The 248,273-nt window shown below is 35.3% G+C and overlaps 52 protein-coding genes across 52 annotated transcripts; 19 read left to right on the top strand and 33 right to left on the bottom strand.

The window, feature by feature from the left end:
• Nucleotides 1–109: 109 nt before the first annotated feature.
• EAE97_005151 (uncharacterized protein) lies at nt 110–1,477 on the bottom strand (the record flags this gene model as incomplete). The annotated part of the gene is made up of 3 exons (XM_038875663.1): nt 110–714; nt 769–1,055; nt 1,116–1,477. The coding sequence occupies 3 exons, from the start codon at nt 1,475–1,477 to the stop codon at nt 110–112; spliced, it is 1,254 nt and encodes a 417-aa protein (XP_038734020.1).
• Nucleotides 1,478–2,050: 573 nt separating this feature from the next.
• Nucleotides 2,051–3,486, bottom strand: EAE97_005150 (uncharacterized protein; the record flags this gene model as incomplete). The annotated part of the gene is made up of 4 exons (XM_038875662.1): nt 2,051–2,562; nt 2,625–3,016; nt 3,108–3,188; nt 3,236–3,486. 4 exons carry the CDS (start codon nt 3,484–3,486, stop codon nt 2,051–2,053), a joined length of 1,236 nt encoding a protein of 411 aa, XP_038734019.1.
• Nucleotides 3,487–9,782: 6,296 nt separating this feature from the next.
• EAE97_005149 (uncharacterized protein) lies at nt 9,783–13,594 on the bottom strand. Its single transcript, XM_038875661.1, has 4 exons — nt 12,452–13,594; nt 11,606–12,311; nt 10,567–11,550; nt 9,783–10,514 (listed from the first exon to the last, which is right to left on the bottom strand). The coding sequence occupies exons 1-4, from the start codon at nt 12,474–12,476 to the stop codon at nt 10,466–10,468; spliced, it is 1,764 nt and encodes a 587-aa protein (XP_038734018.1). The 5' UTR covers nt 12,477–13,594; the 3' UTR covers nt 9,783–10,465.
• A 4,770-nt stretch (nt 13,595–18,364) lies between these two features.
• On the top strand, nt 18,365–20,272 carry EAE97_005148 (uncharacterized protein; the record flags this gene model as incomplete). Its single annotated transcript, XM_038875660.1, has 3 exons — nt 18,365–18,859; nt 18,916–19,238; nt 19,300–20,272. The coding sequence occupies 3 exons, from the start codon at nt 18,365–18,367 to the stop codon at nt 20,270–20,272; spliced, it is 1,791 nt and encodes a 596-aa protein (XP_038734017.1).
• Nucleotides 20,273–20,990: 718 nt separating this feature from the next.
• EAE97_005147 (uncharacterized protein) lies at nt 20,991–22,322 on the bottom strand (the record flags this gene model as incomplete). The annotated part of the gene is made up of 3 exons (XM_038875659.1): nt 20,991–21,536; nt 21,685–21,723; nt 22,035–22,322. 3 exons carry the CDS (start codon nt 22,320–22,322, stop codon nt 20,991–20,993), a joined length of 873 nt encoding a protein of 290 aa, XP_038734016.1.
• A 2,486-nt stretch (nt 22,323–24,808) lies between these two features.
• EAE97_005146 (uncharacterized protein) lies at nt 24,809–27,381 on the top strand (the record flags this gene model as incomplete). Its single annotated transcript, XM_038875658.1, has 3 exons — nt 24,809–25,395; nt 25,465–25,531; nt 25,624–27,381. The coding sequence occupies 3 exons, from the start codon at nt 24,809–24,811 to the stop codon at nt 27,379–27,381; spliced, it is 2,412 nt and encodes an 803-aa protein (XP_038734015.1).
• An 870-nt stretch (nt 27,382–28,251) lies between these two features.
• Nucleotides 28,252–28,868, bottom strand: EAE97_005145 (uncharacterized protein). Its single transcript, XM_038875657.1, has 3 exons — nt 28,673–28,868; nt 28,551–28,612; nt 28,252–28,484 (listed from the first exon to the last, which is right to left on the bottom strand). The coding sequence occupies exons 1-3, from the start codon at nt 28,769–28,771 to the stop codon at nt 28,289–28,291; spliced, it is 357 nt and encodes a 118-aa protein (XP_038734014.1). The 5' UTR covers nt 28,772–28,868; the 3' UTR covers nt 28,252–28,288.
• Nucleotides 28,869–29,536: 668 nt separating this feature from the next.
• Nucleotides 29,537–31,878, bottom strand: EAE97_005144 (uncharacterized protein; the record flags this gene model as incomplete). The annotated part of the gene is made up of 4 exons (XM_038875656.1): nt 29,537–30,423; nt 30,481–30,858; nt 30,915–31,421; nt 31,474–31,878. The coding sequence occupies 4 exons, from the start codon at nt 31,876–31,878 to the stop codon at nt 30,310–30,312; spliced, it is 1,404 nt and encodes a 467-aa protein (XP_038734013.1). The 3' UTR covers nt 29,537–30,309.
• A 382-nt stretch (nt 31,879–32,260) lies between these two features.
• EAE97_005143 (uncharacterized protein) lies at nt 32,261–33,244 on the top strand (the record flags this gene model as incomplete). Its single annotated transcript, XM_038875655.1, has 1 exon — nt 32,261–33,244. The coding sequence occupies one exon, from the start codon at nt 32,261–32,263 to the stop codon at nt 33,242–33,244; it is 984 nt and encodes a 327-aa protein (XP_038734012.1).
• A 47-nt stretch (nt 33,245–33,291) lies between these two features.
• Nucleotides 33,292–33,981, bottom strand: EAE97_005142 (uncharacterized protein; the record flags this gene model as incomplete). The annotated part of the gene is made up of 1 exon (XM_038875654.1): nt 33,292–33,981. One exon carries the CDS (start codon nt 33,979–33,981, stop codon nt 33,292–33,294), a length of 690 nt encoding a protein of 229 aa, XP_038734011.1.
• A 587-nt stretch (nt 33,982–34,568) lies between these two features.
• EAE97_005141 (uncharacterized protein) lies at nt 34,569–35,063 on the bottom strand (the record flags this gene model as incomplete). Its single annotated transcript, XM_038875653.1, has 1 exon — nt 34,569–35,063. The coding sequence occupies one exon, from the start codon at nt 35,061–35,063 to the stop codon at nt 34,569–34,571; it is 495 nt and encodes a 164-aa protein (XP_038734010.1).
• Nucleotides 35,064–35,550: 487 nt separating this feature from the next.
• Nucleotides 35,551–35,916, bottom strand: EAE97_005140 (uncharacterized protein; the record flags this gene model as incomplete). The annotated part of the gene is made up of 1 exon (XM_038875652.1): nt 35,551–35,916. One exon carries the CDS (start codon nt 35,914–35,916, stop codon nt 35,551–35,553), a length of 366 nt encoding a protein of 121 aa, XP_038734009.1.
• A 547-nt stretch (nt 35,917–36,463) lies between these two features.
• Nucleotides 36,464–37,240, bottom strand: EAE97_005139 (uncharacterized protein; the record flags this gene model as incomplete). Its single annotated transcript, XM_038875651.1, has 1 exon — nt 36,464–37,240. One exon carries the CDS (start codon nt 37,238–37,240, stop codon nt 36,464–36,466), a length of 777 nt encoding a protein of 258 aa, XP_038734008.1.
• A 1,730-nt stretch (nt 37,241–38,970) lies between these two features.
• On the bottom strand, nt 38,971–44,711 carry EAE97_005138 (uncharacterized protein; the record flags this gene model as incomplete). The annotated part of the gene is made up of 3 exons (XM_038875650.1): nt 38,971–39,002; nt 39,057–44,356; nt 44,416–44,711. The coding sequence occupies 3 exons, from the start codon at nt 44,709–44,711 to the stop codon at nt 38,971–38,973; spliced, it is 5,628 nt and encodes a 1,875-aa protein (XP_038734007.1).
• A 3,443-nt stretch (nt 44,712–48,154) lies between these two features.
• On the top strand, nt 48,155–54,501 carry EAE97_005137 (uncharacterized protein). Its single transcript, XM_038875649.1, has 3 exons — nt 48,155–48,970; nt 49,022–52,696; nt 52,760–54,501. The coding sequence occupies exons 1-3, from the start codon at nt 48,657–48,659 to the stop codon at nt 54,105–54,107; spliced, it is 5,337 nt and encodes a 1,778-aa protein (XP_038734006.1). The 5' UTR covers nt 48,155–48,656; the 3' UTR covers nt 54,108–54,501.
• Nucleotides 54,502–55,085: 584 nt separating this feature from the next.
• EAE97_005136 (uncharacterized protein) lies at nt 55,086–56,917 on the bottom strand (the record flags this gene model as incomplete). Its single annotated transcript, XM_038875648.1, has 4 exons — nt 55,086–55,607; nt 55,705–55,743; nt 56,092–56,430; nt 56,900–56,917. The coding sequence occupies 4 exons, from the start codon at nt 56,915–56,917 to the stop codon at nt 55,086–55,088; spliced, it is 918 nt and encodes a 305-aa protein (XP_038734005.1).
• Nucleotides 56,918–124,782: 67,865 nt separating this feature from the next.
• EAE97_005135 (uncharacterized protein) lies at nt 124,783–126,619 on the bottom strand. Its single transcript, XM_038875647.1, has 6 exons — nt 126,258–126,619; nt 125,953–126,203; nt 125,749–125,899; nt 125,617–125,697; nt 125,331–125,522; nt 124,783–125,261 (listed from the first exon to the last, which is right to left on the bottom strand). Exons 1-6 carry the CDS (start codon nt 126,336–126,338, stop codon nt 124,911–124,913), a joined length of 1,107 nt encoding a protein of 368 aa, XP_038734004.1. The 5' UTR covers nt 126,339–126,619; the 3' UTR covers nt 124,783–124,910.
• A 1,273-nt stretch (nt 126,620–127,892) lies between these two features.
• On the top strand, nt 127,893–129,193 carry EAE97_005134 (uncharacterized protein). The gene is made up of 4 exons (XM_038875646.1): nt 127,893–128,270; nt 128,324–128,382; nt 128,433–128,551; nt 128,697–129,193. Exons 1-4 carry the CDS (start codon nt 128,120–128,122, stop codon nt 128,989–128,991), a joined length of 624 nt encoding a protein of 207 aa, XP_038734003.1. The 5' UTR covers nt 127,893–128,119; the 3' UTR covers nt 128,992–129,193.
• A 390-nt stretch (nt 129,194–129,583) lies between these two features.
• On the bottom strand, nt 129,584–130,663 carry EAE97_005133 (uncharacterized protein; the record flags this gene model as incomplete). Its single annotated transcript, XM_038875645.1, has 1 exon — nt 129,584–130,663. The coding sequence occupies one exon, from the start codon at nt 130,661–130,663 to the stop codon at nt 129,584–129,586; it is 1,080 nt and encodes a 359-aa protein (XP_038734002.1).
• Nucleotides 130,664–131,559: 896 nt separating this feature from the next.
• On the bottom strand, nt 131,560–133,211 carry EAE97_005132 (uncharacterized protein; the record flags this gene model as incomplete). The annotated part of the gene is made up of 6 exons (XM_038875644.1): nt 131,560–131,910; nt 131,971–132,394; nt 132,448–132,577; nt 132,627–132,810; nt 132,882–133,005; nt 133,132–133,211. 6 exons carry the CDS (start codon nt 133,209–133,211, stop codon nt 131,560–131,562), a joined length of 1,293 nt encoding a protein of 430 aa, XP_038734001.1.
• A 238-nt stretch (nt 133,212–133,449) lies between these two features.
• Nucleotides 133,450–134,619, bottom strand: EAE97_005131 (uncharacterized protein). The gene is made up of 2 exons (XM_038875643.1): nt 133,835–134,619; nt 133,450–133,782 (listed from the first exon to the last, which is right to left on the bottom strand). The coding sequence occupies exons 1-2, from the start codon at nt 134,482–134,484 to the stop codon at nt 133,557–133,559; spliced, it is 876 nt and encodes a 291-aa protein (XP_038734000.1). The 5' UTR covers nt 134,485–134,619; the 3' UTR covers nt 133,450–133,556.
• Nucleotides 134,620–135,014: 395 nt separating this feature from the next.
• On the top strand, nt 135,015–136,985 carry EAE97_005130 (uncharacterized protein; the record flags this gene model as incomplete). Its single annotated transcript, XM_038875642.1, has 3 exons — nt 135,015–135,573; nt 135,630–136,855; nt 136,908–136,985. The coding sequence occupies 3 exons, from the start codon at nt 135,015–135,017 to the stop codon at nt 136,983–136,985; spliced, it is 1,863 nt and encodes a 620-aa protein (XP_038733999.1).
• A 528-nt stretch (nt 136,986–137,513) lies between these two features.
• EAE97_005129 (uncharacterized protein) lies at nt 137,514–139,362 on the bottom strand (the record flags this gene model as incomplete). The annotated part of the gene is made up of 5 exons (XM_038875641.1): nt 137,514–137,561; nt 137,633–138,985; nt 139,036–139,048; nt 139,146–139,248; nt 139,299–139,362. 5 exons carry the CDS (start codon nt 139,360–139,362, stop codon nt 137,514–137,516), a joined length of 1,581 nt encoding a protein of 526 aa, XP_038733998.1.
• Nucleotides 139,363–142,068: 2,706 nt separating this feature from the next.
• On the top strand, nt 142,069–144,230 carry EAE97_005128 (uncharacterized protein; the record flags this gene model as incomplete). Its single annotated transcript, XM_038875640.1, has 2 exons — nt 142,069–142,664; nt 142,829–144,230. 2 exons carry the CDS (start codon nt 142,069–142,071, stop codon nt 144,228–144,230), a joined length of 1,998 nt encoding a protein of 665 aa, XP_038733997.1.
• Nucleotides 144,231–144,606: 376 nt separating this feature from the next.
• Nucleotides 144,607–145,910, top strand: EAE97_005127 (uncharacterized protein; the record flags this gene model as incomplete). The annotated part of the gene is made up of 3 exons (XM_038875639.1): nt 144,607–144,693; nt 144,748–145,494; nt 145,544–145,910. Exons 2-3 carry the CDS (start codon nt 145,043–145,045, stop codon nt 145,908–145,910), a joined length of 819 nt encoding a protein of 272 aa, XP_038733996.1. The 5' UTR covers nt 144,607–144,693; nt 144,748–145,042.
• A 4,760-nt stretch (nt 145,911–150,670) lies between these two features.
• EAE97_005126 (uncharacterized protein) lies at nt 150,671–155,485 on the bottom strand (the record flags this gene model as incomplete). The annotated part of the gene is made up of 12 exons (XM_038875638.1): nt 150,671–151,025; nt 151,086–151,530; nt 151,590–152,681; nt 152,728–153,052; nt 153,182–153,637; nt 153,690–153,730; nt 153,866–153,972; nt 154,019–154,083; nt 154,134–154,305; nt 154,357–154,448; nt 154,499–154,674; nt 154,729–155,485. 12 exons carry the CDS (start codon nt 155,483–155,485, stop codon nt 150,671–150,673), a joined length of 4,083 nt encoding a protein of 1,360 aa, XP_038733995.1.
• Nucleotides 155,486–157,287: 1,802 nt separating this feature from the next.
• On the bottom strand, nt 157,288–158,679 carry EAE97_005125 (uncharacterized protein; the record flags this gene model as incomplete). Its single annotated transcript, XM_038875637.1, has 5 exons — nt 157,288–157,356; nt 157,421–157,938; nt 158,002–158,116; nt 158,189–158,452; nt 158,509–158,679. 5 exons carry the CDS (start codon nt 158,677–158,679, stop codon nt 157,288–157,290), a joined length of 1,137 nt encoding a protein of 378 aa, XP_038733994.1.
• A 490-nt stretch (nt 158,680–159,169) lies between these two features.
• Nucleotides 159,170–161,264, bottom strand: EAE97_005124 (uncharacterized protein). The gene is made up of 4 exons (XM_038875636.1): nt 160,928–161,264; nt 160,456–160,791; nt 159,759–160,391; nt 159,170–159,697 (listed from the first exon to the last, which is right to left on the bottom strand). The coding sequence occupies exons 1-4, from the start codon at nt 161,054–161,056 to the stop codon at nt 159,590–159,592; spliced, it is 1,206 nt and encodes a 401-aa protein (XP_038733993.1). The 5' UTR covers nt 161,057–161,264; the 3' UTR covers nt 159,170–159,589.
• A 464-nt stretch (nt 161,265–161,728) lies between these two features.
• EAE97_005123 (uncharacterized protein) lies at nt 161,729–167,001 on the top strand (the record flags this gene model as incomplete). Its single annotated transcript, XM_038875635.1, has 15 exons — nt 161,729–161,828; nt 161,895–162,470; nt 162,522–162,719; nt 162,777–163,229; nt 163,279–163,402; nt 163,451–163,607; nt 163,658–163,721; nt 163,775–164,051; nt 164,106–164,194; nt 164,248–164,345; nt 164,398–165,300; nt 165,356–165,749; nt 165,796–165,834; nt 165,886–166,245; nt 166,298–167,001. The coding sequence occupies 15 exons, from the start codon at nt 161,729–161,731 to the stop codon at nt 166,999–167,001; spliced, it is 4,536 nt and encodes a 1,511-aa protein (XP_038733992.1).
• An 896-nt stretch (nt 167,002–167,897) lies between these two features.
• EAE97_005122 (uncharacterized protein) lies at nt 167,898–172,537 on the top strand (the record flags this gene model as incomplete). Its single annotated transcript, XM_038875634.1, has 2 exons — nt 167,898–168,308; nt 168,407–172,537. 2 exons carry the CDS (start codon nt 167,898–167,900, stop codon nt 172,535–172,537), a joined length of 4,542 nt encoding a protein of 1,513 aa, XP_038733991.1.
• Nucleotides 172,538–173,047: 510 nt separating this feature from the next.
• On the bottom strand, nt 173,048–174,519 carry EAE97_005121 (uncharacterized protein; the record flags this gene model as incomplete). Its single annotated transcript, XM_038875633.1, has 2 exons — nt 173,048–174,109; nt 174,157–174,519. The coding sequence occupies 2 exons, from the start codon at nt 174,517–174,519 to the stop codon at nt 173,048–173,050; spliced, it is 1,425 nt and encodes a 474-aa protein (XP_038733990.1).
• Nucleotides 174,520–175,796: 1,277 nt separating this feature from the next.
• EAE97_005120 (uncharacterized protein) lies at nt 175,797–177,094 on the top strand (the record flags this gene model as incomplete). The annotated part of the gene is made up of 4 exons (XM_038875632.1): nt 175,797–175,865; nt 175,961–176,078; nt 176,184–176,974; nt 177,047–177,094. 4 exons carry the CDS (start codon nt 175,797–175,799, stop codon nt 177,092–177,094), a joined length of 1,026 nt encoding a protein of 341 aa, XP_038733989.1.
• A 2,137-nt stretch (nt 177,095–179,231) lies between these two features.
• On the bottom strand, nt 179,232–182,369 carry EAE97_005119 (uncharacterized protein; the record flags this gene model as incomplete). Its single annotated transcript, XM_038875631.1, has 5 exons — nt 179,232–179,390; nt 179,451–180,802; nt 180,853–181,354; nt 181,402–181,923; nt 181,977–182,369. The coding sequence occupies 5 exons, from the start codon at nt 182,367–182,369 to the stop codon at nt 179,232–179,234; spliced, it is 2,928 nt and encodes a 975-aa protein (XP_038733988.1).
• A 1,315-nt stretch (nt 182,370–183,684) lies between these two features.
• Nucleotides 183,685–184,252, top strand: EAE97_005118 (uncharacterized protein; the record flags this gene model as incomplete). The annotated part of the gene is made up of 2 exons (XM_038875630.1): nt 183,685–183,768; nt 183,935–184,252. The coding sequence occupies 2 exons, from the start codon at nt 183,685–183,687 to the stop codon at nt 184,250–184,252; spliced, it is 402 nt and encodes a 133-aa protein (XP_038733987.1).
• Nucleotides 184,253–192,492: 8,240 nt separating this feature from the next.
• Nucleotides 192,493–195,930, top strand: EAE97_005117 (uncharacterized protein; the record flags this gene model as incomplete). The annotated part of the gene is made up of 4 exons (XM_038875629.1): nt 192,493–192,807; nt 192,865–193,232; nt 193,288–193,321; nt 193,429–195,930. 4 exons carry the CDS (start codon nt 192,493–192,495, stop codon nt 195,928–195,930), a joined length of 3,219 nt encoding a protein of 1,072 aa, XP_038733986.1.
• Nucleotides 195,931–198,467: 2,537 nt separating this feature from the next.
• On the bottom strand, nt 198,468–200,243 carry EAE97_005116 (uncharacterized protein). Its single transcript, XM_038875628.1, has 3 exons — nt 199,748–200,243; nt 199,224–199,698; nt 198,468–199,121 (listed from the first exon to the last, which is right to left on the bottom strand). The coding sequence occupies exons 1-3, from the start codon at nt 200,155–200,157 to the stop codon at nt 199,086–199,088; spliced, it is 921 nt and encodes a 306-aa protein (XP_038733985.1). The 5' UTR covers nt 200,158–200,243; the 3' UTR covers nt 198,468–199,085.
• Nucleotides 200,244–200,966: 723 nt separating this feature from the next.
• On the bottom strand, nt 200,967–202,130 carry EAE97_005115 (uncharacterized protein; the record flags this gene model as incomplete). The annotated part of the gene is made up of 1 exon (XM_038875627.1): nt 200,967–202,130. One exon carries the CDS (start codon nt 202,128–202,130, stop codon nt 200,967–200,969), a length of 1,164 nt encoding a protein of 387 aa, XP_038733984.1.
• A 69-nt stretch (nt 202,131–202,199) lies between these two features.
• Nucleotides 202,200–202,520, bottom strand: EAE97_005114 (uncharacterized protein; the record flags this gene model as incomplete). Its single annotated transcript, XM_038875626.1, has 1 exon — nt 202,200–202,520. The coding sequence occupies one exon, from the start codon at nt 202,518–202,520 to the stop codon at nt 202,200–202,202; it is 321 nt and encodes a 106-aa protein (XP_038733983.1).
• A 759-nt stretch (nt 202,521–203,279) lies between these two features.
• EAE97_005113 (uncharacterized protein) lies at nt 203,280–205,072 on the top strand (the record flags this gene model as incomplete). Its single annotated transcript, XM_038875625.1, has 6 exons — nt 203,280–203,652; nt 203,701–203,814; nt 203,886–204,018; nt 204,075–204,676; nt 204,727–204,750; nt 204,831–205,072. The coding sequence occupies 6 exons, from the start codon at nt 203,280–203,282 to the stop codon at nt 205,070–205,072; spliced, it is 1,488 nt and encodes a 495-aa protein (XP_038733982.1).
• Nucleotides 205,073–207,105: 2,033 nt separating this feature from the next.
• Nucleotides 207,106–208,582, top strand: EAE97_005112 (uncharacterized protein; the record flags this gene model as incomplete). Its single annotated transcript, XM_038875624.1, has 3 exons — nt 207,106–207,220; nt 207,339–207,828; nt 207,940–208,582. 3 exons carry the CDS (start codon nt 207,106–207,108, stop codon nt 208,580–208,582), a joined length of 1,248 nt encoding a protein of 415 aa, XP_038733981.1.
• A 243-nt stretch (nt 208,583–208,825) lies between these two features.
• EAE97_005111 (uncharacterized protein) lies at nt 208,826–212,740 on the bottom strand. Its single transcript, XM_038875623.1, has 2 exons — nt 212,160–212,740; nt 208,826–212,102 (listed from the first exon to the last, which is right to left on the bottom strand). The coding sequence occupies exons 1-2, from the start codon at nt 212,575–212,577 to the stop codon at nt 209,023–209,025; spliced, it is 3,498 nt and encodes a 1,165-aa protein (XP_038733980.1). The 5' UTR covers nt 212,578–212,740; the 3' UTR covers nt 208,826–209,022.
• Nucleotides 212,741–213,075: 335 nt separating this feature from the next.
• Nucleotides 213,076–215,656, bottom strand: EAE97_005110 (uncharacterized protein; the record flags this gene model as incomplete). The annotated part of the gene is given in 3 exon segments (XM_038875622.1): nt 213,076–214,714; nt 214,730–215,537; nt 215,587–215,656. 3 exon segments carry the CDS (start codon nt 215,654–215,656, stop codon nt 213,076–213,078), a joined length of 2,517 nt encoding a protein of 838 aa, XP_038733979.1.
• A 2,128-nt stretch (nt 215,657–217,784) lies between these two features.
• Nucleotides 217,785–221,190, top strand: EAE97_005109 (uncharacterized protein; the record flags this gene model as incomplete). Its single annotated transcript, XM_038875621.1, has 4 exons — nt 217,785–217,903; nt 217,955–218,085; nt 218,833–219,192; nt 219,248–221,190. The coding sequence occupies 4 exons, from the start codon at nt 217,785–217,787 to the stop codon at nt 221,188–221,190; spliced, it is 2,553 nt and encodes an 850-aa protein (XP_038733978.1).
• A 3,066-nt stretch (nt 221,191–224,256) lies between these two features.
• EAE97_005108 (uncharacterized protein) lies at nt 224,257–226,693 on the top strand. Its single transcript, XM_038875620.1, has 3 exons — nt 224,257–225,713; nt 225,779–226,009; nt 226,254–226,693. The coding sequence occupies exons 1-3, from the start codon at nt 225,692–225,694 to the stop codon at nt 226,472–226,474; spliced, it is 474 nt and encodes a 157-aa protein (XP_038733977.1). The 5' UTR covers nt 224,257–225,691; the 3' UTR covers nt 226,475–226,693.
• EAE97_005107 (uncharacterized protein) lies at nt 226,694–229,638 on the bottom strand. Its single transcript, XM_038875619.1, has 3 exons — nt 229,425–229,638; nt 229,188–229,358; nt 226,694–229,135 (listed from the first exon to the last, which is right to left on the bottom strand). Exons 1-3 carry the CDS (start codon nt 229,524–229,526, stop codon nt 226,892–226,894), a joined length of 2,517 nt encoding a protein of 838 aa, XP_038733976.1. The 5' UTR covers nt 229,527–229,638; the 3' UTR covers nt 226,694–226,891.
• Nucleotides 229,639–230,207: 569 nt separating this feature from the next.
• Nucleotides 230,208–231,349, top strand: EAE97_005106 (uncharacterized protein; the record flags this gene model as incomplete). Its single annotated transcript, XM_038875618.1, has 7 exons — nt 230,208–230,222; nt 230,281–230,393; nt 230,449–230,459; nt 230,516–230,841; nt 230,916–230,964; nt 231,016–231,025; nt 231,085–231,349. The coding sequence occupies 7 exons, from the start codon at nt 230,208–230,210 to the stop codon at nt 231,347–231,349; spliced, it is 789 nt and encodes a 262-aa protein (XP_038733975.1).
• Nucleotides 231,350–231,597: 248 nt separating this feature from the next.
• On the bottom strand, nt 231,598–232,551 carry EAE97_005105 (uncharacterized protein; the record flags this gene model as incomplete). Its single annotated transcript, XM_038875617.1, has 3 exons — nt 231,598–231,995; nt 232,125–232,438; nt 232,505–232,551. 3 exons carry the CDS (start codon nt 232,549–232,551, stop codon nt 231,598–231,600), a joined length of 759 nt encoding a protein of 252 aa, XP_038733974.1.
• A 452-nt stretch (nt 232,552–233,003) lies between these two features.
• On the bottom strand, nt 233,004–237,318 carry EAE97_005104 (uncharacterized protein; the record flags this gene model as incomplete). Its single annotated transcript, XM_038875616.1, has 6 exons — nt 233,004–234,212; nt 234,267–234,551; nt 234,625–234,775; nt 234,895–234,959; nt 235,012–236,551; nt 236,717–237,318. The coding sequence occupies 6 exons, from the start codon at nt 237,316–237,318 to the stop codon at nt 233,139–233,141; spliced, it is 3,717 nt and encodes a 1,238-aa protein (XP_038733973.1). The 3' UTR covers nt 233,004–233,138.
• A 1,272-nt stretch (nt 237,319–238,590) lies between these two features.
• On the top strand, nt 238,591–239,671 carry EAE97_005103 (uncharacterized protein; the record flags this gene model as incomplete). The annotated part of the gene is made up of 4 exons (XM_038875615.1): nt 238,591–238,651; nt 238,705–238,790; nt 238,848–238,938; nt 239,046–239,671. 4 exons carry the CDS (start codon nt 238,591–238,593, stop codon nt 239,669–239,671), a joined length of 864 nt encoding a protein of 287 aa, XP_038733972.1.
• A 619-nt stretch (nt 239,672–240,290) lies between these two features.
• Nucleotides 240,291–241,565, bottom strand: EAE97_005102 (uncharacterized protein; the record flags this gene model as incomplete). The annotated part of the gene is made up of 5 exons (XM_038875614.1): nt 240,291–240,521; nt 240,585–240,719; nt 240,830–241,090; nt 241,340–241,380; nt 241,487–241,565. The coding sequence occupies 5 exons, from the start codon at nt 241,563–241,565 to the stop codon at nt 240,291–240,293; spliced, it is 747 nt and encodes a 248-aa protein (XP_038733971.1).
• A 492-nt stretch (nt 241,566–242,057) lies between these two features.
• On the bottom strand, nt 242,058–246,806 carry EAE97_005101 (uncharacterized protein; the record flags this gene model as incomplete). The annotated part of the gene is made up of 2 exons (XM_038875613.1): nt 242,058–246,544; nt 246,596–246,806. The coding sequence occupies 2 exons, from the start codon at nt 246,804–246,806 to the stop codon at nt 242,058–242,060; spliced, it is 4,698 nt and encodes a 1,565-aa protein (XP_038733970.1).
• Nucleotides 246,807–247,296: 490 nt separating this feature from the next.
• Nucleotides 247,297–247,979, bottom strand: EAE97_005100 (uncharacterized protein; the record flags this gene model as incomplete). The annotated part of the gene is made up of 3 exons (XM_038875612.1): nt 247,297–247,590; nt 247,726–247,835; nt 247,892–247,979. The coding sequence occupies 3 exons, from the start codon at nt 247,977–247,979 to the stop codon at nt 247,492–247,494; spliced, it is 297 nt and encodes a 98-aa protein (XP_038733969.1). The 3' UTR covers nt 247,297–247,491.
• Nucleotides 247,980–248,273: the final 294 nt, after the last annotated feature.

The following is a 248,273-nucleotide window of genomic DNA, read 5'->3' as shown; positions in this document are numbered from 1 at the left end:
TTTGATGCTCAATTGCATCATGTAGGTGTTTGAATCAGTGCATCTTATTTCCTATCTTAATTGGACACTATTACAACGTTGCAATGATTGGTTCTATCCCACATCGTGCTCAAACTTCATCATCGTCCTCTTCCTTAAATTCTGACCTTTTTCGAATAAAATACACCGAAATTACCATGTCTGACAGAAACTGCAAGTGCGCTCTCGCTACTCCTCCCGTAAATTCGACACAGTCGCATCTCTTCTTGACCGCCACCTTTCTCCAGAATAACTGGGTTGCAATCATACCATTGCATATACCAACTTCAGGAATATCTTTACAGCTATAAGATCTTTTCATGAAAGCACGTCCCAGCTTGTATTCCCACCAAGTTTTGAATTTTTCTTTCTCGGAGAAACTCTTCAAGGAACCTCGTTTTCTAACATTCGGTTGGTTCCAGACTTGATTACTAGACTCTTCCTTTCTTTCCAAGATATGCCCTCTGGTTAAAAGTGGGATTACCATCTTGATAAAAGCCGCAGGCCAATGTCCTTCCATGGCTCGATCTTCCAGGTATCCGTAGCCGCCGATTTCAACTACTAATGTCTCTCCGTTGATAGAATTAAATCCTTCAGGATCTGGTACAGTTTCAAATCCGTATTTTGCAAAAAATCTTGCATCTTGAGGGCAGAACTCTGGATCTTGCATCAAGTTCCTGGCGTTGGGTGAAATTTCTGTAATGATTGTTAACATCCTGGTTCCTACCCATTGATATTTGACTAACTTACCTAAGATCTCCATAAGTTTCAGAAGTACCCCAAATTGTTCAAAAGATCTCTTTGACTCATTGTAAGGGCGATGAAGAGATCCTAATGCGAAACAAACAACATTCGTTGGCTTTACCTTGCCTTTCATCATGCTCTTAACAAGCCTTCTAAGTTTGGCTTCATCCTCACTGCCGAGCTTGTATTTCTCAAATATCGCATCGAGTGCCGATTCCTCAAAACGACGGTATCCAGACCAGCCTGTGGTCACTATCAATCCTTCTCCGGATCCAACCCACTCCTCTTGCTCTCTATAAATGTTTATAATTAGATATCGTTCCTAAAACTCTGATGATATAAATTATACATACCTATAGAACTCGATTTTCTCAGCATTGGGAGAAATCAACGAGAATCCGCCTGGACCTTCCGATGAGAATCCATCTGGGCCTTCATGTTCATGCCATTCGTTATCACTTCCCAAAGCCATCCATTTCTTATCTCCATATCGAATAATATCTCCAATATCCCAATGACCCGTAGGTGGAGAAAATGGTGTATCTGTCAATGTAGTGGCAGGTGAATCTGCGACCATTTTCACCTCCATTTCTTTGGATTCTCCATTTGTAGATGGAGAATGCATATCGAGGCTCTTGAAAATGTCTTTTGGTGTATCTGTTACCACGCGTATATCCATTCCGCCGAATTTTTTATCGTCTGGGATAGAAGCCATATCGATGACTTTGGTTCTGTTGTTGTGATTATTTGGATTCAAAAACAACGTCTAAATTAAATAACCAGATGTATATATGTAAGTAATTTCGCTTAGAAGTGGGGTCATGCCGTACCTATGAAGTGTTTGAAACGGAAGATTGAACTACAGTGAATGGTGTAATATCTTGGGTTATCTCTGCTATCTATTCATTTATCTGGTAAATTGTGGTGAGCATCTAAATCATTCACTTGATACTATGGTATGATTTGTTACTCTAAGGAATTTGAACAGCTAATGTAAACATTCTTTCTGGGTTTTCAGCTCACTTCAAATATTATTTTCAAAAATAAAGATTATCTAGAATAATTACCTTTGAGTTGTGGGTGAGTGTTTTCTGTCAAATTTCACTCTGCAAAGACACCATTGAAACCTAGAACTCAAATAATTCATCGAAGTTGTAAACTATGAAGAGAGAAGAGCTGACGATGCAGAGCAATCCTCTTTCTTAACCTTAAACCTTGCCACAAATTCCCCTAATATCATATCCAAGAAGCATAAATATGCTTCCGTGAATTATCCTGTCTAAGAAGCTTAGAAATATCGATCAGGATCTCTTTGAGAAAAAAGCGATCCCACCAATCTCCAAATATCTATAACCCATTGAAATTTTCCTCCCACTACTTCTTTTCTCCAGAATAGCTTAGTAAATCTCATACCAGTGCCAATACTACTAATCGCAGGAATCTCCTTGTAATCATAAGTTTTTTGAATCGCCACAAACTTCTTTTTTCCACCCCACCAATTATCCAATGGAGGTCTTCCTTCACCGCGATACCAATTGCGAATTCCCTGTACAATCTTGCTTCTGTTTCCCAAGATATATCCTCTTCCCATTTTAATGAATACTGCAGGCCAAGGACGATCCATAATTCGCTGATTCATACAATTACATCCACCAACTTGGAAGACTAAGGTTTCCTCATTTGCAGCTTCAAATCCTTGAGGGTCATCCACAACTTCAAACCCGCAGCGTGTAAGAAATCTCTCATCTCCTGGTGAAAAATCCGGATCTTGCATAACTTTTCTAGCGGTAGATGGAATCTCTATAGATTATATTAGCTATCAAGGTCTTTTTAGCAAGATCTTTATTAAGAATTATTCATACCCAAAAGTTCCATAATCTTCATGAAAGCAGCCAATTGTCCAAACGATGCTTTTCTCTCTCCAAATCGTTCAAAAGATCCCAAGCCAAGACAAGCTACATCCTTCGGCTTTACTTTCCCTTCTTTCATCGAATCCAAAAAATCTCGAAGCATCTTAACATCTTCGTGCTGGATAGAAGTTCCTACTTTCGTCGCCTCCAAATATTCATCGAATAATCTCTCAAGTGCGACCTCATCTTCATGTTGAATCACCTTCCCCTCCTTCATTGTTTCTGAGAGCTTTCTGAGTGTCTTTTCGTTCTCATGCTGAATTTTGTATTTCTCAAACTCGTTATCTAAGTTTTCCTCTCGTCGTTTGTAACCAGTGTAGCATTTATCGACTTTGAGTTGTTTGCTGTATCCATGCCAATGGTCTTGAAATTTTAACTCCTGTCATTAGGTTTTTGAACTTTCTCTAGAACTCTTGGTACTAAACATCAACTTACCTAAAAAAATCCGCATCTTTAAATCCGCAAAACTGTATCTCAAAAGCATCCGGTCCCTTAGTTTTATGCCATTGTCCATCGCTTTTCAGAGTCATCCACTTCTGGTTGTAGGAAACTATATCTCTAACATCACATGGACCTTTGGGGGGGTGAATGATGTAGATGCGGTGGGTGAAGCTGTGATTGTCGAATTCTCCATATCGGTAGTTCTTCTGTTGTCTTTTGGAGAAGTCATCGTTGCAATCGTTGTACTTGTATCTTCTTCCGTCTCTGAATCATGAGAGTCCTTACTGTTTGTAGTAGAAGTGATGATCGGTTTAGGTGCAGCTGCTTTTGACACCATGTTATTGGATTCTGTGATATCCATCGGAGAAGTCATAATGAAATTTTGACTGTGTTGTTGTAATTATGGAAGTAAAAGTTCAGAATATAAAATCCTTTATGTAACTTCTTAGCGAGATCTTTGCCTCGCTAACGTCACCTAAAATTAATCATGCCATACTGTATTAGTGTAGATTTGGGATTGAATTGGATGAGTAGGTATGTACGGCAAATCGCATGATTTCCTTAGCACGTTTCTGCTATTCACCAACCTTGGCATTTTTAAAAGATCTTTCACATGTAATCCACACTCACTGGAGCCAAAACCTCTTCACGAAAGACATAATAAAGTACCCACAGATTCTATAATTATCAAAAAAGAACGAATGTTATTTTCAATCTACCCTCCAATCTGTAGTTTGTTCTTTCACACAAGTCATTGGCCTTGTCAACAGAATCACCTGTGCTTTAGTCGTCTGTTGTATCACCTGATATTGAGCTACTTGTCTACTGGTACTCCTTCGAGTCATAGGAAAACTGAAACCACGGAATGACCTGTCATTTTATCAATGAGAAATATATTGTTCATTCTTGACGTGGGCTCATGATACCTTGGGAATTTTAGACCATTGATAATCTTGCTAATGGGCTCTCTCTCTCTCTAACTCTCGAATCAATAAGATTTTACTGCTGGTATATAACACAAGCTAGCCCCTCTCTCGACAAATTGAAGTAAATCTATTCCACCATCAACTTCTCATCTCGCAGACTCCCTAACAACATCCTCACCATCTCTTTTCCCAAGCCTACCCATCACCATCTTAACACCCACATCTACAGCATTCCTCTATAAACTCCTCTCCCCTTCATCTTTTCTCCAATACAATCTACCCCTGATCATACCCTCCCCCTACCTACTTCCGGCATTTTCTCCAAATCAAAAAGACTTTTTATCTCAGAAATCTCTCTTAGCTTCTCTCTACGACTACTTTACCCTTATCATCCATACTCCGATATTCCAGAGAACAACTAGCAATAAAGATCGCAGTGCGAGTCCAATGTATCATTCTCTCCATAATAGTATCATGACCCTTTTTATAAAATAAAGACGTTTCTCTATTAATCACATTAACACCCTCCAAATCAACCACAACTTGAAATCCGAATTTCTCTTACATTTCCACGCATAATATCTGGTTTTTGAATAACCTGTTTGGCGGTTTCAGGAATACCTGAAAATGGATTAGGTCCCGCTGCAGAGTAAATTATAGCTGTATATGATATTCCAGCTCTGCAAAGAAAAAGCCTACCTAGCCGTTCAATCAACTCCACAAGCGCAGCAAAGTGACCCAAAATTCTCTCTCTACAGCTAGTATCAACTTCATGAAAAGTTTCTAGTGCAATTAGTATTGTAATTAGTATTTAATAGTATTACTATGACTGATATCCCCTAAGGTGCCAACAAATGGCGCCATCGCTTAATTGGTCAATACTGACCAATCAGAACATCAAGATTTCTCGAAATCTCGATGTTTTAGGGTTTTATTTTATAATAACTATTAAAATACTTATTATTATTACATAAATAAATATTATATTCTTAATATTCTTATTTATTTTTATATTTATTATTTTTTAATCTAAAATTATTAGATATCTTCTTTAATATAATTCTTTTTATATCAAAAAATCAATCCTTATATATATAACAATCTCTTTTCTTTCCTAAATTCATTAAATAATAATCTTTTAGTAAACTAGAACTTTTAATTAGAATCTTTAGATTATATTTTAAATCTTTATATTAATATTTAGATCCAAATTCAATAATCAACTCTTAAGAAATTAATTTTCGAAAATCATTATATTTAAGAGATTTTATTGTATTATACTTTAAAGCAATCTCCTTATAAATCAAGTAGCAATTAATTAAAATAATAACTAATAATTATTGTTTTATTATTTGATAATCTTTATAATATTAATATTGATATTCTAGCATTAATAAATATAGTTGATTCTTTATATTAATAGAATTCATATTGAAATTATAATTGTTATAAAGTTTTGAAATAAATAATATCTTTTTCTATTTATTTCCAAATAATATTTTAATTATTTTAGCTTTTGAAAAGATAGGTTATAATTATTTGCATAGTTTTCAAATAAAATCTTTGCTATTATATATTATAGATTATATTAAAACTAATATATTATTTTTCTATATTATTTAATATATATTATTTAAAAAGGAAATCCTAAAAAATATTGTTTTTTATAATATATTATTCTTTTTTATATTTAAATCTTTAAATTAATAAAATCTTAATGAATTCCTAAATTCGTTTTATATATCCCTATTACAATATACCCTAAATGATATATATATTTCAATAAGTTATAAAAAACAAATAAATTATTAAGATAAATATAATATAAAGTTTTAAATAGTTTTTATATTAAATATATAATTATTATTTATATTTTATTTAAAGATTTCTCTCTATTTGTTAATCCTAAAAGAGAAGGAATTAAGATTTCTATAGGATTATTCTTTTTCTTTAATTTATACTAATTTCATATTATAAAAAATCTTTAATCTATAGTAATCCATATTTTAAAGCTAATAAATATAGATTTATTTTTAATAATTGTAATATATATTAATTAATTGGTATAATATGTAATATATTTATTTATTACAATTCGATTTTGAAACTATCAAATTGAGAGATTAATTTTTTGAATATAATTTAATAAAGAATTTATCTATAAAGAATTATATTAATATATTAATTTTAAATAAGAAAATTGATATTTTACTTTTTCATAAATATCTTTTGTTTTAAAAGATATAATATAATATTATATATAAAATTTTTAGAATCTATTTCTTAATATAAAATATATAAAAGAATATGTAATAGCATCTTTATTATATTTCTAATAAGGTTTAATCTTATATTTAGAATAAATGAATATATATATATATCTAAATATAAATAAATCTTATCTATTATTATAGGATACTACGAAAATGCTTATAAATTCGAAAATTCTTTATTTTCTAATATTTGTATATATAAATTCATTTATTTTATAATCGATTCTATTATCTTAATAAAAAAATAGAAATAAAATAAAATAAATATATTACAATCTCGAATATTAGCTTATAGAATAAATTCTTGATCGAAATTTGTATAATCTATAGATTTGAAACAAATCCTTATTTTTGAAATAGAAGGAATATTTAGATATAATATTCCTATATTAGTAGAATCAAATTATATATTATCTAAAAGTATATTAATAGAATTATTGTATATAATACATTTATTGATTTCTATATTATCAATATTATTCACAAAGTTATTAATATTCTTCCTCAACACACAGGCCATAATTGACGCCATTTGTTGGCACCTTAGGGGATAGATAGTATAATATGCACGCTAGTATATATAATGGCTAATGATATATATATTTTTACATATCATATAAAAGTAGTTATACTAAGATATACTGAAAATGAAAATTTATATATTTTGAATAATTTCTTTCCTTATTAGACTTAAAGACAATCAAAACATGTAATATTTGAATAAAAATATACAATACTCGAGTAAAAATATATGAATTCCTATTTTTCAATATATTGTTAGTAATATTCGATATTATTAAAATATAGTATACTTTCAATGATATATGATTCAATAATAATTACTGAAATATCTTAATAAATATCAATATATATCACTAAAGTGGGGCATGATTGAAATACAGAAAATACTATTTACAACACTGAGCGCTATACAAACCACATTTTTCGGACGAACCTTCCCTTCTCCATTATATTCATCAGGGCTCTCATATTCTCTTAATCCATACCCCTAAGTCTATGTTTTTCGAATCCGGTAGAGGCTTCAGACCCCTCCTATCACGGAGTAGAGCCATAAGAAACTGCAGGAATCGAATAATATCATTAATTATCATAAACTATAAAGATATGAGTCAAGGTACGAAGAGAAACTGTATTTATACCCTCCCTCTTCTCATGTGCTCCCTGATACTTCCCAGCGAATGTATTCCTTGTTATTTGATCATTCAAACGAATTTTTTTGGTCCCCGTATATAGCAAATGACTACCTACTTTCCTATTAAAAATACTCAGCCAACTCCTCCACCCTTCCTCCCACTAATCATCCAACTAAACAAAACAAAACAAAACAAAATAAAATCAACAAACACGCCTCCAACCCCCCTCAAAACTCAACTCTCCACCATGCACAACACCAAACCCAGCAGATCACTCCAATTCCCCAAAAGGTTATTCCACCATCCCATCACTTTCCACGAAAATTCCCAAATCCCATAAAAGTGCAAGAACAAGAATCGAGGAATCGCTAAATAGTACTAAGATAGTTAAACTCATACTTGTCATGCTTTACATCAAAGATATATATCCCGTGAGAAGTCCTAGGAGGATTCTTATTCCAGACTATAGGAACGATACTTGAAAGGAAAAATAATTTTTTACTCGGGCGTTGTTGTTTTGAGTAATGTTTCTATATGGTGAGAGTTTACGGTAGAGGAGAAGAAGGTTTATTCTTATGAGTTTTGAGATTTAAGAATTATTTATACATGCTTAAGTATTATTACCTCAAGTATCTATAAAATCTATATATATATGCATTTATTCCATCCTCCAACTACTCCTATACTGAACTCCTAACCCCTTCTAATTCTATAAAGATTTCATACTCGAAGACTCAGATTCTAGGATTTTCTTCCCCTTCCTCCTATCCCCCGTTCAAAAATGTTAAGATTAAGATTGTAAATTTTAATACTCGATTTTAGATTCTATGTTCCTTTTGTAAAATCTATACTTCTTTTATTATAATATCTAGTCTTTTAGTATAAAATATACTTTATATAAGTATATATACAATTTTAAATTATCAGTCATTATCATATTTTACACACTCAATAAACAATCTCTCCATCTTCTTATAAAACCGCTTAATTTATCATATATTATAGAGAGAGATTTTTACATCTGATATTCTATATCAAACTTATACTTCTTCTGTTTCTCTCTTCTCTGCTCCCACTACATCCGAATCCCAAATTCCAAACACTATTTTAATTTCACTTCTAGTAGAAAGACACACCTACATAGCTCAATCTAACAATCTAACAATCAAAAAAGTAACTATTTCAGCATCCACTACCCCCTGGTCGGCCCCCGGGTCTCACCGCAACACTCTCAGCCTACACTATCTCCTCCCTCTCCCTCCCCCCTTCACACGCGCGCTTATATATTACTCTCCCGTCCCCTCTCTTCCGTCGATCTCGCTGCCCCCTTTCCCCCCCTTTCCCCCTCCATCTCCCGCTACCCCCAAGAAACAAATCTCCATCTTCTCATCTCCATTACTGTTCGCTCATTTATAAAAAACCATATCCTAGCGTTCCAGGATTTTTAATACTAATGACTTAATTACTTAACTCTTCAAATATTTATCAATCCATCAATTCATCAACTCTTCAACCCAACTCCTATTTTCCCTCTCAAGAAAAACCACTACCACCCTCATCCCTCCACCTCATCGCTCCATCCCTTTAGGCCTCCATCCCTTCATTCATTACTTTATCCTTTTCTTTTATCTTATACTCAAATTCCACGTTTTATTTATATTTAATTTATATCTTATATGTATATTTATATTTATATTTATATTTATATTGATCTTTATTGATCTTTATATGTATATTATATTATATTTATATTTATATTTATATTTATATTTATATTTATATATTATATTTATATTTATATTTATATTCCACATTTATATTCACATTTACACTCACCACTCACACTCACACTCAAACTCAAACCCAAACCCACCCAAACTTCACTCTCAGACCTCCAGCACCTCCAACACCCCCAGCATCCCCCTCCCCACCTACGAAATCCTTCAACTAATTCCCACACCTACTCTCATCTCCAACCCCAACCCTACCAACCCTACCAACCCCACCAACCCCCTATCGTCCTCGCTAATCCATCAACACATTACATCACATTACATCAAATTGATCAGAAACATCTCCCTATGCTCTGCTCTATTCTCACATCATTTAGCTAGCTATCCATCTCTTCTTTATACTTCCTCTTCCTCTCGCATCTCTTTTCCTCTCCCTCTCCCTCTCCCATCTCTCTCCCTCTCCATATCCAGATCCATATCCATATTCACATTCATATTCATATTCACACCTAACCAACCAAATCGTAATATTCAAGTTTAATCAACTCACTCATCCATCCATTCATCCACTCACTCAATTCAACACAAAACAAAAGCCAATAATCATCCTCAAAAGATCTTTTCTATTTATCTTTTCCAATCTCATCACATCTATTCTACTCTAACACTAACATCTACAAACTCCCCCTTCATTTCTCTCGCAATATTTGGTATCAGTATCCATTGCAATCATTCTCCATTCTCTCATTCTTCCCCACACTTCTTTTCCTTTCATATCCTCCCTTCTTTGCATCTCCATCTTTCTCTCCCTCCTCCTCCACTTCCATCTTCACCTCATCTAAGAAGAAGAGAATGACAAATTCAAACTCCTAAACACCCATCTAACGCAATAAAGAATCTCATCGAAAAAACGCCCGCAATTTTGTGAGATATGTACATGCATGCGTGAAACAAAGTGGTATTCATATTATACAATCGACGTTGAAAGATATGAAAAGAAGCGATAAAAAGAATGACATAAACATTAAATATTGAATTGTGTATGTGCGTGTGCGTGTATACACTGAAAACTCGAGGTCGAATATGAACTGTAATTGATTTTTGATTCCGAAAAAAGTAGAATCCTCGAGATGAAATATCGATTTTCGCCGATATGAGCTTCGAAATGCTAATAGACGTCGAAAAGGACGTCGAACTTCAATATAGGAAAGAGGTATTAACTCCAAATTGGGCTAAACGTATTTTTGAGTTTTCAATGTTTTTGATTTATACTGCACCTGTTGCTGGGTAATACCAAGCACATACTGCAATAATTCTATCAAATGTTAGTGAAAGGATATCACGCAGGAAAACGAATTCAAACTTACATGTAAAGACATTGTAAAAGCATTCCTTCCAACCAATGACTTTTACCATCACCAATCAAATAATTGACGAGTAAAATAGCCACAAATAAAACCGCAACTTGGAAACCATCGAAACTCAAGTTCATAGCATCATTTCCCATGATCCATCCGATAACAACCAGTAAAGGAATGAGGAATAAAGCAACTTGCATACTAGATCCAACAGCTACACCAATTGCAAGATCCATCTTATCCTTGCAAGCGACTGTTACAGCAGTAGCGTGCTCTGCAGCATTTCCAACAATCGGTAGAAGAATGAGACCAACAAATTCTTCCGAGATACCACCACCTTCAGTAATTGCACTGATACTATCAACCATGAATTCTGCACAAAGTCCAATGATAGCAGTACAAATTGCAAGGGTTGCCCAAGCAACCAAGATGTGCAATTGTGCTTCTTCACCTTCTTCCTCTTCATCTTCCTCGTGTGCGTTTGGGTTGATAAGTTCATCGTTGGGTGGTCTCTCGGCAATATTTGCTCGACCAGGTCCTGCTCCAATTCCTCCAGCCTTGGCCAAACCCTTTGCAATTGCACCTTCTGGTAAAGCATGCTTGCGTGGTCTCATTGGTACCTTTTGACTTTCCTCATTGAACATGGTAGAATGAGTATGTAATTGAAAGTAAAGATAACCAATGTAGACCACCAAAAGAATGACTGAAGTACCACGTGAGATAGCTGCAATTGGAGCATCGGTCGTGTCACTCCATAAATCGAAGGCGGTTGGAACAATGACACTAGCAATAGCCAAGGCCAATAAACTTGCAGCGGTTTGAGCAACTGTCTGGTTAAAGAATTGTTCTTCTCTTCGAAGTCCTCCAAAGAAGAAGCACATTCCCATGACGAGTAATAAATTGGATAAAATACTACCAACCAAAGAAGTTTGAACAATGAGAACTTCTCCTTTGGCCAAGGCAATAATAGCGACAATCATCTCGACGGCATTTCTGATGCAAGTTAGTAAGGGCCATCAAGACATAAATCGCCAATCATGATACATACCCAAAAGAAGCATTTAATAAACCTCCCAAACTTTCGCCAACATGAAGAGCAATCTCTTCCGTAGCAAAACCTAACATAGCGGCCAGTGGTATGATGGCAATGAAATTGACCACGAAAATAACAATTCCATTTACGTTGCCAGCATAATTGAGTGCGATACCGATTGGTGCCGCGATAAGTAAAACGTTGATCCAGGAATTGAAGATGGTATTTTGCAATTGACTCCTCAGAGTGAAAGGCTCGTGTTTGATATCCTTTCCTCGAAAGATTCCACCTTTCTTCTTTTTCTCTTTCTCTTCACCATCGACTTCTTCCCTACCCTTCTTGGTAAATCTGCTAAGGAATCGTCGTCGAGCTTTTTCCTCTACACTCGGTTGCCTCGAAGATTGACCTCCAACAATTGTTGCTTCCGTACTTGGATCGCTAGGACGTCCAGCATTATTTGTCGCCGACTTTTCTAAATCTTGCATTTCCATTGCTGTGCCTGCATTCTGTGAGTTGAAAAATGGTGCTTGACTCGCTGATGATCGTGGTCCATTCTCGGTATTTATCGTTCGTAACGCAGGCTCTTCTACTCCTCTTAAGGCTTCTTCATCGGGAACTTGAGCGGGAAATGTACTGCTTCGTCGAGTGGTTTTCGAAAAAGGATTCCATTCAGTTCCTGGACCATGCCATGCTTCTTGTCGCGCCGCGCGCTTTGTTGTATCTAAATTGAACATGATTGTAAGTCTTCACCCATCAATAATTGGGAAGGAAAATCAAAACAAATAAATGTAAATTGATGATAAGGGCATTGACATGATAATCAATGGCAAAAGATGTTAGTGAGAAAAGGAATTAACTAACAAAGGTTATAATCGTTTGGAGCCATGTTTTGTATTATCAAGTTGACAAACAATGTATGGGGGGGATTGATGATTCGAAACTTGACCTTTGAAGGTGGATCTTACGACTAAATAATGGTCGTGGTCGTTGACGAGGTTCTGTTCGTATAGTAAATAAGGACTAGGTAGGGAGGGAGGGAGGGCGGATAAGGTACAGTCAGGCGTTATTCCTGCAGACCCAACTGATGTTGATGGTGGTGCAGATGGTGGTGCTGATGGTTGGCGCTTCAATGATTGAAGAACGGTGGTGGATGAATGTGAAGAATATAGAGTTGAATTGAGAAGTGACACCCTTTTTTTTCCAAGTGAGCTGATCGTTTTTCCTAGACCAGAGTGATTTCGTTGATTGGAATTGGATGGTTCAGATCTAAGTTCCCATGCGTCGTCCGTGTCCCGTTCCTAGGAGGTAGGTGGAGGTAGGATATGTAGGATAGGTAGGAGTTGTTGATTTGTTGATTTTTTTTTTTGGTAGGTAATTATGGTAATTGTGGTAATAAGATTAAATTGTATGGAGTCCTAGTCGTAGTACCTGGGTATTTTTTTGACAAGGGGTATAATAACTTAATGAGAGATCCTTCGTAAGAGATAATCCCAAGGACAAGATAGTTATGTACTTCGTGGATACCGGTAGAAGACTTTAACTTTTATGTTCTCATAAGAGGCGAATTGAAGTATTGTAATGACCTTTTAGGAATTGATTCCTTTCTCAACCTTTCTCTTTTTCTGATAGGCAAATTTAAAGAGGTGGCTTAGATGTTGACGTTGGGTATTTGGATTTGGATTTGGATGTGGATGTGGATGTGGATGTGGATTTGAATTTGATGATCTTTTGCGTCTACGAGGTCGTTCCTGGGATAATTTGCCCCAGAAATTCTGGCTGTAGAAGTGCGAGTGTGGCTGGTGGTAGAAGGGATCTCTTCGTAGGTCGATTTTCTCGAAGAAAGACCTGTGGCCTAGAAGACTAAAAGAGGCTGAGGTCTGATGTGGAATCACAAGTGGTGGTGTGGGAAAGATGATGTTGGTAGGAGAGAGAGATCGAGAGAGAGAGAGAGAGAGAGAGAGAGAGAGAGAGAGAGAGAGAGAAGAGAAGAGAAGAGAGAAGAGAACAGAAAGGGAAAAGATTCACAAAACATTAAAGTGAGTAAAGTGAGTGATGTGAGTGAGGATTAAAAGATGTAAATTTCAAGAGGATCCTTATTTTCTTGGCAAATTTCCTGCAGTCCTCTCTGTGCAGTCTGCAAAGGGTAATGGTCTCCTGGTTGACCAGTTCACCAATTCACCAATTCACCCGTTCACCAACTTTTCTTTGGTTCGGTGATAAATGCCTCATTGGTGCGATACTGTGTATGCTGGATGATGTTATCACGAACAAACGACAGAAAGGGAGGCTTGATGATGACGATGCGAAAAGGATCATAAGATTGTACATTGTCCAATGATATTTAGGGAGGTTGAGAGTTTGCGCAAACTCAAGTCAATTCGTGGCACCAATGCGATGTGATTGATATTATGATTTTCGGATATTATGACTGTCTAATGACATTACTGTGTATGTATTATTATACTGGTATTATCTACAAGTACTTTACACTTGATAATCATCATATAGAATGTTACTATTCACAGATAGTTATACTTTCTTCAATAATCCATTAATAATCCATTAATAATCCATTAATAATCCATCAACAATTCATTCCATTCTCCATTGTCCATTGTCCATTGTCCAATTCTGAATCTCGAGTCTTGAATCCCATATCCTAACCTATATCCTAACCTATATCCCATCCCATATCCCATCCCATATCCCATCCCATATCCCATTCTCAAACCTTCAATCAAGCATTTACCCCTAAAACCAAGGAATCTTCCTCAAGAAAATCAAGAATTTCTTATTTCCTCCCAAATCACCACCACCACCACCACCACCACCACTTACATCTTGATCTTGCCATCTTGGCGCATTTCACAAGAGAAGCCAATAATCTTGATTTTGATCAAGCTTCTATCAATGAAATATTGGCATACATTAGTTTGGGATATCGATAACGACACTTCATTACTGTTGGTCTTTGTACTACATACATATATACATATATACATACACTTGATATCGTACTACAGTGCATTCTCTACTTTTACCAATACCGAGTAGAAAACTTCAATCAATCCCATAATTGACACGTCCAATAATTAACACTTCCAAAATATCAACCCAAATCTCAATCAACAATACCAATCCAATCAATCTCACTCAATCACAAACAAGCGCCTGATTATGTGATGACGACGACATTATAATTATTACCCCTTAAGCCAAACCCCCACCATCCATGAACGATTCTCCCGGGGTCGCATATCGGTCGCTTGAACGCTTCAAGCTTGTTACTCCAAATCATTTACGCTGTGGTGCATATCGTACATATTTCTTGAATTTGAATTTGAATTTGAATTTGAATTTGAATTTGAATTTGAATTTGAATTTGAATTTGAACTTGAACTTGAATTTGAATCTGAATCTGAATCTGAGTCTGAATCTGTGCTCACTACTCACGAACATTTGTGTAGCGGCTAACCTCCCTCATTAATCAATGTCGACATCGATAGTATGACTTTACCGATAAGTATAACACACGGCATCATGAATCATCATCGATAGCATATCAAATTTCAACACATATACACAAACACAAACACACACTCAAATCTCAAACCCTCTGAATCATTGAACAAAACCAAATTCATCCATCGCACACATGATCCAGTAGTTTCTTCATTCAATGCGGGGACTAAATTGAACTGGACGGGGATAAACCAATCCATTCTATCGCATCAAAACACCCGTCCCGTGCTGTGGTTGAATAAAGTTTCCACCTCGCTATCCCACCGACTGGTCTATAGGCTATCATTGATGAAAAATTTCAACATAGCCACACAATCATCGCTGAAAATCCATTTCCTTCGTCCATTTTTGCCCACATCACACATCGCACATCACACATCATCACATCGCCATTCGAATCACCACCAGCACCCCCGTCATTTCAATTCCTCTCCCTCGATATCAAATCATTACACACTCACGTGATACAGTCCATACACACACACACACACACACATAACACAACTACCGGGAACTACCGAAAGCTTCTACAAATCGTGACTCGTGGCGAATACTGCGATCGAATCATACATACCAGCAAGATGAAACATCAGTCCATGCTACCGACAACTCATGTCTTGGGATGCAGATCGCTTCTGGACGGAGAATCGGTTGGTACAGTACCTACGAATGAATTGTGAAGAAGAAATGAGGGCCAAGAACAGGATCATAATATTCATGTGATGTGGCTGTGGCTGTGATATTATGGGCCCCACCTCTATCTATCTGTGGCTGATGAATGATGAATACCTGCCTAGTCAACAAGTGGCAACCTAGTTCATTAGGCCATGAAATAAAATCGGTGAGCGACGAAACTATGGATGAACTGAACGAACCCAGAGCACAGAGTGTCTCGCATCTCGCATCTCGCATCCCTATCCGCACTACGATACACCACCTCGAGACCACATACCACACAAACCATCCCGCAAATAACGGTGAGTACCCGATTATGAATAAGCCTTCTCTGCGGGGTTACCCACGAACAAATCCATGATGAGCTGTACATCGCATCCATCGCATCCATCTACGCAGAAGATTTCCTCGCTCGCTTCAGTTCCTACGTACTCCATCCATCCAGGTATCTCCACGGACGGAACGTAAGCAGCGTGCCTCCGTACGAGCTGGATGGCTGTGAGAATCTGACGTGTCACATAAACATGCTCGTTTCTCGTTTGAGTATGCTTCGCGGGTGACGCCAACGAATCTTCATTCTTTCGTTCGTTCGTTCTTTCTTTCATTTCTTCTTTCTTTTTGTTGGGCCTTTCGTGTGTAATCATTTCGCAATCGTAATCTTCAGGGGTGAATTATGGATTTCAAATGTCAGTAAGCTCGTAAGTCAATTCGCGATGCTCGTGGCATGGTAAGGCGAATCGAATGCAGGTGTGCGCGCCTGCGTGCGCGCGTTTAAAGGACCCGAATCCAGTACCTTGGGCCGTAAGGCTGTGGATGCGGCTTGGTTGGGGTTTAGGTTGGGGTTGCCTCGTCTTATCGTTATTTTATTTTTGCTCGAGGTCTTTTTTGAGGCTTGATTGGGCGTTGGATTGTTGGGTTTGGGCGTTTCGGATGGCAGGTTGATGGGTGAGTGGGGGTTGGAAGGGCTTTCAGGCAGCACAGCATGTTGAAGAGATTTTGATATGAGGATACCTGTGATATTGGATGAGGCGAGGATGAGTTGCGTGGCTAGATTTGATATGTGTAGGTAAGTGGTTCATAGGGTTTGGGCTTGAGGGAAGTTTTTTTTTTTTTTTTTTCGTATGTTGGATTTGATCAGTTGAAAATCTTCCTGTTTTTAGTATTGGAAGTGTCGAGTAGAGTATCTAGTAGACCTGGAGTAGTTCATTTGCTCTCGAGAATCAAAATTTTTACTTCTTAAACTAGCAAAGAGTATAGAAGTATTTTGAAGTGTAGATTTCAATTCCAATGGTAAAAATACAATTATCGCTATGCTATCCCTCTATGTTCCAAGAAATTCCATCGAATAACTACCATTCAAAAATCACATCTTACTAGTCTCGTCGTCTTTGCCCAGAAGATCCATCGATCGCGTCGCTATCACAATGTATCTTCTTCGAGAGAGTCGACTATATTGTTCGTCCGACTTACCACAAGTCAAGTTGTATTTGATTCGGTGTCGAATCTGTGTTTAGAACGCTTATTAACTGTCTAAGGACATCACTTTAAAGTAGAGTGTTTAGAGGATCTCAGGTAGAATCAAGAACTGATAAGAAAGGATTACAAGTGTAATGATTCGAAATTATAGACTTCCTTCATTCTTTCTGCAGTATGGATAATATGTTAATGAGAACGTATCTGAGTATACTATCTTGTTCTCCTCTGTAATTTGTATCACGCCGCTAACGACCTTATTTTCCAAGAGTCTATACGAGTAGGTATAGGTAGTTGAATACATAAGAGCTGATGGAATCTCATAACTACCGAATTAGGAATATCTGACTTGCTTTTATATCTCATACTTTTTGATCAACATATTGTTCGATGCACTCACGACTGCATCTAAGTTGGAACTCCTCGATACTCAAATGAGTTGATGAATGAATTGATAGACAGCTCCGCCTTTTAGATCGTGGCTCGTTCAAACTCTGCCCATTCGTATTCTGAAGGGAAAGAAACTTGTATGTATCATTCTTCATTTGATATCGTTCCACAACATGCGCCCCTTTCAAATTTCTTCCGTATCACCAGCCTGAAACATGAATACTGTCGTACCACGAACCACAAGACACAAGATCGGATGGATGGATCGGATTAAATAGAAAATATGTTTCAATTCTCGAGTCTTCATGATATCATGATATCATGGTAGTTTGATTAAACCGGAAGTTTCTCTTTTTGCATCGAATAGAAGTGTTCCGTTTCTCATATAATATTGGTGGTAAATGGTTACATATACTTGCTTAGATTCCTGAGAACTACTTAAGTACTTCATGATACTACCTAGATACATGATCCTTGTACACAAAACATCGGCGTTGATGGTATTCTCTGCAAATCTTAAAGTGCGGCTTGGAGATAGTTATTCACTAAATCGTAGAGGCAGGCACAACATAGCCGTTTCTATATATAGGTATCAAATTTCAGTCATATAAACCTCAACAAAATCGATAGGTCTTTATACTATCGTCTCGAGTCACTACTCTTCGTCTAATGTTCATAACAGCCACAGGAAAATCTGAATGAGAAGGCTGGGGCATGGACTTTAACAAGACTGCGGTATCAACCCCAGGGCTTAGCATAGGAACCCTACGAGCTTCCAGTGCTTTTGAGAGGTTATATAGTTTCCTTGCCCCTTTGCCAAAAGAGATTCTAATCTACAATAAACACAACATCCAAAGCATACACACCACTACTGAAAAATCTCTTCCTACACATCTCTACTACAATCCCAAGACAAACGCCAAGTTCTCTAGATTTCATCGAATCTTCTCCATCATGATGAAGTTCCTTCTTCTTTTCACCTTTGTTGCCACCATCTGGGCTCAATGTCCCGAACAATCCGAAGCAGGTCGCAGGCTTTATCGTTGCGTCAATACAACCAGTGGTCAAGTCGCCGGTCACCCATCTCCCAAGAAACCAGCCGTGTATGAATATCTCGGTATCCCCTTCGCACAACCTCCTATTGGTGATTTACGATTTGCTCCTCCGCAACCATTTACTGGAAGTGATTCTCTCAATGGTACAAACTTTGTAAGTTTATCTATCTTTGGTGTAACTTTTCAATAACGATTACTAATGATCAATAGGGTTATACTTGTCCAAAGCTTTTCTCAGATGAACTTTCACTCATCCCATCAAATTTCCCAGATGTAGTCGATAATTACACGGCTTCTGGTATTAGTATCCTCGATACCTTTACCCAAGCAGGGGACGGACCTAGAAATAATGAAGATTGTTTGACGCTCAATGTTTGGGTTCCCAAACCAGCTCAAGCACCAGATGTCGGATCAAAAAAAGCAGTCATGATTTGGATCTATGGTGGTGCTTTCAGAGATGGTGCTACTGAATCGCATATTTATGATGGCTCGACTTTTGTGGATCAGGAAGATGTAATCATGGTTAGCATCAAGTAAGTTTATCATTTTCATCTTCATTATCATTACGTCGATCGTCTCACTAATCATTCAAAGTTACCGTGTAAACATCTTTGGTTTCTCCGGTGATTCAACAGGTCCAACTAGTAATTATGGAATGCTCGATCAAAGACTCGCTATCGAATGGGTTTATAACAACATTGCCAATTTTGGTGGTGATCCATCTCGCATCACTCTCTTCGGTCAATCAGCAGGAAGTTGTTCCATCGATTATTATTCCTACGCTTACCCACAAGATCCCATCGTGTCCGCCATGATCATGCAATCCGGTACTATCCCCGCTCTTCCCACATTCTCCTCCTCGCAAGCCTTCTCCTCCTGGAAAAACACCTCCTCATCCCTCGGCTGCGGTGACGCCTCAACCGACCCCACTTCCGTCATGCAATGCATGCGTAACCCCAATCTCACAACCGCCGACATCCTCCAAATCGCCCATCTCTACACCTGGCTCCCTTCCATCGACGAAACCCTCGTCTTCTCCGACTACCCCGCTCGCGCCGCCGCAGGGAATATCACCACCCTCCCCCTCCTCATCGGCAACACCGACAACGAAGCCGCAGTCTTCGCCGCCCAATCCCTCATGTCCGGTCACCCAGTCGATATCCCCCAAATGACCAACTCCACCTTCGCGTGTCCCACCGCCGCACGCGCAAATGTGAGTGCGGCTTCCGGCGCCAAGACATGGAGATATCGCTATTTCGGAGATTTCCCAAACTTGCAAATCCAGAAGGGTGTCGATGCGGGTGCCTTCCATATCAGTGATGTGTATAGCGTCTTCGGCACGTGGCCCACCGGAACAGGCATCACGGGCGCGGGAAAAGAACAAGTTTCGCTCGGAAGATATATGAGAGGTGCCTGGGCGGCTTTTGCAAAGGATAGTGAGCAGGGCTTGAGCGCTTATGGATGGCCGGTTTATAAGCCGGAGGAGGAGTCGGTGATTCGATTGGGATGGAAGAATTCTGCAGCGTTGGTTTTGGATCGTGCGCAGGTTTGGGATGGTACTTGTTAGGTTGTGATGGAGAATTTGCTGAGATGTTGGGGGGACTGCTAGAGGGGATTTGAATCGGGGTTGCTTTCACATTTTAGGAATGTAGATGCGTGGCTTATTTGTGATGATGCGAGAGGGATGATAGATTAGGGTAGGATGGATAGGTTAGGATGGATTTAATAGGGTTTATGACTTTTCCATATGTTGACTTTGATTTGCTTTTGTGTCTCCTTTCAAGATGGCGATGACCATACATACATACACAATCCATGCGAGAATATCAGCCTTGCCTCATCGAGATGTCTACATTGCATTTATTTCGTTCCGTGCTTTCCGATTCTGAATAACTTTGAATAGAATATCAAGTTTCAATAAAAGCAGAAGAAGTCGGACGGGCTGGAGATTCTTATGAATAGTAGCGTCAGTAGTGTTGATAGAAAATTCGTGAAATAAAAAGGAGATCAAGTTTAATTCGGTGCAAGCGAAGTGTATAAATCTGAGAAGTTTGATTAGTTAATAGCTCTCAAGTTACCTAAATAATCTTAAGAAGTATGGTTCTCATAAAATATGAAGGGATTAGTCAATTTGGTGAAAAAATGAAGTCGTAACTTCGATGTGTTTCTCCTCCTACATAGAGATGGGAAACATAGTGTTCCTACGTTTCCATTGATTTTCTTCCGGAACTTCAGATACAAGATACGACAAGGAAATTCCACTCTCCAACACCGCCACTAAAACTTCATCCACACCGTATAGTAAAGTCCAAATTCAGATAACGGCGACGATTCTCAACTCCCCACATATTCTCTCTCCCCGCGATCAATTCCCCAGTATCCTCATTACAATCTTGAAATCCCACCTGAAAACTGTGGAAAATCTCCACACTCACTATCTTCGCATTCCCAAGCTGCTTCTTATGCTGCGCAAGTAACCATCCAATACCTTTCCCATTCGGTGTTCCCAGAAGCGCAGCTCCATGCCCTTTAGAATCATTGATATCGATTGTTAATCCGTCTAGCGGGAAGGTTATTTTTTCTCCCTCCAGGATCTCTGTGATTACGAAGATTGTTCCGGGGTTGGTGATGTGCGATTGGATTATGTGTTTTAGATTGTTGAGGGGGGTGGCTGTTTGAGTGCATTCTTCATGCCATGTGAGATAGGTTATGTCGGACCATGTCTGGAGAGTAGTTGTTGATATGTTGTTTTTTGGCTCGCCTGCTGCTTGTGCCTTTAATTGTTTAGTGAAGTAGGGTGACTCCGAATCAATGGCTATGATTATCCCATTCTGAAAAATTATGCGTTAGTTGGTTTTAGTATCTCCAGGAGTGTGATAACTCAATTCCAGAAGTAGCCCCTTAAAATGCTTCCTCCGGAACTAATGCTTCAATAACTGTGACAAATCCTCGCGTGAATTGTATTAGAAATCTGCTTACCTTTGTATTCATTGCGTAATAGTAATGACCATCTAAACCCTATCTTCAATTAGCTTACATTCTTCATAATGGAGTTATAATTTGATCAAGTGTATTTGGGGGCAAAACGAGATAAAATCAAGGGTATCAACAGTGTTTATCTTTCGCTTCAGGAAAAGGGGTTTAAGGACCACCTGTTCACCACTTGTAACCACAATATAAATCCTGCCGCAAAAATCCTCCAAGCAAACTATAATGAGAAACATCCATATTCTTAAGTTTTCTATTTCTCAAAAGGAATAAATTCCTACACCAACCCCAAATCTCAAACTATATATTTCACTTAAAAGAATGAAAGCAGATAATCTTACCCCAATAGTCTGACCCAACGTACGATCAGCTTTACCGTAATGGCTAGCCAGAATCCCAACCCAATTCTCTCTAAAATTCGAGTTGGTGATTTTCCCTATGTGCTCCAAGACATGGAATACGGATGAAAGTTCATGGCGATCTATGACAATATCCCATCCGTTTTCTTCTCTTGACTCTGGTATGTTGAAAACGCTTTGAGTCGGATAGTCGATCTGCGTGTTTTCATTATGAGAGATTCGTTGCAGCATTAGTTGACCTGCAGTTTTAGCTTCTGAGAACACGTTCATATTTCTGAGCTGAGTATGGTATTCGTCGTGTATCTTTGATGACTGATGGTTGTAAGAAATCGGGAGTGGTAATTCTAGTTTTCATGATAGAATACAGGCAGATTTTATAGCCATGAGTATTTTATTTTGTTTGCCGGGATTTCTCGATTCGGTCATGGGAGCAAATCACTGACTGATTTTGATTAATGTCTTGTGATTAGATAGACAAGTACAAGTGAAAGTTTCAACAAGATATCAGATGCAATACGAAATGAAGTCTTACAATGATTATTCACCAGGCTAATTCAACATCAATTTGACTGATTATTTCAAGCCTAGAAGATGTGGTTCTCTTTGGCAATGTTGAAAAATATCTGAAGTGATATCCTATTCTGTTCATTCTCCTCATCTGGATGTAAGGCTATTATGTGACTTTCATTTGCAGGAACGAGATGAGTTAGATAGAGATGAATCAAAGTATGGAATTTTCAAGCTTGAGAATATGACTGGCTCTAGATTGTCGTCCGCAAGAGTTTATCAAAGTAGAAGAACTATTAAACACAAGCCCACGAGCTCACGAAGTCTTCCTAGGATGGCTCAAATCCAAGAACTAGTGAATAACGCCCATGCTGAGTAGAATAAGTTTATCACATCACGGTGTCTAGAATTCTCCCCGTCTTTTTATTATCATGGTCGAAAGACTACTAAATACATCTATGAATATTGTCAGTGGTCTGCAGATGTATCAAGCATATGAAGAATTGTTGATAACTTGTGATATGTACACTACTAATGTAATTCACTCGTGCGCCATTATTCGTTGGAATGGAAGTCAATATCTTCACCATCTCACGTCTACTTGTTTCAATTCTGATACTCTAATAAATGGAATATCAGTTCCCAAAAATTATTATGAAAACCATAGCTCCATTTCATGCCGAGCCGTGTCACACGTCATTCTCGTATCAAAAACGAGTGAATGGAGCGGTTTTGAAGATATTTACATTGATCAAATGAATCACGTACAATTAGAGTTGGCTCTCAAGTTCTCGGCCTACTTAAAGTTCTCTCTTCAGTTTCTCTTCTTTCCTTCTTCAAGCAATCATGTCAAGCTCTCAGATGGAGACTATGTTGGCGGATATCGATCAAGTACGTGTATTTCTTCCTCTGCGCTCATTCAATCATTTTCATTCCTATTCAAGTTCCTTTCTCCTTTCAAAGCTATTAGTATTACTCGATCATACAATTATTGAGATGAAGTTGTAAGGAGGTGTAAAGCCATCCGATTGGCTCGGCTGATGCACAGACATATTCACCTCATATTCCTCAGATATCTCAGCTTCATATAGAGACTTGATTGGACAATACTGATTTATTTGTGTAGTCAATCATTGATAATTACCATAAACGAACTTGGAGATGATGGGAGAATATAAGGATCTTGATGGTAAGTTTCATTATTTTTAGCGGTCTTCTTGTTATTCCAGTAGCTCTTAATGGGCTACCTTTCGTTAAGTGGCACGTTCAATACCCCTTGATTGTTCTAAGCAGAAGAAATGAGCTCTCAATCTATCCTTTATCTGAATATAAGAGCTGTCTAGTTTGTTCTATTCACCACACCAGCATGTTCAACACCAGTTTTGTCTATTCCTTTCATAAAAACATTTTCACATCTACTATCTGGTTCTTGTCTGAGCTATCATACTACAATTCTTGAGGAAGCAAAAAGACATGAGATTGTCTTTGGATTGAGATTCAAGAACTGTCTGTGATAGTTCTGTCTAAGAGGTTTTCTAGTTCTTGGGTTCTTCTCCAATCCTTCTCCATCGACAATCAATTTCTTTTATTCTCAAAAGAAGGCTGCTTCTCAAATTCTCAAAAAGTCTCTTAGAGAACAGCCCCAAGTCTTGTCTTTGGAAGCATTTTGAACCCAGTTGGTCACTGAATAATATAAACTATTGTATGTTTCTGCCATTCAGAAATCTAATACTTGTCCTCTTCCTGATGAGATGATGTTGAGAACAACTTGAAGAACCACTTTAAAGCCATCTATTTCCTTGTTCTCCTCATGTTGTTTTGAGAATATCCACATCTCATCTTCTCAACCACCCTACATTTTGCTGCAGTTAAGTTGGTTCTTGGAATCAATTTTCGAATTATGTTGTTGGACAACATCATCTCTTCATGTCATCGAGCCATATTCTGAGAACAGTCTACATTTTTTGTTCTTAGGAGAGACTTTAACTTTTTCTATCTCAGCTGAACTCCGGCTACTGCATCATTTCAACAGATTCATACAATCATCCAACAATTTCTTACTCACTACTCGATAATCATTTCTACCACACAGTCCTCTTCACCTTCACCCTAATCAACTTCACCGCCTTCCCAGTACTTTATATCTAACCTCGAACTTCAAAGCTGACTTTTCCTCTTCATCCAAACAAAGTTGTAGCAAATTCTACAACCCCAGAACCTTTATTCGAAACCCATGGTGAGTTAGTTCTATGACTCAATTACCCAACATCCAAACTTTCTTATCTAATTTATCGACAGCTCTCACCATGGCATACTCTCCTTACTTAATGTGCGAACCAATGTACCTGGGAGATGAGCGCTTCCAACGCTGGCCATCCCCAGCCAAAGACGCTGGACCTCAATACCTCACATTCTGTTTCGCAATCTCAAAATATCGGAACAATCAACCTCCCTTCACTCTTAATTTTCCCTCGGATCATGACCTCTATATGAAAAAGGAACAGAGCATGCGCAACAGGATGCCAGATGTGAATCTCGCAGGTATGTCTGGAGATAATTTTATGGATGATATTCCTTGGCCCGACTATCACGATATTGAGATCCCGCCAATATCTGAGAATCAACTCAAAAGTATTGGGCGCAATATGAAACTATTGGAATCCGAACTCCTTGGTCCGATCAAAGGTTCTACAATCAATGATGAGGATTTCATCTTTACAAAGCTTAATTTCAATCACAAGAGAACGAAAGAAGACCCCCTTGAACATATTCCTTGTAATTATTTTGAGCATAAATTCTTCGATGGAAGAGAGCAGAGCTTTGATTCTGCTGTGAGGTATTCTAAACTTTTACTTCTATGTTCAAATTCTACTACTCTTCGAAACTAACATATACATTTGAACAGAGCTGGAGAAGGTCCAGCAATACCAGAATGGACACATCAAGGTTTCGATATTAATGATGAAGAACAAGTAAGTCTTTCATGTTCAAAGATCTCTTTTCATCCTTCCTCAATCCCTACCCATGAATTGTAACAAGATAGATACTGACACCCAACTTCCAGATGGCCTCATTAGATCGTAGAGAAATTCAGAAAGCCCTCCGAAGCTACGATGCTACCTACCGTGCAAATTACTTTAACCCCGATCTTGTACCTGAAAAGAGATTAGGTTCATCAAGAAAATCAGGTGCTATGACGAACTGGTATCGAAAAGGTCCTATAGGACGTAGTCGAAAACCTCCTCCAAAACCACGACAAGATGTTGCGGAGAGAATTTCTCAGGATCATTTATGGCTTCTCCAGCAAGAAAGCCTAGCCAAGTCCAAAGATAATGAAGACGTTCAGATGGGTGGAACGAGTGTGATTGTTGGAGGGAGTCTCGTTGGTACTGAAGTTATTGGCGGAATGAGTGCTACGATTGATGCTCCTGGTCCTTCCGGGTTTAATTCTGGATTCGGTCAAATGAGTACTATAACTGGGGCTCTTGGTTCTTGGGGATACAATTCTAGCTCTGTTGGTGTAAACAGTGCTCCTGCTCCAGAATACAACTTTACTGCCAGTATCGCCAACAATGCTGCTGGTCCCTCTGAATATAATTTCGGAGCCGCTTCAACAGTTTTGCCCACCAATACCTCAACAGCTGTCGCCAATAATACACGAGGCGCTCTGAAATACAGTTCTGGAGCTGTTTCAAGCGCTGCTCCTATGAATGCACCAATGATTTCCATTAATGATACGTCACAACCTTCAGCACACAATTTCGGTCCCAATGCAAGGAACGTTGCAAACACCGCACCAGGTCCTTCTGGGTATAACTCTGGGACTATCGGATGTAACAATTTGAGCAGCATGGCAGCTCCTTCGGGATACACTTCTGCACCTGGTATAAACAACACAATCAATACTGCAGCAAGCTCTTTGGGACATAACACCTTGTCAGCTCCGACTCCAAGAGAAATTGGTACAAGAGGAAGTGGCGGAACGAATACCTTGAGCAACCCTTCACGTCCTATCTCCGACTACGATCAAGGATATACTAAATCTTGGACCGAGCGGGTCATGCATAACTATGCTCACTCTTTCCCCGCACATGCCGCCTCTATCCCACTCAATATGAATCTTCACAACACTATCGAAGTCCAATCTCAAGGCATTACTCACCGACCTAATCTCCCTACTGCAGCCGCATCCGCACCCGTACATGCAAGTGAAGAAATCCTTGAAACGCCATTTACAAGCCAGGAGCCTGATATGGAGAACCTCATTCCCATCAACAAAAAGATGGATGCAAGAGACGACAAAGATGAAGATTGGCAGCCAGGTCAGAAACCAAAACCAAAACCAAAAGCTACCCGAAAGACCGCTATTTCTAAAGCAGCCACTGCCAATCCAACCACACCCAAAACAATTACTCGCAAAACTCCTACTCCAAGGACCAGGAAGCCAAAGATTGCTATTCCCAGTGTCGCTGGTCCCATAGCTACCAGCCCTACAGTTGGAACACCTAATCTTATCAAACCAGCTGGCGTCCCAAGAGCTAGGAACTCCAGAGCCGCTACTGCCAAAACTGTCGGACCCAAGTCTGCTGTACCCAAAGCTACTGCTCCCAGAACTGCTACCACTAGAACTTCCGCTCCAAAGACTGCAACCCCCAAAGTTTCCGCCACAAGAGCTACTTCCAAGTCCAACACCCCCAAGCCTTCCTCATCTACCTCAACCCCCAGCCTCAAAGCACCCGTTACCAGAAAATCTTCTCTCAAAAAGAGTATTTCGGGAGAAAGCGCCGACGGTACATGGGAGCCTGATGAAGAAGACTTATAAGCCAGAAGTTTACCTTCATTGTTTTTTCTCTCTCTTCTTTTTTAGGATTATTTCTTTGGATCTGGTGCTTTCTTCTAAATTTCAATGATATGATATCCTGCTTTAGTTTGCGTTGGATGTGGATGGATTTTTAGAAGTTTTTGCAAGGCATTAGATTTATGAAATGAAAGATGGAAGAAAGGAAGGAAGGGCTTGATATAGATAATGATTTCATGAGTTGACGAGGAGTTTTTCGAGCCAGCACTACCGAGATACCTACTTGATGTGGTTAATCTGCTCGGCTTTTGGTGATAACATTTTCCGAGGATAGTTTTGAGGAACACCTTTTTTCTTCATCATTTTCTTTAGATAGATAGATATTTTGATTCCGTAATGACTCTATTAGAGATTAAGAGGTAGGGGTAATCAAATTAATACATAGATAGATCTAGCATATCAGAAAAACTAACAATGATTTCCCAAACACGCATGGAATCACAAACACTTAAGAGGTCCGCGCTCCTGCATTACTTGGATTAAGAATAGAACTATTGACTTTTTAAGAGACTATCTCAAGATGATGAGGATGCAAAAATTAGTTTATTGTTTTCGTCTCCCCTTCTTTCTATCAATTTGTTTAAAGACACCATGCGACCATCTATTTCCGTTTCCATTACCACCTGTCCCCAATTTGTCAATATAATCAATTGTGTGATCACAAGTATCCCCTTCCGTACCGCCAATAACCCCATCCCATAATAATATCGACGATATAACAATACTCCAACTCCCTCCCACCCATCCAGTCCATATAACCCCAAACCAACAACCGTAACCATCCCACCCACCCAATACCTATCGTACACCAATCCATAATCATACAAGTAGCCCCAGCCAACCAATCAATCTGCATCACCACCCATCCATCTCAATTCCCATACATACACCCTTTACTAGCTCTCCTCGCATGGTAGACCACACTCCTCCCAATCCCACACCCATGAGATCCCGTTCTCGAGTGTGATTCCGAGATATCTGAATCGTAACATCGATTTAAGTTCGCATAGTGATTATCGGAAACGACGGCTGTTGACGCAATAGCTTTTTCTTTCATGAGTGATATTCTGTTGATATGTTATTAGGATTTGAAGGTATCGAAAGAGATTTGAGAAGTGGGAAGGCTAACTTACTCATCCTCGGAATAACCGGGGAGATTTACCGCTGGGCCTTCTTGAAAGTTGAAGGGTGCACTCTGTGATGGTCATGTCAGAGATGTACAGCACAGAGTTCTAGGAAATGACTAGATACTTACTATAGATAAAGGTTTAGGAGTTTTTGATTTCATTCCAAGGGTTTCAGCACACTTGTTGCTGAACTTTAAGAGTGTAGCTTTGAGTTGTATGCAGGACATATTGATAAATGATTGAATAGAGATTGATATGGAAGTATGTGCGTATATAAATATATATTTTGCGATTTATGACGATAAGTTATTCTTATATTGGTGATTGAATGTCCTCGTGATTTTATATTGAAGATTGAGAACGGGTATGAAAATGTAAGGCAGACGCGCTTTTCTGAAACGATGAATATGCAGGATATTGGAAGACGCGTGATTGAGGAATGACTGTAATTAATGACACAAGAAAATAAATGAATGAAAGAATGATTGTTGATATAGATATGTTGCTGACTATGAAAGAAGTAGAAGAAGAAGAATTGCTGAAGAGCTGTCTGCCAATGCCTCGAATAATTAAGACTGGCGATGATTGAACAAGATATATGAGAAAACAGATTAAAGAGAGGGAGATAAATTTATGAATATAGATTGCCAGTTTGCTGTCAAGGGCAACGATACTATCATATGAGAAATTACACAGAGTCAGTACTACAATGCGTACTACTTCGGGTGCATCAGAATTCCCATTCTTTGGTACGCCTCAAAGTAACGGCAATCCGGCGACGTAACGTGGCGGATTCCTTACTCCAAAACTTGAAGGAAATGAGAAGTTCCCTTCATTACTCCCTTATCAGATGAGGCCCTTCTGGAATGTTGATGAACAAAATGCATCGCTTCTTTTCTACTAAATCTATCAAAGGGGGGGTTAACGAGCTGAATACGTTAAATGTCAAAAGGACTACTAGATACCTGGTAATAAGTAGACGAACAAATCGACTCAGTGGAACCATACAATATTCAAAGTAGCAATAAATCAACAAGAGAATGAAATTGTCCTCCATTTATCAACATGACTATATTGACTTGAAGGAAATTGATGAATTGCATAAATTCCCCTTCAATAGTTATGATGTACAGATTCAAATCAAGGAAGCACGGAATGTCGCCCAAGAACATACCCGGGATAAGGGAAAAGCGTGGAAATGTGAGGGAGCGAGGGAGCACAACAGGAAGATAGGAAATAGAAAGGGTTGATCATGTGATTAACTCTTCAGAAGAATTTCCCCTTCCAATTATTTTGCAGTAAGGCTTAATACTAGGTAATCTTCACCCATTTTTCAATTGTCTTGTCCAATTAAATGGCTCCCTTGCGTTACCTTAGAAAATGGATCAACATCAATCCAAATCTTTTGACTTGACACAAGAATTCTTCGAGATTGTATCACTAATAAAATGTGCATATTGCTTGGCTAAAAATTGATATCTGTGTACCAATGGCGTAGAAGCGCCATGGCCCATCAATGCCAGAACGACATTCGACATGTGTAGAACCTGATCATCAAAAAATAATTTCAGCGCCGTGGAAAGAGATAAGGTATATTCGTCATTCGTCTATATGAATCCTTCAATCGCTTATTTCTACTCGAATGCTCCTTTTTGACTAGAACTTATCGATTTGTGGCTCTGATTTCTGGTGTTAAAAAACTCAAAAGTCGTTCGAGAGTTCTGTACTACAAGCACACATGTGTAGAAGTAATACTTAAAAGCCCTTATTTAGGGTAATCCTTCAAGTGGTAACTCTTCAGCTTGACGAATTGTTCAAAGCCAAATTTACTTAGAGTGACACCCCTTCCGGAATTTTTCCATCCAGTCCATGCAAGGTCCTATCAATAATTGTGAGCCATGTTCATGTACATCGTTAAAGGGTAAAGGTGACTTACAGGGCTGGGATAATCACATCTGTTCACAAAGACAGTTCCAGCCTCTACGTCTTCAGCTAATTCGGCTGCTTTTGCCGTGTCTTTTGTCCAAATTGAGGCGGTCAAGCCAAACTCACTGTCATTCATGAGTTTGATAGCTTCCTCATCATTCTTTACCTTCATCACGGGTATGACTGGACCGAATGTCTCCTCAGTCATCACAGTCATACTATGATCGACATTACCAAGCAACGTAGGCTTAACGTAGTTGCCTTCTGAAGGAGGAGACTTGAAGGTTTCATTCTCGGGCGTGAGATCCTTGGCACCCTTATCTAATGCATCCTTGATATGTGCCTCGATCGTTTCCTTTGACCTCTTTGAGACGACAGGGCCGACATGCTGCATAAGCAAGTAGTAAGTATTTAGCCGGCGATAATTGTGTGTGAGGTACTTACCGTTTCCTTATTGAAAGGATCACCTAATTTGTAGTTCTTCAAGACATTCTGCAACGCCTCAATAAATTCATCATGGATCTTCTCATCAACATAGATTCTTTCCAAGCTGCAACAACTTTGACCCGAGTTGAAAACAGCTCCATCGACGATCTCCTCAGCTGCCCATGCTACATCAACATCACCTCTTACGTATGCGGGATCTTTGCCACCAAGTTCCAGTCCAACATTCACGATTCTATCTGCTGCTGCCTTAGCTGTAGCTAAACCACCAGCTACAGATCCAGTGAAGCACACGAGAGCTACCTTTGGATCTCTAACAATAGATTCGATAATGAGGGGGGAGCCGCAATGGAAGTATTGGATGACATTATCTGGAAGGCCAGCTTCAGAAAAGATGGATGCCATGTGTTCAACAATTGTAGGCGTCTGCGGAGATGGCTTGAGAATAACCGAGTTACCGGCGAGAAGGGCAGGTATCAGAGAGTTGACGAGAATAAGATAGGGGTACTGAAAACAACAAGTTAGCCAGAGAAATGAAGGCGCGGAAAACAACACTTACGTTCCATGCAAAGAGGATGAGACATGGTCCGACTGGCACCTTTCTGATGAATCTCTTGAAACCTTTCTCTGCCTCTCCATCTGTGTCTTTCAATGCATCCTCACTAATCTTCAAAAGGTATTCGCCTCTCTTCACAGCTGTGGTAACTTCTTTCGCAGTATACGCAATGGGCCGACCCATCTGTTCTGTTAATTCCTTTGCCAATTCATCTTGCTTATCGTTCAAGAGCTTAAGAGCTTTCTTGACGATATCTTGACGTTCTTTCAATGAAGTCTTACGATACTTCAAGAATGCTTCAGTGGCAGTGACGGGCAATTGCTGTAAATCTTCTGCAGAGATTCCAGTTCTGGTCAAGACAGGCTTGTTGGTGATGGGAGAAATGGTAGTGATTGTTTCGACAGACATTTTGCAAACTTTGTGTATTCTTAATTGTATGAAATTCCAAGCAACAATCACAATGACACTCTTCTTATGTTGCAGATTTAATTCTAGTGGGGGTGGTGGGATAAAGAGAGTCAATCAAAGCTATCAGTGACGCCCACTTACCGGTATCGCTATGCGTCAATATCATGACAGGATGTAACAGGGGTTCCGACAGTTTCCAAGCCGCTAAAATTTTAAACTTTTGGTGAATACACCACCCAAAAAAATTGATAAGTGATCCTGGTCAAAATTTATAATTCTTTACAATCCGAATTTCTTCCAATTCATCAATCAAGCTACTCGACCAACCAACCAAGCAATAAGTCAATCGATCAATCAATCAGTCAATCGGTCAATCGAAGGAATGGCGACGAGAAATCACAACGATTTCCTAGATCTGGAGGAGAGTGACGGAGATGAGAGTCAAGGATATAATTCGGAAGCAGAGGATCTCAAAAAGGGTAGCAGAAGTTTAAAGAGGAGAAAAGTTGATGACGATCAAAGCGACGACGAAGACATTGATCAGAATAGCGATCAAGAAGAACAAGAATCTAAGGATGATATAATCGAGGAAGCTTCAAAAGAGATCGAATCGAAATCAGATGCGAAATCGAAACCAAAGAATACCTCGAAAGAATTGGAATTGCCAGGAATCTCAAGGCCTCTCACGAAGAAGAATCTTGTCGCAAGTGCTGCTGCTATCAAAAAATCCGGCGTTGTCTATCTTTCCAGAATACCACCTTTTATGAAACCAACAAAATTAAGATCACTCCTTGAACCATACGGTGACATTAATCGCATATTCATGACACCTGAAGATCCAGCTTCGCACACAAGACGAGTTCGCAATGGAGGAAATAAGAAACGATCATTTGTGGACGGGTGGGTAGAATTTGTGAATAAAGCGGACGCCAAGAAAGTGTGCGAATTATTGAATGCGAAAACAATTGGAGGCAAAAAAGGAAACTATTATCATGACGATGTGTGGAATCTTCTCTATTTGAAGGGTTTCAAATGGAACAATTTGACGGAACAGATTGCGGCAGAAAATGCGGAAAGAAACAGCAGAATGAGAGCTGAAATCAGCAAGACGACGAAGGAGAATAAGGAATATGTACAAAACGTTGAACGCGCGAAGATACAAGAGGGAATGGAAGCTAAGAAGGCTGCAAAGAAGAGGAAGGATGGCGACGACGCCGAGGTCACAAAGGATGAAAACGTGGAGGCAAAGAAGCAGAAGAAGGATGCTAATGGACCTATGCGCTTCAAGCAAAATGCTCCAGCATTGAAGAACAAGACTCAGAGTCAACCAGAACAGGTGAAGAGGGTTTTGAGTAAGATTTTCTAGACTAATAAAATACATCGTGAAGGGAGTATGGCATCTACATAATTCAACTATCCCCATGTTGGCCTTCTCAACGAACTAAAGAAAACTTCCAATAATTTTAACAGATACATGTTGTGCTCTGTTGTCAACCACCCTTCAATCATTTCTTGTGTTGCAGCATCAACAGCTTTTCCAAAAGCATCGAAGTTTCTTCTCAATCCTTCCACATTGATATTCCTCCCCGAAGCTGCAGCATTCTTTTCCAACTTCTCTACTTGTATTTCGGCCATGGCACGCCAAGTTTCAATAGCTTGAAGATTATCATCCAAATTTTGAACAAGCTCAGCATTGAAGGTAGCCTTCATTCTCAACTTTTCATATTGCTCTAAATCTACTCGGAATCCAGGAAGATGCATTTCCACATCTCTCCAGATAATTCTCAAGACGCTGTGAGCGGTGGGTTGGCTATATAAAGGACTTGCTAAGTGCGTAGTCCATTCATGAATTGTTGCAGCCGCTCGTCTCTCTTGGTCTGGTCGGTAGCATCGTGGGTCTTTTTTTGCAATGATTCCAGTGCGGAATTGGCGGGCTAGAATCTCTCCCTGATCTTCAAATTCCAGCCAGCCCGGAGGAAGTGGACCACGGGTAGGATTTAGTTTTGTTCTTTCGTTTGTTGCGATGTTGTAGTAGAATTTTGACCCATCGCAGCATTGTCTTTGCTCCCACCACTCGGGGTTGGATATCGTTGATTTGGGCATTGGATGGATTGTACTTATTATGCTCGTTGTTTTCTTCTCTCTTCGGAGTGATTGAATGATCGAACATCATTCTAGAGCAGTCATTGCCTGTCTTTTATATCTTGGGCTTCACCAGTTAAATTTCGCTATATAAATATTTCTATTTCACTCATAGCTTCTCACCGATATTATACCAACGGAGAAACAATCATAGAGCCAGAGATGTTGGCCTTATTGAAATTTTTCTTACCAAATATCTACCAGTCATAGTTGATATATCTTTCGTTTCACGATTCGTTAGTGACTGTCATTCCTTCTCTGGTTTACTGACGCTATCATGTACTCTCCTTTTGGAAGATGGCATTGCCATCCTTCATCAGGTAAATTGTCAATTTCTAATTAGCTACTCATTTATCTCAATACTTTTCAACACACCTCACTTGACTTGTCACAACACTCCGAAAGCAAACAAATTTCGAGTCATCAGTGAAAGAGATGGGATCAATCCAATTTTAATATCCATATACGTAATGATTTAAGTCTACCCTCGGTGACGTTTCAGTCCAGATACCCTCTCAGCTTTCCAGTTTTAGAAGCAAAATATCCCATTATCTGCGTACCAGACCTACGTGTTCCCCTGTATATTCCTCCCTAATTCTCCTCACCATACTCTCGTCCTGCAATCTCTCAACAACCGCACTCAAAGAATTCAACTCCTTCACCAAAAATCCAAGCATATCTTTCTGCAGCTTCTCTCTCATCTTCTCCCCATCTTTGTACAATCTATAATAATCTTCTCTTGCCTTTCTAGCCTCTTTCTTGCTCCTCTCTGCTACTTCCCAAAAGCTTCCGAGACGACCCATTGGTACCGGAAGTACACATCTGGATTTCAAATACTTCATAAGGTCTTCCTCTGCTTTATTGATACAGTGAAAATATTTCTCACGCGCTGTTTTGGTACCTTCTGCTGCTTTTTCCATCTCGGTGAAAAGACCTGGGGGAGGTGTAATGGGCGAAAGACGGTGAAATGTTGGTAGATCATATCTTGCTTGTTCTCTCTCCCTTTGAAGGTAATGATGTTGGTAGTATCTGCGGTCTCCCATTTTACTTATTAGGGGTGGTGTTTCTGATTGGGATCGTGTGCCGAGTTCTCTGCTGTGCTGGTTCTGAAAAGATAACTATGCCACAATGATTTTATCTTCATTATATGGTCTTTGTTCGTTTGCATATTAACAGCATCCAGATGCATATGACTGCATTGTGAGATATCATGACGATGTGAAATTCGTGGCTGCTTCTTTCAACAGTGTTCGCCAACACATAAGGTATCACTAATGGTAGTATAAAAGAATGTCGGAGAGGGGGGTCTTGCGGTTAAATTCAGAAAGTATAATAAGACTACATCACATCATATAATGGGTCTCTTAAGGCTTCAAACGGTGTTTCTATCAAGGTCTCGAAATCTTCCAATTATTATTTTGGCTTCATGAATCATCGATTCGCTAAAACAAAATTGCATCATCCACCCGAACTTTCACGCCCATCTTCCCTTCACTAAGCACAAGTAGCCTCGATCTCTTCTCGCCACTCCTACGTTCCTTCTTCATACTTCCTGATAGCTCTTTCCCGATCCTGAGCTTTCCTCATTGCATTCCTAAATCTCACTTGTCTCTGATCAACCTTCCTCTGGAACTCCTCCGAATCTTTCTTCATGCCGTTATAATAATTCTCTATATCTGTCCACCACATTCTACTACGCAAATCAGATGCATCCAATTGTCCCTCCAATTTATGAATTTCATCCTCGAGATACAAGATCTTTCTTTTGAGTTGTTCGTATGACATTTTGGGAGCGATTCTCGTCTGAGGATTTGCGGGAATTCTGCAGCTACTTGAGGATTTAGAGTATTGTGGCGAGTGATTGTAAGAGGACTTTGAGCTTGAGAATATTCCCATTTTGTCTTCTTTTGTTGTATTTACTCGAGTCTTTTATGGAGGAGCTCACTACGTTCGTGAAATTTTGGTTGGTCTCCTCTACTCGTGATATATATTACCATCGTTTCAAAGTTTGCTGGTTCAAGTCATGATGATTGTAATACTATCTAATCAGCATTGATATGTCACAAATTGGCAGACTATAGTCACTATCCAAACAACCCTTACGACTTATCTTTCGAGTTTGTTTGTGAATCATTCATGGAGTGTTTACACAGCAACTGATAATCTGCTTTCCATTTCATATGCAAGGTGTTTAATACTAAATAGTTCACGAGTCATTCTATCAATCTGTGGCCAGTCTAGTCAAATCATTTGTCGAATTATGAAATTTTATTGCATAAGCTACCTTTAGATAACAAGTATCTATTCCACAAATCAAGTCTGGTCATTTCAATTTATATTAAGAATCACTTGTGGGCAATATCTAGAGCTTAGCTTACATAATTGATCAATTCGCTACGAAATTACAAAGTTTTCCTACCAAACATCATCCAAAATTTTACCTCTATGAATTTCCACTAAATTGCCCCCACTCATTTTCCGTCGCCCCAGCCGCCTGTTCTTCTTTCTTTTCTTCATCTCCCCCATCATCTCCCCCACCTCCCCAGCCTTTATTTGATGAAACATCTTTGACTCCTCCATTCCCAAAGCCCTGGTCTCCTTGAGCCTCAGACTCAACCTTTCCTGTTTGATCCTCTTGATCCCAATCGGCTTTCTGGCTTGATTGATAGTCCCGGCTTCCCTGATCCTCTTGTCCCACCAAATAATTCCCAGCTCCTTGGCCATTTGCTCCGCCACCATACTTTGATCCCCGACTTCCACGAACTCCCTCCTCCTTTGCCTGAGAACTTTTGACACCTCCTGTCTGGCCCCCACGATTTCTCCGCACACCGGAACTACTTTCGCCTCGATTATCATCTCTGCTGTACTCATTCCTCTGAGCTCCATAGCCATTCAAATCCCGATTATCATCTCTACCAATCCCACTATTTTCAACTCCATCTCTTTCATGCCTAGCCAATCCCATTTTATTCCTATAACTTGCTTCCTTCTGTTCTAAACTCTCTTGTAGATTCGCATAATCCTCTCTCAGACCCCTGAATAGATTCTCCACGTATTTCCGCCAGGCTGCAAGAGTATCCTTTTCGGACTTCACATAACTAGCTACATTCTTCTTCTCTGCCGAGACTTCCTTCTCTAACGCAGTGACTTTCCTCCTGAGCAGATCGATTTCCGTTTTTTGTCGAAGTTCGACTGGGGTTCGATTAAATAGTGATGGCATGATTTTAGTGATGAATTTTTGCCGAGTTCGAACTCGGTAAAAAATGGTAAGAATAAACAATTATCTGGGTTCGAAAGATATTCCTTAGCCTAGGTGAGAATCATGATGTTGAAATATCAAAATGGTTACCTTACTTAACACAATATATATTTCAAAATGCACGAAGTTTGCATTCTATATTGCACGGCAAGCAACCACTGTCAAAGTGACTGTTGATATTAGCGAGGTACCAAACAGAAAGTTTTCAGAATCTTCAAAGAGCAAACAATGAGCAATTTCAAAAACACTCCATCCTCGGAATGACTAACAGCCATGAGTTAGAAGTGCCTGCAGCCATATATATATGCAAAATTTTGCAAAATTTGAATCATCGTGGAGACCACAATCCCTCTTTCCAAACCAACTCCTCCACTCTTCGCTCTCTCTACCACTCTCTCCAAGTATCTATCTAAACCATCGGCCCTACCCTTCTTTACCCGAAACAATCCCTTCATCTTATCATTTACCTAGCTTCTAACTTATAACTTCTAACCAAGGATATATATCCCTTACACTCTCTCTCTATCAACAACCAAACCAAACACAACATTCTTCCTTCATGAGCATCAAGAATTCCACACAACGGTTCCAAAACATTCAATTCTATTCACCAAAGCAAAATCAAGTGACTCATGCAATCCGCGAATAGAAAAGTCCATCAACAAATCTCCAAAAACACGCACAAGATCTCCCTGCATAACATGCTTACCCATCAACTCCTATAAACTTCCCCTCCATACCTACGCAACCCACCATTCCCACCATCCCCACAACGCAGGACTCAGCTTACCACTTACCAATTACCGCCTACCACTCTATCCACAACCATCCCGACATCTATGCATCACCAAATCTCAAACACCCATTTCCCATTTCCTATTTCCTCATTGACAAACTCCCCAACAACACAAAAGTCCGTCAGTATACATCCACCAAATCGACTCATCTTCCCACAGCAATCTAGCGCTTTAAGCCATTTCCCGCAGTAGTAGTTTCATCATAACCTCCTCTACTACCGCATACTCACTCAATACCCCAAAAGTTTTCCAGTCTCCCAACAACAACCATTCCAGAAATCAAAATGTTAGCTCAAGATATCCTCTCTTTCCCTTAGGATGATAGGCTAACCATCTCGATTCTTTCCGATCACTTTCGTTTTAATAAAAACCTAGTGCATGACATCCAAAGACTCTTCCTGCGTAAAAACATCACCCCAATGGTTTTCTCATTGGCTCTAAAACATTACTCGCATCCACCCGGCCCCCTCAATTGTAACTCTGTCTCTCACCACCGTGATCTATACATATCGGACTTCACGATCACACAATTAAGAACCAAAAACCTAAGCAGAAAAAATGTTATTAATCTTATTCAGAGATGAAATCTGCAAAACCCTAATTACGCCTCATTGCATTCCATTCTGCCCATCTTGAAATCAACTTTCAAGCTCAAATAAAATCCGGTGATGTAATGTAACCAAGTTTTCCTTTCCTTCTTCACTACAACCATTTCTCACATCCATACAATTCAGATCGCTCCAATGCTTCAAAACCCAATCCTACCCCCATTGATTCCCTCAAATTTTTTCAAACCCCAGTAAGAAAATTATTCAAATCGTCGAAAGATTGACAATGACGACTCCGTTTTATATGCATGTAATTCAAATATAAATCTCTCTCCATTCATTTCCCTCATAGTTGACCAGAAAGAAGTGCTTCAGTTGCTATTTAAAAGTTAGTTGACGTAGAATCTGAATTGGGAATAAATAATAACATACCAGAATTAATATAAGCTCTTCTAGCATCAAGTGAAACACCAAATCTCTTCTCTAACTCCATCTTGATACTCTTTTTCGTAATTGTCATCAAATCAGCTGTTCTGAGAATATCTCTAATCTCTTGTAAGATAGAGTCATCACTTGGCAAACCTGCCAAATTGGACATTTCCATTTCTTGTTGACCGAAATATTGACTTCCGCTGAATTGACTAGCACGATTTCCTGGTGTCCCCATTCCCATTTCTGATGGAGCCAATGAGAGACGGGATTGATATGGATTGCCATTCTTGGAGTCGATACCATAACCATTATACTGGGACATTGAACGAGACGCGGGAATGGCGTATTCCGAGACATTATGTTGATACTTAGTGCCATAGGAATATCCTGAAATTACAGATCTTCCATCGTCATCTTGCTGGGTTTGAGCTTCCCAAAGCTCGGCTTGATAATCTTCCCATTTCTTGTGTGGAATAGATGCGGGATCAAACACTCCTTCATCAGTGATGACAATCTGTTTACCTGACTCTCCGGTAACAACACGAGTGTTACCCCAGGAGAAATCATCCATATGCCAGAAACTATACAATGGAAGACACAAGGAGTACACAGGAATGGCAAGGATATAAAGAATCATCCATCCAATCATTTCCCATTTGCGTCGTACGATGAAGATAATTGCTTGCAAACCATAGATCGCAGCAAGTAGAATGAAAGCCGTGATAGGAACAAAACTTGGCGATTCAATAACGAGGACGATGAGATAGACGATATATGCAACAGTGACCGGTTGAACCAATGTGGAGATCAAATCAATCATGACAACGAAACGCATACTGAAGCAGCAGAAACCACAAAGTTCGGACATAGGCACGAGTTCAGCAAGGTTGTGTACTGTTGAGTTAATCCAGCGACGACGTTGAGAAAGGAAGACAGCCCAGGAGTCAGGAGCAATAGTCCAAGCGTGAGCGGTACTGATGTACTTGGTCTTGTACTTGGCATGATGTTTCATGAGAAGTGTGGTTAAGTAACGATCTTCTCCCAGATGTAGCAAGTTCTTCATGTGAAGTGTATCGACTCGAATATTGGCATAGGCTTCCACAACTTCGCGACTGACGAATAGAGGCTTTCCGGATTCTGCAGCTCGAACACGATACATTGTGAAACAACCTGGCAGACAAGTGACACTACCAAACAAACTTTCGAACGCTTTAGCCAGATTGTGAGAGATGAAGTACTCATAAACTTGAATCATAGTGACGAATGAAGATTTGGAGTTCGTTAATGCCGTCTCTCCACAAACACCGAGTAATTTAGTATCGTCCAAGAATGCTGAAACCATTCGTGAGGCAGAGTCCGCTGCAACGACCGTATCGGCATCAATTTGTAACATAAATTCATAAAATGTCGGATTGACACCAATGATATTGCGAATTTGATGATACATTTCAAGCTCGAGAGGGCTCATCGGCGCATTGTAGTGAACACGGTTCAAGAATCGCATCATGACCATTTGAGAATCACGCTTTCCTCTGTTTCCTGGTTTAGAAACTTCAGAAGGCTTGCCAACTTTCACGACGACCAAGAAAGGAACGATATGACCTTGGACCTCGTAAAGACCGGAATAACATTTGCCCATATTGTGCTGTTTCATTCCTTCTCCCAAAGACTCAAAGCTCAGGGGTTCAGGATCAACAGTTTCTGATACTCCAAGAATATCCAAAACAATACGTGGAGTAGGCCTGTCGTTACCTTGACCAATAATCATGCCATCACAAATGACAACCAAGAGTTTACGCTTGTCGTCATACTTCATTCTGGCGATGGAGTCGATAGCACGTCGAAGAGAGTCCTCGTCTTCTGTATAGACAGGCACTTGACAGATGACGAACTTATCTAGATTTTCGGGGACGTTTTTGCCACCGAATTGAAGAGCCGCGAAAAACTTGAAGACGATGACAGAACTAAGAATAATCGTGATGGCCAAAATCAAGTACTCAGCAAATTGACACTTGATAGAGTTTCTAGTATCAACATCTGCAACATAGAAAAGATTATCGAGACAAATCTTCATTCTAGACCGCATCTCGTCACTAATGGCAAGAGCATTCCAGTATTTCGTGACGTCCTTTCCAGATTTTTGTTGAAACAAGTCCACGACTAAGGGTGACATGAAGTCGACACTAACATCCGAGGATGCAGTTTCACCCTCAGGAACAATGATTTTACGGCCCCCAGAAATGTACTTGGTAAGGTCATAGACTTTACCATCAATGATGCCGATCGAGTCCAATTTCGAAGCAAGCGTTTTAACATACGACGCCGTATAACCAATGTGACCCTTGTAATAACCGGACTCTTTAAGCATGATCATTTGCTCTATGAACCAATCGGGACGGGAATCATTCTTGAAGGCACGGAAGTCATGATATGCAGCATTGGCATCTGTGCTACTGACTGTCGAGGCAGAACCAGTGACATTAGAAGAAGTATAATCAAGTTGCACTGAAGGATCGATAGAGCCTGTGGTTCCTTGACAGAGAGCCGAGACTTGAATCGGAAATAGGCCAGTAGCATCAATACCAGCGTACTTCAAGATACTCTTTTGGGGTATAATCGACGGGTAATGACGAGTTGAAAAACTTGAAAGGTCAAAAACCGTTCCTCTAATGGCAACATAGGCATCGTCGCTTTTTCCATCGTACGATGACAACTCAGCAGCACTAAACACGTGTTGAGTTGGACAAATCAATTTTGGAAAGATCACGACGAAGAAAGCGGAGAAGAGACAAGCCCACCAAATCATCATATTGATCGCAAGCTTTTCTCTCCAAGCCAACCGAACGTCTTTTCGAGGCATGCGACCGATCATTCGTATCAAGAAATCAGGAATGAGCCAAGTCATCAAGTACACCATTGCTACCCATCTCTTACGACTCGGGCTGTCTCTAACTTCCTCTACCTCAACCATGGTCTTTTCATTTCCCTTCTCAGCCAATTGCTCTTTGGTGTCTAAATTGCGGAACATATCACCTTGGCCAAGAGCTGAAGCACCAGCATCAGAGCGTGCATCGTCTTGGCTACCAAAGTAACCAGATTTCTTGTCTCCATAGAACGCTCCAGGGGATGGTGTGAGTAGAGCGGCCCCAGGACCCAAAAGACGTTCTTTTGAGGCTCCATAGTTTTCACCGCCTGGTGTGAGTCTGGCCTCACCACCATCATCAGATGGTAATGGGTAACGTCCTGCGACGAAACCACGTTCATTCAGTTTCGCAATTTCCGCCCAACACCTCTCACTAAGGAATATTCCGGTGCTTCCAACTCTAGCCTCGTTAGATGGCCATCTTTTCTCTTCAATCACATTTTCAGCCTTTTCTCGCTCACTTCCAACTAAGATTGTTTCGGTGTCTGCAAGTCCGAGGAACTCTCCGAAAGGAATGAAGATGCTAAAGTCGGCATTTCGTAACCGTTGACTGATTTCAGCAATACCGAAGGTTTGAAGTTGCATCCGTACACATTTGCTATCGAATTGATTTGCTATGCGACGGTCGTTGGGCTTAAGACAGAATACAAAGTATGGGTTCGTGTTTTGTGAGTTGAGAGCTTTGAAGATATTGTCCAAGGATGACAGGTACTGTGCAGCAGCACCTTGGTCAATATTGAGACCTTTTCTAGCTTTACTTCCAGAATCGATGGTTTCAGAGATGTCTTCTACCGAGTCGGCTGCAATCTTTGAGCCACCGAAACGACTTGGTCGATCTCCCTTTCGGCGCATGACACTTGGTTGTCTTAGAGGCTTCGAGCTAACTTGAGCTTGCATGATAGTTGACTTCTCTTGTGGATGAACCATACGTTGAAGAGCTTCTTGACCAAAGAGCTGGCCTACAAAGTCGCTCTTCGTGTCACGAATCAAGTTCATCAGATCTCCCGAGATGACTTCTCCATTTTCTTCCACCAAGCCCGCAACAGGATATTCTACTTCTCCAGCAAAATGCTTCACTGTAAATGCAGCAGAAGCATTGTGAGTAGCAAAGTTACTTCCCGGGAGCTTGGCAGTTGCACTCCCGACGGTTATTGCTGGGTTTTTGCCCTCGAAACGTTTTCTCAAGCTTTCTAGTAATTGTACGTCTGTCTTATGACGCTTGGTTTGATCGTCAAGGATGCTTAAAAGACCGTTACCATGCTTGAGAAGACCCCTGACGGCATCAGAGTTGTCAAAGTAGCTGGTAGCTGCAACAGTTACTTCTTCAGTTTCGAGCATATCGGCTTTTGATTCGAAAAAGCTTTGCAAGGTAAAGTTATAAAGTGCTTCAGTTGCAGCATTGTTCAGAAGTTGATCGAGAGTTGAGTCGGTGGCAGGCTGTTGAGCAAACCCCGGGAAATCGACAATGGAAATGGTGTTTCCAACCGACTCTTCTGGCGCGCATACTCTCTGATTGATGCTTTCGATAACATATGCTACGAGTAACGAGTATAGAGTCCTTGCTAGTTCGTCTGCATTGCTCTTAGCACCCTTAGGATCGAGCATGACCGTCACTCTTTCTCTGTGCAAAATTTTGGTTTTGTATCCAAGAGTAGTTTGCAAATCAGTCGCTCCAACACCCAAAAATGCTGCAATGATAGAGAGAACATCCTTATTTTTCACAGCCGTATATTGTTGACCACCTTCGTGTGAATAGCCACCACTGTCGTCGCCCATTGCTGCTGTATTTTCCGCTGTTTCGAACTCGAGTTGACCAATGTGAAGAATACTAGCCAAAATCTGGCAAATTTCGGCGATCTCACTTCTTGGGAACTCCAACTTTCTCAATGCTGTCTTGAACAGCTGAAACCCTTCCGCATCGTTGATACCCACTTTGAGTTGCGTTGGATGACCAAGGTATCGCCATCTCTTTTGGCCTCCAGTAGAAAGTCGATTACCAGCGCCTCCGTGGTCTGCGGATGAATCTAATCCCAAATGTGCCTTCTCAGCGGCACTGGTGCCAGCTAAAAGGTAATACAACACATGAAAATTCCTCTCCCCGGTCGGTACAGCCGCTACTCTACTTCTCTCTAATCTGTGGTCGAGAACCTTTCCACCAATCAAGGTTGGGTTGACTGTTGATGCTGTATCATATTGAAGCTCGAAGAACAGACCTGCTTTCGAAGCGGTTGGGGTGGTAGCTGTTTTGGTGGATGTGAGAGTATCAAAGACGTATGCGGACAGAGATAATTTGGTGGAAAGAGGTGTGCCGGATTTGCTCAGTAAAGCAGAAAGCAAATGAGAACGAACGGTGGTTTTACCGGATCCCGATTCTCCTCTATTTGTCCAATTAGCAACATGTTTTGGAGAGTCATGAATATAACATCTTCCACTTACAAGAATACTACGGCTTGGTTCTCAGTTCTGGCCCCAAGTCTTGTGTAGGCCTTGTCGGCCATGCCCTCGGCGCCCCCCATTGCACTCCCTTCTTTACCTCCATCTGGACCTTTTGTCGAAGAAGAATACGTGTTGAGGGATATTAAGGCATGAGAGGACAGATCTGCCGTTGGTAATGAAACATGAAATCGACTTGCAAGATGTGCGGTTAAATGTGTATCTGATTGTAAATGGGCTGGCAAGGCAGGAAGGGATGGCTGCGAGTGAGCTCCGCTACTTGGATTATTGAGAGCCATGATGGATGGATTTGGGTCGAAACCCTTCACTTTTATGTTTTGGCGTCAATGTATAATCGATCCTCTGGAAAATCTCGAGTAAGAAGTATTATCGATCTTGATAAATCGGACCGTGTTTGGGAGTAAATATTGGGTCAGCGAAGGGGTAAGTCAGGTTCAACTTCTTGAAGAGAACGAAAGACTCTATTAAAACCGGACTAAATAGCGAGTGAATTATGAGCACCGGATGAAAGCGAATGTATTGCAAAGTTGCAAAAAAAAGAGGTTCAAGGAAGCAATTCAAAAGAAAAGAAATGAATATGTTATTGATGTTAGAGTTGAAGTGGAAGGGGGGAAAAGTTGTGAATCCCTTCTTTTTACCCAAAAACAATGGACTTTCCTTTTCCTACAAGCAGCAAGTAAAGGGAAATATTTTGGCTAGGTACGAGAAGATGATTTGGCTGACTTACTAGGTAGGTAATGTTTACAGGGTAGATGAATATTTTGGGATTTTGGAGTTTAGATGTTGTTATGGTCTACCGTAATCATTACTTGGGGTTTAACATTTCTCGTGTGTGAACTATTTTAAGGAGGAACGACCAGGGTTTTTATCAGCAGGGAAGTTGCGCCATGAAGAAATACGGACGGAGCATATAGTAAGTAGTGCATAGTGCTCATATAGTCATATAGAGTAGTCAGGAGAGAGGGCGAAAGCAGGACGGCAATTTAAACTTGCTAAAGAGCTTAAATCCCGCCTCAGACAGCTCACCACATAAGGTTATGTGGAAGATCCAATAATAAGAACAAGACTTGGAGCAAAAGAAAAGAAGGAGACTTAAACATTCAGAAATCCCCCGAACGCGAACGTGCTCCATAGAAAAAAAAAACTACACGCCACCACCTCGTTCCTAGATTTTTTTATATTATTCAATCAACACGAGAAATCAAGCGGATGATCATTGAGGAACAAATCAACATACCCGTATACTGGATAATCAAAGATCATACACAGCCACCAATGAATAACAAATGCTTACAAAGGACTCAATCGAATCATCATACTTCGTACTCATCTCAAGCTACCGGTATTCTCACACAATGCTATGATGAAAAGCCTTCTTCATCGCTTCGAACATTCCCCACTGATTGGCACGCTTGGCATGATAGGAGTCGAATAGACGTGAAGAGGAAGTGATGGGGAATTTCAAGGGAATGAATGGGATGGCGATGGATGATAGATAGACCAACTGATCCACACATTATGAAGGCTCCTAGGTACTGATTGCATCAGAGAAAGCGATCAAGTACGAGGTAAATGGGCATCACAAGCACCAACCCATCTCGTCCATTGACATCTTTTACGAAGTACAGAAAAGTCAGGTTTAATACTGTATCACAATATCCAATGTCGGATCTTATATATTTTTTATGTGATACCAGTGTATCATGTTATGTATCGATAACTGACACACGCTCTCTTTCTCTCTCTCTCACACATACACATACACATACACATACCGGTACTGCTCTTGACTTTTGATTTACTCCTTTCTCCTCTCGCAAAATTGACTGCTTTTATTATATATATTAAGGTGCACGCATACAATATAAATACATACATACATCGTACTCAAGTACTATACACCCATCCCATCCCCTCCCCTCGAGATCCCCCCTCCCAAGTACCTTTCAAGGCTTCTTCCGCCTCCATTCTTCCTTCTACCGGTATTTTTACTTTTGACGCCCGTCAACAACTCAACACACATATAGTGGGGCTTGAGGGGGGGATCGTTCCGAGGAAGTTCTAGAGACGCGACGTCCGCCCAAAATTTCCTTCCAGCAGTTCCATTGCTCAGTGAGTAAGCCAAGGGGTAAGTCAAATGTGGGTAGATCTTCAAACAACTGACTCCGAGTATCGTTAATAGATCCAGGCAAAAATAATATGGATCGATTGATTGCTTGATTGATTAATGGACAAGGTTAAATTTATAGTCATCTATTAGGTATATACAACGATATGCCCCCTATTTTTTTCAAACATCATTCTTTGACTTTCGAAATCAGTAGATGCTTGTTACTAAATGGATACCCAATTGTGCAGTCCTCCTGGTAGGCAGATGAATAATTTATCAACAGCCTGCGGAGGGATTGTATCCCCTTCACATATTTTCCAACTGCATAATCACTGTGATGTGTGTGAAAGAGGACTCGGCGCTTGTATGTCCATACCTCCCGTGATGTATGATGATCGAAGCAAAGCACGTCGAGCGCACCTAGGTAGGATGAGATGGACTGTGTCGGTAGGTAGATGGATAGATAGATAGATATAGAGAGTAAAGATTCACAAAGCTATGGGCAACTTTGGGAACACTTTGAGTGATTGATCTATAAACGAAGTGCCAAAATGTGTTAGATCGCAAGGTCGTGTTAAATCATATTTGACGATAAAGCTGCACGCATTAGGTCTAAATTCTCAAATGTCTCACGATGGGCAATTAGTTACGATGTAGTCTTCGATAGACTTCGACTATGGAAAACTAAGAAGCTCCTTAGTATGTGTGGATTTCTTAAAATAAATTTGAAGATTGTCGCTGTTTTAACACACTCGTACTTGGACAGGGACGAGATATGGACCATAGGGTAGGTATGGATTCGTTGATGATGATATTGAGAGAATACAATTGGATCGGAAGGGTGGTGGACGGTGGATGATGAATGGTGGATGGCGAATGGTGAAGCCTCAATGGTCCATCGTGAATCGTGATATGTATAACGAACGATTAAAAGGGTCCAACTACCTAGGCAGGCTCAGGCAGGCTCGAGGCAGGTACTCTTTCCTCTCTCTATGCATTGAATGCAATGGCTCTCGAGTGGCAATTAAGTTGTGTATGGACTCTCCAATTTTCCTTCATATACTCTGTGTAGCTAGCGACTACCACAAAGTATGTGTCTAGTGTCATGTATATCATTTAAATTCCTACTAGGGAGATAAAATGTAAAAGATTAAAACAGCATTGATCCAACCACAGCAAGTCTCGTATTGATCTTTTTTTCTTTCCCAATATGCGGCTTAGCAAGATAGGTTAACATATATAATCCTGGACCCATGGACCCATGTTCTGCAAAAGGCATTGATTGAGCCACCATAGGGAGACTTGGCTCAGGACTGGAAAAGGAAAAGAGAAAGGAATTCCCGTACGGTACGGGTATTTACCTAGGGTGGTTGCAGGTGGGAGGATGTAAAGTCCGTAGGTCGTAGCTAATGTTCAAATGTTTAAGTGGTCATTGACCATTGACCATTTGCTATTTGCCAATTTTTTACTAGCTTTCTCTTTATTTATTTTGATTCCAGGGGATGTCTCTATCGTCTACCGTAGTAGTACCCTTTCTTGCTGGGTAATCATCCTACCTTACCCTACCTGGTAATCATTGTAACCCATAACCAATACCTAACAGAAGTTATTCTCAAGTACCAGCCAGTGCAGTTGGTATGAACAGAACATTCCTATCATTTTTTGCTTTTGCATTTTCCTCATCTCATTCCGACTTCTCCATTTTTTGTGCCATTGATTCTATCTCATTCACCTCATTCGTTTGGTGAAGGCTGTTCAAATCCATTCAGTACTTTTTTATCATCCTTTTAATATTCATTCCCAACTCTCGTTTTTGTGCACTTGCATCAATCCAACTCACTTGCTCAGCGATCACATAGGAAAGAAGACTCCCTTGAGAAACTAAATAACCACCAAACAACTTCCCATATCATACTATTGAAACAATATCAAAAGAACGCGACTGCCGAGACTCTTGATATCGAAGGCATTTCATCTACAAAAAAAAAATCGTGGAAAGGGGTTGATTTGGGAAAGAATAGTGAGTATTGGAGTGTTGGAAAACATTGAAATCAACAAATAAGGCTTTAAGATCGAAGTGAGGGAGAAAACACCCCCCCATCTGTATTACACGATGGCGGGCAACAATCGAATGTCAACATATTCCATGACATCTTCTGCTACAGGAGCCGCTCGACACTTTCACTCCGCGGGTCAACAATCATCCCAAGTAACAGCAACGACACTTTTAAATGCCGTTCATCATATTTACACATCTGGTCAACCATACCGATTGGATGCTAGCAGTAGCTTGGTGGTAAACACTTGGTTATCTGCTTCACAACCTGATCGTGAAGGAAGAACGGGAGGTGTAATAGATTCAGCCTTGGCCGCACGAGCTTGGGAACATGCTAGAAGACGTGCGGAAGATGGTTGTATCGTTTTAGGGTATGAGGTCCATTGAACCTTCTTTGGATTTTAAAGCTAACCAGATAATAGTTCTCTTCACGAGGCTACTCCTTCCATTTTGGCTCCTTTCCTCAACACTCTCCCTCTTACCATTCCCGACTCATTATATACCGCCCTTGAAGTGTTACGACCATTTATTCATTGTGTCTCTCCTCAGAATCCGTCTACACCTCGACAATCTGCTCTTGGTGTGACCTTAACTCTTTCACTTGCTGGAAATCTTACCGCTGCGTCGATAGCATTGTCGGAGGGTGGAATTGATACCAAAAAGGGGCTTTTAAACCTTCCATCCGAACCAGGATATCGAGCTTTTGACGTCTTCTACTACCTCCTCACATCTGCGTCGACTCCTGCCGAACGAGAATTCTTGAGTTTAAAACAAGCTTCTAGTTACGCGCTTCTGGAAAAGTCTGGTACATATGACCCTCCATCATACCTTCCCACCGCGGATGATGCAGCTGCTGCAGACGACTTCAGAGCATCATTAAAAGCTATTGGTATCAAGGGTGCCGCACACAGAGATCTCATCTCAATATTAGCAGGATTGTTGAAGCTAGGTGACACGTTAAGCTTCGTTCTTGATGGAGATGCATTGGAGGAAATTTGTGAAGATGTCGGAGGTCTGCTTGGTTTGGAGCCCGAGGTTCTCGTCAAGCAATGCTCAACACAAGAGCGAGAAACTTTGATTGGTGGTCTCTATGAAGCCCTTGTCGACTGGGTAATTTTGAAGGCCAACGAAGCCATTGCTAGTGAGATGACCAGAATCAAGGATGGTGATTCTTCCAGCGAAGGGGGACCAGGGGCTCGAACCCCAAATACAGAAGACGATAATGGTGACACTGTTTGCATAACTGTTCTTGAGATTCCAGATCCAAATCTTGGGAAAGCAGCTGCGATGCGAGGTGTCTTTGACGATACTCAGGGTATCAATGCCGAAATGAAAGAAGATGGTGTTGATGTGGTTTCTGCTGGCTCAACTGTTATCCGAGAGATGCAAAATGCTGTATCTGAAGTGGCTCCAGATCTTGGTATCATGACTGGACCTTCTGGAAGAGATCGTGAACACGAGCTTGAGAAGCGTGAAATCGTATTGGAGAAGGTCGCCCGTGAGGGAGAGGATGATGGTTTCCTCAAGAAGCTTCTGCTCCCAATCGAGGGTCAAGGTATTAATTTAGGCCGCAACGGTCGTATTGATCTACCTTCCGTTCTTGGTAGCAGTCGTGTCTGGTATCACTTATCTATGCATCCTACGGACGATTCACCTGCAGCTCTAGCTTCGCTTCCTTCAACAACTTCGGCTTGGTCCGCGGGTGCCATCTCACGCCAACTCCGCGCATGGCGCTTACCAGAATGGGCAAATCGACGAAACAAGAATTTGGATTTCACAGCCGATTTCGATTTCGAAGAATTTGTTCAACGATATGCCCCCATTGGTTGTAAGGATGGGCGTGATGGCATTGAAAGCTGGACCATGGAACGTGGTTGGAGCAATGGTGAAGTTGTCATCGGCAAAGAACGGATATGGATCCGCGAAAGTGCTTGGTGGGAAGCTGAGACCATGCTTGACCTAAAGCCGGCCGAAGGGGAGTTCCAAAGTATGGGCGGTCCCGGAGGTATGGCAGGCATGTTAGGAGCCCACGACATGAATACAGGATACTCATCCAACCCACCAAACGGAAGCGGTTTCTTTGCTGGTCCTAATAATGATATGACGCCTCTTGGAAGTCACGATAATATCATGAATCGTCAAAGCCAAGTCAACGTAGCTCGGAGTAACCTCGGAGCTCCCACTATCGCACCATCACGGAATGTCAGTGGTGGTGACTATGGACTCGGCTTCAAGGGAGATGATATGAGGGGGCAAGTTTACTACACTGATGAGAATGGAGAAATGGTGGACGACCCCGAAGGTGGCACCGCCAAAGCTGTTGTTAATGAGAAGGCAACAAACCAGCGTCGCATCTGGGTCGCTACTACCTGGGCTTTCACATGGTGGATTCCTTCATTTCTCCTTTCATTCATTGGTCGGATGAAACGACCAGATGTACGCATGGCTTGGAGAGAAAAGCTAGTGTTGTGCTTCTTTATCCTATTCCTCAATTGCTTGGTTGTTTTCTGGATTATTGAATTTGGTAAACTCCTCTGTCCAAATTCTGATAAAGCATGGAATGCGAACGAAGTCGCCACTCATCAAGGAGATAACGATTTTTGGGTCAGCATTCATGGAAAAGTATACGATCTTTCCAAGTTCTGGAAGTTGCAGCATAGTGATACCTCTGTCACGACAACCTCCGATGTCATGCAACCCTTTGCTGGTTTGAATTTGGACAGCTACTTTCCACCACCATTGATTGTTGCATGCCCTGGCCTTGTGACCGACTACACTTTGGTACTACAGGACAATACTACTGCTGAATATCCTGCCGGAGTCCACATATCTGGCAATCTTTCAGCATATACTACCAGTAAGCTTTATGACTGGAATTGGTATGCGGACGTGTACACACCTGCAATCAAAGAGTATTACCATGGTGATCTAGTTGTGAAGAATAGTGCGATCAATAGTGAAGGCCAAAACGATGAACATTATTGGGTGATTCTAAAGGGCAAGATCTACGACTTCACCAATTACTATTACACATTAAGTCTATATACAAATGTGGAGAGCTATGAGTTCATTGACGATACAATCTATCAAATGGTACTCAGAAACCCGGGTCTAGACATCACGAGTAAATGGGACGACAATTACAAAAACGCCAATTCATCTTATCAAGTGGATATCCTCAACAACTTGAATTGCATGAACAATCTGTTCTATGCAGGTATTCCCGATTTCCGAGATTCCATTAAATGTCAGATCAACAACTACATCCTTCTTGCCTTCACAATTGTTTTGTGTAGTGTTATTGTCATCAAGTTCGTCTCTGCACTTCAATTTGGTTCGAAGCGACGTCCAACTCCTCAAGACAAGTTTGTCATTTGCCAAGTTCCAGCATATACCGAAGGTGAAGACTCATTGCGTAAAGCCTTGGACTCTTTGACAGCTTTACAATACGATAATAAAAGGAAGCTCATCTGTGTCGTTTGTGATGGTATGGTTGTAGGAGGTGGTAATGATCGCCCCACACCAAAGATTATACTCGATATTCTTGGTGTAGATCCCAAGATCGATCCTCCCGCCTTGCCGTTCAAATCCGTTGGGGACGGCAACGAGCAACTCAACTATGGTAAGGTATACTCAGGCTTATATGAATTTGAAGGAAACGTGGTCCCATATATTGTAGTGGTCAAGGTTGGCAAGGAATCCGAGCAATCCAAATCGAAGCCCGGTAATCGTGGAAAACGTGACACTCAAATTCTTCTTATGAGCTTCCTCAATCGCGTCCATCACAGAGCTCCCATGAACCCATTGGAGTTGGAAATGTTCCATCAAATCAACAACATTATTGGCGTGGATCCAGAGCTTTACGAATATCTACTTATGATTGATGCCGATACCAGTGTAAGGGAAGACTCGCTGAATCGTCTCGTGGCTGCCTGTTCCAATGACGGAAAAATCGCTGGTATCTGTGGTGAAACCAATCTCGAAAACGAGGAACAGTCTTGGTGGACCATGATTCAAGTTTACGAATATTTCATCTCGCATCATTTGGCAAAAGCCTTCGAATCTCTATTCGGAAGTGTCACTTGTTTACCTGGTTGGTAAGTAATTCTTTTCCTAAGCCTCTACTCATTGTATGCAGCATACTAATACTTGTTCTATAGTTTCACTATGTATCGTCTACGTACCGCTGATAAAGGGAAACCATTGATCATCGCTGATGCCATCATTAACGAGTACAGTGAATGTGTTGTTGATACTTTGCACAAGAAGAATCTTCTGTCTCTTGGAGAGGATCGGTTCTTGACTACATTGATGACCAAGCACTTTCCATATATGAAGTACAAGTTTATTCCAGATGCTTACGCCAGTACTGCCGCGCCTGAAACCTGGAGTGTTCTTCTGTCTCAGAGAAGACGTTGGATTAATTCTACCATCCATAATCTAGCTGAGTTGGTCTGGCTTCCTGAACTGTGTGGATTCTGTTGTTTCAGCATGAGATTCGTTGTCTTCATCGATCTCTTCGGTACAATCATTCTTCCTGCAACTACAGTCTATCTAGGATATTTGTTGTACAAAGTCGGAACGCATCAAGGTCAATTTCCCCTTATTTCGATTTGTATGATTGCTGGTACATACGGTTTACAAGCTTTGATATTTATTCTCAAACGTCAATGGCAACACGTTGGATGGATGATTATTTATATCCTTGCGTTCCCAATTTACTCTTTCGTTCTGCCAATCTATTCATTCTGGAACCAAGACAACTTCTCGTGGGGTAACACACGTATTGTCCTGGGAGAAAAGGGATTTGCGAAGGTTGTGGCCGTGGATGGAGAAACATTTGACCCAAGAAGCATTCCTCTTCAACGATGGGATGATTACGCTTTACACAACAACCTTCCAGGACGTCGCGGAGTAGCAATTGAAAAGGCATATGATACATTCGATGATCAATACGAAATGGATGACATGAAATCCATGTACTCATCTGTCAAGCCAGCCTCCACTATTCTAACTGGTTTCCCTGGTCGCGGTCCATACATGCCTCCTCAATCTACTTATTCCGCAAACCAATACACCGACCACCCTCTCCGCAATCAATCTGCGATGTCTCTTCGCCAAGATCAATCCGCCTCGCCATATCAAGACTACCCTGGCAACAATCGTCCTTCGATGCAAATGATGTCTTCCGACAATCTTCTCGGTGGCGGTCAAGGACGACATCAATCACGTTCGTCGCTAGGCTTCGCAGGTGGTGCTCGTTCACCTTTAGCAGGAGCTGCCATTGATAGACCTGCTAGTGGATTTGATTTCCAAAGAGGTACTGCCGGTCCAGATGATTTGCAGATTGTAGAGGCTATTCAAAATTGCTTGAGGGAGGTAGATCTAGATAATGTAACGAAGAAACAGGTTAGAGCTTTGGTAGAACAGAGGTTGCAGACCGAGTTGGTCGGTGAGAGGAGGACGTTTTTGGACAGGAGTATTGATTCTGAATTAGCTGCTATGTAGATGAAGATGGATAGGAATATCGAGGATTTTACAGTGGAGAGATGGGGAGATTTGAATAGGGACAGGGAAAAGGGAAGGGGCAGAGGAGTGCTTAGCATTTACGCGTATGTGAGCGATTCTGTCGGGGAGGGAAATCTTTGAAATTAATCTCGAATTTTTAAGGCGTATATTTTCTGCATTGGATGGTTGGTTGGTTGGTGTCTTCTGGATTTGTATCACTCTTTCTTTTTACTTGAGACGGAAAACAATTCGGAAAAGAACGTACCTGAGAGCCGATAGCTAGCGGGCTGGTATATGAAAGGGAGGGCTTAATATCAGTGTGATGAGATTAGTCAAGATTTAAAATGAGATCCAATCTTTAAAAAATAAGAATTCAGTACTGTGAATAAATATCGATTTCTGGTCCATAGTATTACTCATTTATTATTTGAAAGTGTGACGTTCTCTGACAAATGCGTCGTCCTGGTAAGAGGAAGGCTCCACTGGTTGTATATCCTGGCGGGATACTGCGAGAACCGAGCACGGGAATGTGTCTCTACGTAGGAGAAAAAACAGGCCGCAATTGACCATTGAAAACTTTACTAGAATCTTTCAATTGATTGAATTATAAATCAATTATAAATAAAATGATTAAACTTGAAAATATAAAATCAATTCTTACCTCTTAAATATATTGATAACTATTAATATATATATTTTATTTCAAATTTGAAGAAAATAATTTGATTATTGAAAGTATTGAGAAGTGGTCAATTCCGGCCTGATTTTTCTCTCCTACGTAGAGTGTGTTCATTGAATGCTGATTCATTCTCGTTGGGAATCTGATTCTGTAAATAGAGCAGTGCATCTTATCTAATGTTTCAATCTAGAAACTCCGTATATGTTTTCCCTTTCCATGTCGAAAATCTCTCGTTCATATCAACGTCCCAGTTATCCCCTCAATATTTCTACATATCGGAATGTCCGAGCCGATTTCAATCAGATGACGGAGAAGTAATGTCTAGAGCATTCTTGGCCAATTCGAAAACTGAGGTTGAACCACGAAGACTTATCGGATGTATGTTGAAATTCTGTCTCGTCCCCGTTATTTGCAGGTTTACACGAAAATATCTCCACACTGATGATTGTCAAGTCCTTGAAAGCTTCCTTATGTTGAGCCAGGAGCCAAGCAACTCCTTTTCCATTCGGGGTGCCCAGTGATGCAGCACCATGGCCATTACTATCCTTCATCGACACAACACATCCCGATGGCGCGAGCGATTCTTTTCTTTTCTTCGGCACCTCTTTTATGACTTCCAATGTTATCTGGTTCGTTGTATGATGTTGAATAACGTGGTTTATATTGCTCACTTTAGTGCCATGGAATTTGCAGACCTCCGCCCATTGCAGATACGCAATATCTGACCATCTACTGAGATCAGGGATGATGGGCGATTTGATGTCTCTGAAAATCTCAACTTGGTACGGGCTCACGGAGTCGTATGCTACTATTACGCAGTGCTGAAATGTTTTTGTGTCAGTCGATATACAAACTAGAGCCGGTACGCTGGTAAGCTTAGCTGTGGAAAGCTTCGCTTGGTACATCGTGAACGCTTACCGTAAAGTTCATGGCTAGATCATAATAAGGTATTGGTTCCTGAAGCAAAATTCTGTTAGCTTATTTTCATGAACAATAGACTTCGTGATGTTCGTGTTTTGATATTGAAGAGTTAAGGAACTGATAGTCATCTGATATTGAGATGAAAGTGGAGTTTCGGTTAGATAGGGGGGTGTAGAATGTGAGAAATTTACTTCCGTATTCACGAACCAAATTGCCAATACAGAGACTAAAATTTAAGGGTGAAAAACTTTATTGGCAATTTTAAAACCCACAAGTTCTCCCTAGAGATGTAATTTGACTTGGATATCACATCATTCGGCGATGTCGGAATATCAAGCACAAAGCAACTAGAATTTATGACAGTGTTAGTCGACGAGAACTTACCCCGGGTTCTAAAATTTCCTTTTTTAAGATAAATTCAAGACCTTCCCATGATCCATTATCTGTATGTAGATTCAGAGCGTTGAGATACAAAAATAGTGACCGTATCACGTTCATGGCTAGGCAGGGTTCTTCCGCGGCGTTCCAGTTGCTGTCCAGCAAAGCTTGATAATTGAGAAGTAGGCTTTGTTTTGGGTAATCTTTTTCTCGTGGATTATTACACTTGACGTATGCCAGTGATTGCTTCAGGATGTTTGCGCCCTCAGATAGGTTGGGGGTGGGACTGAGTGTTGAGATATTGGAGATTATTACAGGACGTTTATCAACGATATCTGGAAAATCCTTTAGCGAGGAATTGTTTGATCTGAATGATTGTCTTATTGCGTTTGTTTCCTTTAATAAAGCTGGCTGTGAAGAATCTCACTTGGTCAATTCACGTTGGTATGTCAAGATAGACATTCAGCTTTCTATAAACTTCTTCTGGTAACACATCCAAAAAGTCTTTTGAACTGAACGGCCACAGGACAGAATTTAATGAGAAGGCTTGCCGGTGTTATATATGCCGTGAATTTGCTTCTGTCGGACTCAAAGACAATCAATGTAGTTATACCTGTAGTATGAATCATGTACGGAAAATAATGATTCATATTTGAAAACAATTCAGAAGTAGTGATATGACAGTTCAGAAGAGACAAGAGCATTATTGATGGAGCCCAATGACATTCAAGCGTTATCGCAAACTCATTGAGCTACTGTATTAGGAAACTATCCCACTTTATATGAACAGCCCTTAACAAGCACGATAACATACCGAGACCATATCATCCATATTGTCATCCTGGAAGTGTATCATACTGCTTCTCGTCACCAATGATCTCGGATATCACTGATAGATACTTCCATCAAACAGAACATTAGTAGCAGGGAACTAATCGGTTTTAGAAGCAAAGCGTCAGTAGTTTGTACTTACTAGAAGACGTGGGGCTATTTAGGGAAGGTGTGAAGAGAGTGTCTGCAGAGGAAGGAGGGGGATTTGAATGTAGGAACAAGCTAGTAAAGATAAATACCCCACAGACTCTGTACAACAGAAAATCAGAGAATGGAGCTTCTGCTCAAATTGTCTAACATCGATAAGATGGAAAATCATGGAGTTTGTATGGGAGTTAGCTAGTTCGGATACTAGACTTCTATCATAGTGTCAGGGCATTTCTTCTATGTGCATTAACCAAAACACGACCTTGATTGATCACTTGAAGGCCACTTTCACACCTAAGGTATGATCGAACGAAAGCAGACAGCTGGTATTATAAGATAGTGGCTATACCTCCTGACATCGACGATTGCTATTGTAATTTGATTACCATTTGCTATTCATGACTTGTCAACTAATTCGACACACATACCATGTAACCGTTGCAACTTGTGATTGCTGATCTACATCGAACCACAAAAATCACAGTCATTCAAATCATGAAGGTAAACAACAGGAGAACGATTACATACATTCAATCCATAATGGTGGTCAAAACATCATTCAAATCTAGCTTATATTTTATTCATTCTACATTCATATCACTATATCCATATCAATCACTCCATGACTTGATCTTTGGTATCACTGTCAATGTAAAGGTCTTCTCCAATTTGGTAGACAAGGTTCTTTAGGAGACGCTGTAACATTTCATCTGAGGGTTCTCCCGTAACTGATTCTTTAATGGCGTCATTGGGATTAGCATGTCATGTATTGGGAATTTATCTATTCTAATTGCTTGATAAGGTGACCACTTTTTCTTCTAGCTATTCCTATTGTAGGTTACTCTTTTATATTAAACAGTATGTTTTGGCTTGTTGATATTTCTATCGAAATGCAATATAATTTTCTTTTCGAATGTAACGTGGTTTATTATATTAGTATACAGGCTATATTATTATATAAACTATTTCCATCTCAATGTCAGAGTTATCAAACATACTCACCACACACTATTTTTTTATTAAAATAATTTCAATAAGTTTAATTCCTTTTGTTATATAACTTTTTTTTATTTTTATTGTAATAAACAAACTACAATATAAAAAAGATGTAAAATCTTAAATTTTAATTAGAAAAGTGTTATATATGTAGTGAATGAATTTCAGAACTCTTGTATTCTTGAAACTATATTATTTCATAAATCAATTTGATTATATAAATAAATGTAATAAATATTAATATTAAAAAAGATTTAATAATTTTATCAGAAAACATAAAATATCTGAAATAAATAACATTTTTATTTTCGAGTATTATATCTTCGATATAGTTATATAAGTAAGTATTTCAATAATATTTAATCGAAGTTTACAAAATGAATAAGAAGAAATGTGTTTATTGATTCATTTATTTTATTGATAAGAAATTCGAACATTGAAAACAGAATTATATCAAAAATGAAAAAGTTAAAAACTAAAAAAAGAGAATCATTCATATAGATTAAAATTTTATTTGATTAATGAATTATGAATATATCAAGCTTTGAAGACTTAATTTATAAAATAAAATAAAAGATTATAATCATTGATTATTTATTTGTTTTTGAAATAGGAATCTTATTTAATTTCTTATTTAAATATTTTCAAACTCGATTTTAACTATTAAAAAATAATTTCTTTTTGATTCAAGTTTGAATATTATTCTAAATATGTTTTATAAAATTGAAATTAGAAAATTAAAATGATTATATAATACAAAAAAGTTTTAACATAATTGAATATCGAATAACACATTCTGATTCATAAATTGTTGTATTATTTCTCATTAATAATATATATAATAAATAATATTAAATGTTATATTTTATATTCTTCTTCTCTTATAGTCTTTGAATCAAAAGTTTAAAGAAAATTAAGATTTTATATATATATATATATATAATCAACTGATTCTTTCTTTTGTGTAATTTTTTTTAAATTTGATACTTTTCATTATACACTTCGAAGTTAATATATAATTTATTTCAAATATGTTAAAAATCAAACTATAATAAAACAAATTTAAAATAAATCTATCATATATATTCTTTTCTTTTTTCTTCTTTTTTCTTTTTTTATATAGTTCACCTTTTGATTTTTAATAATATTAAACTATTTTGATTTTGATTTTCATTTAATTTTTAATAAACTTTTTGAATAGATTTTAAAAAACTTAAAGATTTATGATACTTTATTATTTTTATAAGTTCTTTTTTGAGGTATACTTAGTTTATTATAAATTGAATTATACTTGTTAGAAATAAACAGCAAGTTACGCATAAAGAGTAATATATTAAATATATTTATTAAATCTATATATCCAAAAAGCCCAAAGAAAGGAGTTTTATAATAACATATATATACTATACACATATCGTATATATAATTTCTAATATCTCCCTTAAAATAGGAATTTATTATTCAATTATATAAACTCTGTATATATATATATATATATTTGTAAAAAGCCTTATTAACTTCTATGATAATATTAATATTCTAGAATTATTTGTAGTATTTATATCTTCAATAGAGTTCGATAATTTTATAATTCACTATTGTATTGTAGTACAAGAGTACTCTATTTGAATCTAATTTTCCTTGCTTATATCAAATGAAATATAATCTACAAAAATATAAATTTAATTTGCTTTATAAAATCCCTTTTTGTATGTATACTATCTGGTTATTTTGAATTTATCACTTTTAATCGCAGGATCATTAATTTATTATAATAAATTATTCAAATCTAATTGTGTATAAATAGATTTTTAATTTATTTATTATTCTATATGATTTAATTAAAATAATTAATTTGATTAATTTAATCAATTTGGTTAATTTAATTAATTTGGTCAATTTGGTTAATTAGAGTTAAATCAACCAAATCAATTAAGATAATTAATTTAATTAAATGTGATTATTAATTCTTCTTTAATATATTTATATTTATGTTGGAACACGTGACTGAGAACAAGTCACGTTCTCCCCCACTTACGTACGAAGTGCGTATGTGGGGTAGAACATATATATCCCCTAAGGTGCCAACAAATAGCGCCAATTGTGGCCCATGCGTTAAGGAAGAATATTAATAACTTTGTGAATAATATTAATAATACGGAAATCAATAAATGTATTATATATAACAATTCCATTAATATACCTTTAGATAACATACAATTTGATTCTACTGATATAGAAATATTATATCTAAATATCCTCTCTATTTCGAAAATAGGGATTTATTTCAAATCTATAAATTATATAAATTTCGATCGAGAATTCATTTTATAAGTCAATATTCGAGATTATAATACACTCATTTTATTTTATTTCTATTTTTTTATTAAAATAATGAAATCGATTATAGAATAAACGAATTTATATATGTAAATATCAGAAAATAAAAAACTTTTGAATTTGTAAGTATTTTTGTAGTATTCTATAATAACAAATAAGATTTATTTATATTTAGATATATATATATATATATTTATTTATTCTAAATATAAAATTAAAATTTATTAAGAATATAATAAAGATACTATTATATATCCTTTTATATATTTTATATTAAAAAATAGATTCCAAGAGTTTTATATATAATATTATATTATACCTCTTAGAACAAAAGATGTTTATAAAAGAATAAAATATTAATTTTCCTATTTAAAATTAATATACTAATATAATTCTTTATAGATAAATCCTTTATTAGATTATATTCAAAAAATTAATCTCTCAATTTAATAATTTCAAAGTTGAATTATAGTAAATGAATATATTATATATTATATTAATTAATTAATATATATTATAATTATTAAAAATAAATTTATATTTATTAGCTTTAAGATATAGATTACTATAAATCAAGGGTTTTTTATAATATAGAATTAATATAAATTAAAGAAAAAGAATAATTTTATAGAAATTTCAATTCCTCTTCTTTTAGAATTAATAAATAGAGAGAAACCTTTGAATAAAATATAAGTAATAATTATATATTTAATACAAAAACTATTTAAAGCTTTATATTATATCTATCTTAATAATTTATTTGTTTCTTATAACTTATTGGAATATATACGTCATTTAGAGTACACTACAATAGGAATATATAAAACGAATTCAGAAATTCATTAAGATTTAATTAATTTAAAGATTTGAAATATGAAAAAGAATAATATACTATAGAGAACAATGTTTTCTAAAGTTTTCCCTTCAAATAATATATATTAAATAATATGAAAAAATAGTACACTAGTTTTAATACAATTTATAATATATAATAGCAAAGATTTTATTCAAAAACTATATAAATAATTATAATCTACCTTTTCAAAAGCTAAAATAGTTAGAGTATTATTTGAAGATAAATAAAAAAAGATATTATTTATCCTAAAGCTCTATAATAATTATAATTTCAATATGAATTTTATTAATATAGAGGATCAACTATATTCATTAATATCAGAATATCGATATTAATATTACGGAAATTATTAAATAATAGAATAATAATTATTAATTATTATTTTAATTAATTGCTATTTGATTTATAAGAAGATTACTTTAAAATATAATATAATGAAATCTCTTGAATATAATAATTTTCGAAAATTAATCTCTTAAGGATTGATTATTGAATTTGGATCTAAATATTAATATAAAGATTTAAAATATAATCTAGAAATTCTAATTAAGGGTTTTAGTTTATTAAAAAATTATTATTTAATGAATTTGGGGAAGAAAAGAGATTATTATATATATAAAAATTGATTTTTTGATATAAAAAGAATTATATTAGAGAAAATATCTAATAATTTTAGATTAAAAGATAATAGATATAAGAGTAAATGAGGATATCAAAAATGCAATATTTATTTATATAATAATAATAAATGTTTTGATAATTATTATAGAATAAGACCCTAAAACATCGAGATTTCGAGAAATCTCGATGTTCTGATTGGTCAGTATTGACCAATTAAGCGATGGCGCTATTTATTGGCACCTTAGGGGATAGCTTAGCTATGTCCTCTTCATATGAAGAGGGCAGACAAGAATATAACTCAATTCAAACCCTATATGCTTTATGTGTATATACACCTTACTAAGTCCACTCAACAATTTAGTATTTCAGATCCAAGTCTAAATCTTTTTTATAGATTATAAAATCAAGATATATAAATTTTTTTATAAGAATATTAATTATTTATTTGATTTCTGAAATTTATATAATATATAATCTTTTAATATTACTTATATTTTTCCAAATATAATATGATCGAATGTCAATGTGTTTTGTTTTGCTATAAAATTTATTCTCTTGTATTTAATTATTTCTATTAGTATTATTATAATATAAAATTGGGATAAAGGGGTTTTTTCAAAATGTTCTCTTAAATCTTCTGTTAACTTTTTTATTCAAATTAATTTTTTTATATTCTTATTTGTTATTATAATTTCAGTTTTCATTATATAAAAAGATATTAATTTATATTTCATTAAAGATTATATTATAATATTATTATATCTAATAGAAACTATCTTTTGAATAGATTTCTTATCAGTTATAAATCCTTATATTGAATTTATATAAACTCGATATTTGTATATAAATATATTTAATTAATTTAAATAGATTATATTATTTGAATATATATTAACAAGATATTCAAATAGAAAATTTGTAAATACTAAATAACTTTTCCTTGATATATATATAATATAAATAAGCTAGTTAATAATATATACTATATTAATTTCAATATAATTTGAAAAATAGATCATATTATTAATAGTTTAAAAATATAATATTATATTGTTTTTATAAAAAAAATCTTTTTTATTTATATTTTGTATAATTATACCGAAAGATAAAGATAAATCTTTGACATTAATAAAATTAATATTGAATCTATATAAAATCTTTTTTATATAATTCAATTAATATATTTTGAATAATCGATTTTATTAATTTTATTTTACTTGAATACTTAGAAATATATTAATTTCACTGAAATCCTTATATTTCTATTAACTTTTAATTAGTTTTTTTTTGAATTCATATTAATACAATTTATCATTATTAATAGATTATTTATATATAATAAAATATATACTCCCTTTTCTATAAAAAGATTTAAATTTATTATAAATTCTTTAAGTTTAATTTCTTTAAAAAATCTTTATATAATTTATTTTTGAATTTGATTTTGGGAAAGATTTCTTTAAAATATTTTAATATTTCTATAAGGATTTCTATATCCATTAGCTTATTATTCAAAAAAACAATTTCGATATCCACATTATTAATCTCTAGATCTTCTATTATAGCTTTTATTAATAAAATATAAAATATTAAATACCTTACTATATTAGCAAAAATCTCTTAATAATCTATTCCATATTTTTGAAAATACCCCTTAATTATTAATCTTATTTTTCTTTTGACCAATTTATTAAAGCAATTTAATTTATTTTTTAAAATATATTTATTATTTAATAATTTTTAGTTTGTAAATATAACTTTATTTATAATTTCAAAGGTACTATTATTCTTAAGACTCTGTAATTCATTTCTAATTGTTTTTATTTATATTTGGGTATTTTTTTATATAGTATTTTCAAACTTTATTATTTCTTTCAATATTGATTCAAAATTACTAATTAAAAAATCTTTAGAATATATAGAGATAATATATAATACAACTATATACTAAACAATCTGATTATTAAAAATCTTTTTTAATTATTTTTTGTAATTTTTATTTGGAATATTTTAAATTAAATTAACTATTAGAATAGATTTAATTTTTAGAATTTTTATAAATTTTTATATTTTTTATTTTAAAATAAAAATAAAAATATCTATATATTTTATAATGAATATTTAATTCTTTATAATTGTTATTGTTATAACATTCATAAAGAATAAATCCAAATTTCCTTTAATTTATTTTAAATCTAAATTTTCTTTTACTTATTAATATATATATCTTTTTATATATCTTTGTATACTATTAATTATAATTTTTTGTAGCCTTTTGTTTACTATATAAATAAGATTTCCTTTTTCTTTTTATTCTGAGTAATTTTGAAATACTCTTTTCTTTAAGTTTTTTAAATAAATGTTTATATTTATTAAAATCAATATTTATTATTTTAATAATAGTTTTGATATAAAGATTTAAAAAGAAAATTGGTTGTTCTAATTATAATATATTTTTCTTTGAATACTCTAAACTTGAATTTCTTTATTATCAAATCTGATTATTGAAAATTCCTAATTTATATTTTATAACCAAATATTTTAAGCTTTTTAAAATCAGATTATTTATTATATATAACTTTATATAATATTATTATTATAAAAAGTGTTTTTATTTCTTTAAAAAGCAAGGTTTTAATAGATAATCTATTCTTCAAATATATATTTAATAATAAATTTTTATATATTAAATTTGATATCTAATTTATTCAATAACAATCTCATTATAATACTAATATCTTGAATTTTCTTTTCAATTATTTTATTTATAAAATACTTTCTAGAAAATGAGAATTCGAATATTAATCCTCTTTTTCTAATTTCTATTTGAAAAAATATCCCAAATTCATTTTTCTTATTGTTTATTTTAATAATAACAATCTTATAATCAAATTTTTTCTCAATTTAATTAACAAGATTTATTAATAAAAACATAATAATCTCTATAGATTTATCTTTTATAGATTTAAATTAAGTTTTTTTTATTATATTATTAATAATTATAATAAAATATTTGTTTTTATTTTTAAAAACTTTTTGAATTTTTAATAGATTTATATATAATATCATAATTTTGTAAATATACAAATGATTATATACTTGTTAAAATGTTTATTTATTCTTTTTATAAGATAAGACTTATAAGTTTTTCAATTAATAATTTTTTTTTAATACAATATAGCCTATTCGAAACTTTTTTTAATGTATTCATTTGATTATAATTGAGATAATCTAAGTATTAATATAAAATTTCAGTTTTGTCATTATTTATATCAATCTTTTTTGTTTTTAAGTTTATATTAACTATATATACTTATTGAATGAATGATTATTATTAAATAATATAATTACTATGAATTTATCTTATAATTATCTTTAACTAACGTAGTTTATTAGTAAGTGGGTTATATCAATAAATAAATCACTTTTACCTCAACTTATTCTTTTTTCTTTTAATATATATTTTATTAACAATCTATAATAAATTCGAATAATTAAGAAGCTTATATACTTCTTATTATCAAAGTTATTCAAAAAAATAAAAAAATGAGTATTCGAAAAGCTATAAAGCTATATAATATTTCGAATATAATATTATAAAATAAAATCAAAGATTTTAATTTTTATTCTAAATATTGATTTGAATTTTTTAATTTTTTAAAATTAAAAGAGAATATTATTTCTGAATATATAATTGATATAAATTCGAAAGATTTTTTATTTAAATTCAAAAATGTGAAAAATATAGTAAATCATATTCTCAAATTAAGAAATACAAAATGTATTAGAAAGCTCTAGATGTATTGATTTATAAAATATTAAATTGAATTAAAAATACATTTTAATTATATTTATAATTTTTAAATAGCTTTTTATAAAGATTTTAAGATTTTTAAAAAATAATTTCAATTAATTATAAATATATAAACAAAATATAGTATTTTGAATAAAGATTTCTATAATTTTAATAAAATAGATTTTATAATAGGGATTGTATATATAATAATAATTATTATTAATGTTAAGAAATATAGTAGAAGTATATTAATATAATTAGATAATCGAAAATGAATTATAGTAATAATATATGAAAATGAAAAGAATGAAATTATTCCTCTATTTTTAATAGTTTAAGAATAAGTTTATTTCTTTAATTAATATATCAAAATCGATTTTCTTATAAAATAAGCTATTAAATCTATATCTAATAAGTGAATAAATAATAAAATGAATTTAAAATAATTAAAATATTCTAATAAATATATTAAGAATCAAAGAGAAAGCAAATATTGAATATTAATATTAAATAGATATAAAAGTTATAAATCAATAGTTTTTTAAATATATTATAAAAAGAATATATTATATATTTATATAATAATTAAATTAATTAATTTATTAAGATATATATCAATTATATTTCGAAGGTTGAATTCTTTATAGCTTTTAAAGCTATATATAAGGAATCAATCATTTCTTAGAATATAAAATCAGGATTCTAAGAAACAAATTTAATATTATTTAATTCTAAAACTATATTTTCAAAATTAGATATTCGAATTTATATATTTACTCTTTTTTCTTTTAATCTAAATTAATAAATCTCTTAAATCTCTTATTCAATTAAAGTTCTTTTTTAATTAATATTAATTAAATCTCGAATAATTTGTTATTAATCAAATTCCTTTATATTTATATTTAAAATATATTAGTTTTAATTAAAGATATAGAAAGATTAATTTATAAAAATGTACTTTTGAATATAGAGATTATATATTTCAAAAGGCAAATAAAATATTAAATAAATATTAATATATATAAAAAAATCTGATTACATTAAAAAAGAGTATTTATTGAATAAGAGGCTTTTAATATATTATTTTAGTAAGAGGTTGATATTTAGATTCAATATAATAAATATTAAAAAGAGAGTAAATCTAATAAGGAAGTATCTTTTATTTGATATTATAATAAATATAAAAAAACAGATTATAATATAAGAATCTATCAAAATAATATAATAGATTCTAAATTATTAGATTCTGAATAATTTTAATTAATTGATTTAATTGTTATTGAATAATATGGGTTTAAAAGAATGAATTGAGATGAAAATAATTCATTTATTGATATAACCTACTCACAGATAAACCACGTTAATCATTTTTCTAATATAATATTAGATCCTCTTTGAAAATGATTTTTTATTTAATCTCTATAAAAATATTAATTAAAATAAATTGAATAAATCAAAAGTCTTTAATATACCAAATATCTTTTAATATAAAATTGTTTATAATAATTATTCTATATATAATATTAATAATATATATATAATTTTCTATTTTGACTTGTTATAATATATTTCAATATATACTATTAATAAGATTTTTAATAAAATCAATAAAATAATAATAAACTTTCAAATCAAAATTCTATATATTATTTTGAATTTAAGTATATATTATAATATAAAAATATAAAAATCAATATATTCATATCTTATAATTATTCGCACAAAACTATTATTATTAATCTTTTTATTTGAATATAAGGTTTCTGTAGTTTTATTGTACCTTTAATAAGTATTTTACTAATTTTTTTTTAATAAAATTTGTAAATATAAGATTTAGTTTTAATAGTTTTATTAGAATTTGATAAAATTGTATAGTCTCTTTTAGATATATATTCTTTCATTTTTATAATATTCTTTATATTCTTTTTCATTTCTTTCTTGAATTTTTTTATTATTTTTTTCTTTTATATTTTTTATTTAATATTAATTATTGTATTTATTATATTTCAAGAAATTCTCTTAATTTGTTATAAAATATATAATATATTTTGAAGATTTATATCTACAAATATAATGAAATTATATTATATTTATTAAACTTTTATATTTAATAATACATTTGAGAATTGAGTATAAACATTTGTATTAATAATAGATTGCTTTATTTTAAATGTTTTATATTGATATTCAAAGAAATAATCAAATTTTTTTTGAATAATCTCTGTTTTTGAATCAAATTATTTGTAAATAAATAGTCTTTGAAGATTCTAATATATTGAGGATTCATAGTATTATTAAATATTAATAATTTTATTCAAATATTTAGGAAATCATTTATTATAAGAAAAAGTATTAATTGAAAGTGATATTTTGGGATTAGATAGGAATTAATAATAGTAGTAGTAATTTCTTTTTTTTTCTAATTTATAATTTTTGAATAAGAGTTTGTTGGTATTTCTTCCTTTCTTATATACATTCTTAATATATTAGTTCCTAGTTGTGTGAACAAGGGTATTCACTTCAAAGGAATGACTTCAATACAATGGCTACTGTATCAAAGGGATTAAGCGAATGCGAAAGAGACTAGCTCTTTGAGTAATGCTTATATAAGGCCTACTACTTTCTTACTTAACTAGTTTTTTAAATAGAATACAATTAGATATACAGAACCTACAATATGTGGGTGCTACGTCTTCCGTATCATTCTCGAACCAACACTAGTATTATAAATATAACATATTTATAAAAGTCCATTTAATTATTGTTTTTGAAAACAATAAGAAATTCATATTTCGATTTATTTGAAATCGAATCTATTATACTTGAATAGTATAAATTTTAATATCAAATTGTATTATAAAAGAAATAAAATAAAGCTTTTTATAATATAATATTTATAATTCATTACAAATAAATAATAAGTTATATATAAAGAATAATATATTGAATATATTTATTGAGTTTATATATTCGGAAAGCCTGGAGGGAGGAGTTTTATAGTGGTGTGCACATGCCACATATGTGCTGTACATGTGATTTTCAATAATACTAAAACAAAAATTTCTCTTATATTTTATTTGTTTTTTCATAAATCTATATTCAAAGCTTATATTAATCTAATCAAAGAAAATAGAAATCTTTAAATCAAACTTTAATAAATATGTTAAGAAACTAAAACATGTTTTATGAATTTCGAAGATAATTTTTCATTCTTTTATATTTGTGCATGATATAAATCAAAATTATATATAATTTGAAAAAAAGTTTTCTAAAAATAAAGTAATTCAAGTTTCTTCATTTGCTAATCAATTTCTATTTTTTTTGGTATTTTGAACAACTAATCAATCAATTTTTTTTTTTAATATTTTATGAGATAAAAAATTCGCTTTTTATTTTTCGAATATAAATTAAATATTTTCAATATTTTTAATATTTAATATATAGCAATATATAAATATATATTCAATTTTAATAATTTTAATAGAATAACGCTTTTTTTTTGAATTTTCAATATTTTTGTATGTTATTTTCAACTATATTAATTGAATAATTATTCTATTTTAAAGATTTGAATTTAATAATAATAACATATTTAAATACAGATTAAAATGTTCTGTAAAAATGATTCATATATCTTCAATTTTCTCGCTAAATTTGTTAAGAATTTTAAGATATAAAATATAACATTTTGTTCTGAAGGTGAATATGTTGAATATTTTTATAATTACCATTCTAATCACTATCAAGTCTCACGATCAATATAAAGACTTTGTTTTATAATGTTACTAACTAACTTATAAACATTTATAAGTGTATACAAGTTATTTGAAGTATTCTATATTGATTGTCCACAGAATCCTAATTCTCATTCATAAACGATTAAAAGATTTGAAAATCATTACAATAGACCTCATAAATGTATCATTCGAGTTTTGACATCAAACTCCCTTTTTAAAACCTCTCAATACTTCAAAATGTTCCAAACTAATTTGTTAAATGTCCATCTATTTCATATTTATATCATTAACATCAAGACTTGATGCAACAAATCATGAACAAATTGAAAGCTAAAAATCAATCATTAAGAATATTCTTCGATACATTTTGAATATATACGCAATGAATGTTGTATTTAATTCAATCATTAGATTCTTAATTCTATCTAATAAGACTCGGCAAATTACTCTCAATTTCGGAGCATGAGAATAATCAAATCGCTTTCGGGGGGTGTGAGAGTGATCTGCCAAACAATATCATTGAAATACAATTTAAAAAAAGTTGAATATATAAATATAGAATAGGAAAAGAAACTATGTTATAGTATTATATTATCTTTATCACGAGGGTAGTGATCTACCTTAAAAAGTACTATTGAAAACTAATATTTTTACTCAAATATATTTCATTTTTGATACAATATTAAGTGTAAAACTCATGTGTTCTTGAACATCGTCTTATTATTTGTTATACTTTAGATTTTTGCGAATAGGATTTTAATCAATATATAGTGCAAATACTCTAATTTCTAACCACCTTTATTTTGAACTATTTTTTACATCAAAATTACTAATTTTAGTTATTTTTATTAATAAGTAGAGTTGATTGAAAACTTATAAAGGTATATAGAATTTCAATTATCTTTGTTTTCTTTAAAAATTGCAAAACCTAAATGCTTTAAAATTAAAATCCAAAACCTTAAAGTATCTATTAACAGATTTTATAGAAACAGGCTTTCTCTCGGCCCTTCATAGCTAAAAATAACGATGAGCTCATCAATGCTCTCCGTAATTATATTTAATATTATTTAGGATTCATGTTTATATTTGTAAGAGTTCTGGAATCCACTTATTGCATAGATATTGTTTCGTAACAAAATTCCTGTAAAAAAAACTTTTTTTATATCAATCAAAATAATCGATAGCTTTTTTAATTTAAGATTTTGTTCCCGAAAGTTGAATTATATAAATTAATACCATTTATGATTAAAAAATTATATAGTTCATGTATAATCATTCTTGCTGAAGGAGTATATGAGTTTGGAACTTTAAAAATTGAAAACTGAAAGTTTGTAAATTCGTTCTCTTACAAAATCAATAAATATATTTTTTAGCACTTTTGGAATTTTTGTTTTTGATAGTTTATAGTTCTATGTATAAAACAATAAAAGATATATTAGCTTATTTCGTACTTAATTTAAATGATTTTAGATTATGTACCAATTTGTTTCCTTATCTAATATCACAATATAATAATCAAACAGAGGGCTTTAAAGTTGAAGAATTAATAGTATTAATAGGGAAAACAAAATCTGCATAACAAGTAGTTTGAAAAACTTTTATTATATATTTTTGGAATATTGAACTTGAAAAAGATTCTTATTATCAAAATAAATTACTTCAAGCTATTTAGAGGATTAAATTTTGGAGAGAATGAGCTGTATATCAGTTCAATGAGATTTTAATTTGATAATAATAGTAATTCTAATAACATTAATTCAATGTATTTTGCTGGTTTTTCATTTCCAACCCGAGTAAGACGCTGGTGATATTATTTCGCTCAGGAAATCATAAATCTATGAAATTTAATGAATATGAAAAATCTATTTGATCTCATTCTTGACTATTTTCTCTAATATTTTTAATTATCTTTAAACAGCAATAGGATTATTGAACTATATGATATCTTCTATGTAGTATTACAACACAAATTACGGCAAATTACTCCCATACCCTCCAAAATTGTTTCAATTACTTCTATATTCTAAAATCAAGATGTGATTCATTTTCATATTTTCAGATTCTATGATACAAATTCTATATAGAATTATGTAAAATTTATTTTATAGAAAAAAATAATATATTATATGATTTAATTTTAAATGATGAGAATGTATTTTTCTTATATAGGATCTAATTTCTTTTATATAGAATTTATACGTCTTGTATGACATTCTTGTATGACATTGTTTATTAAAGAATTTTCTTTTAGATAATTAGAATCTAATCTGAACTGAACAGATTCTATTATAGAATTTGAAGAATATTAAAGTAAATTAGCTTCTAATTTTAGAGCATGAGAGCAATTAAATCGCTTTTGAGGGGCGTGAGAGTAATTTGCCGTAACATAAAATATGTAAAAACAAAAACGATGAATTTATTCTCCTATTCCAGATGCTTGAAGATAGGTTTTTGTTTGCATCAATATATTAAAACTAATCTTTTTGTAAAACAAACTAGTAAATTTGTGATTAAAATATACACAAATAACAAATATATCATGAATTGGGAAAAAAACTCAATTCTAATATTAAATAGATAAAAAAATAACAATTGCAAACTCTTTTCATTATATCACGAAAAGAATAATATCATACATTCAAAGTTATTGTGATATTCAATTTATTCAATTTAACCCTTTGATGTAAACCATTATAATAACTTAAAATATTTACATCATCTCAAATTGATAAACTTACTAGAACATGTATTGATTGTATTTCAAAAAGTAGATCTTTCACCATTTTCAGAATCCTTTATCAAAAATTACTCATGATCTAAATTGAAAAACATTTCAAGGAATAAATTTAATACTATTTGATTCTGAAATCGTATTTTTGAACCTAAGTTTTCAAACTCATATATCTACTTTCTCCCCTCATGCAATTCAGATTTATAAATCTCTCAATTCTTTTATAATTTTATCAAAATCTCAAATAATCTCTTATTAATCGAATTTTCTTATATCTGCGTTCAAAAGAATCTTAAATTAAAAGTTTAAATTCCAACATAATGAAGATTAAAATTATATAACAAATTTCAGATTATTAAAGTTTTTCTAATTTCAATTAATGAGATCATTTATTAATATTGAAAAGATTAATCTATTTTTGATAGAGTGTTAATAAATTGAGATTAAGGGGTTTTATGTATTGAAATACAAATTGAGATGTTTTGCGAAAATAATCTACCTAGATATATGTTTTCAATCATTTTGCTGCACATATAATTCGGAATACAATTTATAATTAGAAATCAATTAATCAAAAAAAGTATGAATATTCTATATACAGTCATTAACATTTTCAAACTCGAAAACTAATAAACAAGAATTAAAGGATTTATAACATCAAATCAAAAAGAAATTATAGAAAATAACGAATAAAAAGTTTTTTGATAAGATATTTTATTATTAATGACTTATGGTTTATTGAAGAAAACATCGACATAAAAAATAGGATAAAAGTTTCAAAACTTATAAAAGATTGAATAATTATTTTTGATTGATTGAGAAATTCAGGAACAGAATAATAGAAATAAATAACCTGAGGCTTTCAGATTTGGATTTAGATTTAGGTTTCTATTGATTATATTTATTGGATTTATGTTTAAAGACTCCTTTAACACCCCGATAAAAACAAGCAGTACAAGGATAGTACATCTTCTAGATCATCATACAATTATTGCAAAAAGAATTATCAGTTTCGTTTTTTACTAATATTATTTTTACTAATTTTATTTTTACAATTTCATTACCATTAATTTAATAAGAACTTCAAGTTAAATTTACTTCACTTTAATCAATGCATGACTCATTATTTCAAAAAGCTTTAGGCCTACAAATAGCATTAAGACTATATTTAAATAGAAATCTTTTTATAATGCAATACTTTAGAAACTGTATAATATGTATAAATATGAATATAAACTCTGAATAATAACAAGAATAATTGTAAAAAGTGTTAGTGAGGTTGTTATCACTTTTGGTTACAAAGAGCAGAGAAAAAGCTTATAGGATATGTTTATAAATAATCTTGAAATAATTCTTAAATGATTGATGATTGATGAAATCTATAAATTGAGATCGAAATCTGCAATAGTAAATAACAGTAATGAATTGATTAAATATGATATAGCACAGAAACTTTGCATAAATCCGTAATATCAATTAAGCCATTATAGATTCCGTTGTGTAATCATATATTTCTACGAGCGCATGTTGTTGAAGAGTTCGAAGACTCTTTAAACAGGAATATTGGATTTTGATCAACAATAATTTAGAAATATTTAAATTATGTTGTGATTCATTATTATCCGAAAAAAATCATCTTGTTAGGAAATCAGAATGAACATGTATCTCTAGGTTTTTAATTGATTATAAAACTTGTTGTTATTAATATGTTCCATAACACATTCGAATATATTTGAAAATGTATTTTAATTAAAATCATAAATGCTTGAGCTATGATTGTTTCGAACGTTTCTGATAGTGGAATCTGAGCAAGAAGAATAAAAAGAATAATGATCAAAATGATAAGAAGAATAAAAAGAAGGAAAATTAGAATGATAGTAAGAATCATAATAATATAGTATATGAAATTCGCTAGCCTCTCGCTTTTAGCTTGTGTAGAGATACTAAAAGCATAAATAAATCTCAAAAATCTGAAAAATTTAAAAAATTTAAAAAACTTAATACTTTTTTTTCTAATTCTTTAGTTTCCTTTCTTAAAAAAACTGATTTCTATTTAATATCTATTTTGATATCTTTTTTAATTCTCTTTTTAGTTATTTTATTAAATTTAACTTATAAAAAATAAACCCTAAAGTTCCTTTTTTTCTTATTATATTCTCAAATCTTCAAACTAATTAGAAACATATAACACGTTTTATCAGTGTATAGCCCATATCACTATACAACCTATTTTCACCTCAATTCACTCTTTTTTTTCCAATATACATTTTATTAATAATCTTTAATAGATTCGAATAATCAAGAAATCTATATACTCCTTATTATTGAAATTGTTTAAAGAAGTAAAAGAATAAGTATATAAATGTGTGAACAAGGGTATTCATCTCATAGGAATGACTTCAATATAATGGCTATTATATCAAAGGGATTAAGCGAATGCAAAAGAAATTAGCTCTTTCAGTAATGCCTATATAAGGCCTACTACTTTCCTATATAGCTAGCTCTTTAGATAGAATACAATTAGACATATAGGACCTACAATACATGGGTGCTACGTCTTCCGTATTCTTCTCGAACCAACATTAATTATAATATAAAATATGAAATTAAATTTGTAAGAAATAGATTTAATACTTATCAATTCTAAAACTATATTTTCAGAACTACATATTCAAATTTGTATTTTTATTCCCTTTTTTTTCAATTAAGATTTATAAATCTCTTAAATCTTTTATAATTTAACTGAAACTCTTTTATAATCAAATTTAATAAAATTTCAAATTATATATTATCGATTAAGCTCCCCTATATTTATATTCAAAAATATATTAATTATAGTTAAAACTATAAAGAAATTAGCTTATAGAAATATACTTTTGAATATAAAGATTTACATATTTCAAATAATAAATAAAATAATAAATAATATTGATATACAAAAAAATTGTAATTATATTAAAAGAGAGTATTTACTAAATAAAAAACTCTTGATTTATTATTTCAATAAGATATTGATATTTAAATTCAATATAATAAACATTAAAAAAAAGGATTAAAATAAGAAGGTATTTTCTAATCAATGTTGTAGTAAATATAAAAAGATTAAATATAATATAAGAACTTATTAAAATGATATAATAAATCCTAAATTATTAAAATCTTAATAGTTCTTATCATTTGATTTAACAATTATTAAAAAATATAGATTTGAAAGTGTATATTAGGGTGAAAATGGACCTTATAGTGATATGGGCTGCATACTGATAAAACATGTTATTCAACTCTTCACATTTTCAACTTGAATTTTCAATTCAATTTTTTTGATTGATTTCTTCAAAAAAAAAATTTATAGAAAGAAGATGTTATTATAAAACTTAAAATTTATGAAATTTTATAAATTTTACTCAATTTTCATTTTATAAATCATTTATTGTCAATTTATTGTATTTTTGAGTTCAAGCATTTTGACATTCGCATATAGAGAGAGTATTTATACTTTTTCTCAACCAATTAAATTCCAGTTTTGGACTATGTTTTAATTTATATATGTTAGGGATATACTATGATATGAATATAGTGCCAATGCTAGTACAGCAGTATCTCTGTAGCTCTAGTGGTGTTAGTATTAATGAAGAGTATTTCCAAAGAATAAAAATCTACTGTCTAGTTAGTTCGTAATTGCTATACAAGCCATACAAATTGTACAACATCATATTAATTACATAAATTACATAATTTACTCGAATGGTATCTCTGTAATCTGCTGTAAATATTACCTCTTAAGATTATTTGGAAGGAAGAATGTTTTGAGTTAAAGTGTTTGATTTTGCTTGAAAATCGATTTCCTTATTTGTTTATTTGTTCAATAATTCTTTATTCAATATTCTTCGATATAACAGACATGTCTCTAATAATTACATTTAAACACTAGATAAATACCAGATCTATTACATCAAGTAAACTTTCACTCAAGCTAATGCATAACCGAGGTAAATCAATAAAACCTCTCTCTATTGCTTCTATCAATCGATTTGAGTATAGAAACAATCAAAAAACTCTCAGAGAAGTTATCATTTCGATTAGAACAAATAAACACGATATAGGCAACACAATTACTTTTCAATTTCAACGCAACAAAATTGGTTCTGAGATAATAACAATGCCGCCTTGGATTATTGAAGAATCTGATCGTTACAGATACAGTTTCGAAGAGTAAAAAGTGATTACTATCAATTAACTGTATAATACTATCTTAGGTTATCTTGACCCTAATGATACCTAGGGTACAATTTCTAAAATTGTTTCTGCTGTCCATAGTCAAAATAATCAGTGATATATTTGTTTTTTCGAAAGCAAACTTCGATCCACACTCAAGGATTTTCTTCTCTTATTACTCTCAAAGTGTAATTGGACCTTAAACACTCCTCATTTTGGCTTTGAAGATAACGGAAATAAGAATCCAGTTGTTACTCACATTTTCATCGAAGAGCAATATTACTTTAAGAACAATGAAACGACTGCTTTGGAGATTGTGAAGGGTATAGAGAGAATTATCTATAAAAGATGTAAAGTTCTCGAAGAGTATGTACTACACCTCATTGCCCCTTTTATTTTTCTAGCTAGACATTCCACTTACTTGCTACTTCTTTCATCCAAGATCCATATCGATGTTTGTCAAGTCCATTCTTCAATCCTAAGAAACACAAACGAAGTCAATGATACAGATATTAATATCGCAAAATAATTAAATCGCCTAAATTCTGAGTTGACTCCACACCCTAGTTATTCGATCGAACACAAAAATAGCAATGCTGCCGGGTCTCTGTCTTGTTTCCCCAAGTATAGAGGAAATGTTTATAGTTTAACTAGCATGCATGTCGTTTTTATAGAAGGAGAATCTGCTGCGCCATAAATTTAGGAGTAAATATGGGTTGAGAATACCTCAAAATGCAAAGTTGTTATCAATACAAAGTAAGTTTTAATCTTTTTTGAAACACATTTTCATTACAGGTAATGATTGATTTTTGAATTGAAAGGTAATCAATTACTCAGGTGTTGGATCAACTTAAGGCTCTAGAATTTCTAGATTATGGAAAGTTTTTAGAAGACTGAATGAAAACATTAATTAATTCATGATTTTAAATAAATAGAAAGATGAATAATGAATCCTACATTTATAGGTTTTTTAAAAATTTTGAAGATTGATAAGCTTGAGCAATAGATAGATATACATGAAAACTTTGTAGGAAATTTTTAAACATTGTATCGGATATTATTAGTATCAAATTAATGTAATTCTTTAGATTTCTTAAATTATATCAATTTCAAATTTCAAAAATTCCTCAATCAAACTGTTCAAATTAAAGGAGGAGATAAAGTCAAATATATAAGAATAAGTAGCAATGATTGATTTGTTATTGTTATTAAGTATTGAGTTTGAAAGTTTATAAGAGATTGATGTTAGATATAGGTGTAAGGTACCAGTATCGCACCCAATCAGGGATTTATAAGAAAATAATTTTTATAAGATTATATTGAATTTATATTAGATTTATAATGAACTTACGATATAACTCTATTAAAGTTATTAAAGTTATATTAAAGATTATACTAATATTGTATTATAATTGATGTCTGATCAATTACATAATACAATTTTAATATTAGGGCTCTCATATTATTAAATTTTTATAAATCTTATAATATTGAAAGGAAGTAAAAAAAAATTATGTTTTATGTAATAGTAGTTTTGAGCCCCAGTAACTCGATTTATAATATTATTTGAGGAATTATTATATAGAGTTTAAATTCTTTGAATACAATTCATTATATATTGATAAAATCGTATTTATACAATAATTTCAAATTTCTAAAATTTATTTTATTTCATATGAAACCCTGATATAATAATTAATAATACTATATAAAGCTTGATTACCACTCAAACTTTATTATGATATTCAACAGAGTTTTTCTTCATTTTCACTTATACCTTTTAAATAGCCTAAAGCCCGGTTCAAAAAATAACTCATCATTTCAAATTATAATTCTATAAGGTTTATTTTGTATTTGTATAGGTTTATAATATTTTTCTGAAACAACTAATTTTAGAACATACAAAATATAACTACAAAAATTGACAAATGATACTTTAGTAGTACTTCAACCATACCAAAAATATACATATCATATTTAATAAAGAGTACAGCCCAAACACTATATCCCATTTAAATACTATACAATATAAAGTATTATGGAAATATTATACAGAATTCTCTTTTGTCTCCTTAAGGTACTTAGGGCTAGTTTGGATATATAAATCCGCGCTAAATCCGCTAAATATTCCGTGCTTTTTGAAAACGGATTTTGAATTTATATTTAAATATTAAATTATGGATTCTATTGAATAATTTGTATTTTAATAAATTTAATATATTTTGAAATAAGAAAAGAATAGGTTATTCTAAAATAATATTTAATAATCTATATTTTTTAATAAATTTGTATAGAAAAATAAAAATAAAAATTGAAAATAAAAATTAGAAAAAACTGATTTTATTGAATTTATTAAAATAATTTATTCTTTTTATAAATCTTTATAAATTTTAAAATCTAAAGTTTTAATATATAAAATCTAAAGTTATAATAAATAAAACTTAAAGTTATAGATTTATTTTGAATTAAAGTTTATAATTATATATAAATTTAAATAAAATTATTCTTATATTTATTTATTTAATTATTCAATTAATAATAATATATTGAAAATTTGGATTATTTTATTTAATTTATATATATATTATATATATATTATATATATATTCTATTTTCTTTTATTTTAATAAATTATTTAATAGATTTAATATACAAATTATAAAATTATAGATCAATAATTCATTCTTTTTGAAATAGATTATTATTACTATAGAATCCATAGTAATATAAAGAGCGAATTATTTCAATAAATTCAATACGGATTTTGCAATCAAACAAGCCCTTAGATCATTCAAAGAATGAATTCAGTAAATAGATTATTTTTTTGATTGAATTTCTTCAATATTCTATTTATGTAAATCCGATCACGCTACGTAGCATAGTTGCATCTGATTGGACTAGTACAGTTACTGAGCACCGAGTCAATTTCCTAGGTAAATACATAGTCCTATAGAATGCTTTATACAGTTTCCAGTTTTTGATTCTAAGGTCGATTTCTAAATACTTATTGAATTTAATACATTAGCAAAAGCTGTTTTAGATAAGAAATTAAATAATGACTGTATCTACCTGAAGTTGAAGTTTTGAAATACATTCTATTTGCTTTTATTCAGATAGGTCACTTTTGTTTTCTTGTTTGGGTATAGATCTTTTTAATATCATTCGAATGTATTTCATTTTTCACCATTATTTTCTAAATTATATGCTTTAATTTGGTGAGCCTTATATGTGTGGGGCTTTATAATACAACGAATCATTAGCAAACCAAAATCTTATTTTAACATCTTCTTTTTCTGGAATGTGTTTCTGCGATATAGGGGTTTTTTTGGGGGAGATTCATTGATATCTATCTCGAAAAGCACAACAATAATTTCTAGAAACTTGATATATGGTTATTTCTTATGAAAATGGAAACACAAATGGCTGATACTATCATCAGCAACCTCATAGTTCAATTTTGCTATATATTTTATAATATCGGATCTCATATACAAATTATATTACTATCTCAGCTTTTCTCTTTTGATCGAATTTTTTTCTCCAGAAACTATAATATGGTTCATCAGTGAGTGGGTTATATCAGTGAATAGGTTACATTTATCTCAATTTATTCTTTTCTTTTTTAATATATGGTTTATTAATAATCTATAATGAATTCAAATAATTAAAAAGTTTATATACTTCTTATTATTGAAATTATTTAGAAAAATAAAAAAATAAGTATTCGAAAAGTTATAAAAATATATAATATTTTAAATATAATATTATAATATAAAATCAAAGGTTTTATTTCGCGTTTCAAATATTAATCTAAATTTTTTAATTTTTTAGAAATAAAAAAGAATATTATTTCTAAATATATAATTAATATAGATTTAAAAGATTTTTTATTTAAATTTAAGAATATAAGAAATATAATAAATTATATTCTCGAATTAAAAAATATAAAATATATTAAAAAACTTTGGATATATCAATTTGTAAAATATCGAATCAAATTAAAAATATATTTTAATTATATTTATAATTTTCAAAAAGCTTTTTATAAAAATTCTAAGCTTTTTAAAAAATATTTTTGATTAATTACAAATATATATATAAAATGTAGTATTTTGGATAAAAATTTCTATAATTTCAATAAAACAGATTTTATAATAGGGATTATATATATAATAATAATTATTATTAATATTGAAAAATATAGTAGAAACAAATCAATATAATTAGATAATCAAGAATGAATTATAGTAATAATATATAGAAATAAGGAGAATGAAATTATTCCAGTATTTCTAATAATTCAAACACAAATTCATTTCTTTAATTAATATACTGAAATATATCTTTTTATAGACTAAATTATTAAATCTATATCTAATAAATAAACAAATAATAAAACAAATTTAGAATAATTAAAATATTTCAATGAATATATTAAGAATCAAAGAAAAAGCAAATATTGAATATTAATATTAGATAGGTATAAAAACTACAAATCAATATTATTTTAAAATTATTATAAAAAAAAAATTAAATATATATTTTATTATTATATTCAAATTATTTAATTCAATTATTTAATATAAATTGTTTTGATAATTTAAAGTATTTATATAATAATCAAATTAATAGATTTATTAAAATATATATTAATTATATTTCGAAAATTGAATTCTTTATAGTTTTTAAAACTATATACAAGAAATCAATCATTTTTCAAAATATAAAATCAGAATTTCAAAAAATAGATTTAATTCTATTTAATCTTAAAATCATACTTTCAAAATTAAATATTTGAATTTATATATCTATCTTTCCTTCTTTCAATTTAGATTAATAAATCTTTTAAATCTTTTATAATTCAATTAAAGCTTTTTTTTAATCAATATTATTTAAATCTTGAATAACTTATTATTAATCAAACTTCTTTATATCTATATTCGAAATTATATTAGTTTTGTTTAAAAATATAGAAAAATTAATTTATAAAAATATACTTTTAAATATAATGATTTATATATTTCGGATAGTAAATAAAGTATTAAGTAAATATCGATATATAAAAAAAACCTAGTTATATTAAAAAGGAATATTTATTGAATAAGAGATTTTAAATATATTATTTTAAAAAAAGATTAACATTCAGATTTAATATAATAAATATTAAAAAAGAGAAATTCTAATAAAGAAATATTTTCTAATAAATATTACGGTAATAAGCCCATATAGCATCATTCCATATATTAATATCTTAAATGTCAAAAGTGTTAATTGGGATCTAATATATACTATTTTAGATTGTTTTGATTTTCAAAATATTATTATTCGAATCTCAATTTGAAAAATATTAGTTTAATTCAAATTTATAAAAATATTAATATTCTAATTTCAATTTGAAAAGTATTAGTTTAATTTAAATTCACAAAGATATTAATATTCTGATTTCAAATTCAAAAGTAATATTAATCTAAATATAATATAAAATTTGGATTTTTTGTTTAAACCATAATCAATTAAATTAGAAAATCAGATTCTAATCTCAAATTAAATTTCAAAGCTTTTATTTTTTAAATAAACTTTACTTTGCTTTATATTTCTTATTTTTATTAATATATTTTTTAGATATTCTTTTTTCTTTTTAATTTTGATATAAGAAAAATAGGAAAAATAAAAAAGGAAAATATAAAAAGAAAAAGAGAAAGAAAAATATTTATAGATTTAAAAAATTAAAAAAGAGATTTTAGATTTATAATTATTCAATATATTTTATTTTATATTATATTATAATTAGAATATAATTTTTGAAATCAGAATAATATATAATTTATAAAATTAAAATATCAAATCAATTTGAGATCAGAATATTATATATTTTTGAAATCAGAATATCAATTTTTTATTCAAATCAAAACAAAACTAGAATAACAATATTACCAAAAAAAGTCAAGACTGAAATATCAAAAATACTAATTGAGATTATTTTGATTATATTCCTGATATTTGAGATATTAATACATAGAATAATACTATATGAGGTTATTATTGTAGATATTATAATAAATATAAAAAATAGAATATAATATAAGAATTTATTAAAATAATATAATAAATCCTAGATTATTAAATTCTTTATAATTTTAATTAGTTAATTCAATTATTATTGAATAATATAGTTTTGAAAGTATAAATTGATGTGAAAGTAATTTATTCATTGATATAACCCACTCACTGATAAACCATATTATATCAATTCGGGATTGATTTGTAAATATTACAAATCATACCAAGTTCTAAAAGCTAAAAATTAGGCATCCACTTTGAAACAAAAATCAAATTTTTATGTGTCTACACAATGAAGTTCGAAATGAGTTTTTATAAAATCAAAACAAAAGTTGGAATGAATCTGGTTAGAATAAAATCTTGATTTTTAATAAGAAACTCGATATTATTTTCAAAAGTCGTTGTTCTAAGCAGTTTTGTCTTTATAATTTAATTTCAACTTTATTCATACTATTTAGTAAGATATTTATAGCAAATTGATTATGAATATTATTCCATTTGGTTGTTGCATTCTCAAACCCACAATTCAATAAATATGTATTTCTTGAACAATATTAATCCGTTTGATTCTTTTGATATCCTACCAAATAAGCTTGATTATATCTCGATTTCATCCTATATTTGTCTATTCAAGTTTTTTTTTCTGAAAGAATTTCCGCATACAAATGGAAACAATTCATAAAAAATGAAATTTTTATGATTACATACAAGTTCATTCTCTGAATTTGTATCAAAATACCCAAAAATGGATACGAATGTACTCCGGCTATCATATCAACTATTCATTCACAGTACAATTATAATAATGATAACGGTTTGAAAAAGTATTTTGTAGACGTTGCCTAAAATTCTTTTGAAAAAGATAGGTAATACTTTAAATGGATGTGAATTAGTTATAGTAGATTTTAAAAATCAGGAATTTCAAAAAGAATAAAGTAATTATTTTGTGTCGGAATTATCTATTAGAAATGAGTTCAAAATGAATCTTGATAGAAATAGGGAGTGTCATTACGCTGTATAATATAATCGCATTCAATGATGCTGGTATGGTTACTAGATAGTAATCTAATTATATATATATCCTTGTAAAACACTTGATTCGATCTGAAGCTTTTAATTTCAAGGTTAATCTAATCTCAAAACGCTTATTCTGTTGGTTACGAATCAATATATAAAGAAAATGATATGAATTCAAACTATGAAATATACATCATAGCTATAATTATCCTAAATAATAGTTCATTTGTTTTCAAATTATTTTTTTATCAACTTTTTTAATTCTGTATAAAGTGCTCAAAACTTATTAATATTAAACTATTAATTATATTGATCTAGAACCCCTTTTTGATATAATCATAATCAGATCTATATCAAAAAACTTACCAGAATTCTCAAAGAAAAAGTTTAAATACTCAAAGATAGAAAAAAAGATCTTTCTTTAAGTGTATCTATTATATCAGTTAATATATTATTCTAAAATTATACCTCAATTCGTAATTGCTTAATCCTTATATTTTATTAATCTATCAATATTATTAAGAGTTGAAAGAGGTTTTGATAATAATTAAAAATTCAAGTTTTACATGAATACTTTGACTAAATTTCCAGAAAGATTGAAAATATTATAATATTTAATATGAAATCCTTATTTGAATAATGACTCTCTTACTAGTTTTCTTTTATAAGAATTAATTTCATTGTCAGAATAATCTCATTCTTGAATATTATATGCTAGGTTTTATTAATGAACGAATAAAATACATAATTATATATAAACAAATTTCCTTAACATTACAGGTAGGGATATAAAATGATGAAAGTATAATATTGATAGTAATGAAGTAATGTTTTTATAATATTAATAGTATTAACATTAATAGCATAATATTTTTATAGTATTCGAAATTCTAAATAATATTTGAATATTTATATCAAATTAATATTATATTTAATCAAGAACTTACAAAATTTTTTTTTTTTAGAATTCTCTTTAAATCGATATTCAATGAATTATTTATTATAAAAATATATTTTGGAGTCTTTATAATATTATAATAATATATATTTTATTTGATAATAATTTCATGTTCCTGTGATTTGATTTATAATACAACTGTCAGGATTGAAATATGAAATTTAAATCCTTTGACTATTATAAATTATAAATTTATAAAATTATATTCATATGATGATTTCGAATTTATAAAATTTATTATATTTTAAATAAAGCTTTAATATAACAAATAATAATATATTGAAACGTTTCATTACTAATCAAAATTTATTGTATTTTTTTAGAATATATATATTTATTCATAATAATAGCTTTTTTTCTAGCATTTATTTTAAAAGATTATCAATCATTTTATAGTATAATTCTATAGCTTCTTTTTTAAAAATCCAAAATATAGATCTTATAGGGGCTGGTTATGAAGCTTGTAGGGGTTAATCACAGGGGTTATTGAGTTGTACTTTGATGGTGCTTTTATTATACTAGGGGAGTATATACTTTATTCAACTAAGAGTATAGCTCAGACATTGTATTTCGATTGGATATCGTATATTGTGGGCTACTGTGAGGGTACTGTAAATAATTCCCACTTGTCCCCTTAAGGTTTATATAGAAAAGTAAATAATATAAGAAGTAATGAATTATATGTAGGAGTTGTGAACATAGCTCATTGTATGCCCCTTTGTTTTCTTAATGCCCTTTTTCAAAATTAAATTATAATTTAACTTTATAGATATTATTTACCTAAAATTAGCGATAGCTAACCTATTCATTTTAACCATATTTTTAATTTATGTATTCAACTTATAATATATAATCTGATATGTAAAAAATATATTTTCTCTTAGAATATATTCAATTCATGCATTAGTTCTTTAATAGAAACAGATATAAATAATACTTTTCTTAATTTTTTTTAAAGTATTATTATATCTTTCTGATGAAACTAAGGTTTTCTTGTAAAAACGGCTATTAAATATTTCGCAGAAAACACTCCAGTCTGATTCTTTTAGTATCCTCTAAATATAATTTGGGATAATTTTTATGAAGATCTAGAAAGGCTTTGATTCATTAAATAGAAGGAATATAGTAGGATTAAGTATTCATTCTTTGTATACCTTTAAAATGATACTTTGATTGTCGGGACAGGGATCATGTGACCGTACTAGCGCTTGCGCTAGTGCCTCGGCACTATAGTATAGACGTATCGTAGTCCTAGCTTTTAGAATCTCAAGCAATATTACAGCAGTTTGTTCCGCTCGATATGGACTCCCTCAAACTGTTTGTATTCACCAACGCATCCTTTGCTAACAACAAAAATTTGTCCTCTCAGATTGGATACATTGTTATTCTAATGTACAAATACGACAAAACTAATATCATCCACTGATTATCCATCAAATACAAAAGAGTTACCAAAAGTGTACTAGCATCAAAACTCTATGGTATAGTTTTAGACTTTGATATTAATGCAACAATCAAAGGTATAATCAACATGATCTTCCTAAACTATAAGATTCTATTGATTATATATATCGATTTTAAATCATTCTATAATTGTTTTATAAAACTCGAAATTATTAATAAAAAGAAACTAATAATTAATATGATAACTATACAGGAAGTATATGAAAAACAAAAGATTGTAGAAACTAAATGGATTGATAAAGAATTTAATCTAATTAATAAAATAATTGAATCAAAATTATATTGAGTTTTTAAAAATCTGATTAATAATAATACTATAAAGATTAAGATTACAAAATGAGTTGAAGGAGATTAAAAGAATGAGTTGTTATATAGACAAAGAGACATTAATTAGAAAAATGTGATCCGATGATTTTAAAGAATTGCTAATATTGGAACAAAGATTATATAACTATATTAGCATTTGCACTAATGCCTCAGCACTATAGTATAAATATATCATAATCCTAGTTTTTAGAACCTCAAGCAATATTAAAATTATATGAACCATAGTACTATATTGTCTTCACCATCCCTATGGTGATACCGACATTGATATTCTAATAATCTTTTTATAAAGATGAAAAAGAATTTATCATTCCAATTTAAAATTCTTCAAACCGTAATAAGTACTTTTTAGAAACAATTTATTCCTTTCATATAATTTGTAAATTTTTTGTTATTACTCCTCATAGTAATTCAAGTTCTCCTAAACTTTTCTAGTCTGAAGAAACTTTTATTAGATTATATAATCTTTTTTCAATTTTTTTTTCCTTTTTAGATAATGATATAAGTCAAAGTTCTTTATCGTAACCTAGGTAATAACTATAAGCAAAATCTAATTTTTTTGTTTGCTTACTTAAAATAGAAAATATTTAGAAAATAACATATGATATTTATAATTGAATCAATATAGTTTCTATCAAATCGTATATTTTAAAATTTCTATTTTGAAACTATTTTTAACCTATTTGAAGACTTTTCATATTCTTTTTGAATTTTTATAGAATTATTTTAATTTATTGACTTTTTTGATAGTTGTTGTGAATTAGATATAAGATGTTCTTTTACTTTATTGTTTAAGTTGATTTTGATTCGAAAACAATTTATACTATAGTTTGAAATAGATATATTTTAGTTCAAATGAAAGCCATTCCAGAATTTTTATTGATTCTAATCCAAATCATTGTTATAACTCGGATACCCCACTGTCAGGCCACCCCTTTTTTGGACTGCTCTTTTACACCAAAAATCACTTTTTCAATTTATTAATATCTCTATTGATATTAAATATAATTTTATAAAAATCTACATATATACACAATTCAAACTATTTCAATTCTATTCTAAAAATTTCAGGTTTCGAGGATTTTTGTAAATCGATTTCTAAAACTTCAAAATATCGATTTTTAATTTATATAGAAATTATATATAAATTTAAAAATTAATAGAATTTATAATAACTTTTAAAAAAAAAATTTGAAAAAAAATTATAAAATTTTATAATATATTTATAATATATTTATTCTAAAAGATTCTGAAAAAATAGAAAATTTGTTATAAATATATATTTAAAAGAGTATTCTTAGAATTATAGAGATTATTCATATTATTCTAAAATGATTATATATTATATGTTTATATCTATTTATTTTTTTAAATTTTTTTCCGAAATTCTATATAGATTTAGATTTGAAATTTTCAAAAATATATATTACTTTCTTTTAATTATTATTATTAAAAAGTTATCAGAGATTATATAAAAGTTTTAAATTTATATATAATTTTTATATAAAATCCAAAATCGATATTTTGAAGCTTTAAATCTCAATTCAAAAAAATCCTTAAATTTTAAATGTTTTAATATAAATCCAAAATAGTTTGAATTTTATAAATATAAATTTTTATTAAATTATATTCAATATTGATGGAGATATTGATAAGTCAAAAAATTGATTTTTGGTGTCAAAAGGTGATCTAAAATAGGGGTGGCCTGAAAGTAGGGTGGTCGACTTATATCGAGAAGCATGTTGATTTTACGAAATTAATTGCTATATTCTTGATTACCAGTATGATTTGTTTATTTCTAATTCGAATTGAAAAAATTAAAAATTCGAATCATGATGAAATTATCGAATATCTGATTTCAAATTAAGATAACTGATTTAGTCTTATCAAAAGAAGTGATAAGCTACAGCCACAAGTCTTGCTAGTAAATCATATTATATTATTTCAATAAAAAGAACTTTACTATTCAAGGGTACTTACAAACACTAAATAAAAAGTGCGTATAAATAGAGTTAAATGTGACAAAAGACTACTTGATATCATAAATCTATTCGAAATGAATTCTAATCATAATTCTTCTTCATAGATAGTATTTAAATTAATGATACAGTAGACAAGATGCAAATCCAAATTTTAGAATTTCACAATATTCCTTTCTGAACAATAATTCAATGGATGAAGTTTCGATGAATCAGTACAGTGTAGTCATGTTGAAATGACTTTATTATATATTTTTAACATAAATCGAGAAGATGAATCTTGGTATTTTCGATTTACATTTTGATATCAAGATTCATACTTTATTGTATATTGTATTGATTTTTCTAATACTTGATTTTCTGTTTCTAAAAATGGTATTAGTAGCCAAGAGGATATAGTTTCTTTTGTTTTTCGAATTCATCATAAATTGTCGATATGATATATATCAGACTAAAACACTGTAGATTAAAGTGGAAATAGCTTGTACAATAATAAAGATCATACAACAGCAAAATCATATAAGTATTATTAAGAACAATACAATAACTTATAGATTTCGATTGCCCCTTATTTCTAGTTCAGATGCAAAGATTGAAATCATCATTGCATTCATAATCTTGGAAATCTGAAAATCTTTCAAAAATTTAAAAACAATTTCTTCATTCTTTCAAGTAGTTTTTTATTTCGAATAATCAAGTAAAATTCTTTATTTTTTTCAATCATCTTTTAGTTCTATAGTACTAAAAGCCAAAAACCCCTTATCTCTTTCATTATATCCCTGAATCGTCGAGCCGATTGGAAACGTTTGTTCAAACCTTCAATAATTTCGAATTTTGAACTTAAGAAATTTCATTCAATTCTTGAATCAAGTACATTTTTAATAAACCTTCACTTACCAGGAGCTTACGAGCCGCCGGATCTTTTGACTTTTCAGAAAGTATAGTTTTATCATAGTTTTTATATTAAAACTCGAAAAAAATGGTTACATATGAAGAGCTTATAGGCGAAATCGATTTATCACTAATAAAAGAATTTGAATTTTTTCTTACTTGTAAATTGGAGTTCAAAAAGATTCTATGTCAATTGAGATTTGATTATATTTTATTATATATTCAAGTGATTTATAGTCTCTTACGTCGAAATCAACTTTTTATATCAAATCAATAACCAAATTATTATATTATAGAGTTTATTGTATTAAATAAATAACATTTGTAATAAGATTCTTAAACTTTATACAAATGTTTTGTAATTGATTATGTTCAATGAATTTTAAGTTTTTACACAGTTCTTAAATTTTGAGCTAGTATTATCAAAACTATATTATTCAAAAATCTGTAGTTTATTCTACGTAGTTATTATTTTTTTCGATTGAAATTTGAGATTGTTACTTACATTTATTAACTTTATATTTTACTATAGTATCAATAAAATCAAGACTCATTTCGTTTAATTAAATCACTTAACTCGAATCTCATCAAACAATTCAACTTTTATATATGTTGAATAAATAGTAAGAATATTGAGGAAATAACCCTCCAATTAATGCAAAAGTTGCACATCTAGAAGTTTTCTATTTCAAGGAATAATCAGAATTTTTTGGTTTTCAATCTAAAAATTTTATAGTATTGATTTGGTAATTGTTTCATGATTTAATTAAACTATGTACTTTAATACTAATATTCAGAGTATTCATAACCTTTGTCGACGAATCAGCTATTCCTGTTATGAAACGTATTTTCAATCGTATGCCGGGGACTTTTATTTTATATGTAATTGCTCAAACTACCTTTCGTTTTCCGTTCTTTATTTGATCCACAAGTGAATAAAATTAATCATGTTTGTCAGGACAAAAATAAGAAACATAATTCTTCATTCGATTCTCAAGATTCATTATGTTTCTCTTTTTCACTTTCAAAAAGTTCAATTTTATTATTACGAAAGAACAGAATGCATAATTTTTAATCAAAAGATTCTTAATCTTCAACATAAAGAACGTTTTTTTATCAAAACAGTTATGTATCTAGTAATCAATTTCATGTGTCGAATCAAGATGGATATTCCATTAGAATTAATAGTGATTATAACAAAAATAGATCTTGAAAAGCTTTTTTTTTTCTTTCAATGTCATTTTGAAGTTGAACATTTAACTAGAAAACACTTTCATTTTTGTTTGAACTTAAAGATTTCTTCTTGTTCAGATTTTGATTAGAGTCTGCTTTGAAAGCTTTGTAATACATTACAAAAATCTATTTTATTATATCCTTCTATATATTATAAGAGATAAAATACTATGAATTTAAAATTTAACCTCGATCGTTCATTTTCAAAAATACGAATTTCTGTTTGAGAGAGATGGTTCAAAAAAAACTAAATTACAATTTGTATTACAGATCTTCTAATCAGATACATTTTCTTTCAATATCCATCAGAAATTAAAATAAGTATGAAGAATGGACAAATCGTCAAAACTGGAATGAAATGATTTGATTATCTCTTATTTATTATCTTCAGATCTGAATTTTTATTATTGTACCCCATTAATAGATATTGCATTAATTCCGTTTAAAGTTTGATGGAAAAATGATTATAGAGAAACTCAAAAATATTGAATAATTCTTCTAAATAATAAGATCGCAATGTCTCTAAATAGGTTAAAATAAAATATTATATATGGTCATGTTATAAAGGAGATAAAATCATAGAGACTTGAACTCCTTTGGAGTTCTTCAATTTTAGTTTTCTATATCTTTATAATAAGGTTGTTGATGTCTACTTAAAATATTAATTCAGAATGAGTTTAGCTATATGTAGAACGTATGTCAATAAGATAGCATATTGAGAACAATATCTTGGAAACCATCCAGTAGATATCTGATATTGTTTAAGATATCATAGGAATATATAATAATCGTATCAAATAATTACCTTAAGGGAACAAGTGGAAATTCTGTACAGTATCACCACGAAACTCCACGCTGTACAGTACCCAATCGGGATACAGTATCTGAGCTATACTCCTGATTGGATACAGTACGCACACCCCTAGTACAGTAGAAGCAATATCAAAGCACGACTAATAAATTCCTATAGCTAAACCCGGTAGGTCCTGCAATGATAGGCTCAAACTATTGTAGTTATATTTTATCAGGCCTATGACTTAAGGTTAAAAAAAGAAATCGAAGAATTTATAAGTTTAAAGTAAAAAATGATTAGTACTCTTCTAAAATAAACCTCAAAAGAAAAACTGTTATTATCAAAAAAACAAGTAATATATTTAAAAGTTAAATCAGATTTGTTTACGAATCAAGCTTCTTACATCATTATTATTCAAAATATCAAGGCTATATTCGAAATATCATGAGTTCTATAGATTCGAAATCATTATTTACCCAAATATATAATCTTTTGAATACGTAATTTCTTAAATTCTGATGATTGAAATTATATATCTTGATCCTCAAAATAATTTTATAAATCGAATCATGAAGACATAAGACTACCACTAGATAAAACATGATTTTTGCTACTTTTATCATTAATACTATAGCATATACAATATTCTAATAATACAAAGCTTTAAAATTTAAATTATATTATATAATTGATGAAACATTCAAGTGAATATATTTTTATCAAAAATGTTTTCTTCTAAATCCCTGATTAGATACAATACTAGTACCATACAGGTTTTCGAGTATTCTCCAAGATCTCAAATACTACTTAGGAACCTAGGGATCGTAAAATTGTTGTTCTATTAGTACTAGGACTATTAATACCATAGGAATACCACTCCATTATTATTAGTACCGCAATTCCACCGTTTTATATCCCTGCTTATCCCGTGAAGGTTTTTTGATTATTCAATTCTTTTAAATTTCAACTTTTTTGATTTCATATATCAATTTTGCTCTGAGAAGAATATAAAATTATACTTATCGAATAAAAACTAATCTTATTTTTATTACTACTATTATTCCTGTATAAAATAATTTCTGAAGCATTAAATAAGCTTATAATTCAATGTATCCTCATATCAATTGAGATGATCTAAGAGTAAGTCAAAAAACAGTCGAAATCTTGGATCCAAATTGAGTACTGTACAATATAAAAAACCCAGGCATTAACAATCTTTTTATCTTCGATTCGTTTCTTCACTATATTCAATATCTAAGCAACATATATTATAGTTTACAAGATCGATATTTTCCTTTGAAAAGAAATTCAATTTAAATGAAAATATGAAAGATATCACTAGATCAAAAAATCTAACAAATCTAACAAACCTGTCAAATCTACCAAGTCTAACAAATTTGAGAAGTCTTCCAAATCTACCAAGCCTGCTTTCAAATTCATATTTAAATCATTAAATCAGAATGCTAAGGTTTGTTGTTTTTCTCATCACCATAATATAATGTGAAAGTGACCCATTTAAATCTGATAAAATTGAAATCTGAATAAAATTCTGAAAATAAAAAATACCACAAGATAAACCAACTTCTCTTATAAGCTTCTAATAAAATTTCTTTTTTAAATAATTTATAATTATAATTATAATTATAATTATACTACACTTTCTCAAAAAGCAAGGGGTCCGGGGGCTCGCAGGCCCCTGGTACTTTGATAGTACAAATAGGGATATAAAACGGTGGAAGTATAATATTAATGAATAGTGGTTTCATAATACTATTAGTATTAATATTAATAAAATGATATTTTTATAGTATTCGAATACCTATATAAGATTAGTATTGTATTCAATTAAGAATTTAAGCAAAAAAAATCTTATATAATTTTATTTAAATTCTATTTGAATTTTGTTGAATGAATGGTATGTTATAAGATATATTTTGATGTTTCTATATTATTATAATAATATATTTTTTATAATATCCAAAAAAAAGCTATATTTTATCTAATAGTAGTGTTATACCCACATAATTTGATTTTTAATATAGTTGCATGCATTAAAATATCCAGTTTAAATTCTTTAAATATTATAAATTATAAGTTTATAAAACTACATTTATATAATGATTTCGAATTTGTACAATTTATTATATTTTAAATAAAGCTTTAATGTAGTAAATGATAATATAACACAAGCTTTGATTACTAATTAAATGTATTTGATTTTTTTATTATACTTCTCATTTTTATATATAATAATAGCTTTTTTTCTAGGATTTATTTCAAAAGGTTATCAATCACTTTATATTTTAATTCTATAGCTTCTTTTTTTCAGATCTATAATAATAACGAGCTATAGGGCTTACAAGGTTTAGCTACAGGATTATTTAGTTATATCTTGATAATACTTTTACTATACCAGGATTACACATATTATACTCAATCAAGAATACAATTCGAATACTATACCCCAATTGGATGCTATACAGCGTGAGGTACCGTGGTGATACCATACAGAATTCCCACTTGTGTTATTAAGATACCCTAAAATTAAAAGCTAATTCACTCCCATGCCCTTTAAATTCTATGATAGATTCTATAATTGTTAGTGTCACGGCGCTAACTACATGTTCTATAGTTGTCTTCATACCTTAGGCATAAATCATTAGTATACTCTACTTCTTATAAATGAAACCTCATTTTTCTACAGCTCTTTTATTTTTATAATATAACATAAGTCTTTATTTATACTCTAACAATTTATATCATCTTTATAAAAGCTATTATAGTTTTTTTTTAATTAAATTTTTATTAAAGTTATAATCTGATTATATTGATTATATTTATTACTGATTTATTATATATTCTAATTACTATTATTTAGAAATTCTATAAATTTGGTTTGTAATTATGAGAATATTTCGAAAATAGCTAATCAAGTATTTATATCTAATCTGTCTTTATAATTCTTTTTTTAAATTATATTTTTAATTTTACTGAAATTAATATCTTTTTGTTTATAGATTTGTTTAATAATTCAAACATGATATATTTTGTAATTGCTTAAATTATATTTGAATTAATTGAATGAATTATAAGTTTATTGTAAATCTAAATTATTATAATGCAAACCCAAACTGTTAACATTTATTCAAAGATTATTGAATTGAAGAATACAATTGAAATATCGAAAATTGTTATTTATAATAATCTATAAACTTTATTCTATCAAAAGTATTTTATTATTCTCGAAAAGTTTAATGATAATAAATAAAATATTATAAAACATTAAAACTAAGATATAATGTTTTATAGTATAATCAGTTATTATTTAATTATAAACTATGAAATTGAATTAAAATTCTAAAAGATTATATCTCTTGTTGATATATTCTCTAGCTCTATTTATATAGATAATTAGATATATTTTAATATCATTACTAATAATCCATATAATTCCAATCTCTAGTTTTTTAAATAATATATTATCGTAAGCATTTGGTGTAAATTGAATAAGTAATATCAAATCTTTGATTTTTCATATTAAATCTTTATAAATTATAATAAGTATAAAATAAAACAGACTTTATTTAGTAATTTATTATTAAATTCAAATAGTTTGCTATTAAAGATAGGAAAACCACTAAATAATAAATTATTGATCTCAAATTCAAGATTTTGTAAAAATTAATAAATATTTTGATTAATTATTTTAATAAACCTTTTGTTATTAAAATTAATCTATAAAGAATCTAATAATGAAATATTTATAATAACTTAGAAGAAAAGATTTATTTTGATAATTACTAAAAGAATTAAAATATTAATTTCAATCATAATTAATCAAAATCTTATAATAAAAAGCAGACTATTATTATAATTCCTTTTACATCTAATCTTTTTAACAATTTCTATATAATTTAATATTGTTTGATAAGATTAATGTTCCTTATTTTATTATATTTGAAAATAATCTATTGATTTTAGTTTTTATCTTTATTATAAGAAATCTAATTATATTGAAAATAATTATAAGGAAAAATAAGCTAATAATATAAAATATAATGTTAATACTATCGTAGGTCATAGGCTAGTAGTATTATATGGAAGCTAGCTCGGTTTAACAACTTAAATGGATTATATAAGCAGTGTAACACGTGATATTAAAGAATTTTTATATTTAATTTCTATTTCTTTTTTTATATTCAATGAGAAAAAGGCCTTATTTTATGCTTTTTCCTATTAATCTAGCTTTTCCACTTTTGTTAATCTTTTGCAGATCTCTTCCTAATCCGGTCATTCTTTCGAAATAAAGCTCTTTTTCTTATTCTTTATTTCGTAGTCTATTTTTGAATTTATGATCGTTTTCGTATTTATAACTGTTTTCAGAAGCTTATAATCGACGATCATGTGATTTGATTATATAATACGCTCATATATTAGGTTGAATGCTTTCAAAAGATATATATATATTATATTAATTTTTATTAAAACAATATTTATAAACTAATCTTTATTTAAATAATAATATTCTATAGTATCTAAATCTATTATAATATTATTTTTAGATTTATTAATATGATTAATTAGTATAAATATGATTATAATATTATCTTTCTATTCAGAATTAGATACTAAATCATAATCTATTTGAAAGGTTTGATTTGTTTCAATATCAAAATTTTCTTTATAATTTTCATAATTTTTCTTGTTTTTATAGGTTTTATTAGACTTTTTAAGATTATCCAATTCTTTAATAATTTTATAAAGTTGTTTTTTAGAATTAATTTTATTATTAGAGTTTTTAAATCTTTTATAATCTTCGTTATATAATTCTAAATGTTTTTTAAAACACTTTTCTTCTAAATACTCTTTTTTATTACAAAATATATAATTTAGAATAATATTTAATGGTTTTATAATTCTATTAGATTTTATAAAACCTGTTATTCTTAATTCTTCAAATATTTATTCAGATATAAGCTTATTCAAATCAATATTATTATTATTATTTAAATCTTTTGATAATTCTTTAGTTTTTTATAATTTAAATAAATTAAATGAGTCATTTAAATTATCAAATACAATTCATATTATATAAACTTTTTGCAATTCGAATTTTAATTCTTTTAAATATATATATAATAATAATATATAATTTGTATATTTATTCATATTATCAAAATCATTATAATTTGATTCTATTAGTTTTATTGAATATAGGTTTATTATATTGAGTGAAGTTTTATTATAAATCTTATTTATTGAATTCTAGAGCTTTATTCAATCAGTTCTTCTTTAAATCTTTTTATTAAATTTATTGATATTATTGATTTTAATATTACTAAAACTCTTTTGGGTTTATTTTTATATTTCTTTACTTTTTTATTATATTTGAGATAAATTTCTCTTGGAATAAATATATTATTTTCTTTAAAATATAAAGATTTATTGAAGCTTTTTTCTGAATTGTTTATATAGAGTATAAAATCATTAACCTTTAAAAAAGAGCTTAGATTTATTATATCATTTTATATAATTAGAGTAATTATTCAGTTTAGGATTTATAAGCTTTATTCCTTAATTTATATTTAATTTTATATATATTTCTATCAATATATATAAATATTGTATTATAGTATAATAAGTACTATATAATCAGAATCTTAATTTAGCTTTTACAAAGCTTGATTTCAGAAAGTGATTAGATTTTAGCTATTATCTCTTAATATAAATCTATATAAATCCTTATATGTAAATCTATTTAAATTAGAATATCTTTATATAAAATATAATACTATATAATTCACTATGAATAACATATATATATACATATAGCTTCTAGAGATCTAATTTTATTCTTTAATTAGATTTAGTTTCAAAGATATAAACTTAAATAAATTAAAAAAGCTAATACATATAAATACATATATATATATATATTAATAAAAATAAAAATAAATTTATTCAATATATCTCAAAATAAATATATATGTATAAGGAATTTGATATTTGTTTAAACAATCTAATTCCTTATTTATTATATCATTTATTAATTCAATATTTTTGGATTTAAGATTAAAAAGATTGATATTTGTATTTATATATTAATATAAATTAATATTCTTTATATAATAAAAAGATTAAATATTCTATTATATAGGATTTGATATAATAATTTCAATATTATATTTATATAATAGAGAAATATTATATATTGAATCTTCAATATCCAATTGATTTATTTCAATTTGAGTTCTGTTTCCTTATACTTTTAGATAGTATTTAATTATTATTTGAAATTCTATTTTAATAATAAGATTATTGTTATTATAGATCTCTTTCTTATTTTTATATTAAATCACTTTGTATTCCTTATTATTTAATCTCTTTTTAAATCTTTTAATAATTTTTATAAATATATGAATTATACTATAATATATAATATATCCTTGTATATAAAGATTCAATATAATCTTGATAATTAGTCTTTCTTTTTATTAAGCTAAATATCAAATCAATATTTTGATTTTTGATTTAAATTAGATTCGAATTTGTATTTAATTCTTTTTTTATAATAATATTTTAAATATAGATTTAATTCCAGGTTTTTTCGAAAATAAAATTAGAGTTTCTATTAATCATTTTTATATTAAGATTATAATATATAGTTAAATTATAATTAGAATTTGATATATATATTGAATCCAAATAGGCTTAGCTTTTTATTCCTTAAGTTATGGGGTAATATTCAATCTTTATTGAATATATAATAAAATAATATAAATTATTTATATATCTTTCTTTTCTTTTTTTATATTAAATTATATTATATTCCCTATTATTTAATATTCTTTTGTAATTTTTTATTATTCAATTTAGAAAATCTTCGATTAATTCCATATATATTTTATAATCGATTATATATTTGATATTTATATATATATATATATATCAATAATATATATATTTAATTAATAAACAAATATATATGATTTATTAAGAATTCTTTTTGTATTAAAGTAATAACTAGCTTTTATATCTTTAGCGAAATATAATATTTAATTCTATTATATTTGGTAATATATAATAAAGGGATTACTATATATTCAATAATATATAATATTAATATAATATATATTCAATGATATATAATATTAATAATATATATTAATTTAGAATTTAAATCAGGATTTAAAATCAATATAGATTTGTATTAATATATAAGTATATTTATATAATATATAAAATATTTGAATTAAATAATTTTTTTATATTCTTTGCTTTTTTAAATGCAAAATCAATTATTTTTTGACTTTTTACTCCTTTTTTGATTTTTTAATACAAATTCGATATATATTTCAATATATATAAGCTTTTTTTAATTGTATTTATAAGTTATTAAACTTATAACCTATTATAGATTATAGATTAATAATATTATATGAAAACTAGTTTGATTTAATAATTAAAATGGATTATATAAACAGTATAATATATAATATTAAAGAATCTATATATTTCTTTTCTATTTCTTTTTTTATATTCAATAAAAAAAAGGCTTTATTTTATACTTTATTTTTATTAATTTAATTTTTCCGCTTTTGTTAATCTTTTACAGATCTTTTCCTAATCCAGCTATTCTTTTGAAATAAAGCTCTTTTTCTTTTTCTTATTCTTTATTTTGTAATTTGTTTTCGGATTTATAATCGTTTTTGTATTTATAACTGTTTTCGGAAGCTTATAATCAATAATTCTGTGATTTGATTATATAATACGCTTATATTAGGTTGAATGCTTTCAAAAGATATATATATATTATATTATTTTTATTAAAATAATAAGTACTAATATAAATATTAATATAAGATATATTTCTTATACTAATCATTTCTTTGTAATTAATCAATAGCAAAACTCTAAATTCTATTATAATATTATTATTCTTTTATGTCAAAATTCATTTCTGTTTATTAATTGTTTTTCAGCTATATTATTATACTATATATCTTTTCTATTTTTTTTTTTTTTTTAAAAAACATTTGATTTAAAAGAATATAATAAGGGTTTTATGTACTTAAAAAAAAGCAAAAGTTTAATTTCCTAATTAAATATATTAAAAGATTGATTATATAGAGGGATTCTTTGTATCTTAAATCAATAAATAACAGAAATTTTAAAATCTCAATAAAAATCTTCTTTATATTTAATATAATTATTTCATTTATTAACCTTATAGATAATAGAATTATAGATTATAATTTTATCAATAGGAAAATTATCTTCAAACTCTATATATCTATATATTTTCTTCTTTATATTCATTATTTATTTTTAATTAATAAAAAGCTTTTTAATATTTTTTCTTAATATAAATTTCTAAATATACAAATTAACAATTATAAAGGGATTAGTTTATTTTATATTATTATTTTATTAATTAAAAACCCCATAATCCTTGATTTCTTATAACTCTAATACTATAATCTTATTATCGATTAATCAATAATAACATTTGTATTTATATTTATATATTACTTAAAATATCATTATTCTATTAACTTTATAGTAATTATTGTTTTCAATATAGTCAATAATCAAAAAACAATTTTATTAAAAAGTAGTAAAGTTGTATTAATCGATTCTAAATTATTTTTATGAAAGTTTATTTCTAAATTGATTTCTATAAAAGAAATTGTTAATAAAAGCTTTGAAAATATTTTGTCATTATTCCGAAATCAATTTATAAACCTTGGATTTATTGAAACTTTTATTTTTTAAAGAAACCTTGATATTTTCAATCTTAAAGTATTATTCAAATCAAATCTATATTATATTTGTTATATTAATGATAAAGCGAATATTCGAATTAAAATAATCTCAAACCGATTAACTCTGAAATCAATTTTGATTTGAATAATCATTAATTCTAGAATATATAAAAAACTATTATAGAATTAAAATACTTTTTTTTTTTTAATATTATTAAACCTTTTAAATAAATTGTTCAATATTCCATAAATTATTCAATTTGAAATATAGAATATAAAGTTCTTCATAATTAATAACTTTATATAATCCTATAAGAGACAAAATGTTTATATTACAAAAATATTTTAGAGTAAATTAAATGAAACTTGTAAGCTATAATATATAATAATAGAAGATATTATATCATTATATTATAATATTAATAAATTTATAAAAAAATTGAATTGATTCATTTCCTTCATAGTAAACATTTAAAATAAACTATTTTTCTGATTTTATAATTTATATCTAGAATTCTTATTTTTTTTAATCAATAAGTTTTTATTATAATACTTCTAGAATCATAAGATTAAAATTATATTAGATAAAGATTTATTATATAATAAAGACTATTTAATATTATTAATCAGATTTTAAATCATTTATAGGTGATTTAGTAATAATTTGATCAAAGGATTTATTCGGGAGTCTTATTTTTGATTAATTATTTTATTTCTTTTAATTATCAAATCTAAACAAAGTATTTGAATATATTAAAATTATTGAAATCTAAATAATAATATTATTTAAAATCCATATTCTTTATTATTGATTAGAAAAACTTTGGATATTTTATATTTTATTAAAATCTATATTAAGCTTGATATTATTACTGTTTGTAATAAGTTATAGATTGTAAAAATAATACATATAAAACTGTTTTTATTATTTGTTTTAGTTTATTTGAATGATTAATAAAAGAATTTGAATTTTATAATATATTTATTTTATCTTAAAATTATATTAATTATATTCTTTTTGATTTTTGAAAGAGGATATGTATAATATATTTGAATGATATTTCTATTCATCTTAAGAATATTCTAGATTATAAATTAATATTAATAAATATAAATTCAAAACAAAAAGAATTAAATATTTTAATTTGATTATTATTTTAGAAAATAAAGAAATAGATTCAGAAAAACTTAATATTATATTTAATTAAAAAATCACTAATTAAATGCAAAGATTTTCAATATTTTTTGGATTCTATTAATTTTTATTATTATTTTAATTATAACTTTTTTAAAATTATAAAACCCCTTAATTATATTTTAAAAAAGGAAAAGATATAAAAATAAATCTTTAATTAAAAAGATATTTATATTTAATAAAATATTTTTTATTAAAATATAATATTATTGAATATAATTATGAAATTTATAACAAAAGATTTCTAATTATTATAAAATTATTAAAAAAAAAACCAGAGCTATATAGAGTTTAAAAGTTATTTGAGATTAATGTTAATTATAAAAACCTCAAATATTTAATATTAATAAAGATAACGTGTTTTATTAGTGAATGGTTTATATTAGTAAATAGATTATTTATTTTATATACAAAATTCGTTTATATGTAATTATGTACTTTCTTTATTTAAAAATATAATTTTCTGAAAATTTGATATAAAGTATCTGAATATATAAGTTTTTTAAAAAGCTAATTAGTTTTGAGATATTCGAATTTATAAAATTGTCATTATAAAAATAGTTTTTTTGTAATGAAAATTGTAACAATTTCCTTTTTTTTATAGAGAAAATAATGAAATTATTTGATAAAAATTAAAACGATAAAAAATCTAGATTTTAATTATTTTTTAAGATTTTTTATTCAAGAAAATAATAATTAGTTATTAAAATATTAATATTTTAAGAAGCTTGTTTTAAATGATTTTCGAAATGATCTATTTATTGATATAAATCACTCACTAATAAAACACGTTATTAAATTAATAATATTAAATAAACCTAATTTTTATTCAAATTTAGTTTCTATATTATATATCGATTTGATTATAAAATAACAGATTATTTAATATACATTAATTCTAATAATAATCAAATCAAAAACCACTTACAAATTATTCTTTCAAAACAATATTTGATATTGCTATATTTAAAGATATTATTCGATAAACAAATAATAATTTAGATTTAATTATAATTTTGATAATTTTGATAATTTTGATTATTCTGAATATTATTAAACCAATTAATAATCTTATTAACAGAATATATAAATTATTCAAACTCATTATTATTATATATATAATATTTAGAAATCCTTTTATTTATTATTAATTATTAGAAATTTAAAAAAACTTCTGAATAATTTCATAAGATTATAGATTAATAAATAACAAAATCTTTTATTAAGAATTTTTTTTCACTAAATTTTGTATATAAAGTATATATCAAACATATTTGATTAGATTAATTGAATATTCTAGTTATATTAAAATTAATGATTTTTTTTCTATATATATTAATAATTCGATATGTCAAGGAAAGTTGAAATATTTGTATAAACTTGTTAATTCTATTTTCAAATGAAAGCTTTTTGTTTTATTGTATCTCAATTCTTTGAATCATTATTAACATTATTTATTTTTGATTTGATATTTTTATTAATTATATTATATTATTATCAACTGATAAATATCACCCCAAAAAATCAATATGTTTTTATAATTATTTATTGATAAATTAAGATATAATATTTTATATCAATTATAAAACTATTTATAAAGGAGCTTGGAAGTCAATTTATCAAAAAGATCTATTATTTATATAATATACTTAATAATATTATATTCAATAAAAACTTATAATTTATTTCTAAATTTTAAAAATAACTACTTAAATACTAATTAATTATTTTAAAGTAATTTTCTCTGTTTTATTTTGAATTCAATAATTAAATAAAAATAATCTATATTATAGTTGAGTAATACCTTCCTATTTTTATAACCTTTTATTAAAATAATTAATTTGATTAACTTTTATTTATAGAATTTGTATTAAATAATATTATATTAGAAATCATTAATCTACCTTTATTTTTTATTAATCATAATTTCCATTTATATTTTAATATCAAATTATTCATATTTATTCTATCAAATTTATTTTATTAAAAAAAAGTTTTTTTAAAACTAGTAAAATTATAGATCGATTTGATTTCATTTTAATTCAATTAAAAGTATCTATAATTTCATTAATTCAGAAATATGAAAACTATATTAGAAATTTTTATATCAAAAAAATAATAAAATATAAAAAATATAAAAAATATAAAAATCAATTATTCAATAATGAAAAAAATCAATAAATAATTATTTTTTTATAAAATTTTTAAGATTCACAAATATATCTATCTATTTTAGTTTTTAATTAATTTCAAAAAATTCTTAGTATTTTAAAACTCATTACTTTGACTACTTTATTATTCATTAGAATTATTAGATCAAAATATAATTAATATTATTCAATTATACAAAAACTAAGATTAAGTTCTTAAAAATAATAACAAAATATATAAAGAAATTAAATAATAAGAATTCAAAGAAATCCTTAATTACTATAATAAAAATATATTTTATTATTGAATCAAATGAAATCATTATTTAGTATTTTAATAATTTATTAAAAACCTTTATAATCAGGAAAATATAATTATTGCCTTTTATCTAATAAATCTAAGTAAATCAAATCCATTGATTTGAATAGATTTCAAAAGATCTATTACCTCTAATTCTATTAATTCTTTATCAATATTTATTATAGATATATCAAATATATTCTTAAAATAAAGCCAAAATAGATTTAAAATTTTTTATTAATTAATTATTATTTTTAAAAAGACTCATTTTAATCTAATAATGGATATTAGACTATTTTGATTATAATTATAAACCAATTACTTTAAGCAAAAGGTATTATTACAATATTAACTATATATTCCGTAGTTGTCTTTATATCTCAAATATAGACTATTATTATGTTCTATTTTTCATAAATAGGGCTTTATTCTGTTATAGTTTTTCTATCTTTATAGCACAATATAAGTCTTTACCTATACTCTGACAGTTAGTTCGAGAAGAATACGGAAGACGTAGCACTCATGTATTATAGGTCTTGTATATCTAATTGTATTCTATTTAAAGAGCTAGCTATATAGGAAAATAATAAACTTTATATAAACATTATTGAAAAAACTAGTTTATTTCACATTCGTTTAATTCCTTTGATACAGTAGCCATTATATTGAAATCATTTCTTTAAAGTAAATACCCTTGTTCACACAATAATAGAATCTATTTATCTTAAATTAGATTCTAATTGTTTTAGACTAGATTCTATATAAGAAGAATAGATTCTATATAAGGAGCATGAAATTTATACAAAGAGTAAGAATTCTAGTCACTTTAGGCTAGACGCTGTAGTATATAATTTATTTTTCTTTGAAGGCATTTTTATATAAAATAGAATCTATATAGTGAGCTTGATATGGGTTCTATATAACAATTAAAATTTTAGATTTATACTCTAACCATGAAATAATATAATATAATACAGAATAAAATAATTATATCATTTAAAAATCTAGAAATAAAGAAAACTTTAATGTTGTGTATAAATAGAAATAGTCATATACTATATATCTACTACAAACATACTAAGAACAGAGTTTCAATAACATTGATATTACATTTTTCAAACTATTATGGGTACATTTAAGCCTTCATATAATAAATGATAATATTATATATAATCTTTGAATGTCCAAGTATACTTTTGGTACATTTTACAATCAATAAAAGCTTTTTCTCATCCCAAATCATACGTATCAAGATAATACTGATTATTTCATAGCATCAATCGCTTAACTTATTCATATTATTTTTGGCCCCATCAACTCTGTAATTCTAGGGTTTATAGAATATAGATATCCCCTAGAGTGCGTCAAATGGGCTCCGTCGCTTGACAGGGTCTTATTGACCAATTAGATCATCAAGATTTCTTGAATTTAACACAGTATGCACTTTTATTCTTTAATATAAAGTTAAACCAATATTTTTTCCATATCAGAACTTCTAGCATAATAATAATTACTAATTTTCAATCTTTCCTCTTTTTTTAAATTATAAAATATCGAGATTTGAGATCAAGATTCGATAATATAAAAAGTTTTACTGAGAAGGCATTAAAGTAGCCATTCTATCCAATAAGGTTTTATCATTCAAGGTATATTCCACAGACCACTTTCGGAGCCCATTTGACGCACTCTAGGGGATAAAGATTGTGAGCAGTGCGTTGATGGTAATTTTATTGGATAAGACTCGTGCATTGCGCTTATTCAGAAGTATAGCTGAGATACCATATCTCAGTTAGATATTGTATAGTATAGGGATACTACTTGAGTATTGTTCTATATTCCCATTTGTCCGCTGAAGATTTACAGATGGAAGATCTTTGAATATTCAATTACAAATCTTTGAATACATCCTTACCTAGGAATAAGATATTTTAGAAGCAAAATCGTGGAAAACATTCCCAAAAAGTACATTTTACAAGCAATTATGTTTTATCATAATCAAACTAAATCAATTCAGTCAATTCGTTCGATTTATCAGTTATTATGATCAAATCAAATGAGTGGAATTCAAAAGAAATCAAACAATAAGCAAGGAAAGCGTTGAAACCAAAAAACCAAAAACATATATAAAAATTTTTTTACATCGAGTTTAGATTTTGGAAAAACATGATAGATAAGAATCGTCGATTACTTTTTGATTTAGTGATCAATTGCTACTAAACTTTTTCTTTTAATAATGTTGTATTATTAATAGCTAGGTTATCAAAACAACAGATGATTTCTTGTATGGAAAACGATATATCTTACCACTAATTTAAACATCTAAGCAATAAATAGATTGCAAAAAATAATTGATGAAGTTTGATCAAAAGAAGTACTTTAAAGATTAATACGAATCTCTTTTAAAAAGATTTGAATAATTCACAAGAATGTACATTTTGAAAAATCTATTTCTTTTTTATTATAAGAGCGTTGTTTGATTCAAAAACTGACGAATAAAAATGATGCATTAAAGTTCAAAGGTTGTCAAAAGCTGAGAAAATATTTTTTATTGATCTAAAAACTCGAAGAAAATGATAAAGGAGATCCGGAATCTCAAGAATTTGCTTTAAAAAATTTAAGATTTATTGAATCAATGGACATCTTACAGAACTTATTACGATATTTGTTAAGGAACTCCTTCAGAGAGGTAAAGGATCAACAAAGAGATTTGTTGAAAGATTATTAAAAATATACGAAGAAATTCGTAGAAACTATTCTTAAAACCATTTAATAGAAAGATGAGAGAAAGGACCATTAGAAAGTTTTTTTAAAAATTTTATAGAGGGATTTATCAAGAAAATTAAAAAAACTGGATAGCATATTATTCCTATAGGTTTATGAGTTTTGAAACTTAATATACCTTCACTGTTCTTATACGAAATAGAAACAAGAAATTAACAATTTTTCATTCACTGAAACAGATCTATTGGTCATAAGCTTTATGATACCTCTATTGGCTTTTTCAAACTAAACAAGAAAACAAACTAAACATATAAATTTAGTTCATAATCTCCAAATTTATCAAAATAAACTGCATGAAAATTTAATCTTTTACACTCTTATTTTATTTAAGCTATTTTAACGGAACAAACAGGAAGATTAGATGGTGAAAGTACAGTACTATAAATAAGAGAGTAATATTTCTACAGTTCTCGAACGTTTGAATAGTACTCGAATCCATATACAATGCTAACATTAATAATAGTAGTAACAATATTTACTGACATTTGATAAATCAGTGTAGAATGGACCATAGAAGTATTTTAAAAAATACAAAGATATATAAATTATACATTAACATCAAAATTATGAAAGGTAATTGATTGGTTCATGCAAAAATCAAAACGGCTTTTTTAAAAATAGAATTAAAGAGTTTTAAGGACTTTAAAGGGAATTAGATTTGAAGGAAAGATTAGATTTAAATAGAGGATTAGATTTATTAGATTCGTTATAGACTTGAGGCTTTATTGCGTCTTTCCGCACCTTTATCCGAGCTAGAAGCGAGAGGCTAGCGAATATTATTATTATTACTATTACTAGTATTGTTGTTGTTATTATTGTTCAAAGCTTAGAGTTGAATGAAGCTCACTCAAAATTTTACAAAGACTAGAGTTTCAAAAAGCGAATAATCACTGAATAACTTCAAAATTCATATTCCAATGATACATAAAAAGAGAAGTTTTATTAATTTTTAGTATTTCAAAGACTGTATAGTATAAGCCTAGGGGCTAGTTTGAATATACAAATCCGCATTGAATTCGCTGAATATTTTGTGCTTTTTGAAAACAGATTTTGAATTTATATTTGAATATTAAATTGTGGATTTTATTAAATAATTTGTATTTCAATAAATTTAATATATTTTGAAATAGAGAGGAAATAGATTATTCTAAAATGATATTAAATAATTCATGTTTTTCAATAAATTTATATAGAAAAATGAAAACACAAATTGAAAATAAGAATTAGAAAAAACTAATTTTATTAAATCTATTAAAATAATTCATTTTTTTTTATAAATCTTTATAGATTTTAAAGTTTAAAACTTTAATATATAAAATCTAAAGCTATAATGAATAAAGCTTAAAGTTATAGATTTATTTTAAATTAGAGTTTATAATTATATATAAATTTAAATAAAAGTATTTCCACATTCATTTATTTAATTATTCAAATAATAATAATATATTGAAAATTCGAATTATTTTATTTAATTTGTATATATATTATATATATATTTTATTTCCTTTTATTTTAATAGATTATTTAATAGATTTGATATATAAATTATAAAACTATAAATCAATAATCTATTCTTTTTGAAATGGATTATTATTATTACGGAATCTGTAATAATATAAAAAGCGAATTATTTCAATAGATTCAGTACGGATTTTGTAATCAAACGAGCCCTAAGTATAGCTTTTAAATGATATTGAAAATAGTTATAGAGAGTGCTGAAAAAATTGTTATTATTTTTAGTTAGAAAAGGCCGAAGAAAAGCTCGTAGATTGTAAAATGAATAGTATTTATTATTTGAATTTACATAATAATTGAAGGCTTCACTTCATCGAATAGGAAATGAAATAAAAGAACATTCAAACTCTGAAAAATGATGAAGATAAAAATAGTTTTTCATATAAAAACAATATTTGAAATTTCAACTACTCATGTAAATATTTATCTTTTTAAATTGATATTTCATTTGTCTGAAGGGGAAACAATAAGATTTTGATTAATATATAAAATATGGAGTAGCTTTTATTTGATATTGTATTACATTATAATTTCATATAATATTGAGATGAAAAGGTTATTCATTACTTTTATGAAATTGTAGATATAATACATAATTACCTTAGCTTTAATGACTTATATCCATCTTATAAAAATTAAACTTTAATTAAGTTAAATGTCTAAAACAGATTACACTTCTTTTTTGACTACAATAACTAATTTAACAATAAAATTCCTGTTAATGACTTAACAGAAAACAGATTTATTTTTCATTTCAATAAAATTTATTATTCAAAAAATTTCGATGATAAAAGCAATCTCATTATTTTTACTTTCTGTTAGAACTTTTCTTGTATTATTTAATGAAAAAAAAATACATCAAAATTCAACCGTTTGATATAGATATCAATCATTAGGTAATATTCTTAGAATTAAATTTGATATTTTAAAAGACAAACTCTATCAAAGGTGGTATTTGCAATTACAAGAAAAAAGATAGGGTTTGAAATAATTTATGTTCTTTAGGTATTATGATCAAAGATAGTCGAGTTGTTGGGTTTCATTCAAATAAATTAATTGAGTTGAAAAGAAATGTGTTGGTTTAGAAGGTTTAAACCCCAATTTTGTTCTATTATTCTTCTGATGTTTATTGTTCCAAAAAAATATTGAAAACCGCTTAGATATTTACAAAATTTTTACCTAATTACTTTCGATTCTTAGAAAAAGTAGATCATATTGCAAATAGAATAAATCATTAAATTTGTAATATTTCTTTCAAAACAACTTTTTTGTATTGTATTGAGAGTTCTGTGAATCAATAAACTAGAACTCTCTTTAGACTTCTTAAAATATAAAGGATGATTAATATCAATCTTTACTATCACTAAAAAAATCTCTTTGTTAATAAATTAAAATTCATATGTATGTTTTATACCTTTTTATAATCAAATCAAGTACAAAAGCGGTTTTGAAAAGTGTGTTATCAATTGAATCACTTTCATTAGAAGGGCATTTGTATTAAGACTATAATAGTTCCAATGCCTAATCAGAAATGCATTATCTATAAAATACAATTGTAACAACCTCTAGTCAATTATAATATGTTTTTTTAATTCATTATTCCCTGTCAATCATTCTTAATGATTAAATAAGAGTTTGGACTTTCATTTTGTATTCATGAATTAGTGACATTGAGACATTTCTATATAGTATATCAAGAGCACTTTGAAATATTAAAACAAACAATTTATATTCTCAAAAATTTACATTTGAATATCGTTTCGAATAAGGGAAAAATTTGTTTATCGTCATTATAATTTTTCGCATATGGTTCTCTGAAAATCGTTTAGGTTATGAGATCTTTTTCAATCATTGAAATATTGATTGATATAATCGAGTGTATCATAGTTTGTACTATAATTATTGATAGAATCTTTCGAATATTTTCATTACTTTTTAATATCACAATACTGTATCAAAAAGTTGGGTTTCTTATAGTAATGATTTTAATCTAAATGATATTTCTTTCTAAATCATTAATTTCGATTTTGTATCTTAAATACGATGAGATCTATAAACTTGATGATATTAATATAATAATTAGAACGGGATTCGAAAATATGTATATATTATATAGACTCTAGTCTTATCTCTCAAATTTTTGAGTTTTCAATATCATAGGCTGTTTCCCAGCTCTCTACTGCTAAAAATAATAACAGTTTCATCAAAACTTTTCCTAGTTATTTCAGTAGTACTTAGAGTCTATATTCACATTTATATTATATAGCTTCCAGTATTCTATGAATGATGAAGTTTATACATCTATATTCTATTAAAATATAGGTTTTGAAAGTAATAGAGATAAGCGGGATCTGTGCAAAATTGAAATGGAATAAATCTAATTTTACTTGCATCTCGCTTTCAAGCCTTAAAGTTTGATAGATCTAATCTAAATCCAATTCCTAAAATTCAAGAACTTTTACTTAATACCTTTTCTAATTCATATTTTGAATCTTTTTCAAAAAAGCACTTGTAAATTTTATTGAATCCCAATATTGAAGATTTTTCATCTCTTTATTACATTCCCAAATCTCTAAATAAATCAAAAACATTTATCCAGTTTTTCAAAAGCTTCAGGATTTCATGTACTTTGAGACTTCAATTCAATTCTTTAAAAGATTATATTTTTAATGAATCATAGTATGAAAAATTCATATCAATAGAAATTTTTAATCTATCGAACAATAATAGATTTTTCATTCCAATTTGATCAATCTTCTAAATTAGGTTTATCAATTCAATTGAACTTTCAATTCTAAGACCTATATTTTAATGTATAATTCTTACTTAAGAACTCTTTTGTTTGAAAAATAAATTTGTTAATATAAAACAATCCAAACATAAATTTTATTAATTTAAATTCTTAATAAATAGATTTGAAAATTGAATAAAACTTTTGATTTCATAATTTCAACTATCTTATTGAGTAATTTTTAAAATATTTTAAATATAAAAACGAATCATTCATCAATAATTTGAAACTCATCAAATAAAATTCAAGCTTTACATATATATATATATATTATATCTATTAATTAAACTATCAATATTCTGAAATGCATCAAAAAATCAAACAATAATAATATATTATTATATCTTGTTAATAATATTATTTATATTAGTGAATATTTCTTTTGCAGCTTTATTGAAAGTTAAAAGTATTAATTAAATATATAAAAACAATTCTTTAATATCAAAGGTTGTCAAATTAACTTCTTTAAAAATTTAAAATCTTATTTTGTGTTATTATTTATTATTATCATTATAAGTATTATTTTGTATCTAAAAATAATATTGAATAACTATAAAATCCTTAAGGTTTGTTTTCCAAAAGATCATAATAAAAGTAAAGAAATATTGAAAACAAAGTTAAAGATAAGAACAAAATAAAAAATGAAAAGATTATTAAATCCCAAATATGAGATTTATAATATATATCTTTAATAAACAGTTTAATCACATCTAATATTAAAAATTAGAAATACCATTTCAAAATTTAGTTTTTATACAAGGAAGATCTTTTTAAAATCGATATATATAATCGAATATATAATATTCGGTAATAATCTCATAGCATTATTCTATATATTAATATTTTAAATATTAGGAATATAACCAAAATAATCTCAACTAATATTTTTGATATTTCATTTTTGATTTTTTTTGATAATATTATTATTCTAATCTCAATTTGATTTAAATAAAAAATTGATATTCTAATTTCAAAAATATATAATATTTTGATTTTAAAAATTATATATTATTTTAATTTCAAAAATTATATATTACTTTGATTCTAAAAGTTATATTTTAATTATAATATAATATAAAATATATTAAATAATTATAAATTTAAAATCTCTTTTTTAATTTTTTAAATTTATAAATATTTTTCTTTTCTTTTTTCTTTTTATATTTTCTTTTCTTATTTTTCTTATTTTTCTTATATTAAAAAAAAAGAATATTTAAAAAATATATTAATAAAAATAAGGAATATAAAATAAAATAAAATTTATTTAAGAAATAAAAACTTTGAGATTTAATTTGAAATCAAAATTAGATTTCCTGATTTGATTAATTATAATTTGAATAGAAAATCCAAATTTTATATTATATTTAAATTAATATTATTTTTGAATTTGAAATTAGAGTATTAATATCTTTGTAAATTTGTATTAAATTAATACTTTTCAAATTAAAATTAGAATAATAATATTTTGAAAATCAAAACGATTTGAAATAGTATATACTAAACCCCAATTAACATTTTTGATATTTGAGGTATCAATATATGGAATAATGCTATATGGGGTTATTACCGTATAATATTTTATAGAAAACAAAAAAAGAATCTATAAATGTTATTAATATAAAAGTACAACAATCAAACTTCAAAAATCAGATATTTAATTAAATTTCCAATGTTATATAAATATGACTATTATTATTATGAAAATATTATTTTATAAATAATCAAACTTATTTTATTAAACCATATATTCTATTCATTCTTCATAATATTATTTTTCTTATTCTTTATTATTAAAGAATTTTTATAGGACTGTAAAATCGATTTAAGAATAAAAAAACTAATATTAAATATTGATACTTTTCGGAAAGCTTTTTCAATCTTAAATAAATAAGCTTTTTTTCAATAATGCATTCATATAAGAAATCTTATAAATACTAATACAAATAAATTTTTTTAGTAACATAATTGTAATTGGAATCATCAAACAGAAAATTGAAATATATTGACTTTGATTCTCTTATTATCCTCTCATTATAAAAATGAGAAATATAATTAACAAGAATTATTTTAAAAGATAAATAAAAGTATTTTCAATAATATATAGCCAAATATTTAATTATTTTGAAATCAAGTATATAATGAATTCAAAAATGAGTTCTTTCTATTAGTATAATTAAAATGAAAATAAATAATAATTATGAGAGATTCATCTTCTCAATATTCTTACTGTCCGCAAGGACTGTAGTATCATATATATATGTAAGTTGATTCACTTAATCTGAGATTTGATTCAAGTGATATCATTGGTTATATGAATTTCTTAGTATTGTAGTGTTGCAGTGTTATATAAGACCTTTCGATAAGACTATTTGGATCAGCTTATTTAAGCTTATTTAATTATTTATTTGTATTAATTTACATCCAGAGGGCAAGCCGCAGGGGCTCGCTACGATCTCCCATGGGGTATTGTAGATGGACTATACTCACAAGAGTACTGGTATAACCTTACATTTCGATTTTCTATAGTTATAATACAAATTAAGGGAAAAATAACCAAAAGCATTATAAGTATTTCTATTGTTTATTTTCTACTTACAATATTAATATTATTCAATTTATTTTATATTAAATAATCTAAATTTGAGGCTAGTTATGAGGCTTTATATTATCAATTTTATATAGTGTAGTTTATATACAATAAAGGAGGGAAAAAGTGGTTCCAAGGGGCTGCAGTTTTAATTCATAATATAAAAATTAAAAATTAAAGAATCTGTAAAGGATTTGAGTTTAATTATTCAAAAGGTTATGAAATTTAATAAAAAATTTAATAATAAAAATAATCAATTGTATTTTCTATATTCTATAGAATTGTATCAAATTTGTTTTAACTAATTTTCGAATTAGATATAAAAATATTAATAAGGTATTAAATACTTTTATTTTTTATTATATCTATAAATATATTTTAAAATAATATTATTACATTGAAAGTATTTATAATAGAATATAAAAAATTTATATTTGACTTTAAATATTATTAAAATATAAAATATAAAATAAAGGATAGTAAATTTCTTAAATTCTTTGAATTAATAATTGAAATATTAGTGATAATATTAGTTAATAAGAGTAATCTTATTATATTCTTAGTATTTTTATCTAAATCTTTATTTTAGTGTTTATACTATTAAACTTATATTATTGATAACAGAAAGAGATACATTGTTACATTTGATATAATTATTTCAAATGTATAAATCGCTGAGTCGATTAGCCGTTTTGTTTCCAAGGATACCAGTGTATTCAGATGATTATTGGTATACTATTTTTTTTCTTTTTATAATCTTATAATAATATAGGAATATTCATTAAAAAAAAAGTCAGAGGCATTATCTCTGATACATTAGATAATTGAGATATTATTTATATATATTGTGATCTGCACAGCTAATTCTAATTGGATAATATATTCCAATTTTTTAAGAGTACTTACTGCCTTAATATTAAAGATATATAAAAATAAATTGATTATTGAATAATCAAACACTATTAGTAATTGTTCCTAATAAATCGTATAGCTGTAGTCAATTATTTTCTGCTCTTAATAATATTATTCGATATCGTCCAAAAAGATTGTAGTACAACTATTAGGCAGGTAGTCTTATTATTATATAAATTCAAATATAATTACTTTTTTCTTTATATCTCCTGTAAAATCGATATACTTTTTATAAAGAAATGTAATATGGAGAATATTGATTTTAATACTTTCGGAATTATTCTAATTAGTTTGTATAGATTGGTATTGTTTGTCTTGCATTATATTAGCTATATCAATTGAATCATTAGTAAATAGTTTTTGTCCACCTTATAGAATCAGAGTGCGAATTCCATTTGTATTTGTTCGAATACTAGCTTATTGAATAATAATCCAGAGTCTCTTAGGATTGTAATAATTAAAATAATGTAATAGATAAATAGGATTCCTTTTATTGTTAGAACAATTGTTTGATTAATTTTGATAATATGATTATTCAATCTTATATTTATCATTATATTATGGACAGCTTCGCCAGTCCGATTTGATTTACTTCGATCTGTATACTATATCTCGAATTTATAGAGAGTAGAAGATAGGATAAAGGTGATTACTACTTTATACAATACTTTTACTAACAGGCTGTATTATATTCATACAAACTTTTTGATATATTTTGTAATCTTGTAAGCTTTCACTTTATATTCTACTACATATTTATTGAAGGAGAGTTTCTGATTGAGTCAGACTTCTAGTCAGTGTAGGACAGGTTGGACCGCTTCGTCGCCTGTCTCACTGATCGGGCGGATCGTTCTTATTTAAGCTAAGATAGATTGAATAAAAAAAAGAAAAAGTATTCATCATACAGAACAAGCTAAAAGCTTTCAGATAACAAAGTTTCTATAATATTAACTTCACAACTATAATTCTATAAGAAATTAAAAGTTATATAATATAAATGACATTAGAGTTTATATGATTAGCTATAAATAAATCAAATTAATGATAGTAAGTATCATGTTAATAAAGGTTATCTTAATATTTTAGCTTTTGTAATATAATAATATAATTGTTGATTTTTCATTCAAATATAACTCAATTCTTTGAAACTCTTCCAAAATCTCATTCATTTCACAGAAAGAAAAGAAAATGCTTATTTAAACTCTATAATTAATAATCACCCCATTTTGCCTACAAGCTCTCTGTAAATGAATTTTATTTCTTCAATTTTGTAATAATAGTTTTAATTAAATTATAATTTCTCAAGAAGCAAGGCCGGAGGCCCCTGATATGATAACGATAATTTTATAATTTATCAGTAGTTTTTTTAAATTTGTATAATATTTTATCAATTCTTTACAAACATAAAGGCAATTATTTTTATTACTTTTAAATTAGAAATATAAAATTTACATAAGAACTATAAAAAGGCTATTGATATATATAAATATTAATATTTATGTAGCGGACTACAGGGTAGCATAGCTTACGTAACCAAGACCTGTAAATAGCATAGTTGGCTCAACATTAATAAGACAGCTTTTACAACCTTTGTGTTCCCATTAACTTTTGTTTTTGAGTTAAAACACTTTTTATAAATATAATAAAATCTTAATTATTGAGATTCTTTCGGTGATTGATATAAAATATTACGTATTTCATTAATTCTAAAGTTTTTAAATATAGAATACCCATCAAATTTAATAATCATAATAGTAGCTTCATGTAATCTTTTGAAAGGAAAATTCCAAATAGATTCGAGAGTAATTATAAAAGTTTCCTTAAGAATGAATACAAATCAAAGCATTATAGAATGACTATATTATTAATAGTAATAACCCCATATAGTATTATTCCATATATTAATACCTCAAATATCAAAAGTGCTAATTGGGATTTAATATATATTATTTCAAATTATTTTGATTTTCAAAATATTATTATTCTAATCTCAATTTGAAAAATATTAATTTAATTCAAATTTATAAAAATATTAATATTCTAATTTCAGATTCAAAAACAATATTAATTTAAATATAATATAAAATTTGAATTTTTTATTTAAATTATAATTAATTAAATCAGGAAATCAGATTCTAATCTCAAATTAAATCTTAAAGTTTTTATTTTTTAAATAAATTTTGTTTTATTTTATATTCCTTATTTTTATTAATATATTTTTTAAATATTCTTTTTTCTTTTTAATTTCAATATAAAAAAAGTAAAAAAAATAAAAAAGGAAAATATAAAAAAAAAAAGAGAAAGAAAAATATTTATAAATTTAAAAAATTAAAAAAGAGATTTTAAATTTATAATTATTTAATATATTTTATATTATATTATAATTAGAATATAATTTTTGGAATCAAAATAATATATGGTTTTTGAGATTAAAATAATATATAATTTTTAAACCTAGAATATTATATATTTTTGAAATTAGAATATTAATTTTTTATTTAAATCAAATCAAAACTAAAATAATAATATTATTAAAAAAAATCGAGATTGAAATATCAAAAATACTAATTGAGGTTATTTTGGTTATATTCCTGATATTTGAAATATCAATATATGGAATGATACTATATGAGGTTATTATCATATTATTAAACATAAAAACAATCAACATAAGTTTTCGAATATAATTAGTTTATGATTGTTTTCTTTATTTTCGTATCGAACTTTTGATTCTTTATCAACTTTTATAATTGAAAAGTCAATCCTTTAGAATTCTTCAAATAAATCAATAATTCGGAATTAATCATTCGTCTAAAAATGTTTCATTCATTTATAATAAATGAAAGTTAATGTACAAAATAGCTGTCGGGGAAAAGAATTTTCAGACTACAAATTCGCGAAAATTTCATTTTTCTTTTTGATTGTTGTAATAATTTCGAAAACCCGCGAGTTTGTAAACTTCCAATTCTTTTTCTCCGATGGCTGGTACAATTACAATATAAAATATTATTCATAAATTCGATTTTTAATTCTTTTCTGATTCTACTTCTAATTATATCTCAATCATGATATAATAAAACATATCTAAAGGCTAGCCTCTAAGCTCCTAAACCTTGCCACGCTCGAGATTTAATTTCATCGTTCTTGTTAGGTATTCTTATAATTCTGATTATTGTGAATAATCAAGAATGATAGAGAAATTTTTATAAATTCTTATTTAGATTTTAATATTGAGATTAAAAATTGTATAAACTAATTGTGTTTTAGATAACATATTTTTATGTTGATAAATATACTACCAAATATATTATTTTTTAAATCGAATTCATCGATTTCATGATTATTATAAAGCTTATTTGAGAAAAATGATAGCATTTAAATTTTTTTAATCACTTTGGTTTATTTCTTTCTTTTTCAATTGTTTCATTAATCTTTTTAAGGTTGTGCATTAAATTGAAATGATTTTCTTAAGGCTTTTCTTTTATCTGGTCAAAACGATTCTATCTAGTGCTGGCGATGATTTATAACTAATTAGAAGGAGCTTTATCTGTACTAAGTTATACTTTTAATGTCTTTGTAGACATATATAATATTATAATACAGGGGTACAAAAATACTTCGTTTGCTTCTACAAATCTATTATCGTAATTTTAATGGAAATTAGTTCATATGATATTATGATAATGATTTTTCTATGCAAAAAAGGTACTAATCAAATTTAATAACAACACTTCAATAATTAATCATTTAAATAACAACAACAATGATATTAACAAAATCTTATCAAAAATAAACTACTATATGTAAGCAAAGAGGACTTTAATTTAAATACATCAATTCATTATATGACTTTTATACATAATCAAGGTGATTTTAAATAGCTGGGTCCAAAGATACTTATAAACAATAATAATATAAATAAGTAATTTTTTCGAACAATAGTAGATAAATTAGCTTTCATTACAAATACAATTGAGGCTTGTACTACAAATATTATTATTTGTAAAAGCAAAAATATGTATCTCAAATTTTGATTAAAAAGTAACGATTGCGCTCATAATAAAATTAATTATAATAATCATAATTGAATATAAGTTTATTTTCTGTAAATCCATTGTAATCTAAGGAACTTGAAATGAAAATCTAAAAACTTATTAGTTGTTTTGTAATGTAATCTATGTAATTAACGACTTATGAATATTATGGAAAATTTCTAGCTTTTATAATAAACTTTTTGACTATGTATAAATACATTATATGTTCTTTAATGAAAATTAATTAATAGTTAGTTGGATGATATAACAAAAAATATAAGAAGATTTTGAGATATAAAAATGTATAGTATTTGCTATTTTGATTCTAAAAGAAAGATTATCAGTTTTAAATACAAATACTAAGATTAATATTCCATTCTATTTTATACATGATTTAATATAGATATAAGTCTTATGACAATCTGCTTCAAAATAGATATGGAGATTATAACACTTGAATAAAAACCTGTCAGTATGTTATAAAATCTTTAGATATATATTTAAACAAAATTAATAAAAGCCTCGTATCTAAGAATCAAATCTATTTAATTTCTAAGATATATTCTTGTTATCTCTACAGTTCTTGGCATTGAAGATAGTAAGTTAATTAAAGTATATTTACAATCCACGATGAATCCTGTAAACAAGTTTAAAAGCAAAATGATCTGAGAAAATGTTAATGTAATATTGAAAAGCTGATTCCTATCTTAGCATCAAAGAAATAGATAATAATTAATCTAGATAACATGGTTTATCAGTATGTAGGCCATATCACTATATAAGCCACTTTCACCTCAATTTACACTTTCAAACCCATATTATTCAATAATAATTGAATTAATTGATTAAAATTATCAAAAATCTAATAATCTAAAATCTATTATATTATTTTGATAAATTCTTGTATTATAATCTGTTTTTCTATATTTACTACAATATTAGTTAAAAAATATTTCTTTATTAGAATTCCTCCCTTTTGATATTTGTTATATTAAATTTCAATATTAATTTTTTATCAAGATAATATATCAAAAATCTCTTATTCAATAAACACTTCTTCTTAATAGAACTAGGGTTTTTTATATATTAATATTTATTTAATACTTCATTTGTTTTACAAAATATATAAATTTCTATAATCAAAAGTATATTTTTATAAACTAATTCTTCTATATTCTTAACTAAAGTTAATATAATTTCAAATATAAGTATAAAAAAGCTTATTTGATAGTAAATTATTCGAGATTTACTTAATATTGATTAAAAAAAGCTTTGATTAAATTATAAAAAATTCAAAAGATTTATTAGTTTAAATCAAAAAAGGAAAAAATAAATATACAAATTTGAATATCTAATTTTGAAATATAGTTTTAGAATTAAATAATATTAAGTTTATTTCTTAGAATCCTGATTTTATATCCTAAGAAATAATTGATTTTTTATATACAACTTTAAAAGCTATGAAGAATTCAACCTTTGAAGTATAATTAATATATATCTTGATAAATCCATTAAATTGATTATCATATAAACATTTTGGATTATTAAAACAATTAATATTAAATAATTAATATTAAATAATTAATATTAAATAATTAATATTAAATAATTAATATTAAATAATTAATATTGAATAATTAAATTAAATAACTTGAATACAATAATAAATATAAATATATAATATTATTATCATTATAATATATTTGAAAAACTATTAATTCGTGATTTTTATACCCATTCAATACCAATATTCGATATTTGCTTTTTCTTCGATTTTTAATATTTTTAATATTTCAATTATTTCCAATCTATTTTAATATTAATTTATTTATTAGCTATAAATTTAATAATTTAATTTATAGAAAAACTCATTTTAATATATTAATTAAAGAAATAAACTTATTCTTAAACTATTAAAAATAGAGGAATAATTTCATTCTCTTTATTTTCACATATTATTACTATAATCCATTCTCAATTACTTAATTATACTAATTTACTTCTACTATATCTCTCAATATTAATAATAACTATTACTATATATATAATCCTTATTATAAAATCGGTTTCATTAAAATTATAGAAATTTCCATTCAAAATATTATATTTTACTTATATATTTATAATTGATCGAAATTATTCTTTAATAAATTTAAAATACTTATAAAAAGCTTTCCAATATTCTTTATATCTTTTGATTTGAAAATATGATTTACTATATTTTTTATATTTTTAAATTTATCGAATTTATATTAAATATATATTTAATAATAATGTTCTCTTCTAATTTATAAAGACTATAAGATTTATATCAATATTTTATATAAAAAATAAAATCATTAATTTTATATTATAATATTATATACATGATATCATATATTTTAGTATTTTTTCGAATACTTAATTTTTTGTTTTTTCAAATAACTTTAATAACAAGAAGTATATAAACTTCTTAATTATTCAAATTTATTATAAATTATTAATAAAACACATATTGAAAGAGAAAAGTGTAAATTCAGGTGAAAGTGGCCCACATGCTGATAAACCCCGTTATACACTCTTTCCCTCGATAAATTATCATCTTCTCCATAAATCAATCGTTCGAAGAAACACATTTGAGTCTTCAACCTTTAAATAAGGTTTAGAAAAGTGAAATGATCATTTCTCATCACTTTAGAAGCTTTAAAAAGTATTAATGAAGGGATGTGCAATGTTAGATCTACAGATTTGTGAGTTTGTGGATTCAACAAAAATTTGAATTATTCCAATGACTTGAAAAATCCATGGAAAAGTTCAACAGAATATTTGTAAACTGATATAAAAATTGGATTTGAAACAAATTTATTAAGAAGTTTATCAAAGAATTTACTAGATACCTATAAGAATTTATAGTTTCATCATAGTTTTTAGATTTATCAGGATTTTTTATATTTTTTAGATTTTTTAGATTTATTAGATGTCATTAGATTCCTTAGATTCCTTAGATTCTCTAGACTTCTTGGATTCCTTAGACTCCTTAAATCTTTTACATTTTTGGGATGTTATGATGACATAATAGAACAGTAAAAGCGTAGAATAGCTGAATTGTGAATAATTGAATAGTAGTAGTAGTAGGTAAAATAGCAGTATTGATTTTTCTCTTAAGAAAATAGATTTAAGATTTATATTTTATTGATTTTTAAGGAATATAGAGATATATCAATCAAAAAATTTTGTAACCAAAATAAAGAATTAATTGTAAAGAGTATTTTTTATCTATAACAGGCTTTATAAGATTGCTCAAACAAAATGTATTTTTGAAGTAAGGGCTAGTTTGAATGTACAAATCCGTGCTGAATCCATTGAATATTCTATACTTTTTGAAAATGGATTTTGAATTTATATTTAGATATTAAATTGTAAATTCTATTGAATAATCTATATTTCAATAAATTTAATATATTTTGAAATAAAAAAAGAATAAATTATTTTAAAATAATACTAAATAATCTGTATTTTTTAATAAATTTATATAAAAAAATGAAAATATGGATTGAAAACAAGGATTAAAAAAAACTGATTTTATTGAATTTATTAAAATAATTTATTATTTTTATAAATCTTTATAAACTTTAAAATCTAAAGTTTTAATATATAAAGTTTAAAGTTATAATAAATAAAGCTTAAAGCTATAGATTTATTTTGAATTAGAATTTATAATTATATATAAATTTAAATAAAATTATTTCTATATTTATTTATTTAATTATTCAAATAATAATAATATATTAAAAATTCGAATTATTTTATTTAATTTGTATATATATTATATATATATTTTATTTCCTTTTATTTTGATAAATTATTTAATAGATTTAATATATAAATTATAAAATTATAAATCAATAATCTATTCTTTTTGAAATAGATTATTATTATTGCGGAATCTATAGTGATACAAAGAGCGGATTATTTCAGTGGATTCAATACGGATTTTGTAATCAAACGAGCCCTAAACATATGTGTTTTGAAATTGATATTTTTATTTGTTATTAAAAGGAGTTTCAGTTAAAAGACTCATTAAAATATTATAATGAACGGCAAATTACTTTCACACCCCCCAAACTTCATTTGATTTATTTTATACCCTAAATTTTAGATGTAATCCATTTTTATACTTCTGAGTTTTTATCAAAAAATCTACACATTTTGGACTAGATTCTTTAACTGAGGAAAAAAGAAATTTTATAATAGGAGAATGGATTCTTTAAGAGAAGAATAGATTTTTTGAAAAAAAAAAAAGTTGTTAAGCATCTTAAATCAGATTCTATCATAAGAAGAGGTTAGATTCTACAAAAAGAGAGATCAAGTTTTATAAAAAGAGATTAAAATTTGATAACAAAAGGGTAGATTCTGTAAATATATATATATATATTTATTGCCTTTGCCTTTAGAACCTTTTTTAATAAAATAAATTCGATATCGATCTTGTGTATATTCCATATAACTCTATATATAATTTATCCCCTGTAATATTAAACCAATCGTATAAATGAAAAGAGGAACAACATATAATTTTAAAAAAAGCATAAGAATACAATAATAGAAAAGAAATTTTTGGAAAATAAAGATTTGAATTTTATTTGAAACAAATTTGAATTATGTAAAATCTTTTATCATTTAATTCAAAACACATCTATTCTAAACAATGTAAAATAATTATACAAATAACATCTCTAACTGTATAAGAAAAGTATTCACAAACCTACATATAATAAAACTCGAAATGCTTTCTAAAATATATAATAGAATTATGATATTGCAGAATTAGAGACTTATAACTGCTAATTAAAAAAGTATATTTCTTCTCTTTATAATATTCAAATCCTTTGATAAATGATATATTATTATAGTCTCTTAAATAAATATATTTCTAAATCTCTCAGAGTAAATTTTTAGATATAAATCAAAACTAAGACTATTATGGCTAGTTTGGATGTACAAATCCGCACCAAACCTGGTGGATATTCTACACTTTTTGAAAGCACATTTTGAATTTATATTTGAATATCAAATTACAAATTTTATTGAATAATCAATATTTTAATAAATTTAGTATATTTTAAAATAAAAAGGAAATAGATTATATTAAAATAATATTAAATATTTTGTAATTTTCAATAAATTTGTATAAGAAAATAAAAACTAAAAAAATTAGGTTTTATTAAATGTATTAAAATAATCTATTTTTTAAAGATTTTTATAAACTTTAAAATCTAAAATTATAATAAATAAAATTTAAAGTTATAGATTCATTTTAAATTAAAATTTATAATTATATATATGTTGTATTTTATTTTATTTTCTTTTATTTTATTTTAATAGATTTTTTAATAAATGTGATATATAAATCAATAATCTATTCTTTTTGAAGTAAATTATTGTTAATATAGAATCCATAATAGTATAAAGAATGGATTATTTCAGTCGATTCAGCGCGGATTTTATATTCAAACTAGCCCTTACTACTACTATTAATTCCATTACTATTATAGGCCTTACTCTACAACCAATTATAGTCTTTGAAAGCTCTCAATTGCTTTTGATTTAATTACTTCTTTTCCATTGGTTTTATTTATTTTATTTAAGATTATATATTGAATTGGAATTATTAATTTAATTATAAATTAAGAAAGAATACAACGAGCTATAACTATAAGTCTAGTATACAAGTATATATAGTTATTCCTATTTATATATTTACTAATATATTAATTATTATCTTCAACTTCCTTCTTAATAGTTTTAGTTATAGTAATCGTCTAGATATAACAATCGGAACTTATAAAGTAAATATATTTACATATTTCCTATTTGATATTACTAGCTTCTTCTATTGATTTTTACTACTAATACAAATCTTATTAGAATTAATCATTGAAAATAACAGTCGTTAAAAGTATGTCGATTTATATAATAGAATTAAAAGATTTTAAACGGTTCTAATAAAATCATATTTGCAAATATTATTCAAAAGTGTGAAAAAGATCTTTTATAGATAGAGAGAGTTTAAAATTTATGTAATTGATTACAATCTAAGTAGAGAGTTGATTTAGTCGCCAAATTATTCCTGTCCAGTATATCTTAACATCTAGCTGAGAGAGCCTTTTAGACGAGATGCTCCGGGTATCTTGTCAACCATTTCGATAGTCTCATCAGATGCCTTTTCTTTGATTTGACGTTTTACCAATTGTTCGTCTTTCTTCTAAAATCCCCTAACTGGAGGTGTTGGCATCCCTGGACTTGATTTTACCATGGCCGTAGCAGCATATGTCCTGTGAAGAACTTCAATATTAAGGCGTGCATCATCGAGACGGGGATAGTTGATGAGCTAGCCGGAGCCAGATAATTCGACTGAGATATATTGAACGAACCTTTGCATCAGGTTCATGGGTACAGTTGCTGTCAATCTGCAAGGTCGATGAATTGTGCGCTGTTTGACATCTGTCACAAGTATTTATGGAAATTCACAGCTGTCATGATCATAGTGATACTGAAATTCAACGAAGACCTCACAACTTGCTTCAAGGCAATCCAAGCATTCTAAGACAAGATAGATGGGTGTAGTGTTGGAGAGTTTTAGCAAGAATGTATGATATAAATCTTCTACTTTTCAATCTGCTAAGGAATGTGTTGCAATTGATATGTCATAGATAAAGCTTTAAGTTTGTACACCACGCCTCTGAAAACAAAAGAATGTATTTGGGATAGGTCGAGCAAATCAGAAGTTCTCGTAATGCTGCAAACGTTCAGAATTTTGCTGTCAGTGGGCAGCTTGAGAGCTCCATTTCTGCTCCAGCTCAAGCAATGACTTCACTGAGCCAACAATGCATTCTTCTAAATTTTTGAAGTTCCAACCTTGGCTTTTGGCTTGTCGAATTATTTCTAAACTCCTGGCGTTGTTTAATTGAGTGGGGCGTAGGCCTTTGGGGAAAACTTCCTTTTCATCACCGCCTTTCGGTAACCTCCCTTCCAGTTCTGGGAAATTCTTCCGAATAATATTTACAACCAACTGTGGCGAGAGAGGACCCGCGGAGATAATGTGACGTTTGTTAGCCATACGAGGGGAGGTGAGTGCGATGATATGTAAAAGAGCCACATCGCGAACATCAACCTTTGCACTTTTTAGTTTGGTGAACAGCAAGAGGAAGCAGTATGTATAACCGAGGAGGGAGGAACTTACAAAATCCCAAAAGGCAAACATGGCATCACCAACGGTCTCATGAGTGCCATTAATGAAAGCATAGCAAGCGAACTCGTTGGTTTCGTTGACATTTTTCGGGCTGGGGACAGGCTGGAGTATAGGGCCGAGGACTACATCAGGATTGATCACAACCAGCTCAAAAGCCGGCTTCTTTTCTTTCATGAAGCACCACTGCCATTATTGTGTTAACAGCATTAAAGAAGGATCACCGAGTCGGTGTGAAAATGGGTGTTCTAGTCTGGAGGTGGGAAGGGGGCTTGCTTACGGCCGCTAGCTCGGCATTTTTTTTGCCAACATTGTATCCGATGAGAGGATTTTGAGATGATACTGCATCATGCTCAGTCGCCTGAAAGTGAGATTAGCCACGACGCTATATTGTGAGAGCAGGAAATCTGACAGGGTTCCAATCATCTTCGGTATAAGGTCTCCCTTCAGGAGCATTTAAATCTTCGAATGAATCAAGAACGGACACAGCACTACCAAGTAAAACAAAACGCTTCACCTGCTTGTCTCCTAGTTCGTGAGTAGCTTTGAGAATTTCGGTAGTGCTTTCGTGAATGTTAGAGATTGGTCATCAGATTGTGCAGATTTGTACAATTACCCATGAACAGCCGGGTCTATTAGGTCTTTCTTCACGTCCTTGACAGCAAATGTTACTGGAGACGCAGTATGAACGATGGAATCAAAGCCGCCTTTTTGAGCTTGATCTTTAAAAACATGGTCAAAAGCTCCAGGTGTTGTGATTTCAGGCACAAATGCAAACTTGACCTTTCCCACCCATTCTGGATGAAGTTCGAGGATTTGATTGGCTTTCGTAGGGGACCGGACACTAGCAACAGGTTCGTACCCGCTCTGCGGAGTCCGTTAGATAGCCTTGGAATTGCATGATAACAAACGGAAGCATACCTCAATCAGAAGAGAAAGGATATGAGAAGCTATAAAGCCATTGCCCCCAGTCAAGAAGACGGATTTTCCTTCAGTAGACATAATGTATCTTGTAGTGCGATTTGATGTTTATGAGTTTGAGAATTGAAATGGAGGGATGGGGACAATATATACTTTAATCATGCAGAGCTGATAGCCTTGACTCTTCTTAAGATTAATGCTGCTTTGTCACAAAATTGAGCATTGGGATGTTTACTAATCGCATTTTGTAGAAATGTTCACCCCCAGGAATGTCGATGTAAGCTTTGCACATAGAGAGGCTTTGTCACCTGTCCAATGACCACTACTACTACCCCTGCTTGGTAGCATCGACCACCTGAAAACGAAAGATGAGTTCTGGAACCGGAATTTGATTACACAATATTCTTGCATGCAGTTGTTTGCATATCGCCGGCAACTCAAATCGGCGAAAGGGTCAATCACAACGATCGAGGCGTCATGATAATACATGGATGACAATACATCAAAATACCAAGGACGCAAATAGCAAGGAGTCATGGATCACTCAATCTTTCGCCAATAAGAACTTTGAAAATTCCAGAACGTCTCGAGAATTGATCGCTTTTCATCGAAGCCGAATATATGTACGCCTCAAAACTTGTGAAATAACTCCTCACGCTGATGATTAATTCCCAAGGTAATTAACGGAAAATGCATCATATAATTTTATCTTCCATTTCGCCTTGCATCAGCAGCCATCTGGTTGATTGATTCTGCAGAGCATAAATTGTAGAGGTTGAATGACCTTCAAACATCGAAATCTCTTCTGATGTTGAAATATGTTTAAAGATTGAAATACGCTCAAGCATTATATACATTCCGACATAGACCTTCCTCAAACGAATGCTTTGTGAATCTAGGGAAAAATCATAGGTACTGTGATGCAAACTAAAGTTTGATACCGATTGCCACGGTCAATGGACTCATGTATCTCCTCTTTCACAAAAGGAATCTATTGTATTGCGAGGTGAAAGAGAGCCATATGTTATTTTAACTCCTTCTGTTATGATCTCATATATCTTATTGAATTACAAGAACCTCCCTTGCATTTTCATCTATGTTGCCACGAACACTTGTTTGAAGGACTCGCCGTTGGCGTTTTACTTGACTTCCTGTCCATTTACAAATCAATAAACGATGGGACGAATGAGGCCTCTGTCATTTTCAAGCCGGTCTTCATGAGTTTCACTAGAAACAACACAACAGGCCGATATGATGGAATATCTTGGGCAAAAGGAACCCAATTCGCAATTGCGATATTGACTTCTCCCACGTCGCAAGAAGATGAAGATCTGGATTCGAAGATGTGGTTCTATGCATTGAAATACTCCATAGAAATAAATAACACTAAAACAGAAAAGGCAAAGTAAGCAGTAATCTGTAGGTATTCAGGGACTTGAACCATGGGAACGATGGATCTTATGGAGCTTTCTAGATTGAATCCACATCATCGTCTGCACGAAATAATATATCTTCATTGAGATCCTCTCGAGATCCTTTAATCCCTCGATATGATTGCCTAAGTTTCACATTGCCGCGACTTTTGAATCCATGACCGCCGTTCTCACCTCGCACGGAAACTTCCAACACTCAACCCCCGCTTTCCCTTTGCCCCACCAATTCCACCCAACACCCAAACATCCGACTCCATCTATTCAATTCATGCCACGAGTTTCATAGAAAGGGTTCCTCTTAAAGCTCTCCCATATCTGTTCTTCTCCTGAAAGCCCTCATTCGCAATCTTTCTCAATTCCTGAACATCTTCGATTTCCATCTCAATACCCGTCTTCTCCAATCAATCAAATCAAATAAACTCATTCAAAATGGCAACCGTTAAGACAATTCCCCCTGGACAAACCTTCATCGATACTCTCGATAAATCATTCGTCGATGTCCCCGTCAACAAGGAGAAGGACAATGCAATTGCAACCACAGAGTTTCTTCAAGCTGCCGAATCCCTCACTACTCTCTTCGGTATGGTCCCCTTCCTGTGTCTCATTGAGAAGTAAAGAGTTAATGAATTGTAGATGTTATGGGATCTGTAGCATTCAACCCAGTCAAGAATGATATGGCTGGTAACATCAAGGTACGATTGGCTCCTGCCGATTGAATACAAATATGCTAACGATTTGGCAGAAAATCCGCGAGAGACAACTTGCTGCACCAGCAGAGTCAGAGACTCTTCAAGAATTGGTCGTCAATGAGCTCAAGACCAAGAAGCACACCGCTACTGAAGGTTTAGTTTGGTTGGTTCGGTATGTCATTTTCATACAATTCTATATATTATCCTTGCTATCATTATGTGCCGACGTGATGGCATACATTGGCACAATACTCCTAACCCCTCTATCCATTCTTGCAAACTTAGGAATTCAAAGCTAACGGCCCGTCCCCCTACAGTGGTCTAGACTTCACCTGCATTGCTCTCTCACAAAACCTTGCCGCCCCCGCGGACGAACTCTCCGTATCCTTCCGTGCTGCCTACGGCGAGACACTAAAACCCCACCACTCCTTCATGGTGAAGCCCATATTCAGCGCTGCCATGTCTGCCTGCCCATACAGAAAAGATTTCTACGTTAAGCTTGGAGATGATAACTCCAAGGTTGAGGGTGCTTTGAGAGTGTGGTTGAGTGCATTGGAGAACCTGATCGCCATCCTGAAAGGATTTTTGGACAGAAAGGAGGCTAAGTGGTAGATTTGGGGAAGACACTAGAGATAGGAAGGCCGTCAATTCTGGCATGAGTGAGCGAGCAAGCGATTAATTTTGAACGACTTGATATGATGAAGCGTTATGTTTTGGAAGAATAGCAAATCAACAGGAGCAGAGAACATGAACTACGTTTGCATGATGACAAAACAGTAAAAAAGTAACTTAGCAAGCTTTTATTTCCTAAGTGAATGCTAATCGGCATTGATTTTACTAACCACTAATGCTGTTGTCAACACATGCCATTGCCTCATTATTGCCTATAAGCCTGCCACATCCTTAAATGACCTGGAAGTCCTATCGACCCTTTACCTGTCCTATTTGCATACTTCGGAGTTTCGTCGCCATTCCACACTTCCAAAGTGATGGCTAATCTTTTTGAACACTGGTCCAGTATCCTGCCACCATGTTGATGTTTCTTATCATCAAACAGCATCTGAAGAATATCATGGTGCAAGACACTTGGTCGGTCCGAAAACGAAAAACTACCAGGCACTGCAGGTTCGTTACTCTCTGTCATAAGATCGAGACATGTTGCAGAAGCAAAAGCTTGACCATTGAGCTTGATCCACTAACCCTCCTATCTCCCCCTTCTGAGTATTCTTCTGCGTGCAGCTCTCAGTAATTGTATAGCTCCTACATAGGAGTAAACGAAGTCTTGTTTCAGGCCCACGTAGAACCTATCTCTCTTAACCTTGCACATCGTTAATTCCGGCCTCCTATTATCCTCCCCTTGTTGTTCTTGAATGTCATCCTCATCATCGTCCACTTCAGTGACGGTAACGCTCGCCGCTAGGTTTGTTGTCGAACTTGCTCCAGTATTGCTGTCAATGCCAAAATCCTTTTCAAAATATACGCCAATCTCATCACTTCCTTCCACGTCATCTAAACCTACAGTTACCAGCTCCGTCGCATGTCCTGGCCTTAGACTCGCCCTTAGTCTCCTTCTGGCACTATTTCTACTGTCAACCGCAATGCTCAAATTCTCTAAATCTGGGAATAATTCTCGGATCCTATGTTGTGGTGTTGGTAGGTCGCTCGCAACCACTGCCACAAACCGCATGTGTAAGCTATCCAATGCTACATTCTTCCATTTTTTCATCGGTGCAATCGATTTTGGTGTTTCATCAAGCAAAAACCACCTCACATCGAGAAATATCGATGCCACACAATTTAGGAATAGGGTATCAATGGCAGGATTGAAGTAGAACGGTGTAATTCCAGCAACGGCCTCGCGGGGCTCTGTCACTGGCGGTGGATCGTATGCCATTAGACAGTAATGTTTTAAAGCTACTTCTCTTGATTCATGACTTGCATGCAAAAGTGTTGGAATTCGCCGCCTGTTTGATCGAAGTTTGGTTTTGAAGTTATAAGGTGAGCTGGTCGGACAACTAGGGTATAATTCGTGAACGAGAGGATCGGGTAATGCATATTCCCAAACAATTAGTCGTAGTTCAGTGGGTAGGTCAGGGAAGTGGGTGAATCGTTGAGTAAATTTTGCTGTAATAATGCTAGATAATTGACTTAACGCCCTCTTCTTCATTTTTGGAGGTGAGATGAAAGAGATTGAGGGGTGGTTGGATGATGTATTGTCGCCATCGTCTGCTCTTGTTGAATGCGAAATGCTATTCTTGAATCTCGTGGTTATCGTGGTTGTCATGATTGTGGATTCAGGCCTGGTCTAGAAGCGTAGATCCAACCTGGGCAGACGTTTGTAGTACAGTCAAGAGTAGACTACAGAAATCGAAGAATGATGTAATTCTAAGGCCGAAATCAATGCCTTGGGCGTCACTGTTTTAAGTGGTAATGTGATGGGCGACTTATCAAAGTATAAAGGACTGATGAATGGGTGGGTGTAGTGAATCAGAAGAAAAGTGATGGACGAATGAATATCAATCAACACTACAATAACATTGATTGCTATTCGGGAGAATTAAGTAACAGAAAAACATCGCAAGACTAACAAGACAACAAACGTGAAATTGAATTAAATCGAGTACTGCGCATAGAAGTGAAAGAGATGCTTTTTCCAGAAATTTGCTATCATCGATAATGATTTGGGGGTGGTTTAGAGAAGAGAGGAGGAAGCGGGGGAAAGGGAAAATAAGTGCACGGCACGCTAAGAGTATGGTAAGGTTACATGCACAAATAATTACAGTACGGACTAGCCTATTAGCCTAGTATAAGTCACTACGTACTGACTAATAATCCCAACGCTCAGCCTTGTCGTGCTTTTGAAATGTTTCAAATTAATAAAATTCATAACTTAAGTTTCTTTGGAAATTCCTCCATTTATGTACTGAGTAGAATTACCAATCCAACCCTCTTCATCCCATTTCGACTCTCAATTGAAGGACCAATTGAGCACATCCATATGTTTGTGCCTTGGTTGCCGAATCGAGCCCCCTCACAAGATCAATGTTTGAATAAAAATCCTTCTACTGGTATCTAGATTGAGGAATTTTGTATTTGGCGTCTATCATTTGTATCTCGTCACAGTTATCGTGTAGCTCCGCGGATCGACAAAGAGCGACCGGGAGTTTCATCAACCTGACATCAGATGTCTTGTAGCTTTCTTTTTATCATGCCACAGAAGCTCTCGAATAAAACACTGTCGTGTCCTTTCAACCATCGAATTACAACTTTCGTTCCTGGAAATTCTTCTTCGTGGTCCCCAAATGAGATTTTAAACCCAAAAGCCATATCCTCAGGCAAACTTGGCGAGGTAACATTTGGCTTCTCATCATTAGTCTCACTTAGATGCCGGCGTGACGCTCGAGACCAAACGGCTTTGTCGCAGAAGCCTGTACCAATGAATCTCGTTGACTCCCAGTTCCATAGCGTAATCTGTTTTGATAACATATCGTGTAGCCTTGTAGTGATGACAGCTTTTTCGCGTGTGCTGACCTAAAGACCACTCAATACTCAAGATACTGTAAAGCATGACGATTGACAAACCAGACCTACCGTAATCGTTTGCTCTGCTGGGAATGGCAGTAGACTCTTCTGTAAGCTTTTACAACCACGAGATACTGCAATACTTGGCCTTCTATCATTAAAGCTCCACGCTACTGCCCACCTTCTCGTTCTACTGCCCTGTATGAATTCTGTCACGGCATAGTTGTCAATTTGGTGCCTTTTCAGCTGCTCAATGACTTTCGATAAACTTGAGAACTTTCCCAGCATTGAAGTATACCATTGAACTCCATTTCGTAATTGCAAGGATTCAACTATCATCCGTGAGACAAAAGACACCTCACCACCTTCGCAGACCATTTCTGTTGCGGAACCGGTACAAGCTGTAAACGGGGGTCGTTGTTTAATAGATGCTGAAGATACGAGGTCTTCCGCTGAAGTATAGAATGGTGGATTGCAAAGTGTAAAGTCTAAACTTGGAGTTATCAACAAAACTTCCTTTTAGTTCATGAAGATAACAATAAGTACCTGTGACAACCTATCTCATCAAGAGGTATCAAAGGACCTTTTGATTCGGTCTGGATGAGCTGTATCCGGGCTTGCAGTTCATTGCTTTGGACGTTAGTTCTAGCAAAAGCAATGCTCCTTTCATCGATATCTGAATGTAATCAATGTTTATCCTTGAATCAAAAATGCAGAGGACAGACCTGTTCCAGTAAATCTCCATGAAGCCCGTTGAGCACAACCCAAAAGCGGATATATACAACTTGCTCCAGTACCAATATCGAGCCCATGAACTTGTCTATCAGGATTGTAAGAGTCGGTATAGACATCACTTGATGTATCAATAAGTTCTTGTAACCAAAGTATGTAGTTCAACCTATTAGGTACCTTGATCCATTCAGCTTAAAGCAACAATACCATATATAATTGGATACAGTTGGAGCTTAGATTAGACTTACTGGTGGGCAGAGTCGGTCTTGTGGAAGTGTTAAGTTCAGACCAAAGTCCCGTTTCAATAGCGATTTTGTGAGCTGCTGGACCGATTTAGGATCGCTAAAATCCAATTGGCCATTTGACTTCAAACTGGGACATGTTCAGCAGGCGCAGAAAAGTATAGAACAAATTGCAGTTACGATAGCAAACTGAATAAATGATCTCTCATGGGCGAAGTCAACAATGTAGAAGATATTCCCCTGGCTAAGAACCTACAGTTTACCAAAATCTGGATCTTGATTTCCTAGAGCGACAAAGTCGATCTCCTCCTTGTAAATATTTGCAGCTGCCGACATCTTCGAACGTGGTCAATGAAATCGAACGAACCTGGTACCTGGGTAATGACTATAGAGAAATCATCGAGGCCGTGATTGTGATTTGATACCAGGGGTTTTTAGATAGCCAAACCTGGAGATTTCATGAAGAAAGATGAATACTTGTGACGATTAATAAGCACAAAAAGGCGGGGCACAAGAGAGGGTTCAAGGAGGGGTAGCTTTTGGGAATAACTTCGCGTGGTTCAGGTAGCATTAAAATTCTGGTATGATGAGCTATGATATTTCATAAATCTAGCTAACTACCTAGTAGTGTCGAAAACCATTACTCCAGAAGTATCATTAATCGTAATTTCTTATAAATCATCACGAGTTCTTATTATCGTTAGATTTCTGCTTCTTTGTAGCAGGTCCTTCATCCTCGATTGGCTCCTTAGTTGGAACTTCTGGAAGCTCAACCTTGCTCGCTTCTGAGCTATCCTTGGCTGAACCAGTGCCCTTTGCTAACACAGCTCCATTCTCAGCAGATTCAACTTCGTCGACTTCCTCCCAATCGTCGTCGGCGTTAGATTCGGTTGTCGGAAAGATACGTCTGTAAATTTAATATTAACCAAAAGAATTGTCACAAAACTGAAGGGACTTACGGAATCCATTCGTTGTAAGCGGCAACATCCTTAGGAACGAAAGTGCAAAAAATAATCTTCTCCATCTTCGAACCCTTCTTACTTTCAAGGAATCTTCTAACAGTCATAAGTGCGACGGGGGCAGCTTCATCACTGGGATAACCATAAACTCCGGTGCTCAAGGCGCTGAAAGCGATAGTCTTGCAACCATTCTCGACCGCTAAATCCAAACTTGTACTGTAGCATCCTTCGAGATTTTGTTCAGAGACTTCAGGCTTATAGCTATCATAGACCGGCCCAACAGCATGGATGACTTTCTTACAAGGAAGTTCGTAGGCATCCGTGATCTTCGCTGATCCAGTCCTGCAACCGTTCAGAGTTCGACATTCTCTCAACAAATCGGGTCCAGCAGCGCGATGAATAGCTCCGTCGACACCTCCTCCACCCAGCAAAGAGTTGTTGGCGGCATTAACGATTGCGTCGACTTCGAGATGGGTGATATCACCACGAATCAAACCGATGCGATCATTGAAGAATTGATTTGGAGTTGGAGGTAATTCGTCTGCATCAGTTGTTTTGTAGGGGGTCAATTTCTTCAAGTGATAGAGGAGTGATACAGTCGGTATCTCGGTAGCTGATATAATAGACATAATTGTTTTGCTCCTAATCATCTACAAGATGTTGTAGATCTAAGTTTTGGGTTGGAGAAAAAAAGTCGGTTCAAAAGGAAGAAAGAGAGTAGTGTGGTTAATGAACTCAAGGCTACAGTACAATTAAATATTACATTGTAAATATACCTACCTACCTATATACTAGGTTGGTCTAGTAGATAGATACTACGTAACACAAGGCTACAGCTGCCTAGCTGCCGAGCCTACCTATCCGACAGCTATTAGACTTTTGAGTGTGCACGGACTCCCGTATCGTGCTCCAGCCACTTGCAGCTAAGTAGCTGAGCCACTAAGTCACTCTCGTCTTGCTGTTCGGATCCCTGTAAAGATATCGGGATGTCGGTGCTTTCAGCCCTCTGCTACAAAACGATTTTGACTCATTGTTGAACCCCTCCATATCAGCTTAACCAACAAAACAATCAGTGGAAAATATTAACCACCACTGAAGCTCCTGGATCTTGAAGAATTTCCAGAGACTCAAGAGCATTAAACTACACCAGAATCCCAACGATTTGATCTTATCGTTCAATATGGCGGACGCAATTACCGAAGGAACGGCCAAGCTCCAGCTTGATGAGGAGACAGGTGAGATGGTCTCGAAGGCCGAACTGAAGAAAAGATTGGCAAAACGCGCGAAGAAAGCAGCACAAGCAAAAGCAAAATCAGCAGCACCACCTAAGGAAGCTTCTGCAACCAAGCCTAAGAAGCCAGAAGAGACAAAAGCAGCAGAGCCATCAAATGTATTCGCCCAAGGATTTCTCTCAGAAGTGTACAAGGAGCGTCCTGTCAAACCAGTCTTTACTCGATTTCCACCTGAACCTAATGGATACTTGCATATCGGTCATGCAAAAGCTATTGCCGTCAATTTCGGATTTGCTAAGTATCATGGTGGCCAGTGTTATCTAAGATTTGATGACACCAATCCCGAAGCAGAGGAAGAGAAATATTTCACAGCGATAAAGGAAATGGTTTCATGGTTGGGATTCACACCTTACAAGATTACACATTCTAGCGATAATTTCGATAAACTTTACGAGAAAGCAGAGGAACTCATCAACTTAGGGGGGGCTTATGTTTGCCATTGCGGTGGTAAGAACTACTTTGCGTATGCTTGACACTGGCAAATACTAATAGATTTGATTTAGACGCTGAAATCAAAGCTCAGAGAGGAGGTGAGGCACGGGGTCCGAGATTTAGATGCGAGCATGCGAACCAATCGATCGAAGAAAATTTGAGAAAGTTTAGAGCCATGCGAGATGGCGAATACAAACCTAGAGAGGCATTCTTGCGCATGAAGCAGAACATTGAAGACGGAAACCCTCAAATGTGGGACTTGGCAGCATACCGAGTCTTGGATGCTAAACATCATCTAACAGGAGATAAATGGAAGATTTATCCAACGTACGACTTCACTCATTGTCTTTGCGATAGTTTTGAGAACATCACACACTCGCTTTGCACAACCGAGTTCATTCTATCAAGAGTATCCTACGAATGGTTGAATAGTACACTGAAAGTATACGAACCCATGCAGAGAGAATATGGTCGCCTAAGCATTACGGGCACTGTGCTTTCCAAGCGCAAGCTGAAGAAACTTGTGGATGATAACTATGTTAGAGGATGGGATGATCCAAGACTATATACATTGATTGGAATCAAAAGACGCGGTGTCCCTCCTGGAGCCATCCTTGAGTTCATTAACGAACTAGGAGTAACCACTGCTCCTACCAATATTCAACTCTCTCGTTTCGACCAGACAGTTCGTAAATACTTGGAGCTCACAGTCCCCAGGCTTATGTTGGTTCTGGATCCTGTACCTGTCGTCATCGAGGATGCTGAAGAGCTGGAACTCGACATCCCATTTTCACCCAAAGTACCCGCAATGGGCAGCCACGAGGTCAAGTTGACTAAAACTGTTTACATTGAGAGAAGTGATTTCAGAGAAGTTGATAGCAAAGATTACTTCCGTCTCGCTCCTGGAAAATCCGTCGGTCTATTACATATTCCATACCCAGTCAAGGCAGTCTCATTCTCTAAAGATGGAGACAAGGTCACAGAAATTCGAGCGGTTTACGATAAGGAGGGCAAGAAGCCAAAGACTTATATTCATTGGGTTGCAGAAGGTTCAAAGAATGTCGAAGTTAGAATATTTAACAGTCTCTTCAAGAGCGAAAAGCCAGATGATGCGGAAGGTGGCTTCTTGAACGACATCAACCCTGATAGTGAAGAAGTATGGCCTAATGCTGTTATTGAGTCTGGATTCGATGAGGTACGAAAACGAGCTCCATGGCCAGAAGCTGCTGGAGAATCGGAGCTCGGAAAGGGAGGTCCCGAATCTGTCAGATTCCAGGCCATGCGTGTAGCATATATGGTGAGCCATTTCCTCGATGTTTGTACTTTGAAACTTTTCTAATTTTCTCTAGGCAATGGACTCGGATTCAACGGATGATAAGATTGTATTGAATCGTATTGTAAGTTTGAAGGAGGATGCTGGAAAGTAGGGAATTAGGGGCCATTCTGCGAGGAGGCGAAAGAGCTTATCAATTGAGAAGTGCATGGGATACCATAAATGAAAGATTTTTTACAGAGAAAGTTACGTGTTATTAAGAATATACTAGCATCGAGAGACGGATCATGCGCAATAATTGAATGGATTGCCGAGTGAAAAGCGAATCATGAAGAATCCAAGAGATTCACTTTAATTTCCCTTGATCTCAGATGTGAGCAGTCCTCTCCAGCTAAAAAGTTTTGTTGCACCTTTGAAAAGCAGAATAATCGAGGGACAATTGATCGACTGATTGATGTTCATGAATTCGAAAGACTTGCAACGTTTGCGACAGTACACTTCACCATCACTACTATATCTTCGCCGACCATGATTGTTTGCGTTGATCCAACAGGAGATGAGAGAATGCTTCGGTCACTTAATTCTTCTTTTCAAACACGGTTTCTAATAAGTATGTACTATACAATGGAAAAAACTATGTGCGATGTGGCTTGGAAATAGCAAGAAATTTCAAAGTACTTGCTCAGAAAACATCCATAGATCCCGTTACTTCTTTCCCACCAACATGGTGCTACCCCACATTAAGACATAAATGTTTTCATGTATTTTCTATTCTTATAGATTCATATTGCCCTTACACACCGTCCTCTGTGGTTCGGGGTGCCTCTCTCTCGCAAAAGTTGCCTCCTTCATAAAAGGGCTCCTCTTTCTAATCTCCTCCCCCTTGACCAACAACAAGACCGGAGCTAGACTTAACACTAATGCTACGAATCCTAGTAAAGAGCTTGCCCATTGGAACCCTAAGTTTGTGTAGAGTGATGGACTTGCTAGTGGCAAGAAGGCCCCGAACATATTTCTTCCCAATGATGCTGCCGAGAGCGCTGATGCGTTGTATTTTTCGTAGGAATCGGTCAGATAGTTTACCACAGCTAGGTAGATGGAATATATTCCAAAGCCAACACAACCGATACCGAGAGTGGGGACAATCCAGGGAAGAGAGGGATAGGAGGACCAACCGTACCAGAAGAGACCCGCTGTAAACAAAAGAGAACCGGGAATGGAGGAATAGAGACGGGCTTCCGGGATTGGTGTTCCTGTCTTGGAACGTTTTGCGGATTGCAGATATAGGTGGTCTTGAATCGGATTTACGAAAGTGGCAATAATGGCACCAACGCTGAGAGAGAGTTGAATAAGGGAAGTCTGAAAGGTGTTGTAGTTGTAATTTGTGGAGAAGGTTTGAGTGACGGAGGATTGGAAGAGGAATAGCAGACCCCACGCGAATGATACCCAAAGTGTTTGCGAAAATACGACCCATTCGGTGCAAAGCATCTTGACTGGACGCTTGAAGGAGACCTTAAGTCGAGTAGCTACAGGTGGCACATCAATCTCAGCTTCCGCATAGCGTGGCTCTTCGTCTGGATTATTTTTGCGCCATTTCTTAGCTTCTCTGGCTAGAATTATATCCCCTCGAGTTTCCACCAAAAGAAACCAGAAAACGGGTAGAAGTCCGCCGGTGATTATAAGCAGAACCCAGTATATCCATCGAAAAGAGAGATATGTGGAAGTGATAGCACCGCCAACAAAGGGGCCGAGCGCAATTCCGATGACGCTCGTCGTTCCAAATAAGGATAGTGGCAAGCTTCGTTGTTGAGGACCTTTCCAAACGTCTGAAATAGTGCCACCAACAATATTGATAGCCACTGAAGAAGCTCCTCCCCCAAAAAATCGACACACAACCATAGTTTCGAAGTTCTGTGCTACTCCACATGGTATCAAAAAGATTAGGAAAATGATATATGCACCAAAGTATCCAGGCATACGACCCGAAGTTTCCGTCAATGGTACAAATAATAAGGGAAATATTGCAGCTCCAATATTCCAGGAAGTTGTAGCGAAGAACAAGTAGGGGAAGCCGGAGTTGCTGACGTTGAATAGAGCACTCATCTCATCGTTTCCCGCGCCGTATGCACCTGCTGGGAGGCCGAAAAGAATGGACTTGCACAAAATCTGTTAGAAGAAGCATCAATTGTTCAATATTTACTTACACAATAAGGACGGCTATAGTTAGCCTCCATTTGAGTAATTTAGACCAATTGAATCTGTCTTATTCAGCATTTTTCTTTGCGGTGCATTCGGAGGAGGGAGGCTCATTTACGGATTTTTCGGATCATTCTCGCCGTCCCAGTCATAAAGTAAAGTCCCATCTGTATTTCGTTCCTCCTGGCGACTTTTTTCTAAAGTTAATCTAGTGCTGCCGTCTATATCTTATTGTCAACATAAGAAGTACAAGAAAGTCTGAGGAACCCACTACTTCTCCCATCCTCATACGGTGTACCTGCGTGGCCGTTGGTACCAGTTTGAGTATCAGCCATTGCGTTCGTATGAGTAGAAATTTTAGCGGATTTTCATTTAGTTCTTCCTGGTAGTTATAGGAAGTGTTTGAAGTTTTTCAAACATCAATGGACATGTCATTTAATGCATAAGTCATTGCGAACCGATGGGTATGGGAAATTTCTTATATTTATCAGATCGAAGATCTGAAGCTTCGAATACCAGTATTATGCCTCTCTTTGTCAATGTCTAAATTACACTTTCTTACGTGCTATACGTAGGACTATAACCAATCTGATTCTCGATGGTGATCAACAGCAGTTAAAGTTCCATACGATGACAGCTACCCCACTTTGCACAGTTCTTTTACCAAGCTTGATGTCATTTTAGAGTTTGAGGAAATCACAAGTCGGGTTAAGATCGGATCCGCCCTTTCCTCTTCCAGCAGAGTAGCTTGATCGAACACGAATGTAGTTACAAAAATTCCAGATTGAAATCAAGGTGTGTTCCCGCACCGGGCCTCGTGCGGGCTAATCCGAGAATCAATTGATCGCATAACGGGAAGAGCTGATCTCATCTGAATTTCCCCTGAATCTTTCCCATTCACCTTGGTAAGCGAAAACATCAAAGAACCCCAGAGATTTCGGTGAGCACTCGAGTATTTCGACAAATGTATTTAAAAACTGCTAAATCTGCTTTCAATCAAGCTATTTTTAAATTATTGCTTCATATCACTATTACTATATCACAATGAGTGCGACGTCTTCTTTGCTATAGTAGCTCTCCCTAAAATATATAAACTAGCCAGAATTCGATAGCAAGATTGAAATAGTTACCTAAATAAAGCACAAATCAATTCTCGAAGAACCTAAACAATCGTCCAATTTGAACTTTGTTTCTGAAATCCTTATGTCAACTCCAGAGATTATAATCAAGGACTAGAAATTTAGATTTCCTATTGATTCAAAACTTACTTCTCATCTTTATAGTCTATCATTCGATATCTTATTCCGCCACTTATACAAATCCGTACATTTTCTTAGTGTAGAATTTAGAACACGAAAATGCTATCCGTTCAGAGATACAAGACCACGAAGACCCTAGAAGACACGCAAACAAATGAGCATACTCGAACCCGTGAGGACTGCATACCGCTAAGTTAGAAGTCAAATAGATCGTGATGATCTAGCCCTTCGCAGTTGAAGGTTGTCCTTATCTATATCAGATCAAGAGGCCTTAGACTATCTATTCGAGCACATTTGGTCAGGTTTGTACTTACATGGGAGCGGTCCAAAATCCTCCGAACTTGCTATGGAAGTTTTCCAAGAGATCCAGAGAATTTTTTTGGAACAGCTTAATGCAGAGGTAATCATTCAAGATTCGAAGAAATACAAAGATGCTTTTCAAGAAGCTTACAAGGGGAAATTTCAAGACCTTTTCGCACAGATGGATCATTTGCAATAACGGCAGAAGATTAATTCACAGTACTTACAGCGATTCTCCGAAACACAGAGGAAGCATGATAATCCTCACCAGACTTTCTTGAGGGAAGGAAAGAGTAGTTTGCAGAAAGGGAAGTGTATTGTATGGGGGGACGCTTTACAAGAGAGAGATGTCCAAGTCGAAGAAACTAAGTCGAACTCTTTACATTTCAACAGACCTGAACATGCAAGAAGCGAATATAAAAAGATGAAACCAAGACTTGATAGGGAATCTGTGCTAGAGGACCTAGATTGGTACCGACAGAAAATGTCTTTGCCGTCAACCTACGGAAAGAATATCAATATCTGTGGAGGAAATTGCTGGATTGACAACTTCCTAGGACTGGGAGACTAAAAAGAGGGAAGAAGCTTTATTGGAGAAAAATATTGAGGCTCCGGAGGAAAACGACCCACGGGTTGTTGTACCGGAGGAAGAAGCTGCAGTACAAAAAGAAGCATCGAACTCAGGAGGAACTCCAAACTCAAGTGAAGTCAACGGAGTAAAAGAGACTGAAAGGTAAACGGTTAATTATCCGGTGGAAGTGGTTTAGTCGCTCGAATTTACCGTCGCCGCTGTCTGACTCCAACGATGACTTAGAGGGAAACAGAGTTCTGAATCAGAAATACAACTAGATAATGACATTATCTAGTTTTCCTTCTATCTGAACTGTAAAGTCAAATACAGATTTACGTCCAAGAAAAAGGAACGAGCTGCTGGAACGAGTAACTTAGGATGAATCATTGAAGGGGAGCATGCAACGCAATATCTAGTCGTCTGATGGCCAGATAAAGGGTCACAGCAATGACAAGCAGAGATCACTCGGGTTCGAAAATTTTGGAGACATATCAGTCAAAAAACTGCCAAATCAAGCTGGGTTGTATAACGAGAAAATTGAGACTTGGATAATCTCAAATTTATAAACTGTCAAGTTACCACATGAGCCCAAAGAATCGTTACCCACGGATTTGCTATTTATGAAAACGGGATATGAGCTGATCTATGCATGGCAGCATGCATTTCTGCTCTTCTAATTTCTAGAGAATTTCTAGTATTGTATTATAATAGGCTGCAGAGAATGTGACACCAAACGCTTGCTTGTAAGTTATTATTGGCTCCCCCCAAACGCCACGCTGAAGTCGATGCCAAACGTGACATACCGCTCTCGGAGACGAAGGTACCAAGTGCTATCTTAATTTTGACTGCTAATTAAATAAATAACTAGAGAATCGCGAAATCAAAGTTGCATTCATCATAAGCTACTGATCATGACGCTATATGCACCTCTAAACTCAGATCTGTGCCAGATCCGGCGTCTGATCCTTCAACCTGCTGCCAAGTTCGATGATCCTCTCTACAGTCAACTCAGTGTCGTTTCTTTGGAGTCAAGCCCAGATTTTGAAGCTCTTTCATATGTATGGGGCTTAACCACACCAACCAAAACCATCAACCTAGGTGATCGCCTGGTTGCTATTGGCCCAAATCTCGACAATGCTTTGCGCAACCTCCGTCTTCCTGCCGCACCTCGTATTCTCTGGGTTGACGCTTTATGTATCAATCAGGATGATCTTGATGAACGTGCATCACAGGTTGCACTTATGAGACGAGTATATTCTGAGGCAAACACTGTGTTGATATGGCTCGGACCGGAGGCAGAGGGCAGCGAACAAGCAATGCGGAGTGTTGAAAGATTTGACAAGGCATATTGGCAAACGTATGATTTTCAAGCCCAATTTATGGAGATCTTGTTTCGACCCTGGTTTACACGCATTTGGACGGTGCAGGAGTTCGTCATGGCAAAGCATAGCATCGTGGATGGAAGAATGAAAAATCCTGTATTCGGATGCGGCAATGTTTGGGTCGAGTGAGTCAATGGTAATTTATTATTTCCAAAATATCAGATGAGAGTGTGAATGTTTATAAAAATTTGTACTCTAGAGCATTTGCTTGAAACATTTGCCAAAGACTTCCAGATCTCTGAGAGAGTATTGAGTGCTGGCCGAGCGACTGCTGATGTATTCATTTTAGATGGTTGCCATTCATTACAGCATGGGCGCATTTCTCAGACGATGGGAATATCATGGAAGATAAATACAAAAGAGCATATCGCGATGCGGTGGTAGAGACTTTTCGACCTGAATGGATTCGGACTGCTAATACAAGACCAGTGGGAACAGAACAGACCACTCTAGAAGGCGTTATTACAGGGCTGAGGAGTGCTTTTGGAGAAAACTTCATGCAGGACTTACCTTACTATACTGTACTAGAGATAGCTGAAGATATCCATCTCAATCCAGTGGTATGGAGAGCCAGACACACGGTCATGAGACATGTTCAATACGATTCTGTCGAAGCGAAAGCATTTTGGAGAAGAATGGAGCTCATGAAACGCGTTCCAATCACCTATCACGGATTTCTTATGCACTCTCGTGGCACTATCCACATACGAAAAGAGCCTCTAAGCCTTGAAACTGTCTTGAAATGTACAATGAACTTGCGCTCTACCGATCCACGCGACAAATTATATGGTATCCTCGGCTTGCTCAGCGAGGAAGCCAGAGCCGCAATTCACATTGACTACCACAAGCAGCCAGAATGGACATTTGTACCGACGATGATTTACATCATACAGCACGAGCCAAAGGGCCTAGCACTGCTTGGTCTTCTTTGGCGAACACGACATTTCAAAACCCCCCTTCCCTCATGGGTCCCAGACTTCACCATCTCGGCCGATTTTAACGACGAACATAATCCAGTTTTTTTGCGTGGGGGTTGTGCAAACCACGATTGGAAATGGCCTGAAGGTGTCAGAGCTACCGTTTCCCCGGACAGAACTACGCTCTGCGCCTACATGGCCAGTTTTGGTCGCGTCACTCATATCGTTTCTTTCATCGATGGCGATCGTGATTACTACGTCTCGCGATTCAAGGAGATCGAAGCCCTTCTTGCTGTCCAAGCACCTAGAAGGGAGCCTCTTTGGCACACACTTATTGGTATCCGCAATACCGATCATGAGTTGATAGTAACTTACCCCAGAACCTTTGAAGTATTGATGGGGCGTGTTCCGGAGCAAGATGGTGAGGCACAGAAGATGTTTCAAGATGCAATTTTGCCGATTGTTAGGAAGCGCAAGTTCTTTGTCACAGATAAAGGATTTGCAGGTGTTGCTACGCCGATGATTCGGGATGGCGATACGATTGCCATTATAGCGGGAATGGGTAGGGCGGCAGTACTTAGAGATACTGATTTCAAGGATTTAGAAACTGAGGGGAGGTCAGATGAAGGGAAGAAATCTAAGCGGATCACGGGGTTTGCATATGTGGGATGTCATGACAGAGATGGATTTGAGTCTCTAGCTAAGGAGGGCATGAGAGATCTGGGAAGACATACTTGCATTGCAAGAGATCTAGAGCAGTGTTATATCATCTAAAGCCGAGTCCGAGTCGAGCTCTTGATTCAAGTATGGATATTGAAGTAACAATGCTTAAACCGGATAGAGATATTCAAGTATCAGTGTCCGGTTCAATTATAGGAAGGTAAAAATATGAATATATACAATCGCACTCATTAATCTAAGACCACTTTAATAATTTTAACTATTGATGTTTCATGGTTGAAATTCAACAAGCGCAAGCATTGTGTGCAAGAGCTGCGTGACATGATTTTCTTACCCCACCAAAAAATAGCTCACTTTATTCACTGTAGAGTGTCGTGCACCACTGAAAGCTCGTGTAATTACAGTACAGAGAATTATAGTAAATTCACAACACAGCCAACGGTCTACTATGGTAATATAGAATCAACCACGTCTTCGAATCTCCTGATTGTCCACCAAACCCACAATTTTAGCCTTTCATTCATATCCTCACTTCTGATATTAAGCCAAACAAAAGGTTAGCCTATACACGCTCTACTCACAGCGGAAATTATCTGACATAAATTGATAGATTTGGGGAGCCTTTAAAGATCACGGACTCTAAATTTCGTCATGGTTTTACCAACAGAAGAAGATAGAACGCTCTGGCGTAAAGCAGTTCAAACTCCCGAGGCGATCACAGATGAAGAAAGACGCATCATTCTTGGCCTTGTTGATTCGGCCACTCAGCTCTCGAATTGCCTGGAAATTACTGGAATGACACCGGAAGCGCTGGAGAAAAAAGTTCTGATAAATTCCGCATCTTGACCAAGGGGGAGTGCCGACTGATTCGACATGGATATCATATTTGGGATCAGCCAGAGGCTATGGCAGCCAACAAGATGAATTGGCCTTTCGAAGATCAAATGGCTAGTATCGATGCTACAGTTGCTATCTTGACTCCGAATGAAGATGCTATCCGGAGAGCCGCAAGTCTTCAAGGCAATTCTATTGCAAAGCAGGAGAGTGAAGCTTTGCGAGTCGCACTACAAAAAGCTGCAGACAATAATGGGAAGCCATGCGCATGGGTAGAGAAACTAATCGACAGATCAATACCTCTGAATGCTATTAGCATGCAGCCTTCTTGGGGATTTGTTGTACTCCGAGATGCAAAGACAGAGTTCAGCAATGAAGATTGGGAGGTGTTTCTTCAGAAACTAGAAACTACATTCTTTGAAGGTGTGTCTTGGCTAGTAGGTGGAGAACAGATCAATCAAACAAGAAAACTTTTTTGGCAAGATCAATTTGTTGATGAGAATGACCACGAAGGTCTTCACAGGTATGAATTCAAAACTAAATCTTGCATTCTAAATAATAACTTTCTTAAGAGCTTTCCAGGACGTGGTCAGATTGAGCCCTGGACTTCAAAAGCAGATTATTCAAAACACGTTCCTTCTAATCACGCCTGAAGTAGTCGCATCGTTTGAGAGTAGCTCGATTACTCCATGGATATGGGCGTTCGATACGACTTTTGACCCCTCGGCTCCGATCCAAGCAGATTCTGTCACGAAATTCGATGGCAGGCTGAAGGTTGCATCCACCTCAGTGTTCACTTGGTTTTATGCTGCACGTAAGGAAGAAATTTATGGTATGAACCAATTTTGGGAATGTGCACAGAAGCAACCTGACCAGGTTTGGAAGGTTGCAACTGAGCTGGGATTATATCACGACCCTCTCGTTTCTTTGACGAAATGACCAATTGGGCCGTTTAATGCCTACGAGTTTCAAAGTTAGCCATGATATTGTTAGAAGTATGAACTTTAACGTAGTTTATCAGTGCGTACAACCATATCAGTGCGTGCACCACTTTTACCCTCAGATTATTACACTCTTCAATGTCATATGCAATTTAATTATTATTTATTATATAATCAAATAATAAAAAAAGGAGAATACTTATTAACTATTGAAACTATAAAAAAAAACAAAAAACTTTTTGATTTGGAAAACTATTAAGCTATATAATATTATATATATAATAGTTATGCAAAGAATAAATAGAATAAACTTTTATAATTGAATTTCGATTACAAAATATGAAAACTTATTAAAATGAAAAGAGTAAATATTATTTTAATATATTTTTAAATATAAATTCAAAAAGTTTCTTTTTAAATTTAAAGAAAATAAAAGATATAATAAATTAATTTTTCGAAATTGAGAAAAGGAAAAGCTATTACAAAGTTTTAGGTATATTGATTTATAAAACAATATAAAAAATTAAAAATATATTTTAATTGTATTTATAATTTTCAAAAACTTTTTATAAGAATTCTAAGCTTTTTAAAAAGTGGTTTCGATTAATTATAAATATATAAGCGAAATATAATATTTTGAATAAAGATTTCTATAATTTTAATAAAACAACTTTTATAATAGGAATTATATATATAACAATAATTATTATTAATATTTAGAGATACAAATACAAACAAATCAGTATAACTAAATAATCAAGAATAGATTATAATATAATATATAGAAATAAAAAGAATAAAATATTTCCCTATTTCTAATAATTCAAGAACAGATTTATCTCTTCAATTAATATATCGAAATCAATCTTTTTATGAATTAAATTATTAAATCTATATTTAATAAATAAACAAACAATAAAACAAATTTAGAATAATTGAAATACTTTAATAAATATATTAAAAATCAAAGAAAAAGCAAATATCGAATATTAATATTGGATAGGTATAAAAACTATAAATCAATATTATTTCAGAATTATTATAAAAAGAATAATATCAAATATATTATTATATTGTATTTAAATTATTTAATTTAATCATTGATATAAATTGTTTTAATAATCTAAATATTTATAATATTAAATTAATAGATTTATTAAGATATATTAATTATATTTCAAAAATTGTTTTTATAACTTTTAAAAAATATACAAAAAATTATTTTTCAAATATGAAATCAGAATTCTAAAGAATAAATTTAATTCTATTAATCTTAAAACTATATTCTCAAAATTAAATATTCGAATTTAATATCTATCCCCTCCTTTTTCAATTAAATCAATAAATCTCTCAAATCCTTTATAATCCAACTAAAGCTTTTTCTTAATTAATATTAATTAAATCTCAAATAATTTATATCAATCAAATTTATCTATATCTATATTTAAAATTATATTAATTCTAATTAAAAACAAAATAATTAATTTATAAAAATATATTTTGAATATAGAAATTTATATATTTCGAATAGCAAATAAGATATTAAGTAAATATTAATATATAAAAAAAATCCAATTATATTAAAAAGGAATATTTATTAAATAAAAAGCTTTTAATATATTATTTCAATAAAAGATTAATATTTAGATTTAATATAATAAATATCCAAAAAAAAAATTTAATAAAATTTTTTTTTATTCAATATTATAATAAATATAAAAAGATAGATTATAATATAAGAATCTATTAAAATAATATAATAGATTTTAGATTATTAAATTCTAAATAGTTTTAATCAATTAATTCAATTATTGTTGAATAATATAGATTTGAAAGTGTAAATTGAGGTAAAAGTGGTGTATGCACTGATATGGTGCACGCACTAATAAACTACGTTAATGGTTTAGAAAATAATAATTTTTCTATAACGTGATTCATATGCATGCGGGCCATATCACCATGTGGGCCACTTTCACCTCAATTCCCATATTCAAATTCATATTATTCAACAATCATTAATTCAATTGATTAAAGCTTTTAAAAATCTAATAATATAGAATCTATTATATTATTTTAATAAATTCTTATATTATACCCTATCAATCTATATTTACTACAACATCAATTAAAAAATACTTTTTTATTAGAATTTCTTTTTTTTTAATACTTATCATATTAAATTTAAATATTAATCTTTTATTAAAATAATATATCAAAAGCTTTTTATTTAATAAATATTCCTTTTTAATATAATTAAATCTTTTTTGTATATTAATATTTACTTAATATTTTATTTATCTTCTAAAATATATAATTTTCTATATTTAAAAGTGTATTTTTATATACTAATCTTTTTATACCTTTAACTAAAACTAATATAATTTTAAATATAAATATAAAAAAGCTTAATTAATAATAAGTTATTCAAAATTTAATTAATATTAATTGAAAAAAAGCTTCTATAGGATTATAAGGGATTTGAAAAATCCATAAATCTATATTGAAAAAAGAAGAAATAGATATATAAAAATAAATATTTAGTTTAGAAAATACAGCTTTAAGATTAAATAAAATTAATTCTATTCCTTAAAATTCGGATTTTATATTCTGATTTATAATTGATTTTTTATATATAGCTTTAAAAGTTATAAAAAATTCGATCTTTGAAATATAATTAATATAAATCTTTATAAAATCCTTAATTTGGGTATTATATTCTTATTTTAAGATATTAAAATAATCTATATTAAGAGATTGAATTAAATAATTTGAATATATTAATAAATATATATATTTAATATCATTCTTCTTATAATAGATCTGGAATAGTATTAATTTATAATTTTTATACCTATTTAGCATTAGTATTCTATATCAACCTTTAATTTGAGTTCTTATATATTTATTAAAATATTTTAATTATTCTAAGTTAGTTTTATTATTCTTTCATTTATTGCTTATAGATTTAATAATCTAATCTATAAAAAGATTAATTTCCATATATTAATTTGAAAAATGTATTTATTCTTACATTATTAAAAATAAAGATATTATTTCCCTAATAATATTTTTATATATAATAGTTATTGCCTATTCTCAATTACTTAATTGTATAATCTTACTTCTATTAAATCTCTTAAAGCTAGTAATAATTATATTAGCATTTATAATTCCTATTATAAAATCTGTTTTATTGAAATTCTATAAATCATAATCAAGAATACTAAATTTAGCCCGTATATTCAAAATAAATTGAAACCAATTTACAATAAACTTAGAATCCTTGTAAAAAACTCTTTGAAAATTATAAATACAATTAAAATATATCCTTAACTTTTTATTATATTTTATAAATCGATATACTTATTGCTTTTTAACTCTTTTTTTTTCTCTGGAATTAAAAATATAATTAACTATATTTTCTATTACTTTATATTTAAATACAAAATCTCTCAAATCTAAATCGATTATATATTAAATAATAATATCCTCTTTTAATTCTAAAAGATTATAAAATATATACCAATATTTGGTATAAAAGATAGATTTGTTTATTCTATGTTGAATTATAGTATATAATATATTATATACTTTAATAACTTTTTGAATACTTAGTTTTTTGTTTTTTTGTATAACCTCAATAACTAAAAGGAGTTATACTTTTTTATTTGTAGATTCCATAATAAATGATTGATATATCGCGTGTTGAATTGAGTGAGTGGGAATTGAGGTGAAAGTGGCCCACATGGTGATATGGCCCGCATGCATATGAATCACGTTACCGACTTTCTGGGTCCATGATTTATTGGTATATGAAAATGCAAGGCAAATACCTGTCAAATAATCAAATTATATGCCCTGATTCTACTTGTGACTCTTTACTACTCAATCATGTTTAGCAAACCATTTGATTCATTTTGAAAACGCGCCGTTAATACTTAGCAAGACTGTGCTCCAATATTTCATATAAGTTGTTTCTAGCGTGGGTTCGGGAGAACACGGAGCAGCATATTTAATACTTTGACCATTTACTCCGCTTTGGAGTTTAGATGTGTGTTCTATCTACACGCAATGGAAACGAATATAGCAGAGTTTGTAAAAACACTCATGAGACCGACTGTATCGTGATATATATTTAGAATCATCGAACTTGAGACATTTATTCCCCCAATCTAACTAGCTCTTCACCGGTAGTAGTGAGAGTTTCCCTGACTCTTAGTGCATAATAGTCGAGCAAGATTCAGATACACGTTTCGCTACATATAACGTCAAAATTTTCAGAATGAACACAGGTTAAAGCTCTGGATTCCGATGAATTCTGTGAAAATTGAATCAAGTACCGAAGAGTGGAAGAAACACGGGATCTAAATGTGTAATTGTATTATCTGAATATCTTGAGAGTAGTGGCAGTACTGATTTAGCCTACCAAGAAACCGCCAGCATAACTTAGAATGAACCCTCTCAATGAAATCTATCTGTTCGGAATACCTTTGCTGTAAGAATCGTCACAATGCTAAGATGAAATAATTACATAACTGGAGCCTAAAGTCAGTGCAAATCTTTGGATTTAGGAGGCCACCGATGCATAACCCGCTAGAGTATACACCACTGATACATAGCTCACCGGCGCAGAGCTATAAGGTGCAGAACTACTCGTAGTTGTTTGAGCTGCCGACCAAGAAGATACCAAGAAGCGGTAGCAGCGGCAAGATCTTCTGAATCATCAATTTCAGTCTCAAGATCTACTATTGTTGCATTCTAAGCCCATATAGGAGAAACACAGTAGGTAATATTTCTTTTAACTCCAGAACTACAATCTTGTCTTGGTAACGAAGGATTGATCCCCATGAGTAGCTCCGCAGTGATACCGAAAGACATACTGAGAAATGAGCAATCATCACCTGAGGCGGCTGTATACCACTCCCCACAGTTCAAGGTAGTTCCGTTCGCGATAGTGGAGTTTGTGGGAGGGCGTTCAATGGAATCGGCGTATTGATCGTTGTTGAATGGATTGGTATTATGCCCACCCTTTACTGTGGATGCTTCGTAAAGCCCACCCGGCGGTGAAAAACAGAGAATCCTACCGTAGACCGTGGAGCTTTGCTGGAGTCCGCTACAGTCAAAATTTATTCAGGGGTTAAAGTCTCGGAGACCAAATGGTCCAAGATTATACGTTGATTCTAAAGATCCGCATGTATCGTTGAGCTGGAGGGTGTATATGCTTTGACATTGTAAGGGAAGACACAATTTCGTTCCAGGGATGATATTGGCGCAACTTGTGATGGCTGAATTGCCAATAAAAAGAGATGCAGAAGATATATTATGAGCTAGTGAGATTATGTCGCAAGTGTCTCCGGCGCTTGTTGTATAGTAGTTTTCCGATACACAAGGGGAAGCCTGAGATGGTGCTTCCTCGATCAGTGGAGGCAAGATATCTGTTGGAGATCCTAAGCTGCAAGCTTCTGCAACATAAGCTAGAATTGATGAATATGTTCCGGCGTAAGCTGAATATTGAGATGACTGCATCATTTTGAGGCGCTGTATGTAGCATGTTGAACAGATTTCATCCCGCGGCATTTCAGAAACATCGGAAACGAGCGTGAAGTCTAGAATCAAGTCTGTAGCAATTTGTTAATGTTGATAAAAAGTGGTAAATGGGGATCAGAGGGAGTCTTACCATTGCAATAAAGTCCGCTCGTGGGATCTTTCAAGCAAGTCTCGTTGTAACCTTTCCAAACAAATCCACCTAGCATCACTGGAGGGGCACTTGTAATATTGTAGCCCGCAAATGAAGAACTAACTGTGTTGAAGTAGAAAGCAATAGATGAACCACATCCAGGATCACAAACAGAATCAGTGAGCATATCATTCTCTAAAGAGCCGGCCCATTGCGGTGTTGTGTAAGTAGCTAGGAGACTGTCACAATGGATGCTAGCTGTCAAAGCTGTAAGGCAAGTATTGGGAAGTTCCAAAGTAGAAACGAAGTCTTCTTGGTAGAGTTGAAACCCGGTGAAGTTTCGAATACCGATAGTTTGATCTGCCCCCTCAAGCCAAGCTAGTAGTGAAGCTACGGTGCCACCTTGATTGGGCATGGAGAACGTGGCCACTCCATTGACCGGGCTGACCATTTCAGTTGAGCCCTTTGTGACCAGATTGTAAACCCAGATCTCTGTACTCTGCTCTACACTAAATATTCTGTCTTGACAACTTTCGGTAGCAAGACATGTTTGTTCATTTTGCTGAAACCAACTGTACAAGCCCGCTCCCAAGACATAAATGCCGACAGAGTCAACTATCCTAACAGCCCATGACATTGCACAGCTCAGAGAGTCTGGATTGCAGTCATTAAACGTGGGATCATTGGCGAAGAGACCTAGACCTGAAGTAAAAGGATCTGGTGCAGCGGGGGCGACTTGAAAGTATGGCGACTCTGTTTGAATTACACCCATCAATACGTCCTTTGCCCCGGAAACCTGATATTGATATAAAACGTTATGTTCAACGGCGGTACCGTAAAGCCAGGTTGGTCCTTGACTTTCGATCAGAAGTCGACGACCTGAATAGACATCGATCAGATCTTGGGTGACGACATCCATGTCATGATCTGCAACCCACATCCACGAGTTCTCGATATATCCAGATGATTTTTGGGTCATATGAAACAACAGTGATGCCGCCAGGCATTGAGAATTGATCTCTCCTGATAGCTTTGGACAATCTGCTAGTTGAAGATCACTGCCAATTGCACCGCCAACGCGAATGTGAGTATCTGGAGAAGTTAGTATTAAAGAAGAAAACATAGTAGATACACGTACCCCACATGCCCACAGATCCCTGGATAATCTCATGAACATTCCATTCAACCAATATCGCACCGGCAGTTGGACCGGAAACGGTAAAAATCATGTCTTGAATCTCTATGACACCTACATCTCCGGGATCCCCCACTTGTACAGCAACCCTCGGATTATTGATGTCTTGAAACTTGTCTCCAGTTGCCATAATTTGACTCCAAGCCTGTCCAACGATTCTCGACCCGACTGGTATGTGCACTGTGTCGAAGATCTTGTACACTCCGAAAGGTATGAAAACTATGGAGGAAATGTTGGCCGCTAAGGCAAAAATGGAGTTCAAGGCAGCCTAGAAAGAAGAATGTCAGTCATATTCATGGGAGTATTGGGTCACATGAAACTCGTATTAATCATAACTGTGTGGCCAGAGGAGCGTAAAATTCGACCGCCCTAAAGAATTGAAGAATAGAGCACGTACTGAATTGTCTGTTTTTCCATCTCCTACTGCCCCATAAGTTGCCACATCAATAATTTGACTGAAACCTATATTATTGTAGACTGGTCTGCGCCTTGTGAAGAACTTTGGCGATGGGGTGGTTTGATTTCCATTTTGGTCAACCAATGATGCCGACCGAGACATCTGTGATATCTTCTGAGCACTAGCAGAATTCCCAACACCAGAAGCATCGTTCATTATACTAAATCCCCACGAATCAATGGTAGTGACTTCGGAGCTGCCAGCTAGTAACGTGTGGGCATTTTGATTGTTTGTGACGACCTTTGAGACATTGTTAAGATAGGCATTCTCGATCAATAATGAGGTCGAATTCGTGGAAAAGAGAGAGGTTTCGATTCCAATTGGTGTGTTCTCGATGATAAGATCTAGTAAAGTCAAGGATCCAACATTTTTGGGTGTTGCTAGGGAGCCTCCTGCCTATTGATCACTTAGAGAAATGTTCAAAATGGTAACGGATAACTATACATACCTCTCCAACGATATTAATTCCAGTCCCACAGTTTTTGATGTCTTATAAATCCTGATATTAGCATGTCTTCTTGGCCAAGAGATTAAGAGCTGTCATAATTGATGTTGATGACTATCTCAATTTGGTACTCTGTGGGGCAACTAATAAGCGAACTAAATCAGGGGATCAAAACTTACTTATTCCTTGCATTGTCCAGGCCCAGTTCCACGAGATTTGTAAAGCAGTCTTACAGCCATCAAAGACCATATTTCGAGATGTAAATTGCTGGTTACCAAAATATGCACTGCATTGATCAGATTGTTGTAAGTACTGTGTGGTGAATCACTTACCCGAACATGCCACCGACAAATGTCAAATCAGATAGCCAGCCTCCGGATCCATTTTCCATGTATATCTGTAAGATCTTGTTAGTCTTGTTAGTTGGATGGGGACAAAGTGTCTTACTCCTTGCTGAGTTGAACCCTCCTCTGACGACATGATGAAATGAATATTTTCCAGTGATGTTCCTTGTGCAACCCGCCAGCGTATAGCGCAGATCTGAGCATTGAGTTGGGTGTGAGTTATATCCATGATGAAGTTTTTGATACTTCTAAGAAAGTTGTTCGTGTTTAGATACCTTCATTTTAGGTCAGAAGAGCTTTTAGACGCGTTGAAAATGCCAACTTACCAGCCTTCTGTAGTTCCAATGTAGACGTCAGACGTAATAACACCAAGTCCAACGAAATTTGATGCAGCAATAATTATTGGCAGTTCGGTAGGCTATAGAAGATCAGCTACTGGGGAAAATTATAAGCAAAACATCAACTTACATCTCCGAGTATCTCTGTGTTGTAGTATTGAATAATTGGAGAGCTAACAAGATATGCGCCAGGTGGAAAGAAAACAGTGGCAGGGTAAATTGTGCTAGATCTACAATCGACACCGCATCTTCCACCATCTGATATTGCTGCATTGATAGCTGCGGTATCGTCTGTCAAACCATCACCTATAGAGTTCATTAGTGAAATGGAGTAACACGAAATCGAAGACTATCACATACCTGCAGCACCATATTCCATAACACTTCTCCAAACTTTATAACCAATCGGAGCAAATGGACTCTGACCGTTCTGTTTGATAATTCCCATCCAGAAGGTTGAGCTTTCTCGTTTGATGTTTGTGTGTTGTGTAGCCTTGCGTGCATTGTAGAGTGAGGGAAGTATGCTCGGAGCCCATCCATGTAAGCCATCGGGATGTTTCAATGCCTGAGTCATAACGTTGGTATCATTAGTCCCAGATATTGACATTAAACTGGTTGGTAACTCCGATGTAGATAGTAACAGTGGGTTCGATTCCGCCATGATGCGAGCGGCTGCGACAAGTTCCTTAGGAATGGTGTATGAATGGCTTCTATTTGGAGGATCTGCAACATTGTGATAACTTGATGAACCATTGTTAGAGGAAGCCGTGTCATGTCCGTAAGCTAGTGGTGGTGACTTCTTTAGATTACTCAAAATTTTAGAAGCATTTCTAAACTTGTACCTATTCTTTTGAGGATTTTGTAGTCTGAGTCGGTTTGCAACTACAATGGATTTCATTCCCTCAAAGAGAATAGTCTCTGCACTAGCCAGGCCTGTAGCTTCATTGATATTGTTGTTGCGATCAATGTTTTTTAGGTGGTATCTCTCATGATGAGAATGGGAAAGTGGCTTATCTTGAGACAATGCTGTTGCTGAATGAACGCCAGTTATGTTGATTGTGATAAGTACAAGGGAAATTATGAAGAGAAAGCTTTGCATTTCAAATCCTCTAGCCATTGTTACTGCCACTGTGAGAATGTCTGTAGGTAGGAAATTGAAAGAAAGAAGGTTGTCAAACAAGCAAGACAAAAGTTGGGAGGTGTCCACCAAGGTTATGGTCTTGGGATGTTTATCTGAAAGCTAGAGATCTAACGAATTAATAAAAGTATGATCAAATGTGCAAGTTCTTAGTTACCCTGGTAAATGATTTGACAAAAAATCTCTTTAGAGATTACTTCAAAGTCGTGAGGCTGTTGAATTGCTTTGAAAAAGAGATTGCACCTCCCCAGGTACACAAAGCTATCATGCTGAAACTAGAGATGCTCTAAGCATTGGTAGATATGTATTCGACTGATGTATTGCTGCAAAATAATGGAAAGCTCCGGGACTAAGGTCTTGTGCTAGTCCACCACCGAGATTGCTCTAATATTACAAATTATGGAATTTGATTGAGCCTTGAGGTCACTGGTTTCCTTGAAAACATAAGTGATCTAATGACATCTGATCTATCAAAACGTGATGAGTTATGAATACAGATTCGATAGTTCAACATTGTGAAGAACCAGTAGATAGATATAAATTGGCCGTCAATTTGTAACCGGAACATCTGAGCTGGTGTCGACATTGCTTATACTTGAAACATTATCCGACCGATGAATCGACCGCATTTATGAATTGCCCAGATAAAAGCAAGGCCTATGCCAAAGAACCAGATTAGCGAGCTTCATGGTCGTAATTTCGAGAAAAAATATTTTGCCAAGCAAGATTGAAAGAGTAGCAGATACAGTTGAATGAGTACAAATGAATGAAATCGCTACCGGAAACTCGCTATTATTTCAGGGGCCCAGGTGTGGGCGAAGAACAGTCAAATTAGAGAAGCTTGAGCGGGACTTTCATGGCGAATAAGACTTCATCGATCTAGAGAAAGTTCTGGACTCAACCGATGCATGAGCCTATATGGGACGAGGGAATCTCCAAGAAATCGCGACGTCTGAAACAAAGTGGTCAGCCCGGAGAAGACTTTTCTCCGAACATTACATAACTTTGAAGAGACATTTATATCATCGCATAACACGCTGAACTATTTGGACGAGATCAAACGAATTTTAGAAATCATGCCACTAAGCTACCTAAATAATTGTTGCCTAGACTATCCAGTAATCCGTCGTGCAGCAACTAGCACTACAATGAACGCCATGCATGACTCACTCTAGGCAGCCCGGAAGTGTGTACCATTCTGAACGGTGTAGATGCATTACAAAACCTTTTGTACCACCACGAAATGCGTGCCGAGCCATGCTCTGCTGGTAGCCGTATAGTGTGCGCTTCTTGATAGGCCTGCTTTCAGAAGCCTCGCTTAACCGAGCAGTTTCGAGCACCTTGCAATCATGTATCACCGCGAGACGTATGGGAAAAGATGTGTAAGCGGTCCTTGGCGACCAAGAGTATTCAAAGGTGAGTTGTATATCGGCTACCCAATGTTCGAGATGTTTAGAAGTGAATTAAAAGTGGGAAATAAATGCTCAGAGCCGAAATGGACATTGAAAGAACTTTGAGCATGACTTTAGAGCTGGAGAATAGTGATATTTTCCAAATAAGACTGATTCGGAAAGGAGGAATGAAAGATATTCAAGCAGAAACTTCAACGATCTTCGCGTGAAAACGTGGAAAAAGCAACCGGTAAATAAGTTGTTACCTTGTGAAAGTCTACCGATACAGATTATGATGCTCAAAGCCATCAGGTATCTAAGAAATGTCTTCAATAGATCAAGTGTCCTGACCGTATCATTCACCCAGCCATCCAAGCAAACAAGTCCTTACTATATTCTAACTTTTCTGTTCAAAACATAGCGGCTACCACCATGATATCTTGTCTGGAATTCTGAGTACTAAAGAGACGACCAATCAGTAGTAATTCCCACTATTCCAAAGACTACAAGTAGCATGACCTACCTCCATTTTCCAATCCCAGCGAAACCATTTTCTTCTTTCCTCATCCTCTTGACCGTAGTTAGCGAGATCATCAGGCTGGTAAAATTCTTTGATCAAGTGCAAACCATCTTGCTTTGGTTGCCAATCCTGCTTATTAGCCCAGTACATGTACCCGTTCCCATTGAAAGGCTGGGATTGGGCGAAAGTACACCCATTTTGTTTCCTCTGGTATTGCAGTCTCCACGCGTGGAGATTTCCTTCTTGTATCTTGATCTTCTCGCTCGTATGTTGGATAGCTTGGACCAAGTCTATGCCCGCTTCGTCACATTGACGGACTATCTCGCACGGCCATCCGATCTCGTAACCTAGCTCTCCCCATTCTTTCAAAAATTTGAAGAGAAGCAGCAAGATGACGGGGATGTTCTTCACAGTAGAATTTGCGGCGAGAAGATTGTGCTCGGAAAGCATTTCGAGAGATGTTAGAAGCATAGTGCCAAACTCGTTAACTATAGCTTCAATACGGGAGCTATCGTCGCACACTAATTATTGATTAGTTATTACCAAGGCGCAAAGGCTAGCCAGGGAGAGAAATTAAAGCATACTAGCCCAATCAATTAAGCTTCCAAAAGTCAAGAAGGATGCAAGTCCTTCAATATATGCCCATTTGTTGTATGGACTGACGGTTTTCTGGAAAATATCTCGATCAAAGTCCTTCATCTATAAGAAAGGCTAACATCAGATTGTGTTTAATGAACTATTGCGGAAAGACTGATGGGAGTTCTCATATACCATATTCAGCATAATTTCAAAAATGCCGCTTCCAGACCAATCATGATCATCAACTTGTTCTCGCTTTTGTTGTTCTTTGAGCAGGTTCTCTGCAAGTTTAATTCCATCCTTAGAGACAAGGAATCCAGAAGTGGAAACCACACCACCACTTGTGGAAGCTAGTTGTGCTCTATGATTTTCAGTGTTAGGTTCAGAGTCGAGTCGAAATTTGGTTGCCCGGCCTTGGCTCCAAGTAAGGGTACGATAATTTGGTTTCTTGGATAACTGAGAATGGTACTTTTCGTTAGTCACAAACTTTCACCGGATGAGGACACGTTTACCGTGTCAGTATTTGAGTACTTGAAGTCTCCCATCCGAAGATTGCTAGACGGCTTTGCAGCTGGTAATTCCATGAGAGACAACTTGTTGTCTACATTTTTGAAACTGCCAGTTGTGACATCGGTATCTGAGTCACTGGATATTTCGATCACGATCTTATCTTTGGGAGGCATCTGAAATATTAGTGTTGTCGTTTTGAAGTGGAAGTTCTTGATCACCCAGAGAAAAACAAGCTTATCTACTTCTCTGACACTAAAAACCAGTGTTACCTTGTAAAAAGAAAGACCACTTCTCACCCACATTAAGTGTAGTATTTTGCACACTGCCAGCCAATGGCCAACCAAACTGTTTGAATATGCAAGGGTATAGTAGAATTCTAATTGCCTGTGAGAAAGGTAAGTTGAACAAGGACCCCATTCGCTCGCGGCTTTGGCCGTATGCAGGTCATTACGCATGGCCCAGGCTGTTTCTTGACGAGGTTCTCGTCGATGCGTTATTTCCTGGAAAACCATTGGACTTGGAAACCCCTCAACATGTTTTTTTTCCCAACTAGCCGGCGAAATGCCCAAATCCTGACCGATTTGTAATGCATCTCAATTTGCATGATGAATTGCATTTAATTGTAGATAATTACCTGTGTGAAAGATCACGGGAAAGATGGAAACTTGCAGTATGAAATATAGACGCCATATCGCTCTTGGATGGTGAAAATCTTGAAATTCCTTGCCTGAACGTCCACAACTACACTTGTTTTGACTGCGAGTCGGTGGCTAATCATTTCATCTCTTATCTTTGATTATTTGAGTGTGCTCTTGGTAGTTCACTGGAGGAACATCACAGAGAGCTTTGAATAGCTGTCCACCCCTTGCATCGTCTCCAACTCTCCTGAAACTGATCTAATTCTAATTTACCGCCTTCCGTCTCTTTTTTCCTCACCAAGATCCTCGCCATAATCTCCGCCTCATTTTTTCTCCTTCATTTCTTCTTATGATCTTTTCAATCTTCAAAACATGAGACCGATTCTTTGACCCAATGTAGTCTGAAGTCTTGGATACAATGATTGAAATTGTGATTAGTAAAATACTAAGCAAGAGGATGAAACTTAAGGTTATGGAATGTTAGTTGAGACTTGGGCACCTTCGACAAATCGTATTTGTTCCCGCCCTTGAGATTGGCCTTTGCGAATTGATACTGTAACATTGGATTAGCATCGATAATGACGAGCAAGAGAAAGAGTAAACATTGCAATCACCTCTGTTTTCCAATCCCATCTATACCAATTTTTCGTGGGCAACATCCATCGTGAGTCAGGATCTTTTTCTTTCAGATCATCCTCAGGACGCCAATCACTCTTCTCGGCCCAAAACTTATACCCGTCTCCATCTTCTGCCCCTTCGAAATTTTCTTTCTTTTCCTTGTATTCTTGTCTCCAAGCCGTTAACTTTTCCTCGTCTATATCTACTTGTTTTCTGATAGACTTGCTGAGATCTATCCCTGCCTGGTCGCATAATCGAACGACCTCACATTGCCAACTTGAGCCATCGAATAGATCTGTGGTATATGAATCGAGGAATTCAAGGATGATGGGGCAAATGATAGGAATGTTCTTGATCTCTGAATCCGCACTGAAAAGCTTGTGCTCTGAGAGCATTTCAAAAGAAGTGAGTACCATAATTCCGATCATACCGACTTCTTCTCTTAGTCCATCAGAATTATCCTGCACTAAAATATTGTCAGTTTTGTTGACGAAGAAGGAATGATACTGCGTACTCATCCATTCTGCAGGGCCTCCAGCTTTGAAGAAAACTGCTAGTGCTTCAATATAAGCCCATTTATTGTATGGACTGATAGTCTTCTTGTAGATATCACGGTTAAAATCTTTAAGCTATATAGACACCGGGGTCAGCGTTGAGCTACTATCAGTTCTCGACACCAACACGGAGACTCACAAAGTTTTGTACGGCCTCAGAACTTCCATAGCCATTGAAGTCGTTGTAAAGGTGTACATCATAATGATCTTGGTTTCTCTTGTCACGTTCTTTGTCCAGTTTCTGAGCAAACTCTACACCATCTTGAGATAGCGGGAATCCCATGTCAGATACCCTACTACACCATTCTTCGCTGAGCGTCTCTCCTGGGTTTGGGAGATCCAAATCTTTACCCCTCCCCTTGTCGTTCTGACCCTTCCTGCCATTTCCATCATTCTTGGAAGCATCTCCATCTCCACCATCCTCTTCATCTTCATCTTCATCGTCCTCTTCATCTTCTTCGTCGTAATCTGTGGACTTCCAATCAAGCACGATATAGGAGGGTTTTTTTAGCCAGCTAGAAGGATAATTCATGTCAGATTAGCTCCAGGGTCTTGGTTTTTAGTGCCACGTTGCAAGATAGTATCCGCTGAGAAATCATAGGGAATCTTACAGTATTCGCGCTCGAAAACTTTATATCTCCACCCTCGATATCGGTACTTGAGGCAGGGGTGGCGTTGGCAGTTGCTTTGGCAGCCTTGGAGGAACTGTTGCTGCTAGCTGCTTTCCTCTTTGGTGGCATGCTGGATGATAGAGTTTATGGTTAACAGTGGGAGAGATTTGGATTCTTAAACAAGGTGATCGAGAATTGTTAGCGATCTTTTCTCACAGTACCTCGAATATCAACGCGTTTGATATCGCGTGCTCAGCTGATTCTCTAGTTGCAAGATAAAGCCGAGGCGGAAATATATGAAGAGGGGTTCGAGAACTACTAAATGCGAGAAATCGAGTTAGTGAAAGAATGTAGAACCAACGCGGCTCGAGAGATGAAGTCATTGTTGTTACTATCACGTGATACCGTAATCAATAATCCTTGTTAGTTTCATTTGCTTGCCCCTCATCTCACGCGTTCACGTCACGTCGCGTAAACCTTATCAAAGACAAAAAAGTCTCAATGGAATAAAAATATAAGACTTGGACTGGGATTGGGACTCATCCTCAATTCAATTCTTTCTTCATTATACCCCTCATCAAAATCAGAATTTAATTCATCTTCACGCACTCTTAGATTTTATTGCTTACGGATCGGTTTCCTCATTGACATGAAAGGTTAAGATCAATCTCGTATCTCGCATCGGTTGATCCCTCCTCATCGACCTAACCCCAGATACCCGCTACCCCGCAACGTAAGACAAGACAAGACATTGTCAAAAGTTCATCGATTCACACTACCCGCCATCAAGAACTTCCCATAATGGAGGAGCATGAGCTCGCGTTACATCGCGCGTTCCATGAAAAAGCTTTGGCAGTGGCACCTAAAGCTGGAAGAGAACCGGGCGAATTTTGGGCAGCTGGTAGGTCACTACTTATATCGCTGTTTGTTATATGTCTAAGTTGCTGATTGATCCGTTTGTGTCTAGTACTTGAGCCTGATAAGAATGTCTCGAATTTGAATTCGGAAAATTTGCATTGGTTCAAGGTTAAAGGCAAGCACACTGTTGCAAAAGTACAAAAAGCATTTCACAAGAAATGCGGGGCTATGGTTTTACTTCACCAAGGTCATAGCATGGTGTCGTTGACAAGTCAGATGCAACAAATCAACCACTTTAATGATGACATTATAATTTTTTCAAGTACAAAAGCTGCGCCTGAAGACAATGTCTCTGACACCAGACGAACGCCACTACAATCAATCGATGGTGCAACACAAAATCGCATGCACTCCGCTTCTGAAACACCGACAAAATTCAAGCCCGACCCTGAACCGACGCCGGCTACGGTAAAGGCGGAGCCAGCTGTCTCAACTATCTCTCCCAGCCCCTTCAAGACGCCTGGCATTTCACGCTCGTTACCTGATGTTGGGAAAGTTCCAAATCCTAGACCTCTAGGATCAGGATCAACTCAACTAAGTATTCCTACGTCAGAACCTGCCTCTGGTTATAAATTGTTTGCTGACGCTCATCGTGAAAACTATTGGGCTTCCAAAGGTACACCTGGTAGGTCATGGTCTGGTCAAATCTATATATTCCTAGGCTAACCTCGAACAGCTGCAATCGAGACTGCTTTGAAGAAGTCATGGACCGTGTTGATGCCCGCATCGCGCGAATTTTGGGAGGCGAAAGCCGAAAAAGATGCCAACAATACATCCCCATCTGGCAATGCTTCTGCGTCGAGTCACCTCTTAGGTTTCGAGTCCTTTGCTGAAATACATCGTGGAAACTACATAAGCTCAAGCGCAACACCTGGTAACTTCTGCTCTAGGTTTAAAAGTCCAATTCCAGCTTATGCTAACTATTAAGTAGCTGAAATTGACTCTTCCCTGCGCAATACCTGGGATAAAATGCCAGCTCAAATCCGCGAGTACTATTCGGTAAAGGATGCCCAAAAGTCGAATCTTCCCATATCAAATTATGGCCCTCCCTCACCTGAACGTGCCGTTAATATCCAGCTCGTTCCAGGAAGTCCCAGTCTCTCAGCCAATAGCCCTCGAGCCTCCATGGCTGAAGATCAAACTTTGATAGACTCCGCAGATTACCACTTGGCGACCGAAGGTGAAAATGGAAGCCCAGAACCAGAACCACAAACTGTTGAACTCGCAAAGCTTAGATTTCAGAAACTCATGGATGATAGTTCACCAGAAGTTTTGGAAGAAGAGGTAAAGAAAACAAACGATTTCCTCAATGGTTTAAAGAAGTACCTTCAAGTACCGGAAGCTCAGGGAAACCACGACACAAGCCATTGGCTGCAACAAATCGGTAAGTTGTGCCAGAATACAGCTTTCTTCCATCCTAATCATGTTCGCAGAAACTTTACAAGCTCAAGTTGTTGATACACCAACAATTATCGGCGTCGTTGGAAACACCGGTGCAGGCAAGAGTAGTATAATCAATGCCATGCTTGATGAAGAACGCCTAGTGCCTACCAATTGGTATGTTTCCTGTTCCGTTGAGGAATTGAAATGCTTACAAATCTTTAGTATGCGTGCATGCACCGCCGTTGTTACAGAAATGTCATGGAACTCTATTGATGATCCGAACAAGAAATATCGAGCAGAGATTGAATTTATCCAAGAATCTGACTGGGAGAAAGACCTTGAACTTTCTCTGAACGAGTTGATTGATGTTTCTGGCAATGTAAGGAAGTAATTAACTGTTACTAAATGATATCCCTAACTTCTTATCAGGTATCACGAGATTGTTCTAATGCAGAAACCGAAGCTGGAATTGCATATGCTAAGATAAAGGCGGGTAAGTAAAAATAGCACACCCTATACAATTTACTTTCTAAACCTGTACATCAGTCTACCCGAATAGAACGCATGAAATGCTAGCAAAATCAACCGTTGAAGAGCTTCTAGCCGAATTCGATGTTCGCAAAGTTCTCGGAACTACCAAGACCATTGAGAAGTCATCTCCAGAATTCTTCTACAAGGAACTTCAACGTTACGTTGACAGCAAAGAAAAGTCTACTAAAGAGAAAGGCAAAAATAGTGAGAAGAAGAAAGAGAAAAAGACTATGGAATTTTGGCCCTTGATCAAAGTTGTGAGGATCTTTGTAAAAGCCGATGCTCTCTCTACGTGAGTACTTGAAGCTTGATTATGCGTTCTTTCAAAAGGCTTATTTATTATTAGTGGAGCTGTTATTGTCGACTTGCCTGGTGTTCACGACTCAAACGCAGCTCGCGCCGCTGTGGCAGCTGGCTACATGAAACAATGCACCGGTATTACTCCAGTTTCTTGGCTCCTTTGTAACACTTGTCTAATAAGATAACAGGTTTATGGGTTTGTGCGCCTATTAATCGTGCAGTTGACGACAAAGCTGCGAAGTCTCTCTTGGGAGAATCGTTTAAACGTCAACTCAAGTATGATGGGGTAAGAAAATGTGAGAAATATTTTCGACTCGCAGATGCTAACCATTAAATAGCAATTCTCGAGAATTACGTTTATATGCTCCAAGACTGACGATATTTCTGTTCTTGAAGCTTCAGATTCTTTGGGTCTTGAGGACGTAATGACTGAAGATTACGCAAAGATTGATCAAATCGACAAGCAAGTTGATAAACTTAACGCAAAAATTGCAGAATTGAAAGAGAGTATGGCTGTGTATAATGATATCTATCACGATGCAGACGAGAGCCTAGACATTTGGGATGACCTGAGAAGAGACTTGGATGCGGGTAAGACCGTTTACGCTCCCAAAGCTAAGCCTGAGAACTCTCCCAAGCGAAAGCGATCTTCTTCACCAAAGACTTCGCGTAAGAAGTCGAAGAAATCCGAATCCGAAGATGATGACGATGACGATGATTTCATCGATGATGATGAGGATGAGGGCAGAGAAGTACAAGATGAAGTCTCTGATAATGAGACCGAGATTGAGGAAGAAGACCTCGACAGAGGCGAACCTTTAACAATCGAACATATTGAACAAAAGATTGACGAGCTCAAGGACACCAAAAAGAAAGCTCGTAAGGAAAAGGTTGCGATTGAACTTGCAATCAAAGATGTCAAAAATGAATCGAAGGGGTTCGATGCGGAAAGAAAGGAAATCGACACCAGAATGAGAGCCATCTGTATTGATGGTCGCAACAATTATTCAAAGACTGCTATTCAGCAAGATTTTGCGACTGGTATTAAGGAACTCGACATGGAAAATGCTGAAGAGGAAGATGCCGAAAATTTCAACCCGGATGAGGACATCAGAGATTATGACGCCGTGGCTCGCAGTCTTCCAGTATTTTGCGTTAGTAGCAGAGCCTATCAGCAGTTGAATGGAAGATTGAAAAAGGACGCCAAAATCCCGGGCTTTCGCAATGTCCAAGAAACCGAGGTACTTTGACTTGGTAGCCCTCAAATTCATGAACAACTGATAATTGATTCTTTAGATCCCACAACTTCAAGCGCACTGCAAGAAACTTACCGAAGCTGGTCGAAGTGCTGCTTGCCGTAGATTTCTGAATTCTCTTCTTCAGCTTGTGTTGTCCTTGTCTTTATGGTCCAACAATGATGGAACCAATATTAACCTTTCAGATTCGCAAAAGGCCGCCGAGGCGCGCTGGCTTCTAAAAAACGTTGAGGAGTTAGAGGAAAGTCTCGATAAGGCCGTAGGAAAGTGTGTTTTGGAAATGAAAGACGCCCTGACCGAGAATATCTACCAAAAGTTCAGCGAAGTAATCCCTTTGGCTGCGGATCAAGCCCCTGGAATTGTTGCGAAATGGGGTTCCCCTGTCAACAAAATGGATCGTGCAGCTGGCGGTTTGCATTTCCAGACATACAAGGGTAATTTCTCTTCAGACGAGTACTATTACCATGCTAACGTTACTAGCTGTTACTCGTAGAGATGGTGTTTATGGAAACAGGAGTGGTAAGGCCCTATCTTATGATTTTCAGAATAATGCAAAACTAAGGGCCCAAGGTACATATGATTTTAATAGCGACTTGACGGAGCCAATCATGAAATATCTGGCAAGCCATTGGGAGAAGAACTTTTCCCGTCGACTTCCCTCTGTATTACGTACCTTCACTACAAATGCCAATCTGATCCTGAAGAAATTTCATCAGGCAGTTGAGAGTAGAAGCCGCAAAAACGGTTCTGGAATTGCTGGCTTGTCAATGCTGTCTCAACAACTCCGAACTTATGAAGCAACTTTCTCGATCTTAACCACGGAAATGGTCGAAGCTATTAACAATCTTCAACGTGATGCCAATCGAGAATTTGTGCCTGTAATTGCTAAGAACCTGGCACCTTCCTATCAATACTGTGCTAGTGAAAGTGGTACGTTAAAATGTTGCCTACCCATTCATTTTGGTGCTAATATCATTTGAAGGAGCTGGCATGTATATGCGCATGAAAGACCATATGCGAGCTTCTATTGACCAGAAACGCAATTCTATGTTCAAAGAAAGTTGCGATGAAGTCAAAAAGAGTCTCGATAAGATGTGTAGACGAGTTGAGGAGAGTATGAACAACAAGACCGACGAAGTTTGTTTGCTTATGCGCAGAGATTATTTGCAGGTCCTCAATGGTGCTCAAGTTGGTGGTGAAGTAATGCCAAAATGGGAACGTCATATGAGATTGCAAGTTGCTCGTGCATTGGAGACCTATGAAAAAGATGAAGCGGAGAAGGTTCTCAGCAGCGTGAAGGATGAAGAATTCGAAGAGACTGGATCTTTGAAAGAGGATGAGGCCATGAAGGATGTCAAATCTGAAGAATTGGGTGTTGAAAAGGGCGATGGACTTACCGAAGGTAGTACAGCCCAGAATGACGAACTCAACGTTGGAGCCGAAAGAGATGATGCTGCAGAGGAACTTGCTGTCAAGACTGAGCGTCCCGCGGATACAGAGACCAGCAATGACGAGGAATCTGAAAAGCATCAAGAAGTTCCTGAGATGGAATCTTCTAAAATGGATGTTGATGCTCCAGCTGCTGAATTTTCTTCTGCTATTCTTCCTCCTGCCGAAGTTACCCCAACAGAAGCTGTCTTTACCGAAGCTACTTCGACCGAAACTTCTGGGCTTCCTTCCGCCTAGACGCCTATAAGTTTAGTCTTGCTGCTCATCAAACCACTATCTACATTGTATTTTTGTAAGATATTTTTTCATTCTTTTTCTGCTAGGGCGGTGTTTACGGATATGACATAATTTTAATAATACTGGTCTTCCACGACGCGCGGACGGTCTCTGATTTTTGCTTCTGGTATAGTTTTATTTAGGAGTATCTGGGCAAAAAACTAGCGAATTATGGGATGCGATGACTGGGATTTAGCCCAACTAAGATGGGTTTAAAACAAATGTTGGGAATTGTTGCTTCAAAGAGTCGTTATGATGGGTATTTGCCTAAAATTATCTAGGTATGATGATGTCTGCTGGTTATAAGCTAGTGTATGAGGTAAAAATCGATATTTGCAAGTTCTGATAGCTGTGATTTGTTTCTGTGGTCCACTATGAATACCAAAAAGGAACAGTCCATCGTATATGCTTACGCTAAAGCCCAAGCCGTCTTGGGGACTTGACAGCAAGGTGAGCGTACGGGTACCTCTGTTAGTCCGCATTCACATATTTGGATTGATGGCAACTGTACAAGTTCTGTAATCATATAGATCTTTCACGATGTTCTTACTGATTTTATATTCTAGGAATTGTTGAGAAGATCTCTGGATTGCGAAGGAGCGAAGGTATGACTTCTTTCAGGTGTTCATCACTACTTGAGCGACAAATAGGGTAAGAACGAACGACGGAAAGAGGTAGGCTTCTCAAGTTAATATTGCAAAGCTCAAACCTGTTCATTATTATTGTCATTCACATAATCATTACGCTCGTTCAACATTCGCGAACATTTATTTACTTTACATACCTAGAAAGCTACTTTAATATCACTGTCGTTATTACAAAATCATTTTTAGCAAAGATTAAAATATTCATTCAATATGGTTTTTCGACACAACCCAGCCATATCATCCGTTCGTGCTTTATTGGCGGAACCCAAATTATCAGAGATAATTATCCATCTTACATTCGCCTCTTCGTCCATTTCGAGGGCAATTTGTACTCTAAGGAAGACAATAAACCAGAAGAAGCTCTCTAATGCAACGTTTCAGCAATCTGTATCCAACAGTCTTAAGATAGTGCCAAGAAACCACAAACTTCATCCTTGGAAATTCATCAATATTGAGCTAAATTTTGAAGGGGCAGAATATATACCATTAATTGACGAAACATTGAAGGATATTTTGGGAGATTTTGCCTGTAACTTGGGGCATTTCGAAGGTTGTCCTGTTTCCGTGGGTACGTCCCGGTTCCTACCAGATAGTGGCTCTTATGTTCGTGGATTGGTGAATGTAAGTGTTTTTTGGTCCAGATTTTGTCTCAGCTGAAGTGAAATTTGATGAATGTCCCATTACTTAGCTTAAGATGCTCACTGATACTGTATCGATAGCACGATGAACTACTCCACTACACTCCTCGCCCTCGTATATTCAATGGATATTCAGCTCGACAATTAAGCCCTACAGAAACCTCAAATGCGAATTCAACTTCCTGTAGCAAAGCTGATGCAACAATTGCGCAATATACTTTAATTGGACTTCGATTAAGTGGTATTAAGCTACGTGGAGATCGTCATGAACCCTCAACATCTGCGCAAGAATCCAGTTCGGATTCGACATCAAAGGATAGCTCTGGAAAAAACCCCCATGTGAAGACAGCCCTCTCCGAACTATCCGAAGAGCTCAATAAGCAATCTCAACAACAAATGCAGCAATCACTGATACCTCAGAGCATGGGAGCTACTGCTAAAGGACAGCCAACAACTGATGACCGAACGATGCAGTGTCACCAAATGAAGAAGATGCAGATGCTGGCCAATGCCAAGCATTCAAACTATCAAATACCTACACACATGCCAACCACTATGAAAGATGATCCTATAGAAGCCATTAACTCCTCTAATGGTTCGGATGAAGGTGGAGTTTCCATACATATAAAACCAACCCCGGATTGCTTTGAGGTGGTGAAAGACTGGGTAGAACAAGTTGAAACGGAACGACAAGATACCAAGAAAAAGTCATGTTCATACCCTCTGCAAAATGAAAGCTCTGGTACGATTCTTGAATGGCCATGGGTTCAAACCGAGCTACATGGAGCTTTGCAACGGCTTGCTGTTGCGGAAAGCCCTACCTTAGAAGTGGAATCCAGGTCGGACAGTGAAGGAGTGACTTTTTCCATTCCAGACAGTACTCCATCCAGGGCAAGCCCGGATCAGTCAGCTTCAACCGGCCTCGGGAGCGTCACAAGTTTCGAGACCTTTTACAATGCTCCGTTCGCAGCAGATGTTGAAGAACCAACTTCAATTATCTCAGAATGCCTTCCTCATCTTCGTGGAGGAGATAATTCAAACAGAAACCGTTTCAAACAATACTTTGAGAGAATCTCCGAGAGAATCTCCCGCTACAACTTTCAGAATGATATAGATCTTGGTTATGGTGGTTCTAACTGGGCTGCGAAACCGTTTCTTGAGTATGATCCGACGGAGGACTTGAGGTACTCGAGTGGTATCTGTCGAATTGATACAAAATGCAACACTCGAAGTAACAATCCTTCTGTCGAATCTATCATCAAGCTCGATCCTGAAAAGTCAACCCAAGGCCATCGTCTTGACAAATTGAGCGCCGAATCTAAATCAGAATATCATCACGACTCCACGCAGAAGCCCAACAACAGCAGTGATTCTACACATTCATACACTGACCTTGAAATAGGTGATCAGCAATTGAGAGTAGGGACCAGAAGTACGGTTGAGAGACTTTCGATTAACAGTCCATCAAAATCATCAAATGCTACTCATATACGCAATATATTGCGTGCTATAGTTGGAATTCCTCTGAAGTCTATCAAAGATAGGCTTTGCGATAAATATAAGAAAACACTCCGAAACAAAGAGGTTGAAGATAGTGATGAGTACGAAGGCAGCAAAGGAATTAGCGATGGATTAAAGAGACTACTAGAAACTATGGAAGAAAGGGAAAACAAGAGTGAGGAGAAATCTTTGGACGACAAAATTGAGAAATATGAGCGGTACCCCGCACTTGTTAGAACGAACGAAGGTCCGTACTTGAAAAATGCGTACCAGTATCTATGGCCGGAGTTTAATAGCTATCTCAAACTTGCGTCAAAGACAAAAGGGTTGGGACCGGATCCAACTGTTATTGAAGGACTACTTTCTAAAGACTACACCGAGGATCACTCCAGCAGTCATGTCAAAGTATCGAAACCGACAGGTACTCGTGAGATGGGATCTGAAGATAAAATCCAAAAGAAAGAGAACAGACTCAATGCAGAGACAAGCTACCAGCTGATCACCAATTTTATGCTAAAAGCAAAGCTTGCCATGGGAATAACTCAAAGGAGAATGAATCTGGCAAGAATTGCTCAAAGTCAATTATTTCGTGGTTCATCGCCTAACCCCAAGACCTACGGCCCTACAATGATTTACTTGACGAATAAGACTCAACTACGAGGAGGGAGTGGGAATGATAACGAGAATAGATTTTTTACAAGAAACAGACTGAGGTTTGCGCGATTATTAAAAAACCGCCCAGAAAGTGAAGATGCAATAGCGAGACCTGCTCCACCGGCAACGAGAAATGTCATGCCTGGCACTGGAGACGGACTGCAAAGACATCATCGAGATGACAGTGGTGTTTCAGGGATGGGGGATGGGCAAAATCGAGATAAAGATGAATCTGTAGAAGATGAATCTGTAGGAAACGAAACTGTCGGAAACGAAACTATAGAAAATGAAAGTCCTCGACGAGTCGTCAACCTTTCAGAAGAAGGAGCCGAAACCATTGAAACAGTTACAGAGGTCGATTCGGATACTTCAGAGGAGAGAGAAAATGCAGCAAATGTTGAAGACACTCAGTCTCCAAAGCCTTCAGAGCCTGAGCGGGCCTCAAGACAACGACCTGAAGAACAACAGGAAGAGAATGAGACGGAAAATAGGACGCAACGGCGTTTCAGAAATGAGATTTTAAATATCTTATGGAAATATCTTGCTCTCAAGGAGGAAATCTGGTTTAAGCGCAACGCTATCATACATGGTACCCCTAGTTCCAAGCACAGCTTCGAAGCACATCTTACCGCCGAAAATGTAAACGATATCCGCCAATATGTACAGAACGGTTTGGAAATGGTAGGTATGAGCAACGAACCGCGCGATACCGTTGCTTGCCCCAACTTGGTTACACGCGCGAACAATCACTTATTAAGGGCACGCCGCGTGCGGGAAATCTTTGATACTTGGTATATAAGAGAAGGTCAACAGAAGAGACAGGATGTTTCTTCCTCTAACGCGCGTGAAAGATCCTCAGATACTGGCGAGACCAGTTCAGTTACGGCAGGGGGCGCAGGAATCTTGGATAATTGGCCTTTCGCAGCGGCTCCGAGCGAGAATTTTAGGCGTGGTAGAAATGCTAGCGAGACGGGTGCGGATATCCCGAGAACTTCTTCTGATACTCAATTATTTCGTAGAAGGTCTTCACTCATCTTGGCTCCGCTTCCGGATTTGTTCCCAGCGCCTCAACCTGGTCAAATATTTAGGGGTGAAACGCGTGGGGAATCTTCGAGGAGTGGCGTCGGTGGAAATGCGGGTAGTATCGCTGAGAAGATAGACGTGTTGAGGGTGAAGAATAACATTGCTTCCAAAGCTTCTCAATGCGAGTCCAGTGTTAAAACCACTGATGATAACGGAACTACGCAAAGCGGCATGCCTAACTGTCGAGAGCAAAATGAGGATTATGTATATCAAGAGCCTATTCCAACAGAAATCATGCAGAGACTTGGAGACTTGGGAGCGTCGCGTGTGGAAGCTGTTAATCTTCTCAACGCTACTGCGGGTAATGTTGATCGTGCGGCTGCAGTGCTGCAAGATGAAAATCCGCTCGAACAGGAAGATATGAGGAATATGCTTGTGGATCCGGAGAATGATCTGCATCAGGTTGTGGTGGTGACGGGTGTTCCGCCCCGGAGAGCCTTTTTGGCTCTGCTTGTTAGTGAGAGCGATGTTGGTGGGGCGATTGATCTTTTAACGGGTGATGCTATTGGTGCGACGATGAATGATGAGACGCCAGTTGATGAGGTTATTAGTGAAGAAGATAGTGGGAATGCATCGAGTGGGAATGAGTTGGAGAAAGATGTGGGAGGGGAGGAGCCTGAGAAGAGTAGTAGTGAGGAGTCGGACGTGGAAGTTGCGGAAATAATCGAGGGATTCGAGCCTCTTGCTAGCGAGACGGAAGATCATGAGAGGGGAGATGAGCTCAGGGAGGACAATAGTGAAGGAGTGAATCTTGATGCTGCTGAATCAGATGAGGAATACCAGTCCCTTATTGGCCAGGCAGAAAACGATGATGAGGATGATGTACACGATGAAGAAGATAATATGGTTAACAATGGCCATGCTGATACAGATGACAATGAAGATAACAGAGTAGACGAGGCTCCCACTATTGAGCTGGAGATGGTATTTACTTCTCGTAAAGGAAAAGAAAGAGCAGAGGGGTATAATCTCTAATAATTGGGCAGATTTTTCTTCAGGGCTGGGTTTGGCGAATAGCTGTATGTCTTTATTTCTTGTTTTTTGAGAAGAGATCAGCGGATTGTATGTAAATAGCGGGGTTTGGGGATAATTGGAACAGTTTAAGCGTATGATAGATATTTTTCTAACGGTTGATTGTGCAAATATAATATGATTGATTTTGTTCCAATTTTATAATGAAATGGTATGATTGTCAAGTTCACTGCTGATCGTGTAGTAGAGCAGTCTCATTGCTTTTATTGCATATACCTCTTTTCCGCTTTGAAGCTCTGTCTACATCTGAGTGGACTGTGGAGAGGGAGAGAGGGTGGAGTGGTAAAGGTGGAAGCGATAGCTTTTGATTCATTTTTGATTTGTTCATACGAGACTTAGGAAAGTGAGCTTCACTCTTGAAACAGGCATTACATCATAAGAGTGACAAAGCGATTGAAATGAATATCGGACCAGTCTAATATACGACCGACAGCACTATATCACCAAATCTCTTTACTCTGCCTCGGCTCTCCTCCTCACTTCCGCAAAATCACTCAACACCTTATTCAAACCCTCTCTGCGCATGCAATTCTCGAATTTCCAACTACTTGCCAAAGCGTCCAATTGATTTTCATCCAGCCCTCTAAAAAGCTCCGCAAACTCATCCGAGAAAGTCTTCACAGCGTACATTTGAACCACTGCTCTCAGAATTTGTCTTTGAACGCCCCAATTTGTTGGGTATTCATCTTTGGCTTTTGGGGCATTTTCTTCGATCCACTTTACGAGCGGATCTAATGCTTTGTCTAACGATTCGGAAGCGGGGGGTCCCCATAGATCGAGCTGGAGAGCGCGTTTCTTCTCAACGAAGGAGGATATGAGGGAGTTGTATGGGGAGGATGGAGATGTGGTTACCATGCCTTGGAGACCGAGATCTTTGTAGAGCCAGATACTCCAGGGGATTTGGTATTTATCGTAGATTTGTAGTTGGGCGCCCAGGAGAGAGTAGCGCTGGGCGTTTACTTCCGCGGCGTTGGGTTCGAGAGATGGGTCGGCGTAGACGGGACCGAATTCGCCGTTCCAGCTGGGGACGGAGTGGGTATGCATGAATTTGCATTTGCGTAGGAAACTCGATTCGAGTTGGTCGATTTGGGCGGGGGAATTGGTGAAGGGGGTGCCGGTTGGGAAACCCATGGATGAATAGTCGTGTAGCGAGTAGGCGCAGTTGGGAAGAATGGTGTTAAAGTGTTTCCATTCCATGGCGAAGGTATTTCCGTCTAGCCAGAGAATGTGGTTGGGGTCTATTTGGCGAATTTCGGATTCGAAGCGGGTGTAGAATTCTGGGAGACGATGATGTTCGGGATCGCAGGGCTCGTTGATGGGGTTATAGCCTGCTACCCATGGGTTGTCGCGGTAGCGGGCGGCGATTTGCGACCACAGCCATATTGTACGATCTTGGTGATCTTTGTGGTCCCAGAAAGAGGCATAGTTTGATGGATTATCGGAATGCCATTCTGGATTTTGCGAACCAGGGACAGTGTGCATGTCGAGGATTGTGTAGATTTTATGTTTGGCGCACTATTCATGTTAATATCTGTAGACATGGACGTTCGAGATATACTTACAAGATCAACAACACGATCCAGATGTTTGAACCCACTTTCTTTCAAAACTCTAGGATTCATGTCATCTTCAAAGTGACGATAATTGAATGGCAAACGTAGGCAATTCAAACCCAGGCTAGCAAAGAATTTGGCATCTTCTTCCATAAAGAAATACTCTAGGAATTTATCAAAGAAGAACTCGTATTTCTCCTTGCTAAGGACTTTCAACATGGCAGCTCGATGTTGATGTTCTTGAGCTGGAAAGCCGGTGATGAAGTTCTCCATGTTCATCCATCCTCCTAGACCGGCCCCACGAAGGATGACTGATTTACCAGAGTTGTCGACGATCTGGTCGCCTTTTACGCGAAGGATGCCGTTAGACATGTTGTAAACAGGAGAGAAGAAGCTTGGTAACTCGCACGACTATAGGAAAAGTGCCAACAAAAAATTTCCTACTGCAAAAACTTCCACTCATAAGAATAAAGAGAAAGTCCGTACGTCTTGAAGCTCAAAATTATATAGTTATACACTTTATGTAATTGAAGTCAAGATCTTTGCATTTAGGCTGATATTCAAAGTTGTAAATATTACTATTCTTGTATAACCCCACCTTGTGCTCCCCCACGTTTCCTCCATTTTATCCGAACCCAGAGTAGAATTTGATCAACGACATGACTTTTCAAGCGTGCCAATCAGACCACTAGATCTTGAGATTGAAGCACTTGCCAAAAGTAAAGAATTGTTGCTGGATCAAGTGGTGAGTAGGGTGTACATATATATTGATATGTATTTCGGGGTGAACGGTTGGAAGCTCGGGTATACATGGAACACGGAAGGACTTCGGGACGTAATTGATCGATATCTAAAGCTTGCCGAGAGAATGTCAAGCTAATTCCCTGGATTGTAGTTGAGTACCTAGGTAGGTATCTCAATTTATAAGAAACCTGAACTTTTGGCATGATACCATTTCATCCACCTTGGAGATTTGTTCTGGTTATAGAGAAGGTAAACTTGCTCCCAACTATGGGAAGTATATGGTATGGCTTTGTAGAAGATGGGACGAGTTTGTAATATAAAAGGCCAAGCTTTTGACCTGACTACTCTCAATGAATGAATGCTTTTCGAGTAGCAATATATCAGTAACTTTCGCCTAAAGATATAACCATATTCTGAATCCAGTTTGAACAATACGCACCGTATAATATCAGCATGGATATGTGCAATCATTGTTAAAATAGTCTGCCTCCACGGCAGTGGCCCCCAGAGGGCCAGCGGAACGTCATCCCAATCGATTAATGATGACGATAAGCTCTCAAGCTCTCATAGCTCTCTCCATTCGAAAAGATTACTTCCTTGTATATATTATATTCTCTTGTGATCCTTCTCCTCCTCCTCCTCCTTCTTCTTCTCCGAGAATAACCCAAGATCTCTCGAATGCCGACCTCGGTCCACTTTCCACACGTGATATCTCAAAATCATGCGACCTTTCCTATCTAAGTTTAGTTTCAACAATCGGGAACCAGCCGGAAACCTTGGTCAACACAAACAACAGCTTATGCGAAAGTCTTTCTTGTCCCTCATCAAATATTTAATCCACACCAACATTCTTTCTTCCTTTCTCCTTTCCCACCCCCTCATCAAATAATAATATATTTCACATCATGTTCGCCGCAAGAAGAGCATTGACTGGAGCAGTCCAAACCAGAGCTTTCTCTGCTTCTGCTAGAGATGTAAGATAATGTTTTCTCGTCTGATGTTTTTGATTCAACTCATTGGCTTGGCTCCGTCATTTTGTGAATCCCAACTAATTTTATATACAATACAGCTCTCCAAGGTTACCGTCCTCGGTGCTGCTGGAGGAATTGGACAACCATTGTCCCTTCTCCTCAAGTTGAACCCCCGCGTTACCGATTTGGCTTTGTACGATATCCGTGGAGGTCCAGGTTCGTCAAATTCTCTTGAATATACATTGATGAGGAGATGCAGTCAAGAACAAGAGGGGATTGGATGCACAGTTATGCTAATAGGATGTTCAATTGGATAAATAGGTGTCGCAGCTGATATTTCCCACATCAACACCAAGTCCAAGGTTACCGGATATGAGCCAACCCCAACTGGTCTCGCCTCTGCTCTCAAAGATGCCGAAATCGTCTTGATCCCAGCTGGTGTTCCACGTAAACCTGGTATGACTCGTGATGATCTCTTCAACACCAACGCATCCATTGTTCGCGATCTCGCAAAGGCTGCTGCTGAGTCTGCACCAAACGCCAACATTCTCGTTATCTCCAACCCAGTTAACTCAACTGTTCCAATTGTTGCCGAGATCTTCAAGGCCAAGGGAGTTTACAACCCAAAGAGACTTTTCGGTGTTACCACTTTGGATGTTGTTAGAGCTAGCAGATTCGTTAGTGAGATTAAGAAGTCCGACCCAGCCGATGAGAACATTGTTGTTGTTGGTGGACACTCTGGTGTTACCATTGTTCCTCTCTTCTCTCAATCTTCCCACCCAGATCTCGTCGGTAACGAGAACCTCCTCAAGCGTGTTCAATTCGGTGGTGATGAAGTTGTTCAAGCTAAGGACGGTGCTGGATCTGCTACCCTCTCCATGGCTATGGCTGGTGCCCGTATGGCCGAATCTTTGTTGAAGGCTTCTCAAGGAGAGAAGGGTGTTGTTGAGCCAACTTTTGTTGACAGCCCATTGTACAAGGATCAAGGTGTTGATTTCTTCGCTAGCAAGGTTGAGTTGGGACCAGATGGTGTTCAAAAGATCTTGGAAGTTGGAAAGGTTGATGCTGCTGAGGAGAAGTTGTTGGAGGCATGCTTGGCCGATTTGAAGAAGGTTCGTTTTCCTATGATATTGAGGTTTATGTCTATTTTATTTGAATTCAATACTAACATATCTTTCTCACAGAACATCGCAAAGGGTGTTGAATTCGTCGCCAAGAACCCAGGAAACTAAACTCAAAAAATCTCTCAAAATCCCCATGATTAAATAGTCCGAAAATACCCAACTTTCAACAAACCCCAATTCCTGATATGAATTTTACAATGAATCTTTGAGATCCTCAATTCCAATGCAATACTAGCGCTTTCTTTTCGCATGTGTGTACACATATGATGAAATGAAGGAATATAGATAAGATTTCAATCTTTTGATGAATTCGATGGAGATATGTTTGGTCATGATTTTAGCTATTTGATTTCAGGCAATGTATTATGCAAGCGATGTAAAATTATAATGAAATGACTCCTCTATTATTGATATATTTCTGTTGGTTTTTGTATTTGAATGTGAGTTTCCGGTGAAAAGAGACTATGCAATTATGTTCTCTACGATCTCGATCCATCCCATCTCATGAGCCCATCCATCCATCCAGCCGTTCCGAATCCCGCCGTAACCGACTTCTCTTCCATTGTTTCCCTTCCCTCCATCCATCATTGTCAATTCTCCATCCTCCACTATCCATACCCATACCATATCTCTTAGCACCATGGTGGGTAGTGAGTGGGTGGGTGGGGTCAAAGGGGGAGAAACAGCGCGGGAAAGAGGGGCTCGAGGGGGCGAGGGAAATTGATTTTGATTGTGATTGTGATTGTAATTGTGGATGTGGATAGATATTCTTGGTGGGGTGAGCTGAGCTGAGTCTTGAGCTGAGCTGAGGGAAGGGAAGGGAAGGGAAGGAAAGGAAGGGAAGGAAGCGAATGATGGATGATGAAATAAATGATGGATGAAGACGTGGAGATTGAAGATTGGAGCGGAGGAACATGCACAAAATGTTAAAATGTTAAAATATTTAAATCTTGAAAATTCCAAAAAGTATCAGGCGGGGCTCGAGGAGGGAGAAAGATCCTTTCGTTCTATTTATTTATTCACGTGCAAATGCAAATGCAAATCAATTGAATCAATCGAGTCGAATCAATCGCTCTTTATTTATTCCTTCCTTCCTTACTTTCTTACTTCCTTCCCGTCTATCTATTTACCTATCTATCTATCTATCTATCTATCTATCTATCTATCTATCTATCTATCTATCTATCTATCTATCTATCTATCTGCCCATCCCCTCCCCTCTCCCCTCTCCCCTCCAATAATTTCACCCCCCAAACCTCCCCAAAATCCCCCTCTCCTCTCAAAAATCCACCCAAAAACCTCCTAAAAACAAAAAACAAAAAACACTGGAGATGCCCGGGATCGAACCGGGGACCTTTCACAAACACACATGATAGAGATTAACTCGCTAGACCTCATCGCTAGAGCTAAAGAAAACGAGTTAGGAGAATGCGAAGCGAACATAATACCACTATACTACATCCCCTTTTAATGATTGGAGGAGAGGTTGGAGATTGAGAGGATATATACTTTGTGTGCTGTGTGATGTGTGACGTAGAGGATGGGGTGAGTGAGTGGGTTGGGTTGGATGGATTTGGTGGATTTGATGGATTTGATGATTTGATGGGGAGGTGGTGGGGTGGTGGATATGATGGAGATAGGTAAGTAAGTCAGTATAGATGGATAAGACAGAACATTTATAGCAAAGAAAAAGATAAATAAGATTATCAAAATGCATCGCTATTCGTAATTGGCTAAGCACCAGCGCTGCTATGCTATGCTATGTAAGTAAGTAAGTATGTGTGGAAAAAATCTCGCTCATGACACATCTCATCCCATCCCATACCTTCATATCCCTCCCAACCCAAGCTATCCAATATCGACATCCCCATCAAATCATAAAATATGGAATGCTTGTTACCATGTGTAAGCTTCCACATGCATCATTTCCCCATCCCCATTGTTCCTTCACCCGCACACCTCAATTGTTGATAACCGGAAATCCTCTCCAAAAGTTGAATGAAATCAATCCATAAAAAAAGACACCAGAGTAGGAACATTGCCATAACCCAAGATTACGATACGAACTCACTCTCTCCTACCCTCACCATTCCCCAGCCAACCTCTTACCACATAATTAAAGTAAAAGAAATGAAAAAGACAGACCATCAAAAATTTCCTTTTATTTATGCCCAAAGAAATCCCATTGCCTTCCCCCAACCCTCTCTGCTTCTTACCATTGCCAGGAATAGAGATAGAATTTTTTTTAAAAGTATCCTCTCATAGCATCCTCAAATCCTGTTCCACCTTTCAAGTCCCTATCAAAAGCATTCGAGACATCCAAAACACGTTTGATATGTTCCATGGAGAGAGGTTCTTTATTATTGACAGCGAGAGCTTGAGCTGTACGGACTGTATTTTTGATCTAGAAAGTTGTTAGTTATATTCTCGGTGATGGAAAGAAATGTAAAAATGATAAACACACCTGTCGTCCATTCAAATTATTCCTTGCCAACGCATTATAATCTTCTTCCGTAAAAGGCATTGTATCAATACCTTCCAAGACCCTGACTCTCTCAATAAACATTTTGAAAACACTCTTCTTTGCTTTCGGACTCAAATCACCATATCTTAATGCGATATGAATTCTTGATTGAAACGCATCGTCAAATGTTTCAACGCGATTTGTAGTCAAGAAAAGAATACCTTGGAAATATTCCAAAAGTCTCAAGAAGATAGAGACCAAAGCATTACGGTGAATATCTTGAATAGTTCTCTTCTCCAAGAAAACATCAGCTTCATCAAGAAGAAGAACTGCACCCCATGCATGAGCAATATCGAGAATTTTCTGAAGTTCTGCCTCCAAAGTACGTGGATCGGTACCGAGTTCTCCGGCTGAAACCATATATAGAGGACATTTGAGGAGTTCCGAGATACCTTCTGCAGTAAGAGTTTTACCTGTACCAGGTGGGCCATGAAGAACGGCTACAAGTCCTTTACCTTTACCTTGAATAACATCGTCGATACTTTCGGCTGGGTGATATTTGTGAGATTCGACCAAAGCTTTGACAATGGCTTTGGTGTTGTCTTCCAAGACAAGGGAATCATAAGCACCTTCGTTCCAGACAATATCTTTAATTCCTGAAACTGTGAATTCGAGCCAAAGCTTTTCAGCAAAGGCAAATCCGAGAACAACAGGTGAAGAAATTAAGTATTCCTCGTCTGTAAAGACGGGAGGTGCTTTCTTGTCTTCTTCTACCTGTCCTTTTTCATCCTTGTTGTCTTTGTTGTCCTTGTCGACAACTGTACTTGGAACTTCATCCAGTTTTTCAACTAAGACTTCGTTACCGTCCTCATCGACAGGAACCTGAACAAGACGAGGCCTCTCCTTTTCATCAAGAACAACCTTGAACTTCGTTTTGGGTTCATCACTATCATCTCTCTTCTCTAGAGCATGATCTCCTTGACCATCATCAGAACTTTCATCACCACAGCAGCCACAGTCGTCATCCTCACTATCTGAATCGCCGAGAAGATCCGGATCATTAGGTTTGACGGTACTGACGTTGTAATTGGGTAAAATTCGACGATGAATGGCGGGATCGACCATAACTCTACCATCAATATTTACTTTGATAATGGCCTTACGCTTCTTGTAATATGCCATTCCCTTGTGACTTTTATAATGAACGCCTTGTAGAGCCACAAACTTCTTACCTCTCTCGATAAGTTCAGTACGAAGTTTGGCTTCATTCTTGTGGTATTTCAAAGGATAGCAATTAAGACTTGTAATCTTTCTTGCACCCTTGAAAGCCGGAACATCACAATCCATGGTACCTACAATGACGTTAGTAGACTGATTTTGTGAAACATAAGATGTAACATACCCATTCCCCACGTCTTGCCATCATACTCCAAATATTTACCCTCAATATTATACCACGTTCCTTTCATGAAACTGGCAATCTTTTCGGCCAACTCGATTTTGAAAGCTCTTGGCTCGTCTGCTGTCCCATAAGTTGTGGTATAAGCCAAAGTATTTGGTTTATACAAGGCCCAGAGTAAATCAAATGTAATAATTCCATTCTCCAACATAGGATAAAGAGCCTTTTTAGTAGAAGCATAATCCTTGTCGAGATATTTCAAGAGGACTTTGAGATGTTTTCTCTTGGTCTCATTTCTCTTCTTAATCTTTTTTTTACCTTTCTTTTCAGTAACCTTCTTATTTTTCAATTTTTTGCAAGATTGTCGAAGATCCTCAAGGTAGAGGAAGAGAAGATTAGGATCGATGCATGGGGTCTCTTCGACAAAACTAACACCTTTAACACCATCCATGGCTTCAGTCAGAGCTTCTTTCAAAAGTTTGCTCTTGATATCAACGACAGTAGCCTTGAGAATGTTAGCAGACAATCTAGCAATGGATCTCAAAGACATACCTTGTATTTTCCCTCCCAATCAAATGTTCTGCGAACATTGAAAAGATATTGATCATATTCTGAACTCTCTTCATCCTCGGCCGTGTCGGTGAGTTTGTAATTATGGATTGTACTATCCCACAGTTGATCTACTCTCTTGAATTCCAACTTACTTCCCCTCTTCTTCTTGCCCTTGTCCTTCTTACTCTTTACAGCTTCCTTCCTGCCATCCATCAAGAGCTTTCTACGCAAAGCTTGACGTCTTGCATCAGGATGAAGAGGGTTTGCTGGTGGGGGTGGGGGTGGTAAATTCCATATTGTGGCAGGTGGTAATTGTGTACCTGGGTGAGATATCTGAGCTCTTTGGCTTGCTTGGATCTGCATCGCTTGAAGCTGCATCACTTGCGCTAGAATTTGAGCATTGGTAGCTTCGGCGACTTCTTCGGCATCATCGTCGGCATCGGCATCACCAGAATCATTTTCGGCTTCTTCATCTTCATCCTCAGAATCCGAATCGGAAGGTGAATCGGAATCAGAAGTATCCTAGAAAGTTGTTAGCATTAGTGGATTCGAAAATAGACTGGACTGATACCCACATCTTTCTTAGCTCTCTTCTTCGCTTTAGCCTTACGCTTCGCCTTTAACTTTTGTTTAGCCTTGGATTTTGCCTTTCTCTTCTTCTTTTCCTTCTCAGACTCGGTTTCTGAATCAGAATCACTGGAAGAGGACGAGGAATCTGAATCGGAAGACTCATCGTCTTCGCTCTCCGACTCCGACTCTACCAGTTCTTTCTTTTTCTTCCCCTTGGATTTACAATTCTTATCGGCCTTATCTTTCTTGGGTGTCTTGGCTTTGCCGTGCTTATCCGTAGTTTGTCGTGGTTTAGCTTCAATTTGTGTAGCTGATGAACCTTCTCCCACAACCACTGTTATAGGCTCCTCCCTCTCCGTTGCTTGATCACTACCTTTGCTTGAAATTGGAGTATCCATCTTGTTTGGCCAACGCTTGTGCTTTCCTGCCTTTAATAAGGTAGCTGTGGCGAAGGATAGAAATTTGAAAGATTTGAATTATTCTGCAATTGGGAATAATGTGGTGGTGCGGTTGACTGCCTAATATGGGATTGTAAGGTGGCAGGTCGTATTTTTGCAGATGGGCTATCGAATGTTCGCAATCAATTAATGACCTGAGCTGATCCCTCTCGAGTTAGCTTTGATTTTTGACATGGACTCAGCATGGGCGCATGTTGCAAATTCACTAATTGTGGCAAGGGATTTGTTGACGTATATGATGACTACCAAACTAGCTGGAGGGACTTGCAGACGGTGGTAGTAGCCGTATGTTAGAGAAATGAAGTGTAACTCTTGCACGGCTACCAATCACCAGGTGGATTGTTTGCTGACGGGTAGATTGATCATCAGACACTTACCTCGTGAATTATTACTTTGTTTCAGCTGCTGCAGGTCGCCTTGATATCCGCGAATTGGTGACAGGAAGGTTGGAGGTCAAGTCAAATGATGAGTTCTCAATCAAAAGCAATAGCAAAGTGGTGAAGGGAAGTGTCAAGGGAACATGTAAGTAGATAGAATGTAGAATTGGTAGCTGAATGGATGGATGTAGTGAGTGAAGTATGTGAAGTATTGATTGCAATAGATGCGAATCAGTATAGAAGTCCTTTCTCACGTCGGGAATTCCTCTCCTTCAAATAGAAAATGAGCGCAGCTGGGGAAGTGAATCCTTTTCATAAATAGTCAGTAGGTAGCAGGTAGCTAGCTAGTCGTTTCTCCATCGGTGTGACGGTCATGCATGTAATACTGCTGGGTAATAAGCGTACGAAAGAGTGATAAAATGCGTGGTAAGATGGAATGAGTGGCAGTTCAAGCGTTCAAGCGTTCAAATGGTGCATCCATCACCAACCTGAGAAGAGGAGAGTTTTTGCTTTATTTGCCTTTTGAAGCTTGTCGTCGTTGTGACCAAAGACTCCCTAGTGCAATTGAGGTAATATTTATATATCACCTGTCTGGGTATCAGTGAGGATGGATGGTGATTGAATTGATGTGATGTGTATCTCGAAATGTGATTTCATTGATTTTCATTGGGTGATGGTTGATGGTCAACGAATCAAAGAACCCTGTTTCCCTGCATTTGAGGGTGAGAGGAGAGTGAGGAGTGAAGTGATAAGGTTAAAGATCCTTGGGATTCCCCTCCCCATCACCTACAACACGCTTCACAACGAGGCTGAGCGTCGGCAGACAATATAATATGTACGAGAAGGACAAAGTCACCAGAAAGCTCCATGACATTTAAATGCAAAAGAAAGAAGAAGAAAAGAATCAAGGGAATAAAACATTTTTTCTTGGTTCTCTTCATATCCTACTCTTATCTCTATATGTAAATCATATCCACCTCGTCCCTCTTCTCATGTAATATACAATATCTTACAGCAGGTCATTACCTGGGAGACTACTCGATACTATTCCTCTACTCCTACTCAATACACTACCGACGGCTCTTGTGAAGGGGATCGATCGAATGATGACTGGGAATTGATTGCCAGGAATTACAACCATCAATACTATCGGTACTGGTGTTGGTACTGGTACTGGTATTGGTACTGGCATTGATACTGGCATTTGGTACTGGCATTGATACTGGCATTGATACTGGCATTGATACTGGCATTGATACTGGCATTGATACTGGCATTGATACTGGCATTGATACTGGCATTGATACTGGCATTGATACTGGCATTGATACTGGCATTGATACTGGCATTGATACTGGCATTGATACTGGCATTGATACTGGCATTGATACTGGCATTGATACTGGCATTGATACTGGCATTGGTACTGACTGGTATTGGTACTAGATCCGATTAACCACCACCAAAGGCGAAAAGAGAACTATCCCTTACGTAGGGTAATAAATGCTATTGTTGGTGAACCATTCCAAGACCGAAATACATGCTAGCCTTGGTCAGCAGCATCAAGAGGCAGAGTGCATTCAGCTCAACAAGGGCCAAGAGTCAAAACGTTTACAATCGCCTCAAACAGACCCATTGTTTTTTGTTTTTTTTTGATTGACTCATTACTACCAACTATACAATACGTACAGAGAAATTCCAACGGCGAAAGGCAAATCAAGACAAGGCTCTCGACGAAGCAATGGTTATCTGGTAGGCAGAAGAGGGGATTCGAACAGATTTCACCACGGAAAGTATTGGCCGACTTGGGTTGATCAATGGTCATGACAACTCGGCGTGCTGACAAGAGATTATATAACATTGTAATTGTTAACGTAGTTTAACACCGAATAGCCCATATCACCAAATGGCCCACTTCAAAATAGACCAAAATAGATTATTTTTGAATATTCCTATTTTAATAACTAATCATTATTTTTGCAAAACAAAAGAATATAAAATAATAATAAAAATTCAATTTTTTAGAAATCTATTTTTTTTATAAATATTTCTATTATATTCAATAAAAAATTAAAAATATTATGATTTTTATTATAAAAAATCTATTTTAATAATAATTCTTATATTAATTCAAATTTTCAAAAAAAGATTAGATTTTTATAATACTTTTATAATTAAATTTTATATATTCAATTTTCAAAAAATTCTATCAATAAATAAAAAAAGTGTATAGTTATATATAAACGAATTTTGTATATATTTGAAGTGGGTCATTCAGTGATATAGGCCACTCGGTGTTAAACTACGTTATGTTATCTATGTATGTATATATGTATGTATGTATGTATATATAAATCTCGTATTCGATCCTTGACTTTGAATAACATATAATATATAATACCTACCTACACCATACTTCATGCACTATCTATGAGTACATAACCCACACATCAATACCAAGGTAGATAGATATCTTGAGCCTCACATTACTTTCTTATTCTTTGCTATCTATCACCAATTATAATTATATATATTCATTCAATCATACCATCTATACCATCCCACCTGCATCCACATATACATAAATGACTAGCTAACTACAAGGTACTTGACACGCACTTGCATATCCCAAATTCCTATCTTTTGGTACTTGGTAACGAGCGATCATCAAGGACTCAAAAGCAACTCCACTCCATGTAAGACTTACTTCAAATGCACCATGCACTCTAGATGCAAGAGAAGTCGGGATTGATCTAGTAGCTACCTAGTAGTATTTTCCACCCTTCAAAGTTCACTCGCTCACTACTGCTGCTTTCACATACACACTATCAAAACACAACATCCAATTATTTGTTGATACAGTATCGTGAAAATTCGCATACGACCTGTTCTTCGTCAATCTTTTCTTGTCTAGAACTTCATCCATCCATCATCCGTCCATCATCTATCCAATCATCATATTAATAACCCTTGGTGCGCTGAATACAGCATTCTCGCTTTCCAAATGTCGGAAGAAAGGAAAGAAATAATACACAGCACGCAGTAGTTTTGCACTTCTGCAGTCTGACAACCACGACATCTCATACAATTCCTACCATACATATATCTTCATATGCAGAAAGAATCAATGAGTGGTTACCCATCCTCATGCAAATGCAGCACCACGTACGATACTTCCCACCATGGCACTTTTCTCACCATCCATCAATATTCGACAATTCATTCCAAACTTTCTTTTCTTTTACCCAAACCACACAACACAACATCTCATATGCTTCATCCAGCTCCTTTGGGCCATGATAGTTCATTTTCCCCACCACTACCAGCAGAAAGTGGAATCCCCGTTAACCCGGATTCCAAAAATTCCAAGAGCTGCAAGACATCATGGATGCATTCCATAGATTGAGGGGATCTGCTACTGTATGGCCTCTGAATCTTTCCCCTCGCCTAACATGATCGCATAATCTATCACATTGTGAACTTCTCCGACAATCCTTTCGACATTACATCTCGTACGATTTTATTTGCATCGAGAACCATTGATTGAATGTTTCTCAACATCTCGGACATTCATGATTTTCTCAAGGAATTCTATCTCCGTCAATTACCCCGCCAAGTCATCTCTTTTCCCCTATCATATGACACTTGGGACTTTCGTATGGTGTCTGAGAAATTACCGAGTCGCACTACGTCATGCCCCAGCTGTACTAGGATTGAGTTGTGTTTTGTTTGCGACGTACAGTACTTTTATTTGCCTCTCGATTGTTTTGATTTTTCATCATGGCACATATACATTATCATTCCGCATTCTTCCATGTATCTTCCTGCATATAATAATCTTCTGTTGAGTAATAGAACGTTGTACATTATATTGATTGTGCAGACAGAGATCTCTTCAAGGTCATCATAAGATAATTATATTGACAATTCTCGATATCACAACATCAGAACAAACATTTTGATCTCTTTGACAATATCACAACATCCGAGTAGATCATCAATCTCTTCGATTTAGTATCGTCAGATCAAATATTCATGATGCATGATCTAAATCTTTCATCTATCTGATCACACTCCGATGATTTGTTTGATATTTCTCCTATGATATCTCAAGAAATCTTGATAATATCGTCTCAATCCAACACAACATTTCATCGTTCATCAATCTTGGATACACATCACATTCGAATACAGTTTATGGAGCCACGACTGCAATCAAGATCTCATCACATTCGCTATTACGTCACTCTGACCTGCATTATCTCATCTCAATCATCAATCTTGATATCGTAGTAAGTTCCATCAATCTCAATATCGTAGCAAATCTGCTCCACGTCAATTCCGATCATTTGCTTGAATTGGATGAGTTGAAACCAGTTTCTGTTGTTTTACAACTTCATTTTTTGTCAAGTTGTATAGTTTCAACGCGCAATTATTGGTCTACAGCTATGAAATTGGAAATCTAAGAGTTACAGTTCTCCCTGTATTCCACAGAGATCTTCCACCTACACATCAATCTACCCATCTCCTTAATTGTCAACATATTCATTCCTGGCACTGCATTGCCCCATGACTTCATCTCCATTATCTCAATACCACAAGATCTCATTCATCTATGAACACTATATCTTATATCTCATCTCAACAATAGATTGAGTTATCATCGGTATGGACTAAGTGTACTCAGTGCATCACCTATCTCCTGCATCATCTTTTTGTAACCGCGTGTGTATTAAATGTTGCTGTGAGACCGAGATGATGTCGAAGCTTGTGGTGTCAGGTTTTTGATATCTAGCTTACTGCCGGGTCGCAAAATAATGCCAAAATCTGTTTTAGTTGGCTATTTAAGCTTCACCACTAATTGCCTCGAAATTTGAATATTTGTATCCTGCTGAAGATCTCAAACAAGTATGCTAGTTTTCCGAGATAGTCTTCACGTATTCGAGAACCAACGAACAAGTGTTTGTCTTACTTTGGAAGGAGAACTAAAGATTTTTTTATTGAAATCATGGATTTCCTATTTCAAAGCTTGAAACTTGTACGATTTTATCATCCCTTTCCTCAAAATCTAAAATCTTTTTTTTTCCCAGTAAGGTCAACGAAGACTATCAAGTGCAATTATAGTGGTTGTTCACCTCTCCTCACCCAATCCAGCTCTTCTCATATGTCTATTTAGAACTCAATGGACGAGTTAAGATAAGAGTTTTCCAAATCCATTATCAAGAGATATGATTCATGTGGTACTAGAGCAGGGGAAGCTTCCCAACCCGATCTCGCAGGAGCTGTGATGTATATCAGAACTCTCGTCCTTATATTTGATTAGTACAATGAATAACATCAATCTCTGTATATCCTCATGTTCTAGCCTATGCTTCTTGCTATACATTATAGAGAGTTATATTTGAATTGTTTGTTAGAAATTAAGAATTTATCTAGCTGATATATCATATGTATTCAAAATGTCACATAGACAGACCCACGGGTATGAAGGGTATAAGCAAAAGATCCCCCGATTCTTTTGTATTAGATATTGCTGAAATGGTTAGGATACTAGGATCTGAGGATTTTGTTAGCACATCTACTCGTATTGTAGAGGAATATAGATTACTGGGAGGGTTATCTATTCTATAATAGAAGAGACGAGAAGAGAAGAGAAGAGAAGAGAAGGGAAGAGTTGAAGATTTGAAGATCTGAAGATTTGTAGATTTGTAGATATGCAGGGAAGATAAGGAGGAGGTTTTGTTTAGAGGATTCTACGTATCGGTCTCGGTACTGATATCGGTGGGAGAATGGGGATGGGAATGCAGTGTAATTAATATTAATATTTATGAAAACATCTTCTTTAAATAGATATTTAGGTAGGTATGAAGAGAGAGTCATTCTGTATGTTGGATTTTAGGAATTTTGGATTGATCCTGGGAACATGGGTATGGGTATGAATGTGAATATGAATATAAATGATTTCTGAGCCTTTGAGTGAGGGGGAAGTAGGGGTGGTTGATAAGCTGGGTTGTGGATATTGTGGTGAGTAGTGAGTTTTGTAGGGAGTTTTCTGGTGGGTTTGTGGTGAAGGTAATGCTGCTTTTCTGGGTATTTATTGGTAATTTATGTTAGATTTGTTGGATTTGTTACGTTAGGTGTATGGATAGTTGATACATATCTATATCCATACTATCTCTAGTATCTTGTTCTTATTCTTATACTTACACTCACCCATCTCCTCCTTCTATCCCTTCTGCCCCCCACCCCTCCAAAAAAAAGGCTATTTAAATATGTTCACGCCCTAGGATAAGAAAGAGAAAGAGGGAAGGAAAAACAAAATTCCTTTCTTCCCTCCATTTCTCTTACATTCCATTCTGTGTTGGGATCAAATCGTATTAAATCAATTGCTTGGAGGGAGAATCTCTGGAGAATCTCTTGAATAGAGAATTTCTGGAGAATTTGGGCTGTGTGAGAGGAATTTGAGATGAATGAGAAGGATTTGATGTGTATCAAAGGCATTTGTTATAGGTAGAAAGGTACGTATGTAGAAAAGTAGGTAGGTAGGTATATATAGAGAGATGATCTTAATTGAGAAGATGAGTGAGTGATTGATTGATTACATGATGCTTTGTGGTTTGTAGTTTGTGATTTGTGGTTTTTTAGTTCTTGGGAATGACGAAATGAAATGAGGGAATGAGACGAGATTATTTATTGGTTTGATAGATTGATAGAGGAGGAGAGGAGGAGAGGAGAGAGAATTTCTTATATCGATATTGAAAGGGGGGAGAGGGTGTTTGATGTTTGATGTCGAATGTGGATGTTGAATAAATGGAAAATTGATTTGAATTTTTCCTTGGCTTATGCCAAGATCTACCGAGACAACCTTCTCGCCAATCGAAATTCGATCTAGCGCTAACCCGTCTTGATGAGTTTTGCCAGCAGCGTAAGAAGAGAGCATTATGAAAAGTCCAACCCGCTAGGAAGTATTCGATGCAGGTTCCAAGATCCTTTGACTTTAGGCTGTACCGATGCTTCAAGGTCTTCTCGGGACACATTCGCAAATATTGCGCTTTGAATTCTTTCAGTTGATTGATAGTAACTATGGGGAAAATCGCATGATTTGTTTACCTTCAGAACCATCGACGTTTGCATAGACCCTCGCACTGGCGGCATGGTGTCTCTACACTCTCCGATGATATTTCAAGGACCTTCTCATCTGTGACATCGTATAATGGAGCGAGAACCTTTGCCCCTTTTGCTCTCAGATCTTCTAGGAACGTTGTAGGTTCTTCGGAATGAATAGTCTCGCGAGATAAGAGAATCAAATATCTTGCATGCTAATGAACCATCTACTTAGCAATACTCCTACCGACTCTTCCTAGCCTTTCCGCAATTTTGTACGTCGCCTGAGTGTCCAAGATTGCAGTGAACTTAGCTTGTGGCGTTATGGGGACTAGAGTATCTTGACCGAAGCTGATGACGAATCTCCCAGTATGCTTTCCACTCTACGTAGACCGAGATCCAGCTTCGATATGTGGCCTATCAAATAATTGTAAGCGTCTAGGCGGCGAGATTTCACCTGCCCCTGCAAGAACCATCAAGGCCCCTAACAACTCTTCAGCTAAAGCAGGACTTGTTTTGAGCATACTTGTCAAGTCCACGCAAGAGAAGCTTGTATTTCGGGCAAATCTTTGCATAGGCAATCCATCAAGTGCTGATATCGAGTTCGAAAGTATGTCTCGGTTTTCAACTTTAACGAAAAGACCAAGAATTGCAACGCATTCTCAAGAGCAGGGTACTCCATAGTTCGGACGGCAGTCCATCGATGAAGATTAGTAGATCTCCCGAAATCAATTAGAACATTTAAATTATTTGACATGTTGACTTTGATTGGAACATTAAACCAGGTTCAGGCGTTCGATTTCTTTTAGAGATTCAAAATCTTATATTGTTGGACTGCCGCCCGAATTGTTGGATGCCCTTCCCAAGAGCAACGCAATGCTTCACCTGACAAAGAATTCCATCTTTGAAAGTCAAGGATCGACTCGAAATGAAATGATCTTCTCGCATATCATATAAGTCTATGGGCACTTTCTTTCTGGCTTCTGGGCTGACGGTGACGTAAATCTCTGCCCGGAAAAGTTTAGAAAGTTGAATTACTGCTTGTCCATATCCACCAGCACCAGCGTGAATCAAGATCGATTCTCTTTTACGAAGACGTGCAATATTTACCAAGCTATAGAACGCAACTGTCGTTGAAGCCCCGAAAGCATAGTCCATAGTCTCGGAGGGTTTGACAGCATCGTTCATATGTGCGATACAAGCTTTTTATTGGGAAATCGGGAAAGAAGTTAATATTCCGAGGGAGGCTTCACAGTGGAGAGAGAACATCAATGTGGCATGAAATGGCTGACTCGCGGGGTTTATCATTACTACAACTATCTTACACATACATCTTAGTCTTTCTACTTCAGTCATGATGCAATTTTAGAATTTCTGTAACTGATGCTATCTCCAAATTTGGTATTATTTGTAGGTCTTTCTTTTTTGATCGGGAAATATAAATCACTCAATGCTGGAAAATGATAATACAAAGTTCATGAATCTTGCACCTGCTCGTCGGCTGTTCCTCGCACCTCTTGTCTTGGTGGAAAGGCTTAATGCAACGTATCAAGAAGTTGGAATCTCGGAGCTGTGTGCATCTGAAGAGAGTACTCTGCTTGGCCTGAACTATTGCGATCAGAACCAATATCCCTTCAAGGGTCAATTTAACCACTGTTCAAATTAGCCGCAACAAATCAAGGCTATACTTTACAACATGTGCGATTGCGGCGTTTTGCCCTGATAAATCCAGCACAGCCTTAAGGTTGCCTTGTAATAGCGGCAGCGCAGCACTTTCGTGCGACACCGTCCGGTTGAAGAAAATGGAAAGAAGCATAGGGGACTCGATAGACAAGTTCTCGGAGTAAACCTGTATCGAATGTACATGTCTTTCGGACACAGACAGAAATCCTTGGTAAGACGATGTGAAATCGCATATAGATGTGGGATGGAGGGGTATGGGGAATGGGTAGGCCGATCCGTTGCGGGTAGGGTTGCAGTGGGTGGATCCCATCTGTGCCGCATTCGATTTAGTGCACCACCATAGATCTAGAATTGTTGTATCCATATTAACGATCTACACACACGGAGTGTAACTGTTGGTTCAAGACAAAGTAGCTCAATCCTATAGCGATGATTGTTCACCACTATTGTCAAAGGTGCTACGCTATTTGCTACACCACAAAGTTGGTGTGATCAAAAGTACTCAGGTGCACACTGGTATTGAAGGCAAACGCACATTTTTATCTATTATGCGAGAAACACGATTCCTTGTACGGACAATGATGCATCGTCGCCCCCAGATAAGTACCGCACATTGGTGGGTGGTAGGACAGGATAAAGTTAGTCCTCATGTTCACGGCACAGAGTGAGCCTCACATTCCACCCCTCCAAGCTTTTATCATGGTATTACTACAGTCTAGTGAGCCCACCTCTACACTTTTTGATGAATACTTTATCTCTCACTTCTCTTTGTTAGTACTCCCGTCCCCATATTCCTTCTGACTACATATCCATTCTTAAATTTTCTATCGTTGATCCTCCACTCAAAATAGTTTGCCATAATCTCCCCTCTTCCCTGTATCCTATACACACTTGAGAAAATGGCATCTATTCTGTTTGAAGAAGTTAGCTTGGCTCCTATACGCCGAAAGCAACTTCTCAATAACATAGTTGATGGTTTGGCGAAAGTTCGCCCCGGGACCGTCTACGCGGAGATTCCACGATCCGCAACCAGCTACGAGGAAGGATATCGCAAGATCAGCTATGCCAACTTTGCCAATGCCATTAATGGTCTCGCACATTGGCTACACGACACTCTTGGTCACGTGGAAAACTTCCCAACTGTAGCTTATATTGGCCCAAATGACTTCCGCTATAATGCTTTAATGTTGGCAGCTGTAAAAGCGGGGTATAAGGTTGGTCATAAGCTAACGGCTCATATGGATGAAATACTCTAACGAAATTGAAATTAGATGTTCTTTAGTTCCCCTCGGAACAGTATACCAGCTCATGCCAATCTCTTCAAGATTCTTGACTGCAAGGTCCTAATCACAGCCAGCCCAACGCTACCCATGGTGCCCGCCATCATCGAAGCCACCGGCGTAAGTTCCATCGAATGTCCAGACGTTGACGAACTGCTTGACAACGTTTACCCACATTATCCATTCAACAAGACGTTCGAGCAAGCAAGAAAGGAACCACTGGTTGTGTTACACACTTCTGGTACAACTGGTTTCCCAAAGCCGATAGTTTGGAATCATGATTGGGTTGCTAGTTGGAGTGATTGGCTTGCCATCGCTCCTCCTGACGGATATACAAGACAGACTGCGTTGTGGACTTCGTATGCATACCTGGATCATATAATCGAAAGAGTTATCTAATGTTTATTTTGATAGGACGAGACTTTTGAATACTTTACCTCCCTTTCATGTGAGTAGCCTAAGCTTCTCTTGACCCCCTATTCAACAGAACTTTCTGCATTTATATCAATCTTCCCTATCTCAATACATTCTGCTTGGACTGACAATCTTATAAAGGCTGGTGGAATCTTTATGACACTATTGAATGCAGTGTTCAATCAGACACCACTTATATATCCTTTGGCCGGTGTACCTCTCTCGACCCAGGTTGCACTAGAGGCGTTGAAATATGTCAAAGCAGACAGCGCTTTTTTCCCACCATCTTTCGTCGAGGAGGTTGGTAAGAACCCAGAAATGCTAGACTTCTTAGTTGAGAATATCGATGTACTTATATATGGCGGCGGAGATGTGTCACAGGCTACAGGCAACAAGATTTCCAAGCGGCTCAAGCTATCCATGCTCATAGGATCTACAGAAAGCGGTGTTTACCCTACCCTCTTCCCCAGCCATAAATGGCCATCTGATGACTGGAAATACTTTCATTTCAATCCAAACGCTGGCATTGAACTGAGGCCTCACTCTGAAGGTCGCTATGAAGCGGTTTTGACACGCAATCTTGACCCGGAGAAAGTAGAACCGATCTTCTCAGTCTTTCCGTCACTGAACGAATGGGGAACTCATGATCTTTATGCTCCACATCCTTCTATTCCAGATATGTGGCTATACACTGGACGAAGTGATGATATCATTGTTCTTTTGACCGGTGAAAAAACGAATCCTGTAAGTATGGAGCAACAAATTTCACATCATCCTGAAGTACGAGGCGCTCTTGTTGTCGGTACTCACCGCTTTCAAACTGCGTTGTTGATTGAATTGATTTCTCCTCAAACCCTTTCAACATCAGAACGGGCTGAAGCGATTGAACGTATATGGCCGATCATTCAGGAGGCAAATCAGGAATGTCCACGCCACGCTAAGGTTGCCAAATCACATGTATTCTTCACCAGTCCTGATAAACCTATGGCAAGAGCTGGTAAAGGAACGATTCAAAGACAGCCAACATTCGATCTCTATGCAAAAGAAATCGACAATCTGTACGCAGACGCAGAGAAAATGTCCACATCAACTCCACTAGACATTTCTGTTCCTGATGCCAAGATTGATTTGAAGGACAGCAGCTCTATAAGTCAATTTGTTCATGGTGCTGTGTCTCAGCTTGTAGGTCCAGTTGCATTTCAAGATGAGGATGACCTTTTCGTTCGAGGAATGCTGGACTCTTTGCAGGCACTTAGATTGACGAGAACTTTGAAACATACCTTTGCAATCCCAGAGTTGGAAATCACCACTCTATACACTAATCCCTCAGTCGCATCTCTCACTGCCGCAATAATTCGTCTCTCTTCATTACACGAGTCATCAAAGGCATCAAGTATTGGTTCTAGACAGCAAGTCATCAATGACAGTTTGGCCGAATACAAGACCACACTCAATTGTGCAAATGCTAATGGAGCACAATCAAATGGTGTGAACGGCGTGCATGATGAAAACAAAAAATCGGTTATTCTCACGGGCTCTACTGGCGCTCTTGGCTCATACATCTTGGAAACTCTCTTGCAAACGAGCTCTGTTGCGCACATTTTCTGCCTCAATAGAGTTGTCGGGAAAGAACTGCAGATGGAACGGAGTCAGGCTCATGGTCTTCCTACCGAATTTTCCGAAGATCGAGTTACCTTTCTCCATGCTGATCTCTCCCAAGAATCTTTCGGTCTTGATCCCGTCCTATTCGCCAAGATCAAATCCTCCGCCACAGATATTATCCACAATGCTTGGCCTGTGAACTTCAACATTCCATTATCCACTTTCTACCCCAATATCAGAGGGATTATCAACTTGATTGAGCTCGCAGCGACTGCATCTCACAAACCTTCACTCATGTTTTTGTCATCCCTAAGTTCCGTCGGTAACTTCGAAGGAGATGTCCCTGAAATTGTCATCAATGATGTCACCGTATCTCTTCCAATGGGGTACTCTGAATCCAAATTCATCGCGGAAAACCTTCTTGCCTATGCTGCGGATAAATTGCCCCATGTACCGATCATTATCGCTCGGGTTGGGCAAATCGCAGGTCCTGTCTCTACCAAAGGGATATGGAATAAACATGAGTGGTTCCCAAGTCTTGTGCTTAGCTCCATTCACTTGGGAATCATCCCCGAATCGCTTGATTCAACGGACCATAGTGAGATAGACTGGGTCCCAATTGATCTTGTTGCTGATATACTCGTGGAGCTTACGTTCCACGCTAGATCGGATCAGATTGATGGAGCCAAAGTCTATCATCCCGTCAACCCTGTTCTCGTTTCGTGGAAATCACTTCTACCCACGATAATTGAGACTGCAACGTTCGGAAAAAGGAACAAAATGACCACTGTGCCTTTTGCAAAATGGATTGAGCGCGTTCGAAAGGATGCAGAGGACCTCCATTCCAAGACCAATTTCGAAGAAATGTTGGAGAAAAATCCGGCAATCAAACTGCTGTCTTTCTACGAAGGATTGGCGAAGGGAAGAGGCACAAGCATTCTAGAGAATAAGAGGACGGTGCAGGCAAGTGACAAGTTGCGTGGGCTACAGGGCATTGAGGGGGCGTGGGTGGAGAAATGGGTGCAGGGTTGGATCCAATAATCGACCAGGCGTTCTAGTCTTCTTGGCGGAAGGGAAAAGTTGCTGCAGACTTGGATATGTGATTCGGACTGAATCTTACACGTATCATATTGTAAGATGATCCAGCAGAGATGATGTCGGGAAACATTGGTGTTAGTATCTCTATTGTACTGCTCTTTCCTACACACTGCTATCTACAATAAAGCCTCGTCTGCCTTTTTCGACGCGTTGTCTCCAGACATATCCTTTACATTACGAACCCTATGATTCTGCCTACGGTTCTCAGGATAATAACCTATCATAGGCAGGAAACAAAAACCGCTCGGTAAATGTATGCTGTAATAAGAATATTTTTTTTAATGTCTTGCTTTGAAGTTTGCAGAGTCCACCACTGAAACTAAAAATCCTTATGCATGGGGGAAGACCTAAGACTTGCTAATCTCTATAAAGAATCACAGCACCAGTAGTATCATCCCACTCCAAAAACAAAGACTATTATGAACGATCATGAACCTGAACTCGAACTCGAATCAGGATCAGAATCAGAATCTATAATCAAAGAACCCCTCCAGCTTGTCATCTACCTAGTATTTCATGAAATTTGACTGCCCATCTCACAACCTCCACTATTTAAGAACAATTATAGCTCTCGGAAAACACACTCCCAATCCCCCAAAAAACTTGAAAACTCTTTCCCGAGGTGAAATCACCATTCCACCAATTCGACATGCATTGCGCACGAGTATATCAATCGTATAAATTACCAGAATTTGTTACTCCTACTCGAATTTCTCAAGCCAACCGCTTTCTCTTTTCTCTCCTTCCCACTTCCACACTACCTACCCATAAGAATCCCATTCCCCAAATCAAAAGATTCCTTAACACCTTCAAATCCATCTTAGATACCCACCGAACCAAACCAAACTCCTCTCAATTCTCTCTTGAATCTTGCCCCCATCCAGGACGTGGGATTCGTCGCCGAGCACCAGAATATAGAAGGACTTCTACAGGCAGGTGGTTACCAAGCACTGAGCGAGCGATGTAGATGTGATATCACTGAATCCATGAAAAGCATGCTCCGAAGCAATTACCCGGGATTTCAATACTAATTTAACTCATTCTGGACGAAAAAAACAGCATACCAAAGCCGCTGCAATCAAGACTTTCTTCAAAACACTATTATTTCAACATTGAACAACAATTTAAAAAGGTATGATAGATTAAATAAGTTCTAGGGATATTATAAGTTCTAAGCTTATAAATATAAGGTTTTATTTCTCAATCGAAATATTCATTTTTGATTGAGAAAGAGAATTTTGAAAGCAATGCCGTTTTTTGGTGTGCTGTTTTTTTTTTCGTTCAGAGTGGGCTCGGGTGTCTCTTCGTAGGAGCAAAAACAGGCCGGAATTGGCCACTGGCAAAGCCCTTCAACAATCCAATTGTTCCATTCCAATTCAGAGAATTAATCGTTCAAATGATTTTTGTAATTGAAGATTATCCAAGGATTTATTGAATGTCATTAACTTTTGTAGTTTTATTATAGGTCGACTGATCATAGAAATTATTAAGGTGATCAATTTTGGCTTATTTTTTCTCCTAAGTAGTGTCCATGACTCGCTAATGCCCCACCAAGAGCAAAAGCATTTGAAAACTCTTTTCGTCCCACTTTACTACTTGTATTATATATCAAAAAATCGGTCTCTTTGACATCAATTCAGTAACCCTTCTATGGTGTAATGGTTAGCACACTAGATTTTGATTCTGGAGATATTGGTTCGATTCCTATTAGAAGGTTCTTGTAAAAGAGCACTCTTACCATCCATACTCAGTTTGAAGCTGGGATAACATGGTTGTAAATTTTTGCATATTTGTGTGCAGGGGCTTTGGGGATAAGAATTGTTTTCGATTGACACATACTTCTCAAATACTTTTTGTCAGTCCGCTTTACGCTCGAGATGAGGTGAAATTGCGGGAAGATGGAATTGTTCTGCAAAAACTAACTTAGGTTGGACTACTTGCATGTCTGGATGCTTTACCTTGTAGAGATCAACGATAAACATCCGTTCGACCGAAAAATGCAATTAGTTCTCACAGCCTTGGTGCCACCGCTTTCTGCTAGCTCAGATCATGAAGCCTTTTGAGGTTACCAGCTACCTGGCTTCGTTCAGGCGTGCGGAGAGTCAGGCGTGAGAATGAGTTCAGTGCAATGAGCCCGTACTTCCAGAAGCAAAGCACCGTCATGAATGTCGGCCTTTTAATTGTCCCAAAAGATGTGGCATCCAAGTATTTATACAAGCGATAAAAAATTTCTTTGATTGGTATAAATTTGAAACTCTTCAATTCTATGATAAAACAACACATTGCTCCCAGCTTGACAGACCCAGGCTCGCCCGGCATTGTCACTATCATGAGTGAGGCCTTTCCAGGGCACATTGAAAACACAAACAAGGGGGAGTTTCTAACTTGGTTCGCATCAAGTGTAAGTAATATTCAAAAGCCTCGTGTGCCTGCATAATCTACATCGTGGAGTGTAGTTCAGCCCAGTCAGCGAGGCTTTCAGGCGAAACTCTCCAATGAGTTCATGATATGGCTAACAATTTTTGGCGATCTCTGCGTTGAAGATTACATATATCGTTGACGAGCTGGACCAGCGACGGATGTCTCTCTCCGCTCCCAATAATTCAAAGAAAGCTTCGAAGAGAAAGTTTAGCTCAGACAAACTTGTGGTCAACATTGGAAAGTTTACGCCGTCAATCTTCGTGACAGCCTCTGAAATTACAGGTCCAACTTTTATTTCGCGTTCGTATTGATAATGAATGGGACCAAAACTGCTTGTTATCCGACAAAAATACATGTGCGATACTTCGGAAAGCATTGACTTCTCCTGAAACATTCATGTTCACTACCTAGTAGGATACAGAAAGAAATTCTTCAATAATTCTATATAGCAAGCCAAAACCCTTACTAAGACGAAGAGTATGGGAAACAACGAAAGTAGAGGAAACGCTGAACGGTAATGATTGCAAACGAGTTTTCTAAAAATGTACGCTAAAGCTTCTGAATTCTGATGCACAACATAGGAGTATCTATTGCATCTCTGCGATAAATTGTGTTTTTCATCGCTTGTTCTGTCTGTCTATTTGATGGGCATAAATATGAAATGTACAAAGGAGATCTCAGCTCTTCTTATACATGGCACCTCCAGCGCCAGCCTATCTATGGTCAGTTTATGACTTTTTATGCATTACTGTGGCAGCAGCCTGCCAATACCTCTATTAATTCCTGTTTTCGCACCAGAAGAATTACAAACATACCTGATGATTGGGGAAAATTAGAGTATCGGCAAGAACGACGTTCTCTCTTCTTCCAGCTGCAAAAACAATAACCTCGGCGATGTCGTCCGGAGTCAATGGTTCGCATCCGGCATAGACAGCATCTGCCTTCTTTTTATCGCCATAGAATCGAACGACACTGAATTCGGTCTCGACTTGTCCAGGATCGATTTCAATGACTCTTATTCTTGTAGCAATCAACTCCCTCCTTAACGAATCTCCAAAACTTCTAATGGCTGCTTTAGTGGCACAATAGATACTTCCTCCTTGATATGGTTCTCTTCCTGCAATACTGCCAATGTTTATAATATCACCCTTTCCGCCATCGGGTCTCGCTTTGAAAATTGGGAGGACAGCTTGGGTCATGTAGATGAGACCAGTTACGTTTGTTGCGAACATGATATTGATATCTTCTTCAGCGATAGATGGAGCTTGTGCTACACCTTTGACTAGACCACTGAATTAAAGAGTTAGTTTCCCTTCCCTCAAAGTTTAGAAACACTCACGCATTATTGACCAAAACATCAATCTCCCTCCATTCTTCCGGTAATCCACCAACAAAACCTTTCACCTCCTCAGGTTTACTAACATCCAATTTCACAGCCAAAACTTTAACTCCCTCACCACATTCCTTCTCAATATCTTTCTTTACTTCTTCCAGAACATCAATTCTTCTAGCTGTCAAGATCAATCTCAAATCTTTAGGAGAAGTTCTCGCAAATTCTAAAGCGGTACTTCTGCCAATCCCAGACGAGGCACCAGTTATAACAATGGTTTTGCCCTCGAGACGTTTGGACATTGCGGAGGACATGGTTCGTTTGTAGAGTTGTGGAAGAGGGGACTGATAACGAGATGGATGTTTGAAGAAGGATTTAAGAGTTGGTAGGACTAAGTATGATCTTTGTAGGATTGGCATACGTAGCAGAATAGCAGTAAATATATTTATGGACCAATTGAGAAAAGGACAGTTAGAAAAGAGTCAGAGATAAGGCAAAAGAGAGGGGGAGATGGATGATTAATAGTATGAATGGAGGGGTGGGGGTTTGATAGCTATAAGCTTACCCCACATCTCGGTGATAGGGCGGAATTGTGTCATTTCCTCGGTTTGTCCCTACATCGTATCGGCAACCTTATTCCGTCCGTCAACATTATCCAAATTCAATATCAATTCATTGCGGTATTGCTTCTAATCAAAATTAAGACTCGATTCTCGAATAGTTGAACACTTGACACAATGATTGAAGCCCCTTCGATCGATGTCAAATGTGATTCAGGAACTCTCAACTACACGCTGTTAGTCGCAGGGCAAGTTGTCAAATTTCCAGAAGCCGTACTAGATGGACCAAACTTTATACAACATTTCCAAAAGATGTAAAGAATCGATTTAATAAACGTATGAACTGAAATCTACTGTTGAATCTTGTTATTTCACTTGGCAACGCTGTGCTGTTGCTGAGATGACTATGTCAAGGGCTACAAGCTGCTTCTAAGGTCTACTTAAGGTAGCTTGCTTGAACAGAGCCGCATCGTCACTGTACGAAGGTCTCAGAGCAAAATAGTGTGTTTAGGATGCGAAGATTTTCTCAAATTCAAAAGGCAACCGGCTATTCATTCGTCGAAAAGTATACTATCATCCATCTGCATGGTACAACTAAATGTGAGCAGTCAAGATTGCTAAAGCATCTCTAGATGTTATGATCCAGTTTGATCAAATCGGCCGCTCTTTCAGCTACAGCATAGACAGTAGACTGAAGATTTCTTCTCGGAGTCAAAGGTATCATACTTGCATCGACAACCCTGATGTTTTTGGTGCCATAAACGATCAGCTTTTAGTTCAAAACGCCACCATCTGCCAAAGGTAACATTGCACAAGTGCCACGCGGATGCCACGCGGAAAATCATAGTTCTTCGAACATAGTATTTGGCAGCTTCTAATTCTGTACCAAATACAGCAAAGCTTGGACTGATATGTCCACCAGGTTTTAGAATTGAAGCCATTGGCCCAGTCGCAGCAATGTTGTGTATGTATCGTATGAATCGGGCGTGGATATCAAGATCAATAGGATTGCTGAAGTATTTGGGATCAATGATAGGACTATCTAATGCCGAAGAAGATTGAATATGAACACTGCCACGAGAGAGTGTATATCCAAGTTCACAAGCAATTGTAAGAAAATTGCCAGACTCGTGACTGATGGTGATGTTCTTTGCAGAGCTTGCGTTGGATCCAAAGTTTCCATGGGCTGCATAGACGAAATAGAAAGCAGAACTCTTATCCGCGCTAGAGAGGACAGATCGTGCGAATTCAGTCGTTACACTCTCTTTCACAGGGTTGTGAGTAAGCAGCAAATGCTCTAATTCGGCTTTGCCTTTGGGTGTTTGGAAGTCTGGAACTGGCATGTAAGCAAACGACGAAATCGCTGCACCAGCAAATGGCCCAGTTCTCTCGGTTTGATATGCAGACACAGCGGCTACGATAGCTTTTGATTCTTGACGATTGAGAGGATCCAGTGTCTGAATTTCATCAATCACCTCGAAGCTCATTCCGCTTGATGTATGATCTTGGAAATTTTCTCCTACGTTAGAGTTCTCGACATATACATCGATTCCAAGGGAGCTGAGAACTTTAGCATCCCCGATTCCCGAAAGTTCTAGAATCTTTGTAGAATTCAAAGCACCGGCTGCAACGATAACCTCCTTCCCGGCTTGAAAGGTATGTTCGACACCCTTGATAGTGACTTTCACACCTTTGGCAACGGCCTCCCCAGATGCTTTTTCAAGAATGATTTTCTCAACTAGAGCATCAGTAACAAGATGGAAATTGTATCTATTTTGCACAGGCTTAAAAGTAAGCATTTGCTGAATAGCTCCACTCCTTTGTAATGCCATTGAATGTCGAATTGTTTACAAAACCGCCAACTGAAGATCCTGAAAATGCATTCCCAGACATTTCATACTTCAAGGAATTGAAGGTGTCAATCCATGCCTTTCCGACAGCATCCATTTTTGGAGGATACGACGTTTGAATAGGACCATCAGATCCAGGGAAGATGTGATGAGAAATACCTGGGGAACAGTTTTAAATGCCCAATCAAGCTCTGTACCAAGCAAAGAGGGCCAAAGTGCTGGGATATTTATCTGTGGATTATCTAAATAATTTCCACCAGCCTCGAGAACGAGAACTTGGATTTCAGGATTCTCGGATAGTCGATTGGCGACTACGAGACCTGATGTACCACCTCCTACGACACTGAAGTCGTAAATCTTTGAGGTATTCATTTTCTTTTTTGATGCTTAGATGGATGTTGCGTGAGAAAGGAAATAAAAATAGGTAGTCAGGGCTTCTGGAGAGAAAGAACTTGGAGGAAAGATACGTGGAGAGTTACAAGGGAGTATATAAGTAGGTTTTGTTTACACTTTGATGCAGGATAGTGGGACGTAGTAATCAAACAGTTGGAGATGATATGTACTGATCATGTTAGAAGAATTGCACAATCTTAAGCCTGTGTGTAGTGACGACCAAAATAGTATGCACATATATCTACGGCATGATTTCAAACTTTTCGACATTCTCAAAATCGTGGTGATCGAAGCGAACATAATATAACAATATGTGAAATTTACATCGCGTTACTTGTTGTATTTCTGTTCTTATGAAGAGCAATTGTAATGATTGTTTTTCAAGCTATTGTTGGTGTTGTTGGCTAATGTTGGTCAGTATTGTGCCCACTTCCCGGTGAGCTCTCGGTTACCCTTGAATAGGTACCTGGATAATACTTTACCTCCCTCGCGGACTCAAGTGCTTTTGAAAATCCATCTCCACTAAACGATTATCCCGTAATTCGGCAGAATCAACGCGATCACTCACGAGTTGTGAATATCTGAAATCAGTTCCGGACGATCTACAATATAGCAGTACCTAGGTAGGTAGGTAACCTGTGCACTCAGCGCCACAACCAGAGCCACATTGTGGCGCAAACGAAGATAATCACCTTCTCACGTATCACACGTCACACCCTACAAGATATCATACAAGCCATGCCTCACTCTTCCTCTCCCCCTCCAAAGCAAAACTCCCCATCCATCATTCTGCCCCACGAAACCTCTCCCCTTATCTCCGCCCACCATCATCCCCATGACCCCACTCCTCCGCCCACCACTCCCTCCCTCCAAACCCTCATCCTCTGCTTCATGACTCTCCACTTCCTCATCGCCTTCTGCGAAATGGTTCTTGTAGCCCCCCTCATTTCCCTCTTCGAATCTTCCCTCTGTCACTCTTATTACAATTTTCCAGAGCCAAGCTTAAGATTAGATAATCGGGACGTCATTTCAGAAATGTGTAAGATACCTGAGATCCAGGGACCGTTGGCGACGATTAGGGGGTGGAAAAGTTTTGGGGATACGGTGCCTGGTATAACTTTCGTTTTTTTAAAAGGGGGATAATGCTGAGGATATATAGTTCTACTAGTAGCGATTCCGATTGGCAATCTGGGGGATCGATATGGAAGGAGAAAGATCATGGCGTTATCCTTGATAGGAGTTGGATTGTCTCTGGTAGAAATTTTTGTTGTTTGTATGTACTTCGTTGACTTGCTATCCATGATATCTTCGCCAAGATGTATCGCTAATTAGAGGTCTGACAAGGCGCATATCCAAAGATCTTCGACTTGCGTTGGGTCTGGTTGTCGTCACTGTTCCTTCTATGTGGAGGAGGTTTATACTCAAGTGCGGCGTTTATGTGGGCCATGGCTTCCTCGCTGATACCGGAAGATAAAAGGTAAAGAGTGTGCATAATTGGGTAAATGTTCTAGACTAACGGTTGGTTGGTAATAGAAGCTATGCTTTTTACTATATCTTCTCGGCATTCTATATTGCAGAACTTATCGGATCATATGTAGCTTCTATCACTATAGATATTTCTCCTTGGATTGCCTGTAGTATGGCCATGGGATCAGTGATCCTAGGATTGCTTTTGTTGTGGCTGGTACCATTAACTCAATCATCGCCGCGACCAGAACCATCACCTCCTTCAACATCCTCAACAGGACTACAATCAAGGCATCTTACACTCATTCCCAAGACTACCATCCTCGCTACCATCCGCCACGCCTTGTTACAACCCAATGTTCTCCTCTGTGTTCCAGTTTTCCTGGTCGGTACCCTTAGATATACGACTCTCAGCATCCTAATCCAATATACCTCGGTTCGTTTCGGCACCAAGATATCCAAGGGAGCAATGTTCTACACCGAAACAGCTATTATCAATATCTTTCTATTCTTATTTCTTATCCCTAGGATAAGCATTTGGATAAAATCGAGATACCATGTGAAATCCGAGAAGATTGATTTAGAACTGATGAGGATTAGTCTATGTTTTCTGTTGGTTGGCTCTCTTGCTATTGGATTGGCACCGACGAGTGGGTGGATTCCAATTGGTATGATGTCTCCCTCCATGAGAAGAAATTAAATGTCTAACTTGAAATAGGTGTTTCTATCTTTGCCGCAGGCTGTGCGTACTATTCTCTTCCAGATTCCCTCGTTTCTGCCATCCACACCATTCTTCAAACCACAACTGATAACCATCCTTAGTCGGATCCCGAGTCTCAACTCTCTCACTAATATCCCATTTTATCCCCCCCTCCTCCCTCGCTACTCTCTACGCCTCAATAGCTGTGCTAGAGAATCTCGGCCATGCTATCAATGATCCTTCCATGCAACATATATTCGCGGTAACCTTACGCTTACCATCTTTCTGGCACGCGTTGCCCTTTTTCGTGGCTGCTGTAGGTACTCTTTTACTTCTTACCTTTGCAAATAAGAACAAGATGTAAAATAAATGTGCTGACCAGCAACAACAGATATGTTATTTCCTGGCTGGTTTATCTACGATCTTCATAAAGATTGATGTGGATGGTAGGAAACTGAGCGATGATGAAGGCCAGGAAGAAAATTCATAAAGAAAATACATGTGTCAATCAGAGTGTTCAATAGTCAGGACTCCAGTCCAACAATGAAGATTATCCAATCCCCAAACCAATCAGAACATTCAAATTATCTGAGATGTTGGACTGTTTTCGAATTTCTAACTGTTTCAGATACTCAAAACTTTATGTTGTTGGACTGCAGTCCGGACTGACGAATACCCTGTCATTATCATTATAGATACTAAACAACACTCTCCTTTAAAAGTTTCTCGACCTGAAGGTAAAAACTTCATGAAAGCTTCGCTATCTTCCACCAACTGTGCCGTCAACGCATTGCTGCCGTACATCGATATTGAATTCTCAGTTGTTCACATGAGTAACATAGTTTGAGTCGAGATAATCAGTCTTTGTAAAGAGATATTCTGACTTTCTGAGGATATATTAATCATCCGCATTGGTAGCAAGAACATGATGGGGTCGACGTCAAAGGATTTGGGGGTTTGGGGGCTTGCCCCCAATAGATTCAATCAGCAAACCCTGCGAAAAAAAAAATATCTATTCATCCACATAGATCCTAATAATGGACCTATTAAGACAGAAAATACCTCCCAATAGGAATCGAACCAATATCTCCAGAATCAAAATCTAGTGTGCTAACCATTACACCATGGGAGGATTGCTTGTTTGATGTAATACCATGAGCTGTCTATCTATATATTCTTGTGGTGGGCGACGCATTGAAGAGATTTTCTGCGGAGTGGGGTGGGGTGGAGGTGGGAAAGGACCTTCTTCGAGGGGCGCAAACTAAATGTTTGGTATCCGCGACTAAGAACAAAACAGGGATAGGGGTCATTGCTGGAGTGGAATGGGAACTTCAATAGTGATGGAATATTCGACCTTGACACTACCATGAAGGAAATGTTGTGAATCATGAGGCGCTAGTCAAATTAATATTAAATGGCCGATAAACCCAACTATGGTAAAGTATACCCGAAAACCCCTGAAGAAACGAAGCATCGTTATCCAATGAATTCTGGTCATAATTTCTTTGTCGAAAACTTCCGACTTCTTCAGGAATATATACTACCTAGGTATCCTAGGTAAAGATGTCTAAAGTGGTACTGACAGACTCGATGGGATTCAACTCTCAAAGTTTGGAGGAATTACAATACACATACTGAATTCAGAATTCCAAAGTATTTGAAGAATTTTGGTTCAACTCGGAAATCGAGAGCTTCTGATTGTCAGACTGCAGTTCAAAATATTGGAAGCTTTTGATTGTTTACCGATGTTTCAAACTATTGAAGGCTTCTAATTGCCGTATTGTATCTCCAACTATTTGAAAGCATTTCATTGCCGGACTGCATTCTAAACTATCGAAAGCTTTTGATTGTTGGATTGTATTCCAAAATATCGAGAGCCTTCAATCATCAGGTTGCACATCAAACTATTGAAAGCTTCTGATTGTCGGGCTGCATGCTCAATTATCAAAATTCCTTTCAAGACTAGCCCTTCAACAACAATTGTCTTCCCAGAAGCTACCTCAAAAGCTTATTAAACTTCCAAAATTTGTATGTCTCGCGCGAAGCAGAAGACTTGGATATCAATACAATTTGAGGAAACTGTAGCCGTCATATCGTATCCAGCAAATGGGATTAGAAGAGCGATGGAGGAATCTCTCAAGTGCGCATACGAGTTATAGAGGCACAAAGCACTTGCTGTGATAGAATGATACTGTCTCCATCGTGATCATTGAAAAGAAAGAGACATATGTTTCTTAGAGAATACGTATATTGATACAGAAGCTCCCACCCAATGACGTAGCTCGCGTAAGTGGGGTTTCTAATCGCGTCCCCCTCACCTCCTCCTAATTCCGCTCAAGAAACAACATCAATACGCGTTCTCAGCCGCATATTCTAGTTTGGCGGGATAAAACAAAAATGTCTCTCCCACGCGTATCCCTCTCCTCATTTCTATCCTCCGCCAAAACTGCTCTAAACGGCGCATTGAAAAGCGGGGGACAAGTTAATTTTGTCGTGGGTAATGAATCGGCTGGTATGTACCATTTTACCCCTTCTTGTAATACTCCGGGGAAACATATTAGCGGGAGCAGCTTGATACAATTTGTGACTAGCGTATGATCGTCCACATAACTAACACCCACAGTAATTAGATCTCGATTCCCTCTGTAGCGCCATACTCCTAGCCTATCTACGCACATATTCCCCTCTCAACCATAGCAAATCTCTCTACATCCCTTTGTCGAATCTCCCTCGTGCGGATTTAGGATTGAGGCCGGAATTAAATCCTATTTTAAAGAAAGCTAGAGTCAAGGTGGGAGAATTAATCAGTCTGGATGATTTGAGAGGACACGGCACAAAATCATCGCAGTTGACGAAATTGAAACCAGATGATACGAGATGGATATTGGTAGATCACAATGCGCTACAAGGGGAACTGGGCAGAGTTTATGGGGGGAGAGTAGGGGGTTGTATAGACCATCATGATGAAGAGGGAAAGGTTCCCGCAAAGGAAATCTGTGAGAAGGAGGGGGAGATGAGGATTGTGGAGAAGAGTGGAAGCTGTGCGAGTTTGGTCGTCGCATGGGCGAGAGATGGTTGGGCAGATATGAGGAGAGGAGATGGAGTGGATGGAGATGCTAGGTAAGTTTGCGGTCCACAATATCCAGTTCTATCTGGATAATTGACATATCTCATACCGTTCTCGCTCTTATCCAGAATCTTACCTCATCACACTAACACTCGGGTTTACAGTCAATGGAACGGAGAACTAGCATACCTAGCGCTAGGCCCAATCCTAATAGACACCAACAATCTCCAATCCGCCGAGAAGACCTGCGAAAGCGACCGAGTGGCGGTCCGATTCCTCGAAGACCTAATCGCAAAGGATCCCAATACATCACAATCACCCTGGAACCGCGACGAATATTTCTCCACAATCACTGCCGCAAAAGAAGATATAGGAAATATGGAATTACGAGATATATTACGAAAAGATTACAAAGAATGGCATGAAGGAGGTCTGAACCTGGGTATAAGTGCCGTAGTTCAGGATTTCGACTTTCTTCTCGCGAAAGCGGGGAGCAGTGATAAGCTGCTCGAGGTACTTGGTGAGTGGGCAAAGGAAAGAACTTTGGATATCTGCGCGGTGATGACGACGAGTAATAAGGATGGAGTATTCAGGAGGGAGCTTTTGGTATGGGGTTTGGGAAATAGAGGGGTAGAATGTTTGAGGAAATTTAAGGGGGAAGGAGAGAAAAGATTTGGGTTAAAGATTTGGGGTGAAGGCATATTGAATATTGAAGGGGAAAAAGAAATAAGACATTGTTGGTGGCAAGAAAGGATTGAGCATAGTAGAAAGCAGGTCGCTCCTCTATTGAGGCAATCGATGCTTTGATATAAAGCGAGTGATATTGCAGGTTCATTGTTCTTTTATCCTGTTTAGACAAGGGTAGGTCGGATTATATAGACCTTTTGAAGCGAGCACCATTGCCTACATAATTTCAACTTTAAGTTGCCGATATATATGTATATATACCGTAATACATAGACGTTCGGGAGCGCTTCCGAGGGAATAGTTTCTACAATAAAGCATCAACAAGAATGATTTGATACCAATCAGGGTATCACAAAAGACGGCAATATTTGACGTTGAGAAGCCATTGAGACATCTAAACCAGGCACTAAATGTCTATCTATCATTAAAAGCGTCTTCGAGAAGTATAAAAGTCGGTTCAAACAGCTTAAGCTCATTCAGAAAAACACACGCCAGCAAAGAAGCAAAAGATAATCATCAACCACTAGAAAAGGAAACTGCTCCCAAAGCACCTCCTCTACCTAAATCGCACGACCCTTCCCCTTCCCCTTTCCTGCAAACCCCAAGCCTGGGAAGGACTCAGCCTCAGCCTCTTGTTTACTACGTTCCTCCGCTAGACTGAGTTGCAAAGCAAACTCAAGATCGTCTGACAATTGAGCATTCTTATCCATAGAATGTAACCCTTCATAACTAAATCTATTCTTGGATACTTGACTGGTTGATGGCGAAGTGGACTCTGACCGTCTTGTCTTTTTCTGTTTGTAAGTGAAATTGACATCATAATCACCAACACTTGGCGAATAGCCATTATCTCCAATTGCTTGACCTTCCATCAAAGAAAGACGTATAGCTTCCTCGAGATCATGGTCATAGTTAGGTTGAGGCTCTATGGCTGAAGTTGGTACCGTGGAATGACTTCTTGTGCTAGCTTCAGGTGTGATAGTTCCGAAACTATTCTCACCTTTAGTAGGAGAATTCTCGCCAGTATCTGCAAAATATCCAGCCTCACTTATACGGCGTTCTTCATCATCTATAAGAGCCTGAGCAGACACCATTTCCGCATATTGTAAAGCTTCTTCTTCACTAAGACCACCAAACCCAACACCAAATCGACCAGCGAATCTTGCTGCCTCTTTAGCTCTTTCTTTCTTTTCTTGGTCGAGTTCTTGTTGTTCTAATGCAATTTGACTCAACAAAGCTCCTCTACCAGTATTACTAAATCGATCGGTTGCTCCATTACTACCACGTTCGCCACGGCGAAGCCTTCGCTTTTTAGTTTGAAACTGATCTGCAGCAGAGGAACTGTAGTGCCAATATCGAAGATGAGTACCAAGTGAAACCATACCACGCAGGATGGTTGGATCAGGATCAAGAATGACAGCGCCAGCTGCGTAAAGATTGATGCCAACTCCATGAATTCTTGCCTCTGCTTGGATCAACCGACGTCGAGCACGCGAAGAAAAGCGAGAGTGGAGCGTGCGGACAGGTTGATTAGATGATGCAAGAGGATCCCACGCCTGCACGAGGCCATCATTACCACCATGAACAACAAACAATGCGGAAATTGCCAAACATGATGTTTGAGGCGATTCTGTAACAATAGTACGGATTGGATGTAGCTCATTGACCACCCGAGGATTTGCAGATTGAGGACCTCGCATGTTCCACAAAATGATTTGGCCTATCTTGGTACCAATTGCCAGATATCTTGCGCGATAACCGGGGATGCTAGTCGAGGAAGTTTCATCAGATGGTGTATCTGGAAAGGTAGTAAAAGTTGTTTTCCCATTTACAGTATGTAATGGATCTTCGGCAATGGTGAGCAGGGCATATGTTGATAGATCTATAGCAGAAGTGGTAATCTCAATGCCAGGATATGACTTCAAAGATAGCAAGGAACTCCGCCATTCTTCGTCCATGGGAGCCTCCGCATTCTCAGATGGTTGAGAAACATTTGTCATGGGTGATATTGGTGAATTTGGAGAAGTGAGCTCCTCTGATTTGATTTTTGATACATTTCCAAAGATCGAAGGTATTTGAGTTGGCTCGGATGATACTGGTGGTGTTGCAGGAGCAGTTCTTGGTAATGTGAATCCGTCAAGTGACGATTGTTCGACTTTACATCTTGTGTATCGCTTTATTTCGGCTTGTTCCCCTGGACTGATTCCACAACCAATGACAAAAACACTCTCACCTGCTCCATTACCATCATCACCACTGAAGTCAACCTCAAGTCTTCGACGCATATCCCAACCATCACAAACAGTTCGAAAATGTGATGGACGATACCTTAGAAACTTTTCGATTTCACGAGTTTCTGCCTTGAGCTGTTGTTTAGAGAGATTCATAGAAGTGCAAGAGGATTTAGGAGAGTAGCTGCCGTGGATTTCGGCTTGTTGCCATGGATCATCGCGTGCTACACGGCGGGAAGCTTCCACAACCTGCCAATATACTGTACGGCCAGCAATCCATGCTTCCCTACCCAAAACGTCTTCATTTGAAGATGCATCAGATGGAGGATGTGTAGGTACTTCTGTTAAGTAAAATACTTCGCCTAAAGCGTTGAGTGCAACAGCCCAAGTTCGACGTGATGTTTTGCGTGAGGTACTATAAGAATCATCCACGCTTATTGCAACTATAGGTACACCAGGGGAAGGAATCCATCGTGCCATCACCTGACCAGCCTTAGCTTTAGGGTGTTCAGTACCGAGACCATAAGCAGTGATCACGCCAAGTGTCGAGCCAGTCATGATTCCAATAACACCATTGGTAACTTTGGGTACAGATGAAGACTTGGCGATCCAAATAGATGATATTGCCTCGGTGAGGGGAGGTATGTTTGGGATACCAGATTCTGCATCGGCCAAACTTGGTGGCGAATGTTCTAAAAAGCGACCACGCATTTCATTTGGCGCTCTGTAGTAAGCCGAACCTCCTGGAAACCCTTCTCCGTACACCATTCCGAAAGGTTGACTGACATCCATAACATTTGGAAGACCAGCAGGCCCATTTCCAAAACCAAATGGAGCATCGCCTGGAAACAGATCTGCGAATTGAGGCATTGGTTGTGGATCAGTCAAGCCCCAAGGATCGATTCTTCCAAGTTTAGGATCACTACTACCAGCAGACCCAGTTTCATCAGTACCATGGATAAAGCGTGGATATTTCTTTCCTTGTCCGAATGTACCATGAATGTGATTGATGGATGTGAATAATTCCGAGGTATACGTAGTCACAGCACTTGTATTTCCCGTACCATTTGTTCGACTTGAGTTACTTTGTTCAACTCCTTGGGCAGGCTTTCCCCTTCCAAGACTTCGCAAGAGCCGTGTTCGAAGCACATATTCGCTCCTCCAACTTGCCAAACCTGTCAACCGCGTAAAAAATCGTTGTTCGCGAAATTGTTCTCTTTCTTCATCATCTCCAATATGATCTGATCCATTCGGCGACGTCTCCGTAACATCTTGGCCTGGGAAGAATCTCGAAAATGCAACGCGCCATGCATGAGGTGTAGTAACCAAATTGTAAAATCGACGCGATACAAGTGAGACTGAAGATAGAGACGACGCAGGCAAATGCGATAAAATATGAGTTAGAACCTCTGTAATAGAAATTGTGTTAGAGAGTCAATTTATATCAGGGTCAGAATTGAAAGTACCATTTGGAAAATTCTCTAGTTGCGGACCTTCCTCGCCCGTACTGCCTTTCTTCTTCACCACCTTGAATCCAGGTCCCTCTGGTTGTTTCTTGGGTGGACTAGGAGCAAGTGCGTTTTCATACTCGGCAATTCGTTGATAAGATGGTCTTGGGCGATTCTCGAGGTTGGTGTCCAAGTTCAACCCACGCAGTGCCTCATCCACACCATTGAGTGGCGATCGCCATCCTGATCCTGCTCTTGACGAAGTTGTTGAAGGGGTTGAGCTTGCCGTTGAGCCATCAAGTCCATTTCGAGGACTGACCAGCTCGCTGGACTGGATTTGCGAAGAGTGAATGCCATGATTAGAGGTATTGGATAAATCTGACGGGCTTTCGAAGGTAAGAATGTTGTTAAAATTATCGGGAGGCGATGGCTGCATAAAATTGAACGTGAAGGGGTGAGGTATGAGGGTTTGACTGAGCCAGTATATCCGGTCAGTCTATTGTAGAGTTGAGTAGTCGAGGGCGTCGTGATGTTTCGAACGTTTGTGTGGATTTTGTAGTTTTCTTTCGTTTTGGAATTGAATCTTACTGAATGATGGGGGGGGGGTATGTATGTTTCTCGTTTCGGTATCTATCACATAAAATCGGAGTCATGCAATTTCCATGTGCAAGGTGACGTCCTTACTATGTATGCCTGAGGTTTTGATAAATACACCCCACCTCATCGACAGCCCCTCAATTTTACAACCACATTAAATCTAGACAACATGAATTGGTGAATCATTCATTATTATTTTAATAACTCTAAGAAGTCTTTATATATCACATAAGTACATTTCCAAGAAACGTAATAATGTACCCATCCCACCCAATTTTCTACCTGACTTTTGCATAACTCCTAGAACTCCATGTTGAAACATTATCTCATCTATCAACTAAGTCATCAACATAATGAGACCAAGAGTGATGCATCTGTATATTTCAAATCGACCGTTGATCCTTTCAGCGTCGCTCTCTTGGTCTGTAGATGCCATCACTGCAGACGTCGCCGCTGCAGATGAAGACGTGTATGCTGAGTCTTCGCCAGTAGTTTCGAGCCTCGATCCTTTACTTTTAATTGTAGACATAGCTTGCATCGAGGAAGGTTCCGAGACACTTTTAAATGTGGTCTTTGAGAACTCAACGCCATTACTTCCAATTTTTATAGTTTGTTGATTGAATGTATGGCTAGTATGTGTTGCTCCTGGTCCAAAAGTAAAGGTTGTTCCGTCTATAACTGCTAGACTTGATCCAATTTGCGTGAATATGACATTTAAAATTGTAACAGGATGTGTCGCAAGAATGAGAGGGTATGTTAAAGTTGTACCAGCAAGTACCAGGCCGCTTTGATCTGCAGATATACTTTCTCCACTGATCACTGTCTTGGTAGGAGTAGCACCAGGCCCAACATTGAACGTAATGCTAGATATAATTGCGATTGATGAACCTATTTCCGTAACCGAGAGACCGCCAACTACTCCAATTTGATTTCCTGATCTTGAGTTGCCTCCTAAAGTTGTTTGCGCAAAGACCACTCCACTGGGGTAAATGAGTATTGTTTGTCCATTGAATACATCAGTTTGAACGGCCAAACCTGATCCGTAGGTAAACGTTGAAGACTCAATATATGCCAAGGAGTTTCCAGCACTGATGGGCTCACCACCGATAATCACATGGTTCGTAGGTTCAACAAGTAGAGGCGCCAGAGTCGTGTGTCCAAATTGGATTCCGGCAACACCAATCGTGATTGTCTGGGTGTTTATAACAGTTACGACTTGAGGAGCTCCCGAACCTATTGCATAGCTCTTGCCATCCACGACGGCAACAGATTCTCCTATTCTTACCGAAATGTTATCCACCAGAGTTGAAATTGCTGACATTTCGACATTCCCTCCACCTGAACTATGAGTTGGATTTGGTTGTGGTTGCACACCCGTTGCCCCTGGATCTCCTGAATTGGTATTCAAAGTTGGTGATTTCTCCTGGCTACCTGCCCTGGAAGCTGAAGTTGGGTTTGGTTGCGACTGCATACTCGTTGCCCCTGAATTGGTGGATTTGATAGCTCTATATGAACTTGGTAATGTCAATGTTGTTCCTGGGCCTATCACTTGATATGGATTAACCGTGAATATATGCCCCTTCTGCTTAATGGTTAAAGACGAATTCTGCCTTTGAATCGTATGTCCATTTATAATAACATTGCTCGGTGTCAAAATAATCGGTACTCCAAGGACAACCACTGTAATTTTAGAAAGTGAAGGTGATCCAACATCATCGTTAGATGCTGCATCAGGATTCTCTACACTGTTTGTTTCAGGGCTAACTGCTTTAGTTGAAGAGCCTGGTGTAGAAGTTGACGGAAAACTTGGTGTAGATGGCTTGCCAATTCTCGTTACTGGAATTCCCGGGAAACGTGGTGGAGTATAAGAGACAAAAACAACCTGTGGGTTCTTGCTTGTAACAACAACGGTTGTCGTCCTTATTTGTGAATAACTGGGAGACGCTGATGGCGACAATGTTAGATATTCTCTTGTACTTGTTTAATTTGACTCTATCAGATTCGGATCGGTGTCATTGCCAAATGGAAATAATGGTAGCTCATATGCTGGCGATGTCCCCGGCGGACAATAAGTTGGAGGTGTAAACTCTGGTATTGGGGTGTATGTTGCATTGCTAGCAAGTGAAATTGTTTTCGTGTTGGGTACTAGAATGAATTCATAATAGTCGTCGTCAGGCGAATCAAGAGCAATGCACGGATCTGTCTCGGGATCTAATTCAGGAGATGTGACGGATGCGTTGAATACTGTATTGTTGAAAGTTCCCGTCTCACTGTGCCCAACACTAGTAACCGTTTGATGATGAAAAGACAATGTAGTCGTGTTTGGATTATCGATCAATTGTCTCGAGTTGGTGGGCGCAATTGGATAACCGAAGTTTGTGTTGAGTTCGAAAGTTATTGAAGTAATGTAGCTTTGAGACCGTAAGGTAGAATTAAGGGTGGATGTAAGGATAGAAGTCACGCTTATGTTATTGCTTGGCCATTGAGATGTAGGATTGCTGACCGGGACTGTGTCATATGTAGCGCCGCTAAATCTCCCAGGCCATTGAGGCTTGGTAGTGATGGCAGGAGGATTGGCAGAGCTTTCATTTCTTGAGGTACCTATACTGGTCCAAGAAGTAGTATGAAGGCTCAACGTCGGCGATGGACAATTAGTTGTCTCGACATCATTATAAATCGATGAAGATACTGCTGATGATTCAACTAGTACACTCTTCGAATTGAAGATCGAAGATTGGTTAGATTGTGTAGTATAAGACGTAGAAGTTATGCTAGAATTCGAAAATTGTTGGAATTTTGCTTGCTTATATTAGTGATATGGTCCTTGGGCAGATGGATTCAAGCGTACCTTGAGCAAAAACTTCAGAGCATTTAGTAAGAATGAAAACCCATATGAAAATTGATCCATGATAAAGCATTGTCCCAGAGAAACTCAGAAAATAGTTGGTCTTGTGATGCCTAATGCACTATACAACAGTCAAAGCTTGCCTGACTGTTCATGAGATTATAATATAGGAATGAGAGTGTTTTCAGAACCAACCCACGTAAGTAATAGGTAGAAGAAAATCAAAGTAAAACATTTCAAAAAACCAATGTACAGGAAACAATGTCAAATTGCTGAATGTCGAGCAACTGGTATGAAAAATCATTCTTATCTGAACGGCTTCATTATTTTGCCAACATAATAATAAAGATGTAAAGATAGAAAAGGTAGTGCTTTGATCTTGACTCTAGGGCTGCTTGTACTAACGGATAGCAAGTGACTCGTCCACGGTATTTGAAGTGTGAAAAAGGAGACGTGCCGGCTATGATATCTTCAGGGTACAGCTAGTGGCTTACAATGCTTTCATCAAACCTGCTACTATCTTTGAACAAACTATGCTTGAATCAATCAGGATATAGCATGCTAAGCATATAGCATATTTCGTTTATGGAACGCAGCATGTTACCAGAGATTGTTGGTAACATCACGGCTCTTTACAATGTAAATTCGTATGATCGCCTCCTTCAAATGCTTTTTTGCTCACTGTAATAAATAGGGTTGTCGGATGTCGGTTACGGGGAGATCGTCAGAACGCTAAAGTAGACTCATGTCGTAAATGTAGGTACCTTTTAGTGCAAGTCCAATCCAGATATGGCTAAGCGACAAACGTTCCGCAAAATAAACTTTTACGCTCCGAACTGAAATTTCGGAAAAGAGAAATGGAGCCTTGAATCCTGAATTAACAAAATATTGAGAACAGACAGTTGATTGGGTACTCTCACACCCAAAAGGATTCCTGGAAGATACCTAGATCAAACACTTGCTACATTCAAGGCTGTAGTGGGTATCTTCAATGTGGATTATACTTGTGCTTTTGAACTACCACAAAGATAGTTTCCGTGCTTTATTCAAAAGTTGGTAGCACGTATGAAAAATTTGTTAATGGCTCCAAGATAGCCTGACAACTTGGCGAAGCCACAATATCATTGTGGCAAAATGCTAACCAAAAGTGAAAGCCTATTGTGATCAAGTTCAACGCTATGGATTTCTTCCATCTCTCCATGTAGAATTTAGCGGATGGCAGTGAAAAGTCTAGCCAGTATCTTCATTCACTGTCGGTAAATATGTGACTAAATTCTCTATTTGGAACCATTGCCTCAGAGAAGTACTGATATGGTATAATAATTCTGGTAAGGAAAGTTGATAAGTCCTTCCAGAAATAGAAAAATATAGATATATATCATGTCCTTTCCATATGAAGTAAATTAGCCGATAGTTCTGCTTCAAGGCCATGTTCCTGGTCAACTGACCGTGCTGATCTGATCTAAATTGTTTCCACCATCCACTGACTTCTAAAATTGGGAAGAGACTCCACTATGTCTAACCTTTCTGTTAAATTATGAACCACGGTCCGATTTCCCTCTTTCCCTTGCCCTCAACTCAATTGGCATTCTAAAAATCAGCAACCGTTCTACTGTTCCCAGATTGAGAGTTCTTCTTGGCAGCTCGAGAGCGCCGTGATGGCTTTCGGCAAGACCCGAACCTTTCAAATTCATAAGTTGATTTATCTCATATTATCGACAGATAGAAATAATTAATATGGAAATGTATGATTGTGAGCTTTTTATAATGTTAAAAGCTTTCTTTTTTTCAATCGTATGCTTTCGCTTAGTTGATGCTAAGTGGCCCCTTTCCTTTGCCCAATATAGTTATTTTTTCATTCTCCTAGTTCGGTTCCCCCACACCAACTCTAAGTTCTCTCTTTTCCCTACAACAAAACAATAAGAGGCAATATTAATTACAGCACCAATCCAATAATCGTTGACTGCTTCACTCATTGATAATTTTTCCTTTATTTCTTTTGTTTCTAAACATCTAATTGGCTGATTACCTTTCAAACCTGCCCTTCAGCCTGAGGCTCAGCCTGATAACCTTGCGCGTATGTCCCATTGGACCTTTGTTGCAACTGTCGACTTATCTTCATCATACATATATCCAATTCCTCAATTAATTAGCATAGTTAATTGATTAGATTTTGTGTCTTCGATACAAAAATCAAGACTATGATCTCTGTTATAGGAATGTGTGCTCTTACACAACCACTTCTTCTCTTGATCCTGGGAAGATATGTTACTGGTGTGGAGGCTGCTACAGCCTTGAGTCTAACGCCTTCTACTGAATGGTATAGTGAACAATATCCCGTTTGTTTGACCAGGTGCTGATATAGTCAAAGGTATGGAGACGATGGATCTTGGTCTGCTGTGTCGATCAGATTGGGAACTCCCAAACAATGGGTCAATCTCTTTCCAAATACACTCAGCGCTGAAACCTGGGCGATAGGGCCATATGGCTGTCAAGATGGTGGTATGTCATTTTTCTTTGTATTATACTTGTTCTAGAGACTTAAAGTCTTGAATCGATGTCAACCGGTACTTTCTACTTCATTGTTTCTCGGAAACTGGAAACATTCTTCTTTTATGTGGCCAGATGAAAGTGTTTGAATCACTGCCTTTGATCAGAATAATTCAAATTCTACATATTTCATACCGAACCATAGTTGATGGAATGCGATTTTTGAATCGCATAATGAAGCAAACTTTATCTATTCAACATCAAGTGCTAATTGATGGATCATACTTCCATATCAAATGTTTTAGTTTATCGTTTATACCATGACAACAATTCTTAACATCATATCCCTTCCATCGAGTGCCTCAACAATTGAAGAGTTGTCATGAATGACATATCGCAATCGGGGAATTACTGTTCGTATTTTTGTCTTTATTTGATTAGACATCTTTTCGAGGTTAGATCATAGTATTTGGTTCAAGGTTGTTGATTACGTTATTTAAGCTTTTTTCTCTCATAAACCAACCCTTTTAAACTAAAAATCAAGTTACAGTTAGCCATTAGAACCGTACATCAAGTGATCATCCTCAGCAACTCATCATCGTGTATCAATATTTCCAGTAGTCAGGGTTGGGATCTGAGAATATGGGTTCCTTGATTGTAGATCAATGGTTTCATATCGCGCATATATACATTCTTGTCTCGTTTAAAGTTCAAGCTGAAATATTCTGTAACCCTCACATACTAATGACACCTTTAAAGATTCAACATGCTTGGACAGCCGAGGTTCAATTTTTAACGCAACCCAATCTTCCACATGGGAGCCTTTGATGACACTAGAGTCTTCTCCCTATTGGCGTCTTGGTATGGGAAACTCGCTGCAATGGCCACCTTATGGAGAGTATGGACTCGATAATCTCGCATTTGGGCCAGACGGGCCAACCGTTCCCAACGCGACAATCGCGATGATCAATGCTACAGAGTACTGGGTTGGAAGCTTTGGTTTGGGTGCTAGTACTGGAAACTTCAGTTATGTTACCTCAAATGTCACATATGCACAGCTAGAAGCGCTGGGTGAGATATTAGGTGCAGGGTATGGATACACTGCTGGGGCTATATATCGTAAGTATTAGACAATTTTGAGTTTTTTTTAGTACGGTCAACTAACCCAGCTTAGAGCAAAAGGGAGAACCAATGTCTTTGACATTGGGAGGATATGACGAAAATCGATTCATACCTCACAACGTCTCGTTCACTCTTACGCAAGATCCCCCTGTACCTCAAGTCTTCATTGAGAGTATTTCTGTAATATCCTCAAATGGATCGAATACGTCCATACAGCTTGCGTCATCCGAGGAGAACATCAATGCCTTGGTTGATAGCTCAACTCCTTACCTATGGCTTCCGGAAACAGTGTGTGATCGTTTCGCGGATGCTCTAGGACTAAATTATAACGAGTCCTTGAACCTTTACACCTTTGACGAAAACCCGAATCAGCATAATAATCTATCGGACTCATCTACAACGACAACTTTTACGTTTAGATTCAAAGACAAACCCTCAGCCTCGGATTTTGTCGAGATCGATTTACCATATGCAGCTTTTGATTTATTATTATCTTACCCATACATTCCCAACACCGAATATGGAACAGATGAAGCATCAAAATTTTACTTTCCATTGGCCAGATCAGCAAATAGTAGTCAGTACACTATCGGTCGAGCATTTTTACAGGAGGCATACATCATCACCTCGTACGAGACCAATCAATTTGCTCTTTACCAAGCCGTTCATGTATCGGATACGCTAAACAACAAGAGCATCATTTCTATTCCAAGTGGAGATAGTACTACTGAACAAGAAACTGGTACAGCGTCATCCGATCAGAATACTCGTTTAACCAAGGGGCAAATTTCTGGCATAGTCATTGGTGTACTCGGGACAATAGCCACTTTACTGGCTACCCTATACTTTTCCTATATTAAATATTATAAGCCAAAGAAACTTGCGCTTGCTCTCAAGAACTCTACATCTGAGTCTGAAGCCGGTATTAATCTTCAACAATTTGATAGTCCTCCGGCATTGGGGACTTATCCTTCAGAAGCTCCTGGTGATATCAGTCACCCGGTTGAGATAAGTTCAGACACTGCACAGCCAACGGAAGTTAGCTCCGAAGTCCCGCACCGACGTTTAGAACTTGCGGCTGTGATTCCAAAAGAACTCTCCGCAGAAACCGCAGTTGAGCTACCAACAGAAGCTCCAGCAGAATTTGTTCATGGGAGGATTACCGTCGATAATACTCCTATTGCCAGTCCTACCATCAGTCCTATTTCTGCTTCACATTCAGGCTCACGGCCATCAATGAATGCTATCGCCACTAGTTCTGCAGAGCCATCTTTCGAGAAAGGATCCATTCTCGTAGCGCCTACTCGCTCTTCTATTTTGGTAGATCGAGTATTGCCTATTTCCTCCGAGACACGATTGCGGCCCGATGGATTTTCGCCTATAGCCGAAATTCAGCACCGCATGAGTCCTCCTCCTACATACGCTCTTGCAAAACCTAACAACTACGATTTTGCTGGAGGTTTACTTTCTGGCGACCAGCCACTAAATCAATCCGCTTCTTCTACTAGCAGTAGATCCCCAGGGCCTAGTAATTTTGTTTTTGCCGGAGCGATGCCTTCAGGTGTTCAACCTCCAAATCCATTCTCCCCAACTACTATGAGCCAAGACGCACAAATAAATGAGTGGCATCGCCGCGATGTGGAAAGACAAGCACACGAGGAAGAATTACATCGTCAAGCATTAGCTCACGAAGAAGAGATCCGCGAGAATCAATTTCAGGCACTTCGACTGGCCCATAGACAGGAACTTGAGAGAATGGAACGGCTGGGAACCGATATGTTTAAGTATCGCAATGAGGACGTAGGGAGTGTTCAAGCACCTTTTAGAAATATCGCTCAACGCGAAGAAAATGAAGCTCGTGATATACCTCACACAATTCAAGATGAAGGTGCTATTGCCAGTGTATCAGATCAAGGAGGTGCCCCAGGAGTTGCACGAGTAACTGCTTTGCGTCAATTCTCTTTCGAGAATGGAGATGATAAAGATGCTGCTTGAATATCGTTGATGTTTATTTATAATTTACCCGCTTATCTTCTTTAATATGCTACTTCTATCATTTCTACTATTTCATTTGGAATTTTAGAACATGTGGTGGATCTTTTGTATATAAACGAAGTTTGAATACCAAAGTATTCAGAAGAAACCGATTTATTTACTTGCAAGCTCAGTATAGAACTGTTGGTATCAACTTAATTGATAAATGTAAGTATTTAGATCTATATGGTTGTATTCGTTTTTGATCATTATTATCTATAGGAAGCTAGTATTTAATATAAGGTAGCGCTAGCGCGACGCTAGCTAATACAGTGCCCTCTTTGATCACATGATCGATGTCCCGACAAGAACTTTGAGCTGGCATTTAACTAGTTGCGTACTGCAAAAATTCCTCAAATTTGCATTCGGAGACCTTTCAAGGTGTTATGAGGGCCAAAAATGGCCATGTATTAACTATTGAGAACAAGATAGATGGACCGTCATAGATTTGGCCCCAGGTGTATTTAAAATGGTTACTTGAGTAGAACTTCATGCCCAACTTCTCTTAGATGAATCATTATGATAATCCCTCTTGTTTGTGTCGAGAGATTTTCATGAGATGGCCACAAGGATAGAGGTGGAGGAAAAAGAGACCACGAACACCTGAAATTCATACATTTAGAGACCCTTCATCTTGAAATGATAAGTTTCGAACCCAGAACTAGATTCTGTCTTCACTGATTCTTGGATGATATAGATGTGTAGGTTAACACCCGAACATGATTTTCTTTACAAACGCCAATGGGTGACTGAAGAGAATCATCTCTGGTGATGTGGGCATTTTGTGAAGTAAAGACGAAGGTACAAATTAAATAATAGTATCAGGCCATTGTCTTAACAAGCTGGCTGCCTTCAACTTCTAGATATCGGTAAGAGTAGTTGGAAGTAAGGATAAGCTACTCTCACGTGGATTTGACGGAAGCTTTAGTCCAAAGTCGTTTGACGAATCTGGTGGAGCATCATCTACCTCCGCTTTTGCAACTTTGAGCAATATAATATCTAATGCTTCTTCGCTGATACCAATTGTACTTCATTCTGAGTGTCCGTACTCTATAACTATAACAGGAGGTACCATACAGGTCAGTATATGAATACAATACCCATGCAAGTTTGTTTTCAACATAAAGAGTGAAGGAGTGTCTTGAACTTAGAATGGAAAGAAAGGTCTGATGATTCAGACAAATAAATGTGCTGGATTGGGATTTGATTCTTGATGAATAGAGAGCTCTGCGTGGATTTCCTCAAGTAATTACCAGAATAAACTGTAATCAAGCTAGACAAACTACATTAGCCAGGGTTTTTAATGTAGTAAGTCAACTACCCCACTTTCCGACCACCCCCTCTTTTCGACCATCTCGAAAACCACATTACTTTAAATAATTATAAAATTTACATTTTAAATAGTTTAATAATACTTTAATCAATTGATTTGAAATTTTGATATTATTATAATTGTAATATAAAGAATAAATATATCAAAAAAGATATTATAGAGATTTTTAGAGTAATTACAAATAAAGTAAGTATACAAAAAACTAATTTGAATTATAATATTCTATATATTATACTTTACAATCGAATATATAATAAAGTTTTATATCAAAAAGGTGTTTAAATACTTTAAAAGTTATCTCTAATTCAGGAGAATTAATTAATAGAATAAATATTAATATAAAAAGCTCTTAATATTAGTTCTATATATTATCAAATTAAAAAGATAACAAAATACCTCCTTATTATATAAAAAAAGGATCCCTCATTTGGAAAGAAATAAATATATAGCTTTTTTTAAAAATATTCTAATATTAGAATTAAAAAGCAATATCAAATCGATTCTACACGAATTTCAGATGCTATATCTAATATTATTAAAAAGTAATTCCGAAACCTTATAATTCCTGAAATTAAGACTATTAAGTCAATTAATAAATAGAATATAGATAAAGTAGGTATAATAGAGAATTAGGGTTTTAATAAACTAATAATAAAAAGCATTAATTAAAGATTTATTCAAAAAAAGCAACCTGAATCTCAAATTTGAACCTTTTTTATAAAATATATTTCAATTAATAGAAAAAGTATTATTCTCTTTATAATATATAAGGGAAAATCAGTTTAATAATAATGGTTTTTAATTGATTTGATTTTATTTAAAAATTGGAACTTTATTACTATAGAAAATAGATAAATTATAGATATTATAGTTTTAAAATAATTGAAAAAGATCTATATTCCTCAAATTACTTTTATTTAACTGGAAAATTCAAAACTCCTTATTTTGAATGAATATAGAAGCTATAAAACTATAGTATTTATGTTAGAATACTTTAATAATAATATATATTTCTTATTTCTCTCACTATATATATTACACATACTATAACTATTCGATTTATTTATATTTTTATTCCTAAAAAGTATATATTGAATTAAACTTAATAAATTAAGTCTATTATCTAATTCCTTATTAATTGAAAAGTGCAATTTTCTTTTTTATTATTAGAAAATTAGAATAGAAAATTTAATTATTCAAAATATCAAGTCTGGGTAGCAAGCTAGTAATCTTTGGCTCAAAAATATAGCTAAATTTCTTATAAGTTGATTTTTGCTTGAAAATAATAATAATAAAAAGATTTTATTATTTAATTCTAAATCTAATAATAATTCTATTTTTTAATAGAATATATATTCATTATTTATTTAATAGAAAATCTCTTAAAAAGAAATTAATATCAGAAAATATAGAAATATAATAATTTAAGAAAAAAAGATTGATTTATCAATATAAAGATTACTATTTCATAAAATTATAAAAGGATTCGATATTAAGAATTATAAACTTTTAGAAATAAAGAATAAGATTAGAAAGCTAAAATATTAATTAAATAAAATATTATTTAAAAAAAAATAAAAGATTATAATATTTTCAAATTCAAAGTTTATAAAGATTAGAGTTATAAGATATACACAAATTGAAATGAAAGATTATAAAATTAAGGGAGATAATAGCTTTAATACTATAGAAAATGATTTTACAGGTGATTTTATTGAAGTTCAATAGTTATTGAATTATTAAAGTTTTAAGTGTAAATAATATGATTTTTTTAGGTGGTCGGAAATAGGGGGTGGTCGGAAAGTGGGGTAGTTGACTTAGTCAAGAGAACAGTCCTTTGATGAGCGCGGCAATAAATCAGCTTGATTGTATGATCCAGAAACTTTGCATGTAAACGACACTATCGAAGTACTTCCACGATAAATCCCCAGATTTAAAGCCTAAACAAAGACAAAATAAAACTTCGAGTTCCACAACCCCCCTCAATATTCATCGCATTCTGAGTACAAGCGACTTCATTTTCATCTCCACATCCATACCTATCATGTTGTGACCTCCAACCATCAAACCCGTCACTTACACAACCCACTCACCACATTTCACCAAAATAAGTCACAAGATTTGTCGATCCTTCACCTTCTTCCTACTTTATTGGTATTTCAATGACTGCTGCCAACCATATCACAGCCACTCTGTCCTTAACACAGCATTTCCCACGATACTAGGTGGCGAACTTTCATTCCTTCATGAGCCCCTAAACCCCATTTCCCCACGGGCTGAGCGCAAAACAATATATGTCAAAAGACCAAGTGATCATGAGCTAAACAGCAATACGTTGTTTAACTTCCTTGTAATATCTGAGCATAATAAACTACCAAGTCTATCCAAAATTTCCGTCCACAATCGCAAGACTTATTTCTTTACACACCACAATCTTTTTGATCAATCCAGATAATTTATACGTCATCAAATCCCCGCCTTCATATCCCTTCTCCGATTCGTCTAAGCGAGCTTGGTTTCTCCGAGTCCTTTGTCGTCCCCTCCAATTAATTCTCATCCCTCACGTTACACAAAGCCACTCTTGTCTCGCCAAGTGCATTGCCTTTACCATTTGTGTAAGACAAGCACACATCATCCAGTGAGATGGAGTAAGTTTCTTCAATTTTATTCCTCTCGATCCATCTCTCACATTATTAGCTCACTCTTTCCACAATGCAGAAATGAACATGCGGGGAATCCTCCATCTTGCACTCTCGTCTGGCAAGCTACAAAGAAAACAGAGAATCGTGGCATGACAAATTTTGTGATTATGATAGAGTTTACCTCTTATTCTTGCCGTCTCAACGGAGATGTGCGTCGTGGTCCGTCATACCTGGAAGCTTTAAATAACAGAGGAGCAGCCGTCCTTCCTCTTGGCTTGATCTTGGTCTTTGTGTTCATGCAATTAATTAATATCAATTGGAACTCTTCAATTTTGAACAAACCAAACTTGTCGCAATAATATATCTGCATTTTTATTTTGAGAAACAAAAGTTCTGTATCAAATTACATGAAGCTGCAGAAACGATAACCCAAGACATCGGCAAGACAGATTATCATCACACAGGCGAAATATCCATCAGAATAAAGATGGCCTCACCACAAACACAAAGTTCGTTCTCATCCAAACTTCAAGTTCCAAATGATTCAACTAATACCGTTCTCCCATTTCTTCAGCTCACCACAGCCCATCTCCCACCTCACCCACTTCTCCAACCTCTCCTATGGGTCTCTCTCACGATGATCCCTTCGCCGCCCAACGCAAAGACCCCGCAAACAACAACCCATTCGCTTCCAAAACCCAGGGCACAAGTCCCATGAACATTCCTACGCCCAGTTTCCCAAACGCAACAGACCCACATTCCGGATCACCAAATCAAGATCGAAGATTGAGTTCTGATGAATGGGGTTCGTTGGTTTTCCCTCTCAGTCGTCGTTCATCTCATCCCTCCTCGTCACCATTGTTATTACCATCCCTTCCCTCCTCATCACCATCTCCTTTTACTCTGCCCCATTCATCACATCCCCCAACATACCAAGCTGCACTCTCTTCATCTCTTGTTTCCTCCCCCTATAATTCCAATTCTCTTTCTCCTGTATCCTCCCGCCAAAATCGATAAACAACACTAACACAAGTCACCCAATCATCCAGACGCTTCAAAAACACCCCCTTCTCGTTTCCAAAAACGGAAAGGTTCAATCTACGCAACACCAAGTTCTCGCGATGGTCATGTTGATAAGCATATCGATCGTGATGCCGTTTTTCATGCAACACATGCGGAGAAAGGATACATGGGAATTTTCGGTCTTGGTGGGAGTCGCAACAAGGAGGGAGGAAATCAGGGTGGAAGGAGAGCTAGCAAAAGCGAGTGATTTGGATAGGAGAGGGCGAGACTGTGAAGTTGGAAAGAGGACAAAGAAATTTCATCCAAGAAGAAAAGAAATTTGACATATAAATACCTAGGTAGTGTTGACGAATTATGTAAAAATGATTCCAGAGGGAAGTTTGTATAAGGAGAGATATGAAGAAAAGTTTGGAAAATACAATTTCCATCATTTAGCGAAGCAATCTTTAATATTTCCACCGCCTGTACCTATGATACCAATAACATACATATACATTTGCAGACAACAGTGTCTTGATCGTTTGTAAACCCGATTGAAAACGCCGTCCTATGCATTGAGAAGAATCCTTGAGATCTCAAATTCCCACTATGTCCAAACTCCCTTTGATTGACGTTCCCGTATTTAAACCTCCCCCACCGATGAAACCCCAGTCAAACCACTCCCTCAATCATCATCCATACCATCTAATTCGATAGCATCAGGATTTTCAGTAACAACTATTTCTGGTTGCTTGATATTTCCTCCTTGAGGACCTGTGCTTGCTGGTACGAATCCAACAGGAGCCCTTGCCTCGCGTTCTAATGCTGCCATTGCATCCGCAGCTTCTTCTCCATCTTCATCAGGTTTCGCTTGACTGCGAGCAAGAGCTTGAGAAGCAATAAAATTGACATCAGTATTATATTGTGCTTGAACACTTCTCTTGATACGAAGCATCTCTTTGAACGTATCTTCGTTTCCATGTTGGACCTCGAAAGATTCCCATTTTGACCAAAAGGTTGGACTTGTTCGAGGGTCGCAAAATTGTGATGCGTGTCCGTAAATCGCTCTTGCACGATCGATCTCGCCCAATCGTTTCTCCATATCGGCGAATTTCAAACACATATCTCTGGCATCTTTGTCGGGTAGTGCCGCAATAGCTCTTTCATAAATTGGTCGTGTCGAAGGTAAACCGAAATTGGAGGCAGACTTGGTGATGTAAAAGTTGAACATATCTGCGCGATCCTCATCAGAGACGGCCCTGGTTGCTCTTTCGTAAATCCTCATGGCATGTCTTGCAAGACCCCGCTCCTCCTCAAGATTTCCATACATAAGATACAATACTTTGGCAAATCTAGGAGGACATCCTTCCACTGCCTGCTCGAATAAATCTCGAAGGCGTTCGATACCAATTTTTCTATCAACTGCCTTGGTCAAGTATAAATTCCAGAGTTCGAATGCTACCGGGTAGCTGAATAGATCCAGTCCTCTCTCGTAAATTTTGAATGACTCTTCGAAATATTTGTTCTCCTCCAGTAAATTGGCGTAATTGACAACGGTTTGTGGCGTTGCAATTCGAAGTTCGAATATTCGTTCGTATATCTTCTTGGTTTCTTCCAATGTGCTAACACTCTCCACCAAGTCTACATAGAAACTCCACAACTTCCAGCTCTTGTGAACTCTTTGTTGAGGTGAGAGAGTCTCGTCGAAATAATCAACATTGGATCGCTTCGGTGCCTGAACTGCCTTTGCCATAATCTTTACAGCTTCATCGAAGTTTTCGTTTCTTAATTCCATCTCCGCCCATTCAATCCAAGTATCAGCAAGTTCCGCCACAGATTTGAAAGGTACTTTCACTGCCTTTTCGAAAATAACACGAGCATTACGTAAATCCCCACCCTCCTCGTAGAACTTGGCGTAATTTGACCATAACTCGTGGAACTGTCCAACAGCTTTCTTCGGCTGAATAGCAGCAATCGCATCTGTGTATGCTTTAACCACTTCAACTTTGTTGTCCCCCCACAGAGAAATACGTTTCATCCATTCGGGTACATTGCTTGGATTTTGCCGCAATAATACGTCGTTCAGTAAGAATGGCCGACCATCCATAAGTTGCTCGAATCTCATCATTCGAATATCCAAATCAAAGTCTGCATTTTCGTCCACAATACCCTTCTCTGATCTAACTGCAGCCGCTTCCATTAGAACCCCAGTAATCGATTCCTCGAATTCGGCATAAGAATCGAATATCAGTGTGAAATCCCGAACGGTCATAACTGTAGTGATTCCCTCTTCAAATACATCTCGTGCACGTTCAAAACTACCCCGATTGATCCAGTATGTTGCTAAACCAGACCACAATTTTCCTCTCTGATCCGCAAATCTATCAATGCCACTTCGAATAATTCTTTCGACATCAATTCCGATTTCATCTCCGGTTTCAACTTCCTTGGCGTGCTCCACAAGAAGATCTACCATCTCACTCCATAATTGATAATGGCCCTTTCCATGTTTACTCCGAAATTTTGGGTTGTTAAGTATATCCATATATTTCTTGACGGCCTCTGTATAAAGTTTCATCTCAATTAAGAGTTCAATAAAATCTTCGGCATCCTCCGGATGGATCTGCATGTAACGTCGCCATATCTTGACAGCTGTAGAACCTGACGCGGAATTCGCGAAAGGACGGTAAAGGGCCCATATTCTGTTATGTTGTGTAATGGGTAAAGCTCGAAGTGCTCGATCGAAAGTTCGGCGCGTGAGGGTAACGAGGGGTTGGAGTAGCAAAAATTGAAGGTACATCTCCCAGATTTTTGGCATCTTATTCAAAAGAATCAAGGCTCTTTCGTAAAGCGCGTTGACTTTGGCATATTCGGGGGCAAAAGCTGCAGGATTCAACTTCCCCAAATGCTTCATTCGTAATGTAAGGTACTATTTTTCGTCAGCGGATATTAAAGCGGGGTTTGCGCGCATAGATGTATACCATTTTCCATAACTTGTAAGATCTGGGTAATTGTAAACAAGCTCGTTCCAAAACGAAAGCTTGCTCGAGTTTTGTGCCATGCTGAAATTTGAACTCGATGTATGCCAACCAAGGCTTCGTACTGCCTGGATCGCGAAGGATATCCTGCTCATAGATGGTATCTTCTTCAGACTATCGATTTAATCAGTCAACGTGATCGTTTAAGGAGATTGTAGGTATCTGAGGGAATAGACGTACAATAAGATATAAATCTGGCTTTCCTCGAATCGATAAGGTTAAGGCGGATTTTATTTCGGGGACGCTGGGAGCAGCCATTATAGGGAGCAACTCTCCAGGCATTCTCTGCCTGGAAAACAGAGAATGCGATCAGTCCCAAGAGGAAGAAATATTTGGAAGACCGTCTTAAAAGACGTCGAGGATGTTGGGTTGGTCTGGTCTGGTCGTTCGACCTCTTTTTTTTCCGTACCAACAATCAACCGACTTTGCTACTTAATGCTACTCCAGGGTCATTAGCACTACGGGAGACTAAGCGACAGTATTGGGGGAAATGTAATCCTCTTCTACCCGAGGAGAATAAGAATCAGTAAAGGAAGAGACAAAAGATGGAAAGGGTCTGGTGTCTAGGAAAACTACTAAAAATGTCTGATATCCACTCGAGGAGTGAATAATGATAACCAATCTCTCTTCCTTTTCCTAACCAAAGATACAATATCCGAAGATTGAGATCTACTTGAATCACGTGAAAAGAATTGAGATACAATAGTAACCAGCCGAGCCAGCGTATTTTGTTTGAGAAGCGCTAAGCTCACACCCCCAAGAGCTTGGACTTGGGCAGTTACAACCATGAAGTGGGAGCGAGAGCTTAATCAACAACTTCTTATCAGCCTTCTCTTTCCACTCTACAACAGCCCTCTCTTTATAGTTTGAGAGTTCCCTTTTACGCTTGAATTGACAGAAAGGAGTTGAACTCACAGGAATATTACATTGCCAATCATCTAGTCAAATCGAAAAGCTACCGAAATGTCTGGAGCCGGGGTAAGACAAAGCAACCAATTCCAATGGATCATACAACTTCATAACTAACATAATATAGAATCGAGAAGCTGTTTTTCCAACACGACAGTCCTTGGGATTGATGAAGTCGAAGTTGAAGGGAGCGCAAACTGGTCATGATTTATTGAAGAGAAAAAGTGAAGCTTTAACTAAGTATGTTTACCCCCAACCAAACAAGCTCTTTACCTTACTGACTTTCATTGCGCAGACGTTTCCGAGGTATTTCCACTGCACTCATACCAGTATTCTCCCAAAGATTCCTAACTCTACTCCAGAAATTACCCGCAGAATCGATGAAGCCAAACGAAAGATGGGTCGAGTAATGCAAATAGCCGCCTTTTCTCTGGCAGAAGTAACCTATGCGGTAGGAGGAGATATTGGTTACCAAGTACAAGAATCCGCGAAATCAGCACGATTCCGTGTACGGACGAAGCAAGAGAATGTATCTGGTGTATTCTTACCAGCTTTTGAAAGCTATACAACGGAAGGCAATAATGATTTTGGCTTGACGGGTTTGGGAAAGGGTGGTCAACAGGTACAAAGATGTAGGGAGACTTATGCGAGAGCTGTGGAGACATTGGTGGAATTAGCCAGTTTGCAGGTATGTTTAGAATAGCATCAACCCGAACCAGGGGAGGGGAGATGTGTCGAATAGGGCTGATATGTCGTGATTAGACTGCTTTCGTTATTTTGGATGAGGTTATCAAGGTTGTGAACAGGAGAGGTAAGTTCAATTCTAGATGTAAAGCACATTACATGTACTAATTTGATATAGTAAACGCAATGTTAGTCTTTCTACCATTACATCACAACCCCCCATTAATTCATACTAACCAAATAACAGTGAACATGTGATTATTCCACGTACAGAAAACACCATCAAATACATCAACTCAGAGCTCGATGAATTGGATAGAGAAGAATTCTTCCGCTTGAAAAAGGTTCAAAACAAGAAGCAGAGGGATACAGCTGCTCAAGATGCAGAGATGAAGGCGAAGAAAGAAGCGGCAGCAGAGAAGGAGAAGGCCGAAGGTAGCAGTGATAAGGAGAACTCTACCCATACTGGAGATATTCTAGGTGATGAAGAAGATGCGGATGTCATTTTCTGATGCCTCACGAATGCCATTTTACTTGTTTTAAGTTTCACCAATCGGGTCATCAACTCGAATAAATATCATGTAGCATTAGCGAATACTGTAATTAAAATTGAGCATTGCTTTCTCTATTTAGCTATACTCATTTGTGAAAAGGAATCTCTGAAGCATTTCGTCCATCATTGCAATAGCTTTCCATAAAAATGGGCACGCAATCTGAACGCTCCTTGTGATATTTTCATGTAGAAACACTCCTTCAAAACTTACTGTCTTTGATAAGTAACCTTGATAACCTTCTGCTCATCTCCCAAAGCCATACCCGCCGTATTTTCCTTGGCACCAATACTTCCCGTCTCAGTCTCATACTCCACAAATGCAATACCCTTTCTTCCCGGCACCAATCTTACTTCTCTGAAGCCCTCAAATCGTCCAAAGATGCTGGTCAACATATCAACATCATATTCTTCGGGAAGATTCTGCACAAAGAGAATCTTGTTAGGAGGTAAGTATTCATCCGGTACGACGGCCGCCGCAGCAGGATTGGAAGATTTGAGTCCAGCGCCACGAGTAGCTTTGATGGGTCGTGCAGCGAGATCTGCTGGGTTGGCAAGAGGAGGACCGGTCGTGGGACGAAGGGTAAGTTCGGCGGCCTTTTTTCTTTCTATATGGGGTAAGAGTAGATTTCGTTAGCTATGCCATTATTTCATATATCATTCATATCCACATGTAGATTCAATCCCGCACTGTCGCAGGGAAACGAGATGACCAAAAATAAAATAAAAGAACTCACCCTTCTCCGCCAATCTCCTCCTCTTATGAACCTCCAATTCCTCATTCCCCCCCTCTCTCTTCACACTAGCATCACTCCTGGTCTTCGCATACGCAATTCGCATTTCCTTTCCGAAAAGCTCAAAGCCCTGAATATCCTCAATCGCCTTAGTCGCACTCTCTACATCTTCAAAGACGATGAATGCCTGTCCCTTGGCCTTCAAATTTGTCTTTGCGACGATTTCCAAAATGGTGCCGTACTCGGAGAAGAGTTCCGTGAGGGCTTCGATGAGCGCGGCCGGCTTGATCGATTCTTCGAGATTGTTCACGTAGAGTCTAGATTTGTTAGTTTGTGGATTGGGGAAGGTAGGCTAGGACGTGTCGGGGTGCAATGACACGTACGTAGCGTTTGGTAGGGGTGAGCCACTGGGTGCGTTGGTGGTAGACATGGTGGTGAGTTCTTGAGTTGTTTGCGATTAGGATGGTGAGATTGAGAGGCTTCATATTGGAGCTTAGCTAGATTATTACTTGGTGCCTTGCGATATGTGTTTATGCCTAAGGCATATATTTCTAGTGGGCTTCAAGCCTTCGATCACAATTGTGACTATTGGGAAAATATTTAGGAAATTACTAGTCTCTAAAATTCTGATTTTAGAAATATCAATTGGTATACGAATAGACATAGTCAACACAGATTTCTCAGAGAAAGATCAGCCCGGTGTTTAACCCGAGCATTTGGGTATTCACCATCATGTCTCCTGATCCATGAAAGACAACAAGAGTACACATGAATATTGTCATCGGCAGCAACTTTATTTTCATGACGAGGAGCAATTGAATAGAGAATTTTAGCATAGCTTTTAATGGTAACGTAATACCCTGATATTAATACATGGGTGTAGTGATTACCTTACAATCAATCTATACTACGAAACACCCTCGAATTAAGCCATATCCATAACATACTTATTGTAAGGGCTGGAATCCGTCATGGCCAGTGATTAGACTACTTTTTCCGAGGAACATTCTAATCCGATCACAAAGACGAGTCCATCGAAATGCGACGTACATCTTTCTTTGGAACACCATTGAGACCACTAACACCTTCATCATCGTCCGATTTCATAGATGCTACCGAATCTTTTGCCAGAGACGCTTCTGACCCCACGGGCGATTCCACTCTCAAAGAAGCTTTTGATTTCAAAGCGGAAGCTTTCTTCTTCGATTCACCATTATTCTCATCCTCCCACTTTTGTGCAATAGCTTGAACCCATCCCCAGATAGTTTTCACATACACTTCATCAATGTCAGTGAAGTCACTCATGGTCGTAGAAATCTGTCTTGTTCTTAGAAGGCCAAATGTTGCCTTTTTCTTAGAGTCCTCCTTATTCTGCTTTTCCATGTCTTTCCAAAAGCCAAGTAATGATCTTGCCGGGTGATTTTCTTTCAAGCCCTCAGGACTTGGCGATTCAGCACGTTGCAGCCATTTTCCGAATTCCTCAGTCTTGCCCTCGTGCCCAATCCACTTTAGCAAGTGCTTCCATGTTATATTCGTTGAGTTATTTACCAGATGAAAGACACTTGCTTCATGTGGGGATGGGAGTGGTTGTAGAGGCTCCCAGTAAGTCTTTTGACAAGCGATTTCAATCACAGCTGCAGCTGCAATATTGACCGGAAGCCAGGAAAGTGGAATGTCGAGTTCTGGGAGAGAATTTAGACAATCAGGGCCCCCAGTGCTTAGCATCAGTGGCCATGCTTCCTTTTCGTTCCAGCTTCCATTGAAAGTGTTTCCTGATAGTTGACCAATTCTCACAATACTAATATTTGCTCTTGTCATTTTACATGCTGAAGAGCAGATCGCTTCAGCAACCCACTTACTCTTCGAGTAACCCAATGGACCAGCATCCAAAGGATTGTGATTTATATTTTCTATAATTTTGAAGTCCTCCTCCTCAAATATTTTAGTGTTAGCGACGCTTGCAGTAGATGAACAGAAGACAAGGTGTTTCGGTGCTTCCCCAGATAGGGAGAAATTTATCAAGTTGCGAAGTCCTTGAAACTGCTCGGTGAAATCTTTCAAGGGAATGGAGAAATTAACCTCCCAGGCTGCCTGTAATCTAGTATCAGTATGTGTCAATCATGATTGTTAACCGGGGAAAATTACATGAATGATTGTGGTAGCATTTTGACGAAGATCTTCCAATACGTGTCTTGAAAGGCCTAACTCAATTTGATCTAATTTCACAGCTCTGCACTCTATATTTTGGGCAGTGGATTCCAAGTTTTCGGGATAATGAGACTGCAACGCCCATTCTACTCTCTCACGAGCTTGTTCGTCATTTTTGGCTCGAACGAAGCAAACAATCCGAAGTGCCTCATGACTTGTAGTCATATATTGCAACAATTCGACTATGTTCATACCAAGAGTACCAGTGACTCCAGTTACAATCTATGTTATTTGTTAAAACATTCTTCTTAGAGGCGTTGGGTATGCTATATACACCGATTGATTAAATACTTACTATAGTTTCTTTGTCAGGTTTGTTACATGATTCTGTTTTGTCCTTGAACGATTTATTAAAGTGTTCAACCATACTGTTCATCTGATGCGCTTCGTCCTTCTCATTCTCGGTAATGGATCCATTCTGAGAGGCTTTGATATATTCGGTAAGCCTAGTTCACGTTGTCAGTCTTTCACTGCAGTAGAAAAATTCTACCATCTCGGAGTCTTGGGATATGAGAAAACATTTGACAAAATCAATGTCTGGTATCATTGATGATCGAGTACTTACGCTGTGACGCTACCACATTGGTAGACTAAATTCCAAGGAAAGGGTTTAGACCCGCGAAGGAATGCCTGCAAATTCATCAGCGTGAAAATATTAAGCTCAAAAATGAAATTTAGTTACCAAATTGAGATATGATCGAATTCGCGTAGCCTGAATAGAGTCGATGTGATGAGCTCGAAAGTCAGAGTCGTATTTCAGGTCTATTGGAGCGCCAATGGCTGTTTTGACAACTTCCATTACACTTTCTAATGAGACTTCACTGTTGAGCGCTGACGCATCGCCATCATAAGCACTTTTGATATCGCAATCATAGTGCATGTTGGCACTTTGCCTCTTTGTAGTTCCCTTGGCGGTCTTCTCCAAAGATTCGGTGTGTGGTTTTAAGACTAACATGTCTTTGTAGATTTTTGCATGGGGTGGAACCATTTTGTTCACGTCCTCGACATACGGCCAAATCATGTCCCTGAATTCATCATCGCTGAAATTACTTGTAGCATTCTGAGATTTGATAATTATCACTCCAGGGTACATTTGTCCATTTCCGAAGACAAACGCATCTTTTATATCTGGAAACCTCTTCAATGATTCTTCAGTGTAAATAGGATCGAATTTTTTGCCAGTCGAAAGAGTGATTTGGGCATCACCTCTACCAACATGTTTCCATGCATTTTTTATAGAAGGATGTGGCTCAAATAAATCACTTGTTGCGAAGCATCCATCCTCTCGATTTGCCTTGGGAAATTGTGGCCAGTCACTCATGACCACCAGTTCAAATCTATTAGAACCATCATTTAGCGGTTCAAACTTGATGGAATTAACACCTTCCGGAGCTCTGAAATATTGCCACTCTTTGTCGGTTTTGTAATTTCGGTGGGTCGAGAGAAGAAATGAGCACTCTGCACTACCATAACGGGAAACAAGATTGATTCCTTCGGAGATAAGCAGTTTTCCGTCTTCTTCTGGCAAACTAGCGCCGCCTACACCCACAAGATCCATGGTACGAAGAAATTCAAGTCCTCTAGATGTCGTGGAAAGCATTTGTGCTATCGTCGGAACACATGAGAAGTATATTGATTTTGGAATTCGATTGGACAATCTAAGCGTAAGCGATTTTGATCTGGGTCGTGTTCCGAACTCGTGCGCTCTATGTATAGATGATTCATACTTCTCTTTTATTTGCGAGAAACAATTAATAATTGTCTCCGAGGTAAGTGGGTGTTGGCCATCAGGGGCAAGACATATAGTTGATAAACTTGTCCAAGCACGCAAACAATCTGCAATACCGCCGGTGTATAGAGGTGTTGTGGTAAAGGACAATGTTCCGCGACCATCCAAAATTGGGAGAACTCCGCATGCAACATGGTGAGTGTAGGGAACGGGCTTTGGAAGGCCAGAGGTGCCAGAGGTATGATGATTGTAAGCTGGACTTTTACCCGTGACCTTATACGCTGGAATGAGTGATGGAATTCTCTCGACATATGAACTTAATTCCATAGTAGATTTCCTTGAATACCCCCGCATCTGAAGTGGAGTGTTGCATGAGATCTTCTCGAGTTTCTGGATTTCCACATATTGTTGTACGAGGTCAAAGTCGTAAAATACAACATCAATATCGCATTGTTTGCAAAGATGTTGGACAGCTTCCGCGCTCAGTGATGGCCTATATTGTGTCAGTATAAACGGATGATATCGATTCCAGAATCCAATTCATCGTTTGATGGTTTAACTCTTCAACGAAATTTTGAAATTTGAAACTTCCATCCAGTCTGCTACAAAACACCCCGCCAAAAAGAAGTGCTCAAGACTGGAGACATTTGCAACTTACACCATGACCATAACGGATACTCCCAATCGCATTAGTGCTAGCCACCTGAAAAGAAAAGCCAAATCACTTCTACCCATGAGACCAACACACTTGGGGCGTGTTGAATCTCTTGCAGTCGTATTATCAAAGGGAAAAAGCTCCTCGGAAGATGCTAATTTGTGGGACAATCTCAATGAACAATCTCGAAGATCTTGGAAATTATAAATATGGACCTTCCATTCTGTACGAGCCACTTCAGTACCAGCGCCATCAACTCCATTGCTATTCGAAACTTGTATTGGATTCTTTTCTGGTGAGGTACGTCTTGTTCCTCTTTTTCCATTGCTAGAAGACAAGGAACTAGAAAATGAAGATGCTCCATGAGCATTCAATACTCGTTTGGTACCATAAGATGATCCAGCGTTTGAGTTCTCCCCAGAATCCTTCCTATTGACGATTTCTTCGGGGATCGCTATGGCTAATTGGTCTCCATACTTCTCAGCATGATGATCGAGGAGCTCATTGATGGTGTCATATTCATCGACTGGAGTTAATTTTCTACTACTGGCCTCACCCAATGTACAAGTGAAATAATTAAGATCACCTGGAGCGATGGAAGCCATTGTAAGTAGAGGTGGGATACCCAAAAATGTTGATGAAGCAAAAAAAGAAAAGAGTTGATGTAACGATTCAGAAAGATTCGAAGAGGAATCACTCTAAGAAGCACCACTCATAAACAATACATTAGAAGAAGGAAACCACGGCACTGACTGGAGCACCTGGAGGGGAAACTGCATTTTAGAAAAGGCTAAAAAGATAGCTGCTCTGAGCCAAGTCTTGATTGGCAACTTCGAGATATGATCTTTGACTTGTAAGCTCTTTACTTGTCATATTTCCCAGGGGTTGAAATTAACTAGATGCGGAATCTAGTGATAGGTCGAGTAGATCTGCTAAAATTGCCTTTGTTTACTTAGTCCCAAATGCCAGCGTCATGACTATTTACTAGTGGCAGCTTCATAACAATGAACAACAGGTACTTATGTGCTTAGTGAGGGGAACATTGAAGACCTAGATTTGCCATCTTTCTTGATGAAAATAGGGTGACTATACACCCATTAATAGATAATTGTTCATAGTCGATACAAATGTATAACTTAGAACCTCGAAATTTATCAGAGAAGAATTCATCCAGTGACGATGAATCGAGTAGAGCTCAACAATCACGTGACTAATTGGTTTCTACGGTTAACCATAAGAACATTTACGAATTCACTCCTCGAACGCGAGGGAGCTATTTCTTTTTATCTGGCTCCCTCGGTCCTGTATGAATTTATCTTGGGGACATACTTCTTGACACCTTTAAATAATCCAAGTGCAATAATATATTTCTAAAAAGGTACGCGACATATTGCTCTTCATTGATAAATGGTTGGAACTTCTCATGTAGAGTTTACCTCACTTGATATCTTTCCTGAGAAAGTCTGGGAGATCTATAAAGTCTGGATATTGCAGAGGTTTTGTGTATATATCACCACTGTTTGAAAACGCTCTCCATTTGATTCGAGTTGAATCAACTTTACTTTAAAGAGGACCATCATCACAGTTGTGTTTGTTGAACTCTCCCCTTTTTCAGTGGACACGTGATCTCATCTTGATATATTATTCGCACTGAGAGTATCATAACCTACAAGTGTCAGTTTGCATCTACTGCAGTGACATAGTACCAAGATCCATTGTACAATCCATTATACAAAGATACTCCACATGTCCTTCCATATTCTGCATATTAGGTCCGGTTTACTACTTCAATAACCAAATAACTAATAAGTGTCCTACAGGTAGATCTTCTCAGTAATCATTTTCAGCCAAACCGTTATTCAATTCCAGCTTTTACAATGCATTCCAATCATTCTTCAGTTCCTCCTCAAGAGGTAACAGGAACAACTCAATTGCCTTGTAAGTTTCCAACCACCCCCAAAGCTCCCTTTCCGCCAACTAACATTCACCAGTATCACGTATCAAGAAGATCATCGGGACTGATCAAGACATAAACATGTGTTCCAACAATGCCGCATTTGTTATTACTTTAGCCACCGTATGTTATTCATCTCTATCTAATACTCTTCATACAAAAGCTAAGTATACATTTCAGGAAATGTTCATTCAATACATGGCCGAATCAGGCCACAACGTTGTCAAGTCTGAACGTAAACCTCGTCGTAACATTCAATATCGTGATCTTTGTAGGTCTCTCCTCTCTTAAATTGCGTCATCAAGATTTTCCCTCCATCACCGGATTCAATAAACACTCTCCGTTCTCTCTCAAACCGCACCCACTAACACCCCCCAGCCTCCGCCGTCTCCCACATCGACAACCTCGAATTTCTCAGCGACATCATCCCCAAGACCGTCCCCCTCAAACTTGTCAAAGCCAACGCCCACCTGGCCAACAACCTCGCAAAAGCCAAATCCACCGCCTCTCCCACCAACCCTCCCTTTCCCCAACCCTCCACCTCACAACCCGGTCCCTCAGCCGCAACCGCAAACCCCAACTCCTTCCCTCAATCCCCCCTCCTCGACACAGCTCCTCCCCGCGTTACCGTCTCCGGTCTGTTAGAAGACTCCGCATCCGCGTCCGCATCTACTTCCACACCAGCTCTCAACCAAATCCAACCCCAAATCCAACCCCAACCCCAACCCACATCTCAACCCACATCTCAACCCCAAACTCAAAATAACTCCCCCACCCAAACCACCACCGCTGCTGCCACGACCCCCGCCCACCCCATCACCATTCCCAATGGCTTTACCCCCACCAATGGCTTCACCCCCGCCAACAAACCCCAAAAACAGCAAGAACAGCGAAGAGTCAGCACCGCCACCGAAGACGAAGACCCCAATGCGCAATTGCGCATGGAGAGTCAGGCGAACAGCGACGATCATGATGAGGAAGATGATGATGTCGAGATGAGTTAGTCAGTATGACATGACATGACATGACATGTCATGGGTTGTGTTTTTCAGGGGTTTCTTTTTGGATCTTCACGTGCATTCCCCTTTTTTTGTTTTTGGGTTTCTTGCACCGGGGATGTGGTTGAGTCAAGATAATAGGGGATAGGAGAGGAAGCTATAGTTAGTTGAGTGCGCGGGTAAGGGAGTCTGTATTATAGATATCACATCACATCAAAGTACAAAAGCAAAGATAAAAACAAAATCACGAGAGCCATATAAATAATGTAAATATAAACTTATATGCATAACCGTGAAATTTCTTCTGTGGAGAGTAGAATGCTATACTATGCTATGCTATGCTATGCTATCCATTCATTGCATCCCATCACATGCACACATCAACAACGTCATCTCACCCAAAACGCCCAGCAATATGCAACCAATACGAAGTACTTTTTCTCTCTTTCCTTTTGATATATCATGATTTAATATCATCCTATTCATATCCTCTCATATCCTTTCATCCCGACGGGACTGGACCTAAAGCGCCTTAACTAGGTAGGTAGTTACGCATTCATTATAACCCCTCCTTTATAGCACCTATATGCAATTTATTCCTCTCCTCTCCTCAGCTCTTCTCTCTTTATTCTTCCATTGGATCGTCGCCTTGCGCAGCCGCCGGAACTCTTCCTTCATTCAACTCCTTCTCCAATTTAATAATCTCCTGCAAACTCTTTGCATTCTTGATTAGTTCCTCGACCTTCTTTCGTTCGGAATCGGTAAGCTTGACGCGGTAGGATTTGGAACTTGAGGATGTGGATGCGCCATTGCTAATGCTTGATGTGTCGAATGTGTGAGATTTAATGCCCATGATCTGTGAGAATGGATAAGTTAATATGGCCGTCTTAGAAGAGGACTGAAAAGAATGCAATCTTACCTTTGATGCAAGAGCAGATGGTTCTGCAAATGTACCAAATAACTCTCGAGCTCTTTCCCGCTCTACAGCTTTAACCTTCTTGTAATCCAGAAATCGGACATTGGGACATCGGAAGAGAATCCATTCTCTGTAATGCTATTATCCGCATCCATCAATTAGCTCAAACTAACTTTATTCATTTTCCAACAACATCAAACCAGTTCCCTCATTCTCCCCATCCCAAAACAAAATAGAAAATAACGCACCTCCTTCCTAGTCACCGGGTTCTCCATCAAAACCAGACTCGTCAACCTCGCACACCCCGCCAATCCATCCAGATCCGCCAACTCAGCTACATTATTACTCGTCAAAACCAACGTGGTCAAGTTCGGTAACGAATTTGCCAACGTAGGCGAGATACTCGAGACGCGATTGCGAGCTAGGAGAAGCGTTCGTAAACGTGGACTAAGTGGGAAGTTGCTGAGGAGTTGAATATCATTGTCTGTGAAATCGATTGCGTCGTGTGGCTAAGTTCCTGTTAGTATACTATCTTGCAGGTATGTGAAGCTTGTAAATTAAAGCTAAAGCAGAGGCAAAGGAAAAGAACTTGTCTTCCTCCCACCACCCTTCCAATTCTCCTTGACCTTGCTCTTGCCCTACCACTCTCCTCTCCCAGCCCCAAACCAACAGGCAACAAACAATCAAACCCCAAGAAAACAACAACAACAAAAACAACAACAACAACAACAAGAACAAGAAAAAACAATAAAACTCACCCCCGCAACTCCCAAATTTTCCACCGCCGGAATCTTATGACCTGCAAACCACCAAACAAACCAGTATCAACTCAGCTCTTTTCAAAAGTGTAGTATAGGGAGCTTCCCCTCCGTTCTTAACAGGAAAATCAAAGATTTGAAACGCACCTCGAAGATCTAATTCGCGTTCCTTGAGCGGATTGAGATAGGAAAGGGAGGATTGGATTAAGTCGGCCGTGAGACGCATGATTGATTGATGTTTCCGAATTTAGTTAATAAATTGTTCTGGTGGCGGGATACTAAGAGATGTGAGGATATATGTGAAGGTCGTAGGGTCGTGAGGTGCTTGAATGGGTCGCAAGGCTGATATCATGATGCTCGCAATCCAGAAATTATTTTGGTGAAGCTTTAATTTCGCGCTAACCGGTTTTCAATTGTCAGCCTTTTGGACAGTCATCCTATTAGGTAGGTACACACAAGGATTCATTTCCATCCGAAGTATATCTACCGGTGTATATAGTTATACGATTACTATTAATTAATTCAGGTAAATTATATTACAATCACTTACTACTAGTTATGGTCTATTAGATGCAAAAGCCTATTGCTCAATCTCTGTATATTATACATCTCAAAAATACAATAACCCGATTCCCCTCCTCATTCCCATGGTTGTGTTCACTACCGTTTCCATTCAAATAACTCCGATCCTTCATGTATTTTCATAAATCATCCTGACTCACTGGAAGACAAAGATAACTCCTCCTCTATCGACACTAACCACCATTCCATAGGGACTCTCTAACAACGCCACATCCAAAATTGAATCCAAATGCGCCCTCAATAATTGATGCCCTTGTAATGAAATAATCGTACTCCTTGGCGCCTTTCCATTTCCTCTACTGCTTGCTTCAGATCTACCTCCATCATTGCCTCTATCTCTTGTTCCAGCATTAGGAGCTGTTGGGGTTTGTCTAGGTACTCGCTCGTGGTTCAATGTAAGTATCGGTGTCGGATGAGAGGAAGTATATGATGGTTTAAGCTCATCAGTCTCTAAACCACTCACAACCATTGAACTTTCTACGCGTGATAAATCCCAGAATCGAATCTTACGGTCTGAGCCACCCGTAATAACAAACCCATATTTGCCATCACGATTATCATCATTAGCATCAGTACCAGCAATCATAGCACGAATTCCATAATTTGAGACACTGGCTGTTGGTTCGAGGGCCCCTGCAAAGCGACCAAGCATACCTTCTGGACGATCTTCATCAACAGGCCAAGGTTCATAATTCTTTGGTGCCTCTCGACTTGATCCAGATCGATACACTTCTCGACATTGTGTCTTTTCAACATCCCAGACAGTAATTTCTCCTTGTCCACTACCACCAGCGACACATACCCATCTACCTCGACCTCTAGTAGGATGGATTCGAATTCTGTAAATAGATGTGGATCCTGGAACGCCCCAAGCCTTTAAACGGACCTTGAAACGTAAATCCCACAGATCCAAGATACCATGTGAAGTTCCTAGTAATAGCCAATTACGTTTCTTGTCGACACAGAAACATGTTGGAGTGCCATGATGAACAGGATTCTCTAGAATGTAAAGGATCGTCATGGCTCTTAGGTCAATAGCCAATACTCTTGAACGATTCGTAGCGATAAGTAAAATCGAATTCGTTTCTAGTTTAAAGTGCTCTGCCCATATAGCAAATTCGTCTTTTGGTAGCTTGTATTCACGTAAGAGGCGAAGTTTACTATATCTTCCCACACCAGCGCTTTGGATAAAATCAACTTTGACTACGTTGATGCTTCCATCACTTCCACAGCTCACAAATGAATGTGTATGTTCCACGAAGCATAACGCAGTAACCTTGGCATCATCCGCATGTTTGTGCGTCTGTCTGGATCGATGAGCGATATTTCGTTCAAGTCTACCGGTATCCCACACTTTTACGCAACCATCATCTCCACCTGTGAGGAAGAATACATGATCTGGAGCAACAGCTATGTGATGTATTGGTCCAACATGCTCAGCAAAAGTAGCTACAAGACTACCTTCGGGTCTCCAAGGTTTATCCCCAGCTTGATTACTATTCCTATTAATAGCTCGGCGTCGACTCGAAGGAGCAATCATAGGTCCGAATTCGGCGATATCATTGGGGTAATTATCCACATACATGGCATCCAGCATTCTAAGTATGTTTGGATCATTGCCTGAATAAGTATGAGCCGCTCTGAATCGTATTTCATTGTTGGCAGAGGCGTCTTGATCTTTTGTCAAATTAGTTGACAAAGGTTGAGGAGGTTGTGAGAAAGGTCCCTCAACCTTGCCGAAAGCATTTGTTGAGGTGGTACTTGTCTCGGGAACACTTTTCCCTGGCTCCTTGCGATTCATCAGAGTCATAGCAGAAGATTTATGACGGATGCCACGAATAGTATCCCCTGATTCAATAGACATAGCGCCCAGTAGTGATGCTGTCCCATCATCGCTCATCTGACCTGTTGTGTCTGAACTTCCAGGACGGACTAGAGATCCCTTGCGTGGCGTCATAGATGACCTTGGAGTCAAGGTATCCGTAGGGGACAAGAATGCCGGTGATAAAGTTGGAGAGTGTGGCTCTAATCCATTAGTAGTAATAGGCAAGCCAGCTTTCGATCTATGACTATTCAGCGCAGAGCGTTTCCTTTTAGCGATTGAATCATCAATGGTCATGGAGGCATCAAGTAAAGCGTCAGCTATAGAGTGTTGCTCTCCATTGACCTCTGAGCCGTTGTTGATTTTGCGAGGTGGTTCTTCTGTAATCTGTTCATCAAACATCACTGTTTGTGGTGTAATGTTGAAACTTCTGAGATTGATGACATTATTGAGATAGTTTGGATGTGTTGGACCTTCTCTGGCTTTGGAAGGTGCAAGGCGCCATATATACTCTCTCAAAGCGATCAGCTTTGCTTCGTCTTCGTGACTCATTCCTATGTTTCGTAATTTTGCCAGCCATTGTTCATCTTCTTCATTCTTTGGTATTCTGGATAAAGCATGATGACCAGACTCTTTAGATGAGACAGTAGGTACAAAACTGCTTGAATTGAAAGAGAATGTTCGTAACTGATTCACAGGTTTCCAGAATATTCCTCTATCAGCTTTATTAGCCCAATTGATAGACATATCAAGGACTGCCCTCGATAGTGGTTTTTTCATAGCATCAAGTAAAGTGACCTCCGAGTAATCGTTGACACCTGTCTTGAAATATGGACGGACAAGTGGTAAGATGATGCATAAAATATCTGCACTGGACAAAAAAATAGTTGCCGATGAAATAAAATTCACTGCTGCCTCTCTGATCCAAATGTTAGGATGCATTGTGAAGCGACTGACCACATCTACCATCTCCCAAATCTTCGACCGTTGGAACAAACCCAACTGTGCCATATCAGCAAATGAGTGAAGAACGCTTCTTACTACAAAATCTTCAGGATCCGTCAGAGCCTGAACCATCAACGGTAGTATGAATTCTTCAAGGCTGATACCGCCTAAGAAAGTTGCAACCCCAACAATAGTCTCGAAAAAAGCACACTTCAACATCCAATTTCGGTCATTCAAGTAAGTATTTAGATGACTCAAAATAATGTCATTCGAGTCTGCTGTGCCGAAAAACATACACAACTCCGGCACAGATCCTAGGAAAGCTCTTTTGACAGCAGAATCACTATCTGTAATCAAAGCCTTAGTATGTCCTTCAAAGACTTCAATAAGCTCATCTCGAGCTGTGTCAAACAGCCCTTGAAATGGTGCATCCTTGCTATTAGCATCGTCGGCATCGGGATCCGTAGAAGGAAGTGACCCATCTGACCTCAAAGTTGCAACCATATCGAGAAACTTGGAGGCTGAACTGGCAAGGCTTCCTATACATGCTGCATAGGTCGCCCTTACTAAAGGTCCTGGTTCTGTAGGTGATCCGGGGAGGAAAATCTGCATTCGTGGCAATATGTATTCTGGAAATACATGTGCATTTATAGGCGAGACTACTGTAACAAGAGCCAAAAGTTGAGTTATTGTTCGAATAGCTGTTACTTTCACAAGCTCTGATTTATCCGTGAGTAAAGTCATGATATATGGTAGAACCCGGTCGAGTTTCGCTTCATCAGTCAACCTTTCGGCAAAAGCTAGTAATATATCGCAAGCTCGAATCTTTGCAGTGGCTCTCGCAGCATTTCGCATTGATGATACAACTAATGTTAGAAAAATCAAAGTTCCATCATCTATAGGTCGTCTACCAAGAGCAGAAGCGAAATGCTCATTATTTGGTATATTGAGATGTACAGGTATTGGTTGTAAGCCTGTTCCTGTAGATATGCTCTTGAAAGCTGGTGTTGGTTTTTCATTCTCATAACCTAAGAAGTAAGAAATCTTATCAAAGTCGTAATAGATGCGATCAATACGTTCATCGGCCTCACCAAGATTTGCTGATGACCCAGATATTGGCGCTCTTCCAGATGATGGATCTGTAATTAAACCCATGTATTGATGTAAAAAACTGTAAAAGTAATCTGGAAAGACCTTCTTCCTCCAAAACTGCAAATATTCTTCTGCTGAGTATCTAGATTCAGGACTCAATTGGATCATATGTGACACCATTTCTCGCACGTCTTTATCCGTGATTCGATTGAGCAACGAAGTGACTGGATCGTACTCCCCTCTGCGATATTGATACAATTGACTCAATGTGAAAATTGGAGCTTCTGTAAAAAGTTCCGCTATCACGCACCCAACACTAAAGACATCCATAGCCCAAGTTATTGGTGCTTTGGGATCTGGTGTTTCTCCTGTCGCCAAAAACCGTTCCGGAGCTAAATAGCATGTTCTGCGTCCAGCAGTATCGAAATAATAGGAGAAATCCGCAGGGTTATCTTCCGGTAAGTTTGTTGGCTTGAACGAGGAAGAGAAATCAGACAAATATAACCAATTCCATGACGTTACTAATGTATTCTCCGTCTTTATATCTCCATGGAACACATCTCTAGCATGGCAATCACGGACGGCGCATAAAAGCTGAAACGCAAGCCATTTCTTCTCAATATCCTCCAGAAAAGGTCTAGTACTCATGCGATCGTATAGGGAGCTGTATAAATATTGTCGAACAAGATAACCATTCGTTTCTGTTTCCGCGATACGTTGATAGGGGAGCGCATTTGGGACATCAGCCAGGGCTTTTCGTTCTCCTATACAAATGAATTAGATCCCATCAAAGAAAATCCATATACACAACTCACGGACTATCTTCTTCCTATACTTCTTGAGATCCATGGCGTAAGGCTTAACGACAACCTTGACAAGTACAACTCCATCTTGGCTACGAGCACGAATACTTTTCATAAATCGGGCAGTTCCCATAGACTTTTCGTAAACCAAATCCGAGAGTTCTGGTACATCAATACCTGCAGAGCCCGCCGAGAGCGTCGTGAGAGAGAAACCTTGACCCATGATTGTGACGAGCAGAAGTTCATCCGCCTGAAATCATGGATGTATATTGCTGTTCTTGTTTGTTGAAACAATGAAGTAAAGCTTCCGGAAGCTGTAGTACGACAACTATTTTAGATATGACAGTGAATCATATCCACCAAGTAATTGTAGAATCGTTGTAGTTGGCGCAAAGCATTTGGAGTCGTCGGTTCGAAGATGATGATTTACGAATGGAGGTGGTTACTAAGCGATAGGGCGGTCATTATCTGATATGTATCTATCTTAAGCTAGCCGGCTGCCTAAGTGGATACCTGATACAATTGAACATTTCATGAAATCATCACCATGAATTGATTAATAGCAAGTGTTTTGTTCGATATTTCAAGAGAGCATTTTTCCATCCTTTTTGAACAATTCATCACAATAGATCAAAGAATGGCTTCAATATGGTCTGAGAGTTTCCTATCACATCCTACTGTTACGCTCTCTTGCATAAGACAAAATCATCAGATGAAGTGATAAAAGGTTATTGATTATAGTATCATGTCTCGTCGCCAATGATGGCATTTATAAGTACAGTGAGTTTTCCAGCTCATTTCATAACTCCAACGATAGATTCCTCAGACAACCTATCATCCCATGAATATACTGGTGGGTATAAATTCATTTACTTGCTTGTAACACATTCAATTGGTATGCATCACATTTAAGCCTTTCCCTTTCTCTTCAACTCAGCCTCCTCTTCCTTTCTCAATTGTTGATCGATTGTAGCACCTCTGCTTGGCTCATTGCCGTGCATCTTGGCCTGGTAGGACAAATGTCAGTACAGTTTTTAAAGAATGGCCGTCTAGATATGTAACCAAAATCTGATGAAGAATGAAGTATCGAGTGAAGTGTTGTTGTGCAACAGTGTGAATGGACGAATAGGGAAAAAGCTTACTGGGAGCGTAGCATCTTCCTTTGCGGCTCTGTCCTCCTTGCTCATCTCCTCAGGTTCGTTCTCACGTTGCTCCTCACGAGCCAACTTGTTTGCAATGGATCTCTCATCCTCTGTTTGATTGATTAGCTTGTACTTCTTCAAACGTCAAGAGTTCAATGAATCTTACTGGAGTCAAGTGCTTGATGGCTGTTCTCCTTTCCCTCGTGGAATCTCTCGTGGTTCTCGTGGAGTTTTTGATCGACGTTGGAGCTCATGTTGATTGATTTATATGTGTTTGATGTGAATGGAGAGAAAGTAGATAGTGTGAGTGAGGTTTTTATTATATGAATGATTGATTTGAACGTTGAAAAGTATGAAGAATTAAAAGTCGATGAGGGGTATCAAGTCGACTATAAAATAGGTAGGTAGGTGTTGGAGACTCGAGCCATACGTCATAATGAAAGCTTTTCCCACACACCAACTAGATTGCCTTCCTTGCCTTGCCTTGCTATCAAAACACCACCATACCATCATACCATAGAACAGACGTCACTTAACATCAATATATC

The sequence above is a fragment of the Botrytis byssoidea genome, assembly GCF_014898295.1.
Source record: "Botrytis byssoidea strain MUCL 94 chromosome Unknown BBYS_008, whole genome shotgun sequence".
In the NCBI taxonomy this organism is placed as follows: domain Eukaryota; kingdom Fungi; phylum Ascomycota; class Leotiomycetes; order Helotiales; family Sclerotiniaceae; genus Botrytis; species Botrytis byssoidea.
Note: the sequence above shows the minus strand (reverse complement) of the source record. Positions and strands in the feature narration are given on the sequence as shown.

What these genes read in the sequence shown, in the direction of transcription:
- EAE97_005149 (XM_038875661.1), bottom strand. Translation starts at nt 12,476, where the DNA reads ATGGCTCCAAACGATTATAACCTTT. An exon ending in TCCAAACGATTATAACCTTT is followed by an intron (nt 12,312 to 12,451) that starts GTTAGTTAATTC and finishes TGTTCAATTTAG; the next exon opens with ATACAACAAAGCGCGCGGCG. An exon ending in TTATTAAATGCTTCTTTTGG is followed by an intron (nt 11,551 to 11,605) that starts GTATGTATCATG and finishes AACTTGCATCAG; the next exon opens with AAATGCCGTCGAGATGATTG.
- EAE97_005145 (XM_038875657.1), bottom strand. Translation starts at nt 28,771, where the DNA reads ATGTCCTGCATACAACTCAAAGCTACACTCTTAAAGTTCAGCAACAAG. An exon ending in CTCCTAAACCTTTATCTATA is followed by an intron (nt 28,613 to 28,672) that starts GTAAGTATCTAG and finishes TGACCATCACAG; the next exon opens with AGTGCACCCTTCAACTTTCA. An exon ending in CCCGGTTATTCCGAGGATGA is followed by an intron (nt 28,485 to 28,550) that starts GTAAGTTAGCCT and finishes ACATATCAACAG; the next exon opens with AATATCACTCATGAAAGAAA.
- EAE97_005137 (XM_038875649.1), top strand. Translation starts at nt 48,657, where the DNA reads ATGGCGGGCAACAATCGAATGTCAACATATTCCATGACATCTTCTGCT. An exon ending in GATGGTTGTATCGTTTTAGG is followed by an intron (nt 48,971 to 49,021) that starts GTATGAGGTCCA and finishes ACCAGATAATAG; the next exon opens with TTCTCTTCACGAGGCTACTC. An exon ending in GTCACTTGTTTACCTGGTTG is followed by an intron (nt 52,697 to 52,759) that starts GTAAGTAATTCT and finishes CTTGTTCTATAG; the next exon opens with TTTCACTATGTATCGTCTAC.
- EAE97_005135 (XM_038875647.1), bottom strand. Translation starts at nt 126,338, where the DNA reads ATGTCTACTGAAGGAAAATCCGTCTTCTTGACTGGGGGCAATGGCTTT. An exon ending in TCCTTTCTCTTCTGATTGAG is followed by an intron (nt 126,204 to 126,257) that starts GTATGCTTCCGT and finishes CGGACTCCGCAG; the next exon opens with AGCGGGTACGAACCTGTTGC. An exon ending in ATAGACCCGGCTGTTCATGG is followed by an intron (nt 125,900 to 125,952) that starts GTAATTGTACAA and finishes CATTCACGAAAG; the next exon opens with CACTACCGAAATTCTCAAAG.
- EAE97_005134 (XM_038875646.1), top strand. Translation starts at nt 128,120, where the DNA reads ATGGCAACCGTTAAGACAATTCCCCCTGGACAAACCTTCATCGATACT. An exon ending in ATATGGCTGGTAACATCAAG is followed by an intron (nt 128,383 to 128,432) that starts GTACGATTGGCT and finishes ACGATTTGGCAG; the next exon opens with AAAATCCGCGAGAGACAACT. An exon ending in GGTTTAGTTTGGTTGGTTCG is followed by an intron (nt 128,552 to 128,696) that starts GTATGTCATTTT and finishes GTCCCCCTACAG; the next exon opens with TGGTCTAGACTTCACCTGCA.
- EAE97_005131 (XM_038875643.1), bottom strand. Translation starts at nt 134,484, where the DNA reads ATGATTAGGAGCAAAACAATTATGTCTATTATATCAGCTACCGAGATA. An exon ending in GCTTACAACGAATGGATTCC is followed by an intron (nt 133,783 to 133,834) that starts GTAAGTCCCTTC and finishes TTAAATTTACAG; the next exon opens with ACGTATCTTTCCGACAACCG.
- EAE97_005124 (XM_038875636.1), bottom strand. Translation starts at nt 161,056, where the DNA reads ATGCCACCAAAGAGGAAAGCAGCTAGCAGCAACAGTTCCTCCAAGGCT. An exon ending in CTGAGGCCGTACAAAACTTT is followed by an intron (nt 160,392 to 160,455) that starts GTGAGTCTCCGT and finishes GTGTCTATATAG; the next exon opens with CTTAAAGATTTTAACCGTGA. An exon ending in GATGGGATTGGAAAACAGAG is followed by an intron (nt 159,698 to 159,758) that starts GTGATTGCAATG and finishes CCAATGTTACAG; the next exon opens with TATCAATTCGCAAAGGCCAA.
- EAE97_005116 (XM_038875628.1), bottom strand. Translation starts at nt 200,157, where the DNA reads ATGCCAATCCTACAAAGATCATACTTAGTCCTACCAACTCTTAAATCC. An exon ending in GATGTTTTGGTCAATAATGC is followed by an intron (nt 199,699 to 199,747) that starts GTGAGTGTTTCT and finishes TCTTTAATTCAG; the next exon opens with TGGTCTAGTCAAAGGTGTAG. An exon ending in TAATTTTCCCCAATCATCAG is followed by an intron (nt 199,122 to 199,223) that starts GTATGTTTGTAA and finishes GACCATAGATAG; the next exon opens with GCTGGCGCTGGAGGTGCCAT.
- EAE97_005111 (XM_038875623.1), bottom strand. Translation starts at nt 212,577, where the DNA reads ATGCAGCCATCGCCTCCCGATAATTTTAACAACATTCTTACCTTCGAA. An exon ending in ACTAGAGAATTTTCCAAATG is followed by an intron (nt 212,103 to 212,159) that starts GTACTTTCAATT and finishes TTTCTATTACAG; the next exon opens with AGGTTCTAACTCATATTTTA.
- EAE97_005108 (XM_038875620.1), top strand. Translation starts at nt 225,692, where the DNA reads ATGGCCTCACCACAAACACAAA. An exon ending in GGCCTCACCACAAACACAAA is followed by an intron (nt 225,714 to 225,778) that starts GTTCGTTCTCAT and finishes CCATTTCTTCAG; the next exon opens with CTCACCACAGCCCATCTCCC. An exon ending in ATTGAGTTCTGATGAATGGG is followed by an intron (nt 226,010 to 226,253) that starts GTTCGTTGGTTT and finishes CCAATCATCCAG; the next exon opens with ACGCTTCAAAAACACCCCCT.
- EAE97_005107 (XM_038875619.1), bottom strand. Translation starts at nt 229,526, where the DNA reads ATGCCTGGAGAGTTGCTCCCTATAATGGCTGCTCCCAGCGTCCCCGAA. An exon ending in AGCCAGATTTATATCTTATT is followed by an intron (nt 229,359 to 229,424) that starts GTACGTCTATTC and finishes TTAAATCGATAG; the next exon opens with TCTGAAGAAGATACCATCTA. An exon ending in CTTACAAGTTATGGAAAATG is followed by an intron (nt 229,136 to 229,187) that starts GTATACATCTAT and finishes GACGAAAAATAG; the next exon opens with TACCTTACATTACGAATGAA.